The 221,436-nt window shown below is 40.5% G+C and overlaps 1 protein-coding gene across 7 annotated transcripts; it reads left to right on the top strand.

Moving 5' to 3' along the window:
- The first annotated feature begins 34,392 nt into the window (after positions 1 to 34,392).
- Positions 34,393 to 167,039, top strand: CCSER2 (coiled-coil serine rich protein 2). 7 transcript variants are annotated; one of them, XM_043551365.1, is made up of 12 exons: positions 34,737 to 35,266; positions 49,037 to 50,519; positions 54,585 to 54,790; positions 91,161 to 91,251; positions 97,075 to 97,234; positions 97,850 to 98,045; positions 121,780 to 121,863; positions 125,932 to 126,018; positions 130,513 to 130,611; positions 144,438 to 144,522; positions 149,408 to 149,447; positions 162,350 to 167,039. In XM_043551365.1, exons 2-12 carry the CDS (start codon positions 49,076 to 49,078, stop codon positions 162,411 to 162,413), a joined length of 2,556 nt encoding a protein of 851 aa, XP_043407300.1. In that variant the 5' UTR covers positions 34,737 to 35,266; positions 49,037 to 49,075; the 3' UTR covers positions 162,414 to 167,039. The 7 variants fall into 7 exon arrangements, with proteins under 7 accessions (XP_037760402.1, XP_037760400.1, XP_043407300.1 ...); XM_043551366.1 differs by having other exon boundaries at positions 34,739 to 35,266; positions 54,588 to 54,790; XM_037904474.2 differs by lacking the exon at positions 149,408 to 149,447 and having other exon boundaries at positions 34,393 to 35,266; positions 54,588 to 54,790.
- The last annotated feature ends 54,397 nt before the right edge of the window (positions 167,040 to 221,436 follow it).

Below are 221,436 nucleotides of genomic sequence, written 5' to 3'. Positions count from 1 at the left end.
CCTGCCTGGCCATCTCAACCCCTTCCAATCCTGTGTGGGGTGACCATCCCATCACAAGTGGGTAAATATCAGAGAGATTGAAGAGCTATTTAAACTGAAGGACAATGCTGGCATAAGAACATAGGGATATAAACTGGCTATAAATAAATTCAGGCTGGATATGAGAGGGGTGAGGTCCTGAAACAGTTTCCCACTAGGAGTTGTGGAGCCAAATCACTTAGGTTGTTTTAAGAGAACTGGACAACTTTGTAAGTGCAATTGTATGATAGGGTTGCTTGTGATGGGAGGAGGCAGGACTCAACAGCCCTGTGGTTCACTTCTGGTTTTTGTCTTATCTTCCTAAAGGTCATGCAAGGGTCAGGAAGGAATTCACTCCCCCACCCCCAAAGTGTTCCAGGAGTGCTTTTTTTAAAAAAATCACCTTCTTCTGAAGCGTCAAGGTTGACCATAGCTAGAGATGGAACATCAGGTGGGGAAGGCAAGGTCTCTGAAGTGGTACTGAAAATTCTTTCTCTCAGGTGCTTGGCTAGCTGGTTCTTGCTCGCATGTTCAGGGTTGACCTGATTGCCCTATATGGGGTCAGGAAGGAATTTTCCTCCCAGGACAGAGACCTTGGGTTTGTTTGCCTTCCTGTGCAGCATATGGGTGCACGTCACTTGCCAGGATTATCTGGGTATATTTCACTGTGACATTATCCAGGCTGTAACTGGACTACTGAACAGTTATGTCCCTTCAATTCTCCAACCTGGGATGCCTTTTACACTCCTGGCCTGCGCACACACAATCTTTAGCATGTAAATTACTCCCAGCTATACTGCATGAGTGCTTAGCTAGCCATCCATGAATTTACATTGCAAAGTGGTACCAGAAAATTCCTAATCCCAGACTTGTCACCAGAAATGTGCATCCTGTACTGCCCAACTCTTTCCTTCTGGACAACACAAGTTCACCACCATTTCATTAATAGAAAATGAGACACACAAAGCCTGTTAGCATAGATTTTTACTGAATGATTCTTTAATAATGTGATTATTTTCCAACTTTTTATGCTCCTTCCTTTTTTGCATTGCACTCTTCTTGGGCAATGAAAATAGACAAATGAGTATCATGTCTGTCCCTAGTCAGTTTCACTTTCAGTTTCTTATATACTAGCATGATGTTGCAAAGTTTCAGTTGTAAACTGCAGAATACTGGTTATATCTCAATCAAATACTATTTTTTAATGTATGAAAACATTTCTATTAAAATTAGGTTGGGACATTTTTTAAAAGAGCCCAGCTGACTTAAGGGTTTGTTCTTTTTTCAAAAGTGACATAGGCACTCAGGAGCCTACAACTCATTCAAAGTCAATGGGACTTAGACTCTTTTGTCACCTGGGTGCTTTTGAAAACTTTACCCTCTGTGTTTTTCTTATTTACACCTTAATTTTGGATCTACACCTGTGGTGGGCAACCTGTGGACCACGGGCCACACGCGGCCCATCAGGGTAATCCACTGGCGGTCCACCAGACAGTTTGTTTACATTTGCACGGCCGCCTGCAGCTCCCAGTGGCCATGGTTTGCCGTTCCTGGCCAATGGGAGCTGTGGGAAGCGGCGTGAGCCACAGGGACGTCCTGGCTGCCGCTTCCCACAGCTCCCATTGGCCGGGACCAGCAAATCGCGGCCACTGGGAGCTGCCAGTGGCCGTGCAAATGTATACAAAGTGTCTGGTGGCCTGCCAGCGGATTACCCTGGCAAAAGGGAACACCAATAGGAACCATATGATCTAGCGGGGGGGGTGGGCAGGCACTTTGTTAGAACACGTGTCCTGAACAAATTCAGAGAATAAGCAACAAGACAGAAGATATTTGTTATTGAGCACGGGATCTAAGAATTTAATCCAGTTTGTGCTGTTTTAAAAGCCAGCTCTGAGTAAACAACCACAAAAAAGGTCTACTGAGGTTTTAATTTTTAGAAAAGGCTGGGTCAGAGAGACCTTAGACTGATCAAAGCTTCAAGGTAAGGAAAATAATGAATTCCAATTTTGCTCAGACACAATACGACCAATATATTACAATTGAAATGGCTGAACTTTTCATTCTGGTAGCTTGTCATCTTTGTCTCTTGTCCCAGCAGGCTCTCTTTTGGTGGATTTCACCAGAATCTTCCCTAAGCATCTGATCATTCCACTTTGTGGAACAGGGAAACTGTACATATATCTAGTTATTACCTCAGGACATAGGGGAGGAGATGGGTAGGCTCTGTTAGGAGGCAGCGGCCAGGACCTTGTAACATGGTGCATTTTCTAAGACTCTGCATAAGAATGGACATGTCCTCTGTTGAGGCAGCCTAATCTGGTACTAGAGCCCCAAAGAAAGATTCATGAGTCATCAGTAATTACTCTATTTGTTAACCCCAAACAGCACATTAGAGGGTTGGAATGTCTGTGATGCAGAGGGAATTAGGGGCTGGGACAGAAATTTCCTGAAGGGAAAATGTTATGAATAATGAAGCTTGGGGAGAAAGCTTAGGTTGCATTATCTACTCAAAGCACAATGGGAACTTCATCTTCTTCAGCTGTGTCTATGCTAGAATTTTCTCCTAAAATTCTGTACCCTCGCCATCACCCGTTCAGCTATACTGGTGGTAACAACAGCAGGAGGCGCTAACATAGACAAGGCTCTGGTTAGCCTCCTGTGTTTTAAACACCATGTCATCTAACCCTAATAGGAACTAAGGAGTAAGAAAACCAACTCTTGTGGCATTTCTTCTACTGTAGCACTTCCAAACTGGTAGTAGTTATGGTGGATGATTTTATATTAAAGAATCCTTGTTTGAAAAGGTATCTTATAGGCTTTAAAATCATAAAGAGCATGAGGATCAGTCTTGCAGATCTGGGGGTATTTATAAGGACCTGCTCCTCCATGTTGCTGGGTGGGCCTTATCACTCTGGTAGCATGGCTCATGCAGTAACTGTGTTAGACTCAAGTGTCTGTGGGTGCCAGTTTTGTGCTTAGGCCGCTGGATTTTGCTGCTGCCCCTATGGTCTCAGATACACAAAAGGTACTTCCCCCTCCTTCGGGGCTGGGAGAAAGGATGAGTTGCGGAGAGAGGGCTGGGAGAAAGGGTGTTGGTGCAGATCAGAGAGAGGCAGTGTCCAGGATAAGGTATTAAAGATTAGACTCCCACAATGTGTTAGAATTATATTAAGCTGCCAGGCTGTCCCACTTCCCAGGTCATTTTAATAATGCTGCTTAAAATTGAAATTAATACCTATAATTGTGTCAGCCCTGAACAAGGGGGCCAAAACAGAGGAATAATGCACAAGCGACAGATATAAACTGATTTTTTCTGTGCCATATTTTAACTTTTTCCTTTTACTCAGCCTGTTTGTGTGACCCTGTATGAAGATAATGCAAATGTGATTCAATTTTCCGAAAAGAAACTGACCTAGGCTCTGACTGCAATAAACAGAGTGTGTTGATAGTCACACTCAATTAGCTTGAATATGGATGAAGCCTGCGCAATCTATATGAATGCAGTTGTTCAGTCTTTATAAGACATATATATGGTTATGTATTTTAGAGACTTGGGATAACTTATCTTCTGTTTGGGATGCCCTGAACAAGGTTACCAAAATGTGTTTTAAAGAATCCATTTGACATGATTGCTATAGTACACTCATAATCAAACTCGTACAGAGACAGCTTCATCAGATGTTCAGGACACAGTCTTTTCTTTTTACTATCTTTGGTGTCAACTAAATAGTTCCAGACTATGAAAACTGCATATACTATTGCCAATTGTTGCATATACTATTTCCAGCAGAGTTTCCTGCACCTGGAGGGTGATGCAGCTGCATTATCCAGGAACCACCCCTTAGGAAATTCAATCTCCATACCAATCAAACAAGAGAATGTTAAGGGCTATATTGTAGTTTCTAGTCACAGTTCTTGTTAGAGATTGGTAAAGAGTTATACCATCCTAAGGGAAGCCCAAAGGAGCATAGTCTCTCCCCCAGCTCATACTGTACCATGTCCTTCCTTCTACAGGTTCAGCTACCTCTGAAGGCTAGTGCAGGAAGGAGAGGAACTGTGGTCCTGCCTCCACCCTGCCATGCTTCTTTCCAGTGACTTGAATCACGTTGGGGTGCAAGAATGCAATAGGTCCTGTGCTACCCAAAATGCACACAGGCTGCTGATGTCCCTGCCCCTTGCACAAGAGCTACAAAGGGCAAGTGGAGGTATGGCTTCTTGCATCATTCCTACTCTTTACTGCTGTTAGTATAGTCTATAATTATATAATCAGATACTATATCTCAAATAAAAGAACACCATGCCATCTTTTCTGCAGCCTTAGATACATACATAGTAATGTCTAGTATTCTGTATGAGAGAGATAAGGTAGGTGAGGTAATATCTTTTATTGGATCAACTTCTGTTGGTGGAAGGGACAAGCTTTCGAGCTTCACATACCTCTTCTTCAAGTCTGGGGAAGGTAAGCAGCATGTCTAAGTTAAATACATGTTGGGACAGATTGTTAAGCATAACGGGTTCATTCATGTTGTAGAAGACCACTTAAAATGAAGTGATCAGTTGAGGGTTAGGTTGTTAAGCATAAGGGGTTCACACATGCTGTAGGAGACCACTTAAAATGAAGTGGTCAATTAAGAGTTACCAGGCAGTAGGATGCGTTACAAATTGTTGTAATGAGACATAAAACTGGTGTCGTCTTTAGGTCCATGGTTTTTGGTGTCTAGCAAAGTTATAAATTTAAGTTTCCACACTCATCTTTTGAAAGTGTTGTGCAGATTTCCTTTGAAAATGAGGACTGAGAGGTCAGATACGGAGTGAATGCTTTGTGAAAAGCATGCACCTACGGATGATAATTTTTTTTTGTCTTTTCCCATTTTTCTGTGTGAGTTCATTCTAATATGTAGTGATTGTATAGTTTCACTCACATAGTTATTGTTGGGGCATTTGATTCAGTGGATAAGGTACATCACATGTTGTGATAGGCATGTGTAGGACCCATGAATCTTGTGAGGGATCTTGATTTGTGGAGGTATGTCTGCAGGTTTTGCATTTGTTGTTCTGGAAGGGTCTGATGTTGCTTTGAGTCCTGGCCTATGGGGAGCTTGCATCTTATGATGAGCTTGGCAAAGCGGAGCGGTTGTCTGAAGGCCAGAATAGTGGGGTTGGGAAAGATTTCTTTCATGATGTGGTTCCCATCAACTACGGGGTATGGTTGTTCGATGATACCCCTAGGGATTCCACAGTGGGGTGGCAGATGACAACTAGGAGTGTGCGGTCAATGTGTATGGGTTTTTTTTTTCTGTATTGAAGCAGGTTCTCCCAGGATATCTGGACAGCCCATTACATGATGCAATCTACTTCTCTGGTGGAGTGTCCTTGTTTAGTGAAGGCAGTTTTAAGCATGTGAAAATCTGAATCCCCGACTTTCTCTTCAGAGCAAATTCTGTGGTATCTGAGTGCCTGGCTGTAAATAACAGTTTACTTGGTGTGTCTGGAGTGGTTGCTTGATCTGTGGAGGTAATTGTGGTGAGCCATGGATTTCTTGTATATAGTCATTGTTCCATTGTTGAAGCTGATCATGGCACCCAGGAAATTGATGTCGGTGTGGGAGTGTTCTAGAGAAAAGTTGATAGATGAGTGGTGGTTGTTGAAGGTGTGGTGGAAATTTATGAGGGAGTTTAGGTCATTTGTTCAGAGGTTAAAAATATCATCAGTATATCTCAGGTATATTGTTGGTTTCATGGTGCATTTTTCTAGAAATTCTTCTTCAAGGTGGTCCATGAAGAGGTTGGCATACTGTGGAGCCATTCTAATACACATGGTTTGGACAAAGTGTTTGTTGTTTAATATGAAGTTGTTGTTGGTGAGGATGAAACGGATGAGTTTGGCATTGTGCTTAGGGTGGATTTCTAAGCATTTTACATCATCTTGCAGGTATTTGAGGAAGGCAGTGATGCCTTCATAGTGAGGAATATTAGTGTATAGGGAGGTGACATCCATGGTGTTCTGTGGGAGGCTCTTAATGTTGCATAGTTTCTGGAGGAAGTCAGTAATGTCTTGGAGAAAGCTAGCTCTTTATGTGGTGAGGGGTTTCAGGATAGTTTCTGAGTCTTGATATTCCTTCAGAAAGAGAGCTCTGGCCAAATATGATGCATCTGCCTGGGTTCCCTTGTTTGTGTATCTTAGGAAGCATGTAGAAAATCTTTGGGGTGCATCCCTGGGGAATGAGGTTATAGAGTTTGCAGGGAAGGATTTGATAGTATTTTTAAATTCCTGTGTGAATTGCAGTGTAGGGTCTTCTTGGAGTTCTTTGTAGTAGATGATGTCAGAGAGTTGTGTGTTGGCTTCATTGAGGTAATTATTGTAAGAACCTGCAGGGCTGGAACCTGGGGATTCCGGGCTGCTGATGCATCTGCATTGCCATTGGATGCTTAGGCTGGCCTCCTATGGGAGGATGCTGTGAGTCTAGGATCAGCAGGATGTACCTAAAAGGTAGCCCCTTGCAGCCCACAGATTGGCTGGTACTAGTACTTAAACCAGGAAGCCATGATGGGAAGCTGTGTGAACACAACACAGACTGCCTTCCTGCATCTGCTTTAGACCCTGCTCATGATAGACCCTAAACTCTGGCTTCTGACCCTGGTTTGTCCTTGACTTTGCTCTTCAATGGCTTTCTGTAACTTGGAGCCTGACCCTGTCTGCCTCCTGGCACCTGATTCTCGGTTTGCCATCTGGCCTGTCTTGGACTCTGACCTTTCAGTACCTGATTGAGCGTGACTCCCTACTCCTGTTCTGACCACTAGGTCTGACCACCCTTGTCCTGGCTGTGACAATTATCCTGAATAAGGACTATGATGGTACCCCCTTTGTCTGTTAGTTTATTGCTATCTGGTGGTTGGATTTCAGGGACTGTATAGCTATCCTCTCAGTGGTGGAGAAATCGTAGTGGATGTAATATTTGTGGATGATTTCCACAATCTGTATGACACTCAGAATCCATGAAATAAACTTACATGTAAAGTACACAGTAAACCATACTTACACAACATTATAAATGTTAAGTATACAATATAGAGTAATAGTAGAAACTTGCTTGAATATATAGGCAACCTAGATTTGCAACTGGTTGCTTACTACTTAATTGCCTCCACCTATAAATTGCTTTTAAGGCAAGTTGCACTGCTGGTAGAAAAGAAATTACATGAATGCTGACAAACCATTCAGATACATCACTGGAAGAGACAAGAATTTATATTAAAAAGTCAGATTCAATAAAGAGACATTGGATCAGTGAGAGAGAAATTAGTGAAAGAGAATGAAAACTTCTTTGAGAAGTGTCCCTGTGGGTGTTCCACTTTGCATGAATGTGTGTCCCTGCACCTTTGATTGGAGAATTTCAACAGCAGTGCTTGTCTGGGTTGTGCATGTGTGATCCCTGTCTCAGGCCATTGGTGGTGCCTCTCTAGCACATGTGACCAGATCCTCCCCAGTTTCTTCTCAGCCATCCTCGGCCTGATACAGAGCTCCCAGCAGTGTGAAAACTGATAGCTTTATTTAGTCCTTAGAATAGTTTTAAGAGCAGTTTTAGTATACTAATTAGATTTACTTACGCTTTTCTTTACCCATTATTTTTTTTGTTAAAAAACCCCATATATATTCCTACCCCTTAGAATAGTTCATGTTCACCCTGAGGGATGAATTGCCATAATCGGAGCCATGCCCTGTTCACTGGGCTTCAAGTGGTGGCTTTCCTGCTGGGAGGCGATCCCGGTATCGGATGGACACTCTCAATGCTTAGGAGAGACACATATCCCACAGAAGTGTTCTTACTGCAGCAACTTAAAAGCTCATGCCAGGAAGTACAGAGACCTGCATCTCAAACTTATACTTATGGAGAAGTCTCTGTGCCTGGCATCCAATCCTGGCCAACAGACCCCCTCTAGACAACAATCTCCAGAGGCTTCACCCTCTTCACAGAGGACGGTTCACTCCTCCAAAAAGGTAGCAAGAAAAAGAGCATCAACTTCCCCATTTAAAGAGCCACTGAAAAAGAAACAGTCTCCGTCTCATTCTATATCATTGGTACTGACTGCACTGTGGCTGAGTAGATATAGGGCATTGGGCTCTTCTGGTACCGTGTGTACTGTGAAAGTCAATGACCCCAAGTGGGCAGGCTTGGAGTCAAGAGGCAATCAGAAGCCCACTTCCTCTGCTACGACACTGACGGAGCCACCTAAAGAGGTGCTCCCTGCAGGCTGTGGTGCCACCACCTGCTCCAATAGTGCGGAGCACTTAGATGTTGGCACCAACGCCTGCAACTGCAACAGCATCGTCAGCACCGACCACTTCGGCACTGAAACCATCGGTATCATACCATTTCCTGCAACACAGAGATCTACTTGTTTCATCGATGCTGGAATCACCACTCTTTGGTACCAATGAACCTCCAGTACGCACAGTACTGTGTCAACCCGCTTAACCTCTGGCTCCTCCATTTTCTAGTGAGAGGGAAGATAATGAGGAGGCGGGTGTTTTTTCATCATACCCTCCTCTCCTATCTAAACTACTGCAACCTTAGGCCCACCCACACAGCCTAAATCTCATCACAGGATTGACACCCAGACCTGGTATGGCCACCCATGGATGCCACCACCTATGCCACTTCCCATGCAGTGGCCTCATTTGGACCCCTGGGCAGCATACAGGAGACAATTCCTCAGACCCCCGAGCTCCTATAGGAAGAGGATTAGATCTTCTCCACCACCATCAGTGGCTGCACCATCAGAGCCCCCTGTGGAAAGCTTTGAGGAACAGGAGGCGGCCCTGGAACAGGAAATGACACCACCAGCCAACATTTCCTCCTCTTCCCCAGATGAGGCTTTAATGACTCCACAACCCACAGCTGCTGACGATTTCAAACATTTCCAGGAGCTCTTCAAAAAGAATAGCAGATTCCCTACAGATTCCTGTAGAGGAGGTCCCAGAGTCCCAGCATAAATTACTGGACATTCTACAAACTTCATGATCGTCAAAAATTGTGCTTCTGATAAACAACCAGCCAAAACCATGTGGCAGACCCCAGCAATAACATTGCCCACTTGCAAGAGAGCAGATAAAAAGTATTATGTCCCCTCAAAAGGGATAGACTCTTTATATTCTCACTTCACAAGAAACTCTTTAGTTGTTGATGCCGTCAATCAGCACAGTAGACAACACCAATTTAATCCACCCTATATGAAAAGGAGTAGAAACAATTAGATCTTTTTGGCTGCAACGCCTACTCATCGGCCACTTTGCAATTTTGAGCAGGAACGAGACTATAAGGGTAATGATGGACAACATTGCCTGCATGTTTTATATAAACTAGCAGAAGGGGCAAGATCACACTCCCTATGCACTGAAGCCATTAAACTATTGAATTGGTGTACCTGGCATAATGTCAGCATATTGTACCTCCCAGGTTGTCAAAACACTGCAGCAGATACTCTGAGCAGAGAATTTTCTCAGGATCATGAGTGGGAACTAAGCAACATGGTCCTACAAAACATATTCAAACACTGGGATCCCCCATCCATTGACCTATTTGTGACATCCCAAAACTGCAAACGCTTGCAATTCTGTTTCAGAGTAGTGCTGGGGCCCCAGTCCCTGAGAGATGGCTTCCTTCTCAAATAGGATGCACCTCTGCTATATGCATTTCCCCTAATCCCTTGCTTTTGAGGGTTACACACAAAATATGAATTGACAAAGCCAAAGTCATCTTTGTGGCCCCCACACAACCCAGACAAACTTGGTACTTGTATCTGTTGCAGATGGCGGAATGCACAATGTGCACTCTTCCACTTCTGCAGAACTTTTTATTACAGGATGCTGGATAGGTTTACCACTTGAACCTGGAGGGGCTTCACCTGAGAGCATAGCTTCTACATGGTTCCATCATGACAAACTAACCTGCTCGGAACACGTGAAGGACATATTACTAAACAGCAGAAGGGCAATCATGCATAATACTTATCTGCATAAATGGAAGAGATTTAACATATGCTGTCAAAATAAACAAACGAGAGACATTTCCACCCCCTTACCCATGGTAATGTTCACAAAACATTACGCAATCAACTAGGGTTCAAGATCAGACGCACGGCAAGTTCTTACAATGTTATCATCACTTGCTCATGAAACTCCAAGTCCCTTCCACCCAACAAGGGGCACTGCTTGACAGTCATCTGAAGTGCAACATCCACAGGAACCCTCCTCGAAGAAAAAGAGAAGGTTATTCACCCTGTTCAGTAACTGAGGTTCTTCAAGATGGGTGTCCCTGTGGGTGGTCCATTACCCACTCTCTTCCCCTCGATTTCGGAGTTCAATTTCCAGACTCTACAGCTGAGAAGGAACTGAGGGTGGTCTGGTCCTGCATGCTAGATAGTTGCCGCCAGAGGCACGAGATGGGGAGAGCGCATGCACGACCCAGATGAAATTCTCCGATCAAAGGCGCAGGGACACACGTTCACCTGAAGTGGAGCACCCACAGGGACATCCATCTCAAAGAACCTCAGTCACTGCACAGGATGAGTAACCTTCTCTTATTACAGAATATACTTATGGTTAATGTACAAGGCAGTAGCAAAAATGTATGTTATTATTTGAAAAACAGCATGTGATTGAGTAATTAAAGACATAATCATAACTCAGGGGCCATATGCAAGCAGAAATTTGGCCTCTTCTAACTTTTGGGTGCTTAGCTATGCTATCTTATACTGTCTCAACTTATTTTTGTATGGAATGTGTGTTGTTAATACTGTTCACAAATGCAGCAGTTATGAAGATAGTTTCGGGTGAATGCTTTTTCCTGGCAAGCTGATGTTATGCTGCATCTGTTTCAGCCAGATGCCATATTTAAGGAACTGCTAAGACTATTAAAAAACAACAAAAAACCCACAACAAAACAAAATAAAAATTCTCCAAATGAACATTGATTACCAACAGACTAATTTCCAGAACTGATTTGAGGCCAATGGAGTACAGATAGTGCAGTCACATCCAACTGTAACAGTTGTGCAATAAAGAGGGATGTGTTCAATTGATATTTGGCCAAGAACATAATCTGCAGCACCCAAGACAACCAATTGAGTCTTTTATGTTTACGTTGAGGCTCACCCCAGTTCCCAGCACTCTAGGCCACTTCTCAGAAGAAAGGCTAGCCTGGCTGTCCTAAATTCAATCTAGTGTAAAAATATCTTTTAGATGATTGCAATGTCCTTTACTGACCCTAATTCTTACCAATAGGTCTCAGTGCCAGTATCTTAATTTTTCATTTAATGCTGCTTGCTTTAACATTGTGTTCCTTGGCACAATTCCATTTCTACGCTACTCAGGTATTAAAATGTCTGCTCTTCACTGCAGTCATCCATTTAGTTTATGAACGGATCATCCTGTGGAGGGTAATTTAGGAAAATAAGAACATGCCACATTTGGGGGCACAAAAGATCAGTTGATTTGGTAATATACAAACCCGTCCTTCAGAGATTTTGAACTCAACCTGTCATAATACATGTTAATTTTTTAATTAGTACATATTGTGAACAGGAAGAGTGACTCGATATGCTGCACATAGCAGATGAATATACCAGTGGCATTTATATGGAAATGACTGCTGTACCAGGAACACCCAGAGGTGAGATGTTTGTCAAAGTGAACACAGCACAATAATACTTTTCTTGCTTAAATGTTGTTACAGGTCTGCAGGGCAAAATAATTTGAATGTGTAATCATATTAGTTTTAAATAAAATTTAAAATGAGAAAAAGAAGATTAATCCTTCAGAGGAGGACATCCACACATCATATCCTCACAGCCAGAGGTGCACACTTTTAGACTTGCCATTATGCAACGACCCTATTGGCAATCATAAAGAAAGTGTCAGTAATCTGTGTTAGAATATTGTTCTTTCACTGTAAGAAAGTGGGGGAAATAGTCTTTGTCATTGCATTATTGTTCTAGGAGTCATTGTGGTACGTGTTGTGATTCACTGGATAGTATTGCTGAGGAAAATTTCTAAAAAGCACTCTAGCAGAGGCTAGGAGAATTACTCTGGAGTTGACAATACAGGCAGACTTCCAATCCATTCTTTGAGTCCTTGCAGTTCATTCTTTAAGGCAAAGGCAGTAATAATAAAAAAATGAGCATAGAAATATGAAAGCTATCTAGATAATTTCTTTAAATAGAGACTACAAAGAAATCAGGGCCAGACCTCTTGGCTCTTGACAACTTAATAATTTATTTTTCCTATGTTTTTTCCCCCAAGGAGGACAAAAATGTCTCTGTAGATAAAAGATGTCTAACATATTTCTTCCCTGTAAAGGCAAATCAGTAAAATACAGTATTCTACATTAACCAGAATAAAATGTCTTCTCTAGAAGATCTCATTGTGATGTGGAAATTTCTTCTGTTTGGTATTTATTTCCCTCCAAAAGTTTATATTGTAGAGCAAATACAAAAGCCATGCTGACTAATCTGTTTTGGTACTTTGTGTTTATTACATACACATATTAACTTTTAAAGCTTGTTTCATGCAGTCTGACTGTGGGGAAAGAACAGCTAACATACAGATCCAAATGTGTTAGTCTTTTGGATTTGTAACATTTGCAAGAAATGACACATTTTTCAGCAAAAAAAGAAAATGGATAATAGTCTCCATGTCTCAAAGGATGAGTAAAGGGACATAGAGAGATTTAATTCTGGGTTACCTATTGGGTCAAATTTCAAGGAGGAAGATGTTTTGTGTCTGACAAACATTATAGTCTGATAGCTGGTAAGAGACCTATGCATTTGCTGGTCTTAGTCTAGTTCCTAGTGGTCAAGCAGTTTTTTCATGTGGACACTTGACCACTAGGAACTGGACTAAGACCACCAAACTCTTAACACCCACCAGTATTTCTGCCTGTATTTCTAAATGCCTGCTACTGTGGCATCCAAGTGCAATGTTGGCTGTTTCCATCAAAAGACCACATGGCCACTGAACTTTCCTGTCACATAAAGATGATTCCTCCATGTCAAAGTAGAGGTAAATTGTTAGGGCAACTTAGGGGAGTTTGCACTCCTGTTTCTTAGGCTGTAGCTGGATTGTGGATAAATGGATGATTTTGGTATTCAGACTGTTAATCTAGCACCAGTACTAACATTTTATAAGTAAAAGGGGCCCAAGTCTGTCTAAGACTGAATTAAATACTGAACTTTGTATAATTTTAAGTGATCTGTCTATTTATTTATACTATGCTCATTATTGTTGTTTCTGAATGGTAATGACATGCTACCTGGAAATCTAGAAATATCTCCACTCACCTACAGGACAATTCTTATAAGCTTAAATATCCAGGAATAACCTAACAGAACATTGCTGCATGTGTCATTGACTTATAATCAGTGGTGATAGTGGGCCTCCCTAACCTATATAGCCACAAAGACTTTTGCTTTCCAAGTGTCCCACACTGCACTTTTACCCTCTATCATTTAACAATAAGAATAATTAACCATTGGAACAACTTATCAAGGGTCGTGGTGGATTGTCCATCACTGACAGTTTTTAAAACAAAAGTGGATGCTTTTCTAAAGTTATGCTCTGGGAATTATTTTGGGGAAGTTCCATGGCCTGTGTTTTACAGGAGGTCCAGCTAGATGACCACAATGGTGCCTTCTGGTCTTGGAATCTATGAATCTATCCAAACCATCATCAGGATGCTCTACCCTAGCCTGTCTAATTTCAGCTCCATAGAACAGATAGCATTTCAGCCATAGAAGAGAGAGAATTCTCTAACTGGCCTTCTCCCAAATGGAAAATTGTGCTTCAGTTTCCCCTTACTGGCTTCCCTGTCCACATGAGGAGAGTGTGTGTGATCACTCAATGCTTTGGTCTCCCATAAATAGGTGTGTGTATGTGTAAAACAGCTACATCCTGCTATATAGCTAGGGTTACAAGAAGGCAGGATGGAGATCAGGAACAAGCTAGGGGGAAGTAGGTGGGGAGATCATTAAGGACCCACAAAACCTAGATTCAGTTCTGCTTTTACCATTATTTATGTAATCTACAATTACAAAGTATGGCTCTCATTGCTGGACCACATAGAGGTTTATATGAGTCCGCTCATCAGAGTTTCCCATGGACCTGCAGCCCAGGGTTGACATTTCCTTCAGCCTTATTAACTCTCTCTCCGAACTGGAACTCCAGACGCTCTGGGAATACCTCCATGAGAATTTACAGAAAGGGTTTATTAATCCTTCTACCTCTCTGGCATGGGCTCTGAGCTTTCTTGTGGCAAATAGAGATGGCTCCCTTCACTCCTGTGTTGATTACTGAGTTCTGAATAGATTGACAGTTTGAAATCGCTACCCTTTTCCATTTATTAATGAACTTTTTGAAAGACTTTGCTTAGCTGCTTTTCTTCTAAACTGGATCTTTATGGAGTTTACAATCTGGTTCATACCAGAGAAGGTGGTGAGTGGAAAATGGTGTTCCCTTCGATACAGGCATTTTCAGTATTTAATTATACCATTTGGGCTATGTAATGCCCCAGTTATATTTCAGCATTTATGAATGACATTTTCCAGGACATGCTGGACTGATTTGTTATTTATTTAGATTATATTCTTATCTTCTTTGAAAACCAGAAGCTATATGAGCAACATGTTCACCTTATCCTTGACAGACTCTGCCAGAATCACCTTTATGCCAAACCAGAGAAATGTGAATTCAGTAAGAACGCTGTTGAGTTCTTTAGGTATATTATTGCCTAATAATGGACCCACAGAAAGTGTCTGCCATCACTGAGTGGAGCACCCAAAAGATGTAACGGGGTTGAGTGGTTTCTCGGATTTGCCTATTTTTATCAGTGCTTCTGTTGTAGAAGCCGGGCAAGGTACTAACAAACTTCAATAGGACTTCATTTTTTAAAGTGGAAACCTCTTTTCCAAGCTGCTGTTGCACCCTCAGTAGCTCTCCCTCAGCCTCTTCAACTCCTCCCCCTCCTTCCTGTTTCCTGTCCTTTCAGACTCCCAACAGCCAGTGCTCCCAATTTTAATAATTACAAGCAACGTGTAAACACCACAGCTTTATTAAAGAATTCTCCCAGCTGGTAGCACTGATAACTGTGCTCCTTCAAAAATGGGTTTGCCTTATCTGGTTGGTGGAGATACAAACTGGCTTTGGTCAGCTAAAGAAAGCTTTCCCTTCAGATGTGCATCCAGATGCTACCATACCTTTTACATTGGTAGCAGATGCCATACATTTTGCAATCAGGGCCATACTTTCACAGAATTCAGGCCCCTGTAACCAAGTCCATCCACACCTCCTTCCAAAACTGCCCATTGTATGCAAATTACAGTTTCCACCCTTCTCTCCATTTGGCTGCACCTGCAGGCTCGCAAGTTCCTGCTGTGACAGACCTCATTACCCCCCTTCACCAAGCTCACCAGAAACTTATGGAGCATCTGGAAGCTGCCAAGAAAACATATTAATGCCATGCTGACTAAGACTGTCAAGCTTCACTGACACTAAGATCTGGCTGTCTGCTAAACGTCTCAAATCCTCCCTTCAATCTGCTAAATTAGATCACCAATACTTGGGTCCATTAGAGATTGCTGAGCAAGTCAACCCAGTAGCATTCCAAATCCAGCTGTCTGAATCCCTGAAAGTCAATATAGTTTTTCATGTGTCCCTCCTGAATCCCTACATGAAACATCCCTTTTGGGATCACTCCGGCTCCACTGCCCCCTTCTGTGGAAAAATACAAAGTCTGAGGAATCCTGATTTTAAGTGAATACAAGGTCATCTTTACTACCTGATGGACTGGGAGGGTTACAGCCTGGAAGAACAGTCTTCGGAACAAGAAGGGAACATCCATACTCCAGAGCTCATATACGCTTTTCACCAGAACCCAGAAAAAACGGGCCCTAAGGTGCCCTTGGGGAGGGGGGAGGCAGTGGTACTGTCAGGAAGCCAGGTGCAGCAAGGTCAGTCTCCTAGCCACACACTGGGCACAGCTGATCCTGGAAGGGGCTGCCTGATTGACTGCAATCACTGATTGGTGGGGGGGGCGGAGCTAAGATACTGTTTGGACCCAGCAGTGACCAGGGTTTGTTGGCTGCACAATACTTTCCATATCACAGCTATGCTTCATCTTGCACCTGCTCTTGCTCCCATCCAACCCATGCCGGCTTGCTCCTGAGCAGTCTGCTCTTGTGTCCATTTCAGTTCTTTCCCTTCCCCATCCTTGACATCCCTGACTCTGCTTCCCAGCCATGTCTCTGACTTTCCACTGGCTATGGATTCAGCTTCTGATCCTTGGCTCTGACCCCCAGATCTGCTTCTTGATCATGCCTCCAGCTCACCACTGGCTATGGCATTTGTCTTCTGATCCCTGGCTCTGATCCTTTGATCTGCTCTCAGCTGTAAGTTCCTTGTTTGGTTTGCAGGTTATTTCTGAATACAGAGGAAGATTTCAGTTCTTTTGGTATGGGTAATATCTTCTAATAGGCCGAAATCAGGTCTTCTTCATATCTGGGGTAAGAGGGGATTTGAATTTGACAAACCTATATACAGTAAATCCTCATTTAAAGTCATCCCGGTTAACATTGTTTCATTGTTATGTTGCTGATCAATTAGAGAACATGCTCGTTTAAAGTTGCGGAATGCTCCCTTATAACTTTGTTTGGCAGCCGCCTGCTTTGTCCACTGCTTGCAGGAAGAGCAGCCCGTTGGAGCTAGCTGGTGAGGGCTTGGAACCAGGGTGGACCGGCAGCCCCCCATCAATCAGCTCCCCCCTCCCCTAAGTTCCCTGTGCAGCAGCCGCCTAGCAGGCTATCAATTGCCCAGCAGTTCAGCTATCCCTCCCTACACTGCCATGTGCTGCTCCTGCCCTCTGCCTTGGAGCTGCTCCCACGAGCCTCCTGCTTGCTGTGCAGGGGGAGGAGGAGGGAAGAGGGGTGCTAATGTCAGGGTGTCTCCTTTCCCCCTGCTCCTGCCCCCCGCTTACCCTATAGAGCCGGGGGAGACACGACAGGGCTCAGGACAAAGGGAGCTTGCTGGCAGCAGCTGCTGTCTCAACTTGCTGATCTACTTAAAAAGGCAATGTACTTAGAGTGGAGTCAGCATACTTAAAGGGGCAATGCACATCTCTCTCTCTCTCTCTCTCACACACACACACACACACACACACACACACACACACACACGATGTGTCTCTCTGTCTCTCTCTGCCATGCTGTCTCCCTTCCCTCCATTCGTGCTGCCTTGTAGAGTGTGAGGCTACATTAACAACAATGTGTTAACCCTTGAGGGCTCAGCCGAGTGCTAGTTCATCATTTAGCAGTAAGGCATTCCCTGGGAAATATTTCACCCTCTTCCACTCTCTGACTTCCACCTCAACCAAACTTCACAATCATCATTGCTTCACAATCATACAATTATATGTATAATTAGTCTTTTGTCTGGTGAAAAAAATTTCCCTGGAACCTAATCCCCCCCCTATTTACATTAATTCTTATGGGGAACTTGGGTTCGCTTAACATTGTTTCGCTTAAAGTCACATTTTTCAGGAACATAACTACAACGTTAGGTAAGGAGTTACTGTATTGTTAATTGGTTTCTGCTCTAAATCCAACAAACACAAGCATATAAAATGGTGATTATCTATATCAAAATATAATATATAATGCATGAAATGCCAAAGGATCTGGATCTGATCATTGAAAATGTACCTCGGCTACCATATGTAAAGTGTCAGGAATTTGTTTGCATAGGTCACTTTATTGCCAAATCCCCACAGATTAATGAGATGTCCAACAAAGTCTTTCAGGCAGTAAAAAATCTGTTAAAGAAAGCTAAATGTGACAATAAAGAATCTGTTGGATTTTAGTGTAGCCACCCCTTCATAGTTTGGGGGCTTCAAAGAAGCAGCCCCCACAGAGACTGGAAGTGAAACTGATATTACCTGCCTCACCTGTGCTTGAGGGATAAACGCCAGCCCCTGGGAACAGGGTCAGAGCCTGATTGGCATGCCTGGGTAACCAGTAGCAGGCCCTGGAGATCCTGCACATGGCTGGACCTTGTGAGCTGAGCCTGGCAGGGACTGTGTAATCATGGAGAGAGCTGACCATAGGGAGTCAGTCTAGAGGAGCTAGAGGAGAAGCTCTCTCAGAGTGGCTCTGTGCAATAGAAGGGGAGATGGACGTTTTGACTCTCCCTGTCAGAAGGCCTGAGACCAACCCAGAATCTCTAGTTTCACAACAAAGAGGCTGAACCTCAAGATGTTGTGGCACCCATGAGGACTAAAAGCCACCTTACCTGATAGGCATCCCCTGCATCAGGTGCCAGGAACAGAAAGGGCTTCAGGCTGCTTGGGACTCAATGCAGTTGAAAGGCGAGGAGCTGTTGAACTCCGAGCAAGTGCTACCAGACATTCACATCAAGATCCAGTCACATCATGAGATAAAGTTGTAGGGAGATCTTAGGTTAGTGTAAGGTTTTTTTCCTCATTCTATTGATTTAGTTTGTGGACTTTTAGTTGTTGTGGGATTTATTTAACTTTCTTAATGCCTTTGTCTGTTCCCTTCCCTTTCTTTTAATTTACCTCATATCCTTTCCAGCAACAAAATGCTGTTTATCTTTATGTTGGTGCTTGATTTACTGTACCAGTGAAGTGTAATATCCAAGAGGTCATAGGTTTTGTTACTGATTTATGCACCTGGCCATTAGGTGGATGCACTGAGCACTAAGAACCGAGGCCCATTGGACCTAAGGAGAGGAGGGACACATAATGGAAGATTAATCTACTGATTAAATAATATTTTTAAATGTACTGTAACAAATGGGTGGTTCACTGTGTAATTTATAAATTCACGTTAATTGGTAGACGGGCCACAATGAAGCTACATAGTTTATAGTAACCAGTTTTAAAAAAACTCAACCCTATGTTGTCTATAAAGGACTAACAAACTTTTAAACACAAATATATCAACAGTGTAATTGTTACAAAAACTGAGGCCCTGATCTTGCAGAAACAACTATGTGCCCATGCGGAGCCAAAATGAAACTATAGGAGTTCTCTAGGGGTGCAGAGATCTGCCCATGCAGGGACCAACTGACTTTAGTAGGCCTCTATATGAGTCTGAGGGTCTGTCTGTTATGGTTCTCTTTGGAGGAATGTGGTATGATACAGAAGCACAAAGTAATCATTGTAAATCTATCGTAACAACTATTTCTGGTAAGCTAAAGCAACCCATCAGTTAAACTGCTATCAGTTAAATTTGATAGGTCACATTATTTAAAAACAAAACAACAACAAAAAACCATTGCCCAACGTGTGGGAATTAGGCTATAGATTAAGTCAAGCAGATTGTCTGCAATGAGTTTCAGAAGTCACCATAAAAGACACCAAGCTTGTGAAAACCTCTTCTTAGTTTATTTTCTTATAATGTCACTTCTCATAAGCCAATGGTTTAAGTAAAATATCAGCCCACTCATCTAGTGAAGGAAGATATACAATTGTATATCTCAGCATAATAAGTTTTATTGTAATTAGTCCAGTCGCTACTGGAATCAGTGGACATGACACCGAACCTGGTAATGCAATTTAACGTTTAGTAATCCTGTTTCATGTTAAGGAACTGGGACCAGGAAAAAGTTCAATCTGTTATCATCATTACTCCATGTCATACTTTTATTACAATTAGCAGCATAGTTTGTGTGTCAGTGTAAAAGCATTATTTTTTTAAACCTTATTCCAGGCAGCATTGGTCTCACTTAATAAATGAAAAATACAGGAATGCATTCCCCTTTCCCACCAACTCCCCCTTGGCACATATATATCGTGCTCAAACTCAGCAGCTGTCACTAGATTATTAACTGATATTCACGCTGAAATATTCCTCCTCCCATTCTCTACTGTGTACACACAGTCAAGTCTACCAGAATATCACACTGTTCTTGAAAGAGGAGCATAGTGACTTTGTGTAAAAATGAAGGGAATTAAAATAATCTGTGGTTCAAAATAGCTTTAAATCAAATATACAGTCTAAAGTAATATTTAGGGATGGAAGAAAGCCAAACAATCCATCTAGGTTCATCTACCCGTCTATCATGAGTTTGTATCTTTTACTGTTTTCCATCTAAGTGCTTATCCAATACTACTTGCAATACATTCATGATTGTGGCTTTTATTGCTGCCTTTGAGTAAATTCCGCATATCAATTACCCACTCTGTAAAGAGATTTCTCCATAACGTCTCCCGCTACCAATTAAATAGTTTTTGTGGTGTCCTCTTTCGCTGTATCTCTCAGTAAACTGTGCACTGAGAAGTCATGCCTTCTGTTAACCTTCCTGTCTCCAGTTGAATGCAGTATAAACATCTATATAGAATAGAACATAGTGAGAATGAAGAGCAGTTGCTTAATTCATATCATTGTGTGTGACTTTTAGTCTGCTAGCTATTTCTAATTGATTTTCCAATGTGTGTTTGGAAGCCATATTTTCAGCCTATAAGATGAACAGCCGTTATACTGTTTTTGTCATTGAGCCCCACACTTCACTTCAGTATCTAACAATCATATGATAGATACTCAATATTATTTATTGCGTGCATGTCTAAAATAGTGTAATCTTTTAAAACTTGCTGCCACCTACAGTCAGTTATTATTCATTCAGAGAAAACACCTTCAACAATACAAATACAATAGACGTCTGCATAGATCAGTAACTGAATCTTTGAGCAGTTGTATTCTAGAAAAGTGCCAAATGACTCAGTAATGATTTCTTAACCCTATGAATCAAAAGTAGGCACCAAGTTGTAAGAACCAACATTTCCTTGTTTATCGCTGAGACAGTGCAACTTTTCTCTCTTCATAGCAAAGCAGGTATTTAACCCTTTTATTGCAACTGGACCATATGTACTTTGACAGCAGTTTTTCAGCAAGACATCTATTCATTGCATATGAAGGGCTAGAGCTGCTTTTTACTCTGCAGCCTAACCTGAGCTAGAGCTGCCTGCCTCACCTGGGGGAGCAGCCCACAGGGAGCTTTATAAGAGACTCCTGCCACAGCCCAGCAGGACCATGCAAGAGTCAGGCACAAGAGTTGCTTCTCCTAAAGTGGTCTGACCCAGCCACTCCTACATCTAGGGCCATGTTATTTCCTGGACATCTCAGCTGTCACTTAAAAAAAACCCTTGGTTTCAGAGGAAAGCTTGTAAATGCAAACCATATTCCTCCTTCTATTCTCTTCTGTGTACACACAGTCAAGTCTACCAGAATATCACACTGTTCTTGAAAGAGGAGCATAGTGACTTTTATAAAAACATTGTGTAAAAATGAAGGGAATTAAAATAATCTGTGGTTCAAAATAGCTTTAAATCAAATACACAGTCTAAAGTAATATTCTTTTTTAGAATCTCATAATTTCTAAGCCAACCTCATGATTATTTGAGACCTGACTCATGATTTTTGAATATATGGGTTTGGCAATACCATAGTTATCTATCCCACAGGGCGTGGCAAGGCTTAATTAATGTTCTTAAATTACTTTGAGATCTTCAAGGGAAAACAAAATAAAACAACAAACAACAAGAACCAAGCAAGCAAGCAAACAAAAATGTATGCAAGTGCAAATGTTATTATTTAAAAATTCATTTTAAATTGACTGGATATACAATCTTGTATATGGTCTGTAGTCCAGGGGTTCTCAAACTTCATTGCACTGCAACCCCCCACTTCTGACAACAAAATTACTACATGACCCAGGGAGGGTCATATAGAAGCCTGAGCCTGCCCAAGCCCCGCTGCCCCGAGCGGGAGGCCAAAGCCAAAGGGCTTCAGCCCTGGGTGGGGGCCCTGTAACCTGAGACCTGCCGCCCAGGGCTGAAGCCCTCAGGCTCTGGCTTCAGCCCTGGGCAGTGGGGCTTGAGCTTGGGCTTCAGCCCCAGGCGATGGGGCTCCAGCTCCCGGCCCCAGCAAGTCTAACTCCAGCCCTGGCGACCCCATTAAAATGAGGTTGTGACCCACTTTGGGGTCCCGACCCACAGTTTGAGAACTGCTGGTCTATACTCTTCTCTAGGTACATGTAATAACCATAGAAATCATAGAATCATAAAACTGGAAGGGACCTGGACCATCTAGTCCAGTCCCCTGCACTCAAGGCAGGACTAAGTATGTGATTCAACCATGTGCTAGGCTGCTTGTATTTTTCAGTCTCTAGGTTCACTGAAACTCATTATTTGTACATCAAAAAAAGAATATGACATGGTTAGAGTAATATTCATGAAAACAAAATGTTGAGTTGATTCCTTTCTGCAAATTGATTCAACTGTGACTCTGGACTTGGCATGTACATGACTCAAAATTTCCCCATCTATACTGTTATGTACAAAGGACTTGGAATAAGTGCAATTGAATTTACCACACAATTATGAAAATAGGAAAAATCTTTCTGCCAGATTCTATGATGTGGTGCAGTCCCTTTGTACTCGGGGCTGGCCTTAGAGGCAGGCAATAAGAGTGGCCACTCAGGGTACCAAATAACTGCATTCAGGGGTGCTAAATCCTTGTTTCTTCTTCAAGTAGTGTCCCTAAGGGTGCGTCTGGGATCTGAGATCTTTGGTAGCTGTGCCCATTGAGCCACACATGTGCTCCTCCTCGTCTTCTGCTGTGAGCAGCATTTATATAGAGCTGTGCAGTCCAACCGCCATCAGTTCCCTCTGAAATACTCTTGTCTGAGATGGAATCCTTAGCAGAGCCCTGCATATGTATTTACTGCCCTTAGTAATACTAGTGCTTTCATTACTATTTCTTAGTAGCTGTTTCTTTTAATTTTTTTCTTCCCTTTACCCCTCTTAAAAAAATTATTTGGCTCTTTCCTCTCCATTATTTTTAGATTAGTGTAGGTTTCCATTTCTATGCCCTTCCCTACCGGGAAGCTCTCCCTACCTAGGGCTGTGCCTAGATCACTGGGTTTAAGAGATGTCTCTTCTGTGATGAAGCCAACCCAGTGTATGACGGTGATTCATGGTTCATACACTCTTTGAGTCAGGGGCACATATCACAAAAGTGCACCTACTGTCTCAAAATGAAGGCTCTGTCCAGAAAGGACTGTGAATTGAGGCTAAAACTTTTACTAATGGAGAACTCTCTGTGACCCTGCGGTGATCACCATCGGTATGGTCATCAGCCAACCCCCACTCACTGAGCACCACAAAAAGAAAATCTTCACTCTCCTGCCAAGACATGAAGAGACGGGCTGCCAGCTCACCCACCAAGAAGTCACCTTGGAAAAGGGCATCCCCCTCAACATCCTCAGGGGTGAGACCTGGCTTCTTGTGACTGTCCGAAAACCTCCGGTACTGACATTGTTGAGAGGTCCAAGGACCTTAAGAGGGCAAGACCGCAAATAGGCACGCGGTCACTCAGGACCACGACATACAGATCAAAAATCTCCTAATCAGCACCGACCCCTTCATTGACTTAGTGTACATTGGCACCAACTAAATCCTCAGCACTGATTAAGTCCTGCGTGCAGATGAAGCCCGCAGCCCTGACGCAGCTCTCAGTGCCATCTACTGGTCGTTTTTTGGAAGGCACTCTAACATCGGCACTGTTGCTAACGACTAGGTCTGCACCGATACACACACAACCATTGGTACCGATGATGCTCCTGCTGATATTGCAAGAGTTCCACTATCCGAGAGACCTGATTGTCTCTGACACTCCAGAATCGCTGATCCTCCGTATTGAGCTCCCAAAGGTCCATATCTCTACCCCACAGACACATTGTGTCACATACTGCTCTCCTTCACCATAGAGGACTACTCCACCTTTCTCCGGCGAGGAGGAAGAAGAAGCGTATTCCATCATGCCTTACGCCCCACAATGATCTCAAAGGGCTCCACACAGAAAATCATACCACCTCCCTTGATACTCAGGGACCAAAAGTGACCCAGGTCCTTGGTACAGACACCTCTGGATGTAGCCTTCTCCAGTAATCCATCAGTTTGGTGACCGCTTGACCCCATTCTACCCATCATAGTGACAAATCACCTCCGACAAGTGGGTCTCTGAAATTGTCAGCAAGGGATATTCTATTCCGTTCCTCTCTCTTCCATGCCCCCTTCCCTCCCCACCCCGTCCCTTTTCAGGGATCCTTCTCTACAAGAAGAAATAAACTACTTTTTGTGACAGGAAGTCATAGAACTGGTCCATTTCAACACAGAGGGAAAGATTTTTATTCCCACTATTTTCTGATCCACAAGAAATCTGGTGGGTGGAGACCTATCTTAGACTTGAGGAACTCAACAAGTTCATCAAACTACAGCACTTTAAGATGGTCACACTATCAACAATAATCCCAGCACTGGAACAGGGGGACTGGTTCTTGGCCCTTGACCTCCAAGACGCGTACTTCCATATCGCCATACACCCTTCCCACAGGCGATTCCTCAGATTTGTCCTGGGGTCTGACCGCTATCAATACAAGTTAGTACCCACTGGCATCGCGACAGCACCCACAGGAACACATATCTCAAAGAATCTCATTTACTGCACCATAACCTTCTCTTTTTGTTTTGTTGCTGTTTGGTTTGCGCTACAGTTTTGACTGACTTTTTTTTTTCTCGTGTCTTTTGGGTGTGTGCTGAAAATGTTTTCCACCCTGGGTGGCAAAACACCTAGAACCGGCCCTATTTGCATTGCATTATTAATGCAAACTAGCCCTAAAACTGGCACAACCATACTATAAGAGTGATTCTCTTGTGAGGTATTGCCAAGGGACTCTTACCGCTGCTGCTGCTGGGCCTTGTTAGGGGAGGTGGGATGTGGCCTGGATGTACCATTGTGATTCTGAGCTGCATTTTCAGCTCCTTGAAGTTGTTTGGAGCCAGCATAAATTAAAATCACTGCCCCAGCAGAGAACTGCAGCATACAAAAATCACTGCCCCAGCAGAGAACTGCAGCATACAAAAACACCCCTGACCTGGCTCTGGGAAAATCAGACAGTTCTTAGGATCTGACTCTATGCATTGTAAGGGCTTTATTACTGTATTAGTAGTATAAGTTTGAACTGATAGGAGGATACACTTTTAGTCTATATTTTGCCTTACAGTTTGCATAAGCATCTCATCTAACCTTCTTTTCAGTACCTACTAAGGCTGTTGATTAATCGCAGTTAACTCACACGATTAACTCAAAAAAATTAATCATGATAAATTGCACTGTTAAACAATAGCATACCAGTTGAACTTTATTAAATATTTTTGGATGTTTTTCTACATTATTCAAATATATTAATTTCAATTACAACACAGAATACAAAGTGTACAGTGCTCACTTTATATTATTATTTTTATTACAAATATTTTCACTATAAAAATGATAAACAAAAGAAATAGTATTTTCCAGTTCACCTTGTACAGGTACTGTAGTACAATCTCTTTATCATGAAAGGGCAACTTACAAATGTAGATTTTTTTTTTTGTTACATAACTGCACTCAAAAGCCTACAAGTCCACTCAGTCCTACTTCTTGTTCAGCCAATCACTCAGACAAACAAGTTTGTTTACATTTATGGGAGATAATGCTGCCCATTTCTTATTTACAATGTCACCGGAAAGTGAGAACAGGCATTCACATGGGACTTTTCTAGCCGGCATCGCAAGGTATTTACATACCAGATATGCCAAACATTCATATGCCCCTTCATGCTTCAGCCACCATTCCAGAGGACATTTTTTCATGCTGATGACGCTAGTTAAAAAAATAATGTGTTAATTAAATTTGTAACTGAACTCCTTGGGGGATAATTGTATGTCTCCAGCTGTTTTACCCGCATTCTGCCATATATTTCATGTTACAGTAGTCTCGGATGATGACTCAGCACATATTGTTCCCTTTAAGAACATTTTCATTGCAGATTTGACAAAACGCAAAGAAGGTACCAATGTGAGATTTCTAAAGATAGCTACAGCACTCGACCTAAGGTTTAAGAATCTGAAGTGTCTTCCAAAATCTGAGAGGGACGAGGTGTGGAGTATGCTTTCAGAAGTCTTAAAAGTCTCAAAAGTCTTAAAAGACCAACGCTCCAATGCAGAAACTACAGAACCCGAACCACCAAAAAAGAACCCAGAGGGACAAAGGATTTCTGCCTTATGCAAAAGATATATAAGTGGGTGGAACAGAAATAAGGGGGCAGCCATCATGAGAAATCCCCTAGCTACCACCTGAGCTGGAATAAGGGCTGTACCGGGGAAAGGATTGTGCCCAGGCTAGGAAGGTGTCCAGTTTGTGAAAGAAACTTATTGAAACATCTCTGAGGGTCAGATTTTATCTGTATTCAGTTTTATTACTGTACTAAACTTAGACTTGTGTGTTTTATTTTATTTTGCTTGGTAATTCACTTTGTTCTGTCTGTTACTACTTGGAACCACTTAAATCCTACTTTCTGTATTTAATAAAATCATTTTTTACTTATTAATTAATCCAAAGTATGTATTAATATCTGGGATGGGGAGTGGGGGTCAGCTGTGCATATCTCTCTATCAGTGTTACAGAGGGTGAACAATTTATGAGTTTACCCTCTATAAGCTTTATACAGGGTAAAATGGATTTATTTGGGGTTTGGACCCCATTGGGAGTTGGGCATCTGAGTGTTAAAGACAGGAACACTTCTTAAGTTGCTTAATTAAGCCTACAACTTTGGGGCATGTGATTCAGACCCTGGGTCTGTGCTGGAGCAGACTGGTGTGTCTGGCTCAGCAAGACAGGGTGCTGGAGTCCCAAACTGGCAGGGAAAGCAGGGGCAGAAGTAGTCCCAAGGTGGTTTCTGTGATCCAACCCGTCACAGTACAATCTGCAATAATCAAGAATCTTGGTTTGTTACACACTGGTTCATCCAGAATCTGATGGAAGTGGGAATTGCAGCACAGTGGAATGCCCAGGAAATGTGGCTACCAGTTCCACAGAAGATAGATCTGTCACAACTAGAGCCATTTGCCGTGGACCTTTGTCCCATGTATATTTCCTCCAAGGCTTTGAAAGCACAGCTATGTTTTCTTCTTTGCGGCTAGTGGCAGGCCTCCTGCTAACTGAATGTGTATGATATACCACTCCCTGCAGCAGAACTAATTTATGCTTAAATTGTGCACTATAATTTATGTTTTCTAGAGACCGGAACATGGCATGTAGATTGAGTGTTCCTTGGCTAGTCATAGCAGTGACCACGCCAAACATGCTTTTGTACCATATAGTAGTTTCATCCACAACTGCTGTAGAGGACCTTGTGGTGGCTGCACAGTAGAAGTTGATGTTACTACATAACTCGGGGTCGGCAACCTTCTGCACATGGCCCATCAGGGTAATCCACTGGCTGGCTGCAAGACCTTGTCTTGACGTTGACCATCTGCAGGCATGGTCCCGCGCAGCTCCCGGTGGCTGCGGTTCGCTGTTCCTAGCCAATGGCAGCTGCAGGAAGTGACGGGCCTTTTCCTTCCTTGTTTCTTGCTGTTCCCTCTTTTCTTTCAGACTGTTCCTCTCACAAATTTGGATTATTGTCATAGACCTTGTAGCCATTTAAGAATAACTAGACAGCAAGGGCAAGATTATATAGCCCTTACTCACCCATTGGAGTCAAAGGGACTATTCACATAAGTAAGTGCTCAACAGCCTGAGAAAGGGTTCCACAACTTAGCCCCAACACTTGAAACGTGTTGTTACTTATGTGTTTATTAGAGATCCCAGAAAAAATTATTTAAATTGAATAGACACTTCTTGTTCCAAAAGAACATTTATATATAAGGTTAACGTTGTACAAAAAAAATACAGAAACATTTATTTTCAAAATTTCTGCTATACAAAACCTAATGGTACAACATAATAAATTAAGCTTGCTGTGAAAAATTACAGATATCTTTCCATTTAATAACTGATGCTCTAGGGTAGATTCAATGGTGGCCATGCAGTTACACCAATAATCTATTTCAATGCTTTTATGATGAATCTTAGATTAATCTCACTCTTCCTCATTTCATTTCACAAAAACTATAAAGAAGACATATGGTCGCATTTTAAAATGTTATTACAGAAAGGGGGCTAATTAAAAATAAGAGCAGCCTAAAACATCCTGTTTTCGATTATTGCTGTTACTCACACTATAAATGTTCATCTAGTGTTGCTGAGTTATGATGTTCCTCATTTAATATGCTAATTATATGCTAATATTTCCATCAATTTTGGTCAGAAATTGCCTTTCAGGTGCATTTCAGAAGTTGAAATAAATAATGTTTCACATGCTGGGAGAGATCTCTGTGCTGTATAAAGCAGCACACCATTGATTATAAAATAACTTCACTTGACTTAATAATTAAAGAAAAAAGCCTGACTACCTTGGCTAGATATTGGGGAGCTATACAGGGATTAGAAATCCTATTCCCCACAATGCTGCCCTGCAGAGGAGATTTGCTTCATGGCTACCAGTCCAATTTGATGGGTGAAGTAGTCTTTTGGTCCCCAGCCAACCATCACATCAGATACTCTGGTCCTAGACCTCCCCAAAACTCCCAGCATGACAACATATGGTAAGCCCTCTGGAGCTGTGAATTCCACACACCCTCCCATAATCTCCACATATACTACTCTCTTGGGCAAGTGGGAAAGAGAGGGGGAAGAATATTTGCCCATAAATGCAGAAAGCTACACTAGTGCTGCTTATTTTTCACATTACAAATTAAGTTCTTATCCAGGCGGGAAGACTCTGGAATGACTGGTGAACTAGTGAAACTGTGAGATCACAAGAGTCATGAAAGTGAAAACTGAAGAACTGGGCAGAGAGAGGATTTTTCATGAGACTGTTTAAAATTTTATTTTATTTGTTTTTGTTAAAATTACAGAGAGGGGGAACCTTTGTTAACTATTCAACAGATTTGCCCTTTGTGGGATTATTGCTCACAGTACACATCCTTGAGACCACCCAGAAGTTCTCCAACAAAACAAAGGAAGAGCAGATTTGACATTATTGATCTTTCTAATGCTAAAAAAAAAAGAAAAAAAAAAAGGAAAATAAATCTTCCGAGAAAGACTTTTAGCAATTTAAAAGGTAAATTAAAAGGTACTCATAGAATTCTGAAATATGTCTAATAAACATACAAGAAATCAATTTACCATCAAATATGCCACCTATTCATATTTAAATAACAAAGAATTAATTAAAACATCATCATCTTCATTTAGGTGAGCTTCCTTTTAGCATAAATGTGTTAATAATATTACTTTAGCCTCATTATAAATAGAAAACATATTTTTAAATTGTTCATATGCTTCAATTTTTCTAAAACAGCAAAAAAGCTTCAAAACCTCATGACTTGAATTCAGGAAGAAAGGCCAAAAATTTCTTCTATAAATTCAAGTAGTTCTATTAGTAACAGGGAAAATAAAATCTTTTTATCTGAACATTATGTTATCCTTCTTTCTTCCCATTATGTTCATAATATTTTGTTTCTGATCTCAAGGCCAGGCTAGAGTCACTATAAATATTCTATCTGATGTAGATGAAGCACATTGATTTAAGTGGGGAAGATTTGAATAGCGTACCGCTAAAGAGCTGCCACAGTCGATGTGGGTTTGAGGATGAGCTCTTCTCACTCCTTAGAAAATGCCTCATGTAGCCGGCATAATATATAGCCTGTGACAGCTACAATCCTACCACTTGCCTTGTCATGGTGATGGTGTTCTTCATTGAATGTGAGGGTGGAAAAGGTGAGTGTCTGGCGCCTTATAACCAGCTTGTTCTGGGCAGAAGTGCCTCATTAGCCATGGTAAGCAGTTCACCAAGAAGGGACTCCGATTTCAAACCAAGAACATCAGGCCTGGCCAAACAGTTTGCAAAAATTGTGCCAATCACACATGCTCCATGGGTCTTCGTCTTTAGGGAGTATATCAGTAGAATGTCAGGATGTCTCCTAGAATCAGAGCACAAGTTCGTTGCCTGATGGCTGTGGAAAATGGAAAAAGGCTACTGCATTCTGGGTGCATAGCTGGTTAAAGAAGCAGGCCCAAGCACTATGTTTGGCTTCCCTGAATGTGGGAACAACAACAGGGAAATCAAAAAAAGTAGCTGAGAAGCTGAAGAGAAGAAAAATGCAATGTTTTGTTGAGCGGAACAATGAGAAGCCAGTAAAAATAGATGGTATAGAATTTAAGTCTGTGCATTAAATTAGGGCTGTCAAACGATTAAAAAATTAATACCGATTAATTGCGTGATTAATCACACTGTTAATAATAGAATACCATTTATTTAAATATTTGTGGATGTTTTCTACATTTTCAAATATATTAATTTAAATTACAACATGGAATACAAAGTGTACAGTGCTCACTTTATTTTTTATTACAAATATTTGCACTGTAAAAAACAAAAGAAATAGTATTTTTCAGTTCACCTAATACAAGTACTGTAGTGCAATCACTTTATCATGAAAGTTGAACTTACAGATGTAGAATTATGTACAAAAAATAACTGCATTCAAAAATAAATCAATGTAAAACTTTAGCATCTACTAGTCCACTCAGTCCTATTTCTTGTTAAACCAATCGCTCAGACAAACAAGTTTGTTTACATATGAAGCAGATCATGCTGCCTGCTTCTTGTTCACAGTGTCACCTGAAAGTGAGAACAGGCATTCACATGGCACTGTTGCAGCCAGCATCGCAAGATATTTATACACCAGATGCGCTAAAGATTCATGTCTCTTCATGCTTAATCCACCATTCCAGAGGACATGCGTCCAGGCCGATGACAGGTTCTGCTCGATAACAATCCAAAGCAGTGTGAACTGATGCATGTTCATTTTCATAATCTGAGTCGGATGACACCAGCAGAAGGTTGATTTTCTTTTTTGGTGGTTTGGGTTCTGTAGTTTCTGCATTGGAGTGTTGCTCTTTTAAGACTTTTGAAAGCCTGCTCCACACCTCATCCCTCTCAGATTTTGGAAGGCACTTCAGATTCTTAAACCTTGGGTGGAGTTAGAAATCTCACATTGGTACCTTCTTTGCGTTTTTCAAATCTGCAGTGAAAGTGTTCTTAAAATGAACAACATGTGCTGAATCATCATCAGAGACTACTATATCATGAAATATATGGCAGAATGCAGGTAAAACAGAGCCGGAGACATACAGTTCTCCTCCAAGAAGTTCAGTCACAAATTTAATTAACGCATTATTTTTTTAATGAGCATCATCAGCATGGAAGCATGTCCTCTGAAATGGCGGCTGAAGCGTGAAGGGGCATATGAACGTTTTGCATATCTGGCAAATGTAACTACCTTGCAATGCTGGCTACAAAAGTGACATGCTAATGTCTGTTCTCACTTTCTGATGACATTGTAAATAAGAAGTGTGCAACATTATCTCCTGTAAATGTAAATAAACTTGTTTTTCTTAGCGACTGGCTGAAGAAGAAGTAGGACTGAGTGGACTTGTAAGCTCTAAAATTGTACATTGTTTTGTTTTTGGGTGCAGTTATGTAACAAATCTACATTTGTAAGTTGCATTTTCATTGTAAAGAGATTGCACTACAGTACTTGTATGAGGTGAACTGAAAAATACTATTTCTTTTATCATTTTTATAGTACAAATATTTGTAATAAAAAATAATATAAAGTGAGCAGTGTACACTTTGTATTCTGTGTTTTAACTGAAATCAACATATTTGAAAACGAGAAAAACATCCAAAATATTTAATAAATTTCAATAGGTATTCTATTGTTTAACAGTGCGATTGAAACTGCGATTAAAACTACGATTAATTTTTTTGAGTTAATTGCGTGAGTTAACTGCCATTAATTGACAGCCCTAATACTTTTATTCAGTGTTGAGTCATGGGAACGTGAATGTGGATGTTAGGAGCAAATGAAGAGTGCTTGGTGTAAACAGAGGAGTTGATGGGAATTTTATACTATAAGAATATGTCACATAAACCAAAGAGCAAAGTGTAGAAGTTCATGATTAGGCCAGCCATGACATACGGGTCAGAATGCTGGCCAATGAGGAAGACAGAAGAACAACTACTTCCACTATCAAAATGAGAATGTGCAGGTGGATGCTGGGTAAGACAAAAACTGACATACTATGCAATGAAACAGTATGACCCATGATGGAGGCAGGTCCCATCATGGAAAAGCTCAGGGAGTATCAGCTGAGATGGCTGGGTCATGTGAGATAACGAGATGTGAGATATGTTGGCCACAGAGTACAAGAGCTAGTAGTCAGAGAACAAAGAGCATGAGGAAGACCTAGAAAAAGGTGGTTCAAGAAGATATGAAGGTATGAAAGCTGAAGGAAGATATGAAGAAGGTTGGTTTCAGCTTAGATGTACTTGACAAAAATGCTTGGAGATGAGGAACAAGAACTGCCAAACTGGATTGATGGGACAAGGCGAAGGAAAAAGAGATTTGAGTAGCGTATGAAATATTTTTAGAATATGTAACAAATAGTCAAATTTTGTAAGGGAATTCAATAAAGAGAAAATTCTTACAGACACTGCCAAAGATTTTGGAATAACTAATTTTCTTGTACCCCCAAATTTTCCATACACACAATTTTCTGATGTACCAAAACATTATTTTTCATTAACCTTGCTAGAGATTTAGAACTTTTACCCTACTGAAGTCAATGGCATCTTTTACATTGACTCCAGTAGCCTTTGAACCAGGCTCTTAGTACTCCCATTTTGCACTTGTGCTTCATTATGTCTTCTCTTAGAATTTTCCCATTTTTTCTATAGTTAAGGTTCTTTGATCCAGATCTTAAATATTTGATGAAACTGGACCTAATTTTGATTTAAAAAAAATCAAATTAAGACTACAGAATTTGAATAGTTTCTAGTTAAACTTTTGAAGTGATTTATTTTGTTTAGGGGTTGATCTGTGAATAGCTAATTGAACTACTTCAACAGCAGTGGAGTCCCTATGGGAAATTGGGAGAAGACAACAAATCTGCTCCTCATATAACCAACGTGCTTCATACTGCAGTATTTGACTTTGTTTGGTCCAAGAAAGAGCAGCAGTGGGAAGGAGAGATGGATTTTAACTGAATACTCTTTGTTTCTGCACACCTGCAGGGAGCATAGCAGGACACTCAGCTAGGACCCAGAAACACTACTGGTGACTGGGATATAGTTATTTTATAGATCAGCAAAGTCCAGAGCGTATAGCCAGTCAACTACTTTTAGAAGAGATATTTTGTTTTATAGGGTAGCTATATTGAATTTTTCCTTGATTTAATACTAACTCAGGTTGAGATCCAGGATGGGCCAGAATCTTTCTGTCTTTTTGATTTTCATGAAGTGCATGGCATAAAATACCATCTCTCTTTCACAAAGTAGTGGCCCATGCTCTCCTCTGTGTGGAAGGGATGATACAGGATGCTTTAGTGGGGACAGTAAGGCTGCTTTATTGAACGTATTAGGGGAAACCTAAGTTTATTCTGATGCAGATAGTAGGTTTGCTGAGTCCTTATGCTTTTGGTGGTTGAAGCTGATTCAAAGGAAGAACGGTCTTGTGGGTAAGGAAGAATGGGCTGGAAGTCAGGAAATTTGGAATTATTTCCTGGATTTGCTATCTTTGTTACTTTGCTAAATGACAATCTCTCTTGCTTCATTTTTCCCATTTACACCATGGGGATAATCATGCTTCTGAGATGTCATGAGGTTAAATGTATTAATAGATCAGAGGCACTCAAACTATGCCAATAAGTGGCACAGAAGTGCTTCAAGATAGGTTTGTTTTTTTGAAGGACTCTGGGCTGGCCTCATACCAGAATTACTGGCATTTTCAGGGATTGTTTTCAGGAGAACCTGGAGTCATAGGTGCTGGAACTAGGAGTGCTGCCACACCCCCGGCTTGAAGTGGTTTCCTTATATACAGGGTTTACAGTTTGGTTCAATGGCTCTCAGCACGCCACTGTAAAAATAGTTCCAGCATCCCTAGCTGGAGGCATTCCCAATAGCTGGACTGACAGCTGCAAACAGCTCTGACATCCTTGTGCAGTGTGCCCAACTTCCAGGCAGAGATTGCAGCAACTATGCTCATCAATTATAAGGATTTTTTTCTTCTCCATGGACACGCCTCAAACCTTCTGAGTGGTCTTTCTTTTTCTCAAGGGAATGAGGAATCTGACATGCAGAAAAATAAGATACTAAGAATGAGACACTTTGGTACTCCAAAACCACAGATAAAACTGAAGCAATGCAGATAAATGCATAAATAAATCACAGAAGCACTGAAATACACGTACTGATGGCAAAAGCCAACCACTGAGGCATAGCTGCTGAATCACAGGCCTGAGCTGAGGTAAACACAATTAAGAAGAGCAAAGAAGGGAGCTGGCTGGAAGAGGCAAGGGCAGAGCAGCCAAAGCAGGCTTGGCACTAAAACCGATGAAGAGCTGGCACAGCAATGGGAGAGCCAAGAAACTGACCAGACGGCTGCACAGGCGAGCACCGGTGTGCCACCCCGGCTGGCCAACTCCCTGCTCTAGGCAGGGCGTGGCGCCCGGCCAGGGTGTCAGCATGGCGGGGCTCTGCCTGTACCAGGTACATGTGGGGAGAGGAGCTTAAGAGCACCGTCTCCTACGAGCCCCCCACACGTACACACTGGGCCTCCTCATCCCGCACCCGGAGGACGCCAGGCAGGGTGGCCCGGCGCGGGAGCTGGGGAGGGTCTTCTGAACGGCCGCCGCCCCCCGCCCTCCCGGAACCATCCGGATGCGGGGGTCGGGTGTGTCAGATGGAGACCGCCCCCGCCCCTACGGGGAGGCCCGGCGTGGCCACACGCTCCGTCTCCCAGCGCAGGTTTGAGTCAGGGCGGGCGGGAACAGCCGTTGAGAGAAATCGAACAGGGAAGACAGCGGCGCCCGCGCGCGCCCGCGGGGCGAGGAAGAAGATGGAGTAGGACGGGCGCGCGCATGCTGCTTTCGGCAGCGGCTGCGCGTGCGCCGTAGCCGGCGCTTACCTCATTGTCAGCTGTCAGCCCCGGCCGCGGAGCGGGCCTGACTTCCGGGGGAGGGGCCAGAGCACGAAGGACGCTGCCCGGGTGTGCGCGGAGCCCGGCCCATCCCACCCCTTAGCTGCCAGGGGCCGCCGGCTGCCGGCATTCATCCGAGACGGCGGGACGCGGAGCCGGGGCCCGCAGGAGGAGACCGCACAGACCCCACCCCCCGGCCCCATCCCTGTGGTGAGTGCGGCGGCGGGGGGCGAGTGCAGCAAGACCCCTCCCCCCTACGCCGGGAGTACCGGGGGGCTGGACCCCTCCCCTGGGCTGCGGGGTTGGAGGTCCCTTCCCCACCCCTTGGCCGGGCGTCTTGCTGTCGATGCAGCCATCCCATCTCGTGGTGCCTGGGTGGGTTGGGGACTGGCTGTGATTTGCTGGCTGTGCCGGGGATGCTGCAGCATCACCAGGCTCCTAGGCCAAGGGGATGTGTCATGAAAAACATGAGCCGCCTGGGGAGGAGGGAGGCTCTCTCTGCATGATACGCTAATAGCAGGGCGCAGCCTTCACCTTTTATCTTGTCTGAATGTCACTTGCAGCAGCTGATGGCTTCGCAGCGTTGACGGCTGTGCTACCTGTGCCAGAGGTGTGGCCACCGTGGGCCGCAGGGCTGTACACCAGGGCCGCCATGCCCGTTGGGGCATTCTTTGGGGGCAACTGTAGCAGGATGATGAGTTAAAAGTAGTCTTGAGTGGTACACCGCTGCAATCACCTCTTCTCTATTTTAAACATGACTTTTTCCTGTTGCTAACACCCACAGAAACAATAGGGGAAACCGCTAGTTAAGGCCCTGCTGAAGGAAAAGAATCTGTGCAAAGTGTGAGTCTGTGAGTTTGCCTGTGAGGAGCCCTTTGTAGGGTTGGGGTCTAACATGGGAAATGCACATGCCTGAAGTAAACAACCTGAAAAAATAGATAATCTTTTTCTTTGTCTTTCAGTTTTACTCTAGGGGTTGTTTGTAACAATAACAGGAAAATGGTTTTTGGAAAGAAATAAATTCACATTCCATTAATGAGGATAAGACCTTGCCTGTATCACCCATTGCCTTTTGTAACTTCATATTCAATCAAGTGTACTTTAATGTGCCAATGAACTTAGGCAACATCAAACCGTAACCTTGACTTGGAGCAGCTCAAGCTCTGTCTTCAAACTGAGGGCTTGTCTAAACTACAAAATTAGGTTGACCTTCAGGTTCTGTGGTAATTAAAACAGCCGTTGTATCCACATTACCCTCCTGCTGGTAGTGTGCGTCCTTACCAGGAGCACTTGCACTGACTGAAGTGAGGCATTGTGAGGTACTGACAGCTGGAGTCTGGGGCACTGACTGCTCCAGCTGTGTGCCAGGCAGGGGTTCAATTTGACATCAGGGAACCTACCAGCAGTGAAATTGACATTCCTGTCAGTTTCACAGCTGCTGCTATTTCACATTTCTTCTCTGGTTCCTGCTTGAACTAAAAGCAACTGTGAAACTGACAGGAATGTCAGTTTCACCGCAGGTAGACTCCCTGCTGTGAAATCGAGGCCTGTGCTGGGCTAATAGCTTGGGCCGTCAGATTTAAGGCAGGGAGTGGGGGGCACTCCCACTGGGAGCCTTGCTGCTGGTCTGATCGCCTGGAGACCTGCTGCAGCCTCATGGGGAGGAGAGCCCAGCTGCCTCCCAGTGAGGGATTTGGTGGGGGAAGGAGAGCCCAGCCTGGGCGGTGACTGGGCTTGGGTTCTCCTTCTGCCCCCACTAATTCCTCACCATGAGTTGGTGGCAGGGCTCCGGGCTGCCAGCACGTGCTGTGAGTAATGCAGTGTCTACACAGACACACTCATCCTAATTACACTGACCTAAGTGCTATGCCTTTTGCAGAGGTGGAGTTATTAGGTCAATGTATTGGGCAGCTTACATCGGTGGGAGCACCAGTCTACTGTAGACAATGACATAGTTAGGTCACTGAAAGCTGCCTTATGTTGACCTTATTCCGTAGCGTAGATGAGGCCAAAGATTGCAGAACTGAACGGGAACAATGCTGTGGCAGCATACTAGTGTCCAACACAGACATGAGGTAAAGAGGGGAAGACTAAAATATCATGACAGATACTTGGGCCAGTACTTGAGGTAACCACTTGCCTACATCACTATGTAAAATTTATATTTAACACTTAACAAACAACATTTTCTCATCTCTTCCCATAATGAGAGAACTAAAAGTATTTTACTCATTGTCTACAATGGGTAAAAAACCCCAAAAACCTGTCAGTGGGCAAGTAGAATATTAGAAGGTTGCTCATCATAGAAAAGGGAGTGAAACTTAGACTTCGAAGCTGCAATTTGTTTATTTTGTAAAAGTTTTTTGTTTGTTTTTTGAAAACAAAAGCTGAACTCAGTGGTTAATTCACCAGCTTCAATTTGTCAGGGGTTGAAAAGAGTGCATTTGACGTATGGTTTATTGTTTAACTTGGCCTCAAGCGTGTTTTTTGTGGGAAGACTCCCGTTGAAGCCGTTGAATCTCCATGCAGTCATAGAGGTCCACTTGCATGGGTCAGCTTGTTGGATTGGTGCCTTAGCTCTTACCACGTATTTGCATGTTGTGTGTGAGCCTGGAGTGGTAAAATGCTGCTGCTGCTGCTACTACTAATTCTGGTGCAACATGTAAGCTTTTATTCTCGTGCATTTTTTATAGAACCAAAACCCAATACAAACCATGGAAATGTTTGTAAATTCCAATAGAAACAGTTTTTAAAAAACATTCCTCTCTAGTACTTTCCATTCCAAAGTTCAGCATTATGGTAGTGTTTAGGAACCAAAAAGTTACTTTTATAAACAAAAATGAAACTAATAAAATCTTGAAATTGAAAGGTTTCGGAATAGCAGCCGTGTTAGTCTGTATCCGCAAAAAGACCAGGAGTACTTGTGGCACTTTAGAGACTAACAAATTTATTTGAGCATAAGCTTTCGCTGTAGCCCATGAAAGCTTATGCTCAAATAAATTTTAGTCTCTAAGGTGCCACAAGTACTACTGGTCTTTTTGAATTTGAAAGAAATTCAAAATGTAGACAAACAGCATACATAGTGTAATGGATTCTGTGAAGGTAGAATTGATATATTTTAAACATTGGCTAAATATTGCAAAAGTGAGTGTCTAAAGTTAGGCACCTAGATATGGATCTGTCTGGTTATTATTAATGTAAAGAATTTAAAAACATTATTATGCTCTTTTTATCCTTTGCTCTGTCAGAGCAGATAATGAAAATTGGTTAGTCAATTTTATTTTGTTCGTAGTCAGTTTCATTATTAGGTTCCTACTGTTTTGGCTGCAATCATTGTAGGGTATTGTTTTGTAAATACAAATGAAAAACTACTTTGAACAAATAATGGGAATATTTTTACTTTGGAAATTTTCTATTTTTAGTCTTTATTAAACCTTGATTTTTTTTTAAAAAAGAAACTCTAAATATTTATCTAAGGAGTTAGTCATGTAGTTACCATGTTTTCTCCCCCAGAAACATGACCTCAATCTGGTCAAATCACACTTGAGTAACTTTATGTTTATGTTTAGTCCCACTAAGTGTAATGGGACTACACATGTGTGTAAGTGTTTCCAAGAATGGGGCCTAGTACTTTCAAATCTGACTCTATCCCTTTTAAATGATTAAGATACTGGGAATTTGCCACACAGTGAAGAGGTAGCAGAGCTTCTGTAGAACTAGAAGCATCTTGCAAAAATCATGTCTAAATAATAAAAAAATCTTGTTTGCATAAGATAGCTAGAGTTCATATCTCTGGAAATGATAACCTTAATTTTATTCAGTGGATACATTTATTGCATATTCTACTGTTATACTGTCAATATGCTGAAGTGTAATCAACAGGGCTGTCTTTTTAACAAGAGAAAGGTATCCATGTTAGGTTTAACATTGGGTGACTCCTTGCCAAAAAGGATGGTAAGGATATCAAATATCTAGTGGTGCTTTCTGTAATTAGGAGGCTAAAATGCATAATTTATTTTATTTCAATTCAAATAATAAAAAGATGCCTATCCAAAGTGCTCTGGGCTGAATATGAGGAGAGTATAATATGTGAGAAAACAGAATGAGGGATCAGTTTCTTGAATAAACTTTTTGGTAACTGGTAAATTTGTCATTAAAACATGTAAAGCATCTAACATGTTCGTGTATGAAAGCCCCTCTTCAATATATAGTATCTGGAAATAATTGGTATAGAAAATAAAACAGTTTGGTATAGCTGATTCTCCTTAAATTAAAGTAAAATTTGAATTACAACTTAATCTTATTTTTAAAAAAGTAATATAATGGCTGACACCTGGTGTAAATTTTGTCAACACTGGTTAAAGTTACACATAGGTTGTCTGTGAAAGAATAGTATCTTGTTACATTCCAGCTGTGGGTCTGTGAAGAGGATGTTTGTTTTTTGTGGCTTCATTTTCAGCAGCCAGTCATTAAATGACTTTTACAAGTATAGAAATCTATATGTTTTGAACTATGTATAGTAGTAACCTTTTTCAATTTACATACTACTGTTAGCTTCCAAAGTAGGTTGAACATGAAACACATCTTTCGTTTTTCTCTTGCAATTTTGCATAGTTGAGGTTGGAGTAGATGCACTCAAAAAAAGTATCCTGAATCAGAGGACAAAAATCTATACATATTTAGGGAATAATCTAGTTGTAAATATGGTTCAAATATAATTTGTACACAAATAGAGCTATATGCATGTGTATTTTAAATCTTGTGAATACTATTTTTGTTTTGAGTTCCTTCTGTTGAGGCACACTTTTACCTTGTTACTTAATCTGGGAGATTAAATATGCTGAGCATTTAAGAGAAATTTTTGTTAAAACCAGTGTAGTAAGCAGGAGATGGATTCTACAATAAGACTAAGAATATGGTAATTTTCTATTAATTATCACATCTTTGCCCTGAAGGTAATATCTGGCACCTGATTCATTTTTATAGTCTGTGTTATCACAGCATTGTGTAATCTGGTATGACTGTGTGATGTTGTACAGTCTGAGTCAAACGCATACAGGAGAACCTCAGAGTTACAAACACCTTGTGAATGGAGGTTGCTCTTAACTATAAAATGTTTAACTCTGAACAAAACGTTACGGTTGTTCTTTCAAAAGTTTACAGCTGAACACTGACTTAATACAGCTTTGAAACTTTACTATGCAGAAGAAAAATGCTGCTTTCCCTTTATTTTTTTAGTAGTTTGTTTAACACAGTTCTGTACTGTTTTTGTTTTTGGGTCTCTGCTGCTGCCTGATTGTGTACTTCTGGTTCAAAATGAGGGGTGTGGTTGACTGGAGTGTTCATAACTCTGACGTTCTACTATATTTGTCTTCATAGGACATAGGATGCTTACTGGCTAATAGTTAACTTTTTATTTTATTGTATGTCAGTATTTGTCTCTTAGTAACTATATTCTTACGCTTAAATTGGACATCTGTTGCTCAAACTTAATTTGGAAATAAGTCCTGATACTGGATACAAATTACAAACCTCTGGGTACTTTCAATGTCATTGGTATTCCAAGCATCTGGTGAATCAATATGCATATCACTGCGGAGCTTTTAAATTTTTTTTTTTTTTTTAAAAATTCAGTAGTCAAAGCAGGACAAACTCTTTGTAATAATCTGAAGTCTAGTGTCTGGTGCTATCTAAGTTACTGTTCTCAGACAGACTTTGTGATATTTTTATTGGGCGATACCTTTCTGCAATGGTGGAATATCCTGAATCCTCTTCAACTTTTTTCTTTTAATTTACCACCATGAAGGCAGTCTGAATTTTTTGTTTATATCATTTTGTAAGACAAATCAACACAAGGCTTTTGAGTGGGAATTGATGCTGACAAGTTTCTTATAGTTAGTTAATAGAAAATGTGCCTGACAGAGTACAGTGTTTTTTTTTCTCACAAATCTTGTGTAATGTGAGTTGATTTTGGCAATGTCAATTACTTGCTGCCAAGTCCACTTTTTAATACGACAATGTTCAATTAAACATCTTGAATTAAACTTGTTAGCTTTAGCCTCTTCTTTTAATTTTAATCCACTGTTCTATTATAGTGATGAAAAGCTTAAGGTGAACATGTGACTATATGAAAGGAAATAGAATATGTGGAAAAGTGAAGCACAAGGCACTGAATATTTAAGGTTAATCCAGTTAGCCATTAAGATGCTTGGAAAATTATCAAAAAGAATTGTCTAACCTTATGAAGCTTGCATAGTGGATATATGTGGTGCCTGCTTATCTTGTTGCATGCCTTTTGAAAAACTTTGTAAATGAGTGGATATACTCAAAATAAAATACAAGAAAATATTGGTTATTTCTTGTTCACACACAGTATTCCCATTCCACACATTTTCTCTCTGCTATAGCAGGCTAGAAGGGAGGACCTCACTTGTGAGTCAGGAGAAATGCTTGGTTTCAGCCCCTTCTTTTGTGAGAACACAGTTTAATTCTGCCTCTGCTGGTCTGCAAATTTCCTGCTCTCTCAGTGAGCACAGAAATACTTTAAACTTATTTCACTTTCGGTTCTCTTCCCTGTCTTTCCTTCCTAAGAAATTTTGTCCACTGGTCCAGTGGGAGGTTACAAATTTTTATATTTTCCTATTGTGTACAACCAGTTAGGACTTGGCGGGGTCTCTGCTATCTGTGTGAAGTAACTCAGCATTGCCATAGTCTCCCAAAATGGTGGATTTGTACATTTTATATAAAGACATGACAGATTGACTGGTCACAGCAATATTTGTATTCTCACAGTTCTTCTGTGTTAGAAATGCAAAATGGAGAGTTGTCTTGGCAGTCATACTTTGCCCAATATCTTTGTGACATGAAATTAATTCTGGAGCTGCCATCTTTGACAGCAGTCCATTCATGTATGACCACCCTGATGATACTTCAGATTATATAAACCTATTTGTCTCTTGGGATGACTCTGGCTTAAATCAGATCTGCTGGTGAGGACTTAATTCTTGGGGTGTGATTTTGGTAAAGTAAGGCTGGCTATGGTTGTACAAGATTTCCCTTTACTTGCATAAATATGGAACAAAGCTTACCTGTAAATAGGCAGCCCATGCAAGGCGTCTATTAGCGAGTGTATATGTAGATCTCGCATTGTGAAGGAACTCCACAGATCCTCCCTTGGCTTACTTGTGCGTCATTCCTAGTGATCAACTTTGATCATAGAAGTTAATGCTCAGTTTCCTGCATGTGCAGGGAATTTCTTCTAACCCCATACCTGTTAATTTCAGGTTTGATATCCATTTTCAATGGACTGTCTTACCAAAAGATATTGCTATCCTTATACCTGACGCATTCAGTGATTAAACTTCTTGGATTAGCATTCGTTGCCTTATGTCTCATGACACATGGTTGTGGTCACACATCTGTATGCTACTGCGCTGAGAATAATGTTCAGTTAGCTCAGTGAATCTTAACGAAGCCCAACTATTGACTTATCCTAGAATCCTCATCTGGAACAGGCTTCATCTGTAGGAACATCCTAACTTTGTCTATTTAGATATGGCTGAATCTCTTTCAGAATTCTTCCATAATAACAAGATGTTATGCTTACCTACCATAATCATTAGGTTGCTTACCAACTCAAAATATAGTAACATAGGAGTAATCTGACGTTTAATTAAAGCATTATTATGTGGATTCATGCATCCGATACCATCCTTAGGTTTTTTTAGTTAATGTTCTCACTGAGACCAGATTCTCTCATTTTACAACTTGGTTAAAAAGCAGTTCTAGACTGAAAGATGACTGTAGATCTTAAAACACTTGGAGATCCACAATCAATCTCATTAGAGCCTTATCAGTGTGCCCGCTTTTCAATTAAAATGTCATTTTTAACTGTCGTCTTTGCATACATAACCTGGATTTTGAAGCAAGCTGATCTTGTTTTGTGCATGTCCATCATTTAATAAAGATTTTGCTGGCTGAACTTGGCTATCCGTGATCACTGAACAGTCTTGTTGACTTCAGTGGGCTTGTAGAAGTATAACTGACTGGAATTTAGAAAACAATTTTGGTGATACAAAGTAGCAATGGAATTCTCTCGGGCATTGCAGCATGAACAGGAATACAACAGTAAACTTGCTTAATCTCACAGATGGCACCGAATACACATTAGAAGTAGAGCTATTGTGCTTTTATTATAGTTGTTCTTCACAAACATACTTTAAGGCTGGTGTGATGCCTTCATAACAAGTAGGCCTTCCATGGACTAGCTTCTAGCAATATGAACACTGATTAAGTCCATTATTTGGTCGTGAGAAACCTGTGCTTGATAGTTATTTTATTGTGATCCTTGTAGAGCTTATTGTTAGGAACTTCCTCAAAATCTTGAAGAGTAGGAATGTATTAATAGTAGATCTTGAGGAAAAGAAATAACATATTTGTCCTTTTTTTTTTTTTTAAGGTATGAAATTTTAATATTCTCACTCATGCGCTAACCTTTCTTGTAGAGTAGGATTCATGCTGACTCTTGTAAATATTTTTCCTGCTCTCAAAGGTAGTAGCAGCGAAAGGGACTATTATATTTGCCCTTGTGTTTTGGAGGTGGAATGTAAAAGAGTAACATCTTTCAAAACCTCATTGCTTTGGGAGGCCCCCATTTGGGTCTTGTGCTTGTTAGGACAACATCCAGACATGTGAGTCTAATACGTTTTTGTGAAAATTATTGCAGGTAATTTTTCTTAGTGATGGTCAGAATAGTAGGTAGGAAAGACTTGGGGTGGAGTATGGTATCTTTATTTAAACAAACAAAGAGAAACAAAAATCAACAAATGGAGATATTTAGGATTTGTTACAGAAGTCTTCCAACTTCTTGGAGATCTTTTAAATATATTTCTGTTTAACATTTCCAGACTCTTGGTTGTGTTGCTGACTAATAAACATATTATTTCTCAACTTTGATGTTTTTAACCTGGGCTCCATTTGCTAATACCAAAATATGTTGCGTTCTGCAAATCAACAGTTAAAATAGGTGAACAGAAATACTATTCTGAATGTTTCCTTGATTTTTTTTTAAATCTAAAAAAAACAATATTTGAAGCAAACATAACCAATCTTCAATAAAAGTTTATCTTTAATGAGACTAGGCAATGTCATTTCTTTATCTGGCGGAGGAGAGTCAGAGATGAATGTACAAAGTTCATGTCGTTCAGTCTCAAATTACCATCTTCTTGTGTTAGTGCTGCCCAGTGAACTCCAGGCTTTTTTTCTTTCTCTTAGCTGTGAAACATATTACTATATCCTGACTTCCGTTGAAAATTTCAATCCCATTCACTTCTTGAATGTATCATTTGTAATCCTGTGTTGGAAAGGCGGCTTGTTGGATGCATCGTCATACCTAAATTCCCTAGTCTTATACAGTTCAATTATTTATGTCTCTCAACTTTTTATACATATATAAAAAGCATTCTGGCTCTGAGAACATAATGCTGCTGTATCAGTCCTGAAAAGAGAGGAGAATGGGAAGAGTCAAAAGAAGGATGTGCTGTTCTCCTCTTCCCACACACACTTGTTCCAGCAATACCCTGAGATAATCTTTTCATAACCTGTTTGTTACGATGACCAAAAGTCCATGGTCAGTTCTGATCTTAGTTTCTTGCATATTGCTGCCATTATCTCCAGATTTCCCCCCTCCCTCCCGCATACAGAAAAAAATCTATATGCTCTGGCAGCATCTTTAGGCTGACTATTGAATTGCTGATTAAGCTTATGCACAGCTGCTGAGCCAGGGATTCTTTAGTTTATGAAGTATTAAAAATACTGTTTCACTTAAAATATCACTTACAAAAATGAACTTGTTAATCTTTTCCCTGATTGTTAATGAATGAATAGTATGTACGGTAGGACAGTTAAAGCTTGAGTACATTAAAATACAGAATTTATGTACTTTTAATGTGACCTACATTTTATCATCTGGGTCGTGGTAACTGGAAACTACAGTAAATGACATGGCTTGAGATTAATTTAACTTTGTCCTTCATTTCCATGATGGAGGCAGCAGAAACAGTAACAGGACACCTACTCTGACCATCAGTATTCCATATCTATTATTTATTGTTTGTAATGCTAATTTGAACAGTTATTATGGTAATCCTGTCTACCGGTGCCATCTATTCTGTAAATACAAGATGAAGTGATGTGAACCCCAGACTTCGACATGTCATTGTGATGGTCTTAATTTGTTAATAAGTAACTTTAAATAAGCTTTTCATTGTTGTACTGTTCCTGTTCCCTACATCTACATCTTGTCACAATCTTTTAAACAAACTTCAAGTCTGTGATGGTTCTCAGGACTGTGAGTCACCCTGTTACCTCCTGTCTCCAATGAGAGGGAGTCTCTCTTGTGGTAGCTGCGTGTCAGCTTTTTGGCACCTGTCAGCCCTTCAGCCAGTCAGGCATTCTCCTGTGGACATATGCCCGCCCTTCCTTCTCCAGGCAGTTTAGCAATAGATGCGCCTCAATCACCAAATCTCTTTGATCATTCTCCTGGGATGTCCATCCCGTGACACTGGCTACTCACAGAATTTCCAGATCCTCTGCACCCAAAGGTGTACCGTACCCTAATTTATCAGTTTTACCTTAAACCACTGCTCCTGTAAACCACGCAGCACTTGTGAGCCTTTAAATAAACCTCCTTTTGTTTCATTATATGAAAGAATAAAGATTTAACTAGAAACCAGAGAGTGGTGGAAACATGTTCTTACAAAACAAAACAAAATCATGAAGCGTGAATTTGTCTCTACATTTATCAATGGTTTACTTTATTAGATAAAGTAGATTTTTTTTTTCCTCTCCAAGTTCAGTCTGTTTAGAAGCTGGCTAGTTTATCAATAACTAGAATACAAATGTTCATGAAAGCACCCCTTCCGTCAGGGGTTTCCCTCAGTGAATGGATTCAGATTGCCTTTCTTTACGCTGTTATACTGAAAACAGTTTTTCATGTCTGTTCACAGGCCGGATGAACCTCTGCCTTGTTGTAGAGTTTCTTTTCTATATTTAAGAGGCTTTGATTGTTTGTTGTTTCTCATGGTTTTTCATTGACTAACTGTTCTGGGATGTGGCAAGGGTAGACCACAGAATCTTGCATTACCTCACCAGCAGACTCGGGCGGGGTGACTTGAATGAGCCGTCATTCAGACACATTATCTCCTGGTGGCCAATCTCTACTCCAGACCATAAAGCATGTTTTTTAGTATAAATACCGTACATTATTCCTTAAATGTAACGCGCACATACATCTTGCAATGGCTGATCCTTGACGAGTTATGAGCTTTCTGAGGATAGCTTTGCATGATACTCATTATGGAAAAATAAGCTGTAAGATGTTTGGTGCAGTGAGTTTGTCAGGTCTGAGATGAACGTTTGCAAGGACCAGAGGACCCTTTGCCAAGGGGTGTCTGTGGGTATGGCTCCACAGCAAAAAAAAACCTCCCAAACCCATGGCTAGCCAGTGCCAGCTGAGTTGGGCTTGCGGGGTTCAGTTTACGAGACTGTTTTCATTGCTTTCGGGCTCAGGCTGGAGCCTGAACTGTGGGACCCTCCCACCCCACAGAGTCATAGAGCCTGGGCTCTGGCACCCTCCCACCCCCAGGGTCCTAGAGCCTAGGCTCCAGCTGTATAGACATACCCTGAATCACAAAGTCATACAAACAAGCTGTTTTATAGGTAAAATGGGGTAAAAAGGATTGAAGAATTTCCCTATGTTCCATATTGTTAAAATTGTCTGGGAGGGGGAAGGGAAGAATGTCTGGCACAGAGCGTATGAGAAACTGAAGCTGAAAAGAACTTGTTTTGGTTTTGAACTGGGGACGGGTAAGAAGTTGAGTAAGAAGAGTCCAGTTCTGTAGAAAGGAAAACAGTCTTATTTATATAGTCTGATTTGCAAATGATTTTTAAAATATTAGGGTGGTTGTTTTAGCTCTACTTCCTTATGAATAAAGGAGGCCTGTAATTTCTTCTCTCCAAAAATATAAAAAAAAATCTTACCTTTTAACCTTAAAAGCATCAAGGATGTTAACTCTGGACTTCCCTGCCTTTACTGAAGGCATTTGTGGGTGAGGGATTTGCCTTGGATCTGATGTATATTTTGAATTCTGCTTAGCTGAGTGGGCAGAGGCTGTTGAATCTTTAACGAACAAAAGCTTCTAAATTTTCATTGGACATTGGCATTAAATACATAGATATTAAAAAATTTTAAGTGCACTAAATATTTTTCCTCTGTTTCTCAAATTTCAGTGTCTTGTGATGTTTTGGCCATGCTCTAGAGCAGAATTTCTAATGATGTCATAGAATTTCTAATATTAAAGGAGGGTTTGGGGAACCTGTCTTCTGTTTGTTTAAAAGATAATAAATAAAATCTTATGCATAATGAGAAACTAAGACTTGTGCCCATTCTTGCTATTTGACTTTGCAGGCAACTCATCCACAAGTATTAACATCACACTCAGCCAGTCTTAATGTTAAATCCTGTGGAATGCTATTAAAAAAAGTTGCACATCTCCCGAATAAAAATTACATAATATCAGAGATCAATAGCCAAAGAATTTTCAGGGAAGTCTCCAAAACTACTAACGAGCCAAAAAATTCTATATAACAGACGGCATTTTGCAATGCATAGCATATGCCATCTGCTATCATTTACAAAGTCACAGTATACAAGCCTTACTTACCAACAGCAATCAAAGTCCCAAAAGATCAAGTACACTACAGAATTAAAGTAACTTGTTGGTCGGGTTTGCGAGCTCAATACCTGTACTTCAGAATATTGTCCTTTCTCTTTGACTCTCTTGTCCTCCGTTCTGGTGCAATTTTGCTGTAAACATATTCACAATTTTAAACTTCGGCTTTCACTTGGCTAAAGGGTAATGATGGCAACTCTGTACACACTTAGTTTTATTCATTTGTGATATTACAAGTGCTGCAATTTTGGGTGACTGCTCATGTTGCTCAAAGTTCTGAAATACTGAATGAGGTGCTTGGAGTTCTTGTTACTGAACCATTGGGACCTTTGTTCAGCTTCTTGAGTGGACAACTACCTATAGATCTGATATACTCTACGAGGTTATTGAGAGGAAAGCCATGCATATGGAACAAGATCGGAGAACTCAGAAAGTGTCCCTCCTTCACCAAGCCAGGCAGCGATGGCATTGTCCCCAGTGCGGTACAAATGGCTTGTGTTTGTGTTAATTCAGATAGAAGTCCAGCGATTAGGTGGATCAGGACGAGTCGGGGTATTTAACTTCCAGTTGGAGAGCACAGTAGTTTTCCGTGCAGTCTGGAGTCTACCAGGGAGCTGGGGCTGGTGGGTAAGGAAGAAGGAAGATTTTGAAAACTAGTTCCTATCAGAATCTATACTGCAGTTCTCACAAGTCAGTGTTGCAAGTTCATGTGACTTATTCGTGAGTCTTTTTTGATATTTTAAGTTGTTTTTTCATAAAGCTCCAGACGCTGAAATCAAGTGATTGCATGAGAAATTGAGCATTCATTTTAAAATAATAGTTTTTAACCTGCCTTCATGCAGAGAAAAGCTTGAAAAATTAAATTTAAGTGTATCTTAAAGGCTTAGGAACCAGAGGGCAAATTAAAAACATGCAACACTTATTTTTAAATTAGTCATGGTTTTTTGTGTGGCCTGCCACTGAGTTTTAACACGTGATGTTGGCAATACTGCCCCACCCACCCTTTTAGTAAGATGGCTACCAGTAGCAAGCTGTTTCCAGTTGTAGTTGAAACATTTTATTTGCTATATGTTGCACAATTGACTAATGGTGGACAGAACATATCTAGAAACTCATGAAATATATATAGGTAAACTGTGTTTTTCTGATATAATTAGGCATCCATGTGTCATTTATAATTTTTAGCTGTATTGTGTTCTCCTGAGTTGTTAATTCAAGTGTAATATTTTCTTCTTTTTCATTTCCACAGATTCAAGAAACTTTCAAGGACCAATGAACCCCATAGCTCATGGAAGAAAAAAATCATATCAGGACATCTTTGGTTTCCAAGTTACCGAAGTACGGAACAAAATCTTTAGGGAGCACCCTACAGCCAATGCCAAATAGGACAGCTGTTCCCTTGTCAGGGAATTCTCATAGCAGTAGTGGCAAAAATTGCAGCAAGCACAATGGCACTGTTCATATGTCTTCCTTTGCTTTTAGCTGGCAAAAATCAAATAAATATCAACTTGGTGATCAAAGTGGTAGTGAGTCTAACTCTGCCCAGAATTCCAATGAAAAACTAGATGATTCTGAGAAGTATCCTCCTTCTCAAGGAGGATTTAGTAAAGATGTGCTCAGGGTGGGTTTGAACAGCACCTCTTCAGTAGCATCAAAAACAGCAAAGCAAGTCAACATGTTTGTGTCCTCTACAGAAGAATTAAACCAAAAGTCTTTGCCTGGACTGTCTAGTTCAGCGAAATTTACCAAAGGTACGTTATTTGGCAGGACTTCGTATTCTGGAATCAGTGCTCCAAAATCACATTTAAATGGGTTTTACGGAAATAGGCCATCTGTAGACTTGCAGAAGTGTAGAATTAACTCCAATGCCACCAGAACCAGTTCAGGAGAGAGTTTGGCGCAATCCACAGACAATGCTAAATCTTTTTCCTGTGAAAAAATGGGTAGATCACAAAGTTTTTCACATTCCATTCAGAATTCTTTCCTATCTGCTGCATCCTTAACCAGATCACATTCCTTTAATAAAGCTGTAGATCTTACAAGGCCTTATCAAAAACAGCATCTGGCTATTAGAGCGTCTCAGAGGTCAACTCTGTTGTCAAGAAATGCCCAACAGTTGGATGTACCCAGTGGAAATGAACCTTTAAGATATGGATTTACCAGGCCGTACACTTCTATATCAACCTCTGGTTTAAAGAAGCCACCGCTCTCAAATGGATCCGGGGCGTCACCCTCTTTGGTGTATGGAATGGGTCGTCCTTCTTTACTGAAACCTACCAGACAGCCGTTTACTGGAAAGATCATTATGGATGACAGCAAAAGTACAGGTACTGACATGTGCATAGTGAAGGTCTCTGAGGTTACGGTAAATGTCAACGGAGCCATTGAGAAAAAAGACCTAGAAAATGACAGTCAAAGAAGAGAATGTGGTGAAGCCCTTCATGACAGTCTGGGGAAGCATGGCTCTAAAGTCATATGCATGAATGATGATGTGGATGAAATATCCATATCTTCCTTGTCCTCTTCTGAGAAGAATGACCTGAGTGAAGACTTCAGCGATGACTTTATAGATCTAGAAGATTTAAACAGAACAATACAAGTGAAGCAAGAAGAAGTCCCTATTGAAGAGTTATTGCATGGAGGTGCAACACCAGTAGATCCAGTCACTTCTCTCAAGGAAAGTGAAAGGCCTCATTGTAACACCGATGAATGGCTAGATATAGATGTTTCTGGTAAATATTTTGTTGTATTCTATTTTTTAAAATTTATTTATCATATTACTCCTGAGGGCATTCTGTGTCAAAATTAAAAATTCTGCATCAAAGAATTAAAAATTGTGCGCACAGTATTTTAAAATTCTGCAAGTTTTATTTGTCAATAAATAAATGCAGAGGCTCTAGCATGGCAGTAGCGAGCACAGGCCACTAGCTGTACGAAGGTGGGAGATCACCCTGCAGCCTCTCCATCCCCCCTCCCCAGAACACAGACTCAGCGGTGAGGCTGCACCTGACCCTGACACAGCACAAGGCATGGGCTTGCCCCAGAAACACCCTGGGGCCCTGCCGGTCTGCACCAGGTGTGGGGCAGGCAGGATCCAGGTGTGTGTGGGGGATCCAGGTGTGGGGCGAGACGGTTCTATGTGGGACAGTCTGGGTGCAGGCAACGCAGTGGAGTGTCTAGGTGTGGGGGGATCTGGATGCACGGAGGCTTATTGTGCAGGGTTCCAGGTGGAGGGGCAATGGGACTTTTGTAGACGCTTCCAGGTGAAAGTTGTTGGGGCTCAGCAGTGTGGGTCTGGGAGAGGGGTGTCTCAGCAGGGGGCCTGGGTGTTGGGGGAGTGGTGCTTTGTCGGTTGGGGGTCTGGGTCCAGCTAGTTGGGGGTCAGTGGCGTGGGGTTCATGTGCTGGCTCAGGGTGGTGCATAGGGGTGGGGCTCATCAGGGTCGGGGTTTGAGAGCAGGGGGCTCAGTGGGGAATGGTCTGGGTTCAGGAGTGGGGGTTCAGAAGCGGGTCTGGATGCAGAGGGGCTCCAGATGCAGGGGTTGAGGTTCTGTGGGGTTTGGGTATGGAGGGCTAGGGGGGTTCTGGGTGTATGGGGTGGGGCTTGGTGGGGGTGTCTGGGCATGGGAGATCCAGATGCCTGGGGGTTGGGCAGATAAGGGAGCAGCTCCTGTACAGTGAGCCTTCCCCCCCACAGCTGAGGAGTGATGGGGAGCAGGAAGTAGGGGAGGATGCTGAGCTTCCTGCAGCTGAGGGAGGTTTCTGGGGGTGGGTCTGACACAGCCCCAGCCATTCCTCGCAGGGGAAGAGGAAGTCCCATCCTCTCCTGCCTCCAGCCCAGCTAGCAGCTGCTCCCAGCTCAGGTAGGAGCCACTGGCTGTGGTGTTCCCAGCCCTGTGGTGGTTTACCTCTCCGTTGGCTTCTCTGGCTGTCTGAAACGATGTACCTGCACACCTAGGGAGTGGTACATGACTGCTCTTGCAGTTTTCCTTTGCTTCTCTGTCAGAAAGTCATTTTTCTGTGGGGAAGCAAAGATATCTGCATGGGACATGAATTCTGCACATGCGCAGTGGTGCAGAATTCCCTCAGGAGTATCTTATGTAGAGAAATAAGTTTCTGTTTGAAATACTAACTTGTTTGTAAGTATTCCTAATTTATCTAAATCATCGTAAAGTAAAACTAGTTTTTCTATATTCCCAAATTAGTTGTATTGAGTCCTACATAAATTATTATTAGTGATTGATAAATGATCCCTGGCCTTGGATACTGTATTTTCCAGTCTTCTGTACAAACATTGAATACTACTAATATAAGATGTTAAACTGAGTTGTCGTCCAAAAGAAAAACTGTTCTGTTTTAGATATTTTTAGAAAGGAAAAACTGATGACAGTGGCAATTCATGTTTTAATTTTTTTTTAAATGTAATGAACTTAAGTTTCAGTTGATGGCTCTCAAGAGTGAATTGTGCTTATCTTTGACATTTATTTCAATGCAGTATTAGTAAATGTCAATTATCATATAATGCTGAAATACAAGGTAGGAATCCAATGAAATACTGACCCATTTGGTGTTGCTTGAGCTTAGTGAAAACTCGTTATGGTAAAAACGACACTTCTCACTAAAGCTAAACATAGTTTAAAAATCTGCACTATTAGCGTAGCCCTTTTTGTTTTATCCATTATTTTTGCAGTGGTATTACTTAATTTATTTTGCTTTTTGCAGCTTTTGCAGTATACTAGGAAATACCTTTCTTCAGCGCTGATATTGCATCACACTCTGGGTCTGTGTGCATGATCGGTGCTTCTAATACCCAGCATGAGCCTGAGAATCATTTACTGCTTTGTCCTGATCTGCCCTCTGTCTTAGAACTGTGGGTTCTAAACAGGTGTCTAATCTAATAGCCTAAACATCGTCGGAGCACTTTTAACAGATAAATGTGCTATACACAGGGGTGCTGGAACAATTTGTATAGTGGGGATGCTGAGAGCCATTGAACGAAATTGTAAACCATGTATATGAGGGAAACCACTTCAAGACAGGGGATGTAGCAGTACCCCTAGTTCTAGCACCTATTGCTATACATGCTTAAAAATTTATGGCAGAGCTATTTGCTATGGGAGCCATAACATCAAATTCCTAAGGATAAGTTTGTATTATGTTTAGGAATTTACACAAGTTAAGAATTTTAAGTTATGGCTCCAGTGGCAAACAACTCCAGCACATTGGGGATTTATAAAAGCATGTACAATCTCCAAAAGAGATCCCCAGTCCCTCTTCACATAGCAGTAACTTAGATGTATATAGCATCTACAGAAGGGGAAGGTGTCCCACCTGATGGCATCTGCCAGGGGAAATCAGCATGCCATGGAGGTGGCATGCCCCTTTCCTCAGGTAGATTTGCACAAGTGCTTTTATGCACACAAGCAAAAGAGATAGTTTATGCCGTTAGAATAGTACATGATTTTTAAAACAAACTTGTTTAAATCAGAGGCACTGGTTCACACTGAGGAATAAATTCATGGCAATTTTAATTTCTCAGATCTTCCGAGGTTGGGGTGTGTGAATGCCCCACTCAGAGGGGCTGGGGAATTGAGGGGGACCACAAGCCCAGTTTCCTCTCCCATTCCTGGTGGGAGTTTAAAGGCTACTTGGAGGGGAGAACAAGTGATTCTTCAGGTTCTCCACAGATGGCCGTGGGAGGAACATCAAGCACAGCTCAGGGCTAGTCTTGCTAAAACAGGCTGTAAACTCCCTTGTAGTGTTCTGTTGTACACGTGTCTCTTTTTCCCTCCACAGCTTCCTGACATCTCTCTCTTTTGGGATGAGAGGGAGTGATGTTTCTCTCCTTTTTTACCAAACTCTTGGTGGGGTACATGTTACTCCTTTTTCTCTCTGCTCCCCCACGGGTCTCTTTAGGCTTCTGGTCTCTGAAAAATTATCAGCAAGCCGTTTTCTCTAAAGCAGAAACTGCATCATTAGCCCTGTACCTTGCTGATGTGTGAACCTGCCAGAATGCAGGGTTCCTGCAAACAGTAAGAAAAAAGTGAGAGATCATGTTAAAATAACTTCTTAAAAAATCACGATTGGCAACTAATTATTTCTGAACCTTGCTATTTAAGAAAGGTTCAGAAACAAATTAACTCAGCCACATTTAAATGCCTGTAAACATGGGCTTATTATGTCTGTTCAATCATAGCATTGTTATTAGAAATGTATAGTAGATATGTAACTTAGACTAATATAATCAATGTCAGTAAAGTTTATTTTTGTGGAGGAAGGTTGCCTAGCTCTTGGAAAACAACTTTCGTTTTTAAGCTCTTTTGCATAAGGAGAAATTGCTTGGCACAGTTTTTGAATATCCTACATTCTTCCGCTAATTAATGGGTATTTCATTGCACAAGTTTTCCTTTTTCTTGAGAGGTATTACTATTCTGCCAGTTGAAATTTGTCTGTCTGGGCTCAGCATACTTGAGTAATTCACAATTTTTTAAGTCACTTGTTCTTTTTAAGAAATACTTTTCACTCTGTTAGAATTGTTCCAGGGCTGGAAGAGGAAAAAAATTGGAGGTTGGTAGAAGGTACTTGTGGGTATATTGAGTTTATAACATCCTGATACTGGGGGAGGAAAAGTTGTGTTGTTTTTTTAACTAAGCTTAGTATTGATGACTTTAGAGAATGTTTTAATATCCATTAACACCACTTCCATTCAGATCCTTTTACATGGTAATAACACTGAACGTAACTGATAATTTCAATCTAAATCATTTGGATTATTGACTGTTTTTGTTTTTATTTAAGCAGTAGATGACAAGAATGAAAGCACAAAGCATACTCTTGGGAACAACTTGATTTCTCCGGACATGGACTACAGAGCTGGCTCCTCTTTTGAACTTTCTCCATCTGATAGTTCCGATGGAACATATATGTGGGACGAGGAAGGGTTGGAGCCCATTGGGAATGTCCATCCATGTGGAAGTTATGAGTCTTCTGAAATGAACAGCATAGTATGTATAAGTTCTTACAGCTCTTTGAGATTTTTGTTAGCTTAATATATTGCAGAAAGTATTAATTTTCACAGAATTTTTACATTTCCTCGTTACTCCTTAATTTATATCTTTGTAATATATATCCTAATCTGGATATTCTGAGCCCACCTAATGACAAAGGACCTACAATAAGAATAACCTTTAATTCCAATTATCTGAATTCCCTTTATTTGAAAATCCTAGCTATCCAAATTCACAGTGTATCCTTTATGTAGCACTATGTTAGTTAATAGCACTTCTGTTTATCTGAATGCCTGGTTTTCCAAAAGTTTTAGATGTCTCCCCCTCCACCCCCTACCCCGAATGTAGATAAATGGGAGTGTGTTATAGCTAATGTGAGTTTTAAAAAGTAGTTAGTGGTGAAATATATAACATTTACTTACTCCTGATATTGTGGACTGAGCTTGGTTACAGTACCACCTTCCTCCTCCAATGTGGTGCTAAAGAAACAACAATGGGCTTATTTTCCTCAAATTGGCATGTTCAGTATTTCCTGTCTGCGTAGGAGCATAGAGGATGAGGAGATGATCTCAGCCCCTTCAGCCTGAGGTAGAGCTTGTTCTTGGGAACAGGAATAACGGGTTCCTCTGGCCTGCCAATCTATTAAATAAATCCCCTTTGAACCTATATTTCATCACACTGTAAGCAAGCTTTCTAGATCATAAGACACCTGTTTTGGAGACCGCAACTCTAACTCCTCACTAGGACAGGGCTTCTAGTTTAATGTCTAGCGTTTGTGTATGAGATGAACAGCTACAGTGATTGGCAGCTTAATATGTAGTAGGAGGGATCATCTGCCTTCATCTGAGACTTCATTTCCGGTGCAGGTGGCGTGCTTGGTAGTGTGGCTCTTACCCATGTCTGTCTGGAAATGAAACGTTGTTCAGTATCAGTGGGAAAGTTCAGCACCACTGCTGACTTTTCACCTGTGTTCAGACAGACAGCCTCAGATTTCCTAGTGGGCTAAAGAGGCATTTCAGAAGTGTTACATTGTTTTTTTAGAAATGTTTGGGTTCATGGCGCACACAGCATCTTGCTCATCCTTTGCTTCACGGTTCATATCTGTGCAACAAGAGTGACATGTCCCTCAACTGACAGGGCCTGACTTACTGATCCCTTCCAGAAGAAGAGTCATGTTTGTCTATAGGGCTCTAAGCAAGAATAGGTAACTTGCACTAATTTTCCTCCATGTTGGAGAGTATGTGGACAAATGTGGTTAGTATCCACTGGAAAATAAAAATGAAAAACATAGTCTAGTTTTATTTTTGTTGTGATATCACCAATATGATTACACTTTTTAATATGTTAAGACAAATACAGAAACTGCAACCCGATCATCATCTTTGACTGACTTAATCATACTTCAAAAGGTAAGCAGGATCAGTCTTGATCAGTGCTGGGATGGGAGTAATCAAGAGAAGACTTGTGTGTTGAAGTGGTGTCAGTGAAAACTAGATGGTGATTCTGCATAGTCAGTGCTCTGCTCTGGTTCTGTGCAAGTGGAAGATAACATCTTATGAGATGTGACACTGTGGTCCTAGCCAAATTCTGCTGAAAAGTTTCAGCTACCCATGATGGTATTCACTGCTTCTTTAAACTATTGTGTAATGTTTCTGGGTTCTCTTAAACAGCTGCCAATTTCCTGTGGTGAATTGCACAATCACGAATATATATATTATATATATTCGTGATTGTGCAATTCACCACAGGAAATATATATATTTTGGAAAGCACTTTCAAATTCTGTGGATGAAAGAGGCTGTGTAGATGTTAATGTTAAAAATTTATCAAAAACTATTATAAGACAATCTGAAAGATGTCCTGAGTGAAGTAGTGTCCCTTCAAAAATCTTAGTTGTATGTGAGCTGTTAAACAAGTAAATGATGTCCTGATACTACATCTTGATGTAGTAAATATTGAAATACTTATTTATTATATACATTTTATGAGAAACTTAAGGTATTCTAGTAGATATTTTCTGAAGTGAAGAATTCTGGTTCCCTAGGTCTCTGATCTGTGTGGCTAATCTCTTGATGTATACATATAAATTGGATCACTACCATTGGGAGTTGTACACGGTTTTGAACAGAAAATATACCCTGAAGTATTCATTCAATAGAAGCATGTTTTCACACTCTTTCAATGGAAACAATGAAGTTTATGGAGGAGATGGTATGATGGAATAACATGATTTTGGCAATTAATTGATCTTTAACTATTCATGGTAAATAGGCCCAATGGCCTGTGATGGGATGTTAGATGGGGTGGGATCTGAGTTACTACAGAGAATTCTTTCCTGGGTATCTGGCTGGTGAATCTTGCCCACATGCTCAGGGTTCAGCTGATCGCCATATCTGGGGTCAGGAAGGAATTTTCCTCCAGGGCAGATTGGAAGAGGTCCTCAGGGTTTTTTGCCTTCCTTTGTAGCATGGGGCATGGGTCACTTGCTGGAGGATTCTCTGCACCTTGAAGTCTTTAAACCGTGATTTGAGGACTTCCATAGCTCAGACGTAGGCGAGAGGTTTATTGAAGGAGTGGGTGGGTGAGATTCTGTGGCCTGCATTGTGCAGGAGGTCAGACTAGATGATCATAATGGTCCCTTCTGACATTGATAGCTATGAGTCTGTGAGAAGTAGTGAATAGCATAAGTAAGATCATTTACTAATTTATAAAAATTCCTTGTGATGAGTGTCTTGAGTGCTGTGGCATTAATGTAATTAGAGTGGTCTCTTCTTTCCTATATCTACTGTAAGTAGATTGCTGCTGCTTAGGGCTTGATAGCTATTACAAGGCTTTTTTCCCCCTGAACAGGGTTCATCACTGAATTTAGATATTCATGTCATTTTTCATATTCTTTATTTCTGAGTTTGACCTCTTTTAAAAATTAGTTCTTTATCACAATTTTAGTGCTTAATGTACTTTGAAGTTTCAACCTTAAAGGGGGGAAATAGCAAAAAGGTTGCTTTTATTCTTGCAGTGTATAGACATTTTCAGCCATGTTCTTAGAATTTGTGGGGGAAGTTGTAACTCTCAATGCATTTTGAATTTCCTTTTAGTGGTCATTGTTTGCGAGCTGTGGTTTCAGTTACTGTATACAGCACTAGATTTTATCTCTATTACTTCAGGATAAACCACTAATTTATTTTTAGCTTGAAAATGCAGAAGTAACCATGATAATTTGAAGAAAAATCTTGTTTTCTGTTGTTCTGCGGAACTGTGCTCTTGAGTGAGAATGTATGTGAGCCAACCAGAAAGCAGTGATTCTAGGGGCTGTCTTTGTGTTTGTGTTCTTCTGGATCAGGAAGTTAGGTGCAAGGCTGTGTAAGTTTGTGACACAACCTCTTTTGGTTTCCTTGTTTATATGCAGCAGGTGTTAAGATAATTGCAGTATTGTTCTTCCATTTTCTCTGTGTTCCCTTAGTTAATTTTGCACTAGTTCTTTTTTAAAAAGGAATAAGTGCATTTAGTGCTCCTAGATATGCACTTCTGTGGTTCCAAGCAGGTGGTTGTTGATGCCTTTGAAGGACTTTGAAACACTTCTCTGTTCTGCTGATCTTTGTCATGACAGAGGCAGATGAAAAATCCAAGTTTAAACAGCGCGCACCATGTGGGAATAATATGTCATGACTGACAAGCACATCAGGTGTTCTTGATTCTTGGAAGGAGAACATTCAGATTACAGTGGCATTAGTTCTCCAGAATGTGACAGATGTGCTGCTTGTAGCTAGTACAGGCTCTCCATTTTATGTGAGATGGGAGAAATGTTGTAATACTTTAATGTTACAAGAAACAGTGTGAGGTTTCCTAAAATTGTCTTGCAGACTAATATGAATGTTCATAAAGTCTTTGATCTCCTTGGATAAGTTGCTGACCAAATGCAGAGTATCTGAGGATAAATTACATTTTTATAAGCTAAATTCCGCTTGTGTTTTCACATTATAGTTCATGATACTGAAATGCTAACAGCAATATATGATTTAAACAAATTAAATCCTTTGTATCACACAGTTCCCTTACTGGCTGGACGCTCACCAGGCTGTGTGCTCTTTAAGGCTCCTGAGCGTGAACAGAGCCCAGACAGCCTCTGGCTGGGGTCTCTCACTCTCGGCATGGAGATCCTATGTTTAGCATTCCCTGCTCAGACCCGGCAGTTCAGTTGCCTAATTCCTGGGACCAGTGTTGACCGCTCAGCCTTTCTATTGTTTAAGCACATCCTTTCCCATAATTCCAGCTGTGTGGGTACTCTGGGCTTACAGTTTAGCATTCAGGGGCATGCAATAATGATGGCAGATGAACAGACTTACTTCATGCAGGGTTCTAAACATCATTACTCTTAACTTAGCATGAGAGAGAAACAGATCTAACCGAAATAAGTAGTACACCTATATACATTTCTCTGCCTCAGTTTTCTCACCACTCTGGAGAGATGTTTTGGGGCTTGGATAGAGTCCTCTGGGATCCTTCTCATGCAGCTTTTCTTCAGAATCATGGAGCCTCTCTTGGTCGGGTTGATTTCTCTGACCTCACCTGGTCCTGCAGTTAAACAGGACACCCTTAGTATGAAAGCATGCCCCTCTCTCCTGTCTAAGCCGCCTTGTGTGACTGAGTTCCTTGAAAAGGAGGACTTGTGGCACCTTAGAGACTAACACATTTATTTGACCATAAGCTTTCGTGAGCTACAGCTCACTTCATCGGACGCTGCTACTCTGAAACCTGAGTTCCTTGAGTTTATATGTCCCCACCTGGTTTCTTTCTTCTACTGCTGAAGATTTTCCACTCCCTCCCTGAAGAGAAATGGGAGGGACTAGTTTCTTCCAATTTCAGTCACCTAGCTGTCTCAAGATTTTGCCACCTGAATAGGTGGCCATTAAGGTGTAACAACTGACTGTTGTCCCTGGTCTGGCAGAGATGTGCTGCACGCAGTGTCAGAAAATGGGGGATTGCACATCCGCGTCGAGATTTTCTGTGATAACACAGTTTTGTAACTTCATAACATCCACCATAATTAATAAATTGTACATAGATTTTCCCCAACTAGTCACATTTAGACTAAAAATCAGCGCACATGGACCGTTTACATGTTTAATTCAATGAATTACATGGATTTCTCAACAAATCCCTCTTTAAAACAACTAAAAGTGGTTTTTACCATCTTTTACTTTCAACAGCTGCTGATCCCCACTGCTCAGATAACACCAATGTGCTGATGCTTTCCCTTTTTTTATTCACTTTATATCAGTGAGAGAAAATTGATGCCTCAAAGGCCATTTCTGATGGCAGTATCAAAGACAGTATTAAAAACTGTGTAATATCACAAGTTGAACTGTACAACTTGCTAACAAGGTATTTTACATTGACTTCAATACCCCTCAGTTGCTGTTTTGATGGGAGATGGGATCCTGCCTAATGTGATGACTATTAAAAGAACTGCGGGGTATGAGTTAAGGTTCTTGCCTGTTGTGGGCTTTCATATATGTCCTGTCACCAGCAGGCTTGGAATTAGGGACCAAGATTTACCTATAATTAAAGGGCTTCCTGATTCCAATGTCACTGCACAAGTAAATGTAATAAAAATCTGGCTTGTAATTAAAAAAAGAAATTGGAAATTTTTAAAGGGTCTGATTACAAAAATAGAGGTAAAAGCCTTAAATGTGGTTGTTAAACTATTATGTCTCTGTAAACTTGACAAGACAAGATTTCCAATTTATAGAACTAAGCACAAAGGTATGCCTGGGTGCTTATTACTCTAACAGGTTAATTGTACCCCCATTTTTCCTGATAACCTATTTTATTGCAGCTTCCTTATTATGCTTATTCAGGTATCAGCTGCCAAGAATTAGCTCCTCCCCAGTAAGAATGTGGTATTCACATGCAACTGAGGGTTAACTGTCTGACAGATTCCACAGTGACCTTTGTAATAGCTGTTGAGGACGAAATCATGTCATTTCATAGGAGCAGGATAAACAAAACCTCTCATTATCTGCTCCTTTGAAATATGACCTTGGACTGAACTGTCAATATCCCCCCCCCCCCCCCAATAAGTTTAGTCTTGTATAATACATACCAAAATTGCTAATTCTTTGCATATTTTATTTGGAAACCCTTTTAAAAATACCCATTGAATTAACATAGCCTGAAATACACAGCATTAATGGAGATTCTTCCTGACCTCTTCCACTTAAACAAAAACAGAATAGTTGTTCTTGTACAAGGTTTCTCAAAACATCGCCCCCTCCCCCCCCCCACTCCCAGACCATCCTTAAAATTATTTTGTCCTTTCTACCTTGGCAAGCTTGAGATAATTAATAGTCTTACTTTGTGTTCTGAATATGTTCAAAATAAAGATTAAATTTTTGATGACTAAAATGGTTTCTCCACACTGGAAGATGACATTGTGTGAGAAAATGTTAACATGTTTGTATATAAGGACTGTGTTTAACATTGTCAGCCAGGAGCAGCAGACACAATATTAAATGCCAGTTTTTATCTACACTGAATGCCAAGTTGTGTTTAATATTGTGGGTTTTTTAATAAAATATTTTCCAGTGCAAAGGAGCCCAAGAGGAGTAAATTCAAGTTGAAGATCTTGTACTGGCTCAGGTTCAGGGTATCTCTGGAATCTTCTGATATTTAGATTTCCTCAGTGACTAAAACTCTGCTGGAAAGGGAGCTTCTGGATTAGCGTCTGTTAGATGCAACAAACCCTTTTTCAGGTTAAACATTACCCACCTTTTTAAAGGTTTAAATAATCAGGCTGAAATATAATGTTGAAGAAAGTAACTTTCTTGCTTTAAACTTTTCCCCTCAAATTTAAAAAAAAAAAAAAAAAAAAGTAAGGTTAATTAGCCATGGTACTCTTTACGTTTCCGTTACTGTAGCTTAATTACTGATAAATCATTTAGTGTCAATTAGCTTGTCTTAGATTTTTAAAGATCTTTCTGGGAAGCAAACTCTCAAATTTTAGTTTGACACTTCAAATTGATACTGTCATAAATCTAAATAAGAAATGTTTAATGTAACACTTGCATATTATGAACAATTTGTGTTCAATCAGAATTTTTCTATATCCTAGCTTAATTTAAACCATGGGGAAGAGGGAGAGAGGTACATCGAACTGCAGGCAAGAATCAAGTAACATGGTGGTGTTTGATCAAATGTATGTTGAGTTTTAAAATGTTTACTTTTAATATCCAAAGCAGAAAAAGTAAAATTATCTAAGGACTCCCTTTCCACTTACCTTTTTCTATTGCAGCTCATACTTTTCAAGTAAATTATATACATTAACATTATGGCTTAATATGAAGAACTCAGTGTTCGAAATGAAACTAGAACTGTTTAAAACGTCTTCTAATAAAAAAGGACAAACTGAAATACTTAGTGCACCATATACATCCATTATGAGAACAGTTGACCAAGTGTCTGGTTTATAAAGGGGTTTTGGTGACTTACATTTGGATGGTTCACTTCATGGAATGGTATGACAAGACTCCTTATCATATGCACTCTTATATATGGAAATCAAAAGGAGAATGTAACCTCTTTACTGAACTTGTCCTGTTTAAAGGGACTACAGAACTAACGTTTCGTAGGCATGATATTAGTGAAGTCCTTTCGTATGACAAAAGGGTTGCAAGTAATGGAGTATACTGGCCCTTGAAGTGGAGAGGGGGCCAGAAGACCATGTTCTAGGGGACTGGTATGAACAAGGAAATGGCCTTGTAGTGGAAGAGAGGAAAAGGTCCTGGGGAATTAGGAGTTGGAGTAGGGGAAACCCCAGGATGCCCAGGATCAGGAGCCTTGCAGTGTAGCGTGGGGCAGGGCTATCCTCTTTTCCAGCCACTGGGGAGGAGCTCTGTGGAAGAAGGCAGTATGCAGACTGTCTTCTCCCTCAGAACAGATGAAATACCTGCAAGAGAAGGAGGCTAGAGCCAGAAGGCTAAACTCCTGGGAGAGAAAGCTATGAAAAGCCACCCTGTGAAGAGCAGGTTGTGTCAGGGGAAGAACTCCATATGGATGACCAAAGAGTCAAAAATAAGTGTGTACCTTATTGGTGTGACTGTTTGGAACTGTTCGGAGGTATTAAACCAGCCTAAAGTGGAGGGTGGTAGGACTTACAGATGCCCCATAGCCTTTCTTATAAGAGGCCCTGAAGAGGGAGAACAGAGGGAGGCTGCTGCAAAGGGAACTGTGGGCATGAGGGACTGTACAGGAAGTGGGAGGCCTGTTATGCTGCAATTTTACTAATTGCTGAACAGGTGAACAAGAGATGCATGTGCACATGCAACCCCTCCCCAAAACCATGCAGAGCTTTGAGCACTTTGTGTTCCCAGCTTCTGTAGCCCTCCTTCTCCAGCCTCCCTGATAACGAGCATAGCATTTAGAAATCCTAGCTTACATTTCTGCATGCTATGATAGTAGCTGGGCATGAGGAGAGATGTGATCTCTGGGAATGCATAGAGTTTCTCAGCACTCAATACTGCGACTGTTTTTGTTGTTGTTGTTGTTTTGTTTTGTTTGGGCGGGTTAGTGGGGAGGTTTCTTTCTTCATCTGCTTAGGTCAGGAGGTAAGCTCTTTGGGCAGTTACCAATATTTCCCTGCTGGTGACTCTGTAGCGCTGTGTGTGTGTGCGCGCGCATAAACCTCAGTTTTTATAGCTCAGTATTCTTGTGGGGATATTTCCTTTTGGATTAGGTTTGAGGTATTAGTTTATATGCAAGTTAATGTATACATTGCCATTCTTTCATGGAATTACTATCAGATGACCATTTTCAACCAATAAATATGAGGTGCTCTGAGTCATGGGAACTGTTTTTAAAAGGGGTTGCTCACCTTATGAGAACAGAAATTTGGTTAATCTTTGTTTACTTAGTAAATCCTCACTTCTGATCTCATGAGAAGCCAGGCCATTGTTCTATAACAGAAAGTAAAGGCTATGGTCCTGAAGTAGCTGGGGCCACAACATATTTAAGAACAATATTTTAACAGAGAGGTTAATGATCTTCGAAGAAAAAAATCCCAATTTTTCACATACAGGGTGACATCTAAGTTTAAAAACATTTCTCAAGGTTTTTGTCTCAAGAGTACGCAAGACGTACTTAAAAAGTTAGGAGCTAGAGAGCATGAGATAGCTGCAAGATGAGTTAGAGCAGGGCTCCCCAGTGTGGTACCCATGGGCGCCATGGCGCCTGCCGGGGCATTTTTGTGCGTCCGCAGGACACCCTGCTGCCAAGAAACGTTGCCATTTCCCGGCGGCATTTCAGCAGCGACGCTTCTTGCCGCTGCCGCATTTCGGTGGCAGGGTGTCTGGCACCCGCCACAGTCTTCTGGGAATAGCAATATGCTATTCCCATAAGAAAAGTTGGGGACCACTGAGTTAGAGGAAGAAGTCATCTGAATCTTTCCTTATCCTACAATCCTTTCCTGTACTCGGGACCATCTCTAGGCTGGAGTAAGAGAATCCTCAGCTCAGCAGTTGGTGTAGGGTGGAGGGATTCATAGGTCCCATCTCTTTAGCCTCCCTGTCAGCAGCAGATTGTAGGCCAATCAGAAAGACCCTGACATGTCTTTTAGTCAGTTATCAGAGGAGGAGGGGAACTGAGCACTCATGAGTGGGGTTAGAAACTGGTCCACTAGACTTTCTGCAGCACTTCATGCTCAATTAAGTTGCAGTAATCTATGGTCAGGATACTCGCCTGTGATTTAAGAGATCCAGGTTCAGTACCTGCTCTACCACAGACTTCTTGTGTGATCTTGGGCAGTCACTTATTCTATGCCTTGGTTGCCCATCTGTGAAATGGGGATGGTCCTGCCATTAAATTGTTGAAAGATCTTCACAGGATGCAAGTGAGAACCCTTCCCTCCACTGTTGTCAACAAAGACTGCTGTTGGATGCCTCCAACGTAGGGCTGGCAGCCCTCAGAGGCAATAGTCAAACCTGAAGCCTCTGGACTTCACAGGAAGCCAGATTACATATAGATGTCCTAGATCTAAGGGCTGTTTGTAAGATTTGCACAGCATTCCTCCCAGTTCTGACAGGATTAATCGTTGAGATTCACAGACTTTAAGGCCAGAAGGAACCATTGTGACAATCGAGGCTGACCTGTTTAGTAAAACAGACTACAGGACTTCCCTATGTTGATTCCTGGTTCAAGTCCAATAGCTATGCTTGAACTAGAGCATTTATTTTAGAAAAAAAATTAATGCTTGATTTAAAATTTGCCAGTGATGGAGAATTCATCACACCCTTGGTAAGGTGTGGGTTTTTTTTGGTTTTTTTAATATCCAGTGATTGGTAAGCGTTACAGCTTTTTTTTTTTTTAAGTGCTTTATTTCTAGATGGAATTTGTCTAGCTTCAACTTCCAGCAATTGGATCTTGTTATACGTTTGTCTGCTAAATTGAAGAGCCCCTTGCTTTCATGCAGATCCTTAGAGACTGTCTGCAAGTCCCTTGTAACCTTGTTTTAGATAAGCTAAGTAGATTGAGCTTCTTGAGCCTTTCACTGTAAGGCATGTTTTCCAATCCTCTGAACATACTTGAGGCCAGGGTGGATTTGATTTAAATCATGATTTAAATCACTAGTCAGGAAGACTCCATTTAATCATGGATTGCTACATAAAAGTGCATTCTTGTTGGTTGTTATAACCTTAATACATATTCTTCACAACTCAGAGACAGATGTAGGTTTCATTTTTAGAAGGTACACACTCTACATTTTTATAGTGATTTATTTGGAAACTTTTCAGATTCGTTTTACAGCTATATCAGAAAATGAATGATTGGTTATTTCATTTACCCAAGGTAATTGAATCAGATATTTATGAAGTCATTAGGAGGTGAACTATTTCCAATTCAGCAGGTTAATCATTAATATTTGGAGGGTTTTCTTGCCATGCTGTATTAGGAGGAAAACATCACCAGACAGACATTTAAATTTTTATTTAACTAAAACAACAACGTTATGTATTCTGGATTTTTTTCTTCACAGCAAACATATAGTATTTTAACAAAACAAGCATATGAATTTTGAATTTATTTAAACATTCAAGTTTTTTAAAATCAGGTTTGTTTTTGTTAAATTGTTTAACTAAAATAGTTAAATTTATTTTTTTTAAAAAAATTAAATTGACTATGTCAGCCAGGTCAACATGAGAAACTTAAAATATTGGCTTCTGCAGCTAACAAAGTAGTCTTCACCTTCATTTTCCTGTTTGTTCATAATCTGGAAAAGACAAACAAGCGTTCCTGCTTTTTCAGGTCCCAAACAATTTCTCAATTTGGAATGAATTAGTCCAAAGGAGGAAAATATTCTTTCTACACCGACATAAGAAGCTACTACTGTTAAAAGTGAGATTATCAATTCAACAGTCTCTGAATCCAAGTGCTTAAGTGTCTTCCCCCAGTTCACTGGTGTGACTGTCTTTAAAACATCATCAGCAAATATATATTTCTTGAATGGTTCACCCTTAGCTCTGAAGTTTATTATAGTTGGCATTATGGAGGGATGGTTGCTGGATGTCCATGTCATAGCCAGCTCCTCTTCTTTAGCAGTTAAGGTTTGCCCCTGGTACCGAGTATTGAGAATATTTGCAAGAAAATGAGGTCGAGGTAGTGCTGCTCCCATTCTTTTTTTTAATGCTTGTAATTTAACTCTGTCATTGCATATTTATCTTTTTAAAGATCTCACTCAGTTTCTTCCAAATTTCAACAGCGTCAGCAGTAAAACAGCTGTTTCCCTGCATTTTGTTCAAGGCTACAGAAATAAGCTTCAGGGTACTCGGCATGTGTTCAGCATTTCTCTTTCGCCCAGTGCTGAGAACTTTGGCTGTGACAGTGCCATCTATTTTCTTTCACGATTTTGTTCATAAACTGTTATCAGATTAGGCCAGTTCTTGATATAGAGCTCAAAACTGTCCACTACTGAGTTCCATCGCACGTCTTGTGGGAGAGTTAGCCTGGTTCCTCCCACTTTTTTCAGAGCAGCTGCTGTAAAGTGGTTGTTACGGAAGTATTTTGCAATTTCAACAACATTAGCATTTATTTCTGGAGCACTGAACTCTTTGGTTAGGAGATGTATCAAACGAGCACTGCAACCATATATTATTAGCTTGGGACTCTCTTCTAAATAATTTCTTCTCTTCTTCGATACATTTACAGCATTGTCTGTGACCAAGCTGCGTACTAGACATTTGAATTTTTTTTTCAGTTTGTTATAGCTTTTACTGCTGCTACTTGTAAGTATTCTGCTGTGTGTGCGTTTCCTGATGTATCAACTGTTTCTGTAAGGAAGACATTCACTTTTTCTGTTGTCACACAAGCACATACAACAGGATCATTGTGGACATTGCTCCACCCATCAAGACTCAAGTTAACAATTTTACCCTCAAGGCCTTTTGCACACTTCTCAATTTCTCTTTCATATACTTTACCCAGCAATTTTCCTGCGACATCTGCTCTGTTGGGTGGACTGTATCCCGGTCTTAATGACTGAACCATGTTAATGAAGAGTGGGTTCTCAATCATCTGGAAAGGGGAGTTTGTTGCATAAACAAACTGTGCAACTTTTTCATCAACGACCTCTTTTTGTAATCTGCTGGTTCTTATCACAAACTTATCTGTGGTTGTTTCTGGAGGATGGAGATTTTATTTTTCTTTTTGCTACAGGTGATATACTGTGGCTATATGACATACATGATGTGACAAATTCGGAAACTATCCACCTTCAAGATCACCATCATTTTCTGTAGTCTTCAGAATCCTGTATGTTGAGGATGGATTCTCCTAAACAAAATAAGTCAATGCAGTTATTTAATTATTATTACCATACTGCTCATTTAGTATTACTCATTGCATTCACTGACACTCAGTACTACTTTAAAGGTGAAATTGTAAAAGGAACCCTCCAACAGAGTTCCTCCCTAGTAGCAAAAAAATATGTTGGAACTGAACTGGAGTCAAATGCCATCAATACAGTAATTTATAAAAATATTAACAGTTAAACAAATTAAATACTCTCTCTCCAACATAGAAACCCATTCATCTGATCAACTTTTGTCCAAATCCCTCTCCCATCTTTTCATTTGGGTGTCTTCTAATTAACATCTTTTTCAGTCAAAATGATATATATCTTAAAAATTAAACCTCTTGTTTCAGCTTGCTCTTGGGTCAACTCCTCAAATGTGGTTAAAGGTCTAAATATAGCCACCTCATACCCAGATTTCTCAATAAAAGTTTGACTTGTAAATACTGAAAATATGGGATCTTTATATTATATAGATTATTACCAATTGTTTGGTATGACTTCAGATCAGGACCCAGGAATAGCTCCCCAATTTGTCATCTCAGCTCTTACCCTCAACAAATTGTCATTTTGATATTGCTTAGGGATACATACCTGATTATTAATGGAAATAGCTAAGGGAGAGGGCCTTGCTAACAGGAATTCAGAAAATTTGTCCAAAGCTGCTAATGTGGTGTGGATGAATGGATGATTTTATTTTTGGTGTCATAAGTTTCTTTTTAACCCAACAATTGCTATGAATACCTATATTTGGTGGCTCCAGTCTTGTTTGAGTTTTACCCAGTATTTGGATGTTCTGTTAACCCAGTATATTACATCTTTTAATTGTGATACATAATAAGCCAAATTAGGGAAAGCCAGTCCACTCACTCTGTAGGCTTATAAAGAACTTTTAAACAACCCCTTTGTCTTTTATGTTCCATATGAATTTTAATAGTGGATCATGCCATCTTTCTGACGTCATGTCAAGGACACTAATAGGAATGCACTGAAACAAAAATAACTTGGAGGACACTCAGCTTTACTGAGGCTACCCTATATAGTTCATAGTTTAGAAGTCCTGAATTGTATGGAAAAAGTTAGCAAATGTTTAAGATCTGTTTGATGCCAATTACTAAATCTTCCTTTTTTTGTTTCTAATCAGAAGGATGGTTGATTTATCTTGTTTCTCTTAACTCTTTGGCTAAAAGCCTAACAGCTTTATTGCCCTTTTCGTAATATTTTTTTTATAATATTTAAGTGTTAAGTGTTTAATATGTTGCAAACAGCCTGAGAAATCTTCCGTCTTATTTCAGTTATTTCCTTAACTGTCCAGTAGATTTGTCTACCTTCCAAAACAAAGATTTTAACCAAATGCTCTTCTTCAAAAGCTCTTATCTTTTTTGGGTATGATGTTTTATTTGTAAGGATCCCCCTCATCACCACCTTTCCAGCATCTCCGAGAACACTTATTGATCCCTTCCCTATCGTGGTGTTCTGTATATTTCTGAAAAAGCTTCTTCCAGCTCTTAAATTCTGAGGAAGTCATACAAACAAACACTATTCAAATGCCAGACCCTTTTGCTTTTCTACTGAATCCCAGTCTCTTAATCTAATATATGTAGGGGCATAAATCCCAGACTAGCTTTTTTGACCCAATTAGCCAAAGTCCTAGAAACAAAAATCTTATTAATCTTGAGATAAGATCCGTGAGTAGCAGAATAATACGTATAGTCCCTGACATCTGGATTCATTTCCCACCAGACATCCACTGGTTCCTCATTTTCTAAGTGATGCAACAGATTTGCACTTGCTCCTTCCAAATGTTCTCTATGAACATTTGAGCAATGGAAAGTGGGATTAAGCACTTGATTAAAATCCCCCTGGAGAATAATGACCCCTTTTCAAGTTTCCTAAATCCCCCACCCCCCAAAAAAATTTTTTTAAAAAGAAGCTTGCCCTTGATTTGCATTGCCTAAGATGAGAAGTTTACCTTTCAAGGACCTGTTAGTTAAAATATGTCTGCCTTCTATATCTATAAATTATGCTGAAATAATAAAAGGAAAGTGTTTAGCAAAGATGTCCAAGTGCATGCCCTCGAAACCGGATGGGAAGTGGAAGTGGGAGGACCAGGTATCAAGTTCGTACCCAAAGATTTTTGGGTGACTGGGGTAAGATGGGGCTCATGAGAACTTCCCTTACACATCAGTCCTATAGCTTCTAAAGAGAGAGGGACAAACAGCCGGAGGAAAGGGAGAAGGTATATCAATATCAGCTCAATATGGAGAGATTGCATCAGCAAAACCCTAATCTGAGAGATGGAGCCAGATACTGTACCGTGTCCTTCTGCCCAACCTTGTTTAATTCTCATCCCATTTCAGAAGCATTTAGAAACACATCTGCTTGATCCCCTTCCTTAAAGCAAGGAAATAATTGGGGGTCTGTGCCACCTACTGGGAAAGGTATATGAGGTCCAAATTATTTCCTTGCTTTATGGAAGGGGATGATGTGATGTGTTTCCATATACTTTTGAAATGGGATGTGAATTGAACAAGGTGGGGCAGGAGGACATAGAGGGGTGGCTGGGCCAAATTTGAGTGGTGTTTGTAACCTGGCATGCAAGAAACTGAAGGATGATTATATGAGGTGGTATTTATATCTTTCAGAACAACATATATATCACACAAGTCTTGCACATCCTTAACTATCAAATACTGCATTAAGAGGTGGTATGGCTACATGACCAGGTACAAGACTCTTGTTGTTGTGTTCCATGACGTTCGGTGAACAAGTTATTTTGGCAAATAAGCTTTCCCACCCCAAAGGAAAAAAGGTTATGCATCTGATACAGTAGCTTGAATTAGAACTGACAGAATAAATCTTTACTATTCAAGTTGGTGTGAAAAAGACTAGCTTGGCAACTCTGCTTAATCAGTTTCAGACTTCCTTCCATTAGTAACTTCTTAAATTCACACAGTAGGGGAGAAAATAGCTGAAGTGGTGGTGTCAAGTGAGGTCTCAAACTAGCACAAACGTTAATTAGTATTTCCTTTTATTTCAAAGGGTTGTAAGTGAGGTTTGCAGCATGAACCTCTAAAATTAAAACTTTCTATTTGAAAATTTTCTTTGTACTGTTACAAATGGCCTCTAAAATTTCTATAACAGATTTTTAAAAAAAAATCTTTAATTTTGTACACACTCATCTGTATTGATGATTTTAATATTTTACAGATGATACATGACCTTTCTCAGACCCTGCATAGGGTATGTACTAGTAAAGGTAGCATGTAAATTGAAACTGAAGAGAACAGGAAGGAGTGTACAGACAAAAGGGTGGGGAGGTGGGTGTTAGTATGTTTGGTTGTTGCTCTCTGGCTTGTACAAAAGGCCCTTCCAAACATCAACTAGGGAGCAAGAAAATCTGTTAAATCCTTTTTGAAATACGTAAAATATATCCGGATTTACAATTAAATTCTTCTATCAGAAAACTGAATATAAATCAGTCAGTTTAAAAAAACCTTCAGATTGTCAATGTTCCTTTCAGCTATATGGGTGTTGACAGGTTCACAAAATTACGGCATAATGTAGAATAGTTACAAAACACTAGAAAGTCACAAGTGTACTTTGTTCTTCCGAACAGTGTTTTATAAATCTTTACTTTTTGTAATACTCATTTGTGTGCTCTTGATGACTGATAAAGATTTTGTTTTCCTCTGTACCCTCAGCTCTAAAAATTGAAAGCATTTTAATTTGATTAGGTTTTTGTGAACACTGAGTGAAATCCTAGCCCTATTGAAGTCAATAGCAAAACTCCCATTGACTTCAATAGAGTCAGGTTTTCTCCCTCGGTGACAGGGAATCAACCAATGTGGCCAAAGCTCTATTAGAATATCACCACATCATTTGTTCAGTGCCTTTATTGTACATAACTCTCAAAAGGGAGCAACATTTTTCTTTGGGTGTTCTTTGCATTTCAAATTCAGTAACAGTATATAAAGATAACCGCAGCTCTCATTTTATCCTTAAGATAAACATAGTGACTGAGTATATTTGACTCTGCAAGTAATTATATCACCATCCCTTAAAGTATATAGTGATAGGAAATTTTCTAAAGTGGTAGAAACTTTTGCAGCGTAAGGTTGGACTAAATCATATTATTTAAAATTTGCAATGCAAGAGATTGATTTGCTTGGTTTTATTTGGAAAAAGTGTATTGAGCAGATTAAAACTGCAAGACAGTTTGTGTAAGAAATGGGCACAATATTGCATTGAGGAAGCTGAATGCAAATAGACTTGTTAACATTATTTTAGATTAACTGAGTCACAGGGATGTGTTTCAATATGGTAAACATTTGTAGTGTGAACAGGGCCTAACCAGTGCCTTTGTAATGACCAGTAATCTCCCCAGGGTTTTTTGCTTGATTTTGTGGACACGGTTCAGTTCTATCCTCAACTTCTAACTATTTGTTCACTGATTTAGTGATGGTTATAGTGTAGGTGAGCGCTGTAATTACCAGAGTTTATTTTCAGTACTTCATCTATTAAGTGTCTTTCAAAATCTGGCAAGGTCCATTTCCAGAAGAAAAGATTACAGCCTCCTGCCAACTGTATTTTAGGAGAAAGCCATAGCTTCTGCTGCTACCTAGAGTGGTTAATTTGTGTAACACAATGTGGGCAAACTGCTTAACTTAGGCAGATGATAAAAGTTCTGCCAGTTTATCCAGGTTTTTACCTCAGTCTGCTGCAGTTTTCCTCCAGGTTGAACATTAGGTAGCCAATTCTCATCCAGCTGCCAATCTGGTAGACAGTAGAAGAGAGTTGATCATCCATATTGTGGGTGCTCTCTCTGGTTAACAGTATCAAAGAAAATTGCTTATTTATTACTTGTTAATTTAAAATATTGCATTATTTGTAGCTAAAATGCAAATATACTGCTGGTTTTCCTCTGGAGTAAAAAACTTACTTTTCCTTTGGGAAAAAAAGTCTTATAACATTGATCAGAATTTTTATTTTCCACAGATTTATTTAGGCGTAACATTTGTATTATCATGGTGTCTGGGAGCCCTAATTGTGTACCGGGATGCCATTCTGCTAGGGGCTGTCATTCTAATTAAGTTCTACATTAAACTACTAAAAATGTCAACAGGTTAACAGTGAGACTTGTGTACTTCACAAAGAAGTGTTTAAAATTTTACTTGAATTCCCTATGGTGATGGTCAGTTTTTTATGCAGCTATTTTGTAAATTCATTAATGGAGGCTAGATGGCAGTAAAAGAACACTTTCTATTGCTGTAAGAGTGAACTTGAATTGCACATTAGCAAAGGCAGCTGTAACCTAAAAATTGGTGAAGGCTTGACTCAACAGGATTGCTGCTGATTTTTCTGGTATTTTTCCCTAATGCTGTTTCTAATTTTTTTTGTTGTTGTTGTTACCATATGTCAAAATACATAACTAACAGTAAACTATTCTATAAAAACTACTAAGCATAGCTGACTACCTGTGTTACAAAAGTAATACTGTAGCTTAACCTAATAAAATCATTATTTTCTGCCTGCATACCATACACCCAGGAAGAACACGATGGCTTTTTAAAATGTTTTCCAGAATAATAGAGATTTTAAGAGACTGTTGCTTCTGATCATTAAAAATAAAATGTCTGTCTGGTATTGAACATGAAAGCTTACTTGCATTTGTTGCCATGGCAACTGTCTCCTCATAGGAAATACTAGTGATGTGTGGTTTAATTATATCCAGTGTGACTTGTGGTATACTGTATTAACTCTGTTCCTATCTTCAGCACTTTATTGGTGTCCCTTAGGGCTCCATCTTTTGTTCCTTCCTCTTTTTCCTTGATACTATCTTCCCTGATGCTGGGTGACTTCAACAGTACTTGTTGCTTTATTTACAGTACTGTTTCTACAATGACTTCTCTTTCTCTTTTCAGTCTTGCAGGAGGGAATATCTGTCACTTTCTTTTTTTTCTGAATGCCCAGTTATTCATTCAGACTCTATTACGAAATGGTGAAAAAAAGTGATTTTCTTCCTCCAGTCTTGTTGGTATCCATGTCAAGAATTCTACCATTCTTCAGGTTTACCTTCCTGGGGTTGTATTAGATTCTCCTCCCTTTCCTGCTGTCTACGTCCAGTCTGTTGTCAAATCCTACAAGTGTTTCTTCTGTATCTTCAAAATTTGACTCTTCCTTTCTATCTCAAGTGCTATAACACCGATTCATTTTTCTGATCATCTTTCCCTTAGAGAACCAATCATTTTCTCTCTGGCCTCAGATTCTCACATTGCATCCCTCACATCTATATAACATGTTGCCTCTAATATTTTCCTCACCTACCACTTCATCCACCTCTTCCCCTCGAGGTCCTGACATGGGCCTTCTCAAACTATGTATTGCATTGAAACTCCTTGTTTTCAGTGCCTAGCACAGCTGAAGGGACATGTTAGCCCTAGTCTCCTCTCCAGTTTTATATATACAACTTTATGTGAAATTAGTTAATATTTCATAATGATATAGTCCACCTTCAAAACATGTTAGAATTACGTTGCAAAGATATAAATTCTCTGAGTATGGATTTTAGACTAGAAATGGAGTCTACATAATTTTGTTATATTAAATATATCTATCATAATAAATATTTTCCTTTCTCAAACTGTGGTTATGTACTAAAATGTACAGATCTGTACAAACATAAGTATTTTTTTTCTGCCTCCTCTCCCACACCAAAAAAAAAAATGTATACTAATCCCCTAGAATTGATCTCTGCCTTCATCCCGCAGAATATGAAATAAAGCAGTGGAGACTACCAAAGAAAGTGAATAACTTTGAAAGCATGCCACAAAATGTATTGGTTAGGTATATTTTGGACTTATAAAAAAAACTCCACACCAAACTATGCTGATCCAAAATTCTGGTGTTCTTGTCATATGTTCAGAATCACAAAAATGCTTCTGCTAATCACAGAATTGCAAATATAAAACATGCTGGTTGCTTCTGCAGCTATCATATAAAAGATAACAAAGCAATATGATGATAAATATGAAAATGCAAGAAAGAGTATTACTTTATGTATTCTTGTATGTTTTGATTGCATCACTGCCATATTGGCTGAGTATTATTGATACTAACACTGCCCTGCCAGTTGCTTCAGTGGAGAAAATATTCAAATATAGTTTTGTATTTAGTGACAATGAAATCAGAGTAAAGCTTTAAAATGCTCCTTCAGCCAAAAGCAAATGAGAAATGAGCTCTCTTAGAAAAACTTTTAGTGCTCCTGTCAAGCAGGCTAATAATTCCTGCATATTTCACTTTAGAGCAAACAGCCTTACAAAACAACAAATCACCCAAACTGTGGAAGAGTTATTGTCCAAAAAAGGCATCACCAAAGAAAAAATTGAATGCAAGAAAAATAAACTTAATCCATCATGAAATCCTATGAGCTACTGAAGAAATAACACGTACCGTTTCCAACCTAAAGAAAATTTCTCTGCCATTGCTAAAGTGGGCAGTGAGGCATTCTCTTGCCCATCAGTAATAGACAAGTCTTAGGCCAAGAAACAGTCTCCCTTGGCAGAAGAGTAGACTGAGGAAAAATTTCAGCCCAAGTTGTCTAGGTCCATGAAGTGCAACACTTATTTGGTGAAAGGCTGCTGTGAATATGACAAAGCATGCATGTGAAGTCTGCTATTTTGACCTAACATGGAAGGGGAGAATTTACTTGTTCACTTAACTGTAGAAAAATCCTGGTTTCTCTTTTTCCACCAGCAGTTTTACAAATGGAACTTTCCAAACACGTTTGAGATCTGAAATCATAAGTGTTCTTGAAGCTCTTGATTTTTAGCCTTAAGCATAGAGTTAAAATTCCTTTTTACAGTCTTGTTAATGGCAGCAATAGCTATGTATCTGTTTGTTTTTTGTGATGAGTTTATTTATGATGATTCACACACTATAGATTAGAGTTTACTCAAATATTGTCTTGGGACCCCAGTCCTGCACCTGTACTAGGTCTCTTTGAAGTCAGTAGAACTCTACATGTGCCCAGGTCTCCATGTCTGCAGGATTGGGGCCTTGGTCATATGCACATAAGCCTTTCACTGTTCTACCTTTGATCCTTCTCTGTAGACAGAAAAACCTATGTGGGCTAAATTCCTGCTTTAGAGGGGACTCTGTACATGTACCATAGAGGTAGTGGATGTATTTTTCCCCAAGTTGCTGTTTACAAATTTTTAATATATTGACACTTAATATTGAAACCCGTTCCATTTTTTATCTTGTTCTCTAGAGAATTAATCAATGCCACTCCTTTTCAGTTTTCTTACAACCTTCCCACTCTCTGTCCTGTCTTTTCTGCTGCCACCTTCACCCATGAAATACTAGGAGCTGAGTGTGGTGTGTTCAGGGCTCTATCCATCTGGCCTGGGTATTTCAGACTTCAGTAGTCTAGAACTCCAATCCCCTGAGTAGCAGCAGTGCATTGCATTTCCACTGGTTTGCTAAACTGCCCCTAGATATTTTGTTATGGAATTCTACTTAACTTTGAAAGTAACAAGAAGGAAGGAGCACTTGCCTACTGAATAACTTCCAAACATATTTGATTACATTTGTCTTACCTTTCACTTTGTCATAGCTTTCCTTGTTGTGTTAGCCAATTATCAAAATATTCATGATTAACTTAAGTATGTGTTGCTCACAAAAAGTGCTGGCCTATTTGTCCTGGAAAAATGTTGGAAAGACAGCTCTGGAGAATAAGGTCCTGGAATCACAGACAGCACAGACAATGGTACTGCAAATGCACCACTGTCTTCTCACTCACTGATCTGCCCTCATTTGGAGGATCCTCCTCTAGGAGTGAGGGGGAGGTCCAAGTGTCATGTCCACTCCATGATTGATCTCTTTTCTGAAACTGCCAACAAGACTGTCTCTGTAGTTGTGGTAGTCTGTGATGTGGAGGACTCCACGAGGAACTGGATTGAAACTACCAACTCACATAGATCATCAAACAGACAATTACTCTCCTTGGCTGGCTGAGCCATGGAACTGGAGATTGTTTCCTCTCCTATTACTAATCCCCTAAATCAATGGCTTGCTTTGCAATTACTCTTTTCTTCCTATTTGATGATGTGATATGAAGTCATTGTGCTGAATCTGATGTATATATTTCCATAGCAACAGACTGATAAACAGAGGATTGTGACTTCATTGCTATGTTAAACCAGAGGCAAAGCTTTTATTTAAATACTGACTTCTTCAATAATCAAAAAAAGGAATACAGGTAATGACTGGCCAATCATTTGTCATTTTTGTGAACTGTTAAAAACTAAAATTCTTTGAAAGTGGACTTTCAACAATTTCTGGACGATTGCCTTTCTGGATTGTCAGCGCTTTCAGAGGCTGTACTTAGAAGACATGCATAATAATGTTAGGAGAAAAATATTTTTCATTACTGTTTTTTTTTAAACTTGTTTTTCTCTTAAACTGCTAAATAATATGTGTTCATTCTGCCACGGTGATGATCTAAAGAGCTATATCAGAATAATTTCACCATTTTGTTTGAAGTTAAAGGTTCAATATCGAATAGGACTTGGATACAATTTTAGCTCACTTTCCCTTAGACAAAATGGGTGCTGTTGGAGCAGTGTTTCTCAAATGCGGCCACTGTGGCTGCATGTGGCCACCAGGGGCTTTTCTTGTGGCTACAGCCTCCTGGGTTGTGATTTGGGAGCGGGGAAGCAATGGCCCCTCTTCCAGGGCCACCAGTGGGGATTGGGCCTGGCCCCCCTCTGGAGAGACACAAGCTGGAGGTGCAGGCAGCTGGCGAATTCCTCACTTTCCCGGGGGTGGGGGGAGGGAGCGGCGGGCTTCGGGCTACGTACATACGGTTCCAGGCTCTGGTTCCAGGCTCACCATGCACGCCATCGTCCCTGGGCCTTGTGGCCTCCCTACCCATCTCCCCATCCAGGGCTTAATTTCTCCCAGAGCTTGCTGGGGCTGAGTAAGTCTGCTATGAAAAGTGATATTAACAAACATACAAATATCACTTTTCATTGCAGCAGACTTACTATCTAGCAAGGTTTTTTTTTTTTTTAAAAAAAAGCAACCAAAAAAGCAAAAGAAACAACAAAAAGACAAGAACATGCAAAGCACCTTATTTGTGTTTCTATTCTGTTTAGGTCCACTGTACAGACCACTGTACATTATTTTTATTGCCGAGCCTGAAAATAACCTTACATAAATAGATTACAATGATTTCGACATGTGTATATATGCATATTTTTGTTTTCCTAAAGTTAATTAAGTACTTTAGGAAAAATTGTCAGCGCAGCCACCAGCAAGAGCTGGTGGCCTCACTGTGAGGCCACCAAAAAATTTGTTGAGACCCCCCTGGACTAGAGATTTCTGGGTTAGAATTGTTTTACTCTGAGCAAGCTGTAAAACTAATGGCTGTGAGCAGTCCTACACTCAATTTACTTTTATTTTTGGAATCTTCTCAAAGTGGATTCAGAATGTTTTTATACCTATTGAACAAACTTTTGAGTTTGTTGCAAATGAGTAGTTTATGCAAAGGTGTTATAAAAGCTTGTCTGTCTTTAACTACTCTTTGACTCTCAACTCTATTTCTAGGAATAGCCACAGCAACGAAAATACCCATCTGTTCTTACTGTGCATTAACTGCAATCTCTAAACTATACTTCAGTGGTCTCTATATGAGAATGAGGCTAGAGGGACAGCCAAGCTATTAAGGCTTGTAAAGTCCAAATAAAATGATAGTTGCTTTAGAGTTTAATAGGGACTTTGACTGAGACTGTTGAAAAAGTAGCCTTTGATTGCCAAGTAAGCATTTCCAGGATCGATTCTAATTTTATTTCCAGATTTCTCAGTCATGAGGTGGAGGAACTGATATAGGTTCTCGACATAAATCTTGTAGGAACTTTCTAAGACAGACAACTTATTTTTTCACAGCTTTCTTGCAAATGGCTGAACCATTTTTGCTGAAAAATTCCCCCCAAAATTAATCTTGAGACAGACATCTAGCATAATTTTTTTTAGTCTGAACGGGTAAACTATGCTAAAGATATAAGCAACTTAAAACCTGAGTCTTATTATGGAAAATGTTAGGTGGCTTCTCTGTGTCATTACCAGCATCACCTATAATAATAAATTGTCATCACAAAGAATATATGTTATGTTGTTGTAAGAACAGCTGAATGCAAAGCCAAAAATAACACATTCTTATATCCTGACATCTTAATTTGTTTGCATTATGAGATAAAAATAATACTAAGAATAACTTAGTGTAATTCAGCAAAGTATATCTGTAATTACTGCTGTGCTAAATCTTTAAGCAAGTAACTTGGAAATTTGAAATATAAATAATCTTGCTTGTTTATCTTTATTACCGCATCATGTTTGGCAGTGAAGAGTATTCAGAAAATGAAGGCTCTCTATATCCCAGTTAAATTGCCTAGATGCAGTGGCTTAGAGGTTCTAAACTGTATTAACGCCAATTTCACAATCACTCTTGTATCTGAAAATATTTTACTTACTGGTGTTTCAGATAATACTTTAAACTTCAGCATAATGTTAGGGGAAAAGATCTTTATAATTTTCATTTTATTTTGTTCGTTTAGCAGCACTTTATATATAGAAAGTTTCACACTTTCCCGTTTATGTTCATTTTCTCTCTTTATTTATATGGATGTTTCACAGCGAAAGGGAGATTTTTAAAAAAAAGATATGATTCAAAACTGCAACAATTGCAAGGAAGGACTGAGGGTAGAGATAGTAATCTGAATCTACTTTTGAAGCTTTCTTGCATTTTAACGCAGCGGAATTCCTCAACAAATCAATCTGCATTCTAGGACAAGCGTATTGACATAACACAACAGGGTATAATATTAATAGGATATATTAAATGGTAAACTATAGTGGTCAAAGTAATATTCATAGGTGTTTCATAGAACTGGAAGGGACCTCTAGACTCATGGCAGGACTAAGTATTATCTAGACCATCCCTGACAGGTGTTTGGAGATTTTTAAGAGCAGGTTAGACAATGTTGGAGATTCCACAACCTCCCTAGGCAATTTATTCCAGTGCTTATCCACCCTGACACAATCTAAACCGCCGTTGCTTCAATTTAAGCCCATTGCTTCTTGTCCTATCCTCAGAAGTTCTTCTCCCTCCTCCTTGTAACAACCTTTTATGTACTTGAAAACTGTTATCATGTCCCCTCTGTCTTTTTTCTTTTCCAGACTAAACAAACACAATTATTTCAATCCTCCTTCCAGGTCATGTTTTCTAAACCTTTAATCATTTTTGTTGCTCTTCTCTCGACTTTCTCCAGTTTGTCCACATCTTTCCTGAAATGTGGTGCTCAGAACTGCACACAATACTCCAGTTGAGGCCTAATCAACACTGAGTAGAGCGGAAGAATTACTTCTCGTGTCTTGCTTACAACAGTCCTGATGATACATCCCAAAATGATGATCACTTTTTTTGCAATAGTGTTAATTGTTGATTTATTTAACTTGTGGTCCACTATGACCCCCAGATCTTTTTCTGCAGTCAGTACTCCTTCCTAGGCAGTCATTTCCCATTTTGTATGCGTGCAACTGATTGTTCCTTCCTAAATGGAGTACTTTGCATTTGTCCATATGGAATTTCATCCTGTTTACTTCAGATCATTTCTCCAGTTTGTCCAGATCATTTTGAATTATAATCCTATCCTCCAAAGCACTTGCAACCCCTCCCAGCTTGGTATTGTCCGCAAACTTTACAAGTATACTCTCTATGCCATTATCTAAATCGTTGATGGAGGTATTGAACAAAACCAGACCCAGAACTGATCCCTGCGGGACCCCACTCATTATACCCTTCCAGCATGACTGTGAACCACAAATAACTACTCTGGGAATGATTTTCCAACCAGTTATGCACTCACCTTATAGTAGCTCCAACTAGGTTGCATTTCCCTAGTTTGTTTACGAGAAGGTCATGCAAGACAGTATCAAAAGCTTTACTAAAGTTAAGATATACCCCGTCTACTGCTTTCCCAGCTATCCACAAGGCTTTGGGTATCTCAGTCACAGAACCAAATATCCAGTATTGCAATAACATTATGCATCTGTCTCAAAACCATGGTTTGTTTTGTTTTGTATTTTGTTTTTGTGATACGCAGCTAGTCAACGTGTGAGGCTAATCTAGACAAAGTAATGAGTGTTAAAATAGTAATGTTCTACTTTCAAACTCAAGTTTAATACTGCAATATTAGGTGCAGTTTTGTAATCTTGTCCTTTTTTATACAATCTTTCTTTCCTTAAATATGAGAGAGAATGCTAAGGATTAATGAAAGGCTTCAGAGACTAAGCTCTGCACATCTGTATTGCTGAATGTAAGTTTCTTTCCACTCCATAAGCAGTGTATGAGAGTATTGTAGATGTTCCACTGTCATCTACTCTAAACCATTTTGAGCAACAGCAGACAAGTATAGAAAATTAAGTTCATGCTAAGATATTAGCTCCTGTTTTAACTGAATTTCAGCTAGGAATATTTCAATAGCATGAACATCTTTTCATTACAGTTGATACTGTAATTCAGACATTCTTTCTTTAGCAATTTTTAAGGTTAGATTGACCCTCCTGATTGTTTGCTAAAATAACTTTGTGCCAATATTGGGAGCGTGCGACAAATCAAATGGAAATGCTTAAATACAAATTGAAATGTGAAAGTAGCCTATTTTTGATCTTTTTATTGATAACATACCCACTATGTGCTACTTTAGAATCTGGTGATATGCTGTAGTGCATCCATGTTTTTGTAGTTGTCTGTTGCAAAAGGAAAAAGTGCTTACATATATCTCAATAGTCAAAGAAATAGTATTTAAACTTCATTTGATGCTCTCTGTGTGAAATGCCACCTATCTCCCTAAACGGGAGGGGGAACTTGATGGGGCCAACAGTGAAAGGGGACAGTCACAGCAGCGAGGGAGGGAGACAAATGCTGAGGGACGCCAGATAGCTCCTCCCCACTGGGAGTCTCTGGCACCCGTTGGCCAGATGGGAGGAATGGGTGCTGATTGGACAGCATTCCCCAGCTTCCAGGATTTAACCTGGAGCAGGGGCTGTGTGTAGTGTCTCTTGGCTCCATTCCAGCAGCTGCATCCTACTCACCCTGAACTAGGAATGGAAATCTGGCCTGACAAATGCTGCAGGTCTAGCTGATCTCCTGTTTTGGGCATCAGGAAGGAATTTTTTCACCCATGGGCCAAGCCACAATGAATTAAGTAGGGATGTGCTTAGTTCCGAACTGAGGTACTTGCCATGAGTTGTTGTTTCGTCACAACTTGCAATCAGTTTCCAGTTTGGGTAAAAAGATAAAATTGAATGATTGTCAGAGGTTAAAAACCTGGACCTTGGGCTCATGGGTAGCGTGAGACCTTGTGGCATTTCCAGGCCAAGGTCCAACCGTATGGCCCTTGCAGGCCAAGGTCCCCACCCTTCTGCACCCTGTGTGCCCCTAGCAGAGGGAGGGTGTTAAGACTCAAAGAGTCCTGGGGGGCGGGGTGGAAGGTAGGCTGAGGAGAGCCTACTCCAGGTTATGGGTTATATTGTAAGGAGCCCTGTAACTGCCATGCTGGAACCAATTAAATATCTGGAATAGGAGAGTGTGTGTGAGGGGCAGGTAGTGCCCCTCCCCTGTGCTAAAGTTTAATAAAAGTTGCTGCCTGCTGCTTAATTCCATGCACGTGTCTCATTTTGCTGCTGCACCCAGGCCAGGCGCATGGGACACACACTCTTTGTGTAGTTCTGGCAGGCTGAGCTGTTTACAGAGGAAGTACTGATTTAAAATTGCATCTGACAAGGCAGTAAAGAATTGAGTCAGACTGCTCTAAATTTCGCAGTGGTCTGACTGCAAGCCCACAGGATGCACAAACTTCCCTTGCTAGTATACAGTACATTATTTTGTCTCCATTCAGCATTGTCATAGTATAGGGGATGCAAGACTGTTTTACAATTTAAGGGTACATTTTTCTGGGGGTTTTTTAAAACAGAAAAACAGCCTAAAGTTTGCTCACCTCATTGCAAGTCAAATTTTCATAAATAAGCATGAATAATTGTTGCTGATGTACTTTAGAAAGTATGTCTGAGTTTTCAACAAACGTGCTCTTTTGAAAATCTTTGGCTATTTTTTTGTCCACAGGGAAGTGTACATATCACACACTTCCAAACATCCCAGCAATACAATATGAGTAGTTCTTGTTAGAGACCTGATTTACTGGTATCTCATGACTGTACATGATACATGATTTTTTTATAGTATACATAGCAGGAAAATACTGATGAGACAACATAGAGCCAAGTGTTGGACATAAATATTGGTCATCTTTCTGTTGCATCCGTGTCAATGCACTTCTAGAACCCATGCCCTAAAGCTCTAAAATCCGGACATCTTCCATTTGCGTACTAAAGGAAGATTTCCATTAGCCATAAGCTACAGAAAAGGACCCTTATCCTTATATTCCTGTGAAATTACAACCCATCATACGTCCGATGAAGTGAGCTGTAGCTCACGAAAGCCTATGCTCAAATAAATTTGTTAGTCTCTAAGGTGCCACAAGTACTCCTTTTCTTTTAACCCGTCAATAGAGGAATATATGCCCACTCATGCATATAGTATTCAATCCTGCTTCCACTGGAAGTCAAAAGTACAAAATTATTAATACAGTTCGAAGCAATATTCAACCCACTAACTCAACAGCAAAAATCATCAATAACTTTTCTTAATTACAGTCTTTCTTAGAGTATAATTGAGGTGTGAAGTGTTCTAAAAGACTGCATCTTATGGAAGAATCAAAGGATTACCTTTTAGAGCAAGCAGGAGAGAAATGTTAGACATATATCAGCAATACAGCAGAGTAACTTTTTAATGATCGGTAATCCAAACATAATTTGAATTGCCTTCAAATGTCATAGAAACGTTTTCCTTTGGCTTCAGAAGAAATCTGGCATTTTTCAGCCCAAATGAGTTTTCCCAAGCCATGGTGAATAGGGGTGCTAATATAGGGTATTCAAGTGGAAGCTCATTCACCTTGAACCGTGGAGGGATTACTGCCATTTCAATAAAGAATTGTTAAATATTCTAGTTCTTTTTAGTGTTAGGAATTTTCAAACACTGAATATTTTTTTTTTCAGTTTACACTACACTCTTAGTTGCCTCCCTAAACTTATGGTACTGTCATTGGTGGAGATGAAGTGATAAATGTTCTGGTCCCCCATACTACTGTGCCTTCTTCAGGGAAGAAGGGAAGTTAGCAAATGGTTTAGATGCCCAAATGCAACAGGATTGTTTCTTTTAAGTGATATTGCTTCACATTTTGATCAATTAATCTTGATTTTGAAAAAATATTAGCACATATATCAAGAAATGAGAGCAGAAAGGTTTTAGTTGTAAGAGATCACAAAGAAATTAGGCAATCAACAAAACAGGATCTTTAGAAAAGAAGAAAGGCCCTGCCTAGGGTTTTCTTCAGTTTGAGAGGAAGACAAGCTGCTACAAAGCATTGTCTCACAACCTCAACCTTTAAAATTCTATTGGATTATGTGTTGGTTTTATAGTTTTCATTACTAGTTGACACTCAAAGCCTCTGCATTGTTAAAGACCTGTATGGATATGCAAATCAGGATTTACAGCTGAAATTTCCATAAATATGATGCCAAGTCTGAAGCTAAATATCCCAGCTAGTGTGATGACTTCCAAAAAGTTATTTGGCTATCCTCAACTGTGCTCAATAAATAGAGGCTATCATAAGGCAATTTTCTATATGAAAAATCTAGCATTCTCACACACAGTGTGAATATAATTCCTTCAAAATGGTTTCTTTTCTGAAGACTAACCTGCAGGATATTTAATAAAATTGGTGAGGTGTATATGAAAAGTAATTAGATATGTGCTTTTTTTGTCTGAAGAAGACAGTCAAAATATTTGGTCTGACCTCTCTCTTCTCTAGTTAATCAATAAGGTTTTTAAAAGTGAAGCCATTTTAGAAATAATCGAGTGCTACTTGCTATACTGCTAGAAGCTGTTACATATAGCATGGGATGAATACTGTTACTTAAAGGAAATTCTTTGAATGTTTTGGTTTTTTACATTTGAGGGGGGAAAGTTTCCTCTTTTCAAATAAATAGAAAGAATGGGTTTATTAAACTTCTTCTTCACATATATGCCATGTTGAAAGCATTAGCAGATAATGAACAAAAGCAAATAAATTTTCACAACATTCCAAGGTTAGAAGCCTCACTGAAAACAAACCAAAAAAATTCCATCACTGCTGCGGCCGCCACCGCCTCCTCCATTAAAACTCTGAATTTTGAATCACCGCATTCATCATAAGTCCCTGACTACTTGAAGACAATCTCTCTTTGTCAACTATGGTCACTTATGCTGAAAAAATGCATTGCTGCTATTTCTTAGCACTAAAGCTTGTGCAAGTTCTAATACATGCAAGCTAAGATTTTCAAAAATGAAAGCTTAACGTTAGGTTTCTAAGTCCATATTAGACCTATATAGGTGGCCTGATGCTCAAAAATGAGTGGTTTCATGGTTACCAGGCTAGCTGCACCTCTGGCCTCTTCTCTATTCTCTCTTAGTGCACCCTCACTGGTGTTAGGCCTCATGCCTTGTGCTCTCCTGGGGCAGAATCGTGCAGTTCTACTCCTCTTAAACTGGTGCTGGGCTACAGTGCATTGTTGATCAACTGTGCCTTCCCCAGCAGGTCTAGCTGTGTTTGGGTAGTGACCAGTGGTAAATAAAGTGATCAGACAGCTGCCTTAAACTAAAATATTGTTTTAATCTTAAGGGTAAGAACCAAATAGAACATGAGCAAAAGGCTTACCATCCCCCTGGATACCTAGGAAGGTTAGTTTCTTCAGACCCGGAAGCGGGTGTCAGTTTGTTCCCCTGCAAACAGCTCCCAAACCAATGCTGCTTCTCTACAGAAACTGTCTTTTAAACTGGTTTTTATAGTCCTTTTGATCTGTTCAGCTATGGTAAAATGAGCTTTGTATCTGGCTGGAGCCAAGAAAGTAGATCTTAGCAGTTATTAGCTAAGGCTTTGTCTTTTAGCAACACCCCTGCTTTCCCCTTTTCCCCAAGTGTTTACCTGGATGTGTTTTATCTGGAGCCTTTGTTTTGCCTTCCTGCTTGTTTCCCTAAAGCTCTGTTAAATTAACTCCATATAATCCTGCAGTAAATATCCTCATAACCATGTCCTATACACTTTTAATAAATTATTACAGAATAGCTCCATGTCCTTTACGGTTTGTACCCAACAAATTGAAAAAACAAATTTTAAAATCTTGGCCACACTATTTAATAGTTTCCAATGGAAGTAGCATAAAGTTAATGAAATTGAGAAGTGGAAAAGTTGATGGCCAAGCCTTATGTAAAGGTGCAACTGTTAACTTTATACTAGAGCCTATTCAGTATACTGTACATTGGTATCATTAACCAGGGAAGCAGCAGCTTAGTTTCATTTCAGAAGGAATTTTCAGAAAACTCATAATAAAAGCAGATGTAGTAATTGCATTATGATGCAATAGTAGTATTTTGTTTGGGGTGGCATTTATGTAAAATCCAATTCAAAGTTCAACTTCCAGTAAGTTGATGTACAAAAATAAAACCATGACTAGCTAGATACTGTCTAGCAGTAAATTCTGAAGAGCAAGATTTCTAATAGTGGTATACCTTCTTCTTAAGAATTAAGACACCAAGAATTTTAAATCAGATATTGTCCTGCCAAGGTATGTTTTATCTCATGTAGAGTGTATTGCACCACAGTATGTAATATCCTACAACTAAGATGGTGTAGCAAAATAGTATTCAGTTTGCTGAATTGTGTATGCGATGATCATACTGATGTGAATAGTCCATGCACGCTTTATCTGATAACCAGACCTTTGCTGAATTTAATGCAGGCTCAATTTCTTTGTCACCAAAAAACATATCATGCTTTAAGAAAGAAAAAGGTGTCCAATGTTGTTGAATCAACATGAAGTCAATTGGGATTCAAATTGTCACTTTTCACACCTCAGTGCCATCTGTTTAGAGATTTTTTGGCAGAAGTACAGCACTAGATACCATGATGGTTGGCATATTAGACTAGAAAGCACGTAGGAAATTATGTCAATAGTAGTAACACGGAACAGTAGAAAGCACTTCAGGAGTGCATGACGGCTAGGAGATGTGACTCTCATTCATAGAGAGCATGGATTCTCAATTTGGTGTTTGTGACCATGTTTCCTTTCTTTATGGCTAGATGGGGAGGGGAATCTCAGAATATTTTTTTTCCCCTAAAGTGAGTTTGGGCATGGAAAACGTAGATAACCACTGCTGTAGTGCAAGAAGATTTCAGTGACTTCCAGACCAGCTTTCTCGTGCTTACAGGATAAAAACTTAAAATAAAATTTAAAAACTTGCAGATTTCAGGGAAAGTTGATAAATTGTGTTTACAGCTAATCCTTAAATGGTATCCTTAAAATTATTGATTATTTACTTGCATTACTGGTTTTGATAAATTGTGTAGTGAGTTGCTTGACCACACTTTAGTTCAAGAGACCAAATGGCCAATATCAGTCAGGTTTATTGCTGTAAGTCACCAATAATATAGTACAGGAAAAAGCTTCTATATGACACCAGTCTCTGGGAGGCTGTCTCATGCACTATTGTTACATTTACCTTATGCAGAAGGTATGCTCCCAAAGTTATACATTTCAGCTGGTAGTATTTTTAGGAAGATTTTCTAAGTTACATGTCACTAATATCCAACCCATCCATTTGTCCCAATTCCTTAATTTGTTCTGTTCCTTTCCTTATTTTTGGTTTGGATACTAGCATTCAGGTGTTCTGTGAGAAACTCCCTGCCTGTTGCTCTGGTAAAATAATCATATGTCAGGGTCCTGACAGATACACTGTCTTCTTAAGCCAAAGCTTACTTCAGCTAATGCAAGGAGTTATGGGATACTTAGCATAAGTGAAAAGGTTTATAGTAAAGGTACAGGTCAATTTAGGCTGTGTGTGTGTGTGTGTGAGAGAGAGAGAGAGACAGAAATATAATATATATGCTAGCCCGTATATATTGGTGAACACTAGTGTCATGTTATAAAATAATGATCATGAGTTTTTGGATGCTTTTGTGAATTGTAAGTAGATTTCTGGAATATTTTGGCACTATTCGGCAGTCTCTGCTTTGGCTGCTTCTGGTCCTACCAGGCAGAGTCTCTAGCTGGGTTTTGTATGCATTGGATAAGTTGCTAAGGTTGCTAAATTCTGGGCAAGTTGCAACCCATGACTGCCATGTAATTTACTTTTACAAAAAGGGCTCATTCTTGCTTTTATCCAGTACACTTGGTGTTTTTAAGAAGAGAGTAAAAATGCATGCTAATGAGAATAATATACTACATGTTTTGCAATCAGTAGTGACCTATACTCAAGATCTATGTTGGGGATGCCTATATAGTTGTCTCAAGCCAATGATAATAGCCCTTTACTTTCATGAACAGGAAACTGATTGTCAGGAGACTAAGGGGGGGGAAATTATGAAAGTAATCATAGATAGTTGTTAAAATTATACAATTATTAGACAGATTTGAAGTCTCTGGCATGAAGTTATTACAATAAGGTTTTCCAAACAACCTGCTGGAAGTCCGATAAACATCTCTTAATACCTGTAAATAGGTGTGGCTACTCAAGATGTTAAAACCCTACTGACAGCCAATTAAAAATTCAGACACATATAACACTGATGTGCGTCATGTAGGTTTCATAGCTTACACCCAGTCATTCAGAAACACAGCATATTAATACATGTGTTGTAGGACATTGATCTAGAATGTCAAAGATGTTTGTGTTTCCAATTACCTTCAGGAGGTATTTAACCTTATATATGGCTATTCAGTATCCCTTACTGTAGTATAAGTAGTCTTGTGCTTGTTAAAGTCTACCATAGAAAAGCAGTAAATCTAGAAGTGTAATTAATATATTTTCCTGAAAATGTACATGTGCATTCACACTCATGTTGCAGTGGATAAAAAACATTGATGACGGAGCTGCATAAAATATGTATTCAGCGCCAAATTGGATCTGCATCACAAACAAAAAGCCTAATTTGCAGAACTACTTAAAGGTGCTCATATGGACTGTATTGACAATGTGTGCTGTTGGCAAAGTTTTATGCCAAGATTCCAGGAAGGAAAACCATTCAATAAAGAAAAATATCTTGGAGATATTCAGAAGAATCAGGAATCGCACTTCAAAATGGTGCTCTTGGGCACTAAGATTCTTCAAGCATATGCAGAAACACAGTAATGGAAAATTAGTTTTGGAAAACCTTTTTAAAATCAGTTTGTCCCACTTCTTAAGATAGAGATCCTCTTGTGGAAAGACAGGAGACAACTGTGTATGGGTGCCAATAACTGTTTGTTTTAGGTTTTGTTGGTCAGAAAAACCTTTGGGAAACCTTAAATTCTCAGTGAAAATTTGGGACTTTCAGCTTCTGATCGACAGACATATTAAAGGAATGTAGGTGTTCACTTATTTGTATTCCAGACTACCCCTGGATTAACAACAATAAATTTATTCATATCTGCTTCCCTTCTCTTTAAAAATCCACAACTTGTTTTCTGCTAAAGGTTAGTAGGTGCCTTGAGCAACAGAATAGAACACAGGGATTTAAATTTGCCACACCCTGCCACTTGGATTTAAAGATGCCACATCCTGCCACTCTGTTCTAAAGAGAAAAGCATAGATTAAAAGCATAACAAACTAATGTAAAATGTTGGGGTTGGCACAGGAGAAGATCTAAAAGCCAAATCCATCAAACGGTAAAGGTTTTTACCATGTCATTCCCATATATCATAGTCCTTAAAATAATTAGATCAAATAACAATCAGTAAAATAGAACTTCTGTTCACCTTTTAGGTTTAAAATAAAAGAAAGTGGTCAGCACACAAAATATCACTTGAAGCAGTAGTCCGCAATTCAGCTCAGGGTTTAAAGTCCAGCATTGCTCGCTGTAGCAGATCAACATGATTGATTGGCTGGTTCAGAGGGACTGGAATCTGCCTCAGGGAAGGGATAGTATAGTGGCAGTGATGTCACTGACTGCTGCCCCTTGATAAGATGCCTTAGTGTCTAGGCCTTGACTGGCCACATGGCCCCTTGAGAAGTGTGGCAGACACAGGGCAGTGCCTCTTGTCCGTGCTCTGCACTTCTGAAGCTTTTTTTACAACTTTCCCACCTTCTCATTCAAGGCAAGGTACAGCGTGTTACCTGCCACTGGTTCACTGTTTGGATGTTTGGTTTAGGGCAGTGGTGGGCCTGCGGCCTGTCAGGGCAAGTCTATGGCAGGCCGCCAGTCTGTTTGTTTACATTTGCACGCCCCCTGCAGCTCCCATTGGCCGGGAACTGTGAACTGCGGCCACTGGCAGCTGCGGGCAGCCGTGCAAATGTAAACAGTCTGCACGTTGCCCACCACTGGTTTAGGGTATTTGTTACTCTGGGTACTGTTGTTGAATTTTCATCCTGTAAATATAAATCTCTATGTTAGTATTGGTTTCATAGTTTAATATTTGCATCAGAATGTCCTATTTGGATGTTAATTATTGATCTTTCTGTAATCTTGTTACGGATTGTGGGTTATGGAAGGGGAAAAGTAGGACTGCTTGCCATGTGCAGGTCCATCACTCACTTAAGTTCTAGCTGCCAATTAACTTCCTGTTTTGGCAGTGGCAAAGGAGTTTTGAGTCACCCCTGGTGCTACTTCCTGCAAAATTATAATTTTACTGAAACTTTTTAGTTGAGTAGTTTATAATTTAGAGCAGTTCCTTTGTCACTTGTACTTTACTGAGGCTGGGATAGACAAATCTGATACTTGAAGTAAGGTTGTGCTAGTTTTGTTTTGACTGATTATTTTTACCCACTTTTTTGTATTGAATATTGTTATGATGTCATACAAGACTTTTCATTCTTTTGATCAATATGGGAAAAGTGGCAACATTTGTACTGTTTAACTTTATTAATAAAAAATCAGGAAGCTAACTCTTTACAAATGAGGATTTTCTAGTTAATATCAGCTCATTAAAGTGAGCAAATGAGTTGCGCAAAGGTTTAAAAAATTCTAACTGGAGAAATCGTATCGAAAAGTACTAAGCCAATGAACAGAGACACCTTCAGAGAAACCTCAAGACACCAAGTAGAAAATATGTGTCGGTTAGATTTTAACTGTTTATGGAGGCATTGTTACTGTATCAGGCTTCCAGAGATGCGATAATTAGTAGCCTTACTGTAAAGCAGTTGCACTGGGTAGTGTTGACTGATCCTGCAACTGGAGAAAGAGGAAACGTGTTGTCTTGAACATAAACGCAGTGTAACTATATTGTAAAATAAAAATATGCCACTTTATGGCAAGGCAGTAAGGTAACTATCATGTAAGTGAGAACATTGTTTATGCACACAGTTCTTTTCCCACATTCATCTTTTTCTTGTAGGATATCTTGAATAACCTTGATTCGTGTGATCTCGAAGATGATGATCTCATGCTTGATGTGGACCTACCTGAGGACACACCTTGTGACAATGGTTAGTGAAGTACTTAAGCCTTGGTTGAATGTGGTCTAACAACCTAACCTAATACTCCAGATGCACAACTCAACCCAGTGTTATGGATCTGTTATGGAAATTTGCAGAACAGAAGCTGGTCCAATAAAAGATATTACCTCACTCACCTTGTCCTAGTGTGGTGGAAGTGTCAGTCATTCTTCCAGTTAAGGTTGAGAAGAGTTTTGTACTTGAAGCAGGGCTTTAACTACTTTGCTATGTATAAATAATTATATCTTCCCCAAAACTATTGCACTTACAGAATGAATTTTGTCGAGATTTACAAACAAATAAGTTATTATTTTGAGTTACATTTTTAAAAAAATTGCTCCTTTGAGAAAATTAGAGGCTGGTGGCAGACCATTTTTTGTCCTAATTTTCTTAACAGAATAACAGTGAATTCAAACTTTCCATTCAGTTTTTTTTAAACTCACTGGAGTCTCATGTGTTGGCTACATTTGAGGAAACATTTTAGGATCAGTGATCAGTTTTTGCCATTTTTCTTTACAATTAAAAGATTCTCCTTCAGCTGACAAATAACATTCCTCTGCAGAGAATTCCACAAAGAACTGCCATATTAAACATAATTTCCATATTCTGTTTTGAATGAGACTTAGGTCACAGAAATCCTAAGTTAAGATGCCATCTTTTTGAAATGGCCATGACCTTCTATAGTTCCTATTGAGAGTGGAGCCAAACTTCCCTTAGGAAAGATGGTAGCCCCTATGCTGCCAGCGGTGGTGGGGGGATGGTGGTGAAGATAATGCAGTTCTAGTTCCTTTCTGCAGAGAAACTGGGCTGCTTTCTAGTTTTCAGGAATGAGTTTTACTTCATTTTCTAACTTCTGTTAGGTCAGGAGACCCAGTCACCCTTCTTCACTCTCCTCCATATTATTCCATCTCCATTCCAACTCCTTCTGGCTGGACAAACTTCCCAAATTTCTGATCCTATTGAAGAAACAAATGAAAAAGTAAAATGTGATATCCAGGCACATGTGTATATATTAAGACGTTCTTGCCTGCACAACATGATCTGTGCAATGGTGTTAAAGTCCAGATGGTACTCAGGCAACCTGACACAATGCAAAGAACCCTGGACCAACAGGCCATATAACACACACATTTAAACTTGACATTGCCTGTGCAGGCAGCTGCTTACAGGGGTAAGAGAAATATATGCAGGAGCAGAGAAAGATAAAGCATTCTTCCACCCAGCACTGCTCTTTATGGCTGATTGCTACCTGTAATTGCTTTATATAAACAAAGCTTTTAAAGATCTCATTAGATAGTCATCTTTAACTTGACCAGCTTAGTATGTTCTAATGTACAGTTTGTCTTGATTAGAGTTTTAAAAAGTATTGATTGAGTTAGAGAAGGCGATGTAACTTCGCACCCTTAAATCCTAGTCTAGACGAAGTCCTTGGGGTACTGGAATTGACCAAAACCAGCCCTTTTAATAACAGAGAGCTGACATTGGACAGCAGATGCCAGGGCACTATGAAGGGGTGTATCTTGCCCTCCCAGCCCTATCCCACAATTCAGCTTTAACTGGGATGGCCAGTACCACTTAACATAATTTTAAAAATAAATAAATAGAAATTTTAGCTAGACATGACTGCAATGCCCTGTCATGTGAAAGTAAACATTCAGTAAGACAAGGACTTCTGCAGATCTCTGCCTCATTGACTGTGCTCCTCAACTCAGTGAAGGAGAAGCTTCTGCCTCATTGAGTGCATACCTTATTGCAGCTAAAAACGTTATGCTTGAGGTGAAAAGTTTTTTCTGAATGTACATATCAGTGTTTGCTGGGGATATGTATATTCACTGCACAGCTAAGTTAACCACAAATGCATGGAGCTGGCAGATCACTTTTAAAAAAATTACTGTGACTGCACAAAGAGCAATTTTCATCGCCTCATAACCATCAAATCCAGTTTTCAAAGAACACTAAAATGAAAGATGCGTATCAGTGAGAATTATTGCCCTGCCAAATTTCAACTTGTAACCCCAGATTTTTGTGCTAGAATTTCTCAAAAGAAAAAAAATAAAGCTGAATTTTTGTCAAGAGAGGAAAAGTGTGTTCTTCAAGTGCTAGGTCAGTCTGTAACAAATGGTAGAGCGGACCCTTTTAGTTGCTGCTTCCCAATACTGGCTCATACAGATTACTCCTGGGGGAATTCTGTGCCAGTACACATGCACAGAATTTATGTCCCTCGCAGATTTCTTTGTTTCCCTGCAGAAAAATGACTTTCTGATGGGGAAGCAAAGGGAAGACACAAAAGTGGTCATGTGATCCTCCCCAGCAGTATATTTCGGGTGCCCATTGCAGCCAGCAGACAGGTAAATCACTGTGGGGTGGGAGCAGGACTGGGGAAGCCATGGCTGAGGCTCCTGCCCTGCACCGGGCTCAGCTGATAGTTCTGGCTGGGGTGGGGAGGACGGGACTTCCTCTTCCCCTGCACAGCATCTGGGGCTGGGTCAGACCCACCCCCAGATTTCTCCCCTGGGTGTAGGAAGCTCCGCAAACTCTTTCCTCCCCCCCTCCCCCCCCCCGCAGTGCTTCCTGTACCCATCACTCCTCAGCTGCAGTGGGAGGGATCCCTGTACAGGGAGCTGCTCCCCCATCTGCCCAACCCCCATGCATCCAGACCCCCTCATACCCAGACCCTTCCGCCAAACCTCAGCCCCCCATCACACCCAGAACCCTCCTGATGAGCCCCACTCTCCCTGCACCTGGACCACCCCAATGAGCCACCCACACCCCACCTTACTGACCCCCAACCAGCTGCACCTGGGTCCCAACCGCACTGAACCCCACTCCCACAGCATCTGGACCCTCCACTGAGCCCCCCAGACCCAATGCTGAGCTCTATTCCCCCCCACACTCAGAGCCCCCCTGCTGAGCACCAACCACCTTCACCTGGACCCTCCTGCAAAGTCCCATTACCGTTGTACCTAGAATCCCTTAACAAGCCCCTGTGCATCCAGATCCCCCCCACACCCGGATCCTTCACTGAGCTGCCCGCACTGAGATTGCCCCACACAGAACCCTCTCAACCCACACCTGGATTCCCCCATACTAAGCCCCTCCACACTTGGATCCTGCGTTTCTGTGCCTGCCTGCCTGCCCACACCTGGTGCACCTGGCATGGAAAGGCAGGGCTCTGGAGTGTTTTCTGGGGAAGGCCTGGTCCTTGCGCTGTGTCAGGATTGGGTGCAGCCTCACCGCTGAGTCCGTGTCCCGAGGGGGAGCTGAAGGATCACCCTCAGACCACTGTGAGGAACTGTCTGAGGCTCTTAAGGCATATGACAGTATGAACATGTCATTCGTCATGGTAGGTTGCACCTCTTACAAGCACGGCTCTTTTGCCCTCTTTTGTCACTCTATTGCCCTCAAATTCATCACCTAGATAAGCCAGTGCAAATCCCGGACAGGGTGTTGTTGTCTCTGACCTGGTGGATGAGCCAAGACAACTTGTGCAGGGAAGTCCCTTTCTTTCTTCCTCCCCTCCCATGATTCTGGTAACAGTTGCTTGAGCTGTGGGGTGGCAAGTGCATCTCAGCAACCTTTGAGCTCAAAGTTTGTGGACTACACAAGAGGCCAGATTGCACATAAATGTCCTAGGATTATGTGCAGCTTTCTGGGTGTTCTAGCACTTCCTCCCTCACATTCAAGGCAAGACTGTCCATGGGCTTACCAATAACTGCTGCAGTTTTTATGTGAACAAACAAGGAAGAGTCAGATCAGACTGCAAAATGTTAGTCAAGCTTTGGAACTTGGTCCCTCAAAGCGTATCACCTGCTCGGGGTTCAAAACACCATGGCAGATTGCCTTAGCAGACCATTCAGTTTGGACCATGAATGGTCCCTCAGCATGAACATTTTAGCCTGGTTGTTTCACATAGGGGGCTTTCTGTCCATGGACTTGTTTGTGACTCGTCAGAATAGGCAGTGTTCCTGTTTGTGCTCTAGGCCGGATCACAGCCTGGGATGAATATCAGACACCTTCCTATTTCCTTGGAGCAAAGTGCTCCTGTATGCATACCAGCCAGAACCAGATTCGTAAGTGAAGATAAGTGAAGACTCCACACCCTATATGTCCACTGAGCTTTTTACTTGGATAGGACAAAGTCCTTTTGAATTTCATCCAAGTTCTTTGTCTCGTACGCAGAATATTTGAGGGACCATCCAGTCACCACCCAAAGGCTCTCGAAATGGATCACAGACTGTATTACACTCTGTTACGCTGCCAAAGGGGCGACATTTTCTGACCGTCTCATGGCGCACTCAGCCAGAGCTCAGTCAATCTCAGCAGCATTTATGGTGCATGTCCCAGTTACGGATATCTGCAGAACAGCAATGTGGTCCTCAATCCACATTTTCATCAGACATTATGCACTGTCTGCACAATTTTGTTTGCAAAGCTGAATCATAATGAAATTACTTATAAATTTGTAATGTACTCCTATGTAATGAGCTAGAGGAGGCAGCTTTTTAAAGTAATTGTTTACTATATTTTGTTTTATGTAACCGTTCACTTTTCAAAAGATTTTTTCCCCTCATATCTTGATTATTCGGATTATAAAAGTAGCTGATAAAATTGAGCATATATACGATGAATTATTACAACAATATCTTAATTTAGGATTACTTTGTGCCTTAAATGCACTTTACTGCCTACAGTCAGTTTAGGATTATGCATAATTTAACTGATACCAACGCCCTCAGAGTACTTCATAGGCATACTGAAACTTCGCCTGTTCCATTCTGGAGTCTGGGATGGTGCTCAGATGCTATATATAGAAACAGTTCTAGCTCAACAAGTATGTGTAGGCAGTGAGTGAGGATGGTAGTTTTAAATCACAGGGTAAAACTGGGCTTGCTTCCCAACAAAATGCAGGCTGGGAACGAAGCAGGAAGGAAGGCCTGTTTATCAATGTCTTACGTACAACTATGTCTGAGTAGGCAGCTGAGTAACACAATGTTCTGTTGTGTAAAGTTCCTCTTCTAGAGACAGGCTGACAATGTGAGGAAAAACTCTTTGGGTAAGTGACAGGGAAGTATAGCAGCAGAACAGCAGTTCATAACTTTAACTTTTTTGCTGCGTCTGACTGCAGGGATTGTAGTTGAGTTTTGGCTTTGTTTCTAGTGGTTTACAAGCTGTTGCCAAATTGAGTCTTCTCAAACTGTTTGTGGACAAAAGCTGTTTAAATCTGAAGACGTTTAATGTTTTTAAAAGATTTTTAAAAATCTTCGGGATTCTTTCTAAAGCTAAAAAAATTAGGCTTCAGCCAGTTTGGGATATTTTTTAAAATGAAAAATTGTTCTTCATTTCAGAACATTGTGTTGGCCTCTTTTTCTAAAATATTGTCTTCCTATATTGTGTGTATTGTTCCTAAGTCTTAAAAGGCTAATGATACTGATAGTAAAAAGAGACAAAATGTTTTCTAATATCAAATCGGTCTTCTAAAAACGTTTTTAAATCTTAAGTTTTACATTTTGTAGATTCTGCTGCAGGTTCTGATCGCTTTTTATTTTTATTTAAACAATATAACTTCTGAAGTTATGGCAATAAGGACTGTGGAGATAAAAAGTGCGGCCATTACAGGTGGTCTCTTATGACCATTCTGATGCTTAGTGTTCAGCTTAGCTCGCTTTTATGAGCAGTTTGAAGAATTCATGTTTCAGACTGTACTTGTGCACCTATTAGTAATATCTGATTAACATGTACAGTACTTGTATTTTTGTGGGTAGTGAATTCCTTTAGAATATGTTATGTACATAACTTTTTTAAACATCTGTGTAGTGGAGTGTGAAAATATGAATCGTTATGATAGACAAGACAGAAATACACGACAGCAGCAGGATGGATTCTGGAAGAGGACGCCGCAGCGTTGGAGTACACAAGACCACTGTCACTTTGGCCATTTAGGCCACTTTCCACACGGTAAAAATGACCTGAGCAGGTAAGGACTGTGTTGCATCTCTTCTGATGGAGTTATTAGAAATTAATGTATTATGATGTGTGGTTTCTTCTGTTGAAGGACAGGTTATAGCATTTTCAGAGAAGTGGTGTGCCTATAATTAGATTGTTTTGAGAGAAGATGACACTTATACTGGTACTGCTCTAATATTCCCTTCTTTTAACTCAGATCTTTGCCAGGGGGTTGTAATTTAGATGCAAATATTTTACCCTAGGGTGGGACTAGTTTCTCTGTGTTAAACAATATTATAAATGAACAGTCAATTTCAGCATATGTGCTCAAGGGAAAATGCTTTGCTGGTTTCATTGTTCCAGTAGCTGTCATGTGACATGGGAAAGTGTTTCTATTTTATTAAGTAGTAAATAGTCTGGTATTTTTTGCAAGACAGCTTTGTTTTGTGAATGTTTTTCTCTACTCGGCAATCTAAATAAATATAGCTTATGCCCTTTAGTACTCTGCAATTTTAAAAATTGCTTACAGCATTAATAATAATACACACACACAATACTAAAATGCTCTCTCATTAAAAAACAGAGCTCACAGATTTTAGCTCTAGATTAAGACTGCTCTTGATTTTATCTAAAATATTTCTTGCAGGGGCTCCAGCCACTTAGAGCCTTCTATTGGTCACTTTGAAGGCTATGGAGCACCAAACATCTACCAGACTCCTAGACAGTTGGTGGGCTTACGGGAGAACACAGTGATGCTTGATGAAATGACCCTTCGGCATATGGTTCAAGATTGCACAGCTGTAAAAACTCAGTTACTAAAACTGAAAAGATTACTGCGCCAGGTTAGTGTATTATAAAGAGAAGAAAAGTGAGAAAGAAGGTGTCTGTTTTAATATACCACAGTTTTTCTTTTATTATATAATGAATGATAGCAATGTTTAAGATTTTGTTCTAATTAATTTATACTTAAAAAGTAACTTATACCTTCCAAGTACTGCAAAAGTGTCCCAGTTAGGAGCCCTGTCTATACGTTTCCACAAAAATAGACACAGCTATACTGTTGTTGCGTTTTTTTTTTTTATTATTGAAGGAAAATTGGTAAATAAGCGATCTTCTAATTTTTGTGAATTCAAACAAAGCATGGAGTTCAGTGCAGGTAAGACAGATCTCCTGACCTAATGATGAACTCCAATTTGGCAGCAAAGAGTAGAATCTTCCTCTTCAATTCCTTTGTCCAAATGCACATCAAAGAATTCAGCTTTTTGCCCAGGGTAAAATTCTTGAACTCACTTGCCTGCTTGCTTTTCACCTTATCCATATGTCAGCACAATGTGCTTATCGACTGCTGGTTAATTATCAGTTCACATGCAGTGCTAAAATTCAATCTGCTCTTTAGTACATAAAAAAAATATGAGTTGCTTAAAATGTCTTAAGATGTCTAACAGGCTTCTTTCATGTGTCTACAAAGCTTGACAAATAAATGGCAGAGTTAGTAAGCTAGAAGATGATTCTGCAAAGGTTTGAATCTTCAGTTTCAAAGATACTCTCTTAAAAATTAGACAGGAAGAGAAATTCAGGCGAACTTTGGAGGGGAACAAGTTTCTTAAGATTTTTACTTTAGCTCCTAGCTACATTTGCCAACCATTGTTAAACTCCAAAGAACGTGGGTACATTAACTTTTAAAATTCTTTAAGTCCAAATGTGCCAAAATTAGTAGAAAAGGAATTGATTTATATTTACACGTCACTAATTCAGGAAAGAACTTCAATTAGCCTAATGCATTCCTTTGTGAAAGGCAAATGGAAAGTTTGGATGACATCATCAGGAGATTGCCATTTTAATAAAAAAGAGTTTAAAGTGTACAGTTTTTATGGGGAATTCAGTAAGTTATCCAGTACAACATTACAGGCTGTCTCCTGCAAGGAGCCAAGCACCTCAGCTCTTAGCTTTAGTAAATTTGAAATGCAGAATAACTATTGGATTGCTTATTGATTGCAACAAGGCATGGGACAGGCCCACACTGAAAATGCAAATGCCCAATACTAATTTATATCTTTTGTCAGATGGTAACCATAAGAAAGGAAGCAGAAGTTTGTGTGTGTGCCTTTTATGCATACATATATTTAAATGTTGATTTGTACTTAAACCTTCTTCATTAACAGTAGCAATATCACTTTTAATTTTGGACAGACTTAAGAGCATAGAAGTGAGACAGTGAGGTCAGACAGGAGCAGGTTACAGACTTTAGTAGGAGAGATGTTGTAAATTTCACCAAGCCTGTGAGCCGAGGAGACAGACAGGATGGGAGTTAATAATGGAGAAAGAAATGGGAGGCAAAAAAGAGGGAATAGGCAGAAAAATGAATCTTCTGTTTTGGAGAGGTTGGGTTGGATGTCAGAAGCAGCTGAATATCCAAGACAATGTCTGAGAGGCATCTAGTAGAGATGAGACTAGGCAGAGAGAGACTTTAAGATTCATCAACACAGAGGGGGTAGTTTAAACAGTAGGAGAAAATTAGGTGTGAGTAAAGGGGAGAGAGTGTGGAAGCTTAATGGACACCAACAAATGCAGGGAAAATAAGTGAATTTGGTGCAAATAATGGATCTGTTGAAGCAATGGTCCACAGAGTGGGAGGACCAATAAAGCAGAGGGTCATGGAAGCCAGGAAAAGAGGGTGCTCCATATCTAAAGCAGTAGGGAGATGTAGACGATGAGGATAGAAAAGCGTCCCTTAGATGTATCTTGGAGTTCTTGACTGATTTCACGAGGTCAATGTTATTGGAGGATGGAATCCAATTTGGGGGTGGATCAAGAAGAGAATTGGAAGAGGAAGTAAAGGCAATGAGAACGAATAGCATGCTGCAGGATTTTGGAGCTAAAGAATAGAAGGGAAATAGGATAGTAATTAGAAAGGAAAGTTGTATTCAAGTAGAAACAAAGCATGATGGAAAATAGGCCAGAAGCAGTGCAATGAAGGATAAAGGAAAGAGAAGGAATTAGGTGAAATCAAGGAAACCAGGAAATGAGGGGTTCATGGTCCGTTCTGGCTTTGGAATATATTTTGATCTAGTTTGTCTTGCTGGATAGCAGGCCATAGAACTTCTAAAATATATGCTTGAGGAATTATTTTGAAGAACATCCCAGTCGTGATTTAAAAATTATCAGTGATGGAGAATCTCCCATGACCCTTGGTAAATTGTTCCAATAGTTAATTACTGTCACCAGTACATCTTACTTCCAGTCTGATTTGTCTAGCTTCAACTTCCACCTATTTGATCATGTTTTACCTTTCTCTGTTAGGTCAAAGAGCTTATTAAATATTTGTTCCCCATGTAGATACTTATAGACACTTATGGTCAGCCTTTTTTGTTAAGCTAAATAGATTGAGCTCTTTGAATCTATCACTATTGTCAAAAATATAAAGGGAAGGGTAACAACCTTCCTGTATACAGTACTATAAAATCCCTCCTGGCCAGAGGCACAAAATCCTTTTACCTGTAAAGGGTTAAGAAGCTCAGGTTATCTGGCTGGCACCTGACCAAAAGGACCAATAAGGGAACAAGATACTTTCAAATCTGGTGCGGGGGAAAGTTTTGGTCTGTCTGTTCTGTGTGCTTGCCGGACACAGATCAAGGAAGCAAGCAATCCAACTCCATTAGAATTAGTAAGTACTAGCAAGGGAATGCATTAGCTTATTTTTGTTTTGTCTTGCTTGAGGGTGGGGGGAGATATTAGGGGGAAGTAGAAACTCCAAGTGGTCCTTTCCCTGAGTTTGTCTAAATCACTTGGTGGTGGCAGCATTACCTAATCCAAGGTACAAGGGAGAATTTGTGCCTCGGGGAGTTTTTAACCTAAGCTGGTAGAAATAAGCTTCGGGAGTCTCTCATGTGGGTCCCCACGTCTGTACCCTAGAGTTCAAAGTGGGGAGGAAACCCTGGCAACTATGAGGCATGTTTTCTAATCCTTTAATCATTCTTGTGGCTCTTCTCTGAACCATCTATAATTTATCAACATCCTTGAATTGTGAGCACTAGAACTGAACACAGCATTCTAAGAGCGGTCACACCAGTGTCAAACATAGAGGTAAAACAACCTTTCTACTCCTACTTGACATTCCACTGTTTATAAATCTTAGGATCACATTAGCTCTTTTGGCCACAGCATCAGACTGGGAGCTCATGTTCAGTTAATTATCCACCATGACCCCCAAATCTTTTTCAGAGTCACTGTTTCCCAAGATAGAGTCCCCTATCCTGCAAGTATGGCCTACATTGTTTGTTCCTAGATATATACATTTACGTTTAGCTGTATTAAAACATATTTATGTGAGCTCCATTTACCCCATGGTGTAAAAGGGACAGGTTGAATGGTAAGAGCAGATGATAAGGCTTGGAGCCTGTCAAACAATCGATTGGAAAAATGGGAATTAAGGCTTTTTATCTGATCCATAATAATATGACCTTCTGCTGAGTTACTACAGAACATATGGTATGCAAACTCACAACTAGTTAGTCACATGTAATACTTTAGCACCAATGCCATTTTTAAATTGGGGATAGAAATCTAGATGATATACTCTTGCCAAAGTGAAGATTTCAACATTGTGCAGGTTAAACTCCTTGTACCTTGAAGTAGTATTGCATCAGCTCTAAAAATGAATTGTGTGTCCGTCCCCCAATTGGATGTTAAAAGTTGCAGCAGAAGATGTTGATAAGATTATTTCATTTAAAGACATTTGATTATTTACAAAGAACTACTGTATCACATACACACAATATCCCAATTAGATTTTAAAATGCATTGTAAAGGAAGCTGTTGAAGACTCACATTTGTAGTTGACTTAGGACAGTAAAATCTAAAATTTTCTGACAGTCTAACCTAGTTTCAGATCCAAGAGTAAACAGAAGTTTTATTTATAACATTAGCAACAAAATTTTTCTATTACTTCCCTCCTCACTCTGAACTAACTCTCTAACCCTGATGTACCATTGAACTAGTGTGTTAGAATAGCTATGTAAACAAAGGATTGCGGCATGTATCATACTAGAACCCTTACACCAACATTGCCCACCACCTCCAACAGCTCCCTTGACTGGCTGTTGTGCCTCACACACCCACATTTCTCATCCTACTCCAGCTCCCATTAACTATTCAACAAAGTTTTAGGAACAGATCTTGTGAACAGATTAGCAGAACTGGGAGATCTGCCAGAAACTTTTCTGAAATGTGGGAAAATATCGCTGTATTAGCCTAAATACTGTCACTTTTCTTAATTTTCTTTTCCATTTAATTTTAATATTTGAAAATTTTTCTTAATTTTAGACATAAGTAAGGCTCACTGTAACCTGTCAGATATTGCTGTGTCTACAGATCTAAGAAGTGTCAGAGCCTCTCAAAATGGATTCTTGGGCAAAATTTGCAAAAGTGCCCATTGGCCTTCACTGTGACTTAGGGTCCTAAGTCACTTAGGTGCGTGTGGAAAATTTTGCCCCTTTTAAGTGTCCTCATTATACCTTGTGAGCGGTGCGGTAATCATTCAGGAATATATACTTTTGAATTAAATCTCTCTCAACTCTAAAGCTCTTCAAAGCCGTATGAAAGAATACAAAGCTTTCTGTTCTCTATGGCCTAAGCTGTGTGAATTGTGAACAAGGCTGTAGCTTTCATTTTTGCTATGACTCAGTTTATAGGAGATGATTTGCTTAGTTGCCCCTCCCTGGCTAGGCTTGCATATTGCATAGCAGTTCAACAACAGTATATTTGACTCTAGACTTAGGTAACACCCCTCTTTTGAAAGTTATTTCTCGTCATTCGTGGGAAGTCTACTTTATTGTAAGAGTAATAACCTCCAACGTGGCTTTTGCGTGACTACAGCTGATCGCATTTAATTATCACTCTAAACCTGGGTTTGTAGGACAGGCTCCACTAATTGTTTCACATACACTGCTGTATCAAAGGCTAATCTTTTGGTTATTCAAATATAAAATTAAAATACATACACATGTAAATTTGTGAAGGAGTTAAGAAAATGTGATATGCTGTCTAAAATGTTGTATTCCCTGACTCTTAAAAGTTTTTAAAATAGTTTTAATGATGCCTGGATTTTCAAGAGATTGCTAATGGGATACGGAAACTTTTACCTCTAAAAGCATTGCTTCAGATTTGGCACTGGTAGGTAGGAATCAATAGCGTAAGGCGATGTCTACACTAGCACTTTTGTGGATAAAACTTTTGTTGGTCAGGGGTGTGAAAAAAAACACCCCCTGACCAACATAAGTTGCACTGACAGAAGCACCGGTGTGGACAGCGCTTTCCTGTCGACAGAGCTACAGCCGCTCGTTGGGGGTGGTTTAATTATGCCAACGGGAAAGCTCTCTCCTGTTGGCATAGAGTGGCTACACAGGATATGCTGTAAGGTGTTTAATGTAAACATAGTCTAATTGTTCTTTGGCAGTTCTGAAGTGGCCTCAGTTCAGTTCCTAGTTGGCACATAACCTTGTTGCAAAAAACCTGATGCACACTTCATTGAAACACCCCAGCAAAAAAGTGAAGTCATAGCACCTGCAAAACTCTTCTTGATCAATTTATTATCTTTTTGGGTTGTCAAAACTTTGAAAAACTGTGTAATATATTAAGAAATATTTATGTGAAATGTTGGTTAAAATGGGATTTGCTAGTTGTGACTATAGGGTATACTAGTATTTTAGGTAGAGTGAGAGCTGTTGTCCCAGTCTTCAGGGGTAGCTAAAAGTTTTTATTTTGCGTTGTTGGTGTTGAATGCCTTCCTATTTGTTCCTGACAACTTGACCTTCACCACCTATTGCTGAAATAAACAGAACTGCCACTTGCTTTCTGCTCACCTTTAGATACTAGTAACAGAAACAAGTGTTAAACTTTCTTTGAGAATATATTGTACTTGAAACTTTTCTTACGATCATTCTATGATTTTACTTAAACCTAAACCGGATGAAGGAAGCGTTGTTAAGAAAGTAATCTGTGTTCTCTATTAGATTAGCTGGTCCCCTGTGGAATTCGGAAAAAAACCCACCAAAACCAAAAACCATTCGATTCCTATGTATTAGCCTTTTAAAAAAAAAGAAAGAAAGAAAGAAAAAAAGACTGGTTCTCTGTCTGAGAAAATCATCAGAAATCAAGCAACAGAAAACTCAACATTGCTAAATAAGAATGTTGCTATTCATAAACTATCTGAAATGGGTTTTCTGTGGAAAAACAAGTTATGCAGTGAGCATTACTAAATGGCTTGTCTTCATTATCTTCTCTTGTATTCGTGGAGCATGTGCAGTAGAGAATAATGGGCATAATATTCAGTATACTCACAGGAGGGATTATATTTCAAACTAGACTGGAAATACTACATTTTAGGAAATTAATTTTGAAAAAAAAATCGAGAAACCAATTAAAAAAACCTTAGAGTCAGATGTGACTAAACTTAAAATGTTTAGTCTCAGCTACTTAAGAATCCCATAATTCTGACAGAAGTTGAGGTATACCCTTAAACTAAAATAGTAGTAGGGGAAAGAGGAGGAACACTGTGGTTAAATAAGGTTCAAAACATAGTTGGAGCCAAACAGACAATGGAAATCCAGCTGAAGTTCAACCAATAGGAAGGACCATAAATTATGGCAGGTAAAATGGAAAATGGAAACTAACATGGCTAAGACGGAATATGAAAAGCAAATAGCCGAAGGGGGTGGGGGGAAGGGAAAGAGTGAAATTAAGTATGTCAGAAGTAGAAGTCTTTTGAAAGAATCAGTGGGTTTGCTGGACTACCGGAGAGCAAAGGGAGCAATTAAGGAAGATAGAACACTGTGGAGAAACTACATGATTTTTTTCATCAGTCTTCATTACGGGTGGGGAGAGCACTGCCTCCAGACTACTCTTTTCAAGTAATGAAGTTGAGGTATTGTCAGATTAAAGTGTCAAAAAAGGGAGCAAATTGATAAAGCAAAGAGCAATAAGTAAAGATTGCTGCACACAGGGGTTCTGAAGGAACTTCAAAATGAAATGGCTGGACTGTTTTTATCAATAGGTAATCTTTTTTTTTTTTTTTAAAGTTATTCTACTGTACAAGGGCACTGGAGGATGGCAAGTACCTAATTTTAGAAAGCTGCTGGATTGATCTTGGGAATTGCAGTCTAGTGAACCTTAACTCAATAAAAGGAAAATTGGTTAAAACCATTAAAGATAGAATTCAAACTAGATAAACATAATATGGTAGAAACAAACAGCATAATTTCTCTAAAAGTAAACTGTGCCTCTCATCTACTGGAATTGTTTTAATGTTAATTAAACAGTGGGTAAAACAACGTACTATTTTAATATGTCTGGACTTTCAAAAAGCCTTTGACACAGTCCCTCATAAGAAGCTATTAAGGAAGAAAAGTACTATTCTCTTGACCTGTGGAACTCTTTGCTACAAGTTATTGTTGTAGTCACAATAGAGTTAAAAAAAAGAATTAAACATTTTATATGATAATGAGAACATACAGGCAGGCTATTAAAATAAATTAGGGATATAATCAGTCATGCTTCAGAGCACAAGGAAATCACTATCCTACAGGGGAGAGGAAAAACATGCAGTATGGGCAAGTTATTCCATAACTGTCAATTCTGGGTCTGCTTTCACGTTCCTACAAAAGATCTGGTATTGCCTACTGTCAGAAACAGAAGACTGGACTAGAGGGACCACAGAAATTGCCATACTAGATCAGACCAATATTCTTGTAAGTTGGATAAATAGGAGAAAAGACAAATTCAGCAATGCGGTTTGACCTGCTAAGTTTTGTTCACTTAAATTTAACTGAGGTACTAAGTTCATAGAAACCTTTGCATAAGTTTTGACAAAGAAAATTTAACACACTAAATATGGAGTTTTCTGGTTTTTTTTGTTTTTTTTTGTTTTTTTTTAAACAACTTCAAATCACTAGGACAAGGATTTTCAAATCCATTATTACTTCTGAAATGAAAGTATGGTGTGAACAACCTATCCATACTCCCAAAAGAAGAAAAAGGTATGTCCTATTTTCACAGGGACCTCTCTTTTATGCTGGAGCGCCTCCTCCTGGCTGTGTTTTGGGATTAGCTCTTTTGGCCTAACACCTTCTTTTTGCAGTTTCTTGGCCCCTTGTCTCATACTTTCGGTCTGCAGCCCTCACTTGTTTTTCAGGAGCTGCAGTGCTTCACCTTTGTGGCTCAGCCCTCCGGCCAAGTCACAAGAGTATTTCCCTTCCAGGGTACTATTCAGGTCTTCCTCACAGTCTCAGGCAGTCCATAAGTCTGCAGCCCTGGCTGGGCCGCTCTCTGTGGCAAGAACACATGGTCTCAGACAGCCTCCAAATTCAGTGCTCAGATTGTGCCACTCACTCAGTGACTGGTAGGGGAGCCCAAGTCTGCCCTCTACTCTGAGTTCTAGTCCAGGGCCCCATCTCCAGAAGCAAAGGTCGGGGCAACCACAAACCTTCCTGCTGATCCCCTCAGCTACTTCCTACTTGCCTATCCCAGGCTTGTATTCTCCACCCTTCCACCTAAACCCCTTTCCTCTGGATCTGCCAGACCAGGGGCGGGCAAACTTTTTGGCCTGAGGGCCGCATCGGGTTTCCAAAATTGTATGGAGGGCCAGTTAGGGGAAGTTGTCTCCCCAAACAGCCAGGCGTGACCCCGCCCCCGCTTCTCATCCCCTGACGGCTCCCCCAGGACTCCTGCCCCATCCGACCCCCGCTGACCACCCCGGACCCTCCACCCCTGACTGCCCCCTGCCGCCCCATCCAACGCCCCCTCTCACTCCTGACTTGCCCCCCCCCCGGGACTCCTGCCCCATCCAACCACCCCTTCTCCCTGTCCCCTGACCACCCCCAAACCCCTGCCCCTGACTGCCCCCTGCCACCCCATCCAACCCCCCCTCTTCTTCCTGACTGCCCCCCCGGGGACTCCTGCCACATCCAACCCCCCTGTTCCCTGCCTTCTGACCACTCTGACCCCTATCCACACCCCTGCCCCCTGACCACCACCCCCAACTCCCCTGCCCTCTATCCAACCCCCCTGCTCCCTGCCCCCTTACCGCGCTGCGCCGTCTAGAGCACTGGATCAGGCCGCAGCTCTGCAACTGCGCTGCCCGGCTGCCCAGAGCGTTGCGCCGGTGGCGTGGTACGCTGAGGCTGCGGGGGAGGGGCCAGGGGCTAGCCTCCCAGGCCAGGAGCTCAGGGGCTGGGCAGGAGGATCCTGCTGGCCGGATGTGGCCAGAGGGCCGTAGTTTGCCCACCTCTGTGCTAGACAAACTCCTCCGTTTGGGTCCAAATCCCCCTCTCTCCTTTGTCCCAGGGAAAGTGACTACAGCCCTTTTCCCTGCAGCCTCTTTCTACTACCAGCTCCCTGGCCTTAAAGAAGCCCTGCCTTTTCCTGCAAAGGGGAGCTCCCCCAGATTAGGGCTTTTCTCAGTCTAAGTGTCCTCCTGTTTGCAGCCTAACAGGTTAATTGGCCCATCTGGCGTACGTTAACCCCTTCAAGGCAAGTGTGGGAAGCACACAGCACCACACCTACGTATATACATTAGATCGTAACAGACTAGTAGCAGCAGCTAGTTTCATCTTGAATATAGTATTGTATTAATTTAATGCCTCGGTTTCTTCTGTAACAACCAATTGTGGTCTAGCCAAATACCCTTATTTTAAAACAAGTTTAAGTATTTTAATAAAAAAAAATAAAATTCCATAAAGAAACATTGGTGTACTCTGCTAGCGATACACCTCTGGATTCAAAATTTCCAATTTTTAAAATCCTCATTTCAACAAGAAGTTCTTAAAGTCACTTTTCTGGGATACCAGTACTAGTTACCCCACAGCATTTCACCCAGTGTGTGTTAGTCTGTGACCTCATGGATGCTGATGGAACAATGGGGGATAACAACACTGCACTGTGTAAAATGAAATTCTGACTTACCGAAAGAGTCATGTCTTTTTCAGCTTCACTGGAAAACATACGAAGAATTCAATATAGGCCATATGGACAAAGGATGGAATTGGTAAGGAGGACTTGAGCCCATCACAGTGACAGGTCAAAGAGAGACCCACATGCGGCGATGTACCTAGGCCCCTTTATTGTCTTAATTCAGCCCTATCTCTAGTCAGATGTATGCCTGTTATCCGTATCGTGAACCCACAAAATGTGCTTTCCTTCTATACGACTTCTATTTTTTCAATTATATGGGAGCCTTTGCTGCTCTTCATTTTTTCCAATGACTTTTTTTGAACATACGCTTGTAATACTGTTTATAACACTTCCTTATTAAATCTCTTATCTTATGAAAATATTCATGTTTAGTTTTTTCACAATCTAGGCATTCACAAGTAAGTGGTATGGCAACAGAGCAGGATGACAAATCAGAGCAGAAGAAAAGTTGGGTGGTTTTTTGGTTTGCAATGACAGCATAGTCATGATTTGTGTGTCTCTGAAACAGTTCTTCAGAGAAAAAGGAATCTTTTAGATAAATTATTCAATTGAGAAGTTGGGAAGACTGCAAAGTAGGGCATGCTGTTGATTTACAAATCAGTGATAGAAGCACAAAGGTTTAGTGTTTGTGTCAATCTGCATTTCTAGTCTAGAATGTTTTGCTGTAGTTAGTGTGAGATTCAAACATCTAGGAAGATCAAAATTAACGGAACTATGTTTTTCTCTGGAAGTTCTTTTGATCCGTATGTTGATTCCTTTTCACCGCATGATGAGAGCCTTGAACATTCTAAGCAATGGCAGTATGAAATGGAAACTGGTCTCTACAGATTATGCACTGGAAAATAGAATGGGGGTTGGTGAGGATCCATAGGGGAGACCAGGCATGTCCTGTGGAGCCACCATATCCTCCACAACAAGAGGAGTAGGAAAGACTCTTGTTCCAGTGCAGAAATGTTGCACTTTTTTTTTTCTGCTCATGAGATGCCCAAAGCTTCTTTGTGATGTTGCTAAATTCTGGCAAAGATACTTATTCTTTCTGTTCTGAGGCTTGGTTGTTTTTTTTAATTGACACATGTTTATTGTCTAAAGATTAATTGTATTTCAGGGTTGGGGTGAATGTAGTTAAGGATTGCTGTATTTGTAATAGCTGTTTTTGTCTCTCCTGCAGACTATGGCAAGACACTTTTCTTTCCCTGCTCAAAAAAAAAAAAAGCAAGCTTCAGCATTTTTGAATGGGCCTTTGTTTTCTTTTGTTCCAACATAAATGATGCCTATCCATCATCTACACCAGTGTTTCTCAAACTGGGGTCCAGGGGCCCCGCTGATCAACTCCTCCCCACTCCCTCCCAGCTTCCTGCACACCGGGAAACAGCTGTTCAGCGGTGTGCAGGAGCACTGGGAGGGAGGGGGAAGAGCGGGGATGGGATGCGCTCGGGGGAGGGAGTGGAAAGAGGTGGGGAAGAGGAGGGGGCCAGGGATGGAGTGGGGGCAGTAAGAGGTGGGGCGGGGGTGGGGCTTTGGGGGAAGAGGAGGAGTGGGGGCGAGGTCTGGGGCTGAGTGGCAGGCTTGTGGGGCGGGGGGTCTGCAAAAATTTTAAAATCAAAATGGGGGTCCTCAGGTTGCTAAAGTTTGAGATCCACTGATCTACACCACTATATATGGGACTGGGATAGGTTTCAGGATTTTCAGGTGGATAAATTGGGGCAATTCCAAATTTAAGATTATCAAAAATGTGAAAATGTTAAGAAATCTTCAGGTAAACACTGCTGTAGAAGTGCTAACATTTAGAGTTTTACAAGGGATAATGGTTCAAATAAACAAGAGGACTGGTAGCAATAATCCCCCAGCCACTGGAGGATTTTGTAGTACTTTGTATATGTTAACTAATTGGCAGAATGGTAGAACAACAGTAACTAATTGGGAAAACTTGTAGCAAATAATTAATCATAACACCCCTTGAAGGTAAGTAACTTTTCCGATTTTATGGATGGAGGAAACTAAGGCCTGGCCTACACTGCGGGGGGGAATCGATCTAAGTTACCCAACTTTAGCTATGTGAATAACGTAGCTGAAGTCAACGTACTTAGATCTACTTATTGTGGCAAATGGACTGCTGACGCTCCCCTCGTCGACTCCACCTGCACCTCTCGCTCTGGTGGAGTCCTGGAATCGATGGGAGAGTGCTCGGCGGTTGATTTATCGCATCTTCACTAGACCCGATAAATCGATCCCTGCTAGATCGATTGCTCCTGATGTTAAGTGTAGACATCCCCTAAGAAAGGTTTGGATTGGATTAAAGGTGATTGGATTAGAGCTACAGAGCCAGGATTAGAATGGCTAAATTCCTTGTGCTATGTGTACGAAAGTAAAATGGTCTTGTGGATTACTTGTTATCAACCTGCCCTTCTTTGTAGCTCGACATTGATGCTGATTGGTCAGTTATAGAGCCAGTATGGCTGCAAGTGGCCTGCTGGAAAGCAGCTTGCAGCAAGCTCATAACCTTCAGCAGCAAACCTGAGCAACGCTGTCCTCACAGCTGTGAATTTGTCTGGGTTCCTCTCAAATTAAGGGAATGGTAGTTGAGTTTTTTTCATGGACCTCAAAGTAGATAGTCTAGTGCTAATGAAAAATGAGGCAAACCATCAACTCCAATGGTTGACTTATTTTCAAGGCTGTCTTCACAAGGAAAACTGAGATTAACCGAATATTTTTGGCCCCCAAGATAAGCAGGGAACATCACAGGCTTCACAGATCTTCAGAGACTGGCTCTCTAGGTAAGCCTACTGTATATAGTTTTAGTTAAACTAGTGAATTGGGTAAGGAGAGGTATTCTTGATGTTAGTTTTTAAAGCCATAGGATACTTCAGAATTTGTTAGTAAATAGCACTATGGAAATCAGTAATTGAAACTCATATGCTTCATTCAGTTTTCATATTAGTGAGTCCAATATTTTTTGTTATTTCTCCCCCATGTTAAATAACTGCTACTTTGGGTAATAGCAGAGCATATCAACTTCACTGCTGATTGCACACAACATAACTGCTATTCTCTGCTATTTGAAGGCAATATTTTATAATTGTAAGTGTTAGAAATTACAGTTTATACTGGCCCTTCCATTTATACTGAAAAGACTTAAATAAGCAAACAAATAACTTTAGAAAATTAGAAGCTGGAAAAGGGAAAATGGGTTTGAGCCCTATTTTTACTACTTTATGATGTATAACGGAGATCTGAAATTTCTTTTAAAACAATCTATCAGAAATAACAGTAATATGAAATCCTGCTTCTATTCAGAAGTGTTGGTTTTTTTTATTGTTGCATGACTGCAACAGTCTTAAAACCCCATCGTTTGAACTATGAAGCCTACTCCTAACAAATTAAAAGGCAACCTAACCTCCCCCACTGCAACTTGAGACCATTACTCCTTGTCCTCTCATGTTCTACCATTGAGAATAGTCTAGAACCATCCTCTTTGGAACCACCTCTCAGGTAGTTGAAAGCAGCTATCAAATCCCCCCTCCTTCTTCTCTTCTGCAGACTAAACAATCCCAGTTCCCTCAGCCTCTCCTCATAAGTCATGTGTTCCAGACCCCTAATCATTTTTGTTGCCCTTCGCTGGACTCTCTCCAATTTTTCCACATCCTTCTTGTAGTGTGGGGCCCAAAACTGGACACAGTACTCCAGATGAGGCCTCACCAATGTCGAATAGAGGGGAACGATCACGTCCCTCGATCAGCTGGCTATGCCCCTGCTTATACATCCCAAAATGCCATTGGCCTTCTTGGCAACAAGGGCACACTGTTGACTCATATCCAGCTTCTCGTCCACTGTCACCCCTAGGTCCTTTTCCACAGAACTGCTGCCTAGCCATTCGGTCCCTAGTCTGTAGCGGTGCATTGGATTCTTCCATCCTAAGTGCAGGACCCTGCACTTACCCTTGTTGAACCTCATCAGATTTCTTTTGGCCCAATCCTCCAATTTGTCTAGGTCCCTCTGTATCCTATCCCTACCTGCCACTGTATCTACCACTCCTCCTAGTTTAGTATCATCTGCAAATTTGCTGAGGGTGCAATCCACACCGTCCTCCAGATCATTTATGAAGATATTGAACAAAACCGGCCCCAGGACCGACCCTTGGGGCACTCCACTTGATACCGGCTGCCATCTAGACATGGAGCCATTGATCATTACCCTTTGAGCCCGACAATCTAGCCAACTTTCTATCCACCTTATAGTGCATTCATCCAGCCCATACTTCTTTAACTTGCTGGCAAGAATACTGTGGGAGACCGTGTCAAAAGCTTTGCTGAAGTCAAGGAACAGCGCGTCCACTGCTTTCCCTTCATCCACAAAACCAGTAATCTCACCATAGAAGGCGATTAGATTAGTCAGGCATGACTTGCCCTTGGTGAATCCATGCTGACTGTTCCTGATCACTTTCCTCTCTTCTAAGTGCTTCAGAATTGATTCCTTGAGGACCTGCTCCATGATTTTTCCGGGGACTGAGGTGAGGCTGACTGGCCTGTAGTTCCCAGGATCCTCCTTCTTCCCTTTTTTTAAAGATGGGCACTACATTAGCCTTTTTCCAGTCGTCCGGGACTTCCCCCGATCGCCATGAGTTTTCAAAGATAATGGCCAATGGCTCTGCAATCAGAGCCGCCAACTCCTTTAGCACTCTCGGATGCAACGCATCCGGCCCCATGGACTTGTGCACGTCCAGCTTTTCTAAATAGTCCCTAATCACTTCTTTCTCCACAGAGGGCTGGCCACCTACTCCCCATGCTGTGTTGCCCAGCGCAGCAGTGTGGGAGCTGACCTTGTTCGTGAAGACAGAGGCAAAAAAAGCATTGAGTACATTAGCTTTTTCCCCATCCTCTGTCACTAGGTTGCCTTCCTCATTCAGTAAGGGGCCCACACTTTCCTTGGCTTTCTTCTTGTTGCCAACATACCTGAAGAAACCCTTCTTGTTACTCTTAACATCTCTTGCTAGCTGCAGCTCCAGGTGCGATTTGGCCCTCCTGATTTCATTCCTTACATGCCCGAGCAACATTTTTATACTCTTCCCTGGTCGTTTGTCCAATCTTCCACTTCTTGTAAGCTTCTTTTTTATGTTTAAGATCCGCAAGGATTTCACTGTTAAGCCAAGCTGGTCGCCTGCCATATTTACTATTCTTTCGACACATTGGGATGGTTTGTCCCTGTAACCTCAATAGGGATTCTCTGAATTACAGCCAGCTCTCCTGGACTCCTTTCCCCCTCATGTTATTCCCCCAGGGGATCCTACCCATCAGTTCCCTGAGGGAGTCAAAGTCTGCTTTCCTGAAGTCCTGGGTCCATATTCTGCTGCTTACCTTTCTTCCCTGTATCAGGATCCTGAACTCGACCAACTCATGGTCACTGCCTCCCAGATTCCCATCCACTTTTGCTTCCCCTACTAATTCTTCCCGGTTTGTGAGCAGCAGGTCAAGAAAAGCTCTCCCACTAGTTGGCTCCTCCAGCACTTGCACCAGGAAATTGTCCCCTACGCTTTCCAAAAACTTCCTGGATTGTCTGTGCACCACTATAGTGCTCTCCCAGCAAATATCAGGATGATTAAAGTCGCCCATGAGAACCAGGGCGTGCGATCTAGTAGCTTCTGCGAGTTGCTGGAAGAAAGCCTCATCCACCTCATCCCCCTGGTCCGGTGGTCTATAGCAGACTCCCACCACTACATCACTCTTGTTGCTCACACTTGTAAACTTAATCCAGAGACACTCAGGTTTTTCTGCACTTGCATACCGGAGCTCTGAGCAGTCATACTGCTCCCTTACATACAGTGCTACTTCCCCACCTTTTCTGCCCTGCCTGTCCTTCCTGAACAGTTTGTAACCATCCATGACAGTACTCCAGTCATGTGAGTTATCCCACCAAGTCTCTGTTATTCCAATCACGTCATAATTCCTTGCCTTCACCAGGACCTCCAGTTCTCCCTGCTTTTTTCCAAGGCTTTGTGCATTTGTATATAGGCACTTGAGATAACCTGCTGATCGCCCCTCATTCTCAGTATGAGGTAGGAGCCCTCCCCTCTCATGCGCTCCTGCTCGTGCTTCCTCCCGGTATCCCGCTTGCCCACTTACCTCAGGGCTTTGGTCTCCTTCCCCTGATGAACCTAGGTTAAAGCCCTCCTCACTAGGTTAGCGAGCCTGCTCGCAAAGATGCTCTTCCTGCTCTTCCCTCTCTTCCTTAGATGGAGCCCGTCTCTGCCCAGCACTCCTCCTTCATGGAACACCATCCAATGGTCAAAGAATCCAAAGCCTTCTCTCCGACACCACCTGCGTAGCCATTCGTTGACTTCACGATTCGACGGTCCCTACCCCGACCTTTTCCTTCCATGGGGAGGATGGATGAGAAGACCACTTGTGCCTCAAACTCCTTTATCCTTCTTCCCAGAGCCACGTAGTCCGCAGTGATCCACTCAAGGTCATTCTTGGCAGTATCATTGGTGCCCACGTGGAGAAGCAGGAAGGGGTAGCGATCCGAGGGCTTGATGAGTCTCGGCAGTCTCTCCGTCACATCGCGAATCTTAGCCCCTGGCAAGCAGCAGACTTCTCTGTTTTCCCAGTCAGGGCGGCAGATAGATGACTCAGTCCCCCTGAGGAGAGACCACCACCGCCCGCCTCCTTCTCTTGGGAGTGGTGGTAGTGGAACCCCCAACCTCAGGACATCGCATCTCATGCCTTCCAACCAGCAGAGACTCCTTCTGCTTTCTCCCCCAAGACGTATCATCTGGTCCACTCTCCGCAATGGTACCTGTGGAGAGAACATAAAAACGGTTACTTACCTGTGTCTGCGTTGCTGGTACCCGGACATTCCCCCTTCTTCTTCTGGAGGTCACATGTTGCCAAGCTTCTTCACTGGCCTCTTGGCTCCGCTGTGCAACCTGCTCTAAATCTTTAGAGCTTTGTGCTCGTAGAAGCATATCCTGACTTTTGTCCAGGAAATCCTCAGATTCTCGTATGCAACGCAGGGTCAATATCTGTTGCTCCAGACCTTCAGTCTTCTCTTCCAATATGGATACTAGCTTGCACTCTGTACAGACAAAGTCGCTTCTGTCCTGTGGAAGAAAGACTGGCACATCCAGTGCAGGTCACAATAGCTGAACACCCCCCCTCCATATCACCTTCCTACTATGAGCTTCCTCAGAGAAGCTGGCAAGATGTAAGCCTCACTGGGCTCACCCCAGGCGAACTCCCAGGCAAACTCCTGCTGTGTGCTGCTCTGCTGTTCCACGCTGCTCAGCTGGTCCGCCGCCACTCAGCTGGTTCGCGGAGCTCTGGCTATTTTTAAACAGCCAGGCTTCCCTGAAACAGACACTCCTTTTATAAGAATCACATCTGTCCCAGTAGATTCTTTCGAGCAGAGTATTTTAGTTAGTATAGGAATGACTTTGTCCCAGTGGTTTTAATGACTATATGGAGTTGATTTTTATAAATGGAGTGCACTGCATGTATAAATAACTAAATATGTCACGCTAAAGAACAGGAAATTGAGATTTGAGATACACTTTATTTGGCTAATTGTTAAGTATACAGTGACATCAATTTGAATTCAACCACTATTATTTCTATCAGCAAGTAAGATGAAATTTTAGTAAAAAATAAATTAAAAACTTAAACTGAAGTCACTAGTTTGTTTATTTATTTTAGTGGAGCACAAGACTTCTGTGATTGGTAAATTGCAAAGTTTAGAGGAATAGTAATGTATTTAGGTATGGTATGCTTTCCAAAGAATTCTTGATTTTAACTGATGATACCAAATAGCCTCATTATTCTCTAGCACTCTGAGGTTCTGATTCAGCAAGATACTTAAGCATGTGCCTAACTTTAAGCATGTGACTAGTCCCATTGATTTGCTGAATTGGAACCTTAATGAATAGATCTCCTCTAGTTTTGTAGGCTGCAAAGAGAAAATGGGTAAATGGTCCAAGTGAAACTAATGCAAATTATGGTAGTTAGATTTTACCTTAGCCCTATATTTGCCTTTCTCTGCTGAAAGCTTCAAAAGCTTAGCCTCATACAAGAGCAGGAAACTGACATACATTTTCAATCTGTGTACAAATTGCAAATTTCAATACTGTATTTTAATTAGTATAATCAGATTTTTGCAGAGAATCCCCAAGGTGTAATGATTAGTTTACCTGACTAAGGTGGTAATCGGTATGGACTCTGAGATCTGTTAATTTATGATGGCTTATTATGAGGAGGACGGCGTCTGTCTTTTAACTCTCCTGGTCTTTTAGAGATTTTACTTTTTTTTTCTTTTTTTTTTTTCTTTTTGAAAGGAATGGAATAACAGTGTAAATGTTTTTAAAGTACTTTTTCCTCTCTTACTAAATGTATTGCTTCTCAGTGTAGACGCATATTAAAAAAAAGTAAAAAATTATATATCAAGTACCAAACTAAATGAAACAGCAGAAGGCACACTGTTACATGTGTCAAGTAAATTGAATGGTAATATTTTCAATATCAAATGGGGAAAGCTTGTGTGTCTCACCAAGAGAAGTTGGTCCAATAAAAGATATTACCTCACCCACCTTCTCTCTCTAAAAAATTATAGTCCAAAAAAGAAATGGGAGGCCAGATCTTACATATTGTGTCTTCGTGCCTATTCAGGGATTTGACCTGCACAGTTTTAGTCAAATGGGGTTTTTATGGCATCTTAGGGGAAATCAGAATTAGAGGCAAGTAAAGCACTCTGTTATTAACCACCAATATTTTATATTAAATACTTCTTCCCACCCTAAAGTATAGATGTGACAATTATAGATGCAGGCTTGAAAATTTTAAATCAGCACTTCAATATTTGTTATATATACTTCAAATATATTGTAAAAGTACACTAAATCATTTAGAGTGACGTAAGTTGCATAAGAGAAAATTTAAATTTCTGAAACAAAGGGCTGTTAAGTATTATATCTAGGTGTATAGCATTTAAAATTAAACCCATAACATTCATTAACGCCATTCTAAGACAATAAAATCAGCTGATCTGTAATGTGACCCTTAACAAAAATGCAGATTTCTTTGGAATGAAATTAACTTTCTGTGTGGGTTGTAGACTCACTGCTTCATATTCCACTTTAAAACTGAAATAAAAATGTCATGAATAAATTCAAGTGCCACTCTAAGTAATAGCCATTGTGATTGCAAAATGGAAGTCAGCTCAATTCTTAATTTAAACTGATGAGAACTGACTGCTTAGATTTAATCCCAGGGCACTGTAAAAGAACTATGCCTTTTGAGTCTTACTCTGTTGTCACCAAATTTGTATTATTGTACAAAATAAACACATTGTACGTAAAGTGGCAAAAGTTATTTATGAAAATATGGATGTTGCTCTTCAGAAATGTAGCAATTAAGAGGAGTGAGTAGGGGGGGGCAGCCTTTTGTCTTTTAACTGTGTTAGTTTTTCCAGTAGGAAGATGGAGGGGGAGAGCACATGTATTATGATTTTATCGCTATAGATAAGGTGTGTGGATACTTTCCAAGTGTCATGACTTACTTGGGACCACTTCTGATTTCAGCTCTGAGGCTCTGGTTTCAGCAAGGTACTTTAATACATACCTAACTTTAAGCACATGACTAGTCCAGTTGACTGCAACAGGGCTCCTAAAAGTTAGCCACATGCTTAAGTACCTTGTTGAGTCAGGACGTAAAAGTCCAGTAAAACAAATTGGAAGAGAAAAATCCCAACAAAAATAATTAAATTGAAAATATGTATGGAAAACGAGTGTCTCAGATTACTGGTAGTCATAGCCAACAGAAAAGGACAATCCTTAAACAGAAGGATGTGGATATAAAGCAGCAATGATCGATCTTTTGTCAAAACAGAGATTGCTTGGTTTAAATATCAATGCAATCAATGTCATTTGTAGGCTGTGTAGAAACAGTTTCTGTATTATAGGTTCAGTTTTCAGCTTTCTACGTGGCTAATTAAATGTGAGACATTCCAATGTGTAGAACAAAAACACAATTAGTGTGTTTCCTTGTCTAAACTTGAATAAATGTCAGAAGTAATCATAATAGGACTACTGGAAATGGAGATTTATAAGCTGTTTATCACGCGTTTTAAATTAATTAGAAAATAGTTACAAATAGCATTGGATTAATTTTCTGTTTTCTCTAACAGCACCACTTTCCAGAATCAACTTTCAATTAAGGAAATTAGGTAAAATTGTTTTGTGTTGCTGCTGATTCGGTTTTTATTATGTAAAATTCAAATTAGGCATATTTGGAAAGTATTTGTTTTCGAGTTTCTTTGGATTTACATCAAATTGTACTGAAGCGGTCCTCATTGCAAAGAAGTGTTTTATTGAGTAGCTACATTAGGCACAAATGTGACTAGCCTAATTATATTTACATACATCTATTAGAAAAATATACATTTAACCTTTTGATATTCCTCTATAAATAATAAAATATTCCAGTTATTTAGAAAATGTCAGTTGAATAAAGAACTTATGTATGTATGTATGCGTGTTGCTGTTTGATATGTTGGCGGTTGACTTACTAAACTTAGGTCCAATGTTACATGACCGCATAAGAGAACAGCTTCATTTTATGCATTATTACATATTTCTGAAAATAAAGGTTTACATTCAGTCATTCAAATTTCCCAAAAGGTGTCACATGACTACACATTATATCTACCCAGTCAAAATGTAGTATACCTTAATAGCTAGTTGTAGTTATTCTTGCTAATCCTGTTTGAAGCTCCCTTTCTTTACATAGGGAAAATAGTGCTCCTGGTGCTAAATTTTTCATGTTGGCAATACAGCTGAAAAGAAAGAGGGAAGCAGGAAAACAGTGAACTCCTTCTAAAATAACTGTATTTGTAGTCATTATTATGCAGAATAGGGTGCTGAGGTTCCAGTGGACGTATATTGTTAGACCTGTGTACTGTAAGCATTGGAAGTGACTCATCTAATCATGGGAAGAGCAATGAAAATGAACTTGCATTTTGCTTTGATTCTGAAAATATAAAAGTGTATGATAGGGCTTAAAAAGACTATAGCACATACAAACCTTTTGTTGCTGATGTGACATATCCTACGCACGTTAATTCCTTTTGTAATGAAGTCGGTAGTTTTAACTAGAATTCCTCTTTAGTTGTCTGCATCTGCGGGTGACAAGAATTATTCGAGGCCCCTTTGACAGTCTTTTTTAAAATGTATGCAAATTAATTTTAAATTGTACGTTGAATTTTCTATAATAGTTTTCATTTCCCGTGCATAAACTGATACCTGTTTCTTTGTGTACCCTTTCTCCTAAGTGCATATAACTACGGGGAAAGGCATAACCATTTAACATAACATTTAAAAGGCATTTGCCGTGTAATGAAATCACCAGATACTGCTTGCTTCTTACTGAGGCCTAGCAGTACCTTATTCCTTTAAAAGTCATCCTACAAATATCTTAATCAAAGTGGACCATTATCTGCCCATATGAGCGTATTGCACAGGTGACAAGCTGCACAGAAGGAACTAGCAACAGCTGGTGAAGTGAATGGCACTCTATATGCCCTGTGAGGTTTAAGATAAATTACAGTCTCCACCAAGTGGTCAAAAGCCTTAGTAAGAAAAGCTGAAATGAAATTTGACTGTGTTGAGGATCAATAGTCAGACGGTAAAAAGAGCAGAAGAGAGGTCATTGTAAGGAGCAGTGTTGTATCCTGCAAGTGTAAATTCAATTTAAACTTTATTATAACAAAACCATTTTTTACAAAAAACATGTGGTCATTTCTACATGGTGTTTAAGGATGCTGAGGGTTGTGAAGTATGGCTGCTGCTGCCAGTGGATACTGGCAAATGGAGAAGCAAACATGTAAAGGAGAATCTCATAAAAATACTTTACCAGTTCAAACTACATTGTAATTTCTTCCATATAACTTTTTTGAGAATTTTTATAATTCTCTTCATTCAGCGACAAGTGCTCTGTGTAATTTAATAGCAAAATTCTATGGGAAGTAATTCACATTACGGGGAAGAACACGCATATCCATGGTAATTATTTTAGTAAGATCCATTCGGTTTGTTTAATTAGTCTGTGGCTATAGAGGTACATTTGCACTCATGAAATCTAGTAGTGTGACCAGAACTCTTTGTTTTGCCTGGTTACAAGCAGATTGAAGGAAATGCAGATCATATGAGTTCTCCAAATGCTATCTGGGGCATGTGGGGATCACTGAGCAAATATCGAGAAACAAACAGGATCAGTCTTCATCCTTCCAAGTGACCAGGATAGCAACCACAAATAATCCCCTTCCCTTTCAGAAGCTAATGAGCTAGGCAGAAAGAGAACCCTTTTTCTCCATAGCTTGGGAGCAGGAGTGAAGCCTTGAAGAACCTTAAAATAGTGTGTTGCATTGTAATGTTTGTGTTGTGGTGTTGTGTAGTGATTTGAGGCAACATATGAAACGTAATACAAATGTGGTAACATGACATGAGACTCTCTCTCCAATGATTTTGTCTGATTTATTCTTTGACATAACTGGCTTTTTAAGACTGAGTATCACTGGTACAGAGCATTTCACATTATCAGCTGTTTGTCATGGCTGTTTAAATGCTTCAGGAAGCAGTCATGCAATTATCTTTTGTCATCTTTTCAGGATCTTTGTAGTTGTACTGACTGTGCTTAATTTCAGAATGCAGTGCTAAAAATAAAATGTGCTCTCTCACTCTGCACCATATTGGGCTGATTTAAAAAAAAATTAGGGTCTGATAGTTGTGGATTCATTCTGTATTAGTCAACCTATTAACAAGCAAAAATATTTAAGTTTAAGAAATAATCCCCAGTTGAGGTAAGAACTATTTTAGAACTTAGGTGTGAGTCACATTTTAATATTGGTCAGACATGTTATATTTTTTCCTAATTATTGCGACTCTTAAATAGAGACACATGCATGGGATTCTGAAAAGTGAAACATTGCAAATGTAGCCTGGTTTTCAATAATAAGGTACACTGTTTCAGGGCTCTTTGGTCCACCACTCCACTGTGTCCGTCTCACTAATTTTTCTGAACAGGTATTTGGAACCATTGGGGACCAGGTTTCTTGTTCTTAGTTATAGCACATGTATGTGGTTCACTGTTAGTATTATTAGAGATGTTTTGACAGACCATCCTTTTATAAGGCATGAATTGTAAGTGAAGAGATGGTATTAGCTAAACAGTACAATAGTAAATATAAGTACAGTGTCACAGCATTAAAAATACATTTTGTTCCAAAACTGCATAATTGCAATTTATTTTGCTTTGTAAGAATAGTGGAAATGCAATGCAAATGGTGGTACAAGAAGAGCAAGGAAGAATGTCATGAATGTGATCTAAAAAAGCATGTTAGGGGTTTCACTTTTTTTTTTTTTTTAATAAAGCTTGTTTTAGTTTTGAAATGTAGCTCTTGATTCTTGTTCATTGCATGACTTCTTAAGTGGTATCGAAAAAGTTAATCTCAGCTCTCTTAATATAATAGCAAGGCTCACAATTTTTATACTTTGGTGTCTGAAACTGACTTTGGGAACTAGCTATTCAGCAAATAAACAGAATGGGCCTTTGTTTCTTTCCTTTTCTCTGGCAGAATGATGAGAATGTCTCTCTTCAGGACATCCCACTCTCAATACCATCAAGCCCAGAACCACAGGATGTTGAGCCTATATATAAGGTAAATTGACATTGACTGTATTGCAGAATAGCATAACTTTGTTTCTGTCAGTATTGTATACAATTGTAAAGTTAGCACTTCCAGATCAAATAAGCCAGTATAAAGCTGAGGTGAGAAACAGTTCTTATATTTATAATGGTCCTATCTGCTCAGTGAAGTAATACATTCTTTGACGTTGTAATAAATTACCTCTTTAGTTCTTTAATAGCTACGCCACAAATGGACAAATTATATTCTTGCATATGGCAGTATATCTTGCAAATAAGGTACACAATATATATTTTACAATTTCTTGTGTAGTATTTGGTTACACCTTGGTTCCTACACTTCAAAACAAACAAACCCCAAAAGCTGTTGACTTGTTTTTATAGCATCTAAAGTTTGTTCAAGTGAAATGGCCTGCTTGAATCTTTAAAACAGAGTGCAAATTGACACACAAGTTAATTATTGAAAAAAATATGCCTTTTCATATTTGCAGTGGACATGTTACAATAATGGCATGTGAAGTTCTTGGTTTTAATTTTATAGATTGTATTTATCCTAAGCATTTGCTGATCTTTTTGTCCCATAATGTTCACAGGAAGGAGCCAATCCTTAGAAACTATGACAACTTACACCATCAGAGGATCTTCCCCAAATATGGCCATCTCTCCACTTCTCCACAAGCATTTTAATGAGTGCTAGATTGTAGTCTCATTGCCAAGTTTTCATTCCTTCTGTAAAATAGAACACTATTTTATTTTCAAGTATGATCACAGTGTAATTAAAAAGAATGAGGAGTGTGAGAAGTACTTGTGGCACCTGAGAGACTAATAAATTTATTTGAGCATAAGCTTTTGTGGGCTAAAGCCCACTTCGTCAGATGCGTGTTGTGGAAAATACAGTAGGTAGCTAGATATAGATATAGATATATATATACACACACACACAGAGAACATGAAAAAATGGGGGTTGCCATACCAACTCTAACAATAGTAATCGATTAAGGTGGGCTATTATCAGCAGGAGAAAAAAAAACTTTTGTATGTTAATCAGGATGGCCCATGTCAAACAGTTGACAAGAAGGTGTGAGTAACATTACTCACACCTTCTTGTCAACTGTTTGAAATGGGCCAGTCAGCCTCACCTCAGTCCCTGGAAAAATCATGGAGCAGGTCCTCAAGGAATCAATTCTGAAGCACTTAGAGGAGAGGAAAGTGATCAGGAACAGTCAGCATGGATTCACCAAGGGCAAGTCATGCCTGACTAATCTAATTGCCTTCTATGATGAGATAACTGGCTCTGTGGATGAAGGGAAAGCAGTGGATGCACTGTTCCTTGACTTTAGCAAAGCTTTTGACATGGTCTCCCACAGTATTCTTGCCAGCAAGTTAAAGAAGTATGGGCTGGATGAATGGACTATAAGGTGGATAGAAAACTGGCTAGATTGTCGGGCTCAACGGGTAGTGATCAATGGCTCCATGTCTAGTTGGCAGCCGGTATCAAGTGGAGTGCCCCAAGGGTCGGTCCTGGGGCCGGTTTTGTTCAATATCTTCATAAATGATCTGGAGGATGGTGTGGATTGCATCCTCAGCAAGTTTGCAGATGACACTAAACTGGGAGGAGAGGTAGATACGCTGGAGGGTAGGGATAGGATACAGAGGGACCTAGACAAATTGGAGGATTGGGCCAAAAAAAATCTGATGAGGTTCAACAAGGACAAGTGCAGAGTCCTGCACTTAGGACAGAAGAATCCAATGCACCGCTACAAACTAGGGACGAATGGCTCGGCAGCAGTTCTGCAGAAAAGAACCGAGGGGTTACAGTGGACGAGAAGCTGGATATGAGTCAACAGTGTGCCCTTGTTGCCAAGAAGGCCAATGGCATTTTGGGATGTATAAGTAGGGGCATAGCCAGCAGATCGAGGGACATGATCTTTCCCCTCTATTTGACACTGGTGAGGCCTCATCTGGAGTACTGTGTCCAGTTTTAGGCCCCACACTACAAGAAGGATGTGGAAAAATTGGAAAGAGTCCAGCGGAGGGCAACAAAAATGATTAGGGGACTGGAACACATGACTTATGAGGAGAGGCTGAGGGAACTGGGGATGTTTAGTCTACGGAAGAGAAGAATAAGGGGGAATTTGATAGCTGCTTTCAACTACCTGAAAGGGGGTTCAAAGAGGATGGCTCTAGACTGTTCTCAGTGGTAGCAGATGACAGAACAAGGAGTAATGGTCTCAAGTTGCAGTGGGGGAGATTTAGGTTGGATATTGGGAAAACCTTTTTCACTAGGAGGGTGGTGAAACACTGGAATGCGTTACCTAGGGAGGTGGTGGAATCTCCTTCATTAGAAGTTTTTAAGGTCAGGCTTGACAAAGCCCTGGCTGGGATGATTTAATTGGGGATCGGTCCTGCTTTGAGCAGGAGTTGGACTAGATGACCTCCTGAGGTCCCTTCCAACCCTGATATTCTATGATTCTATGATATTTAAAAGGGACACTGACAAAGTTGAGTGGCCCAAAATAGATCTGTTTTACCTGTTCGATTTGGGTTGATCTGGTATGTGTTTTGGGTGCTGCTTTATAAAAAAAAAAATCTTTTATAGTGTTATCCATCACTGTAGTATTTGAGTATGTTTCACTTAAAATTGATATAAAATCCACCAGTATCTACAGGCTGCAGTTGCAAGAAACTGATAGTATAGGATTTTTTTAAAAAAATGGACCAGAAATAGGAAACAAACAAAATTAGAGGACTATTTCTTAGATTTGGCTATGTACTGGAAAGGACCTGCATTTTAGAAAATAGTCCAATAGCTGGCTCTGCCCAGACGGACTCTTGCTCCTTTGTGGAGTTCCATTTAAGTCAGTAGGGATCAGCATCGATGCAAGGAGACACCTACACAAGCAAACAGCAAGACTGGGACCTAAAATACTTATGTTTCAGGGACTCTGTGCAGTGTAATTGTATTTCTGCTCCTTGTACTGTGGTCCTCTTTTGAGCTAGTTACGCTGCTTGTACTATCTCAGGTCTTTCAGAAATGTTGTCTTGAAACATGAATAATTCCTAGAAAAAGAAAGTATTGCCTTCTGTTTTCAAAACTAAACCAGGTTTAATTGAGATTCAGTTCTTGTGACTTTTAAATCTTCTTTAATGGGTAGCTGCGTGTGGTTTGCATTACCATAAGAGATCTTTGAGTCTAAGTTTCATCCTAACGCAGCAGATAAAAGCAGTCTTTACTAAACTGAAATCCTATGCAAATGTTAACTGAAAATATGCCCCCACAATGCCTTGTGTGTAGCTGATTAATTCGTGATTAATTCACTGTTAAATACTTAAAAATGCCACAGAAAGCAAAAGATGTTAAGAAAACTCAAAATAATTTCATAGCTGTCAAGGTTAAAAATCGTTGAAAACTTTGCATAAACATTTTTCTCTTCAAGTCTTACGTCTCCTGTTTGATCCAAGTTAAAATTCAGCTCAACAGGGCTTTTTGTACAATGCAAGAAATAATTATCCTTGTTTGCAAATTTTTTATAAAATGTGATTAATTTTGTTATTTTCATTCTATTCTATTAGTCTACTTTCATGTGACAATTTTAAAATTGCAATTCACACAACTTATAGTATTGCTACTTATTGTTAGACAAACAGGGTTATAAATATGCAGTAATTCTCAGTGATGAGTTTTTTCTCAATAGCTTATGTAATTTTGAAAGATCATAAAGCCATTGTGAATAAAAAGGAGCTTAAAATACTTTTATTGGAACTAGCGTACATTAAAAATTTAACAATAGACAGTGTGTTTGCTCAACCCTGTATCAGTTCAGCCAAGTTTCCCCACTGTTTTTAGCTGTACTTTCAGCATATGTACATATAGCCCATGTCAGCATGTAGACAATGAGATAAAAGCAGAGCCTAACATATATTTTAGGAGGAATTTATCATGATTAATACATATTTTCCTGCTGGTGCTTCAGCAGCATTTGATTTACTATATCCTGGGGAGATGTTAAATTAGATAGTGTTGTCTAGCCCCATGTAGAAAACTTCATGTTGCCTATTTTTCTATTACTTCATATGTCAGACTGAAGATCTGCTAAATGAGATCAGGCAGCTTAAAGAAGATCTGAAGAAAAAAGATGAAACAATCAAACGATTAGAGCATCAGCTTGTAAGCATAACTATACATTTTGCTCATTAAAACATTTGAATAATAGACATGTATGCATTGCAGAGCATATATTTGTATAGTAATTCTCCTGAAGACTTTTAAGTGGGCTAGATTTTTGACTTTGATGTTTTATACTTTCAAGATCACAAAGAAGTTAATTATTAAGGCTGCAAGTCTGTCACAGAGGTCACGGAAGTAACAGATTCCATGACTTTCCGTGACCTCTGTGACTTCTGCAGTGATTGGTGCTGGCTCAGGGGCTGCCCGAGCCTGGCAGCCCCTGGGCCAGCAGCAGAAGTTTGGGTATGTGCGAAGGGGCTAGGGACAGGGGGTTGGGGAGTGCGGGGTGGTGCTTACCTCGGGATAGGGGGCTCCCCAGCTCCCACTGGCATGGCCCTCCTGCAGCTCCTAGGCAGCAGAGGGGCGGGAGGTCTCTGCGCTGCCTGCGCCCGCAGCTCCCATTGGCTGTGGTTCCTGGCCAATGGGAGCTGCGGCAGCCGGCGCTCGTGGCGGGAGCATTGGAGCCGCTGACCTGGCCCCTGCGTCCACCGCTTAGGAGCTGCAGGGACACGAAGCTGGGTAGGAAGCCCCTGCCACCCCACCCCTCCCCCAGCACCAGCGGGGGTCCCAAGCCATACGCCACAGCCCGGCTCCCACCTCCCCCAGCACCAGTAGGGGTCCCGGGCCACCGTCCCTAGAATTCGCGGCGCCCCCGGACTGTCCCCCACCAGAGCACCCGCAGCCCTCCGCCCAAGTATTAGGGTGGGTATTTTTAATAAAAGTCATGGACAAGTCACAGGCCTGTGAATTTTTGTTTACGACCCGTGACCTGTCCATGACTTGTAAATAAAAATACCAGTGACTAAAATGTAGCCTTATTTATTATTTATGGCTTTGGTGCAGGATGGTAATAGATGATAACCCTGATTAATAACACACACAGCTTAAATAAAGAAAATTTTAAAAATGATTGGCCAAGTAATTGTTAAATGATTTTTCAACTAATATTGGAATTGAAAAGTGCCTCTCAAACTAACGAGAGTATTTGTTATATGCATGATTGAACTTACAGAAAGTGAATATAGTTGTAACTGTTCTGAGGCTTTTTTTAAAGCAATGAACAGGTATATCAGTAAAATGAAAAATTATGTTCTTTCCCCACATAGATTTATTAAAGAGCATATTAAGACAACCACTGATTTTTAATCTTAGGCCATCAGTGCAGTTAATGGCTCCTAAATAGGCAGTAAATACAGCCTTCATGATTTTTTTAAAAAAATCAACTCCCTAGTAAAAGTTCAGTACATGTATTTTTTTCTTTTACGGCTGTCCTGGGCTAATTCGGGATTTTGCCTTGCCTGTCACTGCAGCACAGATTGCCAGGTTATAGCAAATTATCTTGTTCTACACAGCCCTGATTGTTGGGTGGTGAGGGGGGAATCCCTATAGCTTTGGATGCTATTTGTTTAAATAATTAGGTAAATAATCTGCTATTTGATCCCCTGATGAGCCTGGTTGATTTGACATTTGTGACCGGTGCAGCTATACTTTAATAGGGGGTGGGAAGACTTTCAAGAGAGGATTGAAGCTTGGCTTGTTGAGAACTTTTTTTTTTTTAAGAGACTTCTGCGATGTGAGTAAAAAGTGCGTGAACACCTGTCCACTCTTCAAATCCTCCATGCTCATGCAACCAAAACTTGACTGAGTATAATGATGAAAATTTTGTATTAATCACCACTTTCAGCTTTTGTTTTCGTAAATACAAATTAATTCTCACTAACCGTGATAGTTCAGATCACGGATGTGTTAAGGTTGACTCTGGATGGCATCTTAAAAGTTTATTTAGGGCTTCATAGTTTTCGGTACAAATTGCACAGCAGAAAGCTTTGTAATCTGGCTTTATTTTTTCTATCATGGGTGGGTGGAGATGTATAAGCATTCGTCTTGTCAACCAGTGGAAGATTTTTTTCCCCTTCCCCATGTTTTTAAAAAAAAAAAAAAAAAAAAAAAAAGCTAGCTAGGCACTGATCCACCTACCACTCCCTTTATGAAAAAAGATTAACAGAATTTAATATGGGGAAACTTTTTTTAGAGATGTTTTTATAGAACCCTATAGCATTTGATAGACGATACATCCTTTATATTTTTAACGATCATATAAATGCAATTCCCTGTTGAGATAAACTTAAAATAAGGAGCACGTGTGTTTACCACCCCATCAGGTATTTCATATTGTTATATATGTAAAGTATGGTATAAGTTTTTCCAAGCAAGTACTGATAAAATTTATACTACACTATCACATATTCTGTAAGTTCCATATATTTCAGAGGAACTTCTTTAGAAATGTTGGAGGCTTTTAAAATTGTATCAGGACTATTTGTCTTATTCCTTCACCTGCAAAGTCAGGCCCCTTAGTTACAATAAGAACAAAACTTCAGGCGTCCAAGGGAGAAAAATTACTAATAACATTATAGAAATCTGTAAATACTATTATATAGTATAAATAAATAGTAAATAAATTATAGAAATACTGTAGCGTTTCCGAATATAGTTATTACAATGTTGAGGTTTGATATCGTGAAACATCACACAGCTACACTGAAATACTTTACTTTCAGATGGTATAAAACTCCCATTTCTAGCCACTAAGGATTTCAAGGTGTTTGATCTTAAACTTGTCACCAGCCTTGTCCTCGAAGATGAGAGAGTAAGAACATGTCATTTTGGAGAAAGATTCTCCTTTTGAAGAGAAGGAAGAAATAATTCTATAGCAGGTTAATTAGAGTGAGGCAAGAAATTAATGGCTGTTTAAAGACTTTCACAGGTTCATAACGTTAGACTAAGGCCCAAGGGGAGAGGTTTGTGGGCTGAGGTAAAAGGAAGTGGTCAAAGGTGCATGATGTATTGATTTATAATATGGCTCTGCAGTTTTTCACATGGATACTATCTCCATCTCTGTTTGCAAATATATGTGTGTACATATACTCATTGAAACTGGCCTGGCCTGTATACGTGGCTTGTATTCACTTTCTTTCTCTGAAAGGGAAATGAAAAGTTAGGTTTTTATTTTTATTTTTATTCACTTTAAATCATAGAATTCCAGGTAATACAATAACAAAAAGACAAATGAATAAAATAAAATTTAAAAAAACAGTCTTACCTACGGTTAGTAGACCTTCAAATTATATTTACCTTCTTGCTGAGTTGTATACCTAGTTGTTACAGCAATTGACAAACTTTGGTATGTAGACGGGAACTGTATTCTAAAGAAGAATAGATCTTGTGATCATAATTATTTGAAGATGCACTGAATATAGTAATGTAGGGCTTATCTTCATGGGAAGTTAGTGCAGAGTAAGCTAGGTGTGAATTTTAAAGTGCACTAACTATTCCACACTAACACTCCATGTAGACTATAAAAGTACCTCTGCAGTTTAGCTTCATACAGTTGCAACTGAGCTAGTAGAAGCTTGTACTAAGCTATACCACACAAAGGCACTTTCAGTGTGCTCTAAGACTGTCTACACAGCATGTTAATGTGGAATAGTTAGTGCACTTTAAATTCACACCCTAGCTTACTCTGTACTAACTCCCCTGTTTAGACAGGCTTTTAGAAATTTAAGTGAGCATAACCCACTTCCCCACCTAAAACCTGAACATCAATTCTAAATTATTTATAAGCATTCTCTGGGAAAACATTCATAGAATCATAGCCTTTAAGGTCAGAAGGGACCATTATGATCATCTAGTCTGACTCCTGCACAACGCAGGCCACAGAATCCCATCCACCCACTCCTGTAACAAACCTCAAACCTATGTCTGAGCTCCTGAAGTCCTCAAAACATGGTTTAAAGACTTTGAGGTGCAGAGAATCCTCCAGCAAGTGACCCGTGCCCCACGCTGCAGAGGAAAGCGAAAACCCCCCAAGGCCTCTGCCAATCTGCCCTGGAGGAAAATTCCTTCCCGACCCCAAATATGGCGATCAGCTAAACCCTGAGCATGTGGGCAAGACTCACCAGCCAGACACCCAAGAAAGAATTCTCTGTAATAACTCAGATCCCACCCGATCTAACATTCCATTACAGGCCGTTGGGCATATCTACCGCTAATAGTTGAAGATCAATTAATTGCCAAAATTAGGCTATCCCATCATATCATCCCTTCCATAAACTTATCAATCTTAGTCTTGAAGCCGGATATGTCTTTTGCCCTCACTGCTTCCCTTGGAAAGCTGTTCCAGAACTTCACTCCTCTGATGGTTAGAAACCTTCGTCTAATTTCAAGTCTAAACTTCCTGATGGCCAGTTGTGTAGGACTTTAAATACAAGTTCCCCAGCTAAAATCATTACATCACTTTGCAACATACCACATAATGGTTGAACATTAAACTTGAGTCTTATTACCAAAATACCATTCACATTGTGTTTCATTGGAAAAAAATGTGTAATACATTCATTTTGTTTTCTTTCTTTTCTTTGATGCGGGGGTAAGGCAACTAGGTGTAACTGTCACAAAGATGGCCAAAAACCTAAAGGGACAACGTGCACATATGCTGACAAATTCACACAAACCTCCTGCAGGAGAAGTTCTGTGAGTAACACTTACCATTCTCTCTCTCAAGTAAGATTTTGTGTTTCATTCTCTGATTCATTCTTATTTTATACCACTCCACCATGTGACTCTCATCTGCTCTAAAGATTTTTCACGCTGTGTAAGACCGATTATTGCATTTTTATATCCTTGTAATTCTGCAGCAGGTATTTGACATTCTTTTAAGAGTTCAGTCTCCAATCATATTTTTTCTTTTAGAGCATGTGTTTACTAATGAATAAATAAAATGAGGCAATAATAGAAAATCTGTCTCTCTTTTTAATTTTAATAACAATTTAATTCTCTTGGGCCAAGGCGCTGTATCTCTGATCACACATTAAAACACTTTTAAAAACAATGTTTATAGTACAAAGTACTCTCATTTGATCGAGTTTCTTTGTGGTAAATTTCAGGGTTTCTGTGCTCACTTGTCCTGACAAAAAGTAGCAATGTATTGACCTGAATTTAATTCATGAATGTAACAGAAATTGTCCTCTTTCTCATTTATTCCGCTAGAGAGTTTAGCATCATGGATTTTCAGATATTTAAAGGGTGGAGGTTATGGTAATACAGCGACAATCTTCCCTCCCATATGCAGTTGCATGGATGAACCTTCTCTCACATTTCCAACTGCATTATATTTTGGGGGCACCTATACCAGTAACTTGAGGAGTGTACTTAATGTTGTATTCTGCCATCTTAACACCCAGGAATGAGGAGCTAGCAGCACTATGTGACCAGCTAGCACTGTGAGCTGCCAGCATATGACCCAAGGACAGGTTTGTCAATCACTGCTCAGATAGTTCCGATAATTTTCTTAAATGGCTCAATACAGTCACTCAGCTTTCATTCTGACACCAGTGTATACAGCTTAGACATGAATCACTTTTACATTTGTAAAAGTTGTTGGGAGAATTTGATGTAAGATTACCCAAAAAAAGAAAAGTTTCTAGTTCTGAGAATTGCCAATTTAGATTCCCACTACTGGGATCCAAACAACGCCAGTGTGCAAGCTGAGAAGCCTCTAGCAAGCAGTGTCCGGGGTACATTCACCATCTCTCTTCTTCCTTGCTTTAAATACTGAGGATAGCAAAGAGACTGTAACCTTTAACCACCCTTCACTTCCTTCTGACATCTTCACTACTTGAAGCATCAATATCCTTGATGTTCCGCTTACTGGGTGTGTCATATTTCTGTCCCTTTGGAACTTGTTTTTTTGGAAATGTCTAGTCTGTATTTAGGTTGGAGTCCAGCCCTCTTGTAAGGCTTCATTTTTCCATGTTTCAGTTTTGTTAGGTTGATTATTTTTATCTTACGTGTGTTTTCGTTGTCTGTGGCCATTGGCATGGATAAAGTAGCTTAGAGATGTGGGCTTCAAGCCTTATGCTTCTTGCAGTGATGTAATTTCCATTACAAATGTCCACGTTTGAGGCATTTATTTGACACATTAGGAAAAATCAAAAATTCTCAGGCCACCTATGAATCTCCTGACCTCTTCACTCCTTTGGTCAGGATGAAATCCACTCCTTTATAGTGACAGAGCACAGCTGCCATAGCAGCCAGGAGACAACATACTATAATATCGCAGACTTGAGTATGTGGGATTCTTCCTAGTGTTGTAGGGCCTTGTGGCTTCATGCGCCTCTGTGACACCATTTTTCAGAGTATGTCTGAGTCCTATGCAATGTTGGTTAAAGAAGGTGTCCTGTGCCCGTCGTGATAGCATGGGCACCTTAGCATGTCCTCACAGAGACCATCAAAGCTAGAGCTTTATAGTCCTGATGGGATGGTTGTTCCTTTCTATAACTGTGCTTTCTCAGATCACGTTGAGATTTTCAGCTGTGGCAGATGAAGGATGACCATCCCCTAGAAGTAGTTCCCTTCTCACTTATTTTCCTATCTGAAGTAATGTTCAGTGAGGCCTCAGGACTGGTCTGAGGTCCTCAGAGAGACAATCCAATTATTCAGGATTGTGGACACTGCAGGATTAGTTTCTGTCTTGCAGAGCTGTTTTCCCTCTGATTTGATCCAAAGTTGTCAAGACAGCACCTTGATGATAGTTACCCCAGCCATTATGATGGTGCCCAATCTTGCTAGCTCACTCAGGAAGTTTAGTTTTTTTTAATTGAAGCAACTGCCATACATCACTCTGCTGACTCTTCATGTGACAAAGAAAAGCAGTGTCATAGCAAAGCTCTTAAATTGAAAGTAAAATTAGCACCATGAATAGTCCCTTTGGGCCTTGATCATGCATTTTGTTCTGCAAGAGGGAAACCCCTAGTTGGGGTGCTTTGCTGCCAACCAGTGCTAGATATTTCTGGGTGTAATCTAGTGTGGGTTCAACCCAGTGTCACTGACAGAGGATTATCTCTTGGACTGGGATCAAAAATTCACCAATTCTGGTGCTCCCAAAATATATTGATAATTCAGGCAGATTGAGAGCAAGATGCTGTTACTAGTTCTGGCCTGAGCTCAGTACTTTTCATTCTCTAACTCTCAGGAAGTTGGAAGCACATATCCCACTTCCTAGTATAGTGGATCTCTTGATCCCATTGTAGTCATTTTGAGCAGGCTACTACACTTGGAACAGTCAAAACTGTCTGAGTTTTGTCAGGCTCTACTTGGGTGCCATGTCTGCTTTCCACAGTCTGGTACGTAGATGGGCAATCTTCATTCACCCTATGATAACTAAGTTTCTGAAAGGGTAGCTCCATGATATTTCCTCTAATGCATACAGTACTTCTCATATGGGATCTGAATCTGAACTTTGTCAGACTGTTGTCTTTGGAGACAGTATTCCTCATACTCCTATCACAACCACAAGTTAGTGATTTGTAGTCGTCAAGGTTGTTCCTTTCTATACCATGTCCATAAAAATTTTAGTCCGGAGTGCTCGCTCCTAATTCCTTTCTAAAGTGGCCTGTGATCTCACTCCCATAATTAGCCTGCTTGTAAATTGTGCTGAGTCTAGTTCACTTGAAGGAAGATCAGGCTCTAGTACTGAATCTATGCATAAATTCTCTAGACATTTTTATGACCTCTCTGCTCAAAGAGTGTCCAGATGTATTAGGTTGTATTTATATAGTTATTGGTACCTGGCAGGCATTCAGCCACCTGGAGGTATCGGAGTGCACTCGGCTAAGTCTGAGGCAGCTTCTACAATATCCATGTGCACTGTGTCAATCACTGAAATATGCAATGGGCTGTATACACACTTTTGCAACACTATACTCTTGCTTTGGACTGTACATTAGATGCCCAATTCAGAGGCGCAATCTTGCAGTACCTCTTAATACTTTTCAGACCTTCCTCTTGGCAGTTCATAACTTCTTGTTAATCTCCAAAAAAGGAGGAACCTTATGGGTAATTCACAAAAAAAGAAAGTTACTTGCTATTTGGCTGTTTGAGTTGATCACCTATAGGGATCAACAATTCCATGCTACTTCAGAGTTTCTCCTATGAAAATTTCTGAATCAGTGGAAGAAACTGCAGGAGCAGTTGAAACCATTCTCCTTAAAAATTTGGAGACGGTGGAGGGTGAATGGTCCAGTGGACACTGTTATCTAGAAGGATCCAAGCTCTTGCACCAGAAGCTCATTTATTCCAAGAGTGCGGATCCATACTGACAATCATTTCAAAGAGCCCCACTCCTATAGAAAGTAACCAATTTTAATGGTTCTACAAATCAAATGTCTTAATATAATCTTGCAGGTAAAGACTCTATAATCTAATGATTTTGAAAAACAAATAAAAATGAGTTAGGTATACTTTTTGTTTGATTTGATGCATGTTTAATAGGAACATTGATGAGACTTTAATAGCACAGACAAATCAGTGAAATAGTGTCTGAGTTGGCTCAGACACTGTATATATCCTTAATCAATTTGAATGAGTGCATATTAGGGCGAAATGCAATGGTTTCTCCTTTATAACAACATCCCCACAATTAACTGCTGGGCCTAGAACTGCACTTATAGTCTAATTTTCACCTATTGCCTAAATTAAACTGTAAAGGTAATATTAATGTTCAGGATCTGAGGAGTGAGCCCAGAAGTGAAGGGAAATGTGTAATACTCTGTGTTTTAAAGAGAGGCTGTCAACTTGAACTTCTTGGAAACTTTTTTTAAAATTCCAGTTTTAATCATATATGAATTTAATAGAATGTCCTATTTTTTTTAAAAAAAATTATCTGTACATAAAATAATAAATAGTGTAAGTTTGAGCTACCCTCTTCATATTTATAAGGATCTTAACAGGAAGAGGAAAAACTGACCAAGAGAAAAAATGAAAATGGCTATTTAGAAAGTGTCAAATATTCAAAGTAAACCAGAAAAAGTTTTCTTGTTAACTTTCAGTGTGTGTAATCTTGCTGTTGCTTGTAACTACTGGGTTTTAAACTTTTAGACAGAAATGTGATTTTTTTCCCCCAAGATGGTATCCCTCTGATGTACATAATTATACGTTTTGATGATGCCACTGCCTGTCTTTCTCTATAATGAGACAGAAATCGGCACAATGATTATAGGGCTGACTATGGTACTTCTTATAAGAGAGGTGTTAACCTTGGTCTCCTGGCCAAATTCCAGTTTGGATAATTACGTTCTGTCTACTGATAGTCTCTGTAATTTCAATTGATGGGGTTCTTCGCTTTGTCTTGATGTATTGCTTAACAACATACAACAGTACCTCATAGGATACATTCTACAGTCTGTCATGGAGAATTTCAGTTGTGGGTGAAGTGGTTCCTATGAGTGACTTTTCCTTCTGAAGGAAAGGCCCTTTAAAACTGAAAGATATTAGCCAAGTGGAACTCTGTGTCGTCAAAGAGGGCGTGAAGAAAGATGTGACTAGATCTTGGCACTAATGGGCCGATGTGGCTGGCCCTGGGGCCAGCTGCTCAGGTGCCTCGCAGCCAGCTGCACAGGCTGCTGCAGCTGCAGAAGTCATCGATGTCACGGAAAGTCACAGAATCCATGTCTTCCGTGACAGAATCACAGCCTTAATTACAGCAATTGGAGGTGAAGAGAGCAAGTACCTTGTCGTCCATGGTGAGATGGATGGTCACCAGCAAAAGTTTCACAGATGATTTGTGGTTCTTGGGCCACATTATGGGTGCCACTCTGTTAAAATATTAACTAGCAATAGCACAGCACCCTGTGGCTTTTGGTTTGTAATTGGAAAACACTAAACAAATTTTGCCTTTTTAGTTTAATTTTCTGATGTATATAATGAATGAAAGGTGAAGCAGGAAAAAAAACTGATTGATTTAACTAATACTAAATACGTTTTGTACTAAATTTGTCTATATATGTTGATGGCCTGGTTATCAGTCTAAAACTAGGTACTTTGATATCCTCTGTTTGATGAATACCTTGTTATGTTATCCTGTATAGCTTTGATTTTTCAAGGTAGCCTAGGGGAGTTAAGCACCATTTGGTTATTGTGAAAATCAGCTTATGGTCCTTATGCACCATTCACATGTATTTTCCACTTAACCTGTAATTTTCTTGTTTTTGTGACTCAAATTCTAATTCCTAACAAAGTTGGTTTTTAAATTTAGTTTTTTGGGAATCTATGTAGGCCTAGTTTAGCTTAGCAAATAAAGGTTCTTTACCTTCTATATTTGTCCTTGGAACCAAGTCGGAGACAGATAAGCTATACAAATAGACACGGCCACAGTAAGCACTAAGGCACTATTTCATTGAAATTTAATTTGTTTTTTTTGACCCTTCATTTTAAATAAGTCAGTTCAAAATAAATGTTCTCAATCAGTTTCCTCCTCCCGTCATATTGTAACCCGAGTACAAACCCCACATTTTTAAAGCTTTTGTTTTATTCCATTGAAATGATTTGCTAAACAGTGACTGTATCAAGCTACAATGGAAGATGTGCATGCAAAACTTTTTTAGCTTGATTTCACAGTGACAGCAATTTTATAGTCTCTCTGTTAATGTGAATGTTTGTGTACTCTCTTACATGGCTTAGTATAATTATAAATATAGAAGTATTGGCATGAAATCACAATTGAGCTGGAACCAAATTATATAAAATATCACTTGCAAAAAGAAAGAGAGACAATAAGCTGTATTTTCATGATGGAGGAATACAATAAAAGGAAGTGGCATTAGAGACCATAATAAAATATCTTTTCTCACCACAAAACAGTGTAGTTTTTTAATAACTTCTTTTGCTTCATTATCTTTCATAGTCAGCCTGAAATAATAGCCTTAAATGCATGATGCTTGCTTCCTGGAGTTCAAATTCAGTACTGCTAAATCTGGTATTAATTATGAAATGTTGTGACTATTTACTCAAATGGACTATATTTTGCAGAACAGAGTGAAATTTGAATACCCTGTAGCAAAAGTATAATTCCTCTAGACACTTTAATTCTCAGATCCTTAATGTTGTCAAATATGAAGGTTAGAGAGCTCCTTCTGTCAGTGTAGGTTGACTTTTAGAATTGTATTACTGATTTATAAATCCTGGCAACTCTGGTAGTCATGTGTTACAACAGCTCCTATAGAGTAAGTATTCATCTGAAATCATAACCACCGTCCCTAGCAATATTTTAGGAAATAGAACTTAAATATCAAACAATTAGTGTAGAGGATCTCAAAGTGTAGGGGTCAGAATAAAATAATAAAATGGATAAATAAAAGAATAAACTATTCTAGCAGTGGTGGTGATGCTACAGCTCCCTGTTTTTAAAGTATAGCAGAGTTCTAATTTAGCAGTTCCTTGTTAAATAACTTTGTTTTACATTGTCTTCGGTAACTACATTTTTAGGATTAATTTAAGATGGTTTATACTTCAGTGCACTCCATCCTTCCACTTTTTGGGTTTTTTGTTTTGTTTTTGTAAGTGGATGTGTGCTCTGATTAAACAAACTCCTTTTTAAAAAGTGGTGGCCATTACCATGGCCATTTCACTATAGCATATCTGTTTCCATTAGCATGTTAGGGATCATCACTCTTTGTGCTGGGCTTTTTCATTCAAGATCTCTACCACAAGACACTTTCCGAAAGCAAATTTAGTTCTTCTGTTTTCTAAGCCAAGTGCACAAACAATTTCAAGCTTTGTAGTTTTAGATTTATTCTTTTCACCGCTAACTCATTCATAAGGCATAGAGACTTGGAATAATTTTTTCTTTAAAATAGTTAAGGATTGGGACATTGCTATTTAAAAAGCAGTTAGTGTGCCTGCCTGGTCACTTTCATGATTTTTATTACACATACTTTGCATTCATGGTATATAGGGTACTGATTATATAGTATATTATATTATGAATGTAGGCCCCCATTGGTGCAGTAGACCATAATTGCTTAGAGAGAACCATTACTATCTGTATTATATCGATAATCCATAGAATAAAGCCTTCCACATATTCACTGATGCAGTAGATCATGATAGCTCCATAAGGACTCACTATGATCTCCTGTATCTTATCTATTTATTCCATTAATCTTTATCTTTTAAAACTATCGTTAAGTAGTCAAACAAAACCCCTAGATAAACTAATTCATAGGAAGTTATGTTTAGTATTAAGGACTTGATGTCAATGCACAAAATAGAAATCTATTGGAAGCAAGGATTGTGCTGTCTTCAAATTGCTGCCACATGCCTAGATATTGCAGCAGATGTGATATATAAGGTAAGATCACTGGCTGTTACGAATCTTGGAGCATCTAGGCACAACAAAGGAAAGTTATATTTTTAGACTTGTATATGTATGAAGACTTTTATATTTGATGTCAGCTACCACAATTAAAAACTGTGATGGGGTAATGGCAATAACTTTAATGTAGTTTGATCTCCAGTTATTGAAGATATATGGGCTGCTCCCTGCCCTGGCATAATTTCAGGATAGTTCATAACAATTTCAAAAAACTGTCATGTGAGGTCACCACTGGAGGTATGAAATCTCCTTACCTACTGTTTATTTTACAACAATAATGAAAAAAACCCTAATATTTTACATGCCTTAGGGAAGTGGGCAAGTAGAATTTTGCAAGGCTGGTTTATAATGAACTTTGTGCTTGGGAGTCAGGGAAAGGTAACTTTCTTTTGAAAGTAGCAATAGGGTATTCAGTCCCTGAGAACAAATATAAAAATTAATTTTACAGTTTGTTTACCTTTTTAAAAAAGTGTTCAACACTTGACTTACGAAAGTTCAAACTTGCTAGAAATACTTTGATTAAATATATTGGTCTCTAACCATTGCATGCATTGATTCAAGACACTGAGGGCTTACTGTCTCTAATATTAAACAGATACAGATTTTTTAAAGCCTGTTCTTTAAGTCATTTTAAAAATCTGCTGATGACAAATTGTTTGACTTGTATTTATGAGGACAGTTGTAAGTACTTCCTAAGAAACAGAAAAATTAAATTTGCTAATGATACAATCTGTGCACGATTATCACGCCTGGGTCTCAGCTCCTTGGCATAAGACTGATGGAAGGAACTCTTCTAGCTCTCAAGTATTTTTTTTCTATCCTGAAGCAGTAGATGGGGAAGAATGGAAGCTACTTCCCCAACTTGCAGTCATATGCCACCCTCTGCCAAGAATAAATTCACCCTTCTAAACTTTTCCATCAGTTCATTGTTGATTCTTGTTGGCAAATCAAGTCTTGACAGGTACAAGCACAACATTGGCTATTGCTCCAATTATCCTCTAGATCCTAGCTGAGGTATCCTATCCTTTATCTGTTCCAACTTTGCCTTCTAGTCAGGCCTGGTTCAGATATCTACATCTCCTAAAGTCTTTGAATTAGTTGGCTCAGCATACCTCTGCAATATCTTGGTGCCTGCTGTTTGGTTTGGCATCTGGACCTTTTTTGGGGGGGTGGGGCGGCACTTTGGTATGATTTAAGGTAGCCTTAAAAGCTGAATGTATTGGTACTTGCTCTGCTGCTTTGGCGCTGAACTTCTGTTTTTTTGCTCAGCATATGTCTTAATTCAGTGCTAACCTTTATGCTCAACATTAGTTTCTCTGGTTGTCTGGTATTTCCCTTTTTGCATCACTTCCTTATACTTTTATTAGTTGTGGTGTCCAAAGAAGATTGATGACTACTCAGCAGCTTCAAATCTTTTGTGAATCAGAACAATGTTCAGAACACAATTGTGTATGTTGTGTGTCTGCCTCTGACTCAATTGCAATGTGCAGGAGTGCCCAATACATGTGCAGATGTCATCCCCAGCACTTTCAGAGATGTGGCGAGTTCAAGCCCTCCTTAAGCAACTCATGGAGCCCACTGTAACTTAGTCCAAGGCCAGCCTGGCGTGCTTTGAAGGATAAACTCTCAAAGCTAATGGCCACCCAGCACCCTGATGCAGTGCCAGTGCTACTTGTATCAGTGCAGGCTCTGCCTCCTTGCTAAGCTAAGAAGGGGGGCTTCCCTCTGAAGCATCCTGCATCTCCACCAAGCAGGTGCTCTTGGATGTTTGGCACTGGTTATTATATGAGGTGGGGACTCTGTGCAGCTCACTGAGTTAGGAGACACATAGGGGGTCAGCTTCTCCCTGACATTCTTGAAGGCCCTGATTCCAGGCAGCCTCATACTGGTACAGCTGTATTTCCCCTCCTGCATTCATTTGCTTGAAACAGAGATGGGGATATGGATATTGCTATATCCTTGGAAATTAGAATCAATAACTCCTGGTCCTTTGTGAGATTACCACACAATAGAAGTTCCTAAGTATTTTTCTTGCCCTGTATTTGCAGGTGTACGTTCTCTTGGAGCACTCAAGTACTTTTTTTGCTCCGAGGCTGAGGCTCATTACTGAGACTTGGCATTCCTGTGCAGGAAGTTCTGCCCTGGACACCTTTACTGACACCTCTTGCGCCAGGGGCTCTGATGCAGCCAGTATCCATGCTGCATAAAACTTCCTTAAGAAGCTCTGGTCCTCATCCCTATCTCATCAGCTATTCCAGCCCCTTGAGTTTGGAAAGGCTAAGCAACAAGGTGGTGACTATAATTTGAATGAGCATGAGCTCCAGGACTCTGCAGATGCCAAGTGCATGTTCATGCAGTAGTGACTCTGCAAGAGAGGATCCTAACTTTCCCTAGCTTTGTCAAAAACAGCTGACTTTCAGTTAATATTGGTCCAGAAGTGTACAAGGGGCATGATTGAGAATTACATGGCCCAAGAATTGCCATTCAGGAGTGTTGCCTTGCCCTTACACCCTGTTTTAGACTCGTGAGTATGTGGCAAATCCCTTACAGCTTACCCTGACTCGTAAATGGTCAAGACCAAGGTCTCATGTGAAAAGTAGGGGATGAAGCTGGCAGCATCTTTGGGGAGGATTCTCACTGGCCCACTCCCTTCACCTCAGAGTGTATAAGTTACCTTGTTTCATACCTTTCGCTTTTTTCTGAGGCTTATCTTTTATCTTACTATGATTATGTTGAATTGCCTTTTCTTTCTGGATGTTTCTGCTCCCATGCAATCAATGAACGTATCTGGGGTGTTTGGAGAGCAGCATTTTACTCAGTAGGGAGAGGCACATGACAGCCCGTAGGGCACTTGGTTTACACTCTATCTGCTGTGACTGCCTTGAAACCGTGAGCTACAGTAGCTTAAGTTCCACCAGTCTCACACAAAGGCTCTGTGATCCAGGAAAATCCATAAAACACCTTTAGAGAAGCTAAGGTCAGTGATGTTTCCATTTTTCTTTTTCAGTGTGGCCTGGTTATTTTAAGAAGTTTATAATGAGGTAATCCTGCTTGGGCTAAAACCTGGGACACGGATTCTCAGCCTGTATGTGACTGTTTTCCATATTTAATGGGGCACTGCCAGACTGTCTAAGTTATTATTTTGCAAAATCTGCTGTAATCCGAATAGAAATGTTTAGCAGCAGCTTTTCTGATCTTTTCTGCTCCCAGTTTTATGCTGCCTGAGGCATTGTCTTCTCAGCAGATGTTTTTGTTGTTTTTTTCCCCACCCTCCAGTGAATCATTATGTAGACAGTATGGCTAAGTAGTTGTCTGCTGAAACATCTTAGTTGTAAATGCTATTGTTAAAAAGCAAAATTCCCCTCCCATTAGATATGGAAATACTTACTTCACAACTTCTGCCTTGACAATGTCCCCTTAAAATATAATCTTTTCTATTTTCCATCTTTATTTAAAATTGGACAATTGGTGTATACAATATAACGTATAAACCCATTAAAGCTACATTAGAAAACAGCAAGATATATTTACTTAATGTAAAATAAACGTTGTGACATTTGGAGTTAGTAGACTGTCCCGTCTCATCAGATTAAGCATGTTTTACGCAAAAATAACACCACCCCGCAGGCTCTTTCCCAGAGCAAGGTTAATACCCTGTTTGGCACACTAAGAGGATGCTTTAAATAACCACTTCCAGCAGTTGACCAAAAATGCATAGGTAAATAACTCAAAACAGGAAATCTTTATAGTAGAGGTCCAGATCTAAAATAGACTAGCTGTAACTCCAACTCTTATGCCTTAGTCAAATCATTTAACCTTTCTGCCTTAGTTTTTACATTTGTAAAATAGGGATTAATAATAATTACGTGCCCTACAAAATTATTGAGAAATTTTTATAAAGTATTACATAAGTGCTAAAAATCACCCTACTGTAGAAAAATTCCTAAAGCGGCTCAATTCACTTTTAAATCTGTTAACCACACACGAACCAAATACAAACAGCCGAGTTTAATTTCTCCTGGAGAAATCTGAGCCCCCAAATTTTCCCCAGTCTATTTATATTAAATGAGTTAGTTAAATTTGGAAGTAACTTGAAAGAAACATCTCTCCTTCCTTCACCAAAATCAAAGATCCTCACAAGGCCAGCCCTGTCAACAGTGTTAAGATTATAGTAACATGGACAAGAGTCTGAAAATTTGTTTTGTGGGCCTAGCTACCTGAAGCAGCTAGGGTGAGCTCTGAACTGTGTATTTAGATGGTCTTTTTCCTACTGATTGTAGAAAATGTTCCAATATTGTGCATGCAGCTGTTGGACACCATGTGTCTTAACATTTTTTTAAAAAATTCTGTCACGGATTGTACCTTGTTTATGGGAATATTTTTCTCATTCCGACATCAGTGGATAGGGTCCAAATTGTGCTGATAACATTGCTGGACCTCCAGCAAGCAGAATTTGCCATCATATAACCGTCTACTCCTTGGCCAAAGCCTGCGTGGGCCTTAACAACCACTGATGGAGGGCTCCATAATTGTTTACATATGTGTGTCTAGCTATGGCCATGTAAGTTAAAAAGTGTTTCTGATAGGACCAGCTCTTAAATACTTTTATCTCATCGGTTTCTGAATACTCAGGCAGCACCTCTTGAAAAATAATCTTCTACAGTCTGATGTCAGACCCTAAAGGTGCTGTTGTTGGCAAATTCTAAATATTGATCACACACACGTGGTGATATCACAATACTTTTCAACCTGCAGCTTTTTGACATTCTTGTGATGAAATTTGAATAGCAATAAGTGAAATTAATGAGAGAGGCTAATTATGAAGATGATTGTCAAAATGTTTCTTGACCTTTTGATCATCACTGGACTAAATAAAAAGAGTATTTTTGTAGAAATATCTTGGAAGGGAAGCCTAGTTCTGCAACAGTTAAAAAAATTGGAAAGATTTTGAGGGGGAAAAATAATCTGTGCCTTGAGAAATTCTGGAAATCACTTTTCTTCTTTCTGGCATACAAATTTTATCTCCAGTTTCATAATCTTATATCTATTATCTGTTAGTAAAAGCTGCCAGTTCATAGTGGTGAGTCTTCTCAAAGTCTTAACACTAATGTCTCCATACTACACAATCTGTGAAAGTAAAAGTTTTAAGTTTTAATTTTAGACATGGTTGATGGAAAATTACCTTAGATTGTGGATTGAGGTAGGAAGCCTGGATTATTTCGTGACTTGAGAGAAAGAAATGCCAGTTTGGATGGATTTCTTTTAAAGGTAAGGTTATGGAGAAAATGCTGGGCTGCATAAAAAGATATGTTTGTTGTCCTAGGAGATTGTCACCAGCATATCATGTAGGTCCACAAAGAACTTGTTTTGAAATGCAGCTGAAAGTGTCATTGATGTATACCAGATAAATAACCATCTAGGGATGTGGCAGGACAAATCTTGCATTTTCAGAGAGCATTTAAAGATAGCTTTATATATTATTTTGTGACATTACGATCCAGTAATGGAGGGTTCTGGCTACCCACAGCAAGGCATAAAGATGCTGGCAAACTTCACTCGTGCCCTTTTGCATTCAGTAACTGTTCATACCCAGATCTGAAGGATGTGGACTAAAGCCCACAGTTAAGCTTGCCAGAAAAACTTCTCTCCATTAGTACATTTTTTGCAAGCTACAGCTCATATGTCTTTACAATAAAATAAAATGGTTAAACGCGTATTTTGACTTACATCGAGGTGCTTTGAAATAGAACTTTGTCTATAAATGTTACGTGAAAAAACTATTCTTTCCTTGTCTTGTCTGAGTTGGGGCTATTTTCAGCATAACAAATTAACACCTAAAACCATATTACGCAAAAGGTATGCCAATATATATAATTTAAATATAGATTTTGTAAACCACGGGATCACTGATACGCTGTCATACAGGGGGAAAGTAAGGCATCTGCCTAGTCTAATGAGGGAATCATAACTTGTCTAGGGTTGCTAATGGTTTTAGTAATTTGTGGTGTTAAGATTAGGAAAAGAGAATAATTGTAAATGGCAATAGTATTGCATTTATTAGAAAAAGGACCAGTCTGGCTTTTTGGTGTCTTATTTTCCCCTGTTCTCTTTTTTTTATTATACCTTTTCCCCCTCTCTTTCTGCACAGGGTGGGTATTCTGCTCCCTCCTTCTCTCCCTGGCAGGGCTCATTCCAGGGCATCCCTCGGACTGTTCCACCGCACCGCAGACAGAGTGAGTCTGTACCTCTCACTCATTTCCCACACTGTGTTCCGGTAGAAACTTTCCTTTTGCACGCACTGTTGATCATGTAGTGTCCTTCTTTCCCAGCAGAAATTTACAGGCATATACAACAGTCTGTGGCCTAACCTAAGTGCTTCCTGCAGTCACTAGCAGCTACAAGTTAAAGCTTTTCAAAGCTGATTTACTATATTTGTTCTTAAGACCTGAATAAGCCCTTCTTTCCAATCTTGTCTAACATATATCTTGCTGTCCTGTTTGTGTGTGGTCTTTCACTCATAAACTCTGCATGTGTTCATGCTCATATGTATACATATATGCAATGTGTACCTTATTAAAATCTTGGTGAGAAAAATAGTGTCATTCTCACTGCAGTCCAAGAGAGAGGGCTTTTTATAATTTTTTAGGATGGCTTTTTTTAAACTAATATTTCTTTCTCTAAAATGTTTGTTGTGAAAAGACATCTAACGGGCTGTGAATGGCTGTTCCAAAGCATGCATGATTTACTAATGTTGCTTTTGTGCTAGCTACTGCTTGAGCTAAAGTATGAGCTGAAATTGTTCTATTGCCTTGAATCTGGAATACAAAAAACAAAACTGCTGATTTTCAACCATGTGCTTACATAGTTAATAGAAAAATGGTAAGTCTTATTTTGAGCTTCAGTATTTTGAATGATCTTCTGGATATGGCAAAAGAAATATAACTAGTTACTAAAGATTATACTTTATTCATACAAAATTTACTGTAATTTGCAAATTACAGTGAGTTTGCTGATGCTCTGCTATACTCGAGTGTGTTTGGATCCGAAATACAGTTAAAAAAATAGTTATTAAAGCAAACTAATGTTTAAAATTCTGTGAAACTTAAAAGTAAACTACATCCTGGAAAACTATTAAATCTAAATTAAACATCTACTGAAATAATTGTAAAAAAATTCACAAGGAAAATCTTATGTCATTTAATATATTTCAAAGAAATGTAAAATACTATTTTGACATTTTTGTGAAAATACTCACTTAAACAATTCAGCATGAATAAAGGTTAAGTTCTTCATAACAGATCGTCTCCAGGTGCTAGTCAGACTTGTTTTCTGATATTTTTCTTGTGTAATTTAGTGTTCACAAAAGGTGTCAAGTTTGCTAATGGCAGTAGACTGAAGTGTTCTATCCACAGGTATAGCACAAGCAGTAGCAGTGCACGATTTTTGTACTGCCCCACCAATGTGTTGCCAGAGCTGCAAGGATCACTTGTAAGAGTGAAGGGACAGATCACACTCCATGTATTCAGTTCACAGTGCTTCTGAGCATACCAACGAGGAAGTCAAGCTGTGTGAATGGTGACTTCTGAACTGCCAGGCACTCATGCATTAGGAACTGGACTTAAGACTATCAGATACTCACACTGATCATTTAACTAGTGATAAAAAGCTCTGTATTCCATTACCTGTTCTCTGTGCAATTCAGCCCCATATCTTTTCTCCTTTAACATTAGCACAGGTTTTTTAAAAAAAAAAATCAGTAATGCTGTATAAAGCTGCCCTAAAAGAATCAATTTTGTATGTGCTTTGATCTTAGGCTACATGCTCTGTCATTACATGTGAATACATTGCTGCTTGCTTTCTGCAAAGACAACAGATGAAAGTCAGTAATAGACTAATTATGATGAAGTGGAATAGGCATATTATTCAGAAGAATAAATCTGTTTTCTATCATTGTCTGGGTGCTCCCGGCTTTGTCGCTGCAAGTCTTACTGTTAGGCTTGACCAGGAAGGTATATACCGGAACTAGAAGTGTGGAGATATTAAATAATCATGTTTCTGTGTATATCTTAAAGCATACAGTTTTTGCCAGCACACTTGCCAAACCAGTGCTCTCTGGCATAATTTTTGAAAGCATTCCCTGCAGAAGACAGCATTACCAGGAATAACATTTGTAACCCTATCTAATCAGTATTTGTACAACAGTAATGTCATTTCCAGAAAATAGAATCTGCCAGAGTGTAATTCCAAAAGTAGTATAAGTATGGGACCTGGTGTCGCCAGTAGATAGAGAGCACCTAGATTGCAGTTAATATCACTGTTTTATTGCAGAAATTGTGGGGGAACATGATGTACACTTGGCTTAAGTCAGCTATATTTCTGTTTGGAGATAATTGATTCCCATAGTTCTCTTCAAACAATTTCTTTTAGTAACTATTTATTCTGGAGGCTTACTTAGAAGTATCCTCTGAAATCTACTGCCAGTTGTGGATGTTGCAAAATTTTACCAATCATCAGAACTTCACTGTATATCCTTTGATAATGACAGCAGTCTGTTTGCAGACGCATACAGTTTAGACTATCAAAATATATAAAGCTATGAAATAGTCTGTTATTTACACAGTTCCAGTGTGTTGCTACTTTACAGAACAAATAAGATTCTGCTACAAAAATCTTACAATCCAATTATGTTTACAATCCAACCAGATGGTTAGTGTTAATAATCAAGCTAACAGACATTAGTGCTTAACTTGCCAAATGTACCCATCCTTAATACTGCACAATGTTAGTGAACATATTGTTGGGTGTATGTTTTGAGTTTTACTGAAAGTTAACACTAAAGTGAAAGTAAATATTTCAGAATCATTAACTCTGAATATCATTTCCACATCCCGTGATACTATTTAGCATTTTAGACTGTGTAATCATTTGTCTAATAAAAGATGATTTTTTTATATGCCATTTCCAGGAACAAAATTGGATCTCTTACTATATTCCTATAACTCCCAATACTGTATGTCATGAGTACTCAAATCTTACATGTTCCCTACAGTGTTTTTCTCTTGATAATGATATACAATCAGTTACTACTACTGTGAGGTGGTTTATGTGAACTCGCCCCCATCCAGTTTAAAAATGTTGTATCAAAATTTGGGGATTCCAGAGAAGCATACTATTAATGGCAGAAATACTGGAGATTTAGTTTTTAGGATTAAAACAGAGTAATAATTAACAGAGCATTTTGAAACCCAAGCATATTGTAGTAATTTCGGTAGGCAACTGGTTTAAGTAATCATTGTAACAGGAGCACACTTAACTGAAAAGCCAGAGTTTTTTTGTGGGGGGGTTAGTTACACAGATAACACTGTACTGACACAGGGCACAAGTTCTCAGGACATCTTTAGTGACTAGACACTTGTCAGAGTTTTTTCTAGACTCTGTGAATTGTAGGTGAAAGAAAGCTAAGCAATGCTGGCTTTATACCATTAACAAGAATAAGCTGTCGTGTGCATTTTGATTATAAATTATTTCAGTAGTGTTTTGCCATGATAAGGTTGATTTTTTTTCATACTTTTTAAAAACAAACACACACCTTAGCTCACGAGGTGTTCCACAAGAAACAGTAAATTTCTTTGCCAGGTTAAAAGTATTAATCTACATTGGCCATTTAGGATGCTTTGCAGTTCTGAAAGCTACACAGGCTGATACTCTTAGCAAAATAAGACTGCTTCAGAAAACTGGTAAACCCAGGATGCTCTCTGCTTGGTGTGGTGAGGGAATGGTTTAAATATTGTAAATATTCTGTGACACAGTTAAACTACAGTGCATTTGGGTGTATGCTCTTTATACCTTGATTTCAGTATTGTGAAGTTAACTTTTTAAAACATTAATTTTAAGGGAAAATGTGGTTGTGTAGGTATTTGTAAAGAAAAGTGTCAAACTTGAAGAGCAAGAGACCTGGAAGCATTTAAAATGTGATTATACTTGTTCATAACATATTTACAAACAAAGATTTAATCAAACCCTTTATATGTGCATGCACATATCTGGCCAGATACACAAAATACATGCCGTGACGTGGTAAAGTTTTATTGCTATGCATTGGGGTGGTGGTATTGCTTACAGGAGAAGAAACAATGGAATTTACAGAAACCATCCCAAACAAGTTCCAAGCAACTTTTGTTACACCATACTATTAAGTATTCTGCATATGCTACACATCTGACAGATTTCTAATATTTTTCTGGTAAGGCTTAAAGAAATTGGGTTAGTGTTTTATATGTCTGTAAAGTGAGGCTCCCTTATAGCTTTGAGTACTATGGTACACAATATAGCTAATTAAAAAAACAAACTCTACAAATTTTCCAGGCATAAAAATGTCCTGGTTTTAAGATCTGATATTGTGGTTCTTTCCATAGGTAGAAACAGGAGTTGTCACACTGGGAAGCTGGAAATGACCACTTTCTGATGGTGTAAAATTATTTCTTCACATGAAAGTTTGCAAAATATTGGATATTTGCCCTCCCAAGAGAATATATTTCCCATCTGGCCCAGGATAACAGGAAGGAAGGAAATTCCGCATTTGGGCAGAAACATTTTTGTGGCAATTTGATTTTAGATAACCAAAATAAAATAGGGATTGGTTAAATCTGCTCAAATGAGTGTTACAAGGGAGGCCCAGGGAAGACAGACTAATAGGCAGAGAAAGTAACAGTCAAAATTATATGATAGAGTTTATTGTATGGGTCTGCAATTTATCTCATGATGTACTTGATCACTGTGTTTGTGATGTGCATGTATAAATTTGAGCATGCACATTCATTATAACAAATTACATCAAATACTGTCAGTACTTTATCACCATAAGAGGTTAAATGTATTAAAGCCCTCAAGTTCAAGGAGTAAGGACTTTTTTTGGTAAATGACTTACTATAGGTATTACATATAGAGCAGTCTCTTAAACCACACTACTATCTTTGTTGGAAGCTGGGGACATGCAAATGAACGGGAAAGAAGTTACAATTCAGTCATGGCAAGTGCTCATTGTTGCGTCTTGGTCCTCTGACATAATTGTCCTTGTCTTTTTTCATGTCTCTGCTTTCCCATTATGCCATTGGCAAGGAGTTGAGAAGTTAGTCCATTACTTCTGTGATAAAGCGTGGTACAGTACAACTTCAGATTTCTTCCCATCTCCTCCTCACACATATCTTCTGTTTTCGCTCCCAGCATGATGCATGCCTATCAAAGCCATGCATGCAGTCAAATTATTTATTGCACCATTTTCCCCACTTCAAAATAGTAATGAGAAAAATGCTGCCTTATTTGTTCCATAAAAACATTCTATCTAGAATTGAGATCAGAGATACAGCTATGTCTTTTAAATATAATAATCTTATTAGCACAACGAACCTAAAAATAATGGTGCTTTATTTATGTCTTTTTCATGTCCACATTGTCTTAAATATTTTGTATTCATAAATGACACTAAGCTTATTTGCAAATTGTCTCAGTTCTGGAATATCGTTGTGACTCAGTTAACACAAATGTTTTAGTGGAGATCCTTTTCATTAAATGCATTTAATATTTCTTTCTGACTGTGACACCACCCAGATTTCTTCTGGAAGAGTTAAGAGTAATTGTGCTTTATAGGTTTTTGCTACTGTGGCGGGGATTGCATTTAATCATTTGTAATTGGAGCACCTAACAATGCACAGATGGGTGCAAAATTCTAGACACTCTTGCCATTACAGAAATAAGTCTTTCACTTTTGTTGTTATAAGTGGAATGTGTGCACATTCTTGTACTTGAAGTTTTGAGAACTGACTTTCTTCAGTTACATGGTAATTTTACTACATTCATAGGAACCTAAAATAAAGTAGTAATTAAATATCTATGCACTTGGCCACTCTGTACATCATAGAATCATAGAATATTAGGGTTGGAAGGGACCTTAGGAGGTCATCTAGTCCAACCCCTTGCTCAAAGCAGGACCAATCCCCAATTTTTTCCCCAGATCCCTAAATAGCCCCCTCAAGGATTGAACTCTCAACCCTGGGTTTAGCAGGCCAGTGCTCAAACCACTGAGCTATCCCTCCCTCCATCAAACAAATATAAAGCCTATTAGTATAATCCTCTTCACTTGGTCATGATAAATCACTACCTGAAATAGACTACAGTATTTGCGATCATATAGAGCAATGAAAAGCTTCTGAATGCGTTCCATACAGTAAAACACTATTATTGCTAAGGGATAGGACATTGGATTTTTTTCTTGTTCATTTTTCATTGGGAGACTGGAACTAGACTTCTCATAGCTAATTGCTTAATCACAGTCTATTACTAATTTCATATAAACAGAGGGGGGAAATGAGTATACTACAAAGGAACAAAATACTAATATAGAAAATATAGGTTGGCACTGACAAACATGTTGTGACAATACTTAACTCCTTTCCAAAGTAGCTTCCCCCCCCCTTTATATATACTTTGTTTTCTTACACACTATCTTGAATGTTAACACACTTTGATCTGAGTAGGTGACATCCGGTTAAAATTCCATCAGGTATCAGTAAAATAAATGCATAAATAGAACCCATCATCTGTTGTTTATAATGGTTGCTGAATTTTGGATGAAGCCTAAGGTATACTCTTCTTAATTTGGCACAAAAGAAGCAATTTTGGACTGGAACAGTGTAGTTGCTGTGGAAGCCAGATGATTACAAAGTGATATGTAAATATTTTGGCTGCCCCATAACATCGCTTTCAATTACCCTAACGTTAATTCAACCTGGTATCTCTCTCCTTTCCTCTGGCCTAACTGGTCATTGCACTACCAGTACCTGTATTAAAAGATTAAATGTGATGCTCACTTTTTAACTAGATAAATCAATCTACTGAGTAAAGTTAAGCATTACTATTTGTAGTACTGGATATATCTTAACTTTTTAAAATACACACACACTTGTATTCATATATGTTTGAATGTTCCCTGACTGAAAATTCTCAGTGAAGTTGTCATTCTCCTTTGAACGATAATCTCTATTGTATTCCACTGAAGATTAGGTGCGTGCATCTGGAGTAGTAGAGGGCTTTGGTCCATGCATATGCCTTTGCATTGCCTCGTGGTTTCACCCGAAGTGCTAAAGGGATGGTGGACCGACTGCATCTTCAGTTTCTTCTCACCACCACAATGTCCAAGTCAGAGCTTCTGCTTTCCAAACTTTCCTGAAAAACTGTTTTTATTCTTGTATATAGTTCAGATTTTACTGATTCTTTAGTAGTTTGTGTCACCTCCACCACTGGAGGAGGTGCAGGACAATCCGCACCAACTACTATACATCTTGCATGCACCGGAACCGCACAGAGTAGCCCTACTGATCAACAACACCATTCTCCAAATGGCACACCACGGACACATGCACCCCCACCCCGAAGGGGGTAGAAGAGGGATCTGAGTTTCTGTTCTCCCACCCTTTGCCTAATTCCTTGGTGATCCAGGTTGCTATGGAGCAGGCCAGGCACGAGCATCCATGCTTCACTCCCTCGGACAAGGAGGGCAAGAGACTATTTCTCATGGTAAAAAGGTCTTTACCTCAGCCAGCTTCCAGTTCTGTGTCTTGAACTACCTAGCACTGATGGCCAAATATGACTTTTTGAACTATGGGCAGATGGCAGATTTTACAGGTAAACTACCGCAGTAGGATCATGCCCATTTCTAGGCTATTTTGGAGGAGGGCAAGTTGGTCTCCAGGACTATACTTCAGGCTGCAGTTGATTCTGCGAACCTGTCTTCACATACAATGGTGACTGGAATAGTCATGAAGAGAGAATCCTGGCTACATACCTCAGGCTTCCCTAGAAAGGTACAGAGCACTACTAAGGACCTCCCTTTTGAAGAGGACCTCTTCAACTAGAAGATGAATGATTCCTTACGGTCCCTGAAAGACACTCTAGAGCCACACCACAATCTCTAGGTGTATATATACGCCAGCACCAAAATGAAAATTTTACTGACTGCAGGATGCTGTAGAACTCTCCATTTCTGCCACCAACAAGCCTATAAACCTCCATAGAAGCGCCCGAAGGTCCACAGGGCTCGTCCACCTGGTCTGCTGGTGCAGCCCTCCATGCAGCACACCTAGTCTTTGCATAAACAATATTTCTGAGTGCATCTAGAGCAGTGGTTCTCAATCCATTTATCAATGTGGGCTGCATCCAATACTACTTGCATTGCCCTGAGGATGACACATGGGCCGCAGCTCTGTGCTGATTGGGCGGCAAGTGGCCCATGGGCTGCAGGTTGAGAACACTGCTCTACAGAGCCGTCAGCCACTTTGCATCACAACACTTTTGCCAACCATTGACTTTGGGGGCTGTCTCAAACTCTTTCTACCAACATGTAGTGCGATAACAGACAAGTGGGTCCTGGATGTTGTTCGACATGGCTATACAATCGAGTTTACAGTGCTACTTTCTCCATGGCCCCTGCCCAAAGCCTGTTTCAGGGCTCGCTCTCACGACAGTATTCTTACCCTAGAGGTGGACTCCCTCCTGCAGAGAGGAGCAGTGGAACCAGTCCCTGCAGCCTTTCAGGGCACAGGGTTCAATTCCAGATATTTCCTGGTGCCCAAGAAAAAAGGATGGAGACCTATCTTGGATCTCCAATACATCAACTGTTCCATTTGCAAACTGAAGTTCCAGGGAGTCCCGCTCATGGCCATTGTTTTACAGCTCTCAATACACAGGACGCTTACTTCAACATCAACATCCACTCAACCCACAGATGGTGCCTAATATTCATGGTGGGGCTGCGACACTTCTAATACAGGGCCCTCCCATTTGGACTCACCACTGGTCCACGAGTCTTCACAAAAGTTTTCTTCATGGTAGTGGTTCACCTCCAATGGCAAGGAGTCCTTGTCTTCCCTTACCTGAATGACTGACTACTGGTCGCGCGATCCAGAAAGGAAGTTGGGGAATCGACCTCCCAGTTCTAGGGGTGAGTTTGAACATCAAAAAAAAAAATTAACTTTTCACCCTACATGATCCCTGGAGTTCATTGGACATGCATCGATGTGGCCTCCACATGCACTTACCTGCCGAAAGAGGGGTTCCAAAGTCTACTGGACCTGATCACTTCAGTGACATCCAGCCCCTCTGTCTCAGCCAGAACTTGTCTTTCCCTCCTCTACCACATGGCAGCATGAACATATGTCATGGCCTTTGCTCATCTGTACTTCCGCTGTCTACAACTATGACTGCAAGGAGCCTACTCCCCCATGCACCAACCCATGGACATCGTTCTCACCTCCAAAGGTCGCCTCCCTCTCCAAGTCTGCTCCGGAATGCCCTTCCTTCCATCCTCACCAAGCATGACAGTCATAACAGATGCCTCACTCAATGTACTGGAGAGCACAACATGGAAGAACCCGACACAAGGAACTTGGCCCGCTCGAGAAACCAGGATATGCATCAGCATGCTGGAACTTGAGGCAATACGCAAGGCATGCCACGCGTTACCATCCATCCACTCTTGTCATGTTGTATAACACCACTACATAAGCAAACAAGGAGGCACAAGGTCCTCAGTGCTGGGCTCAGAAGCAATGCACCTCTGGAAATGGCGTGTTGCACACTGTATCCTCTTGTCAGCGGCTTACCTACTAGGGACCCCGAAGCGGATTGCTTATGCTCTCAGCAGGAACTTTGCAACCGACTATGATGGGAACTGCACGACACTGTCATTGTGGACATTTTTGGTCAATGGGGAACTTCAGTCAGGAACCTCTTTGAATCTCACACCAGCATCAAGTGCATTCAGAACTGTTGACACGCTGGTCATCAACTGGTCGAACCAGGTGAACTATGCCTTCCCTCCTCTACCACTCATGATACGAATCCTACACAAACTCTGAGGGAGAGGGTGACTGTCATCCTGATCACTCCATTCTGGCCTCTCCAACTCTGCTTCTCTGCATATTGAAACATCTTTTACTACTGCTCCTAACGTTCTGGAATTGCTCACACAACACAACGACACTCAGACACCCCAATCCACAGATGCTTCACCTGACAGCCTGTTTTTTTGGATGGACACGTCCGCTGGCACAAGAATGTTCATTGGCAGTGTGTGAGGTCCTCTCCAATAACAGGACAGACTACACAAGATGATCTACTGAGCTAAGTGGGAACACTTCATCTCCTGCCCAGCAGAAAGGTATTGTCCAAGAGCATTGGGATGCCAATGGTCTTGGACTATTTCCTCTACCTGAAGGCATCAGGACTTGCTCTCAACTCCAGCAGGGTGCATATTAGCGCTTTCCATCCTCTGGTGGAGGGTCTTTCAGTTTTAACCCACCCTTTGACTTCCTGTTTCTGGAAGGGCCTGGTATGTAAAAGCCTCCCAATCCAGACTATTGCTCCACAGAGGGACCTCAACCTACTCTTTACGTCATTAATTAACTCTCCCTTTGAACTCCTAGCCTCCTGCTCCCTTTCTCTTCTTTCCATAAAGGTTGCTTTCCTAGTCTGCAGGAGGGCTGGCAAACTGGGAGCTGTGATGGTAACCCCCCTCTTTCACCATGTTTTATAAGGATAAAGTTTTGCTGTGGTTTCATCACAAATTTCTACCAGAAGTGGTTTCCTGCTTCCACCTCAACCAACCCATACATTTGCCAACCTCTTTTCCCAAACCACATGCCTCAAATGAGGAACAGCAGCTTCACTTCCTCAGTGTCTGTAGGGCCCTGGCCTTTTACCTAGAGCAGATGAAGCCCTTCTGGATGTCTCCTAAGCTATTAGTGGCCGTGGCAGAGACATTTAGGCAGGCCATCTCCACCCAGAGAATCTCAAAGTGGATTTCAGGGTGCTTTACGCTCCTATCAACTATCAGGACTGTACCCACCAGATGGGATACAGACCCATTCTACAAGAGTGCAGGCATAAACTACTGTTGCACTCTATGATGTACCCATTGTGGACATTTGTAAGGCAGCCACGTGGAGTTCAGTACACACCTTTTTTTCTCATTATGCTCTAGTGCATGATTCTGCAATGGATGCCTCCTTTGGCGCACTGGTTCTCCGTTCCACAGTTCTGTCATGTTCCTCACACCCTTCTCCTAGCTAAGTACTACTTTGTTAATCACACTCAGTGGAGTACAATAGGGACCATCCTTGAAAAAGAATGAGAGGTTACTGACCTGTAACTGGAGGTTCTTTGAGATGTATGGTCCCTATTGGTATTCCAGATTCACCCTCCTTCTGTGCTGTGGATCTAGTAGACCTGCTGTGGAGAAGGAACTGGAGATGCTGGTAGTCCGCCCCGCCGTTTATCACCTCAGTGAAACCATAAGGCAATGCAAGGGTGCGTGTCCAGATCGACGGACACTACTGGTTGGAAGGCATGAGATGCGATGTCCTGAGGTTGGGGGTTCCACGACCACCACTCCCAAGAGGAGAAGGCGGGTGGTGGTGGTCGGGGACTCTCCCCTCCGGGGGACTGAGTCATCTATCTGCCGCCCTGACCGGGAAAACCGAGAAGTCTGCTGCTTGCCAGGGGCTAAGATTCGCGATGTGACGGAGAGACTGCTGAGACTCATCAAGCCCTCGGATCGCTACCCCTTCCTGCTTCTCCACGTGGGCACCAATGATACTGCCAAGAATGACCTTGAGCGGATCACTGCGGACTACGTGGCTCTGGGAAGAAGGATAAAGGAGTTGGAGGCGCAAGTGGTGGTCTCGTCCATCCTCCCCGTGGAAGGAAAAGGCCTGGGTAGGGACCGTCGAATCATGGAAGTCAACGAATGGCTACGCAGGTGGTGTCGGAGAGAAGGCTTTGGATTCTTTGACCATGGGATGGTGTTCCATGAAGGAGGAGTGCTGGGCAGAGACGGGCTCCATCTTACGAAGAGAGGGAAGAGCATCGTTGCCAGCAGGCTGGCTAACCTAGTGAGGAGGGCTTTAAACTAGGTTCACCGGGGGAAGGAGACCAAAGCCCTGAGGTAAGTGGGAAAGCGGGATACCGGGAGGAAGCACAGGCAGGAATGTCTGTGAGGGGAGGGCTCCTGCCTCATACTGGGAATGAGGGGCGATCAACAGGTTATCTCAAGTACTTATATACAAATGCACAAAGCCTTGGAAACAAGCAGGGAGAACTGGAGGTCCTGGTGATGTCAAGGAACTATGACGTGATTGGAATAACAGAGACTTGGTGGGATAACTCACATGACTGGAGTACAGTCATGGATGGTTATAAACTGTTCAGGAAGGACAGGCAGGGCAGAAAAGGTGGGGAAGTAGCACTGTATGTAAGGGAGCAGTATGACTGCTCAGAGCTCCGGTACGAAACTGTGGAAAAACCTGAGTGTCTCTGGATTAAGTTTAGAAGTGTGTGCAACAAGAGTGATGTAGTGGTGGGAGTCTGCTATAGACCACCGGACCAGGGGGGTGAGGTGGATGAGGCTTTCTTCCGGCAACTCACGGAAGCTACTAGATCGCATGCCCTGATTCTCATGGGTGACTTTAATTTTCCTGATATCTGCTGGGAGAGCAATACAGCGGTGCATAGACAATCCAGGAAGTTTTTGGAAAGCGTAGGGGACAATTTCCTGGCGCAAGTGCTAGGGGAGCCAACTAGGGGGGGCGCTTTTCTTGACCTGCTGCTCACAAACCGGGTAGAATTAGTGGGGGAAGCAAAAGTGGATGGGAATCTGGGAGGCAGTGACCATGAGTTGGTTGAGTTCAGGATCCTGACGCAGGGAAAAAAGGTAAGCAGCAGTATACGGACCCTGGACTTCAGGAAAGCAGACTTCGACTCCCTCAGGGAACAGATGGCCAGGATCCCCTGGGGGACTAACATGAAGGGGAAGGGAGTCCAGGAGAGCTGGCTGTATTTCAAGGAATCCCTGTTGAGGTTACAGGGACGAACCATCCCGATGAGTCGAAAGAATAGTAAATATGGCAGGCGACCAGCTTGGCTTAATGGTGAAATCCTAGCGGATCTTAAACATAAAAAAGAAGCTTACAAGAAGTGGAAGGTTGGACATATGACCAGGGAAGAGTATAAAAATATTGCTCGGGCATGTAGGAAAGATATCAGGAGGGCCAAATCGCACCTGGAGCTGCAGCTAGCAAGAGATGTCAAGAGTAACAAGAAGGGTTTCTTCAGGTATGTTGGCAACAAGAAGAAAGCCAAGGAAAGTGTGGGCCCCTTACTGAATGAGGGAGGCAACCTAGTGACAGAGGATGTGGAAAAAGCTAATGTACTCAATGCTTTTTTTGCCTCTGTTTTCACTAACAAGGTCAGCTCCCAGACTGCTGCGCTGGGCATCACAAAATGGGGAAGAGATGGCCAGCCCTCTGTGGAGATAGAGGTGGTTAGGGACTATTTAGAAAAGCTGGACGTGCACAAGTCCATGGGGCCGGACGAGTTGCATCCGAGAGTGCTGAAGGAATTGGCGGCTGTGATTGCAGAGCCCTTGGCCATTATCTTTGAAAACTCGTGGCGAACGGGGGAAGTCCCGGATGACTGGAAAAAGGCTAATGTAGTGCCAATCTTTAAAAAAGGGAAGAAGGAGGATCCTGGGAACTACAGGCCAGTCAGCCTCACCTCAGTCCCTGGAAAAATCATGGAGCAGGTCCTCAAAGAATCAATCCTGAAGCACTTACATGAGAGGAAAGTGATCAGGAACAGTCAGCATGGATTCACCAAGGGAAGGTCATGCCTGACTTATCTAATTGCCTTTTATGATGAGATTACTGGTTCTGTGGATGAAGGGAAAGCAGTGGATGTATTGTTTCTTGACTTTAGCAAAGCTTTTGACACGGTCTCCCACAGTATTCTTGTCAGCAAGTTAAGGAAGTATGGGCTGGATGAATGCACTATAAGATGGGTAGAAAGCTGGCTAGATTGTCGGGCTCAACGGGTAGTGATCAATGGCTCCATGTCTAGTTGGCAGCCGGTGTCAAGTGGAGTGCCCCAGGGGTCGGTCCTGGGGCCGGTTTTGTTCAATACCTTCATAAATGATCTGGAGGATGGTGTGGATTGCACTCTCAGCAAATTTGCGGATGATACTAAACTGGGAGGAGTGGTAGAATCATAGAATCATAGAATCATAGAATATCAGGGTTGGAAGGGACCCCAGAAGGTCATCTAGTCCAACCCCCTGCTCAAAGCAGGACCAAGTCCCAGTTAAATCATCCCAGCCAGGGCTTTAGATATGCTGGAGGGGAGGGATAGGATACAGAAGGACCTAGACAAATTGGAGGATTGGGCCAAAAGAAATCTGATGAGGTTCAATAAGGATAAGTGCAGGGTCCTGCACTTAGGATGGAAGAATCCAATGCACCGCTACAGACTAGGGACCGAATGGCTAGGCAGCAGTTCTGCGGAAAAGGACCTAGGGGTGACAGTGGACGAGAAGCTGGATATGAGTCAGCAGTGTGCCCTTGTTGCCAAGAAGGCCAATGGCATTTTGGGATGTATAAGTAGGGGCATAGCGAGCAGATCGAGGGACGTGATCGTTCTCCTATATTCGACACTGGTGAGGCCTCATCTGGAGTACTGTGTCCAGTTTTGGGCCCCACACTACAAGAAGGACGTGGATAAATTGGAGAGAGTCCAGCGAAGGGCAACAAAAATGATTAGGGGTCTAGAGCACATGACTTATGAGGAGAGGCTGAGGGAGCTGGGATTGTTTAGTCTGCAGAAGAGAAGAATGAGGGGGGATTTGATAGCTGCTTTCAACTACCTGAAAGGGGGTTCCAAAGAGGATGGCTCTAGACTGTTCTCAATGGTAGCAGATGACAGAACGAGGAGTAATGGTCTCAAGTTGCAATGGGGGAGGTTTAGATTGGATATTAGGAAAAACTTTTTCACTAAGAGGGTGGTGAAACACTGGAATGCGTTACCTAGGGAGGTGGTAGAATCTCCTTCCTTAGAGGTTTTTAAGGTCAGGCTTGACAAAGCCCTGGCTGGGATGATTTAACTGGGAATTGGTCCTGCTTTGAGCAGGGGGTTGGACTAGATGACCTTCTGGGGTCCCTTCCAACCCTGATATTCTATGATTCTATGATACTACTTTGAAAAGCTCTGGCTCCAGGTGAACGGTGCAGGTGCATAACTATCAGTGGAATACAGATAGGGACCACATCTTGAAGAATCTCCAGCTACAGATAAGTAACCTCCCCTTCTGTGATGAACTGTTTGTTGCTGATTTCAGTCTTATTCTGATCTTCCAGTGGTATAAATCAGGATTAACCACTGAAGTCATATTTGTGAGATCAGTGTTAGGCTCCTTGTGACTCATTTTAAACAGGGGGCCACATTTTTAGTACTTGAAAATTTACTGGAAGATGTCAAAGCTGTGTCATAAGATTCATAGTTTGCTGAGAAGATCAAATGCTGCTTTCCACTTTTGGGTCAACTGTTGGCATCTTTTGGTTATGAAAGATGTCTTAGGTATGTATGCCTCTATGCATTTGGCTAATATCTTCTATGCAATTTCTGTAATACCAAATGCAAGTGCTTACCACGCCATTACTCAATTTAAGCAATATTTTTGTGCTATTTTATAAAATGGCAGCCCCGATATAGCATAAATAAAAGGTCAGTTTCTAACTAGTATTTCAGATATACTTACACACATTGTGGGGGATGAAGGTTGTCTCTTTCACTGTGTTACATTTCATAGACTAAACTTTTTGATTAAAATTTGACTCAATTATTTTTGGAGTAGTTTAGCACATAGCTACATATGTAATTTAATGTTCATACATAATATCTTTAGTTTTATTTCCTTTATGACCAAAAATGGGGAAAAACTTTGAACAGCTGTTTGTGTATGATAGACATTGAAAACGTATTTTGTGCCATAAAAATAATCTTCATATTTGTTTTTTCTAAATTGGATTAGAAAATCTTAATTTTGTTCAAGTATTTTGGTTCTTTATTCAGCACACATGCATTGTGAATGGTTCTATTCTGACTGATTGTGTCTGTGCTCAAGAATTTTCTCAACAGTTTTTTAGAATTTATAAGTGGGTTCTCAAAACAGTGAATTATTTGGGCTAACATCATCCCCTCTTTGTTGTGCAAGTCTTCTTTGGCATAACAGGTTTTAGTTTGAGGTACAGGTACTATCCATATCCGTTACACTAAGATTGAAAAATTGACAGATTTGCCAGGATTTATTCTTTAAGCTTTAATTTGTGTATTTAAAAATTGCTAATAGCTTATTAAACGTTCTTTTTGTATCTGTAGTAGAATTGCTTGGTAGAAAAGGAAATGCCGAAGTTTACCACACTCCTCTGAAGTTTGGTGGTGATAATCAGTGGAGGGAAAAATAATTTACTATGAAAGTAATGTTTTGACACTCTTCATCTCTCCAATTTGTCACACTTTTCTTCTTTATAAAAGCACCAGTTTTCACTGTGTTCAGTGTGTCTGCACTTATCTCTTTGTCAGTCATTGTTGTCACTGGTCCAATCTCTAACTTGCCCTTGGCTAAAGGAGGAGTTGGCGAATCCAAAGGAAAAATCTCCAGTAAATCAGAATTAGATTAGTAAATTCTCCTGATCTATTTTTCCTTAAATTTGCTCTTTATGGAAAACTATAGTGGAGGTACTCTGTACCCCATTGAAGAGTGAGCATACCAGGTACATGTCAGAAAGCCGATGGAAGCTGAGGTACTTGTTAATCTGGGTAGCAATCTGAACTGCTCTTTGCAATGCGTTTACTTGGTTTGAGCAAGTATTAAAAATAAAGGCAAAACCCCCAAAATAATCCTCCTCTTCAGTGTAATAATGGTGAAAAAATTCAGTCAAGGTAGCCTAATGAGAAATGTTGCTCCTGCTTTAATGATTTATTGTAATAGTGCATGACACTATTACTACATGTTATGTACATAGAATCAGACAAAAACAAGTGTGTTTTGGAAGAATGATTTTCTGCTTCTCTGTTTAAGCCATCTTCAAAATTAGATTTGACTGTAGTTCATCTTTTAAAAAGGAAAAATAGAAAATTATCCAAATCAAATGTTGAATTTTAATAGTTCAAGTGCAGTATGGTAGGTTTTGTTGGGGGGGGAAATGCTATGAATTACAGAATCTTGAGCAATTCTTTCAAAATCAGTGTACAAACTCAAGGTTGATGAGGTTTTTGTTGGTTTCCATGCAGAAGAGTTTAGTTTAAAGAGCAAAATGCCACATTAATCTTTGAAGTCTTTTTACAGGGAAGAGCAAAGGGAAAATAGAAATGACCCGGAAGAGGTACTGGCGATTCTTTTGTTTATAATACTAGAATCTCCTTTCAGACAAAATGTACTCTCTTCATTAAACCATGCTTATCTGGTGGTGAATGCAGTACAGTCCCTAGAAAGACACTACACGGTGCATCTCCACCAGCTCATTTGAATGGACTTTAGGATGAAATAGCTATATAAATTTAGTCAATAACCTAATTAGGACAAGCTTTATGTCAAGTCTTCTGTCCTCAGCTCACCAAGAAAATTAAATCTATAGAAGTGGTGTCTTTAGAATGCACTTCCAACACAAATTTGTCCAGTAAAGTCCTTACCTACTCTTAAAAATGCTTAAAATTGATGAAAGGCTTGGGATAGCTAATTGGAATGTGCATGGGGCAGAAGATAAAATAGATGTAATCTCACAAATTTTATTAGCTATTCAAGGCATTTGCATCTGAATTTACCAGTACTCAGACACGGCTCTGTTACTGCAGTGCAATACAATTAAAGGACAAAACATATAATTGTTAGTTGACAAAATCTTTTTTATATTCTTTGCTTTAAATCAATCAATAAGTTTCTCTCATTGTCTTTCATTTTATTTTGAGATGTATATTTTAGTGCTGGCATAATTTTTTTTGTGCATAATTTACCAGTTCCACTTATATGTATCCCATGGATCCTGTTTTGACGAAGTTAACTGCTTAACACAAAAACTAAATATGTAAGCGTCAAGCACCAGATCAGCACATCTTGAGTTTAAAATGTTAACTATATACATTTCCCTAGTCTAATATGTTAATGTATTTTCTTTTTAACAGCCTCAAGTACTACAGCCTTCCAGCAGCCTTCCCAGTTCCACAGTCCTCGCCCAGGGAAAATTAATAAAAACACCACATATCGAGGCCCACAGTGAATACCCCAAACAGGGCCTGCATGAAAACGATCATCCCAATCAAAATGCTGCAAATGGCTCTCACACAAATAGCCTGAATGAGTTGAACATTTTACTGAGTAAACGTTTAAATATAAAGGACCTGAATGAGAATGAACCTTTTGAGGAGAATTTGAAGGTTAAAAAGAGTGCTAAAGAACCTGAAGAGCTGGCTAGTAATGAAGATAGTACACTACAGTCTCTTCTTCCTTCTTTTCAGACACCTACTCAAATGGATGCTAGAGATGTGCAGACTAAGTTAGCTGTGAAAAGTCAACCTTCATCCCCAAACCAGGCTTCTCAGCCAAAGACTTTAAGAGCTTCAGAGCCCCCAAACCAGAATGCTTTAGTGCCTCCTACAGTAGCCAATACTGCGTCATCCCCAAACTGCTCCACAGCTTCCAAGGCTGAGCTACCACCACCAAGTAGTGCAACACAGCTACAACCAACATCTAGTCAGACACACCTAAAGAGTAAACCGAGTCAGAGAATTTCTAAACTTCGCCCACCAACTATTTCCTTTGTTAAATCTAAACAAATAAGCAGCCCAATGCTTATATCTCCAGAACCTCAGAACTCCCATTCCAAGACTAACATCCCAAGGCCACTGGCACAACGAAAGGAAAATGTGCAAAATCAGAATACCGGTTTGCGTTCTGGGGATAGCTTGGCCTCTAATCGGCATTCCCGCCTCCCTAAACCAAAGACACATTAAAAACATGACATCCGTATGCATGTCTCATTGGAATGAATCGTACATCAATTGCTTACCACATATTGACTACTTTAATTATGGCTTTGTTATCCAAATCCTGAATGAATATTAAAAGTGGAATTTATCATTAATATTTGCCTATTCCAATCTGACGTGTTTGGAAGTTGATGCTATCAAAACCTGTGCAACTTCTCTTAAGAGAACATAATGGTTTATACTTAACTGTACCTGTGGCCTGCATTAGCAACTTGATTACATTACTCTTCTGTCTCTCTTAATACTTAACAAATGCTGAAGCCTGTGATGACCACTAAACACTTTTCCAGGGTGCTTCACTAGGCATTTGAGGAGGGCAAGTTGCTTGCAGAAATCATTTCTTGTTTTTATTGATTTGGACTATCAGACAGGGAAATCACTATTCAATCTAATCTTTCGGTTCTGACTACCAGTTAGGTTTATAGCAGTGGAAAATAATAGAGACCTAATCTATTAGCATATTTTTTTCCTGGCCATAATTTACTCTGTATTCCACAGGCCTATGCAAAGTCTTTGTATTTATCAAAATTATCTCATGACTCTAGCGACATGTATTTAATGTTGTTTTAATCTAGATTTGTTTTCCTACAGGTATCAGAATGTTGCTCTATTTGCTTTTGAGCTCATCTTCACCATTCATGGATGGCAAGCAGATCTCACAGGGTGAAAGGGCTCTTATTGCACAGAAATATCAATCCATCCATGCATTGTAGTATGCTTTTGTGTTATTTAATAGACATTGGGTAAATTTTTGAAACAGTGCGCTAAGGATACTTGTGCAAAAACCTGCTAATGCAGGTGCTTTTGAGATGGTGTATAATGAGCCTTGGGGATACGGGGTCCATGACACCTGTGCTGAGAGTTTCACAACATACATTTTAATTAAGAACTTTTAACTTTATTGTACTTTTATATTTATTGACTTCCTCTTTACTATTGGAAGACTCTGAAGAATCAGACTTGAAATGTTTGCACAAAACTTGGGCATATATGTAGGGTTTTGAAATTATTTTACATATTTTTTTTAAACTACTTTTTACTAAAACCCGCAGCTTTGCTTTGAGCAATCCTATGATGTCATAATCAGAGCTGGTACTCTGAGTATTTCAGAGAAGGGTACTTTTTTTTTTTTTTCTCATGGGAAGGAACTCGGTGGGGAAATAAAATAAGGAAAGATATTTCTGCTCTCTCTGGGAAGGTATTCTCTCTGAAGGTGGTCTTCAAATATTTGTCAGGTGGCAACTGTGGGGGCATAAAGTTTGTAAATGCACACGCTATGGATTGAGTAAGTGCATATCCAGCAAAGTGTTCCAAAAATTTACCCTTGTATCCCACACAATCGTAGTATCTTGTTTTCTTCAGCTTATATGTACCTGACACTCAGGTAGCAGAATACTGTCAGAATTAGTATTTTCAAAAAACTTAGTCTCCTGTGTGTAATAAAACAGAGAAACAAGACACAGTAACACTATTCTAGGCCTTTGCTGAAGGAAGGTGTATTATAGTACACTTTTCCATATATTGTGTATGTATACATCCACAGGAACCTTCAATAATAAATTTTGCCCCGCCAAGAATGGCTATTCCCAATGAAAAAACAAGTGACCTAAACTTTTGAATAGATGACACATGAACAATGCAAAGTGCTCACATTGTTCTCTTTTAATCAGCAGTGAGGTGAAAGAAATCCGTAAGTACACTTAGTTTAATCTGTTCATTTCACATCTAGTTATGCAGTTCTGAAATAAAACCGAACCATGTTTTTTGTTAATTCATATAAAAAAAAATCTACTTAGCATTAATATTCAGTAGCTGTTATATAAATCGATCAAAATAAGTCTAAGCACAAGACTACTGTTATAATTACGTTTTTTTCCTTCTAGAAAGGCCCTGAGTATCCTGTTTGCTGTCCAGAAGCAGAGTAGGCCTTAATATTTGAGGAGTAAATAAAACTGATTTTGTATGTATTTGTAAAATTAACTCCTGACAGTAGGCTGTGTTTCTCCAGAGTTTGAAAACTGCTGATGAAATGGTCAGGTTCTTGGTTCATTTTCAGGTCTGTATAGATTTTTATGGAAATTTTGAAAGCTGACTTTCCTTAAAAGGAAGGTGATTTTATTTTTAATTTTCTACAGTTTGTCTAAGGAGAGACTATTTTCATTTAAAGGAATGCTGTCGGTGTAGAGAGATTTCAGAGTGGGTTCTCTTATTCCCATCTCCCCCCGCTCTGCCCCAAGTTTCCACCAGTCTGATTTACTTTTAAAGAGATAGTAAAATAAATGTTGATTTTTTTAAATCTGCACCTTTACTGATTAAGTTACAAAGAAAAGAGCCCATCAAGTTTTTCATAGAAATACAAAACGGTTTTTAAGATCAGATTTTTTTTGCAAAAAAACAAGTGGTTCTTCCTGGGTGTATAGAAACTTTAGTGACCTATTCCTTGATGTGAAAATATATATATACACACACATGCACTTATTCACACTTCCTGTTTTATCCTAACAGACTAGTAAATAAGAAATGGAGCCATGGGTAGCAGAGTTGCTATATGTACAAGACCATGCTGCTAATCTAAATTGTAGTTGTGTTGACTTGAAACTCTGCTAAACATTCATTCACCTAAACACAAGAACATATTTCTGCTATTATCATGCCTTTACCAAGGATGGTTCCAATGTATGTATAGAAAGTCCAGAGTGTGCGGTAAAGCTGGTTAGTTGATGAACTGAAAGAGGTAATGAGGTGAAAGTGAAGTCTCACTCCAGTGAAAGGGAAAAAAGTGCTGGTGTTGTATGGAACTCGAAGTCTGAAATGGAAGAAACAACCTTATTTAAAGATGGAGCTCTTTCATCTGTACTGGTGTCGATGATTCTAAATGAATAAAATAAAGGGTTAGATGTATCTGAACTTTTTTTAGGTTTCTAAAATGGGTTATTGCTGACTTTCATCCATTTCAGGTCTGACATTTTGTGCAGTACTCACAAAAGTATTAAACTACTGTTCAGTATAATGTGTATAAAGCAGAAACAAAACAAGTTGCGTATTTTAACAAGTGAAAACACAAAAGGAGAAGAAAAAATAAATTGCACTTTAAATGAGCTTTATTGCTTGGAGTTGTGCCTAAAATAATCTAAATGCCTCCTGTTTGTGTGTGGCTTTTTTGTTTGAACCTAATTCTCCTGCAAGTGTTGCTGTTTCCAAGATATCTTTATATCACCTGACAGAATTAATGTACACTCTAGCATGTAAGAATATCCATATAGTGTAGCAAGTTTTCATTGTGTATTTTATTTATTTATTTTTTTAAATCATGGAATTTTAACACCAATGCAACTCCAGACCTCCCCTACCTCCTGCCTCTCCCCCAGCTGGTACTTCCTTAATCCCATTTTAAGTCAATGGCAAAACTTTCATGGGACTAATATTTAGCCCTTGGAGAATAATGTTCCTAGAGTATATTGTGGAGATGTTAAGAACCATATGCAATACTAACCCAGGGGGTTGGTGAAAGTAATCATTTACCATAGCCACTGAAAGTCTTTTCACATAGTTCATATAAAAATGATTTTAGAGTTCAAAATCAGACTGCAAGGAGGTTCAGTTAGACTGTGTCATAGATCAGTAAAAGGCAGTCCATTTTTGGTCTTAACTGCTGACTTATTGTAAAGAAGGTAGAAGACTTGAATACCATTTGAGTGGTTTATTTTGTTATTTGCATGTCATTACCATAAGACATCCATATAGTGGTTTATTGCATGTGTGGGGTGGGGGAAGTTTCAGTTTTTGCACAGCACATAATACTCTTACCATTCTCATACCATTAAAATGGAAATTCACTCTTGAATTGGGCTTCCATAGCTATTCTTTTTCATCTCATCATAGTGGCCAGCACTAAGCAGAGTGGATTTTAATAGATGATCATGTTGGTAGGCATGAGTTCTATAATAATCTACAATCATGCCATCAAGGACATTCAAGAGTACTTCAGTCACTGTTGTGGTAAAGCTGCTCACTGCCTACTTAAAGCACCACAATAAAAACAATATAATCTCCAGTGTTGGTATTTAAAGTCTTAAATTGAGTATTAGCTACAAAAAATTTCCTTAATATCTACAGTGTTGGTTTTCTTAGATTTCTTTTTTAAAACCAATTCAGAGAAAATACTGTATATTGGAATTTGCTTGTAAAGTTGAGTTTAAAACCTGTATGTAAAGATTCTTTCCTTTGTGTTGCGCTAGTGAATACAAATAAAATAAATAATTCTAAGTATCCAGTTCTCTCAACATTCACTTTGCCTCTTTCCTTTATTCCACTGTAAATCATCCCTGTGAAAACTTACAATGCTGAAGAAAGGAAGCTGTGCTGTTGCTTAATCTCCACAATTGTGCTTCTAGAGCTGTGTGTTACTATTGGATTTGTCTCCCCCTCAAACAAGAGTCATCCTTTTATAGCTAAGACATTTGGAATTTTCTTCCTCAGTGCTGTTCAAAGTAAAGAAATCTGAAAACGAGAGAAAATGGAAAGCTAAATTTTAAATTGTGACCTCTGATAGAATCTGGTATTAATCTAGATGAGAAGCAGAATGGGATAATTTGATGTAGTGACAATTTAAAAAGTGCTTTGTTTTGACTGTAGCTCAAGATGGGGGGAAGTGGTGAGAAATGCATAAAGTTTTCCTATGGAATTCTTTTTTTAATATAAAAAGATTGGACAACAAAACTGTCCCCGACCCTGATTAACCTAATATGTGTATGCCTATAAGTCTGAGTATACAGTGTATATTCATGTATGTGTGCATTCTGAGAAGTCTTTTTAAAGACTGACAAATTCAAAAGTTGGAACTTTCAACTTTCTTGTAACATCCCAGTAATGTTTTTCTTCACTTTCTCAGCAGTCTAAACAGTTTTATAGCAGGAGATAATATCTGATTCACTTAACATCTCATCAGTTTCAACGGATGAAACTTGACGAAAAGAATATCAATAAAAATAAAGTGGCAAAGATGGGTAAAATGGCTTGCAGGGAAAGAAAAATACAAAAAAAAGCAGAAAGGAACTGACTAAGAAATAGTTCTGAGCAATGCTCCCTCTAATTTTTTCCATCCATGTGCGGAATAAATTTTGATATGTGCAGATGTGCGCCACCAGTAGAAACAAAAAAACCTAAATATTTTTTTGAAAGTTACCATAAGGATAATTACTCCAGCCAGGACAGGCTAGGCATTTTAGAACTCACTACTCAAAGAATTAAATTTAAGTGTAAGAGAAATAAAAATTATGAAATGCATAGACAAGTCAAAACACTAAAACAACACACTTTCAAAGAATAAAATTAGAGAATATGTGCATGGCTTTGCAGGAAGTACAAAGCAGTAACAATATAAGTATGTGGTGGAAAATGTGTGTGTGACCCAGAGACACTGTGTGAGGAAGTTTAAGATCGCGTTCGTGCTCTGTAAGGCACTCACTGAAACCTTGCCTGTTCTTTCCTGAGCTCTGTCTCCCCTCCCCCGCTCTGCAGAGATGGGGTACATGGGCAGGAGGGAGGGGGAGAGATAGAAAGGGTATGTGTGAGAGAGAGAGAGACTGACTCTGAACTGGCTGTTGGGGAAGTCTCAGACTGCACTGGTTCAGATTGCAGCAACTCTGAGTCCTGAGCCAGGCTTTTCCCTCCCCCCTGCTCTGCAGAGATGGAGTACAGGGAAGGGGGGGACACCCTGACATCAGCACCCCCCTCCACCTCCCACTCTGCCCAGCCAACAGGAGGGTCCTGGGAGCAGATGCAGGAGCAATGTGGCTGCAGAGCAGTGGGGGGAGGGGCACCTGAACACCTGCTGCTGGATGTGTGCTCTCTGCTCATCAACTGCATGGCACTTGAATCTCTCCTAGGCGACCGCCCAACCGTGCAGCTTAGAGGGAACACAGGTCATGAGTGCTAACGACTGGCTTAAAGTGAGACACTGCAGTAGACTTTTTAAGAAACTTTCAAATGAAATCTATCCAAAATTCTGAAGATTTCTTATCTAGAGGAAGGATTTTAGAGTTTGCTTCCAAAGACCATAAAGTTAAAAAATACTGTTGTTCCTATTCAGGAAAGTACATAAGTGCATAAAGTTCCAGTAGAACTTTAGCACATGCTTAAGTGGTTTCCTGAATTGGGGCATAAAGCACTAGTTACCCACATTTTCTCAGTGGCTGAAAGTATTCAGCCTTTGCTCTTGTGCCTTGCAGTTCTCCTGATATTTATGGATGTTTGGTGTAAATGCACACTTTGTTCCTATATACAAACATAGGATCCAACAGTAAATAGTGTCCCTTATTGTAATTTTAACCTATCACACAGAATCTAAATTTTCTAAACAACTGTCTCCCTCGTAGGACCTTGAGGAAAATGGCAAGTATCTATTTTAAAAATGTACTGTTGCAGAAATTTCTTTAAAACTGTTTACATAGGATTGGTACTATGTAATCATTAAGGCTGAGGAAAATTCAAAATTTTAATTCCCTGGGAAATTTAGACTTTTCAGCGTTTTTGTCCCAAATCAGGATAAAAAAACCTGAAATTTCAAAAATGCACTTAACAAAAATGGAAAAAAAAGTTAGGAAGTGTCAGAACAAAAATATTTAGACATTCCTGAATTTGATGTTTCATTTGACCCAAAATGCTTTGGTTTGAGTCATTTCAACATTAAACTGCATTTTCCTATTTTGGTGTAGAATGTAGTTCAGAAGCCTGATGTGCCTATTCTCCCTTATGTGCCAGGCTCTCAGTGGAGCTGGACGGCATCCCCATAATGTGCCATGCAGAGCTTCGTCAGAGGGAAATCCCACAATCCATTATCAAAGATGTACTCCTCCAGGGAGCTTGGCCCAGTGGAAAGAATGTAGTCCTGAAATTCAACTCCCATAAGGCAATGCACTGATAGGGAAATGCAGTTTAAAGTTTTGTTGAACCGATTCAAAACAAAGCTTTTGCACAGTTTAAGAAAACAAAATATTCTGATTCAGATTGAGCTGACCCTAAATGGAATATTTGGTTTAGATTTTCCTAAAGGAAAATTATTTAAAAATTGAGATGTTTGTGGGATTTAATGGAAACTGCATTTTCCACTGGACATTTCCCTACCAGCTCTAACTATAATCAGCTTGCAAATCCATTCAGCAACATTACACAGGTTAATTGTTGTCTATGTAGCACTTTGCATGCACTGGCCTAAATGACCTTCTCTTCAGATCTCTGCTGCCCTGATTCTGCTTGGGTTATTTTGTTATTCCTTGATTTGAAGGCCAGAAGTAACCATTAGATCTTTTAGTCTGACCTCCTGTATAACAGGCTAAAGAACTTCACTCAGGTACTCCTGTACCAAGCCCAATAACTTATGAATAGTATTTTTTGGGACACGTGAAAAAGGAAACAATGACAAATGTTGAGTCTCTAAGCAAAATTACAAAAAAGTGGAGAGAAAAACCGCTCATTGGGGTGGGGGGAAACAAAATTAAATTTGTACTCAGTGTCCAGATCAGAGTTTGGATCGTGAGCAGGGATGAGATGGGAGTGGTATTAATGACACTTGCAAGGATTGTATCGCTCAAATTCCCCTGCTTCTTTCCTCTTGCCTCTGTCCATTCCAAATAAAAGCAAGTTCTTGTGGCAGTCATCAATTTCAGGGAGAGAGCCCCATCTGTTCTACTTTGAGCAGAATGAAGATATTGTGGTGGGGCATAAAATTGCTGGGGGGGGGGGGGAGGAGAACACAGATTAAAAATGTCAGAAATCCTCATGTTCTCCAACCCAGAATTAAAATACATTTTCTCTCTAAAGGATTTTTTTTAAGGGCATGTTTAGATACAGTTAAACCACAGTAAAAATTAGCACTTAAGAGTGAAGTCTGCACAAAATGAATCATTCATAATTTTCATAATCTAGTGAATGAAATATCGGCTATAATTGGGCTGAATTGGATCTTGAATAGGATCAACAAATAACAATGAACCTAAATAATTTGCAGCTCAAGTAAAAGTGTTGAACTATTCAAGTATTTAATGCTTACCTGACCTTCTGAAAGATAAAAGTACTTACTGGGAATTGCTTTCTTCCCCCCATCTGCTTCTGTGGTGCTGTTAGCAGAATGGCATTAGGTTTTTTAAATTCTATTATGTATATAGGCCACAGTCTGGCTTTGGATGTTCACTCTAGGTGTAAGAGGAGGCGGAACTCCCTAGCACTTCCCCACCCACCTACCCCAAAGCCCCACTCTCCTTCATTTACCCTCTGTACTTCCCCAGTGGCTGCACTAAGGGGGAGTTCTCTGGGGTAATCGCTCCCTGGAAGAGGGCTGGTTCTTCTTCCGCCCTTCCCCTGGCAAAGAAAGGAGAATCTGGCTGGAATATGGGCCAGCCTCTCAGACAACCCCTGCATAGGGCTTTATGGGCTCAGTCTAGGAACATCTATTGTCCTGTCGCAGGGTTTACCTCCTACCCCTCTTCCCAGGGCACATTGCTTGCCTCTATAAAAAATTTGGCCCTATGAAGCCAAACTCTGCAGAGGATGGAAGCTCAGTTTTTAAAGACTTAGATTTTAAAATTGTCCCTTTTCTAAATCATAAACAAATTGCAAAATTTCCCAAAGGAAAATTGTGTAACTTATTTTGGGCTGACAAATGTTTAATTTTGATTTAGACTTTTTAATCTTGTATTATATAATATACAAGATAAATCAAAATTAAACATTTTAACAATTGAAACTTTTTATTCAAACTTAAACTTCTTCCTCCAGTTTCCTTCCAAACCAAAGTATTGGTGAAATCAACCCAGTTTTGCAAAGCATTTAGATTTTTATGGAACTGCATATTTTGACAAAATAGGATTCCAAAGTTTGTCTTACCAGTTCTACTAAAGAGAACTATTTTTCAACTCAGTTTGTAGATATTTGTTTAGGTCAATTTGTTTAGGTATTTTGGGCACTGCAACAAAGGGGAGAGTAGAGCCATGAAAGCTAATGTTTGAATATCGCCCTTTGAGAGCTATCACTGTTACATTTGTTAATGATGTGCAATGGAAAACATTAACATTTATCTCCAGAGATTGACATACAATTCTGATTAGGTGGCAAATATTGCCTATATCAGTTGTTATACGTTAAGTAATGCAAGTATCCCTCAATTGTGGCCCAAGGATTAAATTCAATCCAAGAAGATCCCTTGTGTTCTATATTATAGGTGGAGCTGGTAGAGCTGCCTATAGTTAACACTTCTAATTATAAGATCTTATTTTCTAAGAATACCTAGACTATCCCAGACAGATGTTTGCATAACCTGTTCTTAAAAACCTCCAATGACAGGCATTCCACAATCTCCCTTGATAATAACCTATTCCAGTTAACTACCCTTATATTTAGAAGGATTTTCTTAATGTCTAACCTAAATCTTCCTTACTGCTGATTAAGCCCCTTACTTCTTGTTTTAGTGGACATGGAAAACAATTGATCACAGCCCTTAACATATTTGAAGATTTATCAGGTCCCCCCTCACTTGTCTTTTTTTAAAAGACTAAATATACCTAGTTTTTTTAAAACCTTTCCTCCTAGGTCAGATTTTCTAAACTTTTATCATTTTTGTTGCTGTCCTCTGAACTCTCTACCGGTTGTCCACATCTTTCTTCAAGCGTGGCACCTAAAACTGGTCAAACACTGCAGCTGAGGCTTCACTGTTGCCAAGTAGAACAGAATTATCTTCCATGTCTTATATGCAATAGTCCTGTTACTACATTTCAGAATGCTATTAGTCCTTTTTGCAACAGCACTGTTAGTATATAGGCTTGTTTGCCAGCCTGAGAGAGTGTTTTAGGTTTGACATTTTGATACTCATATCTTATACTAATAAGTGTGAAGAACAATGAACAAAAAGACTGTTGCATTTCCCACAACCAGATGGGACTTTTAGTACAATGGGAAAAGATAAGGGATACAATTAAAGTGTTACTGGGCATGGTGGGAATGTAATATATGAGCATGCACTTGAAGACTGCCTCAACTCCTTACCTCACGGCAAGGTCAAGCAACCAGTTAGAAGAGGTAAAGGGGGGTTAGTGGTGGGGGAGGCATAAGAAACATTAAAAGCAAAAGAAAGGCCTGGCCTTGGGCAGAGCACAACCTCACTCCTTACCCCTGCCACAGGTTCAAAAGGGATGGGATGAAGACCCCAACTCATGACCCTCAAAAATGGAACAGATCATAAGTTGTAAGGGATATGACTAGGGCTGTGCACTGCAGGTATATTTGGGCCTGCTAAGGAGGAGGTGGGAATGGGGACACAGGCAAGGCTCTTCAGCATCAGAGCTAGGAAGGGGAAACACGGGGTAAATGCTCTGTGGCATCAGAACTGGGAAGGGGGACATGGAGTAAACACTGCAGTGTCAGAGCTGGGAATGGAACACTGGGAAACAAACAGACTCTGACAGCGTGTAGAGCTATAAACAGGCTTGCTTGGAACTAACCCCAACAAACATCGAATTGCCTCCACTTCGGACTTCTGGTCTTCTGCTTTCTGTCTGCGTGACAAGAACCAGGGGAGAAGGTGAAGGGAAAGCCTCTAACAAGCACCACACTGTTCACTCATATTCAGTTTATGAGAAACTATAAACTCCAGATCCTTTTCTGCAGTCCTACTGTCTAACCAGTTATTCTCCATTGTGCAGTTGTACAGATTTTTTCCTTCCCAAACGTAGCCCTCTGCATTTGTCTTTCATGAATTTCATCTTGTTAATCTCAGACCAGTTCTCCAATTTGCCAAGGTCATTTTGAATTCTAATTCTTTCTTCCAAGGTGTTCACAACCCCTCCCAGATTGGTGTCTTTTGCAAATTGTATACGCATACACTACTCCATTATTCAAAATTAATGAAAATATTGAATATTATTGGTCCTAGGATAGACTGTGGGATCCCACTAGATACATCCTCTCTGTTTGAGAGACACCCATTGATGAGAACTCTGAGTATGTTTTTTTTCAAGCCAGCTGTGTATCTTCCTTATACTAACTTCATCTAGACCAAATTTCTCTAGTTTTGCTTATGAGAATGTCATGTGGAAGTGTGTCAAAAACCTTACTAAAATCAAGATCAAGCACTTCTACTTTGTCTTCCTTATCCATTAGGCCAAAAACATTTCACAGAAGGAAAATAGGTTGGTTTGGCATTATTTGTGCTTGACAAATCCATATTGGATATTACTTCTCTCACTAGTATCTGGTAGGTGCTTACAAGTGATATTTAATAACTTGTTCCAGTATCTTTCCAAGTATCAAAGTTAGACTGACTGGGTCCTCTTTGTTCCCTTTTTAAAGATAGGCACTATGCATACCCTTCCTCAGTCCTCTGGAACCTCACCTGTCCTCTGAGTTCTCAAAGGAAATCACTAATGGTTCTGGGATTGCTTTAGCTAGCTCCTTAAGTACCCTAAGGTCATACAATCAAGTCTGCATGACTTGATAAAAAGAAAAAAAATCTAACATCTAAATATTCTTTTGTTTGTTCTTTCCCTGTTTTGGCTTGGGTTCTTCTCCTTTAACATTAGTTGTCTTAAGCATCTGGTCACAATCTTTTAAATGAAGACTGAAGCAAAATAGTTATTAAACACATCAGTCTTCTTGGTGTCATCTGTTATTAGCTCCCTTTCCTTGTAGTCCTAGGCTTTCCTTTGTCTTTCTCTTGCTCCTACTGTATTTATACAACAACTTCTTATTGCCTTTTATGTCAATTGCAAGGTGGGATTTAGTGCCTTAGCCTTTCTGATTTTCTCCCTACATGGTTAAACTATACTTTTGTACTCCTCCTTAGCAATTTGTCATTGTTTCTACTTTTTTTTTTTTAAAAAAGGAAATCCTTTTTGATTTTCAGGTCCATGAAGAGCTCCTAATGCAGCTATGTTGGCCTCTATTCTTTCTATCTTTCCTTTGTAATTCGATATTTTGCTGCTGTGCTTTTAATACCATCTCTGAGAAACTGCCAGTTCTCCTAAACACCATTTTCAGTGGCTTTGCTTAACTTAAAACTGTATGCCTTAACATTTTCCACCCCAGCTGTCTGCCACAGACTGAATTTTTTGAAAGATTATGGGATTGGTGGAAGGTGAGGGTATCTAGCTGGGGAGGGGGCAATAGGAGCAGAAGGAACAAGAAAAAGGTTTTGGGGCATAGGGGCCTAACCACTTAAGAACAATCCCCTATATAACCTGAAGTTGATCCAAGGAGTCCTGAACAACATTTTTAATGTTTAGGAAATATCTGTAAAGCCACTGGCAAAGTGTGCTTTAGGCCCCTCTAGTGGTAGGTATACATAGGACTATAACAGTCTGCTCCTGCAACCAGTTACTCTATTAGCTCAACTGGTAGAGCACTGAAGTTTGGATATGAAGATAGCATCTCTACTAACGATGCTGATAATCAAACATGCATAGTCTACTGAGAGCTGTTGCACCAGCCAGTATGACCATGGTTAATGGTGTTGCAGCAGACAGCATGTAGTGAAGTCTGCAGATGTGGCTCAATCCTGGAAATCCATGAATCTCTGGGGTGGCCCTGTTGGTGGCAACAGAGAGCGTCAGGGCACCCCTTCATCCATTGATGGAAAATTTGAGAATATTATGTGCTGAGATGTGTGTGTCCATCCTGGCAACATGATCGAAGAGCACATAATGTCAGTTTTGAATAGAATGAATGATTGAAGAAATGCCAGATCTCTGTCAAACCACTTTATGCTCAGAATTTGTTGCTGACAGTGCATATGGAATGCCTTTAGTGATCCAAGTCTGCTGGTAAGAAGGCCCAGGTTTCTGATCTACGTAGCAATGCAGGTAGGTCTGATAGATCCTGAACTTTGTCTCAGCACAAAAATATTTTTGCATACATAACAGAGACAGACTTCATGCAGGGAGGTGGCAAGATCTTTTTGTTGAAGAACATCCCATTCAGTGTGACCTAGGTCATCTGTCATGTGACATTCAAACCCATAGAGTCTTGGAGAGCAGGGATGAAATGATCTGACTTCTCCATAAGCAAAGCAGTGTCATAGGCATAGTCTTGGTCAGTAACACTTGTTGACCAACTTTGATTCCGACATGTGGAACAGCAAGCCCTTATAGCTTGACACACTTGTGCCGAGGCAAGCACACATCGCTGCTGCCCCATGAAGTTTTATAGAAATGCAGTGAAAGCTATGAACCAAAGCACATTCTTGTGCCAGTACTGCTGTGAATATTGCACACCAAATTGAGCAGAACATCTGGAACACCACCTCCATTCACTGAGAGTGTCAAGGGGCCAGCAGCTCTGGTGGCAGTAACTTAGTAGCAATAGTCCAAGGAGCGGTCTTCTAGTGGCAGCCCCACACAATGGCCACTTTCCCTAGCAGCAGTCCCACACAATGGCTAGAGGTATGTAAACTGAAATGAAAAGCAGAGTCAGTCCTCCGGGGATTTGACCCTGGGTTGTTGATGGATAAGGTATCTTAATATAACCACCCTTTCTTCGATAAAGGCATGTTTGGCATTGGGTCAGTAGCCTCTTTATTCCAAGCACTGTACTGGTTTATATGTGTGTTGTAATGCCATAACCTAAAGCCAGCACATGGAGCAGTGGGATCATATTCAGAATAATTTCCAGATGTTTTATATACCACCTTGAAAAAATTAATAAATCCCAGTAACTAATGAATTTTAATCTAAACCCTTTTCAAGTGGAAAGAAAATTAATCTGGACTATAAAATCATGTCAGTCTTGGAAGTATTAAAGGTATTATGGAAATATTGCATTTTTTCTGGGTCTTGAGCAAACTCTCAGTATGTAGAATAATAAGAAGTGGAAAATGTCTGATTCCATTTTTCTGCAAAGGCAGATAGTTTCCACCCACCTTCACAAAGTAAGGGCCCATCACCTACACGACTAATACTACCGTTGAGCCAAGTTGAAAGGCCAAGCTTCTACAATGCAAGAACAAGTGCCAAAAAGGTGTAGAACTATGCTTTTTCCCCCTCATGGTTTTCCATACTGCAGGCCTCTAGGACTGTAGTATCGGTGTTCTGAAGCAGGAGTGGGTTTAGGATTTTGCAATGGAGAGAGGACCAGTATGCAAATTAGTCATTGTTTTAAAACAAAAACAAAAAGACTTGTCTAAAACCAACCAAGTTGTCCATGCATAAGCCGTATTGAAAAACAATTTCTCTCATACAATAAAAAGGAGGCTGGCAAATTACAAGTTTACCCTAAAAATTTCCACAAACACCAAAAGGTACAAACATACAAAATCTCTTCAGGCCTGTTCTTTCGAGCGTTTTTGGTGCCTGCTATTCAGATGAGTAGTTAGGATAAGGGTTAACTCTTAACACACCCACCACATCAATTTCTAACCTCCAGACTATTCCTTTACAAACTTCTCTTGTCATGCTTGATGCTATCAGTGTGTCATCAATAAACATTCACAGGTAAAAATAACAAATGATCTATGTTGGCATTTCACAGATCTTGGATCAGCTGTCATTACAGATGACCTCTATTCCCAGCTCAAGTGATAAATATTTAGTAAGAGAAACTAGTCCTGTCCATATATTAGAGACAAATTTATTTCAAAAAGGGCAACCATGTTCATCCTTAGTTCGAGCTGTCCCCATCTCAGAAATCCTCCTTTCTCAACAGCATATACTTAGGCTGGTTGTATGGCAGTTAGCTTTGTTTCCTCTCAACTATAAGCAATTTAGTTCTAAAAATGAAAAATCAGGATTGTGAACACACCCCATCTTTAAACTTTTCACACATAAACTGAGGCGTCTTTGGCCTAATGTAATGCTTTGGAGGTCTAGTTGCTTCAGTTCAAACGGTCACCAAAAGAAACAGAGCTTGGTAGTCTTTGTTTAGTGGACGTTTCTCATCAGATAATTTAGAATGACTGGCACCCTCTGAAGAGATCCAGGATTGGGAAAGCAAGATAGTAGTTGAAACTCAGGCATGAGGTGAATTGGCAGTGTGTTGTAAAGGAAACTGGCACAACAAGTGGCCCATAGTGTAAAATGGCTTTTATTCAATGCTATGTCCCTTCTTTTCTTAAGCATCATAATTACCCTTCCTTTTCTTTGCTGTCTGTTTACCTACTAAAAGCTAGCAACAGCCTGAGCAACATACAAAACTGAAAAGTTTTTAAAAAGCAAAACAACATCCTTTCAAGAAGTAACTCTGCTTGCTAGACAGGTTTCACAGATTTTGTGGGCTATTTCTCCACCACCAGTGCCAATGAATTGATATCTTGGCAGGGTCCAAAGCAGCAAGAATCCCCCAAACATAACTGGGAGAAAATATTACTTGCTGTATCATGAATTAAATGCAGTGAAGGTGGTAGGCAAATTCTCCAGTGACCCAAAAAATGTTCTCCCTAAAGGGAGACTGCATCAAAGTATGTTACCTTGTGCTGTATTTGGAGGATAACATCTAGTGCTACTAGTGGATCCCTGTCTTTCTGAAAGATCTCAAAGTGCTTTGTAAGTCATATGCATACAGAAATTGCTTTAGAAATGCAAAAAGAAAAGGAGTATTTGTGGCACCTTAGCAACTAACCAATTTATTTGAGCATTAGCTTTCGTGAGCTACAGCTCACTTCATCGGATGCATAAAGTGGAAAGTACAGTGATGAGATTTTATATATACACACAGACCATGAAAAAAAGATATATACATTGTAAGGAGAGTGATCACTTAAGATGAGCTATTATCAGCAGGAGAGTGGGGTGGGGGGGGGAGAGAAAACCTTTTGAAGTGATAATCAAGGTGGGCCATTTCCAGCACATTTCCAGGAGTTAACAAGAACGTCTGAGGAGTCTCTCGCTGGAGTCTGTTTTCGAAGTTTTTTTGTTGAAGGATACTCACTTTGAGATGCAGTCACTTCTGGGGCAAAGGGCAGCGTTGAGGTGAGCAACCTGCTCCAGGCTCATCTGTAGTGGGAAGGAAAATTAGTGGCCAATGACCCACTGGAGTAATCACCAACTCTCTAATTTATAAAAAGTGGTAGGGGATCTTTAATATTTGCCCATACTGAGATTTTCAAAGCCATTTAGGGTAACCTGGACACACAGGTCTTATTAAAATTAATGAAAACTGCATCCAAATTACACAAGTTAGCTTTGAAAATCTCAGTCTCCCTTCAAAAAGTCTCCCCAAGATTTACAAATAGTAGTCAATATGGAATTCTAATATTACTTATATTACAGTAAAGCCTATGGGCCCCAATCAAGGATCAACACCCTTTTTGCCAGATACTGTACAAACACGTAGTTACAAGACAGTCCACGGCCAATCTGATCCTGTCAGGATCTGAACTTATGTTTCTAGAAAGTCTGATTTTCTAACCTTTATGCTTATGAGACATTTGTATTTGGTATTACTACATAGGAGAACTTAATGGTACACAAACTTTTCACTAATAATACACTTGTGCATTATCGACAGCTCTTCAGCTTCTTACTTCAAAAGAATCAGTAAATGCCTGCCTCTGTGTGTGACTATTACATTAATTGCTACCTGTATTCTGATGCTTTCACTTCGTCGCTCAAGCTTTGCTGACATGGTTCATTTTGTCATCTCATTCCCTTTGACAGATTTATTGTTTTGTAATTTACAGTTCTCTATGATTTTTATTTTTTGCTCAAAGGAGACAAAGGAGAGTACAGGCTACAGTCTTGTAATGCACTTTACTATTGTCAGAGAGCCATGACATGTAGAGTTTATACATTTACATGTTTTCCAGACCTTATCCTGAACCTAGTTAAGCACTTTAATGACTAATTACTCAGTCCAGAAAGCTTAGGAGGGGTAAGAAGGCTGCCTGTTGGTCACCAATGTGAATGGTACCTATGGATTTCTTTGGAGCGTCCTGTAAGAGCAACAGTAAAAACACATCTCAGAAACTCAGTGTTAACACTACTGTGAACCGGACTGCAGAGTTGCATGGCCCATGAGAAACATAACTTAATCAAGCTGTAGGGAAAGAATAGCATGTTTTATAAAGTCACGTAAAGCACCTGTGTAACAGCAGACAAAACTAAGTGCTCAGTCTGGGAACTCTCAGGGAAAAATATCCCCACTCACCTCCTCACCCTCTTTTGGGTTAGGTCAAATAAGAATCTACGTTTGATCCAGGTCAGATACTACAGACCTCTGTCCCTGCCCCTCCTCCACTCGTTTTAAGGACTGCTGGCTTGGATTCTTGCTTAAACATGCAGCAGAGGGCAGTGCGATGCAAGCTGTAGAAAGTCTGTGAAATCTAAAAGTGCAATTTCTGCATATGTCAAAACAGCTTCCAGCACATAGGACAGGGACAGAGTCTTTGACTAACGTACACACAACGCAGCACCCCTGTACTGTTTGCTGTGACAGACAATACACATTAAGCACGTAACTATGCTGATTTTTACACATTTGACAATGAGCAGCAGCAAATTAACTCAACCAACATTATTCAGCTGAAAGTACCTGCCATGGTTTTTTTTGTTTGTTTGTTTTTGGGAGGACGGGGGTGCAGGGAGATTGTGAATTAATGAACTAGTAACTATTCCATTTCTGTCCTCAGAGATCCCCTTCTGAAGTAGCCTGTGTTGTTTCTGCTAGTTACATTTATAATTCATAGGTAACTAACCCTGTTTGAGTTGGCCATCAGCAAGGGAAATTGGGGTAGAGACTCTGTGTCTCTCAAGCTTACAGCACTTGCATGAGCTGGGCCTTTTTCACTGGTGGGGAGACTCATACAGAAACATTCCACTGTTCTATTCAGTGGACACAAACAGTCTGAAACCCGACTCAATGTAACAGGTTGTCTTTATCAGAGCCCAATAATATTGTGGGTTATAATTTCAAAAGTCTTGGAATTAGTCATTTGAAAAAAAAATTTTTAAGACTTCATTACATATCCCACCCCCCCATCCCAACCTCTCCCCACCCCGTGCCGATGGGCCTAAATTTTCAGTGGTGATTACTGATTTTGGAAACCCAATGTGAGATACCTTTTAAAGGGGTCTTATTTCCAGAGAATTCCTCTCTCTCAAACATCTGAAAGTTGGGCACCCAAAGTTTAAGGCATCCGCAATCTCCAGTCATTTCTCAAAAATGTAGGCATTAATTTTATTGTAGGCAAAATGATGTGCAGTTTTGCAAAGTGCACTAGTATCCAAGTTCATCAGATTTAATATTCCTCGTTGACCTCCGTCAGAACTCTGGTCTTCAGAGCCATAAGGTTATTGCAATAGCCCACTGAGCCTGCCATAGGATGAATTTTGATCTTGCTGTATAGGAAATAACTTTGCAAAGATGTTCATAAGTGTTGATATTTGCCTGCAATTCAATATGAATTGAATTTTGATGAGAATAAACTCTGTGACAATACTGAATTCTATGAATCATTTATTTTTCTACAGTAATAGAAGGCCCATTGCAACAGTATTTTTTCTAGAGTCTAACATTTCTACAGCTCAAATTAAAATGAGCACAAGTGGCAACATGAATTAATATCAGATAAAATTATGAAATATATGTTACTGCACTGAATTACAATAGACATAAGCAAACAATTTCTCAGGGAATTAAATTAGGCTGATTTATTAGACTTAAGCCTTTTATTTGTTAGTCATTTATTTCACTGATTGTTTCTGGGACGAAATATTGAGCCTGATCCTTTTATACAGGTAATGATCCAAGGCACATTGAAATCAACAGAGACTCCCATTGACTTCAGTGGGCTTTGAATCAGGTCCACAACATGTAACCATTTTTGAAAACTTTCCTTTGAATATTCAAGTAACATTGGACCATTAGTTTAATCATGCATAAAATTCTTATAATTTGATGGGGTACGTCTGTCTTTGAACCGCCTTTGTAAAGCTCTTTGAGATCTGAAGGCAAAAAGCACTACATAAAAGCTAGGTATTATGATGTAGGGCCTACTCAGAACATTATTTCTTGGCTCTCATTCCTGAAAATCTGCCTAATCAGTTGATTTTAAAACAAACAAAAAACCAACAAAATCTTAAATGTGGGTTCACATTAGCTTTAACATAACACAAAACCAGAGTGCTCTGACCTACACAGGCTAGAGGTTAATTCCTTCTGAAGATATAGTACAGTGTTCTACAGAAGTCCCTTGTACAGTAAGACTGGAGCAGTAGTATTAAGATGACAGCATTTTGCACCATTACTGAACACTGTATTTTATAAGTGATCCTAATCTGGGAATTGTGTTTTTACTAATGGAGGCTTATTTTTTTTTTTTTTTTAAGACTTGGTCCTGCAGTGATAAGGCAATAAAAGATACTGTTGATGCATGTGATATGCCTTTTTAGGATGAGAGAAGTACAAAGCAATTCTGAAAATTTCTGACCCCCCTAAAGATACTGCAGACAAGAAATGAGTTGCATTAGTTGAGCAGTTTAGGCACCCAGAACAGCAAGCAGCAAGAAGAGTCCCAAGGTACTTTTACAAAAAGAAAAGGAGTACTTGTGGCACCTTAGAGACTAACCAATTTATTTGAGCATGAGCTTTTCGTGAGCTACAGCTACACGGCTGTTACTCTGAAAAGGTACTTTTATGGTCTACAGATATACAGCGGAATCACTTCATCGCTTACTGAAATGGGAAGAAGCAGGATAACTATTAACAGAGCAGACTGAGACAGAAACCCTCTATCGTTGAAATGGTGGGGGAAATTAATTTGAGCAGAATGTAATCAACCATGTAGAAATTTTGGCAGTAGATTGAGGGTGACACCTCTACTCTACTTTTTTCTTTAAAAAAAAAAACCCCCAACCATGGTATTTTAATAGCCATGGCTATTGTCATAAATATAAAGGGAAGGGTAACCACCTTTCTGTATGCAGTGCTATAAAATCCCTCCTGGCCAGAGGCAAAACCCTTTCCCCTGTAAAGGGTTAAGAAGCTAAGGTAACCTTGCTGGCACCTGAGCCAAAATGACCAATGAGGGGACAAGATACTTTCAAATGTGGAGGGGGCGGGGAAGGCTTTTGTCTGTCTGTGTGATACCTTTGCCAGGAACAGATCAAGAATGCAAGCCCTTCAACTCCTGCAAAGTTAGTAAGTAATCTAGCTAGAAAATGTGTTAGGTTTTCTTTGTTTTGGCTTGTAAATTTGCTGTGCTGGAGGGAATGCATTTTCCTGCTTTTGTAACTTAAGGTTTTTGCCTAGAGGGATTCTCTATGTTTTGAATCTGACTGCCTGTAAGATTATCTTCCATTCTGATCTTACAGAGTTGTTCTTATTTTTTTGTTTTTCTAAAAAGTTCTGATTTTTAAGAATCAGAGTGACTTGCTAGTTGCACAAACCCCCTCCCAGCATGGTGCCAAAAGCTTTGCAGGTCATAATACAGAGTGCCATCTACTGACACCACTTCCTGCAGCACCTAGCTTTTCTTTAGTGGTCTCCCATTCAAGTACAGTACCGATCAGGCTTGTTCTTACTTAGCTTGTGAAGCTGGTCTCATAGCTTGAGATGCTGTGACTGCACAGACAAAACAGTGTATGTTTTGTTTATTTATTTGTTTCCTTTTTCATGGATTATTTTTAAGCAGCTAGATTAAAATCTGAGCTGTTTTGCAGCATCAGAACACCTCCCCAGCCACCTCTGTTTGCATCTTTTTATTTGTAATCAATCACTTTTTTGATATTCATCTAGCTCTTGTTAATGGAAGAAGCTTTAAAAAAAAAATGTAACTTAGGGCCTTCCCTCCCGTGTCCTCCCCAGCAGCTCCAGATCTCTGTGTCAGCTCCCCAGGCTCACAGATCAGTCCCAGATTGCATTTTATCATTTTTTGGATACTGGTAAATTACCCCCCTTACATGGGGACACCTGAGTATTGTGAACATCACTGAGTTTGTTTTTTCATCATAACCATTCTGACTGACACCAGCCTTTCATCAGCACTGGTTAGATAGACACTGAATTAACCTTCTACCAGTGGAACCATGGAAATCACTTTTCAGTCTTGATTCTATTCCTTAGAGATGTTTCCTTGATGTCTGAAGCCATATCATCAGCCTCCATTCCACCAAAGGGTTGGTAATTAATTTTTCTCTGCTTTGGGCTTTGAGTTGTTTCTCAGACAAACAGCACAAACACTGTCAGAATGTATTTCGTTACTTTTCTAATCTCTTCAGCTCTGCTGCTTTGATAAAAGGATCTTATCTTCCCTGTTTCTCTTTAATGGAGTCCAATAAAATGTGAATAATCCCTCATTGCACTGTTTGGAGCCTGACTGCAGCCAGTGGGGATACAGAAGAGACTGCTGCAATCATGCATTCTCTGGGCAATTCTTCACATTCACAGGAAATAGCACATCCCTACAATTCCTGAAGAAGAGGCAATTCATGTTGATAACAGGTGGAAAAGATAGGGAAGGCTTTGCTCGGGCTGAGGGCTTGCTTTGGCTTCTGCTCTTTGCTTGAATGTTGACAGACCCAAATAACCTGTTTTCCAAACTATCCCGTTACACTTTCTAGGCGGTAGCAAAGAGAATCTGTCTATTTTTCAGGTTTGTGTTAATGTGAGTCAGCAGGATGGATGCAAGATGATGTTTGCAAATTTTAAAGGACTCAGGTGCAGCTGAGTTTTCAGCACTTAGGGCAAAGGTGCTGGGACATGGTATAATAGTATATAGACTAATTTTATCACCCCAAGCTGCTTTCTTCCAACTGTAAACAAGGAAGTCTGTTACAGTAAGAAAAGAGTATTCTTCCTAAAGCTACTTGCTGTCTATTTCATTTCAGAATTTCTGACAAGAATTTTCTCCATGTCCTGCCTGGCTTCTGCTTACACATTTGAAGAAATAGTCCACATCTTTACATACTCTTTTAGGCAAGAGTGAAAGAGTGCTAGTGGCTAGCTTAATGTCATGGGAGAAGTGTTTGAATCCTAGAATATCAGCATTGGAAGGGACCTCAGGAGCTCATCTAGTCCAACCCCCTGCTCAAGGCAGGACCAAACCCCAATGCTGCGATTTGAGTCATTTAAGAGGCTGTGATAGACTCCTAACTGCATTTCTAACAGCTATTTAATCAGTCATGTTTCTGTAACTTAAGATTATTTAATGCTGTTGATGTGAAAAGCAGATTTCCAAGGCATTCCATAAATACACACTTTAAAAATGCATCATGAATTTAGCTGCAATGAGTGGGCACACTAAAGGGGAGAAGTGGATTTTCCTGCCTATGATGGAGTTAGGGCTGCCAACTTCCTAATTGCTGAAAACTAGACACCCCTGCCTTCCCTCTTCCCCCAAGGCCCTAGCCCCCTTGACTCACTGCTCTCCCCCTCTTATTGCTCACTGCCCCCTCCCCCAGCACACACCTGCTGCCTGCAGAGCTGGCACAGTGGGGCAGAGGGGAGGATGGGGCACAGGCTGAGCAGGAGCAAGGGTGGGCAGACAAGATTCCCCTGAGTAGTGAAGGTACTTACCTCTCTGCTGGAGCCTGGAGCGGTGGGTCCAGAAACCAGTTCTCTCATCAGCAGCTGAGCAGCTCCTCCAGGCAGCAACTGCTGCTTTTTCCCTCCCTCTCAGCAGGGAGACCGATTGTGGTTACTTTGGTGCCTGGACTTTTAGTACCCAGTTAGTAGTATTGACCAGGCACTGCCAAGGTAGAATCCCGACACTAGCCCTGCAAAAGCTAAATTAGGCCAGGTGGGCCCAATCAGCTAATTAGGCTGCAAGCAGGGGAGATTTAGGCTGCAGGCAACTAATTAAAGAGAGGCTCACCTGTGCAGGAACATGCAGGTTCTGTATAAAGACAGGTAGCTGGCTGTAGGGTGGGGGACTACTGCTCCTGAAAAAGGCTGGAGGGAAAAAAGCTGTAGCCACTCACTGAGTGGAGGAAGTTAGAGGCTGGTAAACCCAGAGGGGGAGCTGGATATGTAGGAATCCTATGCAGCCCAGGGAAACAGCTGTAAGAGGTTGGACTGTATGGGGATTGTAGCTGTTTGTCATAGGGTCCCTGGACTGGAACCCAGTGTAGAAGGCAGGCCTGGGTTCTACCTACCAGCTACAGGGGAGTGGCCAGGGGATTAGAGGTGCCAGCCAGATAACAGGTTGGGAAAGACTTTGAATTCCCTAGAATGGGAGGATTTTAGTGATCTGGTCAGAGGGTCAAATAATGAAGTGGAAGTTGCAGACCTGGGATTGAGCAGGGCAGCAGAGCAAGACAAAACAGAAGACAATGCTGGAGGAAGAGTGCAAGCTGGTAGAGTTAAAATCCCAAGGATGGCCAGCAGGAGGTGCTACTTCCACTGAGTGGACCCTGAGGACACTACCAAAAGGGTCTGAGACAGGAGTCTCCAGTGAGTTACCAGACCAAACTGTCTGAAGGAAATAGTTTTATAACAAGGGCAGTGTGAAGCACTTTCACTGTTGCAGTCAGTGCATAATTCCTATAATGATGCCAAGTGTGATGTAGGAAAACTAGACTTGCCCAGTGCCAGCTTTAATCAACTGGAGCTGAAGAGCCTCCCCTGTTGGGAAGGGTGAGCCATCCCTGCAGCATTTGCAGGTCCAGCTGATCTCCCATGGTGTACCACCTACTTAAGAAAAGCTCATGAACTGCACTCTAGAAACACAAATAGCCTCCAAAGAGCAGAAAGTGAGAGAACCAGTGAGGGAATCACCGAGGACAATGCATGCAATCCCGGTTCACTGCACTGTCAGTAGGTAGAAGGCACTGAAGGATGGCTGGAGGCCACTTCCTTTTGTATGCCCTTAGAACCCTCTGGGGGAGGGAGTGGTGAGTGGACCTAATGGACGTTACTCACCAGAAGATTCTGGAAGCTCATGGTACAGCTGCTGTGACTGCACAAGAGCTCTGGTTACTGGTAAGGAACCTTCTATTTATCATTTCCAGGATGTATTTGCACAAACCCTATCCAACTGACAGGACTGTCTCCACAAAAATCAACTCAATCTACCGTTCATTTATAGCACAGGACAGAGATTATAGGGGGAATAGTAGGAACTACTCTAGCTAAAGTCCATGGGCATTTCCATTCTAATCCTCTGTTATCAGCTGTTCATAGCTTTCTGAAATACAGTACTTGCCTTTTAGACTGCAATTTTATACACTTGTTTCTGCTGTATGGTGATTTGGGTTTCTTTGAAAGATTAAGCAAAATCAGTTCAACCACTTCTGAAAATGTCATTGTGTGGTGGGGAGGATACTTTCCCCATTACTTAAAAAGTCACACTTTTAAAAAAAAAAAATTAATTTTTCAGTGGTCATACAGCTGTGTTGGTCCCAGGATATGAGACTGCCAAGGTAGGTGAGGTGATATCTCTTATTAGATTAAGTTCTGTTGATAGAAGGGACAAGCTTTCAAGCTTCACAGTGCTCTTCTGAGAAAGGTAACCACTTTTTAAAAAAACAACTCTGCAGTGGAAGTGCACAGTGGGTGGACAGGTGAAATTTGGCACATTGGTGGCCCCCTCTGAAAGTGTTCTTGTTTGATCTGATAGTTATAACCACTTTGACACTCACATGTGCTATGCACTTTACACAGGGTTTTTAAGCTAAACTCATAAGGTTTACAGCTAAGAAATGCTGTGATGTGTATGCAGAAATGGCTAAAGCAGCTGCATAGTTGAAAACCACCAAAGATGCACACTTTGTAAGTGCATGTGGATTTGACTCTTGCAGAATTTGAAAGATGCAAATGGCTCTTTGTGGTGGTGGTAAGAGCTCCTTTCTGGTGCACCATAAATGATGAGCTGCTCCTAAGCTGTACAGGAGATAGGTCCCGTCTGCAGACCTGCTTAGGGGAGAGGGACAGTGCATTCAGTCTAGATAAATTGTGCCGATTGGCAACAACACGTGTTTAAATTCCACAGTCTTTTGCATGCTGTCAGTTTAGAAATCCTGGAAAATGGCATTCCACTTATTCATTCCTTTCCTTTTTTAAAAAAGGAGAAGATGTTTCTTTTAAGTCTTAACATTAATTTTCAAAACTGGAATGTGGCCGTATAGTATCCTTATTGGTGTATATGCACAGCCATGCAGAGTCCCCAGAGTAATCAACACACACGCTTAATATGAGAACAACATCTCTTTATTACTAGAAGAAGGTGCTGCAGACTAAAAATAGTATCTTTCTCCCCAAGACAGGAAACATGACACTCTTGAGATGGGAAGGACCCACGTTCCTAAGGGCTGTCTGTAGATGTGCTCAGAAACGCCCATTCACCCAGCTAGCCTAATACTTCTATCTTCATTTTTATTATAAAATTTCAAATAATATTATACTCGGTTCCTCACTTACCCCTTTCTCCCTGGCCATGACCTGACCTTCCCAAGGTTGGGTTGCTGCCATTTGTCCTCACAGTTGAGTCAGTTTTAATTAAACAAAAATAAACTAAAGCCAAAATGTTCTTTCAGTGTTTTCTGTAATGAAATTACATATTCATAGCATCCGAGGAAGACTGCCTTGCCCTAAGGAATTTGTTACTAGCATTTCAGTTTTATTTAGTTACTGGCTCAGAAATATTTCATTGCTCTTTAATTATAAGAACAGTCCACTTGCTAGGATCTGCTCATTTTAGGAACCCCTTAGCCTCCACTGCTACCTGCCTATTATTAAGGCTTTGACGCTGCAATCTAATTGAGGCAGAAACAGCTGTATTGATTTCAGTGGGGGAACCATGCAGGCAGGCCACATTGGCTCTGCATGCATGGATCAGATTGTAGGAATGGTGCTTAAGGCCTGGTCTAATGCTTGTTTGAAGATTATAGAAAGATTCCTATTAGGATGGCACACTCATACTTGGTCAGCGAGTTTCACAGCAGTGATGTAATGATTCACGAATCTCACCCTCAGCTGAAGGTTCTGTAAGGGAGGGGGTCCTAGTGGTTATAGAATCTGCTGCTGTTGTGCCCCAGTTTATTTCTAGCCCCTCTGCTCCTATCGAACCTCCTCAGCCCTGTTCCCCACCCCTAGCTTTTATCCACCTCCCCAACCACAACTCCTGCCTCTCTTCTCCCATCTCCTGTTCCCTCTGCTCTTAGCTGTGTCATCCCCACCCCAGCCCCTACACCTACTCCCATGCCCTAGCTCCTATCCCTTTCCGATCTGCACCTCTCCACCCCTATTTCACCTTCTGCTCCTATCCAGTTCCTTCCCTGATTCTTATCCCATCTCTCCCTCTGTTCCTATCCAGCACCTATGACCTCGGTCTTGCCTGTCTCCCTCTCTGCTCCCTGCTCTTCTTTCCCCACTCCATATCTGCTACCCCCCCCCCACCTTCCAGCTCCCACTGGAACTACTAGGTCATCTAGTTGATCCTCCTGCCAGTGCAGGATCAGCCCCTAGAATTATAATTTTGGTTAGACCTGATTGCAAAGTGGGGGATTTTTTAAGGTAACTTTTATTGGAAAATTTACAGCCAACTCCATAGAAGTCTGGAAGATGGGCAAAAGTTTTCATTTTTGGTTGACGTTTCATTTATCAATTTTTTTTTCCCAACTTACTTTAATTCTGGTGCTTTGTCCAGGTCTAACATTTCCCATGCAAAGGGTTCTTCATTTCATCCCATTACTCCTAGTTATACACCCTCTTCTCATGCTAAATTTTCCTCCTTCTCTGATAACATTTGTATATGTTTATTATATGCCCCTTTAGTTGTAGCTTAAACATATTTCTGTCTCCTAGACCTTGATCCTGAATACTCTTATGCATATGTATAACTGTGCTCACTTGACTTGTCCTACTGAGGCATTTGATTTTTCCTTGTAAATTGGTCTCTCTATCCCTAATCATTTTTTGTTCCCTTTCTCTGAACTCCTTTCTAGTAATGAGGCAGTCGGACATGGGCATTGTTTCAGAGGCAAGCTCATTAGTCATATGGAGAGATGCTATCCCAGGTCTCTGTGTGATGATATGCTACTGCCTATAAGAGGTCAGAATCACATTGGCCATTTTTGCTGCCAAGTTCCATTACAAACTCATATCTACTGCTCTGCCACCATTCTATTTTGTCACTACTGCTATGGCAGGGCAAAAACCAATATTTCTATCCTGTGGGAAATTCAGGTATTTCAACATTTGTTTGTGTCCCAAACTGGGATAGAACGTCAAAAATACTGATATTTTCCAACAACAAGAAGTTCTGGAAAATTTTGATTTGGAAATGTTGAATTTTTTTTTGATATTTTTTTATCAGAATTAAACTTTGACATACCCAAATCAAAATGTTACATTTTGAGTCAGCTCAGCACTAAACTAAAGTTGCATCTGCGTATGATGCCTCGGTGAATTACAGGAGTTGCAGTTTGGATGCCTTCTGCCCCATTCATCATTATCGGCCAAGCACCCTGGTTGCTATACAGTTACTGTGATGCACCCACAATCATGCGACTTCTATGATGCATCAGGCAGCCTGGTCAGAGGCAGTCTGGCCAAGAATCCCAGCCTGTAGGAGAAAAGGTGGACATGAGGCACCATAGGCAGAGGCAATTCAATGCCAAACTGACTCAAACATTTCAGTTCATTTGAACACATGGAAAACTTTGGATTTTGTAGCAATTCCATTTTCTGTCAAAATCATTTTGATGGGAAAATCCTGACCAGCTCTAATTTTAACTTTCCTGAATTTCTCTCTCCTACTGAATGTTTTTTTTTTTTTATGTTTTGGATTATCTTTTTCCCCCCAGCGTTTGTCAAGGCTGATTTCCCCACTCTGGCATGTCAAGTGCAGAAGGTGGGGGCCCGCAAGGATTCTAAAAATTAATTCTTGCCATTACAAGCTTGTATTAAACTCCCAAGGTTACAGCTTTTCTCTGACCTTGAATTGGTAAATGCTGCTGCCCCTCAAGTGCAAAACCCTCTGAGAACCTAGGAAGGCACACTTGGGAATTCCTTCCCATGGGGTACCCTCGAGCCCTTTCACCCCCTCCTCCCTCCGACCCCCAGGGAAGAGCTGAGAAAGAAAAACAAAGGAAATCAGCTGTTGCCACTAGCTAATTAACCATGTGCCCAAACCTCTGAGGACACAAATCCAATTCTCCTCTTAAAAAGAGGTAAATTTCCTTAAAACACAAGGAAGAAAATAGATCTGGGACCTTAGGCTATTGCTAGATTTTAAGAAGAGCAACTACACAGATTAAGCATAAAGGATAATTTCTTGAGGTCCAGATTGAAGGTTACAAACAAAACAAAAGCACCTGAGGGTTAGCACAGGGAGTCCACAAACATTAAAGAAATAAAACCTAATCGTGTCTTCCTAGACCTTTCCTGATCTACTTGCATATTTAAATGAGTAGCTTCTAGGTATAATCCTGATTTTTTTTTTTTTTTTCATACCTGGCCCCACGCTTCTTACAGCATAGTTCTGCCCTGTCCCCTCATGGCAAGAGAACAGACAAAAGGGGAGTCTTGTTTCAATTTTAAAAAGTTCTAGCCTTCCCATTGCTCTACCTGCAAAGGGTTAAAAACAGTGAGTGGGCACCTGGCCAGGAGAGCCAATTATAGATCACCAACTAAGAGGGATTTTATAGCTGCTGGATGGTTGGGTGCCCGCAAAAGGGAGCTACCCCACTGCCCCTTCATTTATCACAACATTTTACTAGGTTGAATGACATTTTGTGTTTCTGACCTCACTGGTGTTTTCCAGCATCTCCTGTTTTAAGTCTCTGTATAAATGCTCTCAAGATGTGTGTTGTCAATATCTTTCAGATCATTCCTGAAAGTGTTTAAATAAAGACTGTCCTCAGAGATTCCTGTGATTCCCCCCCACTAATACTATCATTCACTTCAGTATTTTGGTATGTCTCATTACTAAGGCCATTATCCTCCACTGTAATTATTTTTATTACAGTAGTGCCTATGAACCCCAGCCATGGATCAGGACCCCATTGTGGTAAGTGCTACACACACAACAAAAGACAGTCTCTGATGTGGTGTTTACCCCACACTTGTCCTGAATGTGAGAAGGGGGCTAATTAACCCAACAGGCCACAGCTGTTGGCTAAGTAATCCCCTGAGTAAGGGAGCCCAGCTGAGGAAGAATGAGCTGGGCTGGATTTATAAAGCCAGGAAACTGAAAGCAGAGAAGGCTGCTGGGAAAGTCCCCAGTTGCTGCCTGGGAGAAGGCAGGTGTTTCAGAGCTATAGAGATAGGTAGCCTACTGTCCTGCCCTGGCAGGAGGGAGTGGTAAAGCTGGCAAACCAGGGGAACTGCCAGATGGTAAGGAAATGGCTCAGGGAAATGCAGTAATGTCCAGGAGCAAACAGACCTTGACTTCTGGCTAGAAGGTCCCTGAGCTGGAAAGTGGAGTAGAGGGTGGGCCTGGGTTCCCCTGCCAGCCACTGAGGGAGTGGCACCATGAGGCAGTGATTGGGAGGACTTTCCATGATTGCTGGAGGAAACTTTTGGTACCCCAGAAGGGGAAAATGTGAATAATGACCTGGCTGGGGGGCAGTCACGAAGAGGCAGCAGCAGCTCATGGAGAGAGCAAGAAGGACTGCAGACTGCAAGAGATGGAGTGCTGCCATGAGAAGGGACATTGACATCATGAAGCTAATCCCCAGAATGGCCATCCTAGCAGTAAGTAGAGCATCCCTGTCCCATGGTCCCTGCCCCCAAAGAATTTACAATCTAAACAGACAAGACAGATGGAAGGGGTGGAACACAAGCAGAGTGAACCATGGGGTGGCAGTAAATGTCATATTGGTCCCATATTTTTTTCAGGGGGTGGGTCTAGTTAAGAGCATAAGCTACAGGAAAGGGGAGAAGAGGATATGAGAAATGATGCTGAAGTGAAGACTGTGAGGGATGGGAAAGGTGAAGGGGAGGGTTGAAACAAACAGCCAATCAGTACTGGGAAGAGAGTCAAGTCAAAAACACTGACTGTTTTCTGAATGTCCAAGGGTTGCTGCAGCTGCCAGCCAGGGATGTTAGTTGGTAGCTCCTTTACAGAGCTGAGAGCACAGGTGTGTACTTTATCAGGGAGGGAGTTGAATCACACACTTGCCCTTTTTGTGGCATGAGGGAGACCCTTGTGCACATTTACCGAGTGTGTCAGGTTGCAACCCCTTTTATGGCTTCTCCAGAACCTTCTCCGTAGGTTTCCCTCTTCACCCCTCCCCACAAAGTTGCAAGATTGCCTCATCACCGCCTCCTGGCATTGGCCAAGGTGGCCATCCACTATACTAGGAGGAGGACGCTGGATGTGTACAGTCCTTCAACCAGTTTTCAGTCTGTCAGTGTTCATATCCAAACTGATTTGAATCAATTTTCAATGAAGTTTTCATAAGACACTATCCAATGCTTTACTAAAATCCAAATATATTTAATTTGCAACAATCCCTGTGGTGAAATGGATGAACACCAATAACGCAGACCATGTTTCTTCCAATATTTTATTTTTCCAAGCACCTTTAAGTGGCATGAGTGCAAAGAATTTGAGTTACCGATTGAGGTTTCTGCTTCAGCTGATCCTGTGGTTGGGTCTGATAAATGTAATGGCCCTGAGATATTGGTCATTATTATTAATAAAGTAATGTTTCGTTACCAGCAGCCTGAAGCATAGCTTCATGAACCAAATCTTAACTATGCTGAAACAATCGATGAGGAGGGGATTATTGCTTTTTAAAACTATAAAATAAAAATTGCTGCTATAATACTTTTTAAATTAGCTGATGTAAGTTCAGCCATGAAGCTGGGCTGCAAAAATTCCTCCTTAACAACCAATGCTCAGTTACCTTCCCCCTTCCTCTCTCTGCCTGATTGGGAGGCCAGGTACATGGATTTTAGTCAGTATTTAATTCTGTTGAGAACCCGGTTGTGAGATGTGAAGTTGCTGCATGCTTTCCACCTGGGCACACTGTGCTTTATGGTAAGATCTGTGCTTTAAGAATTTCTAATAAAGATCCAATATCCATAAATTGGAGATATAACAGTAGGGAATGTTAAGGAGATGCTCAGCTGGAATAAGCAAGGCAAGCAGAAAGCTTTCTAAGAAATCCTCAAGACTGAGTGGCTTTTGGTGGAAACTTAAGGGTTTGCTCATTTTGCTGTAGAGTAGATCTAAATGGGTCAGATTCAAAATTCATAGTCTCTCTATGCTCATTGAATCTTCTTTTTCAGCTAGCTTTAAGGCCCTTGCTATTAGGGGTGTAGCAGCTACTGCTAACTCTATTTATCATGTTCCAATTTGAGGTCTGCAGGGCCTCATGGAGCTCCTCCCTGGAGCTCATTTTATACCTTTACCAAGTATTATCTCAATGGGACTCCAAATCAGATTGCTCTCCTGAAAGGAACAGCCAGTGTTTCCATCAATTTTCAATTAATAGCACTCTTCACTCCTTGTACTGAGGATAGTCCTGCTAGCTAGTCTCAAACAGTGGAAATCTGCAGTAGCATGTCATGAAGGAGAAAATGAGTGCTGGCCAAAATACTTTCTGGTTTCCAAATGCATTACCATCTCAGGCACATGTTGCTCTGGTCCTCCTCCCTCTCCTTAGCAGATTTAAAGGTTATGCCTTGAGAACTACTGCTCTAGAATTCAACCCAGGGTCTGGGGCCCCCTGGGGCCACAAGCAGGTTTCAGGGGGGCTGCCAAGCAGGGCCAGCATTTGGACCCCCGTGAGTCTGAGTAGAAAGTTGAAGCCCCACCATAGGGGGCTGAAGCCCAGGGCCCTGAGTCCTGCTACCCAAGCTGAAGTCTGAGCCATGTAGCTTTGTGGGGGCCTCTGTGGCATGGGGAACCAGCAATTGTCTTGCTTGCTACCCCGATGCCAGTTTTGGCTTTTATATGCACCAAACCAGTTACTGTGGCACAGGTGGGCCATGGGTGTGTGTGTGTGCAGGGGAGGCCCTCGGAAAGAAAGGTTGAGAACCCCTGTTAGAGGATGTATGTGTGGGCTTTTATACGCTTAGCTCTATAATGCTGAGAGAGAGAGAGGAATGCACATGCTCCAACAGCTTGCTGCTTTGAAATGGGTGATTATGGCTGCGTGGCAAGGCATATAACCTCACTGTGGGGATCTACAGATGAGATGTGTTCATGGAACTAATGTTACTTTGATAAGTAACCCCTTGGTATCATACCTTTCATAACAAGGAATAACATAACTTTTAGTTCTAAAGTTTCCTACATTCAACACAAGTTTGGTGTCTCCTCACTAATACCTGAAAATTATTTACCAAGAAAAAAGTTATTTACACTAAAAGAAGCAATCCCATATCAGTTTAATTTTCCAATGTGAATAATTCTGTGTGCTCCTCATTTTGGGTCTTTGTCACATGCTGCATTCCTGATTTGGACCCGGGCAGGTGGGAATGTATGCTTTGTATTAGCTATCGCTATGTATTTTGTTAATAGCTTGCTATTGTCCTAATATGTTGTTTAAAAAGCATGCAAATAGAGTAGCTATTTTTGATTAAACAGGTGTGTGGTATTAGAATTTTAATACTAAACAATTAAGCATAATTAGAGGTAGTTGTTTCCATTTTAGGAGTAGTAGGTATTTTAGTGATTTAAATATACTCTTAAAATTACTGTTTTTTTTTCTAGTGTGTGTTGGTATCATGGGCATGATAATAGGCTGCCTCATTATAGGGCTTAACACTTTTCATTATGAAAATATACCAACCTTTCTTTGAAAAGCTCTATACTTCCATAGTTTGAGGCTGTCCAGGAGGCAGGGAGATACATTTTGTTGTCCCCTTGAAAAACCATTTAGATCTCTACATACATACTATGTGTATTGGGTGGCTGGGGGATGGGAGGCAGGAATATAGGGTAACTTTTTAAAAGTGCCTAGTGTCATAAGCCCCTTGTCTTAAATTTCACTGAAAGTCAATGGGATAATGCTCCAAGTCACTTCAGTGTTTTGGGAATTTTGTGGGAAGGGAAAGAAGAGAATTTGAGCAATTGTAAGCAGGGGTTGGGGGGCAAAGGTTAAAGGAAAACACAACCCCACTCTGTGGCATGGGGACATCGCAACCAGCATCTCTGGAATGTAAGGGAAGTTGAGTCTGTTCCTCACATGTCCCAGGCTGCCTCCTCAGGCCCTGGCTGTGCTCCAGGGATGCTACGGGTCAGACACTTGCTCTGGCGGTGGCCACATACCCTCAGGTGGCAGAACCCTTCTTCCCAGCATCACCCCCACCCCATCAGGGTTACAATCCCCCTAAAATCTGGCCTGTCAGGTGTCTTGGCTGGGGGCATCTCCCTGCGCTGGGCCCGCTTCCCACGGTCTCCCTTGCTCTCCCCAGCTGCTTGCCGCACTGGGCTCCAGACTGCTCCAGCCTCAGCTCCCGCTCCACTCTGCCTCCAGCTCCCTGGGCTGCTTCTCTGGCCCTTCTAGCTCCAGTTGCTGCAGCTCTCCTCCCAGCACTGACCTGCTTCATGGGCTGCTTTTTTAGCCCCTCTGGCTGGCATGGCTCTGCTCCCCAGCTCAGCTTGAGCCCCTGCTTTCTCTGTAGCTTGGCCTCACTCTGTCTGGGGCATTTCCAGCTCACACAGAGGATAGGACCACTCTCACCCCCCAGCCTCCTGATTAGCCTGCACGCCCTGTCAATCAGGCTGACCGGGAGCATTGGCCTCTCCACACTGTTCATGGGGACTGTCAGTCTCAGGGTCCTGATTTCCCATTGACCCTCCCCCTTTCATATGGTACTGGGAGCTAGCCAACCAAAACACTCCCCACTGAGTTTTAGTAAGGGGACAACAGTCCCCTTACACAATGGTAGAGTGATAGTTAAGATTGTCCTTGCTTTTCTAGAAATGGGGTGTGTTTGTCCACCTCAACAGATGTAGTCAATCAGCTGTCTCACTTCCTCTTGCTTGGATGTGAGAAGGGGCAAATGAGTTCTTTCCCCAGGCATGCACATTTTAAATTATATATCTTTTTATGTGATGGATTAAGTGCAGTAAGATGAGCAGAGCTGTCAGAGAATGGCTTCTGTAATGAACACAACTTTGCAAGAGCTGGCAGCTCCTACCACCTTTCAGCCAGGGCAAACCTGGATCACAGCTGGAGTGAGCCTGCTAAATAAATCTTGGTGTGGGAGAGGGGAGCAGCTAAGCTGTTTCCACTGTGTTCATGTAAAAGGCCTCATAATTAATGAGGGGAGGGGTAAAAAAAAATCTTGAATCCTGTCAATTTCACCTCCATTCTTCAGTAAGAGTCATACCGCAGAGCGTGCAATTTTTCCTTTCACAAACTCTTCAGTGCCTAAGTCTTCATTCCATACTCTTATGAGAAGCCAGGGGGATTTTTGGCTCTGATTCTTACTATCACAGGAGTAAAACTTGATTTTTTTTTTTTCTTTTGCAGGAGCAACCTTACTTCTGGCATTTCCTAATGTTTGAGTGCTTGACTGTACCACCTTAATAAAATTCCTTGAACAAAGGTGTTGTGTTTTTTTATTTTAAAGCAAATAGGGGGAGCAAAATCCATCATGTGGAGGCATATTGATACCCACATGGTTTATCAGCAGGGTTGGAACCTTTAAGTCCACTGCACAGACCTCTGCCACTTGAGTTAAAGGTGTAACAGATAGAGATAGTATGCTGCCATCTTGTATATGGGCTAGCAATAGAGAAGAAGGGAGACGCATCTTGCCAGTGAGTTTTATAGATGTATGAGCGAGAGATGATGGAGTGGCTCACAGTTCTAGGAACCTCAGCAGGCTGTCTCAGCGTTTTTTGTTTTTTTTTCCAAAATATCTGCCAAATCAATTCAGATGTTTTGGAGAATGAGGTTAGGGAAAATATGTAGTTTTGCCCATGTTCAATGCTGGTGACTTTTCTTTGAGAAGCTCAAATGCCCCTATGCTTTGGAGCAAGGACTTGAAATTTGGCAGGGGTGTCTATGTTATAAGCCTTTGAAAAACTGTAGTCATGACCTGAATTTTAGAAATAAGGAGAAGGGTGTGTGTGTGGGGGGAGGTGGTTTTCCTTTTTGTTTCACAGCTACATTAGCTCATAAAATACCTCTAACTCTTGAATTCCCCCACTTGATGATGCTGGTTGTGATTCTGAGTAACTGATTTTGCTGGAAGTATATCTAGTTATGTGAACTTCGATACTGTCTCCCTTCTCCCCAAACTTCCTCCAACTTGTTTTCAATCTTCAAAGTATAGATGGGCTTAGAATAAAACTATGCATCTGAACATTCATGCATTTGGGGAAAGTTTGCATCCTATTTTGCTGTGACCTTTGTGACTCATAGTCTACCTTCTTTGAAGGTAGATATGCCTTTAGCAGTGTCTGTATACCTATGTGAATAAATAGAGCCACACTTTTTTCCAGTAGCCTCACATGCAAGTTTCACCTGCTAACCAGAATCCCATCCTGATTCTATGTTTGCAGTCCTGTCAGCACTAACTGCTCTGCTCCTGACTTGGAAAGTCTCACTACGGCTTGACTTCCTGGTCTGGGTGGGAAAATGCAAGGCCACAAAGCTTGGAAGCAAATGATCGTATGGGGAGTTCTAGCAAGAAGGGGGTGTGTGTTTGTGTGCACGCTTGTGAAAATAAGGGGACTTCTTCACATCTGGAAGAGGGCTCTTCAGGTATAGTCCCACAAACAGTAGCACTACCTCTGAGACCAATCAAACACTATACAATTGCTGACAATAGTGGGTGCTGTTATCTAGATTCATTGCTATTTATTTAGTAGTGCATTAACAGAAGACTGGATGAAGAGGTTGCTATGGAAGGGAACTTTGCTAGCTACCATCAAATGCACTGTGCCTAGGATATTGCAACAGGATATGATGAGTCTGTCTATATGCGTGCCTACAAATGATATTTTTCTCTGTATGCTTATGAAGGGATGAATGAGGGTGGTGACAGGACCAAGAGGAGACCCTCCTATTGAGAACAGTATAAGCATTGATGGGAATGTAGCATTTCCTTCCATTGCATCATTCAGTACAGTCCCTTGCCTTTAGTCACCTGCAGGACGGTCTCTCCTGAGACTGCTATGCTGTGATTTACTCAGAATTGGCTTCCTTTCTATGTCACACCCTGGTTACGCTACTCCCTTTATAAAATAAATCAGGAAGCAAAACAAGTCCCAACACCCGTAAGGGTCTATAAATGCAGTGCACTAGTTAATACAGCATGTGGAGTCACTACTGCGGCTCTCTTCCAGTCCTTTGACATTAATGCAAGTAACAGACAGTCACAGAACTGAGTACCGCACAGCATACGTGGTTATGATCATAGTGTGACCCAGTCAGAAGACCGTGAACTTGACGATTCTGTTTCTTTTCTTCCAACCTAACTTTCATAAGCAAGGCTATCCAGATGATTAATGTCCTGAAGCAGGAGTTTAAAGGAAAAAAAAAAAAGGATTAATCTTTAATTAGGCCAAGAAAATAGCTGAGCTGAATGAAGGGCGAGTGGAGAGAATCCAAGAAAGCAGAAGTTAGAACACAGACATCACAAGAAGTGTCTGAATGCTCAAATTTCTGAGAGAACAAGCTTGTTGAAATAAGATGTCACCTTTCTGGAATTCAGAAATATTGAATGTGCTTCTAACTGACCCTGTACAGAAGGAACACGAGATTTAAGCCATGATACAAATTGCTTAGCTTTTATCTACATTAGCTGCCAGTAACATTCTGAGGATATACCCTGTCTTGGCAGCTGTACTGGCAGTTTCACAGAGAGAACAAGTGCAGAAGTGCATGGTACAATGGGTGACAAGTTGAAAAGAACAAATCAGTTGGTCTTTGATCAGCATCCCTGGAAGGCAAAGGGGACAAGGATTTTGGAGGGGTCAGTGACTTTTTGTCTGGGTCTGGTAAGCCTTTTTCTATATCAGCTTGGGAAAGCATTGCTTTAGACAATCAGGAAGAGAAGAGACTCCAAACTATCTGTGACAGGGTTCCTGGGGTGCAACCCCAACTGTGGGACTTCTGAGCCCTCTGTTCCACCAACCTGGAGTATCCCTCTCACTCTGTGATGCTGTTGCCAAGCTACAAACCTCTAACAGGTGCAGCACTTTACATAGACATCCCCAGGCAGGGACACACCTAACTGATCTACAGGAATGCTTTCCCCAGCCACTCATGAACCAACAATAGAGAGGTTCCAGCCAATTCCATCCCAGCTCCTAGTCTTGCACCCCAGAGCTGTACCATCTTGTGCTGGTCAGAAGCCTGACCAGTGTAAGTTCATCACCCAGTCTGCCCCTCCCTCAATGTGGAGAGGACGCACACTAGTCTTTGTAAACTGAGCTGAGATTTCCCAAGCACTTCAGCCAAAACATGCTGTTTTAGATAAAACATAAAACAGATTTATTAACTACAGAAAGATAGATTTTTAAATGATTATAAGTAGCAAGTGCAGAGATCAAAGTTGGTTACTTAAGAAACAAAAATAAACTTGCAGTCTGAGTTCTATAAACTACACAGGATTTGAATCAGGCAGTGTCTGACCCTGACAGATGGTAGTTCCTCAACACACAGGCTGTGTCTCTTTTTCCAGCCTGGGACCACCCTCCCCAGTTTAAAGTCTTTGTCCTTCAGATGTGTTTCCAGGTGTTGAGTTGTGGGGGGAGTGAGGCCAAGTCTTGAGGTCATTTGCCCTCTTTTATAGTTTCTTCCAGTTTTCTGGAGGGATCTTCTGATGTGGGGATAAGGCAGTCCCCATTGGTCAAGCAATCTCTACTGTCTACAGAAGTCTTTGAGAAGTCTTTGGGGATGGCTGTTGGGAGTGGATTTCCTTTAATGGGCCATCAGCGCATCTGGCTACTCCATTGTTGTACCTGAAAGGCTGATTGTGGGTTTTCTCAATCTCGCAACATATTTCAGTAACACATACATAGCAAAACCTCATAACTTCACATGCAATGACAGCACATACAATCCAACAGGATATTAATGTTCAACAGGTCAAGACTTTTAAAATGATACCTCACAACATATCATTATATGACCGTGGTGAATATGGGGATTCCAGAGTGCTACTTTGAGGTACAGAGTGCCACGCTATCCCACTGTGGCCAGCATTGAGCTGCTGTCTGTAAGAGCCAATCTTTGCTGCTGTTCTCCCATGCACACTATTTATAGCTCCATTTGGACAGAGACACAAGAACATTAGCAGGTAGCTTTCAAAGCCTATTACAGGGGATTTAACCCCTCAGTTTCTGCTGACTGTGCAATGAGAGCCATACAGCTAAATCCTTAATTTGACAAACTTAACATGTCAGGGCAAGTTAATTTCCAGGTGTGTGTTCCTCTAGGATTATCACAGCTCAGAGCAGGGTCAAACTTTTGGCAGTGTGTTGGTCACATGTGCCTTGTCTCTACTGAGCCTTTTTTCTTAAACTGTTTTGCTACTGTAGTGTAGTTGCTGTTCCAATGATGGTAGCAATGCTGGAGCAAACGTGTCATGCAATCAGTAGAATTGCAGCAGCGGTACTGCAATGGTAAGAGATTTTTCAGGAAAAGCTCAGTGTAGGCACAGCCACAGCAATTGCAAAGTAAGGTTCTGGGCCAACAGATCCTGACCTTGTCTCCGTTTTTGATTAAAGGCACTTCCTCAGGCCACCCACCCTTGTTTGCCTGTTCACCATAATTACCCAGCTAAGTACATTATGTAGAGGGGCCTCTCAGAGTGATTGCTCTGCACCCACAGGGAGAGAAAGTCCACATTTAAATCCCATTGTTCCCTCTCTGCATATGTAGAAATGAGAGGATGAATCTACTTTATGCTTTTTCCTTAGAAACCCTGCAGGATTTTCCCTCAGATTATCAGAGGTTCAGCTGATTTGTCCCAATCTCTCCTTGAATGCCCTAAATGTGAGAGGATTTTTGAGCCATGGCCTCTCCATATTTTACCCCCACCTCTTCTGATAAGCTATAGTCCCCCCTTTTAAACACAAGTGTTTATCTGGGTCTGTACCATAAAATACTCCCCCATAAAACAAATTGAGGAATTAATTATAGGTGGCATCCTAATTTCACTTCCATTGCTTTGAATGCAATGACATTTTAATTGAATGACTACAACAAATATATTAGTTTAAAAGGTCTCAACGTTTTACATTCAATATTAATTTTACAGCAGTTGAGAATGGGTCTTCTATTTTAAAAAATATTTTATGAATTAATTTAACAACCCTCTTGTTTCATCCCATTTTCGTCACCTTATGCATCAAGTGCTTTTTTTTCCCCCTCCAAATTCAGTATGTTTCTATTGCTTTTAATGTTATTTCCTGCATACGAGTTTGGACTGAGGTGAAAGAGCTGCCCAGGAAAGCTTTATTTGAAAGGAGAGTGATGGAGTTCAGCTTTTACAGAGCTGGACTTTGGCAAGGCTAGGAAGCCAAAGACAGATCATTGCCTAGCATCGCACTGACATTGGAAAACTATACACTATACTTGTATGCTTAAGCATTTTTTACCAAACACCTAATAGATGCTGAGTTTTCATGGCACATAATGCATTTTCTGTGTGCTTTATTTGGCCCTAGCTGAGGCTGGTTTCACTTATCTATTCAAGGCACAGAGCCATAGAGTTTCCCACGCACAGGAAAGCAATGAAGCTCTTTTAAGTAAGCACCTAATCAATATATAACGGAATAAATTCAAGATTAGCATAGTGGCTCAGGCAGGATAAGGACCAGCCCAAATCATTTTCCACCCCTTAAACTAAGTTTAAACCTTCTTCTAAATTAGGAGTGATTTTGATAGTGCCACTCCTCTCAAACAGGCTATTAGCACCCTCTCTGACCCTTCACAGACACTCCCCCCTGTGAAACAGCATGAGAGTGGCTTCCCCATATTCTTCTCAAAACAAGTAGGAGAATTGTAATAGGCAACTGTTCCTCTTTCTTGAAAGCCCTCATGTGGAATCCCGCAAGGTCTCCAACCTGCGTTCTGCTGTTCAACAAATAGGAAACTTCCTCGAAAGGAAGCAAGATACCCCAAACTCCAATGCTACCAATATGCAAACTTCCCTGCCCAACTCTATAAGGAAGCAGCAGAAGCAGCCAAAGATGCTGCATGTGCCTTAAACTGATAAATGTATAGAGGGAAGAGCAGCTTAATTTCAAATTTGGACAGGGCAGAAGTGATGATACTTGGAAGAGGGCAATCATTTTGAGAAGATAGCCAGGATGCTGATCTTACCCTTCTTGCACCTACAGGAACAATGCAGCTGTCAAGAACAAGGATGAAACGAGGAGCCTAGAAAGTTTTCAGCACCAGAGGAGATGAGAATGATCCCTAGTCATATGATCAAAACCTGTTGTAAGGCCCAACTCTTCCAGTGGGCTTTGCATCATGGCAGGGCTCAAGGATGTACAGGTAGTCTCTCAGGGAAGGAGAAAGGAAACCTTGAAATAACCATAACAATGAGAAATATAATTAAAACACAAAGTCCAGCCATGCAAACAACAGTGGCCAGTCTATCTAGGAGATGAGTCCTCTTTTGATAATCTCAGTTTGATCCTTATTTTGTACAAGTGCCTACACTGGACACTTAATGAACACCTGGAGAGGACAGTGTATTTTAACAGGGGCAGCTAGAATTTTCCAGCTAGAATCTGCTGCACAATTAGCTGCTTGATTTTTCTCTATCAAGTTGTTGGAATGGTACAGGACAAAGCGGTATGCACACGTGATGCTGCGGTTGTGTACTGATTACAACATGTGGGACAGTTTGGCATGGCATTTGGCACTACATAAACCAATTTCCAGTGTCTATTAATCTAATTCCTGCAATGGTTTTCATGTTCAGCTCTCAGCCATTCCTAGCAATGCCAGTGCCTTTTTATAGTGTGTGCTCTGGTTATGGTGTTTAACAGTTTTTTCTAGCTTTAGGCCACAGACATGCCTGCTCTTTGTATGCAGTATATATTTAACTTCATACCCTAATAGCCAGTGGTGATGTAAAGCTCAACCAAAATGTAATTCAGAGTCCATGGCTTTATCAGTAGCATGGGCAGTTAATAGCAATTAATGCCCTGTCACATTTCCCCTCTCCTCTGATCTTTTTTTTTTTCTTTTCTGTCATGGGTGGGTTAACTTGAGCCCCGACTGAGTGAACAAGATTGTTCTTCCCCCACAAGTCTGCTTTTCTATCAATATGAAAATCTCCCCTTACCTTCACCATCATGCCACTAGCTCTCGAGTGGCTAGTTAAATTTGTTTCTTTTCCATTGTAATCATTGGGGACACTGGAGGAGTCCAGGTGGATAATTCCCTGTTCTCTTTAAAAAAAAAAAAAAAAAAAATCTTTCAGTATGTACACTTGTGTTCAGTTAGAATTTCCAACTATATAAGAAGCTAAGACCTTAGCAACTTCTGTGTGACCTGGAGAGATTTCTGCCACAAAATGACTTCCAGGATGAATGGCAGAGACTCTGCTTATGTCAGACGAATCATCTTTTTAGAGAGGAGATTATGCTGGTTTGTAGCAAACAGCCAAACTCAGACCTACTGTAAGCTGGTATAACGTGAATGTACAGTGTCAGAATACACAAGGTCAGAATTTGGCCCATTATGTCTTTGTGTGAGGAATGCAAATAACATAGATGATTTCACCGGTGCTTCATAGCTCTGAATACTTTAATTAAGGGAGTATTTTAAAAATAAGATCTTCTCAAATTTCCTGATTGGAATGCCTCCTTTAAGATTCCTGTCTCTTTGGCTTGCTAGAGAAGTGTGTGCATTTTGAGTTATATATACAGTAAGTAAAGTTTTGGTCTCATTTAGTGACCAGTTTAACTTGCCAAAGTGTGTTGCTTTGTGATGTTTTGTTGCAATTTTGTTTAAAATACAAATGAACTATAGCAGTCTTGTACAGTATCTGTTTCAGAGGATTCTTTCCACATCTCTATTGTCAGGTAATTAGCAGAATCTGCACAGAATGTACTTATTAGCTAGAGTCAATCAAGTCATTCTTCAGGGAGTAAATTGTTTGCCAAAGGTAACAGGGAAATATTCCTTCCTGTTTATGACATTGTACATATTTTCTCTAAGGTATCCAGTGTTGACCAGTGTCCAAGTCAGAATATTGGGCTTGATACATTAATGGTCAGGTCTGGTATGGCAATTTGATTCAAGTTGCAGACTGTGACTATGGTCGCTGGAGGGGCTATAGTGAGAATGCTCAATCAGGGCAAACTTCAAAGAATAGGGCAGCAGATCCCCAAAACTGATGGTTTATTTGTATAATTAAATTTACCAAGCCAGTGACAAAACACCTTTCTATAATACCTTATTGGTTAGTAAGAAGCCCAAAATACAGTTCCATTTAAGCAATTTAGCCTTTGGCTCCCACCCAGACAGCCAAGTGTATATAGTGAAGGTTATTTAAAACCTTATTGATCATATACCTGTATAAAGTTCTACCAATCCCAAGAGATCAGGCATGTTATCCACCTAGTCAATGAATATTTCAGATCTTACCCAAATACACATTTACCGTCAATTCTTATTAACTGAATATAAGGTTTATTTTTTTAAAAAGAAAGAGTTACTATGGTTAAATTATCATTACACATACAGATATGAATACAGTTCTTAGGTCAGTTTCATAGCAGAGATGGTGAGACTGCAGATTTGTGAAAGTCCTTCCAGAATCAGTACAATATGTTATAGTCTATTAGGCAGTCCATGTGTAAAGTTTGTTCAAATTCTTCCATGAGAATTTTCATGTGTAATCTAGAGTTGACCTGGAGACCTCAGTCTGATGACTTGAACTTCCCCTGACAAAGTTTAAGCAGATCTGAGGCAGTAAGGATATAGTCCCTTTGGAATTATAAAGTCCCTTTATAGTTGAAGTTCAGCAGATAAACCTCTTGGCAGGGATTTCTTAGATGAAGAATAGGTAATATACATTGTTGCTTTGAAGTAGATCTCTATTTCCTAGGCATACATCAATAACTAGTTGCATTGATTGAGTCACATGGCTCATAGGTCATTTACTACTGTCTTGGAAAAGTCACCATGCGTTGTGTTTGGTTCAGAACAAGCCTGAAAGCCAGCTTTATTCAAGCATGCACATACAGGGAGAGTCAGCTGGAGCTGCTCTGCCGTAAGCAGAGATACAGGAGCTTACATTGCTGAAAACCACAATTTGTCAAACCCACTTCCTTCAACAGCATTTTCCTTATTTGGCATATAGTGCAAGCTTCAACTGTAGCTTTGTCTTATTTGGAGTTTTGCAAAAACAAGGTTTTCCTGTTATTGACAGGTGTTTTCCTTTGTGGTTAACGGTTTTTCTAACTTCTAGTGGTTATGGTTACATTTCTTAAGCTGTGCTGTTTGCAATCGACACTCAATGGAATTTTGCACACTCTCTTCTTATGCTTCATATATACAGTTAGCTTGACCAAAGTTTTAGACCTAGAAGTTTAGGCCTACTAGATTTTCCTTTACTCTACAAACTTCAAAGAGAAATAAAGACAATGATATTATTACACCACGAGTTTCATCTAAATGTTAATGTCCCCTTTTGATTTCTGAATCAATAGAATATTGTAATGAAACATTTACAGACAGGAACTGAAGTTTAGCATCTATAAGCTAATTAGATCACACTGTTGAACTTCTAATAAGATATAGGTAAACACAGACAAATACAATTAGTATCTACTTCTGATTCTCTGACCATACAAGCTTACATTTCAAGAGCTCTAGTCTATTTATCATATCTTTGCTAACTATCTACAAGGAATAACTCTGTTTACTATTTCAATACTTTTCTAATGTGTCCTTAAAGGTGTGTGGGTTTTTTTTTTTTTTTTTAGTTCAACCAGCCTGCAGATTGCTTAACCCTTGCTGGCTCAGCATCACACAGACACTGCAAACACTTCCCACCTGTGAAAGACCCTCACTGATCTGTCATTGGATTTGTAGGCCCAGCTGAATTCAGTGCTGGCTGATTTTAGGTATCAATTATCAGCCACTTGTGAAATACAATGTTATTAGAAATTAGTCTTAAAATAATTAATAATATATTGAAAGCCCTTCATATTCCTAGATTTCAAACAATTTAATTAAGATGAGTATATAATTATGCCCATTTCTTAGATAAAGAAATGGAGAAGAACAGAGATGAAGTGATGTCCAAGGTCACATGGAAAGTTAGTAGCAGAGCTTGGAATAAAACTCAGGTCTCTTGACTCCATCATGACCTTTGCTTACTGGAGTGTAGAGCACTCCAAGCTCATCACCATCTTTTTCAAATTATAAGGAAGGATTTTTTGATGAGTGTCAAGAAAGCAGATAGGAAATAGCAGGTTTTAAGCCCATTTGACCTGAAGCCACATTTCTTAGAGAGAAAAGTGAATGCTTTGTTGTGTCAGCTGAAGGCTCTATTGCAGTATTTGAATTGTGGGTATGAACCACATAGAGGACATGCGGTGTTTCATAACAAGATGCCTGGCTAAAGTATATCAGGTCGGCACAGAAAGCTTCTGTTTCCAATGCCCTCAAATAATCCCCCTTAAGAGCAACACATGCATTGAAGACAAGGCCTTCCACATCCCCTTTCAGTAATAACTCCCATGAGGCTCCCATGAATGGGGTGGGGGAGATTCAGAACTGACTAGAATTGAGCATCCAAATGAGTAAGGAGGTCAGGGCATCAGTTCAAGAATTAATCACACAAGTGCTCTGAATAATCAGCTATATCAATTTACTTTCCTTACAAGTTGCCTATTCTTATTCTTCTGACCCTTTCAACTCCATTATACAGCCCTGCTGAGAGGAGGGGTACAGCATGTAATAATTTGCCTTTGGTTGCATACTTGGGTGGCTAGAGATATGGCAGGAACTGGCACTCTTCCAGTCCCAGAGAACGTCTATTACAATATTAGCTGCTGCTGCATTTTTCGTAAGACTATGAGTCAAAACTGACAGTAGCTTGGTAATTCTTCCCAGCCCCAGCAAGCCAAGAAGAGGTTGGACCCAAGGATCTGGTACAGCAGCTGCGTGAGTGTCTGGCAGTGGGAGCTGATCAGTGTTGTAATATGTTATTGCACAATAGGGGTATGCAGAAAAGCACTTTAGTGACATATAGACTGCTTTAATATGTTAAGTTTGTGTTCTGTGACTTCACTTAGCATGAAACAATTTTCACAGTCGTTGTCTGGTATTTTGACTGTAGGTTGGATACATTTCCATTGTAGGTTACACCTGACAGGCACAGTCCCTTTGTGCCACCAGGATGGAGATCTCCTACTGATGATGCTATTTTAGACACTCGCCTTCCCCCTCTCTAGCTGATGGTGCTATGGAGAGAAAGGGGTTATTGCTGTCTGGGGAGAGGGCATTTGTTGGAATGTTTCAGAGCTTTGGTTGACTGTTCAGAAGAGATGGTGAACCCCTTACTGTGCTGTGCGCTTAAAGACAAGACACAAAGCCCAAGCTGGTAGTACGTCCATTCTCCATGGCACATCCAGGCTTTTGGGGGGCTTACTCAGGAGAACACACTTCTGAAAACTTCCACTTGACCTTTCACTAGACCAAGTTCCTTGGTAAACGTGGAATTATGCAGCTTCCACACCCCAATCTGGGCTACATTAACAATTCTCTGAGTAGTACTGCAGCTTTGGGAGACCACCTCATCTTTCCTGTCCTCTGATCTTCTGAAACAGGATCCAGGAAGACTGTGGAGAGGTGGCATTTAAAAAACTGCCGCATAAATGAAGCTCTGTAGAGAAAGCCATTCTCAGTAGATTGGGTTTCATTTCCTTCCTTTTGGGGCAAGAGTAGGGAGTGGAGTGGAGGTAATGGTGTTGGTGAATACTTATAAATAAAGCACAGCTTGCGTGGATATCAGTTGTTCTTAAACAAAAAAGGGCAGTGGGACTTGATTGAGCACTTCTAATATCCTACAAGCCTCGGAGGTCATTCACAGTGTATTGGTTGCCAAGACATCGCCTCTGAGCTGAGTAGGGATTTTTTTTGTTTTGTTTTAGGGTACTTATTTATTATTGAAGTAACAAAGCTTGTGCTAATAGCTTATATACAATCACTCTAGTCAGAAGGGCTATTGATTACCCTGCTCCTGTATGTGTTAATGTGGCAAGGAGTCCATTTTGGGTAGTGCATACCCATGCATTTGTATATTCCTTGAAGTTCCGCTTATTTAACTGGGGTGAAGTCAATGTGATTTTTCAGGAGAATAGAGATAATATATATATATAATATATATATATATATATATATATATATATATATATAGAGTCCTTTTCTTCAGCTAATAATTATACCTGAGGATATTTGCAGTGCTGTCACCATCATAGCAGAAGCTAGACATTGGCAAGGTGGACTCCAAGGGTTTGTCCACACACACTTTTTGTACCAACTTAACTAAATGGGTAGCAAAACTGTTTTAGATAAAATTATTCAATCCCCCCTCCCCCCTTGGTCTGGACAGTTATACTGTATAGAGGTGTGTGATGGAGTGTCTACCTTCCACAGGTGAACGAAGTGTTAACAGGAGTCTGAGAGCTTACTTGGCCCACCTTGCTGCACGTGGTTGATATGGCAGGCTTGATTTCTTATTAGACCCAGCTGGGCCTTTATAAAAGACGGAAGTGAAAGCTATGGGGGAGGGCAAAGAGGGGGGACTTAAGACAGAGAAACCCAGAAGAAGAGGTAGGGAGTTCTTCTCTGGGAAGGGCCTGGGGGAGGTTAATTGCAGAAAGCCATAGGGATGGAATTAATTCCTGTGGTAGGGCCTGATAAGGGGGCACAGAGAGACAGTTCTGACGGGTCGGTGGTCCAGTAGAGAAAGGAGGAGCTGGGAGGACCTAGGGAGAAGCCAGAAGCCTGGGAACCAGAGGAGAGGCTGTGTTGAGCCCAGGCTGCATGGAAGCAGTACAAGGGGTTCAGAGTTAGAAAGTGAGCCAGGGAAACACCAGCACATCTAAAGGAGCAGTCCTAGCCGCTTACTACAGGGTCCCTGGGCCAGAAGCCAGAGCAGAGGGTGAGCCTAGGCTCATCAACATAAGCTTTCTGTGTGAAAAGGCGGGGGAGGGGGTAGATTTACAGTATCTAGTGTTCATATTGGATGCATTTACTTATAGAACTGGCCTACAATTATGAACCCGAAGTAATCACTGTCCAAGCTTTTTATAGTAAACATAGAGCTTGCTCTCACTGAGGTCAGTGGCAAAACTCCCAATCTCTTCAGAGGGAACAGAATAGGGCCCATTGAAAGTTGTTCTTTCTAAAAGACCCTTGATTGCATTTTTGTTTTGAAATCTACCTGTGTTTGTGTGTTATCCCAACAAATTACATGCTAGTGTTTCCTGAGCATTTGGAGAAATGTTTATCATATTCTTGAGATGCACAGCCCCGCTGACAATAGTTGGTTTCAGATACACACTAACTTTAATGAAAGCTGGTTCTGTTTTGTTACCTCTTCCAAGAAAACAACCCAGAGCACCTGATGAGAGCAGGATCAAGCCCTATGCTTCCTATAAACTTTTTGGCTAGCCTAACTGCTTTGTATGTGCAGGTTAGTTCTACATTGATGTGTATAGGGGTGCAGCAGAAAAAAAATGATTTTGCCTGGATAACGTACCATGGAGAAGTGTGTGATGAATGTGGGGTCACCAATGAGCACAGTTTAATCAGATATATAAATACCTCAAGTCTACTGTGAAGCATGCGGCTGAAGCTAATAATCTTTGAACCACCTGAGAAATGAAGAGGTCTGTGTGTAACATCAATCTATAAGAGACACTTTTAATTACAGAGGAATCTTCTAAAGCATGTTGATAAGGACCCAATTAGCACATAAAGTGAACAATTAAATTAAAGATCTATACGACGTATAGGAAATAAATGTTTTATTTATGAACAAATATCTTTGTTACTCTTTTATAAAAGTTAGTTAATGAATCTGACCTGTACTAATAATAATAACACTTTGCACTTTGATGCCTTCGATCATTAGTGGAAAGTGGCTTACACTAGCCGGGTTTCTGGCCAGGACGCTGTGCTACAGGCATAAGGCACAGAGTGTGGGGTTCCTTTGCAAATTGCAGTGCAGGTGCATGGCCCCTCTAGCAGCTCCCTAACGCTGTGCTAAGCTTCACAGAGTTCTTTCAGTCCTTCCTCCTGTAGCGAATCATTCCCTCTGGTCCTTAACCATCTTTATTGCCCATCTCTGAACTGAGTTTATCAGCAATGTATATTCCTGGAGTGGGCAGGCCCTATGATTGCTGCTGTCCTGGATGCAAGTCACAGTCCCATCAGAATGGAAGAGGTTAAAATATTCAGTATTTCCAAATCTGACAAAACTTGGAAATAAAATAAGCAATAAGTCTTTAAATATCCATATATTGAAAAATGGCCTCTTGGGGTATGTCTACACTACTGTTAGACACCCCTGGCTGGCCTGTTCCAGGTCATTGGGCTTGGGCTAAGAGGCTGTTTGATTGAAGTGTAGATGTTTGGGCTTCGGCTGGAGGCTGGGCCTGAACATCTATACTGCAATTAAATAGCCCCTTAGCCTGAGTTACTTGGCACGGGCCAGCTGTAGGTGTCTAATTACAGTGTAGACATAACCTTCCTGGTGCATCCAAGTGCTCTGCTGTGGGAGTTGTCCTTGTGTGTGCAGCTTTTGGTGTGGGGACTCAACTGGCATACAGATTGCAAGACAAACCATCATTTTAACCCTATTTCTGTTACTGATTCCCAGTTTAAACCACAAATCGCACACCATTGCCAGCTGGTATGAATATTGTTGGCTTCTAATTCATTAGCAAAATGATACAATGTCCAAGTTCTAAAATACAGTACGCGCTGGAGCTCATAAACTTGGGTTAATAGCTAAAGCCCAAGGCTTCTAAAGCTTTCTTTCTGTTTTGTAGCTGTTAGGACTAGAACCAAGGTCCCCAGCTTCTAAATCAAATGGAATGCCAGGAATTTAAAGGAATGGCCCTACTAGAGCTCGTACTGTGCTATCCAGTCTTGATTGAACGGATAGAGCCCATGGAGGAGGGCTCCCTGGTGGGTCATTCTCATTTGCCTATAAATACTCACAATCATAACAGCAGGCTTTTCTTAAATGCTTAAACATTAAATATTTTCTGAGACATTTAATATTTTTCTGCATGAATGAGCGGGGAAATGTGAATTATTCTGTCACTGAAACAAGTGTATAGAGCAAGAGTCTGTGGATTGCCTGAACAAAAGCTTGTCTCTCATCACCAATTGCTTCAATAGTCTGTGTTTTGATTGCTGACAGCATTCAGAAGTGGTTTTTGTTTTCAAGTAATTTCTATTTATTTGGGCACTTGGAGGGTTTGTTTAGTCCTTACGAAAATGAGGTGCTGAGAGCACTGATTGGAGGTAGGTATTGCCCGCATAACACTTACTGATGCTTCCTTGTTCTGCCAATGCACTTCCATCCTGACGGGTATTGCCCTCTACTATACTGTTTCTGCCTCTCTTGAGCAGAGAGCTCGATGAATTGTGCCCCATGGTGTAGTGATTATGTGCTGTGAACTGGTCTCATTCGTTGAGTTTGTTGGCTTTGACACAGAGCATATCTCACTTGTGGCCTGAACTACTTTTAATTTTCAGAAGAGCTGATCAAAATTTTTCAGATTTTGAATTTTTACTAAATTTAGAATTTTGAGAGGAAAGAGCAGCAAAATTTCAATGACACTTCCCAAATTTCCTCACCTAAAACACTTTCACTAGCTACACAGCTGATCCAAACTTTTTAGATTTATAAATTTCAAAATTTTAGAATTTCAGGAAAAAAAATCACAGGTTTAAATATTAATGCACTCTTCATTCATGCCTTGAGACTTAAGATTAGAGCAGGAGGAAAAAAGGGTGAGGACATTTTCCCCACTTTCTTCTTCTCTCTCTTAGTAAGCAGTATTTTCCAAATGTTTTAAAATGACACATCACATTCTTCAAAAATAGCATTTCCTTTCCAGTGTTCTTTTGTTGCCCTACCACTGTAGTTATATATGTACAACGCATATTACATTCACCTCTGGTAATCTAAATGATAGGCTTTAGATCCATTGTAATGTGGATGCATGAACTGGGAATGGGGAAGGGTGGCTTTGGGTACCTCTACACAGCAATAAAAATACATGGCAGCAAGTCTCAGAGCCCTAGTCAACTGAGGTGAGGCTCACACTGTGGGGCTAAGAATAGCAGAGTAGACGTTCGGGCTTGGGCTGGACCCTGGGCTCCGAGACCCTCCTCACTTGCCGAGACCCTCCTCGCTTGCCAAGACCCTCTCTTTTCATCAGGTTTCAGAGCCTGAGTCTCTCTTCCCATATACCTTTCTACCAAAATCAGCTGGGGGAGCTTTTGTATCAGTCTTATGATTTGAATGGTCAGGAGTGCAAAGCAAGGTAGTGTCTGTGTGTAGATTGGGGGAAGGAATAGCTCTGGAAACCTGCTTGCCCTTTGGTTCAAAAAAGTTTGAATTTGCTGACTCATGTTTAAGACTTTTATCTGTTTACTCCGGCCTTTGCTTGAAGAAAACTGGGGACTGAGCTTCACCATTATTTTTGAGGATTTTTTTAAAGTTGACTTTATAGCAATTAAAATGAAGCACATGGACCCAGAGGCTATGATACAAACCTGCAGGGGAAATGCATCCTTGATTTTGGAGATCACTCACAGTTGAAGCTTGTTCACATTCTTTCTGACATTCTTTATGTCTACTTCCTTGTCAGTCAGCTCCCCATCTCTAATCTTGGCCTCCCCTTTGTCCTTGACTTTCTGGTGTGAAAACAGGAGCTGAGCATTAGGTTTCTGATTATGATTCTGTTTACATTTATATTGTCCTTTTTAAAAAAAAAATTGAGTTCTTTCCTTCACTTCCTCCAGGCCACTGATTCACTTCCTGTCCTCAAATCTGCCATCATTTGCCTGTCCTCTCTAGGCCTATAATTACCTGTCTTTCTGGAAGGCATTTTAGGATGCTGTGTATGAAGAACATTGCATTGTATTTTTTCATTCTCTTGACTGTCTTGCTGCTCAACCCAAGCTATCACCTTGCTAGAGACAGGACAATTATACAAGTATCCATCCTCTGGCTACTCACTGTCATCTTTCATTATAGCCAGGATAATAGGTTAAACCTTCTACCAAATACCCGTTCCTTTTCTCACCACACCCTTCTTACCTTCCTCTGTTTGTATAAGTTTAGTGAAGTATAGAGAATGTTTAATTAAGTTTAATTGCATGACAGCTTAAAAGTGGAAAGGTAATTACTCATTTAATTATTGTGCTGCTTGGTGCTTAAAGTGTGTATATAATTGCTCTTTTTATAAGGACACTCAATTTTGCAAGCTTGCATGAAATTACCATCTCATACCTGTTCCCCTTGCTTTAAGTGAAGCTTAGTAAGTAAGCTTGTCTATAAAGACAAGAGAAACCTGTCCTAAAGTCTGCTAGTACGTTATCTGAGGCCTTTTAGTTCCTTAGCTTCCCCTGACTTTGAGGTGCCTGTATTTTAAAGTGGGGGACTTTCCTGCTGGGAAGAACTTTAAAATTAATCATATTTAAACATATATAACCAATTACCTTTCACATGTTTTTCATAAATTAATATTTGTAGAGCACATTGAGATCCTGGGATTAAAGTTATCATCGTAAAAATGTAAATAACTTCACATGCTGCCTTTTAAAATTATATTAACAGGGGCAACCTGACAAATGCCAGTAGGCAATTGCCTGAGGCAGCCATAGTTTAGTGACTTGTGGTTGTATGAGGGCTGATAGGAGGAGAGGGCATTTCCCAGCATGCCTCAAGCTATCAGAGGTAGTGATCTTTAAACAAGTATGTTCTTCTTCACAGTATATCCTCTCTTCTTACTTCTTGCAAGTGAGACTGTCATGCTGAATTTTTGACAATGCAATATTTTGCAGAGTGGAGAGGCCTCATGTCCTAAAGACAGAAGTAGGATTTCCGTGCAGGACCCAACAGAAGGAGAAGCTGAGCTGTGAAGGAGAAATCTAGCTGTTCAAACACAAATCACTGTAGTAAGAGCAAGGGGACTTGAGACAATTGCAGACTTTGTAGAATTACTTTTTTGTGTAACTGTTTGCTATTTAAAGCGTTCCCCAGTGTCCCTCTTCAAAGATTAGGCAGATGAAAAATATTTCCCTAACTCCCCATATTTACTGTAAAATTAATTCATGTATTGATGTGTTCTCTAGGATTTCTTATAAAAGGAGAGGATGGGTGTGTGTCGAAGGGTATCTAAAGTTAAAAACCAAACGTTGCTTTTATTTGGAATCTTTCACGTGGCACCACTGATCTTAACTAACCATGAACATGTACTGTGTATATCTATAGGCCTTCTGGATACTTTTGTGACAGATGCACTCAGGCATTAAGATAATTTTTTTGTAAAATGGTGAGCGTGGTTCTTTGACTTAATCTAATATGGTGAGATGTGCCAATTTTAGCTTAAAATCTTATCTTCCTTCTTGCATATTCATTTTACAGCTACAAATGAGAGAAAATACACATTTGTTTCCTCATAGCCTGCCAGGGTCAGCTAAACTTAATACGTTTTTACATAGTCTCATCTGAAAGCGGCACATATAGCTGATGGCTGCATAGAGCACAATGGAAGTGAGTACTTTAAAAATGGTTGTGCGTAAGACCCATAGTGGTTTGGAGAGGTAGGTGGGAGAAATCAAAGAGGAATCTGAAAAAAACTGGTTTTGGTGGGTGATGAAAAGTTTTGAAATGTCTTTGCATGGTTGGGAACACCCAACAAGACTCTGTTTGGCATTACCTTAAAAGCCAAGCAAGGGCACAGGACAGGGACTGAGGTCCTGTTTCCTTAGGACTTGTGACATGCTGATCTTAAAGATAAGCAGCATTTTCTGGATCAGACTGGGCTTTCCTGCTATGTAAGATGTTCAGGTATTTCAAACAAAAACCTTAGCTGAAACTGTGGGCTGCTTACTACACCTTTTTGTAGGATCTTTCTATTCAAGTTTATAGTTTACTCATCCTTTCTTTTCATGATTTCTTCTGTGTGTTCTGATCATTTCCTAGTAAAATTGGTTCTCATTTAAGACAACTGGAACTCGGTTTTCTATGTGATTCACTGGTGGTAATCTCGGACAAACACCTTGGAAACTTGTAGGAGGTAATGTTCAGAATGAAAGGATACCTGTGAAGGTAGTTGTGATTCCTTCCTCCAACAGTGCCACAAATAGGGTGCTGTAGATACAGAAAGTCAAATGACCTGCAGGGTGTGTGATAAGCTTCCTGTTAAGGACCAGATTTTTAAAGGTATTTTGGCATTGCTGCACTCAGCATTGACAGTTGATGGGACGTAGACTCCCAAGTGCCTAAGTCATTTCTGAAAATCAACTTTAGACTTTTCAGTCAGTTTGGTGTTGCAAGGCTGAGTGCAACAACACCTGAATACCTTTAAAAATCTGGACTTAAGTGGCTTCTCGCAGCACCTTTAAGGCCTGTTGGAACATTGGGCATGTGCAGATAAGGATGGCTCAGACACAATGTGCCTCCGTTTCTGGAGTTTAGGACACCTATTTAAGGTCACATTAGTTTAAGATGTCTCCTAAGGATGTGCTGTTCAGAGGATGGATGTCATTGGTGACTGAAAGGGAAAAACCTACAAAGGCCTGCATCCAAAGTTCTGACTTCACTGGGATCATGACCTTAGTTATACAAAAGCGTGAGTGCTTTGCTGGATCATGGTCTATATCCACAACTCCACTAGTTACAGCCAGCAAACTTCCAAAAAGTACTTGCTTCTGCAAACGGAGCAGGTGGTTTCCTTGTAGGGAAAAATACGATAAAACCCTCTCCAATTTGTTGATGTTAAGATAAGTAGGTCACAGAGGCTGCAGTGTTAATAGGGGATATTCTGCTCTTGATATGTCTTTTGATCAGTAACACTATCTGGTATTTTTGAGTGAAATTTGCAAATTTTGAAACCATCATTCTCCCCCCCCCTTCAGCTCTTATGTATGTGGCAAGAAGAATGAATGAACAGGGAGAAAAAGCGATCTGGCAATGGCAGTTTTTGGTTTTTGTTTTGTTTTGTTTTTAACAGAACATGCTTTCTTATATTTTTGCCTTGGAGGTGTGTGCACTGACAATGTAAAATCAATTTTGATCATTTCCACAGAAGCAGATTCCTTCTTTGGAAATGCTATGCAGCATTAGTGAAAGTCCCAGGTACTCTCAGCGGTAGTTAACAGGATTTCATCAGTCTTATTATAAATGGATTCATCAAAAAATAAGATGATGGGATGTGGGGAAGCAAGGTGATAGGGGGAAATGGTGCAGTAGATATTGGAACTCTATTAATAGATATGAAGCAAAACTGAAACTCCAAGTACAGAGTAGTAATCGAATTCAGTTGGCCATGAGACAGAAAACATGAAATCTGAGGTCTGACTCTCTAATGAAAAGGGATTAAACTTGTGCCATTACACACTCTGCTTATATGATTTTCCAGATCTGGATTAGCATTGTCATTTTCTGTTTTAGTTCCACTGTGATTGACTGTACTATCTTTTGGTGGCTGATGCCCTGAAATTTCCATTGTACAACTGGTAAACCATTTGTGTGTGTTTATCCCATATATAGGAGAAAACTGAAAACAAATCATTTTCTCCTGAAAGAGACTGGGCCTAAACTAGGGAAGAGAAACCGATGTATTCAGTTAATATCTATTCACAAATTTCTATCTCAGATGCTGTTCACAGTCCTAGATCTGAATCTTACATAGCAGGAAAGCCCAGTCTGATCTGCATCACTTTAAGCTCAGCATGTCACAGGTCCTAAGGAAACTAGTCTCCAAGTCCTCAGCCCCTAGATCCAGGTCCTAGCTTTGCAGCTCTAACTCATCTCTGCATATATAATACTGTATATATCTTGTGCAGCTCTATTTGAACAGGTTTCAGAGTAGCAGCCGTGTTAGTCCGTATTCGCAAAAAGAAAAGGAGTCTCTAAAGTGCCACAAGTATTCCTTTTCTGTCTGAACAGCACGGTCTAACTGTAACGCTGCCTGCAGTGACTGATGAGCATGAATACCAACCTCTGGGCAGACTGTTAAGAAGCAAGGCACAACCCCCAAATTGTTTGTGAATTCTATTATTACATTTCTCCAACCAATTAGCAAGTGTAAACTCCTCAGACACCACGACAGCCTAAATATGGAATCACAGACAGAGCAGAGTGCCCAAGGGGTCTATCTTGCTACCTAGAGCGAGCATACCTTTGTGATAGAGGGTCCCTTACATCAATGTTCAGGTTACTCCCAGTCCCAAAGGATCAATAACTTACCCCAGGTCAGTTGCACTATAGATATCACAGCAAAGGTGCTTGTAGCCAATCCTATAATAAACTCTTAAAAGAGTTATTAAATGGGAGAAGTAAATGAGAGTTACTGACAAGGTTAAAGAAGGTAAAATATATACACAAATGAGTTACAATCTTAAATTTCAAAAGGCAATAGAAGCTTCTATAATAAGCAAGCTCTAGATGTTCCTTAGGGCTAACCCAGGTTAAGCAGCTGGGGAATCTCTTGTTTATGCCTAAAACCTTGTCCCCAAGAGTCCAAGCAGTATAGAGATCATCAGTTCCTTCTGTTTGGGGTTTTTATCCCCCTTCTACCATGTGCTCTGAACTGCAAGCTTGGCTTATGGGAGGAGTCCACTTGCATGACTCATCTTCATGTGGGGGAAGGGCAGAACAACAAACATCTTTTGTCCTCTTTGCCATCCCAGAGTAGTCCATCTGGTGTTGATGGACCTTTCATGTTGGGGAGGACATAACACCTTCTGTTGGAGATCAACACTTTGCAATAGTTAATGTCTGTCTCCTATCTGGTGATTTACCTAGTTACAGGGGACAATAATACAACCACTCAAATATTACCTTACAATATGGGACTCATATTATAAGTAAGGCTATATTTCTGTCACAGAGTTCATGGAAGTCATGGAATCTGACTTCCGGAGACATCTGTGACATTTTCTGCTTCAGCCCCACGGGCTGCAGGACTGCAGCTGGCAGCCAGCGGGGCCCCAGCAGGGTTCTGGTGACAGGCAACAGCGTCCTCAGGGGGCCCCCGCAAGGTTCCAGCCACAGGCGACAGACTCCTGAGGGGGCCCTCCTCAGGGTTCCAATGATGGACGACAGCCTCACATGGGGGAGGGAATGGGGAGATGCCTTGGGTGAGTAGTTGGTGGTGTCCCATTTTCTCTTTGGGAAATACGATCACCCTACAGCTCCCAGCTGCCATAGGCAGGGGGGCCCCCTGCAGCTTCCAGCTGCTGTGGGCGGAGGGGGAACGCCACAGCTCCCAGCCACCACGGTGGCAGGGGAAATCATGAAGTCGCAGTAGCAAAAGTCACAGACAGATTGCAGCTTCTGTGAATTTATTTTATTGCCTGTGACCTGTCCGCAACTTTTACTAAAAATAACCATGACAAAATCTTAGCCTTCGTTATAAACTAGATTAATTCATGTGTAACGCCGACAGACCCCAGTCATCGGCGGGAAGGATCAAACCGGGGACCTCTGGAGCTTAGGGCATGAGCCTCTACTGCATTAGCTAAAAGTCACCTGGCTGTTAAGCAGACTCACTAATCTCTCTCTGTAAGTGGTCTCGGAGCCACTAGATTGGACAGAACACCACACACAGCAGGTGTGGGGGTTACACATGCAGCAACTGACAAGCATTCAATAAAGTCTAAACATTAAACATATTCTTATTATTCATATTCCTATTTTAAAGGTATTAACACACCGCTGAGCCAGACTGATAGTCAGTGTTCAGTTGAGACATGGGGACTTTGGCATGAGCTGGCACCTGTTTTGCCAGCATCACACTAACCACCTGAAGAAGTGCTCCTGACCAGCATTTCCTCCGTTAAGGAACTGCATATGATTGGAAATTCTCTCTTGGGGTGGAAGAGTTCTCTGCGATCCCCCAATTTCCTCCACCCCTTTTTTATTACTACTACTAACTTACATTCCTGTATCGTAATACCATCTCAAAGGATTGTGGTGAACTTTACCAGTTATATGTAGGTATGGTACTACCCACCTTTGAAATGCAGCACACAGATCAATCAGTATTGGCACTTCCCTCTTGCCTGTCTAGGATATTCATTGTGTGACCAAGTGATACTCTCTCTAGACCTTTGAGCTGCTCTAGTCATGCTCCTGAAGATCTACTCCTGCAGAAAGTTCTCTCTCTTGAAGTGCTTCTGCATAAAATTAAGTGGAAATGCAGGAAGATTTTGCTTTTGATACATGAATGCAGAGCACTTGGACACAACAGCAATAAGGGCTGGATAAGTAGCTAGACAGATACATAGCATCTCCAGATTATGATGATAAAGCAGTTCTAGGAATCAGAAGCCAAAAGCTTTCATGGGGTGGATGTAATCTGTGATTGCACAGTGGAACCAGCTAATCTGTGTCACAAAGTGACAGAAATTTAACTGCGTGTAATGCTGCCGACAGTGCTGAAAGCACGAGTTGTGGGGTGAGCGCACCCAACTGTCCTGTCCTCTTTGTTTGGCTGTCTAACTCTTAGAAGATTCCACCTCCTCCTTTACTGCCTATGAAGGTCAAGGAAAGATGGCTTCCCCTTTGATTCCATCCAACACAAAGCTAGGTTGGGTGGGGTTGGCTAAGCATTACCATTTATTCATTCCAAAGTTTTCCAAAGTTTGCAAAGTTGTTGCTATCTTACTTCTCTGTCCAGGAAGGATAGGAAGGAAGTGAAGCTGGAAAAAAAAAAAGACGCTTGCACACAATCTGTTACTAATTTTTTTTTTATGTTTAACTGGAAATATCTTTATTAAACAGATGCTCCATCCTTGCACTGATTTTGAGGGAGAGTCTCCTTGAAGTCTTTAAACCACGATTTGAGGACTTCCATAACTCAGACATAGGTGAGAGGTTTATTGCAGGAGTGGGTGGGTGAGATTCTGTGGCCTGCGTTGTGCAGGAGGTCAGACTAGATGATCATAATGGTCCTTTCTGACCTTAATATCTATGAGTCTGTGAGTCCTTCCACTGTCAAAATCACTGAAGCTGTATCTCTCCATAGAACACGAGCTTCATTAGCATGGAGATTTAGTCAAACGCAATACAGTGAAATCTTATTATGCTGCCATAAAAATAGGTATGCTATATACGTTCCCAGTAGTTCAAATTCTGGCTATGGCACATTAATC

Source organism: Chelonia mydas, chromosome 7 (genome assembly GCF_015237465.2).
Source record: "Chelonia mydas isolate rCheMyd1 chromosome 7, rCheMyd1.pri.v2, whole genome shotgun sequence".
NCBI classification, from domain to species: domain Eukaryota; kingdom Metazoa; phylum Chordata; order Testudines; family Cheloniidae; genus Chelonia; species Chelonia mydas.
This window is presented reverse-complemented; position numbering and strand designations above follow the sequence as displayed.

Excerpts from the sequence above, each read along its gene's own strand:
- CCSER2 (XM_037904471.2), top strand. The coding sequence starts at position 49,076 with ATGGAAGAAAAAAATCATATCAGGACATCTTTGGTTTCCAAGTTACCG. Across the intron at positions 54,791-91,160 it reads CTTCTGAAATGAACAGCATA|GATATCTTGAATAACCTTGA; the intron begins GTATGTATAAGT and ends TTTTTCTTGTAG. Across the intron at positions 97,235-97,849 it reads GGTAAAAATGACCTGAGCAG|GGGCTCCAGCCACTTAGAGC; the intron begins GTAAGGACTGTG and ends TATTTCTTGCAG.